The sequence below is a fragment of the Zootermopsis nevadensis genome, unplaced genomic scaffold, assembly GCF_977971745.1.
Source record: "Zootermopsis nevadensis isolate Lab colony 2312 unplaced genomic scaffold, Znev_1.0 Znev_ptg000017l, whole genome shotgun sequence".
NCBI classification, from domain to species: Eukaryota; Metazoa; Arthropoda; class Insecta; order Blattodea; family Termopsidae; genus Zootermopsis; species Zootermopsis nevadensis.
This window is the reverse complement of record NW_028259149.1, coordinates 2,045,174-2,288,966: the sequence shown is the minus strand read 5'-3', so window position 1 is coordinate 2,288,966 and position 243,793 is coordinate 2,045,174. Positions and strand designations below refer to the sequence as shown.

General features: G+C 39.0%; 3 protein-coding genes across 9 annotated transcripts in view; 1 reads left to right on the top strand and 2 right to left on the bottom strand.

Moving 5' to 3' along the window:
- Positions 1 to 668: 668 nt before the first annotated feature.
- LOC110834257 (disheveled-associated activator of morphogenesis-like protein) lies at positions 669 to 199,721 on the bottom strand. Of its 5 annotated transcripts, XM_087350060.1 has the most exons (22): positions 199,476 to 199,721; positions 121,896 to 121,970; positions 57,575 to 57,718; positions 55,029 to 55,157; positions 52,105 to 52,194; positions 47,441 to 47,512; positions 44,750 to 44,977; positions 42,250 to 42,447; positions 40,983 to 41,197; positions 40,565 to 40,631; positions 37,539 to 37,656; positions 35,220 to 35,352; positions 33,699 to 33,825; positions 32,784 to 32,981; positions 30,830 to 31,216; positions 28,900 to 29,036; positions 27,438 to 27,599; positions 26,041 to 26,344; positions 20,143 to 20,204; positions 15,989 to 16,181; positions 14,321 to 14,491; positions 669 to 10,669 (listed from the first exon to the last, which is right to left on the bottom strand). In XM_087350060.1, the coding sequence occupies exons 3-22, from the start codon at positions 57,617 to 57,619 to the stop codon at positions 10,331 to 10,333; spliced, it is 3,375 nt and encodes a 1,124-aa protein (XP_087206186.1). In that variant the 5' UTR covers positions 57,620 to 57,718; positions 121,896 to 121,970; positions 199,476 to 199,721; the 3' UTR covers positions 669 to 10,330. The 5 variants fall into 5 exon arrangements, with proteins under 5 accessions (XP_087206186.1, XP_021928904.1, XP_087206187.1 ...); XM_022073212.2 differs by lacking the exons at positions 121,896 to 121,970; positions 199,476 to 199,721 and adding an exon at positions 114,440 to 114,516; XM_087350061.1 differs by lacking the exons at positions 121,896 to 121,970; positions 199,476 to 199,721 and adding an exon at positions 99,241 to 99,359.
- Positions 199,722 to 202,478: 2,757 nt separating this feature from the next.
- LOC147873618 (uncharacterized) lies at positions 202,479 to 221,557 on the bottom strand. Its single transcript, XM_087350056.1, has 2 exons — positions 221,472 to 221,557; positions 202,479 to 207,357 (listed from the first exon to the last, which is right to left on the bottom strand). The coding sequence occupies exons 1-2, from the start codon at positions 221,472 to 221,474 to the stop codon at positions 204,565 to 204,567; spliced, it is 2,796 nt and encodes a 931-aa protein (XP_087206182.1). The 5' UTR covers positions 221,475 to 221,557; the 3' UTR covers positions 202,479 to 204,564.
- Positions 221,558 to 243,015: 21,458 nt separating this feature from the next.
- The window catches only part of LOC110834252 (mitochondrial import inner membrane translocase subunit TIM44), a 13,758-nt gene continuing 12,980 nt past the window's right edge, over positions 243,016 to 243,793 (top strand). For all 3 annotated transcript variants that reach the window (XM_022073207.2, XM_022073204.2, XM_087350058.1), the window contains exon 1: positions 243,016 to 243,793. This exon is cut by the window's right edge and continues 3,012 nt beyond it. The gene's annotated coding sequence lies outside the window, so the exon portion shown is untranslated.

Below are 243,793 nucleotides of genomic sequence, written 5' to 3'. Positions count from 1 at the left end.
CGCATCCAGTCTGTGTCGGTCCCAGTCTCTGCTGCACCCAGTCTCAAGTGGACGCGGTCTCCATAATACCTTTATTTCTACAAAACACGAAGGAAATAAATAAAATTTAAATTTTTTCGAATATTTTGATTTTTCTCTGCTTTTTTTAACATTTTCAAACGTATTATCATTTTTGAAAATTTGTTAAAATTTCGATACGTTTAAAAAAAAATTCACTGCCGAACAAGTTCTGAGCCCGACTCAGCCTCTGTCCGCTGTGATTTAAGGGCATAAATACTATGCCAAGAGTCTGGGTGTCTGAATACAAACTGTACCTCTGGTAAAATATGGGCTGAGGCAGTTTCAGTATGTATTTCACTGACATCTTTTCCAGAAAATGAAAATGTCCATATGTAACAATATCCTGTAATATGTTTCACACTGAATGCCTTGCCTTCATTATTTCTACTACTCCAACATAGAGGACTTTGGTTCGCTTTCTTGGAAACAGAACCAATGCATAATAATTTGTTAAAATTCTTGTTTCACATGTTCCATTAATTCATGAACTATGTGGTATGATATACGGTGTATGTTGAAGAAGGCGTTATATAAAAGACTTGGTACGTATAAAAATAAACATATATTGTTCAGACTCTTCAAATTCCACGATGAGAATAAATGCTGAATTTCCGTGTCATATACTTCTTTAATTGTCACATATCCTACACAATTATTATTATGTACAAAAATACAAAAAGCTTTTGTGTAAGATATTTAAATACAAAGAGCCAAATTAAAAAGCAAGAGACACTAAAATTATTCACAAAATTTACTCATTTTCTGTATCTCTTCAGCATGGTTACCATCATTTACAAACTTCACACTACATACGAGTAGACAGTATCAGTCAGAAAGACAACTCTCCATCACACACACAATCGGCCAAAACAGCTTATTACCGAAATTCCAGTTTAACATCAAATTGTTTTTAATCTCTAGAGTTTTAATGTTCATGTACATTTATTCCAAGATCTTCACTTCAGCACATACTCATGTCCCATGGACTACAAGTATTGAATATGGCTATCTTCAGAGGTTCATGCCGCCTCCATCATCAGACCAGCAAGGACCTCTGAAGCATCAGTAAACTTCTACCACATTGCATGGACTTTACAGCTTGGAAGACAGCCATCTTCATCCTCACCGTGTGAAAACCTCAAACCTGACTATAAGAACTGTTTCAAGACAACATAAAGATGAAATAAGTGACTTCATAAATTGGTAGAACTGTACACCGGGTTTTCCAGTAAGTATAAGTACTGTAACCACCATGTGTCACCCGAAACACAATAAAAATGCACTAACTTAGCCTTAAATAAAGAAGAAATGTCACAAAATTTATTATGAAGCCTACAAATTAAGGTATAAATGTCAGTTTCTTTATAAAATAAGAATCAGTTTCTGAAATAGTGACTTTAAAACATGTAAATATACACACTTTCAACGTCTAAAGGACAAAAATGATCAGTTAAATTTTATCCCATAATATCAGTTATATAAGAATAGGAAATACAAAGTCAGAGAAGAAAAACTCAAAGTCAGAGATAACAGTCACTCCATTTCCTTCATGCACTCTTCATACTGCATCAACTAACACATGCAACTGTAAGATGACTTGTCTTTTATTAATACTAATGGCACAGATGTCACTAAAACAAATTCAGTCTAAAATTTTGCTCCTTTGCAAAACACAGAAATCCATTTATTGCACAAGGCAATAAACACATTTACTTAGAAAGAGATTCTCAAAAAGCCTGAAAATACGATGGACCTCCCTGTCAAATCTAAGATGCCTTTGAAGTGCCCTGAAACATTGTTTGGATAATGTTGCAAACACAACCACAATAACAAATACTGGAGGACGCTACTTTATAACAAATCATGAGATATTATTTGAACTCTTTGTTCTCACTATATGTGACTTTTAGTAAAAAATTAACTATTATACAATCAGAAACTAATTCTCACTTTGATGTGAACAACCCAGAAACCTACTCATGTGAAGGTGGGTTAGAGTAAATGAGCAACACATTTATGTTGACCGCTATTCTTCTTGCAAAGTATTAGCATTAAATATGAAAGAAACACAACATTTTTCTCTACCTAATATATACTAGCTACTTTAAATGTTAACCTAAAGTTCTGATCTTGAAGCAGTAACTAATGTTCCGTGTTATTCTGGATTTGAGCAAGAATTATTCTTGTACATGAACAACTACAAGACAATCCTGTATTAAAACTACCAGCTAAATAACCCTGCCTTTTTTGTTCAAGAAATTCTGTGTTATTCTGCATTTTTACACAAATCATTCTAGTAACCATGAAAATTTATACCCGTTTTTCAAATTATGAACATTATTTTCGCTACCACGAAGAACCAACCTTTGTCTGACAGCCAAACGTCCACTTCTTAAGTAATGAAAGTATAGTATGTAGCACACGCAAAATATGAGGTTAATACTTTAGGATTATTATATGTACAGTAATTAATTTTTCATAAAGAAAATTGTTTATTCTAGTTTTCGTTGGTTCTGAAGTTTGTACTGTACCTACACTAACTGCTGCATAATATAAAAATTTCATTTAACACTTTAACAGTGCTTTACAGCAGGATGGTCCAACTTTTTTTCTCGCTCGGGCCAGTATAGTTTTCCTATCGGACTCAAGGGCCAAGAAACCCCTGTCACTATTTTTGCATTATTGTTATCTTTAATAATATTTATTCAGAAATGACAACTTACCACTGCGTATGCTGAAGTATAAATTTTATTTAAATGTGCACGAACTACTACTGATTTGTGTATTATTTTAAATTTGCTCCTGGAACAGTTTGTATGTATACAATTTTTACCTGGGAAACTAACACAAATTATTTGAATTCTGCTATTTTAACAGCTTGTACCTGATACAATAACAATTTGTACCAGTAGAACATGCACCTTATTCTTTAATGTCAGTGGCTTTAGTGAGAGCAGAATGTTCTTTTACCAGTGACGGAATATCAACTTCGAAAAAAAAATAGGTTTGTGCGAACTAGTAACAAATTAACAAACACTTTTGTGGGCCGGATACGGCCCGACAGTTGGACCACACTGCGTTACAGGATTAATCAGGTAGTAATTATAATAAAAAAGAACACTGTTCTTATTTTTATGACTGTACTGTGTTGTAACTTATGTGAGAAAGATATTAGGCAATTTATCTTGGAGTAAGAAACAAATCTGAATTTTCTGCACTGAAATTAATGTGAACTTCATGTTTATTGTTGCCATCACATAAATAATTCATATCTTTTTGTAACTTTTAATATTTAATGTGTAACTTATTGTAAACTTTATGATTTTAATCAGACAAGGACCTACATTTCAACCGAAACATGACTAACTTGTTCACTGTCAAATAAAGAAATATGAATATAATTTTATACCTTTTACTTTTTTAACTTAAATAGAAGCAATGGCGTCGTAATTTCAGCCCTGATTTAAGAGAAACCAGTGAAATATAATGGGAATTTCATTTATGATTTACAAATTTTCACCTTCTGAACAGTTTTCATTGAACATTCATAAATTGGAGGGTGGTTGCACTACAAATTAATACCAGAAGAAAACTGCCAGTTAAATAACACTATAATTATGTTGTAGTTCAAACCTGTAACACAATCTTGAATGTGAAATATGGTCTGTATATCAGTTGGATACCTGACATTTTTTAACTAAATACAGAATCCAGACTGTAGTCAACATTTCGGTGATTTATAATACATTTGGTACATATCAAATCATTTTCTCTCTCATTCATACAAATGCTAATGAAAGTAGATGATCCGTATTCCTTACAAGTCTTCAACATTTTAATATAAATTACATATGGTAACATAACCTGTAAGAAAGAACTGCATCACAGAACGTGAGGCAGTCATGATTTTGAACTGGTTTACAGATTTAAATGTGTATTCAAGTACTTCTCCAATGAAAGCAGTGATAATGCATGTGCCTGTTCAACATTTTTCAAATTAAATTATAAAACGTGAATCATTTTCTTAACATCTTCCTCTGAAATGAAGTTTTAGTCTGAATTTTCTTAGTCAATAATGCCTCTGAGTCACATACAATAAAAATTCTTGTTGCTGAGAAACATCAGTTGCCCTTTTGTCTAATGACATATTCATTTAATTTCTTCACTCCTTCCTTGTATCATCTATGAATTTTAGGATTTTTAAAACATTTCAACTAAAGATGACGAACTGTCAAATAAATATCCTCCTTTATTCTTTATTTATTGAATAAAGTGTGCACTTTGCGATTTATCAGATATATCTGAGAAAAATTAAAAGAAGAAATGTTTAATTTTGAAAAGAAAACAAAAAAATACTTGGAGAGTATAAATGTGTATTTACTTCTAATAACTTCTTAGTCAACACTGAAATATTACATTTTAAAACACTTTAACCTCACAAAGACCTTTCACGGCATGCTGAAGATCTGTCATTTTCAACATATCTCACACTTGACAATGATGAACATGGTACAAGGTTTTAAAACCTTATGAAAGAAATGGGAATGATATTGTATCTTCCCAAGTCAAACTTTATAGACGATGCATCACACAGCCTAGCACACTGTGGCGCATCAGCAGCATACAGCTGATGTGTTAACACGAATTAAAGTCCACCTGGTAACATTTTTGTATGAGGTAATGATATCCATTTTCCTGTATGATAGATGTTAAGAGACTTGTAACAACACATCATTCCCAATACTTTTGTGTACGCAGAGCATCAGAAGCTGTGTAGTGACACTTAATTGCCAACAGACTGTTCAAGAGTAAAATAAACACAAGTATTCACATTACATCAACTACATGGACAACAGTAAAGCAGGGATGCACTGCAAAATTGTTACAAGGGGTTTGCACCAGCCAAGCTATATATCTTTTTCATTTTGGCACATAGAATTATGCATAGGAAATACATATATCAGTACATGGATGTATGTGTACTGATACAATGATATTGACATACTGCCTGCATAATATATTTTATATGTCTACAACGGAGGGTTCAGATAATTAATTGAAAATTAACAAGAAACTTGTAGGGGCCCCCCTGCAGTCCACCATTGCAAGTAAGTGTCAAATTTTTAAAAGAGGATGAGAATGCCAAGTACAGAAGCAACTTTATATAACACAAATCTTACCTTAAAATTTGTTTCCTTAAACTAACTTTAAGTACTCGATAGATTCCACTAAAAGTCACAATGTCCAATCTGTCAGTATTTGTGGTTAATACAGACATTATGTACAAGTCTAGGTAAAAATGATGTCAAATACATACTTCTTATTATTTTTATTTCATCATAATTTCCAAGAAGCCTCCCAAATGTTCTCTCCTTTATCAATACTTTTATTTCATTCCAGCTGTTACTTTACTGTTATAATAGTAAAATTATCACCAATGTATTTCTGTTAAAAAATTTCAGTGGATTTAAACATGAGGTAAAATGAGGGAAAACAGAAATGGGAACATGTAAGAATGGTAATAATAAACATTCCAGTTTAACTTACTATTTGTTTATATGACACTGCATTCAAAATATCTGTGTTAACAGGTCAAATCTATGTTTCGTGTTGAAACTCACACCAATAAAGAGGAATTTTTTTTTAGTTAAAATAAACATTTGTTTACTGTGAGCGGTTGGGAGTGTTTCATCATGTACTACAAGCAATTCTCTTTCCTTTATAAGATTATTCAAAAGTTAGATAATACCTAATAAAATTCAATATACAACGGAAGCACAAAACACAGACTATAATTTGTTATGGCAGTCTAATTACGTTTCAGCTTTAGTGGGTACGTAACACTCGTAACTCTGTGAACATGCGGTAAGAATCAACTGGCACACAATTAATGACTAATAACTTTGTCTTTATGAAAAGTCCCTGATGTGTAAATACATTTGTGACTTCACGTAATTTCAAACACATTCTTTGTTTTACAAAATATCTCCAAGTTAAACACATACAAAATGGCATAAATAAAAGTTACTGTTTCATTACTTAATTTTTTTATAAATACTTTCCTTACTAACAGAAAAAATCCAGTCTTGTAATTAGCAACACTCCTACCCTTTTTTAAATGCATCAAGTTATTCAAGACAGTGATTCAATTATGGGCTGTGCAGATGCACATATTTCCCCCAGGGATAAACAAAGTTCTATAACCAATCACACATTTGCAATGTACGCATGCATTCTCAAGTGAAACAATAGCAGTAAAATGTAAAAACTCAGGGTTAATTGTAAGTTCACTGTAACAGCAGTATTTTAATGCACTGGGAAAAGGTCCGTAAGCCTAATGTGGAAAGTGGAGCTTTCTGATACGCAAGTGACAAAGTATTTCAGTGGCGAAAGAGTTACAGGGAAGCAAACAGCTGGTGGTGTATGTCTGCGAGATGATTTGCCCGAGAGAGGGCTGAACTATTGGTAACAATTAGCGGAGAGATGGCAGTGTCCTTTCGTGTTCTTTTACTCTCCTTTTTGAAAACATTGTTACAGGACAGACTGTGGGATACCACATAGTGACTCACTGTAGTTTCTCAATTTTAAGATGCCGTTGACTTAGTGATAGGTTTTCTGTACATCAATTCTAAGACACCATGGAATGCAACATGCACCCTGATTTCAGAAATTTTAAAATGTGAATAAGTGTGTCTTAAATTTAAGGAAATACAGAATATTTTGAAAGAATAAAATAAGTTGTAACATACTCAGAACCATTAATGAAGAGCATATATAGAACACCTTACACGGTTATAGCGGTTAGAACGCTGGCCTTGTAATCCTGGGGTCTCGGGTTCGATTCCCGGCGGTGCCCAAATTTATAACTTGTGTCGGGCAAGGCCGTGGTCTAGGCAACACGGAGTTTTCCTCCGGGGGCTTCCCCGGTTTCTCCGTGGCATCCCAACAATTACACAGAAGAAGGCAATGGCAAACAATTTCTGGATCATCTGCCAAGAACGTATATGAACAGGTCCCAGTCCGAGAAAAGGATGGAAGGATCCTGTTCATATGGACCTGTCGTCAGACAGAACACTAAATAAATAAATATAAATATATAGAACAAAGTCAGAGGAATGAAAACTAAACTAAGTTAAACTAAAGTACACAGACATTTGAAATTTAAAAGTTATAAGTACCAACTGTTACAAAATGTTACTGCACAAGACAAAGTAGTTCCCTACACATTTTTCTCTGACTTGCTTCCAAGACAGTGCACACTGGACATCTGAAAATGTAGGTTACAGCAACTTTATCATATTACCTACTCAAATGTGCTTAGTTTTCATCCCTGTGCCTTGTAGTTCATGAGTAATGTTACAGTAAAATGGCATACATTTCATATGTACACTGTTTTTTACATACACATATGTATAAGCATACATATAGTCAAATGAATTATGATGTACATGTTCTTGAAGGTGGCTCTGTCTTCTGAGATACAGCACTGCACATACTGACAAATGTTTCAGTATAACTTACTGCTTCCATCATCATATCACCACCCTGATGATGGAGGTAGCAATTTCCTCTGGAAAGTCCGTCAATATCTACCGGACTACACAGCGTTACAACCCAGAAGACAGCCATCTTCATACCCATCAAGATGAGAACCTCAAATGTCACTTACATGTTTTTGGATCGCAGTACTGTCTTTTACTAATGTGTAGGCTAGATCACGACTGATCAAACACCGAAGGTGGCTGTCTTCTGGGTTTATGTGTTATACAGTCTGGTAGAAGTTTACCGACATTTAAGAAGTGCTTGCTGCCTCCATCACCACCCTGATGATGGAGGCAGCAAGGACCTCTGAAACATCTGTCAACTCCTACCAGACTACATGGTGCAACAACCCAGAAGACGGACATTTTCAAACTAACGACTGTGAAAACCTCAAATCCTACATGATTTGACACCCTTATAGTAGAACTCTTCCAGTGAGTTGTTCTTGAAATTCCAAAATGTATTTCTGCACATAAGCCATCATTTCTTGCTTTGTAGTTTACAAACTTATATTTTTTACATACTAAGTAAACTGCTTCCTATTGGTGACAGCGCAGTTATTGTACAAAACAAATCTGCAACACTTATTATTGATCTCTTTGACTGAGTGGTATGAAGTACTCGCTATGAATTTCTGCCATTATCCTTCTATTTAAAGGAATGTTTTTGCAGATCTGAAAATAATTTGTTTTGTGTTCAGAAACTTAAAGTTTTTTGACTAGCATTAAAGACAGCAAAACTGGCACAAATGCATTCAACTTGTTTGATAAAACAACGTTTTTCTTACTGTAAGTGTCAGATGATAGAAATTTAAAAAAAAATTAAAACTTAAAACACAGAGTTGCTAGTGGTAACGAAGAGAAAATCTAAACATGGAGCAAAGACTCAATATCCACTATCGTTCTTAGAGAGAAATACCGATTAGGCCATATTTGTACATATCTTTAACTGTGAAATATACTGGCATTTCTCAATCTTCTCCAGGTTTCAGCATGCTAAAATATAGTTCAATACCTTACAGCTCAAACTATTTAAAACTGTGTTTGGATAAAGTACACATTACAGTTCATTTAAAAATGCAGCATGTTAGCTTTGTTACAGACAAGAAATTATGAATGTGGCAGCAAAAATACTTTGGTTAAAAGACGATTATTACGAGGAAGTGCGTGATCAAATATACAGGGCAGCAACGATTCATCAAGGACACTGCCAAGTTATGAAACAGGGATGAACAAGATTTTGCTGCTATTATCACAATTTAATAACTACTGTTACATGTGTAGAATCACATTTTGATTCGCTGTCGTGAGAACCTCAAATCCCACATTTTAATTTAAACGTTCGCAGAAAGCTCGTATACAAGTCACAGCACCTGGTCGAGAGACACTAACGTATACATATATTAATTCGATATCTACTGGCAAATTTTCAAAGGAATGTTTTACAGAAATGCATAAGCAACTCGAAGTAATATCTGACTATTGTTGACATTTGAGGTTTCCATTACAGTTACAGTAATTTATGTCTGATAATCATGACTTTTTTATTTTCATAAAAAATATAAAAGTGAAAATGAAAACCATGATAAAGGGAATAAATTGGCACCCACAGCACCACCGCTGAAGAAGTGTGCAGCGGAGAATCTGCACACACTACATCCATACGACCTTACGTGGTATTTAACTCACTTAAGTGAATAATAAATACTTGGTGCCCTAATAAAGTGTTTGTACATTCATATCAACAAGTACAGAAGATAAATACATTATACTAATTTAGGAGGGGTTGTATATGTACATTTATATAACATATATATGTCTAATAATATGAAAAAAGTAAGAAAAAGCACAGAACATATTTTAATAAATAAAATTTTGTTTTCTTATGTAAGGAGGACAATATTTGAAATGAGATTGCAGTTTTCAAATAAATAAGTTCTTCAAACTTAATTTAGTTAGTGAACTACATATGAAATGCACACTGTGGTGATAATATAAGAGATTTCTTAACACTGAAATGCTATCAGATGGTTTTTACATTCTTAGTTTTTGATTACGACCTCCTGGGATGTTGCTCGATGGCGTGTGCGAATGTTGAAGAGAAACTTGCAGCTCCATCTTCGTGATTCACGGCTGAACAACAAAGACAGAGCTAGCATGTTCCTTTGAAAAGTCGGTACACACTCGACTACGTTATGTTGTACCCCAGAACACGGTAATCTCAATTCATGCAGCCTTGAAAACTTCAAATCATACAAGTGTTAAATTCTTAAATTTTATTATAAATATAATAAAATGAATCAAGAGAATAGCGAAGAACATGTTACATCAGTATAAACCCCTGTAACTATTGACATTAGTCTGAATGTAATAACTGTGTATGTGAAATTAAAAATTCTTGACCACTTTTGTATCTCTTGTTGGAAACTGATGCATTTCAAATGTAGCTTAGGTCTTGGTAGAAATTCAGAACACTAACAAAGCATGCAAATACTGCACTCTGCTCAGAAAAAACATGTTTCGTAAACCAACAGAATATCACATGAATACGAACACTGAACAAACAGCATCTCCATGGAGCTATAATGTGGAGAGTACAATTCAAACGTCCCCACCTGTCGCCTTCATCAATTAGCTAAATATAAGCCAGTATGAAACTATGAAACTAGCAAAATGACAAACTGTCTATAAAATTCAGATACACTGCACTCTGCATGTCACTCCTAAAATTACTGTTCTCTCCTGTTATTAAGAACTCTCTCTCGGCTATCCTCCCGGTTCAGGCTGTTCATCCGGGGAGGTGAATTCCCATTACTCGTGATTCTGGACTTGCGACTACGTTTGAACTTTGCCATGTCCTCCCCAAACACATCCCCTGTGCGCAGAGCTGAGATGAGATCATCAAATTCTCCCTTGGCATCACCACTGTTCTCATGCCTTCCACTGCCAAAACCGACTCCCCCTCCACCAGCTGAAAGTCCATTGGTTAATCCATTCTTAAGGTTGTTCCCCACTTTGGCAAGTATTCCATCCCTGCTGTTTTTCCGCTCCATCGTCCGCTTCTTCAGCTGCACATACGTACACAGAAAAATATTGACACAAGGATATATGTTATGGTTAAGGTTATGTAGCTTTCTTGTTCTTTCTTATAGCCTCAGTTTCCAGACCGGCTCTGGGGCCCACCCAGGCTCCTGTCAAACAGGTAGTGAGGTCCTTTCCCAGGTTAAAGCTCACCCCCATCTATTGCAGAGGTCAAGAATGAGTAGGAGCTATACCTCCTCTCCTCTAAGTGCCAACATCGGCACATAATGGGATGACTTTACTTTACTTTTTTACCTTTCTTGTTACATCACATGCAATGTTTAACTTGACTCTGCTTCTTGTCGTTGCAGACTAGGAAATTTAATGCCTATATCAGTGATTCTTAACCCAAAATTGGATCACAATATTATCTCATCAGGTCACCGCAAGTCTGTGTAAAATCTTAATGACAAAAATTGTTTTCTGACAAAGTAGTGAAGGTAGAGAGGTGACATTTGAAATAACAGGCACGTGAGGACAGAGACAGAAATGTGCACACTAAATCTAACAATCTCACAGTCCTGTGGCCCAATCTGCTGATGAAGTAGGGATGGGCATGATCAGAGAAGAACAGAGGAGAGTACAGGGGAAGGGGAAGGGGAAGGCGACGTTCGGAAACAGGCTTCAGCCAGAACATTACCTGTGATAAAACCACGATCGAAAAATATTTTCAAGCAAATACAGAGCCAAGGTTCACACTAAGTTTGTTGTCTATTTTTTATTTTTTAAAAGTCATATACTCCTTATGTTTTATTAAATAACTTTTATATTTTATGTTATTTAGCTGCTCAGCAGATGGTACCAACCTATGTTAAATGTTTAATATTTGCGTCTACTCTGAAAGCTCCATAATCACATCTGAAACAGCTACTATTACAAATGCATATTATTATTAATTGTTAACTGGTTCTGCTGAAAATGACTACCTTACTTTAATTCAACAAATATAATTAACGACTGTGTTGCAAAAGCTGTAAGTTAGGTCACGGCTAACAAAGGTTGGTTTTCCTCTTACTCTTTGCCTGAAACTTTGCAACCTGTAACTATGGATAATATTCATCCATGTGTCTTATCCACCTGGCCAAGTCACACAGAAACCTGTGTTCTATTCACAGTTCACGCCCAAGAGAGCTGCTCTAACATTTTGTAACTGTCTGTGGTATCCCCCCCCCCCTACAGTTTTACCGAACATTCAACGGTGACTTTTTGTTCTAACAATATAGCACAATAACATTTTCTCAAGTGATCAGCTGCATCACCATCTGACAGGGCTGATCACCCAAGAAAATTTTATTGAGTTATGTCACCATGAAAGCTTCAAATCATAAATGTAGCACAAATATATTTGAAACACAAACAGAACACTGTGCCATTGAAACACGTGCTGCAAGCTTGAAACATACTGAATTCCAACACGCAACACAAAGTACTCAATCACGCAGTTGACGCACAAGAATATCGTTCTGGTTATTTATATTCCACATTTTTTTCATCGATTCAGATGCTTTTCTACAGCCTGCCACACTTTTCCACATGCAACAACTTAATAATCAATTAAAGGTCACATAACCATCCCATTTTGTGTGGAGAATATAACCAGAACTTATTTAATTTTTCATTTCGGTTCGTTAAGCCCATTTTGAAATTATGACTCACGGCAGTAAAACCTCTGAAGCCTGTCTAAGTAAAATGAAAAATTTCAGTCCATACCACAATCCATCACATACAAAAATTAAATAGTTAATGATTATATAATTTCTGTAGATTCTAATAATAATACAACACCCATAATTACAGTCTATAGGCAAAATACAGAGTTGCTGGATATTAATGCAAGTGGTTGGTCTTGAAAGTTTGACAACATTTTGTCAGCTGTTTATGCTTCACTGAGTAGTGCCAGGACGGACATAAAATTCACAAGAAACTTCTCGAAACTTCTAGCCTCCAAAATTAGATTTTAAACCAAAATATGAGGGATAAGCACTGGTACATGATAATCAGAGCAGGCGATGAGGTAAAAATAGGTTCATTTAAACCTATTAACTCAGAAGTCTATATTTGTTAGCCCTGTGTTTGAAATTAATGCGATGTCAGCGTAATGAATCGATAATGTACGATTACAACTTTAAAATAATTTGATTACGCACGTAAAAAAATTTACCTATTCTGAGAGAGGCACTTCAAATTTCTTTACAAATGAGATGACACACATGTCATCACTTTCAAATGCAATGCGGTTGTACTAGTGGACAGGCTATCTCTTAAAAACAAAATTAAATTAATTTATTCATGGTTTATTTAATGACACTTTCATATCTCAGACTACAAAGTGTCGAATAAGAGAATGACAGCGAATAATAAATCGGAAAGAACGTGGAAGGAAGCAGTCATGGCCTAATTCATGATACTATCCTGGCATTTGTCTGGACAGACTGTGCGAAACCATGAAAAACCTGTCAGAATAGCCAGTCTCTGGGCTGAGATTTGAACCCCGGACCTCCTGAATATGAAGCAGTTACATAATTTTAATGATACAGGTCGCCAACTTGCTGCAGCCAAGAGGGATAGAATAAATTCTGCTACTCAAGCACTGTAAAACCGTCATGAATCTGAACAAAGTGGCTTGTTGAATTGGATAAGATATGGCTGTCTTTTGGATTGTAGTGCTGTGTAGTCTGGTAGAAGTTTACTAATGACTCCAACATCAGAGCAATGAGTAATGATGTTAGTAAACTTCTACCGGACTACTTTTTATTTTTTTATTTGTAGTGTTCTGTCTGACGACAGGTCCATATATTATGAACAGGATCCTTCCAACCTCTTCAGATTGTCAGGGACCTGCTCATACATATATACATTCTTGGCAGAGATGATCAGAAGTGGTTTGCCATTGCCTTCTTCTGTGTGTGAATGGAGTAATTGTTGGGATGCCACGGAGAAACCGGGGAAGCCCCCGGAGGAAAACTCTGTGATGCCTAGACCACGGCCTTGCCCAACAGAAGTTATAAATTTGAGCACCACCGGGAATTGAATCCGGGACCCCAGGCTTACAAGGCTAGTGTTCTGACCACTAGACCACCGTGGCATATATATACCGGACTACATGGCGCCACAATTCAAAAGACAGCCATCTTCGGACTCACTGCCGTGAAAACCTTAAATTCTACTTGGACATGATATGAACCAACCTATCTGACAAATTTTTGTTTATTGAAATTTTAAAAAATGTGAAGTAAAACAGTAGGGCCCAACAAATTTATTTTGTATAAGAACAGATAACAATTAAAATATGTTCATATCTCTTAAGTTATGGGAATTACACCATATAAATCTCAAGAATATTAACAGGATAACACACTCTAATAAAACAATATTTTTGAGCATATAATTGAAATTCTACAAAATGATTGTGAAACCACTTGTAGGTAATGAGACATGGCAATAGCGAGAAAAGGATAGAAGTGGCAAAAGTGAGAATTTTAAGATACTCAGCACATGCGCATGTACACGGTGTGCACACACCTTAAAAAAGTCAGAATCATAAGAAATGCTTGTCACAAACAGCCCTGTAAGTGCCTAATTTGTGGAGATGTGAAGACAAGAAGAGAAGAGAATTATCAGAATAAGCGGAGCCTTACCTCCGCCTCCTGAGCAGCACGCTTTTCCTCTTCTTCTCGGCGGCGCCTCATGTTCTCATTGTCTTGGCGAGCCTCGTTGAAAGCTGTGAGGAATGCATCAAAGATTCCATAGAAATCATCTGGCTGAATTGTTGAGTTGTCCTCACCAAACAGTCTTACAGCTCGATCAAACTGAAACAGTTGAATGGAACAAACTTCACAATAACAGTGTTCTACACAGAAGAAACGTTTATGCTGTCAAGTCAAGAAGTTATGACATAATAAAAGTAGGGGTTCAGCTGGTTAGTTATAGTGTTCTTTGCTAGAACTGTTGGATACATTCTTCTCTTTGTTACTGACCAATCAGAACAAGCAGCAGCAAGAATTCAGTATGTTCAGAAACTCTCACAGAAGCGTCGACAGCTGAACTGTGTTACTGCAAGTTAACTCCAGTTCCTTGCGTAATGTTGTAATATTCTTTCTTGGTGGAAAAGAGGGGTGTTCATTTGTTTCGCTAAGATCACACAGTATTAACGAGTCCTTGATCCTATACATGCAAAAACACTTAAAAAATAAATCACATTTATTTAAAACCAGCGTTGTACAATGCCACATCTGGCACCAATGTATGTTCCGTTTCCTTGCTTCCCCCCACCATTATTTCCTTCAAAGACACAGTATGTGTGATTGGTGCATGCTTCAGCTACCAGTTCTAATGAAACGTGCTATAGGCTTGTACTCAATAACAATGCTAAGTTGTAGGCATCAACAATTGGCTTAAAAATAAATATGACAGCTAAGTAAATTTACACAATATTAGTCTGATTTCACCAAAAACAATGAGTCCTTTCTCACATTCCTGCTTATATTTGTAATCTGTACTCTCCATCTTCGTGATACAACACGGCACAAAAACTGTCCCACTTACATGTCCACAGCTTTAAACTTATAACTATGTAAATAACACAAGATTTTTAATAACTGTTCTTCTTTCTCATATCTGGAGGCAGTGGAATATCTATCAGAACTGTGGCAAAACACTGCCAGCTGACTGATGCTTCATAGACCTACTTGTTTCTGTGTAGGATTTGAGGTTTTCATGGCAGTGAATCTGAAGATGGCTGTCTTCTGGGTTGTTGTGCCGTTGATGGAGGCAGCAGTAACCTCTTAAACGTCGGTAAACTTCTACCAGACTACATGGCGCAACGACCCAGAAGACAGCAATCTTCTAATTGTTTATCTTCATTTGTTAATCCTTTAAAGCCAAAGCTCATCAAAATTAGATTACAAATTCAATCTATATCACAAACTGAACACGACATTTCACCATTACGAAGATCAACCGGTTTATGCTGTTTAAGGAAATAATCGCTGTTTACAGTGAGAAAAATACAAAACCCATAAATACAAAATGAAAAGTTACTGCTTGTTGAAGTACATGGGACCATTGCGCTTTAATGGGCTAATACAGTTATTTGTTAAGAAACATATTCTATGCAACAATTTGAAAGGGACAAATGATAATCTTGGCCACCTCCAACTGGAACTGTTGGGGGGGGGGGGGGGATTTTCACTTCTGCCACTCCCCCCCCCCCCCCCACTTCAAACATTCCTGTCCAACAGATAAAGAAATATCAAGCTTTGAACTTATCCTAAGAAGCATGAAGAAGAGATAAATAAACAACCAACCCTAGTTTTCATGTCCTGGAAAAGATCCTCCAGCTCAGAGAAACGGCACGTTGCTGACGAGAGAAATTCCTTCATCACGGGCAGGAACCGATCTCCCAGAGCCACTGGCTGCGACCGGTGGAACTCGATCTCCCGCTCCACCTCTTTAAGCCCATTGCGCAGGACACCCATGTCCTTCTCCAGCTCACCCATGCTGCACAGATCACTCGATTATAACATCTACAGACGTTTTAGCCAAAGAGACAAGTTTCTGAAACACAGCTTTAATATTTCTTTACACATCGCTTATCCATCAGTGAATGTCTTTGATGATGGTATAACATTACTAACTCTTTATTATTTTGAACTTCATCCATCATCAGTTAAAACACAAATTATTCTCAAAAAGCGTAGGATTTCCGTACCATGTGACTTGTTTTGTCTGTGACAGAGTAGCTTAGTTTACTGAATCAAATGGAAAGGTTAATTTCTTACAGAATGAATTACCATGTAACAATACAATCACAAGACGACAACCGTCTTCTGAGGTGTTGTCCCACGTAGTCTGGTAGAAGTTTACCAACATTTTGGAGGTGTTTGCTACTTCCATCATCACCACCCTGATGATGGAGGCAGCAAGCACCTATGAAACACTGGCAAACACCTATCAGGCTACGTGGAACAACAACCCATAAGGTCATCTTAATACATGCCATCATAAGGACCTCAAATCTCACGAAGTATAAACGCAGTTTCAGTGAGAGACTCCGAAGTTTGCATGCCACTGGGAACGAGGACAGTTGTTTACAAATGCAATGCAGCTTGCACTGTGCAACACTGTTTACATTCATTCGACTGAATTCTGTTCAGAAAGCACCTCGTGCCCTTTTATTTAGAATACATGCGTCTACGTCTCACTGGACTAAATGAACACATACGAATACAGTACAACCCCGCTACAATGCGGTTCCGAATATAAAGCAGGTACCTCATGTCCCCCATTGTGCAGAAAGAAAGAAAAAAAGAATGAAGAAAGTGCGTCAATTATCCTTCACACAGAACTCAAGATTCATTTCTTTACATGTACTGTTACATTACCTACGAAGCAGCGATAATTTGTGTGCATACTGTACTTTTATTCAGAAGCCTTTATTTATATACCATACGAGGTGCGATCAGAAAGTTTCCAGACTGCGCCTATAAAAACCCGTACATTTATCTCAGGTATTAAATTCATCAATCACCCTCGAAGTAGTTCCCCTGGGAGTGAACACAACGATCCTAGCGCCGCTGCCAAGCCTGGAAGCATCCCTGGAAATCTTTCTTTGTTAGCCTGTCAAGCACCATCTGCGATTCTGCCTGAATCTCTTCTATCGTCTCAAATCTCCTTCCCTTTAGCTGAATTTTCATCTTTGGGAAGAGGAAACCTTAGAAAGGAAGTTGGGGTCGGTTCTTGCAAGATCTTTGAGCTCCTGACAAACGAGAAGTCGATTCTGCTTCTGGTCCTCAGACAGGAGCCTTGGCACAAACTTGGCTGCGATGCGTCGCATGTGGAGTTCTTCCTTTAGAATCAGCTGACAGGTCCCATAGCCTATCCCAACAATGTCGCACAAGTCGTTGATGGTACGACGTCGATCTTCGTGAATGGCCTGCCGAATCTTCGTAACATTTTCGGGCGTTGTGCTCGAAGATGGTCGTCCAGAACGCTCGTCATCATCGGCCATTTTTAAAACGTGAATGCCACACAAAAGTTTGTGCACGACCCATTGCGGACTACCCAAATGCTTGCTTTAGCATTTCATAGGTTTCCGTAGCCGTTTTGGCGAGTCTTTGGCAAAATTTTATGCACACGCCATTCCGAAATCGCAGGAGGGTCGGTGTAATGCACTACCAAAACGCCCATAACTAAGAAACAAATGCTAATTCGATGATGCCGGCTGGCACACTGATTCACTACGAATTTAGGCCCAACCCCTTAGCGGCAGAAGCTCGTACGGTTCGCCCTCTATTGATACAGTCTGGAAACTTTCTGATCGCACCTCGTACGTTGTACTGACTCATAACGTAGGGAAGTGTACTGAACTGATTAGGTCTAACAGATGTTTATTTTACAATAGCCATCGTTTTGGGTAGTTCCTGGAAATACTGGTTGGCAAAAATAGTTTATTGCTAAATTTACACCTAAATTTTGATATATAAAAAGTATGTAATAGAGTATAAATAGCGTGTACATAGTGTTTGTTTGTAAATAAAAAATACAGTACAGTAGTATAATATATTTTAGTACAGTATATTAAAATGCAAGCCAAATTAATTATTTATTACTTTTTCCGTAAAAATCAATCGTAACATAGTCAAATAAGTATGTATACTCTTAAATGGCGATAGTCTATCAATACTGTACGTACTGTACAGTACGTCCAGTACTTGTACCGAATTTTCCGATACACTCCCATAATAACGCTGTTTCTCTATAACGCGGGTTTACCCGTCCCCCGCGACCCGCGTTATTGCGGGGTTGTACTGTACTTATATTTAGTTTGGTCTCGCTGTAACTGAAAAGCCACAGTTTTGGTTGTACGTAACTAGCTCTTAATTACTCACATTTCAATAATTGTTTGGTACAGTCTTATTTCAATTCTAAACGTTTGTGATGATGGTGCGTTGTTGAAGTAAACAGTTTTCTGGATATTAACCATCATCCAACACTAAATAAAATCAATAAAAACCCACGACGTTTCGGAGATAGAGTCCAATCTCTGAAATGTCGTGGTTTTTATTGATTTCATTTAGTACTGGGCGATGGACAATATCCAGAAAACTGTTTACATCAGCAGTCTTATTTGATTAGCAGACAGTTATTCAACCCTGCGAAAGAACATTGTATTTAGAAGAACAGGCGATTAAATTCCTGTATTACAAAGCAAAGAACTAGATTTAGTTAAAAGTTTAGTGTAATGCTTCTAAACCTCTCGGCAGTGACCTAAAACTGAGTTACTAATGATCTTAGTAATATTCTAATACTGTTTGAGTTGAGATGTTTTGACAAGGTAGTGGAAACAAAGTGAGAGGAGGAACTTGAGCCTTATTTAAGAGGCTATAGTGAGCGTTGAGATAGGTAGAGGTGTAAGACAGGGATGCTGCTTATCACCAATTCTTTTTAACCTGTACGGGGAATGGCTTGCCAAGGAAGCTCTGGAGGGAACAGGAGACTTCAAAATTGGAGGAAGAGTGATAAAGACTGTAAAGTATGCAGACGACTTAGTAGTATTGGCGAAGGAAGAGGAGGAATTACAGAACATGATGGACAAGTTAGTGGAAACAGGTAGAGAGTATGGAATGGAAATCAACATTGAAAAATCAAAGGTAATGAGGATAGCACCGAGAGCAGAACCATTGAACGTTGTAATTGGAAACCAACAGCTGGAGAATGTGGAGCATTTGAAGTACTTGGAAAGCATAGTCACGACGGACGCCCTATGCACCAATGAAGTAAAAGCAAGGATAGCCATGGCCAAGGCAGCTTTCGTCAAGAAGAGGATACTTCTCTCTAGCAAGTTGGGCTTGGAGATGAAGAAGAAACTAGTGAAGTGTTACGTATGGAGCAGAGACTTGGACACTCAGGAAGAAGGAACAGAAATACCTGGAGAGTTTCGAAATGTGGTGTTGGAGAAGAATAGAGAAGATCAGGTGGACGGATCGAGTGACCAACGAAGAAGTATTGAGGAGAGCCAACGAGCAAAGAAGCATTCTGCAGGCGATTACACGAAGGAAAGCTAACTGGCTAGGACATATTATGAGAAGGAATGGGTTACAGAGTGATATCACCGAAGGCCAGGTTGAAGGAAAGCGAGGACTGGGAAGAAGACTGATACAGCTAACCGACGACCTTAAACAAGGAAAGAAGATGACGTTCCAGGAATTAAAGCGAGAAGCCGAGAATAGGGACAACTGGAGAGCTCTTTTTGGGCAGAGCAATGGACCTGTCGTAAGACAGAACACTTAATAATAATAATAAGTGAATGGTCACACAGTTGTTATGGCATTTTTTCAGTAGCTCTGTTTTCCGAGGTACGTCATTTATCATTTAAACTACAACACAAAGCGATGGATACAAAAGAAAACTCCGTAACAAGAGCTTTATTAAACAGAATTTGATTTTATGTTAGACTTACTTTACTTTGGCAGCTTCTCTCACATGAGGAATGTCTTCCTCCAGCTTCAGAGTGTCTTTGAACTGAAACAAAACAGAACCATTTAAATTAACTTCATTTTTTAAAAAAATAATATCAAGATGTAGCATCCACAAAGTACATTTCCCACTCGTCCCACAGCTAGGAAACCTTATATTGTGCGAAGCGACTGTGCATACGTGATAGAGCAATGACGTAGCATGGCTCATGCACTAACGGCACTTCCCGCGTTCTCACAGTAGCATCGTTGCAGCTGTTGAAGATGGAGGTTCTTATTCCAGCTCCCGCCGACTGTGAAGTGCGGTCAGTGATAACTCTAGGCCGCACACGGCTCGACGGACAGCAAGTCTCCTGCAGGAGTTCAGCTGGGAGGTGTTTAATCATTCACCCTACAGCCCGGACCTCGCTCCCAGTGATTTCCATCTTTTCCTACACCTCAAGAAATTCCTGTCCGGTCAGCGTCAGCGTTTTGAGAATGACAGAGAGGCGGAGATGGTTGTCACACAGTGGTTCCAATCCCAGGCGGCAGACTTCTACGACACAGGTATTCAAAAGTTGGTCCCACGGTATGACCAATGTCTCAATTCCGGTGGCGAATATGTTGAAAAATAGCTGGACACTTGCTGTATCTGTTGCAATAAATATTTCCAAGAAATTGTGTTTTGTTTCTGTAAACGGCCCCAGGGAAACTAACTTTGTGGACGAGCCTCGTATTTTACTGTGGTCTATATACTGCCTCTGAACAGATGCTGATGTTCAAACACTCATTATATGAGGTGAGTTAAAAAAACTGAACTCTTGCTATGAAGACTTTAATGCTAATTTTACATTTTAAGCTCTGTCCCCTTCAAAGTAGTCCCCCCTACTGGTGACACACCATTCCCAACGTTTCTTCCATTGTCGGAATGCTTCCTGGAACACACTTTCTGTGATGGCGCACAGTACTCTTATCGCATTTTCCTGAATCTCCTCTATGGTTTGGAAACGACATCCTTTCAAAGTGCTTTTAAGTTTGGGAAACAGGAAAAAGTCTGCTGGGGCCAAGTCCGAAGAATAGGGTGGAAGGGGCACAATGGTTGTCTGATGTTTTGCCAGATAACTGCCGATGAGGAGCGACCCGTGAGCTGACGCATTGTCGTGGTGCAACATCCAAGTCTGGTTTTCCCACAATTCAGGCCTCTTCCTGCGCAAAGCATCCCTCAAATGCGCTAAAACTTCCTGGTAGAACTGTTTGTTTACCATCTGACCACGTGGTACAAATTCATGATGGACAATGCCTTTCCAATCAAAAAACACAACCAACATCACCTTGACATTTGACCGACTCATCCGTGCTTTTTTTGGTCGAGGAGACCATTTCCCCATCCACTGCGAAGATTGCATCTTGGTTTCAACATCATAGCCATAAACCCATGTCTCATCTCCTGTTATGTGTGATGTTCTTAAGAAAGTTTTCATTACCATTTGCATTGACAACCAGTTCCTGACTGATTTCAACACGGTTCTCTTTCTGAGCGCCAGTCAACAAAAGCGGCACAAATTTTGCACTGAAGTTTTTCAGTCAAAATTTGATGGCAAGATCCTATGCTGATGCTCACTTCGTCAGCAACTTCTCGGATAGTTAAACGACGATTTCCACAAATCACAGCACGAACTCTGACGACATAGTCGTCGTCTGTTGATGTGGAAGGTCGTCCAGGCCTGGGATCTTCACTGACCTATGTTTTGCCCTCTTTAAAACGTTTAAACCACTCATAGCACTGCGTTCAGCTCATACAGTCCTCCCCGTATGCTCGGTTAAGCAATTGAAATATCTCTGTAAAATTTTTACCAAGTTTGCAGCAAAATTTCACACACACACAAGCTGTTCTTCAAGCCCTTTCATTGTCACTTTGTCACTAATCCGACAAACAGCTTGTGCACGTGCTCAGTTCAGCGGATGTAGCAAATGGCACTTTGTCGTCAAAAACTGCCGCTAGGTGCGCTCAGTAGCCGCAGCACACTCTCTGTCCCGGTTGGCACACTATTTACAAATTTCGGTCTTTTTTAGAACACACCTCTTGTATATATATATATATATGGATAAAACTACAAACAGTGTCATGGTCTGTTAAAGGAACAAAGTCAGTAATTGATTGCATACGAGGTGCGATCGGAAAGTTTCAAGACTGTGTCAATAGAGGGCGAACCGGATCTAGTACGAGCTTCTGCCGCTAGGGGGTGCGGCCTACATTCATAGTGAATCAGTGTGCCAGCCGGCATCATCGAATTATCATTTGTTTCTTAGTTACGGGCGTTTTGGTAGTGCATTACACCGACCCTCCTGTGATTTCGGAATGGCGTGTGCATCAAATTTTGCCAAAGACTCGCCAAAACGGCTACGGAAACCTATGAAATGCTAAAGCAAGCATTTGGGGAGTCCGAAATGGGTCGTGCACAAACTTTTGTGTGGCATTCACGTTTTAAAAATGGCCAAACCTCTGTCGATGATGACGAACGTTCTGGACGACCATCTTCGAGCACAACGCCCGAAAATGTTACGAAGATTCGGCAGGCCATTCACGAAGATCGACGTCGTACCATCAACGACTTGTGCGACATTGTTGGGATAGGCTATGGGACCTGTCAGCTGATTCTAAAGGAAGAACTCCACATGCGACGCATCATGACAACGCGCCAGCGCACACCGCCCTCAAAGTTCAGCAGTTTTTGGCCTCAAACACCATGGCCGTCATCCCGCACCCTCCTTATTCGCCGTGTGACTTCTACCTCTTCCCAAAGATGAAAATTCAGCTAAAGAGAAGGAGATTTGAGACGATAGAAGAGATTCAGGCAGAATCGCAGATGGTGCTTGACAGGCTGACAAAGAAAGATTTCCAGGGATGCTTCCAGGCTTGGCAGCGGCGCTGGGATCGTTGTGTTCACTCCCAGGGGAACTACTTCGAGGGTGATGGATAAATTTAATACCTGAGATAAGTGTACGGGTTTTTATAGGCTCAGTCTGGAAACTTTCCGATCGCACCTCGTATTAGATAATCAGAAAACAGGATCAATAATTACAGATGTTCTGATAATTGGAGGATATGACACATTACTTGAGATTTGATTTTCTGAAAGCACCTAGTATGAAGATGGTCGTTTTCCACATAATCTGACAAATTTACTGACATTTCAGAGTTGCTTGCTGTCTCCGTCATCGGGTCAATGACTCCATCATGTTATGACATTCTAGTTTACAATGTAACAGTGTGATTGTATGAATGACAGTTTATGCTCAAAAATATCACAATAAATGAGTGATATATCATGTACTTAACAAAATTTCATATCCTTTATAAAAACAATAAATCTTAGTTTTTTTTCCCATTACAGCAACATTTAATCGTAATGAATACTATTTGACATCCACAAACAAAATAATATTTTCTGAGATGTTACTGTACAGAGAAAGCACAACAGAATTTAAGGGGGGGGGGGGGGGAAACTTGGGGAGTAATGGTGGGAAGTAAGGGGGAAGGAGAAACACACATATATGCAAATGTAGTGATAATTATATATAACTAGACGACTTACGGAACCTTAAGGTTCATCACCGAATTAACCTAATCCCACCTGAGATTATTCTCCCATCTACGTCTAGGTCTCCCCAGCGGTCTCTTCCCCTCAGGCTTCCCAACCAATACCAGGTGAACACATCTTGCCCCATCCATGCTCGCCACAGGCCCCACCCATCTCATTCTTCTTGACTTAATCACTCTGACAATACTGGGGGAGGAGTACAAATTTTTAAGCTCATCATTATGGAGTTTTCTCCATGTCCCTTCGTCTTCTCTCCTAGGCCCAAATATCCTCTTCGACACCCTATTCTCAAACTGTGTTCCTCCCTCTGAGTGAGAGACCATGTTTCGCACCCATACAAAACAATTACAAATAAAAATCACCTGCCCGGGATACAGTAACAAGTTTAATTAAAAATCGCTTATATCTGAAGTTTCAGGTGGCTCTGAGAGCGTATATCTCTTTATCATTCAATAATAACCCTAAGTATGAATCATGTGAAGAAAAACTTTCAGAGTGTAATCCAGAGATTCAGAAAACTGACAACCAGTTACTCTCCAGTCCTTCATACTTCAACCCCTTCTAATTCTCTATTGTCAATTACTTTTGTTACTACTCATATGAGCCATATCAGCAACAGGGACGAAACATTCGTGACCTGTTTGACTCTGTAACCAAATGTTAAAGCCTAATATTTAAAATACCGACACTTGCAAAGCCTCAGCCAATAAAAAATAACATCCTAACAAATTATTTCAATTGAAAGAAACAAAAAACACCTCATGCGTTTAAAATTCTGAAGCTATGGTAGTGTGTTAGGAAATTGCTACCACTCTAACTTACCATTTTCCAGTACTTCAAAGAATAAACAAAAAATTAGGAACCAAAATGGGAAAAGTATTAAACAAAACTGCTAGTCTAAAAGTTTTAAAATTTTGCTATAAGGAAAAACTGATTCATTGTCAATAGTACAAATTTTATTTGAAGATTCACGATTAAAAATTGCAAAAAGCACACTCTGCCCTTACTTTAAAGCATTTAAATGTCAATTTACTCCAACCACAAGGATGAGCAAGGAATATTAATTTCCTATAACCTAAAGGTTAATTACTGGTGTAAAGTTATGGCTTTCAATTGACTAAAGTCTTCATATTTGTAACTGAATATGCTTGATTTCACAGTAGTTGTCACAGTCAAGCGGAAATGTCTGACACTTTACTATCCTACTGTGTTGATTACAGTAGGGCACCGCTTATACGGCGGGTTAGGGACCAGACCCCCGCTGTAAAGCGAAAATCGCCTTATTTCACTTGCAAATGCATATCAAAGCCTAATAAGATGTTACACTATCATATAGTAAGTGCACAATAGCGCTAGGCCTAAGAAAATGATATGAAAGTTAAATGAATATCAGTAATACACACATTGTCCTCAGCTTATAGTGATTGGTGAATATAAATTTGAAAATTGATATGCTTATAGTAGGAAGAATGAAGGAGATGGCGCATCTTCATCATGTGACTCTTCAACGAATCCTATTCGTTTTGGTGATGGTTTGGAAGCCATAGACATGCCTTGTTCACGAAGTTTAATCATCTCTAACTTGGCATTTAAAGTAAGAGGCTTACGACTCCTCTTTTTATCGCTACTACCCTTAGACGCCATTGTAATTACACTGTAGTAACACAAAAATATTATATAAATATACAGTTTGTAATAACTGAAAAATTGCCAGAAATACAGAGACACGCGGAGCGCACAAAAGCTGTAAACAGACTGAATCAGCGACGAGAAAATGGCGCCGGACGCACTTCTCTGACTCAGCTGTTGAGCGCCATATTAGCGGATCGCCGAAAAGCAGGGCCCTACTGTACATTTATTCTAAAATTTATCTATATAATTTAGTCATATTTTGGAAATAGTTTTTAATTGTATCCATTCATATTTTTGCCCCGGTGCATTGCACAAGTAAAAATCTGTAGCTACAATCTGTTTCCATCAACTTCTTACTTGAATTTTGGGATCCATAAAACACGCATGATTCTTTCTAAGTAAAATTATTATAGACTCCTTGGAGAAAGTGGTTAACATGTCATTTTTCATGACAGACAGTGAATGTAAATAAATATATGTGATTTATCAGGTAACAAACCAGAAACATCACTAAAAATGATAAAACACAGAATGAGTCACGCTGCAGAAAAATGTTCCTTAAAAGAGACTCGCTTATTAACCTTTAACGTGCAACATTTACACAACAGAACATGCTAGCCTACAAAGCAGTCAGACATAGAAGAATGAAGTGAATAAAACAGACAGTACCTTTTTCTCTAAGATCTCGACTAGATAATGCAGTAAGGTGGTGCCCTTTGCTGCGCTGGACTTGGTGTCTGCGAGGCGGTTCAGTGAAGTGAGCCTGAAGCCAGAGGCATTACCTCGGGCTCCCCTGTTCATATAATTACCGAGTGCCAGCACAAATTCTAACAGCCGCCGCAGTCGACGCGAACGGGCCACTTCCCGAGACGCTTCCATTACAGATTTAATGCGAGGTTGAACTTCCCCAATCCACACACTAAACCGTTTCTTGTAATGTAAACTACGCAGTCTCTGTTCATAATGTGGAATCCTAGCAAACAGAAAGGGCAGGATATTAATAAATGTTCTAAAGACTGAGACATCGATCAACTTAACAAATTTGATTATCTTTCTTTGATCAAAGAAAACTGAAAAAATTCATCAACACTAATGAAGATCTGAGTTTATCTAAATTAACTGCTTATAGTTTAACTGATTCGACTGGGAGACGGTATATCAATAAGGCTGAGATCGTGAATGGGAACATAAATTTATTAAAACTGTTAAAGACCAAAGTTTCTCTACATTTTGACCTTACCTCATAGAATTTTTCTTTTCTTTTGTAATAATACAGCTACTCAATTGGCACTTCACACACATCTTAGTGTGCATAATCATAATGTGGTAATGTGGTTAATCTCATAGCAAACACAGTTCTAGAATAATTTATATTAATTTATTTTCTGCCATGTACACCTTGAAATCCTTCCGTGTACCACTGGCATACACGTACCACACTCTGATAAATGCTGGTTTAGTGGTATGATACTGCAATGCATGGTCAGCTAGACTGTACATTATCTGATGCAAGTTAAATTAACTGTATCCTGATGCTATGAAACCACTTAATAGAAATTGGTTAAACCCAGCAGGTTATATCTGCATTGGCTATGGAAGAGGGTGAAATTTAAGATTACAGACACTAAGATATGTGTGAATTGCCAACTGAACAGCTGTATTATTGACTGGTGTCATGAAACCAGAACTTTATTATGGCACAGAAGAAATCATTTATAACCAGATAATCAGGACTGTGATTTGTAAAGCATCAGGCATTAATTGTTAATATTGTTGAATAAATCTATTTCGTGTTAAAAATCCACGGTGAAATAAAAGTAAAGCTGTCCCACTATATGCCATGTAGGCGCTCGGGGGAGAGCAGTGTAGCTCCTAGTCATTCTTAACCTCAGCACTAGACGGGGGTGAGTGGTCAGCGTCATGCTCCAGCTGTGCTTTAGCCCCAGGAAAAGACCCCAGTGCCCACTGGATAGGAGGCTGGGTTGGCCCCAGAGGCGGTCTGGACGCAGAGAAGAAACCACGGCATATTCACCAATTACGTAACAACATGTTATTAACGTACTCACTTGGAAATCTCATAAAGAAACCTGTCTGCTCTCGCCAGGCTATCAATTTCCTCGCTGTGCTCCTCCAATAGAGCTGCTTCCTCTACACTCGGAGTGAACTTCAGCAGTTGCTCTACCATGTCAATGGGCAGCTGGTCTTTACTGTCCATACTCAAAATTGCTCTGAAAAATCACACGAGTATGAAAACCTGCAGAAGACAACGTTTTACAGTACCGCCAACACAGCAAATCACAACATGACTCCACTAACACTCTGTATCTTCACATACCCGCAACTTCGTTTCTGCATGGAGCAAATACAGTACACACTGGAATGCATTTCTTTAAATTAACATGCAATGTTATTTCTCTGTCACATTTCAACTGTATTTTCAGTGTTCCAATCCCAAGATATAGTAGCGTTTGAGATACTGGTATCTTGTGAATCACACTTCCTTACATAGAGGTACCAACTATCCTACTTGCTATAACTATCAGAAATAAGAACATATTTGACGATGGCTGTCTCCAGGGTTGTTGCAGTACATAATCTGGTAGAAGATTACTGACATTTCAGAGGTCCTTGCCACCTTCATCATCAGGGCAATGAGTAATCAGTGATGAGTCATCGCCCCTATGATAATCATCTCTAAAACACCAACAAACTTCTACCAGACAATTTACCAAACAGTGACATCTTTAATATTACAAAGTATATAAAATCTAAGGTCTGCATGGCAGTCAAATTGGCACTTCAGCCTTGAAGATGGGCATAGTATGTTCCTCTGAAATGTTGGGTTCAACCTAAGTCCACATGGCATAACAAACCAGAAGACGAGCATCAACATTAGAAATCATGTGACAATCATCTGAAAGAGGACAGGAATGTATCAGACAGTCAATTTTAAATATGTCGCACGAATTACAGAGTGAGCACAACAGAATATTATACTTTCAAAATGATATAAAAAACAAATGTGGTGTACTTAGAATTTCATACCAACACCAGATTATGAAAAGGCTCTAGAGATTTTGTTTCAAATGACCTGGGTGACTGTTGTTGTCATGTGCCTCCACTAGATGCCACTAGCTTTTAAAATGGCTACTCCACAACAGAGGAGTTGGTGTGTTCTGAACTTAGCAAAGGAGGAGTCTGTAACAGCTGTGCATCAAGCATTTCACATGGAACCACCCAGGCGAGTATCCATTTACTCTTGGTACAAGAAATTCAAATCACAATTACCACAGCTTGCATCACTAGGGACACACTGCACAAAGTTTGGGATTAGCTAGATTATCATCTGAACATCTGCCATGTGACTTGCAGGGTACATATCGAGTCCCTGTAAGGTGTGTACAAACTTTCATAGTTTTTCTATCAACTGGTGTAGGTGTGAAGTTCTAAGTATACTGCATTTGCTTTCTGTGCAATTTTGAAAGTGCAAAGTTCTTTTGTGCTCTCCCTGTATTTTGTAACCCTTACTTGGAAATATCCTCATCTGACATCTTCAACTTGGAGAGAAGGATTGTACAGTTCTGTGCTCTCCTTCCGTCTATTACAGATAAAATTTTGGTTCGGTGTTTTCCGATCTGGCGCAAGTCTTCTATAGATCCATCATTCTGAAGAAAGAAAGAAAAATTGTAAGTAAGCACTGTGAGAGGTAACAGCCTTTAACATTACACTTGATTCTGCCACATCACCATGAAGTAGCATAAAGCCGACTGAAATTATCTACTCTTTGTAAGGTTTCTAGCCATATCAATTTCAAAACCTAACTCCATGCAGAAGAGTCCTTGAAAAACTGATAATTGCTCAGCTAGTCAAGAAATTATCTGCCTTCATGGAACTTACAGGTTCACTATCATGTTCACAAGAACCTACTGTATGTCGCCATCCTGAATCAGATGAATCCAGTCCACAACAATCACTCTCCTTCCTTTCATTTTAATATTATTCTCTCCTTCCTTTCATTTTAATATTATTCTCTCCTTCAGCCTAACCTTTCAGTACTAGCAGTCATTTAAATGGTGTCCTAGGCAGTGGACAAAGATTTAAACTCCATACACTCAGTGCATTCCACATATCAAAGTTTGCATCATGCGACAAGAGGTTTATCTCGGATATGGAAGCCCATATTGCAGGCTTAAGAATTAGGAGTGCCTGCAACATGCATGCATCCTTTTTGTCATCAATCAATTCTTCCTCATCTTACGACGAAACCTTGTCCATTCATCTCTACCCACTTTCATTTCTCCTGTACCTGCTCCCATTCTTTCCTTAAGCTCATTCTGCCTGTCTTAACCATGGTCTCTGCAATGGCGATTTATCGAACATAATTTCAAGTAACCTAAAGAGGCTCCTATCTCCCTAAGGTTCATCTTAACATTATCCTCCCACCTACGCCTAGGTCTTCCCAGCAGTCTTCTCTCTTCAGGCCTCCCAAACAACACTTTGTAAACACCCATCCTCTCCCCCATGTGTGCTGCATGTCCCACCCACCTCGTCCTCCTTAATTTAATCACCCTGACAACAGCAGGCGAGGAGTACAGGTTGTGAAGCTCATCATTATGCAATTTTCCCAATGATCTGGCTCCATCCCTTTTAGGTCCAAATATCCTCCTCAACACTCTGTTCTCAAAGACCCTCAATCTATGTTCCTCCCTCAATGTGAGAGATCAAGTTTTGCACCCGTACAGGACACAGTTTTTTGATATGAGACGGGAAGGACAAAGGAATTTGTACCGATTTATAGCAAGCAATCTGCTCTTGATTTCATCATGAATGTCATTATGACTTGTTAGTGTCATCTCCAAGTACCTGAATTTTTCCACATTTTCGAACGATTCATTAGCTATCCTTATACTCTGCTCCTGTCCTGAATTCTGATGCTGAGATTAATATCATCAGCATAGACCAAAAACTGATATGCAACATTCAGTTTCAAGCAGCCCTGATTCCGTTCGAATTTCCTGGTGGCAACTTATAAGGTAAAATTAAAAAGCATCGGCGATAAAGCATCTCCCTTTTTCAGGTCATTCTGAATAGGAAATGTATCAGACAAATGTTTACCCACATGAATTTTTCTAGAGTTTTCACTTAAACACGTTTAAATTTGCCAGACTAGCTTCTTAGGTACACCAAATTCAAGCAAAGTATTGTAAAGAACTTCTCTTTTAACTGAGTCATAGGCATTCTTGAAGTCTGTAAATAGTTTATGGACTGTCCCACTTGTTCTGTAGTATCTGGTGAATGTAAAACATACCTGAGCTATTGATACTGTCATTAAATAAACCATAAATAAAATGTCCACTGGTTTCATACACTGCATCTGAAACTGGTGAGCAAATGATACAACGAATTTTGGAAAACAGTGTTCTTTGACACCGAAGTACAACCAGAAAACCATACTTACTGCTACTCCATTTTTCTGATAGGCACAGAAGAGCTTGTCAATATTCTCTAGCTCCATGGCAGTATACAGCTTTGTGTCATCAAGTTCTGACCATATTGTACCCGTCACCTTAGCATCTGGAAGCTTGGACCAGTTGAAAGACTTGAGGGGATTAGAAGGCTGTGGCACATTCTTCTTGGGCACTTCTGGACGGTTTGGTGCAGACACTGGGACCGAAGGCGGTGCTTGGGGTGGGGGAGGGGGACAACAGCCGGGGGCTGGAGGTGGAAGTGGGGGAGCATGAGACATTGGAGGGGGAGGGGGTGGCACCGGACCATTGGAGAATTCAGATGATCGGTTAAGATCTACACAGGCTAACTCTGCAACGCCTGCCCTCAAGCCAACGGCCTGTAAGGAAAAGAGAAATAAATAAATATGTGAATAAAACACTAGATGTGAACAGAGTTTGCACTGTGATGCTGGCTACTGACATGGAAGTGAACATCATGTTTTACATCATCAAATTACTGCTTAATTTTTTAACAGATGCCATATACAATGAAATCTTGGACAATCACCTGCATCAGCTGGTTACACAATGAGACAATTTCAGGAACCACATTTTTCCCTAACATCATGGTTCTGATGTTTAAATCAGACAGAGACAGTTCCCAAAATAAAGGATTTGAGACTTTCGCGGCGAGTACAATCAATAAAATCTTCTCGGCCAATCAGCCACGTTAACTGGTTACCGTAGTAAACCGACGTTTCAGGAACAAACTCTGTCCCCATCAGAACTCTGAAGATGGGGACAGAGTTTGTTCCCAAAACGTCGGTTTACTACGGTAACCAGTTAACACGGCTGATTGACCGAGAAGATTTTATTGATTAGTTCCCAAAATGTTGGTCTCTTTTTGAGTTTAGTCGCTGCAAAAACTTCAAATCATATAGATGCCATCCAACTGCCGTAAAACCAACACTTTTAAAAAATGAATGCATGTAACAATTTCAAGTCATATTTCATAGACACCTTTGTTTTCAAATAACATATTTTTTGCTTATCACACAGAGTTACATTTGTATGTCCAACAGTGAATGTGTTATAATTCACTTTCTTTGACTAATATAAATCACGAATAATAAGAGATTCTCCAGCAGTTGCATAACATTACATTCCAGAGGTGTTTGAATACTTCTTCTGAAAAGAGGCAAATACACACATACAAACACAATTCTGTATGTCAGATGTCCGCAGGACAAAAATTTGAAGTATTAACAAAATCCCTACAAATTATCCTTTTCTTCAACCATAATGTTAAGTATTTGTGTCTGGCCCATGACACAACATTCTCATCCTGTGCGATGTAGTGCAAAACGATAAAGCCACATTCGGCAATTTTTAATACTTTCCACACTGTAAAATTTTAAATTCTTTCAGTTATGTCAACTTTTCATGCAGCATATAGTTTGATATACACTTCAAACTATGGATTGAAATTTTGTAATTTGAGCTGTTGCGTGTTTTAAGAACTACCACTACAAATGAGGAAATTTCTTTATTCTCTCTGTAAATTTTGCAATAAATCAAAGCAGGAACATTCATTACATATACCACTTAGGGAACTTCCGGGAAGCGCGTAAGTGCCAAGTGCTGCTACGATCTTGACCTATCACTTACAACACAAAGATAAACTTGGCTCTGACAGGGTTATTTCAATAATCACAAAGGTTTTTAAAATAACCTAAAAATTCAAACAGTGAAACAGAAACAGAAAACTGGTTTCGATTTCTCTTCATTTAAAAACTTACACTCGTTCTATAACATTAAAACTAAGAGCGCAGCAAAACGCAGCAACGTCAGAAATTGGGCCCATTTCATATTACTGCCAGTAGCACATACATCAATGTGAAGAGAATTTTCCACCATATGCTAGTCTGACACTTCCCACATGCCTAGTAGAATTCCTCTGTTTACCTTGGCATCGTCTGGTAGACTCCCTGAGCTGACAAGCCTTTCCAAGCGATGTCTCTCTCCTCGTTCACAGTTCACTTGTCGATCTAACTCCGAGGCACGATATTCCAGCTCTGAAATGCGTTGTTTGGTCTCCAGATTTGCTGCTGTCTCTTTCTCCAGTCGTTCTTTCACACGCGTCAAATTTGTTTCCATATCTTCCTAAATAGTAGCAACACAAAGAACATTTTCACCACCAACCAATGACTAGTTAACAAGAAAACTGACAGTGGAACCACGGTTCCGGAGAATCTGACGTAAATACGTCTCTGTATTTAAATTATATTTAAGCATTAAATACAATGAATGTAATGTCAAAATTATCTAGTCTACGACACACTTCTTCTACAAGCGATTCACAGTTCAGCTCTTTCTGCAATAACGAAAGTGGACTGTTGACGGCAGTAATGTAACAAAACAATGCAGAGTAAACAGATGACGTTTCCTGGGTAACATAATGCATGCAAGCTGCCCATTGTTGTCGGTCCATATTTACACATTGTTGATATGGATCTTACACATTTTCGTTCCACGTTTTCGTTACACATTTTCCTTTCACTTTCTTGCCGAATGACCCTTCCGTATAGACGTATTTACGTCAGAAATATTTAATGTTCAACATAACATATTCTTCTATTTCACTATTCTTCATTTTTTCAAAACAAGTTACATTATACTGGATGAAGAACATCTGTGAGCTTGAGCTGCATCACAGTGAGGGATGATTGGAAGATGGAAATGGCATGGGGGGGAGAAGCATTATGTAATATCTCATTCCCTCCCTCCCCATACCTCAGCTGGCTAGTCACCAACACGTGTATTTGTAACAGTCAATAAAGCTTGGAGACATCTTGTGACAAGTGTACATGGCTGAAATACCTTTTCTTGTGTCCTGAGATCTAGTTCTTGCTCTTTCTTTGCAAGTTTTGTAGCAATTTCCACATTTTCCTTCTCTAATTCTTCAGCCTTGCTCCTTGCTGCAACCAGCTCTTCTTCCTTGGCCAGGCTACAAAGGAAACAAAGTACAATAATGAGCAGATCACAAATAACATGCTCAAACACAGAGATAGGTTGGGTTAGGTTATGAGGTTAGGTTAAGTTTGATTATGTGAGTTTATGTGAGTTTAGGTTAGGTTTTACTATGTGATGTTAGGTTAAGTTTGATTATGTGAGGTTAGGTTAGGTTTGATTATGTGATGTTAGGTTAAGTTTGATTATGTGATGTTAAGTTAAGCTTGATTATGTAAGTTTAGGTTAGGTTTGATTATGTGATGTTAGGTTAGGTTTGATTAGGTTCGATTATGCGAGGTTAGGTTAGGTTTGATTATGTGATGTTCGGTTAAGTTTGATTATGTGAGGTTAGGTTAGGTTTGATTATGTGATGTTAGGTTGTTTGATTATGTGATGTTAGGTTAAGTTTGATTATGTGATGTTAAGTTAAGCTTGATTATGTAAGTTTAGGTTAGGTTTGATTATGTGATGTTAGGTTAGGTTTGATTAGGTTCGATTATGCAAGGTTAGGTTAGGTTTGATTATATGATGTTCGGTTAAATTTGATTGTGTGAGGTTAGGTTAGGTTTGATTATGTAATGTTAGGTTAAATTTATGTGAGGTTAGGTTTGATTATGTGGGGTTAGGCTTGATTAGGTGAGGATAAGTTTGATTAAGAGGTTTGGTTAGGTTAGGTTAGGTTTGATTATGTGCGGTTAGGTTATGTTAGGTTTTATTAAGAAAGGTTGGATTAATTTGGGTTAAATTAGGTTAGTGTCCAACACATCAGCAAGTGCAGTGTGCAAAACCAGTTACCAAATTTTGTTCCTATTTGCATCACTACCAACATAACATCAAGAGTTACTCCCTGCAGTCTCTGGTAGCTGGCTTTCATTGCATCACCCAGCATGGGCACATATCTGTGGCACTTGAATTGTTTCTATAAATGTTTGGAATGCAACTGAAAGGCCCAGGATGGACCTCAACAGCCTTTATCCCCTTTGGTTAGCGATGGTAAGATCCAGAACCACTATATAATTATATAAAACTACTGCAGTTCTTGTTTGAAAGTTCAGTTTAATTATGAGTGAATAAGCAAGTGAAATGGTTATGAAGAGTGTGAGCCAAGAGTTTTGTTGTGTACTGGTAAGTTTGTTGAGTTGATAGAGTGATGAAGTCAGCAGCATGATGAAATAGAATAGCAAAGGTCACAGTGAATATGAGTACAAAGACAATGAATCAACTATAGGCAAAACAATCAAGATGGTGGTTTATATACTAAAAATACTTAAGTCAAAAAAATAATAACTGTAATAACAGTAATAAATCTATATTTAAACCAAGCTACTTAATTACTGATATGATAAAATACTGAGCTATCTGATTAAATATTGTGCACAACATACTCACAGGTGAACTAGTTCCTTAACATTAATGTTAAGCGGCGAGAGGTCAGGGTTTTCACCGTTCTCACTTTGTAAGATGATCTGCTGGGTGATACGATCAAACAGCAACCAATGCTGGGGATGAGATCCATAGTCCACTGTCAACACACAAGAACATCATACATACCAACTATAGAAAATAAGATAGTGGAATATACAAATGCATGTAATAAGCACTGGCAATACCAGCAGGCAGCGTGCAAGTCAGCTCAGTTTTTCCAGTGACAACGCAGCACTCAGCTCAGCAAGAACAATTTGTATTTAACACACTAGAATAAACAAAACTATAATAGTATCTGATATTTTATACAAATCTAAATCTATATTTTTTCATCTGTCCACCCATCTCTTTCATCTGAATTCAAACATCTTACAATATTAGGCAAAAGTTTATATTATGAAGCTTCTCATGTACAAAATTTCTTACAGTGGTAAACATGTCAGTGTCGGTCACTTGGACAGAAAGGCCTTGTGAACCTGTAGGAAGCCACCAACGTTTCGGAGGAACATGCTGCTTCCAACTTTGGGGTAATTTTCCTCAAAGATTAAACTCAATTTTCTCACAAGTGATTATAATTTGAAGAAACTTTGCTGACACACTGTACTGCTCAAGCCATTTGCTTCTCATTAAATTTCATTTAATTCTGTACACTACCAGGCAGTGCACATTCATCATGGAAGAGGACATCTGATCATCTGAAAGCCCGGAGAAGGTCAGAGGAGCATTCCAAATAAAGTTTGGCATCAAAGCTGGAATGGACAGGCACACAATTTCTAGCTATGTCAAGAAATTTTGCAAGATGTGGTCAGTTTTGGGCGATTAGTCTTACAGCAGCAGGCCTTCAATAGCAAGGACTGAAACCAATATTCAAAACATTCAGGGGCAAACACACTGAACACATCATAATATAAATGCCCTGAAATGCTGATGAGAATGAGATTTTTGTCTCATCATTTAGGTTAAATAATAATAATAAATAATGAAGATATCCGTCTTCTGGGTTATTGCGCTGTGTAGTCTGGTCGATGATTACCAATGTTTCAGAGGTCATACTGCCTCCATCATCAGGGCGATGAGTATGAAGATTTCTGTCTTCTGGGTTGTTGCGCTGTGTAGTCTGGTCGATGTTTACCAACGTTTCAGAGGTCATACTGCCTCCGTCATCAGGGCGATGAATATCGCCCAGATGACGGAGGCAGTATGACCTCTGAAACGTTGGTTAACATCGACCAGACTACACAGCGCAATAACCCAGAAGACGGATATCTTCATACTCACCGCTGTGAGAACCTCAAGTCTTACACAATAAATAATGACATCACAGTCTCTGAAACCTAAAACACCAATGACCACCCTTTAAAAAGCAGTTTGTTCAAAACTGAAATATTTGGACATTGTATGGCGAAAGGAATGGCTGCTAGTGGAAACAACTTTTTCTGAAGGTTGGCAGAACTAGTGAGAAGGTGAAGGAAGTCAACAGACTGTGCAGACAAAACAACCATGGGGTATGTACATGAGAAACAGAATCGCTTCTGTGAATGAAAGGAGAAAACTTTCCGCTGAGGATTTCCGACTGAAAGTTCAACATTAATTGCGCTACTTAAATTTGTAATTAAAAGGTCCAAACTGATAGTGCGTCAATAAGCAGCCAATAAAAAAGACTTCTTGTTATTAATAAACCTGGAAGTACATCACCATCATAACAGAATCTCATTCTTCATCAGATGTACATCATAATGATGGAGGCAGCAAGGACCTCTGAAACATCAGTAAACTTCTACCAGACTACATGGCGCAACAACCCAGAAGATGTACATTTTCTTAACAAGCCATTCTTTTGCCAGTCAGCGACATTCTAGTTTTACCACCTTATGACATGCAGTTACCATATTTATTTAATCGCAGATTAATGATGCCGTCATTAGGTCAGACTATAAAATATCAAATTATAAAGTTATTAGCAAATGTTAAATTGGAAAGGATGTGGAAGTGGTCATGGCCTACTTTAATGTATTATCCCGCAGTTTACATTGAGTGGCTGAAGAAATCTATGAACAATCTCTGTCAAGATAAACAGTCTTTCAGCAGATATTTAAACATGGGACCTCCAAAACACAAACAAAAGTGCTAAGTAGTTGGCCATAACATTCAGCACAATCCAAAGTGTCCAGACTTTTTATCTTAATTTTAAAGACTAAATCTCCCTTTATTTTCTTTATATGTTGAAAATGTGCCCAAGATTCATGCTATGTAATACTGCCTGAAAGACATGAACCTACTTACATGGTAACAATATACAGTGCTGCAGCAGAGAAAGAAGGTGAGGATAGGCCGCTGTGTGGCTCAGCTTCCGTCGCAGCAGGTCAAACATTGACGATGCACTTTTTGTGTCCACATGTTCCTGTAACATATTACATCAGTCATTACATCACTTCTTAAAAGTTAACAGTTACATGAAGTAGAGAAACGCACATCAAAAATGGAACAAATTCCCAATAAAATATTCTCAGGCGATCAGCCGCGTCAAATCAGAACCCTTATGATGGGGACAGAGATGGTCCCTCAAAGTCTGTTTCTTTTAACCATATAACATGGCTAATCGCCTGAGAAGATTTCATTGAGTCACGTCACCGTGAAAGCTTCAAATCATATATCAGGAACAAATGTTGATATCTGATGTTAACCCAGTTGTTAAACACAGAAGTGACACAATCTCTCCAACACCTTCATAAAATCTTCTCCGGCCAGCATCCGCGTCACTTCGTTAAACTCTGCTGACATTTTGAGGGCCATCTGTTCTCATTTTCAAGGCTAGCCTTCAGCAGAGTTTAACCAAGAAGATTTTATTAATGACATCTGCTGTGAAAACTTAACGTCATATAATCAATACCTGTTTTTCAATGCTTAACATACTTGCTATTAAGCATTTGCTTAATTTAACCAGCCCTTAAGCAGTATTTAACATTAATAAGGGGCACCTAGCACTTGAATATCAAATAATGGTAAACCTGACGGCAGTCAGAAGTTTCAGGTGGGGTCTAAACCACAGACTTTTCAGTGTAAATGCACGGCACAGAACACCTACGCACAATGTCTCAGGTTAAAGATCTGTTGCTTCCATGCATAAAAAATAAACTCAATCTGGTTTTTCGCTTCCATCAAAAAGTCAAAATTGTGAATGCAGGGGTAAACAATATCAATGATCCATTGGGTTGTTGTGCCATATGAACTTGTAGTTAGACACTACATTCAGCCCTAAAAGATGGAGGATATGTTCCTCTGTAACAATTCATCACCTATCCTGATGATGGAGGCAGTAAGAACCTCTAAAAGGCAAGATATTTCTGTGAAACTACATAGCGCAAAAATCCCAGAAAACAATCATCTTTTTACACACAATTGATCTAGTGTATATATCACATTCACAACAGTCCACCAGCAGTTAGTTCCTTTCTAAGCCACATGAATCCAACCCACACCCTCCCATCCTATTTCCTTAAGATCCATTTTAGTATTATCTCTCTCTTCCCTTCGGGCTTCCTAACCATAATTTTGCATACACTTCACATCTTCCTGTGTCTTTCATGCCTGCTCATTTCACCTTCCTCGATTTCATTATCCAAAAAATATCTCGCCAAGATTACAAAGTATGATGCTTTGATCACGTAGTTTATTCTAGTGTCCAGTTACTTCCTCAATTTTAGGTTCAGACATTCTCCTCAGACACCTTTAATCTATGTTCTCTCTTTAACGTGAACAAGTTTTACATCCATACAAAACAACAGGTAATTTTTTTCTTTTCCTTACATTTTCTGATAGCAGACAGCAATATAAACGACTGTGAATAACATGGTACCAAGCATTCCCTAAATTACATCTGCTTTTAGTTACTCTATAAATACAATTTTAATATGTTACTGTCATTCCCAAATATTTTAAAAATGCTGTATTCATATGTGTATACCTCAAAACCAAAAGCAGACTTCTAGTCAAACCGTTACCATTGCCATGAACTTCTAAATCTTTTCATCAATGAAGGTTCCCCCATTTCATTTTCCCTTTCTGCCGCAATGTATGAAGCAGGAAAACAAACAAACAAACAGAACCACACTAAAAATTATACAAAATTATACTCAAAACTGATAACTTGTACAGAAATTCTCTTCATAATACCAACAATCATTAACTATGAAATAAGATTTCCAGTTATCGTAGTGATGAGTATGAAGGTGGCTGTCTTCCGGCATTTTTATTTTAAAGTGCATCACTCTTGCATGACCAACTTTTTACCATGTCTTCTACATTATCATTAAATGTACATTTTTGTTAGACTACATGTTTCTACAGTACTCAGTAATCATCACATCCATAAATTACTGCAAGACTTTTGCATTATGAAATGTTTCATTAATTTTTTTAAAATACTAAATAATACAAAAATAATATCTCATTTTTGCAGGCAATGTTTTGATTCCAGGCCAGTGGTATATTACAACTGTTCAACTGTTATAGTCCTCATGTGTGTTTGTAAAAACAAGTTATGTTTTTATATTATAGAAACTTATGTAAAATGTAATTTTTATTTGTGTTGAGGTAGCTCAGTCACTACAGTGACTGACTATAGACTGGACGACCGGGGTTCGATCACCGACAGGGGCAAAGGAATTTTCTTCTAGCCTCTGCGTTGCACCCAGCCTCCCGTCCAAAGAGTATCGAGGTGTAACACTGACCAATCACTCGCATCTAGTCCTGAGGCTCTCCCCGTAAGTGCATACATGGCATGTAGAGGGGCCTCTTTACTTTTTTTAGTACATATTATCTGTACTATGTCATCTTGATGGTTCCACGTCATGTTTTGGTATGCAGCTATGGAAGTGTTTCCTGTGCATTCGAGTCCATGAGTGAAGGGAAGGGAGAATTAAGAGGAGGTAGCAATTAGTGCTGCTACCTATTTGGAAAATTCAAATTAATTATTTCAAAGATAGGGTTATTATAGTTAATATTAAAATCACTTTTACGTATCTGGTCTCTACTGATTCAGAACATACAATATCTTTGCAAGTCATTCAAAGCCCCCTACCCCTTTTGATTTGTCTTCTGGGATGAATCGCCCTGATGTTGGAGGCAGCAGGGACCTCTGAAACGCTGGTAAACTTCTACAAGACTACGTGGTGTTACAACCCACAAGACAGTGATTTTAATTCTTTCTGAGGTTCGTATTTCTACGCTGACAACAACACATACATAAAACTAATACCCAAATTTGTTCTCTAATATCAAGTGACTTTTTACCACATACAAAAGCGTACCTTTTCAAACTTCCTTGCCAGTTCCTTCTCATCTTCATTCCTCACCATTTCAAAGAAATCTAAATGCCTGGGGAAAAATAAATAAAGCACAAAGCATTAAACTGCTAAATAGAAACATGTAATATTAAGAAAGCTAATTAATTTGGTTTCATTTTCAGCATCTGACGAGTCTACTATGCAATTCACAAATTTCTGTTGTAATGTCAATACATTTAACATGCTGCAGATGTAAAATAATGGTGTATCGCATATACCACTATTCTATATTGATCTCCTTTCATAAAAACATGCATAAAACACTTATCTCTTGTAGTCTGTACCACATAAAATATTTCTAACTTTTTAAAATAATTTTAAAAATCACGCTTTCATCCAGCCTTGGCACACTGATGTGCCTGTCCATGTCTAAGACACTGACCTGTTGAGGGTCTCATTCTCATGGCCACGGAGCTTGTCGATAATGGGCTGGATACCAAGCATCAGGAACTCGTAACGAAGATGAAGGCGGAAATCAAGGTTCTCTTGACCTGGTCCATAGTTGAGGACAGCATTCACGAAGGACATGATGGCTGTCTTGAGATTCACCTCATCTCGATAGATCCCCGTACTGCGATCCAAGTCATTCACGATACCCTGCGACAGTTGAAACTGGAGTTGTAAGAGCACTGCCTTTATCCCAACAGGTGCAGAAAACTTTGATCATGTGGGTTTCAACATGGGATCCAATTCACCACTCTGACTCCATATTTGATCCTCTGCCACATCTAAAATTAACTTTCTGTACTTATTATATTAAAACATAGTGTATAATGGGTATTTAAATTGTCGCTTCAGAATGTCAGAAAGAGAGAATTTAAATGGTGTGGCAACGTGCAGAATATTACAAAGAAGTCCAAATCAGTCGCTTATATATATATTCATAATTAAATATAATTCTGAATCAACTGCAAGGTCATCTAACTAGAAGGCTGACATAGTTGGGGGATGCACACCAGATTGAAGATAATCACAGTGCTAAGATTGTTTAATGTTGACACTTCTCGTTCATTGAACACAAATGTGCGGACGATACACTGGGAGGGATTGGGGATAGAGCAGGTGTGTTCTGTGCTAAGGCACTACACAGCCAACCCTTCAGGTTTTCATAGTAAAACTTACAACACAATAACAATCAGGATAATATTAATGCAAATGCACATGCATTTCCTAAAAATTCTCTGCATGTCTATATGTAAGAAATGTAGCAGAATTTTCCAAGAAACAAAAACGTTCAGTGTGCTGATTTTTTATTTTATAATAATTAAATTGCTTTTAGGATGAACATAAATTTATGTTTGATACTGCATCTTTGTTCATTGTTCTCTGATATAAGATAGATATGTCCTATGGTGCCACATCCAGTACGTCCGCACTAAACATCCTCAACTTAAAATTTTCTTCAGTCCTGTGTTCAGTGCGTCCTCTAAAAAAAACTGTAACCAAAGTTACAACGGCATCTACGAAAACAGCAGAGAAAATAAACTTCAGAAAAAACGCTTTAATGTGGTAGGAAACAAAAAAATAGCTGGATTCATTTTACTACAATTTCTAGTCCCACAGCATCACTGATTCTGTACCCTCTCCTCTCCACCAAGTTTCATCTATTAATTCCTCTTCTTTTTTTATTTTTATCTGAAACACGTTACCTGGAATCGTGTTCTCTCGGAAGCAAACTTCTGATACTGCAGCATCGCCTCCAACACCTTCCTGTGACCACCGGGCACCAAGCACACAGCTCCCAAGATTTCCAGCACAGCCACTTTGGTCTTAATATTCTCGGTGCTGAGGCTCTGAGCAATGGTGTTGATGCCTGTTGGATGCGCCAGCACGTGTGCTCGACCGTTCTACAGCAAGAGGCAAACAAATGCAGTCCAATTAATTTTCCTTTTAATTACTCAATTCAATCAAATTACTAGGCAGCAGGGATGCTCAGTGGTCAGCACTGATTCCTGTACTGTAACGTATATTTCTAATGGGATTTTCACATACGAATGAAAGAGGAAATTTTTTTTCACATCAGGATTCTGCTAGAACCATTTCACACCAGACTGCACAAACTGGTACAAAATTCAAAAACTGATGAAGATGTACCCTGGAAGAAAGCACAGTCTCATTTCAGTACGGCATTTAAATTCCTGGGTCTACGTACACGTATGGATTTAATTGGAATCTAAACCACCCAAAAGTGCTGCATGTTACAAAATACAGTATATTTATTGCATTTTATGCTAAAAAATTTAAATAAAAACTCTATTATTGAGAAAGAACCCATTTACTTGCTCATAAAGTTTCGTAATAATCAGTCTTTATAAACACACCTACTTCAAGCTTATTTCCACTTATTCCAATTTTTTACCAAATTTTAATTAATTATTCTTCAAATTTAACCTCATATCATATATTTACGTTGGTAGAAAATCTTGGTGTCAACCGCATTTGGCTTAGAACTGCTACCGGCATTTTGTTTGGTTTGCTAATCCTCATACTGAAATGAACACAATCATTCTCTTTAGTGGTAATTTGATTACAGAATTGTTCAACAATGAATAGTTTCAAATACGAAGAGTAAAAATGGCCTAAGGCATACAGGTTCACATTTGTAACAAACCCCTTTAGCAGACGCAGACATACTTCACATGAATAAGTAAGGGGTGTCGAAACAGGGTAGCCTGAGAGGCCAGACAAACAGAATGAATACGACCAATATCCTACAGAAAAAATGTGATTAGGATGATAACAAGATGATACAACCCCCATCTGCAAACAATGGAGATTCCAAGTAGGGAGAACCCACAGACAGTCCATCTGTTCACTGTTGACGTAGCTGTCAAAAGACAGAATGTGGCACCCCACGTAAACAAAGACTACGTCATACAGCGTTTTCGTTACTTCTTCAATGACGCCTGCATAAAATATTAAGTCTACCACTGATGGATGCTAACAAATGAGATGATTAAATGCAGCTAAAAATGTGTTTTGCAGTTGAATTTGACACTAAAAATTATTTTCTTTTTCATAACCTCATGTTCCCCTCTGCCACCACAGCAGAGCACATTCCCCAGGTTGGAGATCATTACCCTAGACCAGGGGTTCTCACCCTTTTTTGCTGGCGTACCACTAATTCTAATTTAACACATTAATTGTACCACTAACCAAATGTATTCAGGGAAAACTGTTATTTATGTTAATATTATCTTACTTAGCTCGGTTACCACTCAACATTGGCTCATATACCAAAAGTGGTACGTGTACCATAGGTTGAGAAAGGCTGCTCTAGACCATCACAAGCACTTTTATCATGGGATGTAGTGAAAAAGACAAAAAAGAATTATATGAAATTTCAAAAGACAAATTTGAAAAATAAATATACTCAAATTTAAAGCATTCCTTCTACTTCAGTTCATATTTCAATTTTTAGGGGGAAGTGTCATTTAATGAAATGTGCACGTGTGTGTAGTAAAAGCATACAGCTGTTAATCTTCTAAGGTATGCAGTGTTCATTAACTTTCACTACTAATTGCAGCATTTATTTTTGTAAGAGTTATATAAAGCCTTAACGATAAAATACTGGTTACAGAAAATAAAAATATTTTTCTTAATATGGATGCCAAAAGTTTAATTAGACACCTTTAAAATAAACCTATAATAAATTCCAAAGTGTGATACACCACTGGAAACAGTAGTACATTAACTTATTTTTAATACTCTTTTCACTCCCCACAGAGCAAAGGTGCCTCCTTCTGGAGGTTTCTTGATCTATTAGACATTTGGTAGGACTCCTTCGACGAGTGATCAGCCCGTCGCAAGGCCTCTACGTGTACACAGGACAGCACAATACAGAAAGACGCAGACAAACATCCATGCCTTGAGTGGGATTTGAACCCACCATCAGCGTCCAAGCGCACGAGACAAAAGGAAAAAAAGAATTAAAATTTTGTATGATTATTCATCTCTGCACTCACCAAGCCTCACGAGACAGTCAAGTTGAAACGTGTGCCATTTTGTGCCGATCAGACATGAAATTACAATCAGCTTCCAAAAACAGAAAGACTTACAATTTTAACTATTTAAAATGTTTAAAATGCCCTCACTTCAAGTCGTCTGTTGTCAGTGTCATGAAAACTACGCAACTGAAGATTTACATACCGAATTGTTCATAAGAGCCTTCACACATCCAATAAGTGATGTGTGAATGGAGCTTTGTGCAGTGGCATAATCCATGGCAGACAGAAAACCAAGCAGGGCAGGCAAGCCATCCAGTTCAATGAACCGCAGCACAAAACTATGCGGCTGGGTCCTCAGCGCAGTCTTCAGCCCATCAAGCTGCCGCGTGCGTGACCGGACCTCCTCCTCCGAATCCACTGGGAACTGCAGCTACAACAAATATTGCAGAAATGTGTACAACAAATAAGAATCACATTCACACATTACTTCAATTAAATTATAAAGTTGTGACCTAGTTTCGTGAATTACCATCATCATTAATGGTAATTTCTATGAAGGTTCTTTCCTCAGGAGGGAACCAGCCAAGGCATGAAGCTGACCAATTACCAAAAGCAGTGGCAAGGTTAAGATTGTGTGGAGTTATATGTCCACTTCCCCATACATCTGCATGGTGTAGCGCTTAATAAAGCACTGAGAACAACTTCGCCTTTACCTTACTACCAACCTCGCTGTTATTATTACTAGTTGTTTACTATGCCTTTGCATACACAGTAACAATTACAGAATGTATAAAGTGAAGCTTTCGCGGCGACAGAAGTTGATGAAATACTCTCGGGTAACAAGCCGCGTCAGGTGGCTGAATGGCGAATTAACCATCTCTTCCGCCAACATTTCGAGAGCCATCTCCAGTTCAGTTTCGCAGCTGCACTGAGGATATTGCATGGAATGTGAAAGGCAATGGTTCTGGCTTAATTGAGGTGCCCGAGTACAGCCACTTCCTACACTGTTAAACAAACCAGAAGCCTCCAGGAAACCAAACATGACTGATAATCGCTGCAGTATGTGACAATTTACTATTCCATCCACAATAGATCTGTGTAAAATGATTGGCTGACCAACTAAGGCCATTAAAATGCAATAAAACAACACTAATTTAATACGAATAAACAGAGAACTAGGTGTAATTTAGGACAAATTAATATAAAATCTGCAGCATGGGTCAGAGCACTATAATTGTTTCTGCAGCTGGGGAATCCCCCCAATCTTCTACACTATGTGTGTGTCATTAGAGCCAGAGGAAGCTGAGCTGTCAGACTGAACTCACATTGCATCTTGTGATGGTTTTACTGTGCACTGCAAAAATTATTGTGCTCACTCAAGATGACTGTCTTCCGGGTTGTTGTGCCGAGCAGTCTGACAGAAGTTTACTAATTATTTCAGAGATGCTGCCTCCATCATCAGATCGCCCTGAGTCATCTTCGTACCTAAGATCTCATCATCGTGTTCACTGATGCACAATAATTTTCTTTACCCGCTATTAATGATGTTCTTCAGCATCCCAATTCACCATCGTCCATACAAGCAACTCAGTTGTGTTAGTTCTGACAACAGTGTGAATGAAGAGCGACGGCGAGCAGAAGAAAGTGTGGAACGAGGGTGGAAATAAAACTTGACTCGTACGTCTTACATTTTTATGGGTTCTAAGATCCGCCCTGGACGCAAAGGCTAGAGGAAAAATCCTCTGCCCCCATCAGGGATCAAGACCAGTTCATCCAGTCTGTAGCCAGTCACTATACTGAGCTAACCTGATAAATGTTAATAAAGTCTTACATAACAAATATTGTTGAAACCTTTTAACAATGAGAAGTGTGTCAATCCAGTCTTTGAAAAGTGTCTTAACAATATACCCTAAACCTGTCGAATTTTTTGATTATTTTTAAAACATTCTATCAATTTCTGAGATTATATATTAGAATTACTATGAACATCGATTGGTATTCAAACCACTAGCTACTTGGATATAAATATTATGTCTTGTTGGACAAAACTTGCTGGTCCATAAAATTAGTTTCTATTGTTGTAACAGACATAATGGCAGAATTACTATTTTCTTTTCCCATACACTTATGTACCTAGTCAATTTTCAAAGGTAATTCACTGATTACTTGTATTTTATTTATTATTTGAGTGTTCTGTCTGACGACAGGTCCATATGAACAGGATCCTTCCATCCTTTTCTCGGACTGGGACCTGTTCATATACGTTCTTGGCAGATGATCCAGAAGTGGTTTGCCATTGCCTTCTTCTGTGTGTGAATGGAGTAATTGTTGGGATGCCACGGAGGAAAACTCCGTGTTGCCTAGACCACGGCCTTGCCCAACACAAGTTATAAATTCGGGCACCGCTGGGAATCGAACCCGAGACCACAGGATTACAAGGCCAGCGTTCTAACCGCTAGACCACCGTGGACTTGTATTTTATAATTGTATAATTGTTCTTTTAATGTTCTGATCCCATTGTTATGCATAACAACTGAACACAAATCATACTGTTAAGTTGGTACAATTATTTTACTAAAAAAATTTCCCTTCCTTTCCCCACAATTTCAGCATGACAAAAATATTCTATCTGTGCTGCTTGTAAGTAATGAGACATACGTTGAATGCAAGACTGAAATGTGACATTACGTAAGTGTGTCATGTTTAATGTTTACTTTTTTGACTTTGTTAAATCTCAATTTCTGCCACATCATTGTTTGTATGTAATTAGCCACAATAATAAATTGGACATGCCATTTTTTAAGAGTAAACACCATCATAAATTTGTGTCGCAAGAAGACAGCAGTAATTTTCATCAACTTCGCGTGCCGTTATCAGATTATAGCCGACTTACCATTGACAAGGCCTGCACTCGTTCAATGTAGAGCTCAGGCGAGTGGGACAAGTCTGTTTCACCATCTTGATCCTGAAAATTATTATTCATGGTTTTAATATTAAATATTATCAGTTCTATGAAAATAAAAATTCTGACTACTGAAAGAGATGTATCCATGCACTACAAAAGCTGCACAATCATATCACATATCATCTCCTTTGGTCTCAAGATTGAAAATGTTTGTCAGTCTCTTTATTGGTTGTCCTCTCTGATGGGTTTGGAGTTAATTTATTGTTTTGGTGCCTAAGAATTCATCCTAAATCCTTAAAGGAACATACAAATTCGATTGCCAAGGAACAGGTGGGATGATAATATTAAAATGAATGTAAGGAAAGTGGAACTGTGAGGATGTGGACAGGGACGATGTGACTCATAACAGGGGCCAGTGGCAGACTGTTGTAAACTCAAAATGGTGGAGAATTTGACTTAATGACTGTCAGCTTCTCGATAACTACTCTGTTCCATGGAATTAGTCAATTAATGTTCTTCACCTTCTATGATGAAGTAACCAGTTTTGTTTTTGTTTTTTTAATTTGATCCATGTCGAGTTCTTCTAAAGTAAGAAAGCAAATTCCATGAACTTATTATACACAGGTGTAACATCAAACCAACGTACTTCACACCCAGTTTTGGTCGACACTAGAGTCTCATTTTTCCACATAATCACTTTGCATAGTGAGAATCATATCTCACTGGTACACCAGTTTGTTGATGCTGTCTTAAAGAAATGGGTGCCCTCAGGCTAGGGTCATGCCCTCATTGCTTCCATGACCTCAAAATTCAGTTTGAACCAATGGTCAGCGAGATTATACCAACAGTACTCATGCGGTGCCATACCAGGTCTGTGTCGTGGACGATAATGGCCTGACTGACCATGCAGAATCTGCGACACTCAAATGATCAGTTTCTAACTCAAGGCTTCAGTGACTGACAACTTCCCAGGACGTCTTGTCATTCATACTTTACACAGTGACAACTCCCTGATGAATTTTTACTTCCCAATGAATTTGGGAAGGAGAAACAAGTCACTAATAAAACCTCTCCCACAATGCTAGCACCATTTTGAAACAGCTATTGTGGGGGTCTGAAGTAAGCTACTGCTACATACTGAATACCATGTAAACCTCTGCCCTCCTCATTCATGACATGCCCGATGTTCAAACACAGACGATAGTCTAGAGCAGTGGTCCCCAACGCAGTGCCCGCCAAGGCTTCTTTTTGGGTACCCGCGTTGTTACGGAAAGTGGTCATAATGAATAATGAAGGCCGTTCAACCATGAACATTATAAAATCTAAGCACAGATCTCGACTTACTGAGGCCCATCTTGACGATTGTTTGCGAGAAGCAACATCATCCTACACTCCCAAATTTAAAAAGTGGTGATGAAATGCAGTGCCAAACATCACATTAACTTCCCCCTTGAGTAATAATAATTGTAGTTATAAAATTACGTATTTTGATTGCATGGTTTCTTATATCATTAAACGTCGTGTTGTTTTGCATAATATTTGGTGAACATATCTTATTTGTCCAGAGAAAAGAAAATTTGGCTTTGTTAATTGGTTGGTGCCTGCCACGATCTCATAAACTCTCAAATGTGCCCGTAGGCATAAGAAGGTTGGGGACCACTGCTCTACAGTACATTTATGAAAGTAACTTTCTGATGTGCCCCCTCCCCCAAATGTTCATTTCTTCTATGGTCTAATAAGTTGTAATTCATTTAGCTCTGATATCATCAGTCTTGTCTCATTCTTTTGTTTAAACATACACATTTCACAGCCACATGAAAGTCATGGGATGGATAAAATACTATATTACAATAATTCAATTGAGACCATTCTTTAATTAAATTTGATTTAAGATGACTGTCTTATAGGTAGCATGTAGTTTGGTACAAGTTTATCAATGTTTCAGATGTGCTTGCTGCCTTCATCATCAGACTAATGACACCAATGACCCTGATGATACAGGCAGCAAGTGCCTCTGAAACATAAGTGAACTTCTACCAGACTACATGGCACACCAACCTAGAAGACAGCAATCTTCAGACTCACCGCCGTGAAAACCTCAAATCCTACAGAAGATAACATTACAATATGCTGAAACGATGAAGTAGTTTGCGATATGACCGATGTCCCATACTAAAGAGCATTTAAATGGACTTGTGTGATGGTATCGGGGTTAAACACAATCACAGACAATTACTTTAAGATTCAGACCCACACCGTATTAGCATCCACATGGCTGAGCCCTAACTGCATCTCAAAGAGGGAAAAAGATTGTCAAAACTGATAATTCAAGCTTTTGTGATGATTATTAGGGCTCCAAAACAGCAATTTGTTCATGGATGGCTACATATAAGGGAATAATGTGGTTAATCTGTGACTAAAAAGCGGGTATTCATAGTGGTAAGCACTTAATAATTTCATAGTTCTCATGTACACTGGTCAAAACATAAAGAGACAAAGTTACCACTTGAAATGTGATTCAGAAGTTTCTGGAAAAAACTCTAACAAGTAGAAGTGACATTACATAAGAATACAAGAATAATATTAGATGTAGATAAGATAATAACAGAAGAATAAGATTGATTTACTCATTTACAAAATTATTACCACTGTGTATATTTACTAAAGACTATATGGGTACATACAATAATCATTTCAAAATTTGTTCCATAACATTGCAAAAGTCTTCTACTCTGAGGTAAGAACATAAATTATAACTGTCTGAAAACAAAGGACTTGGGAAAATACTTTTATCTGCGGAAGATTCAGTGTATGATTTAGGATATTACATTGACATACAAAGGACAGAAAGAATTGTTAAAACACTGGCATTAAGAGGTTATATTGGGGTGTACATGCAGATTGAACTGCAGAAACAGAAAGTGCTTAGAAAATTTTAGTAAAAGGCCTGCTAGATGGATACTATGTTGATAACTGAGAGACGGAGTGACAGGAGAAAACACTGAGATGGGCCTTAGGGAGACATTTTGTGATGTACGAGGTGCGATCGGAAAGTTTCAAGACTGTGTCAATAGAGGGCGAACCGGATGTAGTACGAGCTTCTGCCGCTAGGGGGTGCTGCCTACATTCATAGTGAATCAGTGTGCCAGCCGGCATCATCGAATTAGCATTTGTTTCTTAGTTACGGGCGTTTCGGTAGTGCATTACACCGACACTCCTGCGATTTCGGAATGGCGTGTGCATCAAATTTTGCCGAAGACTCGCCAAAACGGCTACGGAAACCTATGAAATCCTAAAGCAAGCATTTGGGGAGTCCGCAATGGGTCGTGCACAAACTTTTGTGTGGCATTCACGTTTTAAAAATGGCCGAACCTCTGTCGATGATGACGAGCGTTCTGGACGACCATCTTCGAGCACAACGCCCGAAAATGTTACGAAGATTCGGCAAGCCATTCACGAAGATCGACGTCGTACCATCAACGACTTGTGCGACATTGTTGGGATAGGCTATGGGACCTGTCAGCTGATTCTAAAGGAAGAACTCCACATGCGACGCATCCTGTCTGAGGACCAGAAGCAGAATCGACTTCTCGTTTGTCAGGAGCTCAAAGATCTTGCAAGAACCGACCCCAACTTCCTTTCTAAGCTCCGTGTGACTTCTTCCTCTTCCCAAAGATGAAAATTCAGCTAAAGGGAAGGAGATTTGAGACGATAGAAGAGATTCAGGCAGAATCGCAGATGGTGCTTGACAGGCTGACAAAGAAAGATTTCCAGGGATGCTTCCAGGCTTGGCAGCGGCGCTGGGATCGTTGTGTTCACTCCCAGGGGAACTACTTCGAGGGTGATGGATGAATTTAATACCTGAGATAAGTGTACGGGTTTTTATAGGCTCAGTCTTTAAACTTTCCGATCGCACCTCGTATGATGTGTGGCGCTACGTCAGAATTCTGTGCAGCTGAAAGCATAGTTATCAAGTGTTGGTCTTTCAGGTTCTACTGCCCAAGAATTAATTATGATGATCCTAAGACCCTACGTACATCTTTCTATCCCAGATACCTGAGAAGTCCTCTTAAGTTGTACAAAAATTCCTGCATCCATGGCAGACAAAAAAATATATTTTGAAGCTCTCAGGACTGTCAGTCTCTGAACATGAACTTGTAAACAGGAACAAAGAATGAAAATTATGTGTCAAGAAACTGGTAAGGTTATTAAGAAACAGACTAATCTGGTACCTGAGGTTTTAGAAATGAAAACAACATTAAACATCTGCTTACAGCCCAACCTCTAGGAAGCTCAATCAAAACTTCATTAATCAGGGACATGACCTCAAACATCCTTACAGTGGAATTCTATCAGTGAATCTTCCATACTTGTTCTGATATTCTACGCAACATAACGGATAATTTTGAATAACTATTTGGAAGCTTCGGAGCCATACTTTTTCATAAAAACAGAATATTTTGTAAAACCGATTTTAATGCTACTGACTGTGGTCACATGTAACAAACTGCTTGACCATATTTAAGATGTGATGCATTTTTAAAATTACAATCCTTGTACAGACTGCTGCAGTTCAATCCATAAAAATACCACACAAGAATGTCCTTCCTTCAAAAATCAGATTTTGTTTCACACATTCCTGAACTACTTACCTTTTTCCTACTGCAGTAAATCTGCCACTTTTTTTCAGATGGTAAACTCAGCATAGCAGCCTTGTTCGGAGCAGTCAGATCCAACTCCTCCTGTAAACACACCAAGATACATTGAATCAGACCTCAAGAACACATTTTCTTAAGAAGACAGTCTTCTGGGCTGTAGCACCATGTAGTCTGGTAGAGGTCCTTACTGTCTCCATCATCAGGGTGATTAAGGACCTCTTAAACGTCGGTAAACTTCTACCAGACTACACGATGCAAGAACCCAGAAGACAGCCATTTTCAGACTAACCGCCATGAAAGCCTCAAATCCTACATACATTTTCTTAAACTGCAAATTTAAAAACAGCAGGGGTTTTGGGGTTCTTGCGGCAGCGATAAAAAAAGACAGCTGTCTTCTTAGCTGCAGCACTGTGCAGTCTAGTACAAGTTTACCAGTGTTTCAGAGATCCCTGCTGCCTCCATCAACAGAGGTGAATGCCATCAGTGATTCTGAAATGTTTTCCTGTTCAATTGGTGCCACAGGCTCTCCCTTAAAAACAAAGTCAGTCACAATGGAAATATGGACTGTTGCCCACCAACTAGCTCATGGTTATTGAATGTGTGGATCTTTTACTTCCATTATGCTTCATGGTACATCAGCCCAAAGACAGCCTTCTTTGTCTTTCCTTGAATTTAATATGGTTTTCCTGGAGAAACTCAGTTGCATGGATAAATTTCTTGCACAAAATTAAGAGTGATATTCGGGGTAAAGTTCTAATTACCACATCAAAAGAAAAACAAAGCATTCATACTCCTCTTCTGAGATTATAATGATATGAATATACAGGACGTACACATAAAATGTATACCATTTTACAGTCACATCACTCATTATCTAAAAGGCACAGAAATGAAATCTAAACACATCCGAGTAGGTAATATTATCAAGTTTTTGTGACCTACATTTTACAGATGTTCAATGGGGTACTATGAGTGACTTGGCATATAACATAACTGTATTCAATTGAAGTCCACACGTTGTTAAGCAAGTTGACGGTAAATGTAGGCACTACACCTCTTACCCTGGCAAGTTCTAGTAAAGTGGCACCCAATGGTGGTACATACACAGCATCCTTAATATACTCACAAGAAAGAAATCAAGAGAAGTGAGGTCAGGCACATGAGGTGGCCAAGTGATAGTTCCGCCCCTGCCAATCTATTTCTTAAGAAGTCTGTTACTTCATTGCAGAAATTCTTCCAAAACAAGCATTAGGAATTCATGCAACACTGTAGCAGTCACAGTACATTCGGCAGAGAAATAATACCCAAAAACACCCAGGCAGAGTCCACCAATCAGCACCATCATTACTCCTTACCACCTACTGTCTGCGCCATATGAACCTTTCAAACATGCCCAACCACCACAGATTCACCCTGAGAATGGCAACTACAATGTTTGTCAGTGTTGGACATGTTTCAACATTTAACCCTACTCAATCGCAAAAGCTGTAGTTACACATATTTGATAATTTTTTGTTGGTGTATTCAGCGGTGTGGAGGAATCCCATTCATCATTTCCTTTCTGCTCTTGTTGCACTGCAATGTGAACAAAACCTAAACTCCTACAGTATTACATATCTTTGGAATGAACCAATGTAAGAAACTGGGACAGTTTTTAATTAACCTGCTGATGAATGGGTAGACAAGTAAACTAGAGTATGACACAGCAACCATGCTGAATTAAACATTCCTAAGCATATTTCAACTCCATCAGCATGATTAACTTCACAACACATCCCTTAATTGAATTTTATGAAATACAAAAGCTGGAGTGTGTGTGCACTTTAGACAATACTCAAATAAACAACTCTCATGTTTGTCTGAAATACGAAAAGCTCACTGTAAAAAATTATACAGGTCATAAAACATGCTGTCTGTAAGTTTCACTTGATACATATCTTTAACTTAGTGTTCATTTAACATGATACGAAGAAAAAATAATCTAGCAGAAACTGGACAGGTGAGCTACACAGAAAACAGAGCAACATATATATTAATAAAGTATAAACATATTCAAATAATAAAGTTATAAAATATGTAAGTTAATTTCCTTTACAATGAGGTCTGAAGATACTAAATCGACCATTAGCAAGTAAACATATCTAATGACAACGTAAAGACCATGCAGTATGCTAGCTATGTACAGAGTTCACACACAGACCTGCTATGTCACTTAACCTGAAGTCGGCTGCAGTTGTTCTCCATAACCGCAAAAAAAAACACTGATCAAAGCAATTAGTATTAATTACGAATCACCCCCACAGTCTTCCTTGGATATCAGTTTAAATCAACTTATGACAGATTTTAGGCTGCCAATGCCAAAACCGTACAACAAATGCCAGAAAACATACTTTTGCACACACAGCTTGTAAACCACTCTCTCAGAACGCGCCATCTTTAACTGGAGCTGAAACATGACCAACCTAACGGCGTGAGTATAATTTCATTCCAGAAATATATTTCCCAGTAACGCAGACGCATCATTTAACCCAGCTGTGTCACCTTAAGCCATATAATCTCCCATATTTCTTTGTGCAGTAAAACATCTCCACTCATCGCCCTTATGATGCAGACAGCAAGAACATCTGCAACGTTGGTGAACCTGTACCAAACTATGTGGCACTACAACCCAGAAGACAGCCATCTTCGCACTACCACCGTAAAAACCTCAAACCATGCAATCTTCACTGTTGCCAACAACAGAATGCCTACAAACTGCAGGACCGAAAACGTATGTTTGAATGAGGATGTTACTGCTTTGAAACACACTATAATTTATGCAAAACAGATTCGAACCATTCGTATCTTTTTCCATTAATTTCTGCTGCCGATAAACGGATAGTTAATAACCAACACAAAACCAGTAGTAGGCTACTTACCACGAGCTCGGCGAACTTGGCATTAAGTTCCTCCTCTGCCGGCATTGGCTGCGTAGGGGTGAGGGCCTGCAGGGACAGGGTCCCAGTCTGGTCCACCACGCAGTATGTGATCTCTGGCGGTTCATCATTCTGGAAAACCAGGGACACCAAGACTGTTGGTAACTTTACTATACATTACATTTGGAACGATTCTACCAGTTTCCTTTTGCCTGCGAATGGCAACCGCGCACTTCTTAAATATGTAAATCAGTTTCAGAAATAAAAGCATAACTATTTTTTTTAATATCACTTACTAGCATTTCCGTTTGTATTGTGTTCTGCATGATGCCAAAGGATTAGATTCCCTTGGAATATTGTGGTTATATCAAGTAAAAATTTAATTTCACAAAGATGTATTAAGTAACGTCAGAAGGCAATAGATTTCTGTCACCAGAATTATTTTTAGAAACACTGGTCACCAAAAAGGACCCAAAATTTGATCGCTCCAGTAATAATACATCCTTATAAATACGAAAGACCGCAATTTTTATGTTAATCAGTACTAGATAAAGGCCATTATGACGCATGCGTATTTGCACGTGCTAGCAGTGGACACTATGTAATCTCATAATCCTCCATGAGATGGCAGGATCATGCAAATGTTATACCGGTACCCTGATATCCGGAGGCGTAGTCTTCAAAATAAAACTGTTGGTATGGCCCACGTTGAAAGGAATTACCGTGTATAACAAGTACAACCGTTATCGTCTATAATTTGTCTTTGCTTCAGTTTTTTACATGAGGAATGAAGAGATGCCAACCCACAGAGAAACTAACTACATACATTAGGGAATTTTAACAGCAGTGAAAATAGTTCCGTATGCTGACTTTTACACTGCAATTTTTCTATGAATGAATATTTTTTTTCTGAATGTGTCTGCGTTGTATTTTAAGTGGGGCTCACAACGACCCCTCTCCCTTGGGTAGTGTCGCCTACATCTGACATCACTATTTAAAAAAAAAAGACGAGTGCGAAGGCGCCGCCCTGGACCACCTTGGCTAAACTGTAGTAACCTTGCTGGTACCTTACAGAAACAAAGAAAACTATCACTTACTCAGATTTTTATCGAACTGTAGGGAAATGTATGTAGGCATGCGTACCACAACTGACATTTTTCAACGTCGACGCAACATTTTAATTAGCATTCAGACGACTATAGAGAAAGACTCACTGTGTGAAATATTTTCATAACAACCGTAATTTGAAGGTAATAACAATTAGCCTCCACTGTCCAACATTTTGCTGTCTCTGTGAACCACGCTTTGTTTACAACACAGAAATAAGACATCACGCATCAAGTGTCCATTTATCACCGACTGTCCAGCGCAACTGCCCTATCCGTATTGTTGTAGTAATCATTTTTGACACTTGCAGCGCGGTTGTCGCCGGCAAGAAGCTCTTGTGACGTTGTAAACATACAATTCGACTGGCAGATGACCCACTCACGACGTATATTAACAGACACGGAAAACACGCGTTCATAATGAAACCGAAATGAAATTAAAACTAACAACTAAGAGGCAGAGAAAGTCACTTATAGAAGTGGCGATGTAAGAAAACAAACCTGCAATGGAGTAGGGCATGGAAGGAGAAATTTTCGTCGTCATACTTAACGGTTATAGCAAGGAATATAAGTTTTCTGTTGACATGAAAGTAAAGGTTGTAGGCTAGTGGATAGAACAGCACACAAGAGTCCGATCTGAAGTAGGGCGCACGGCGATTCAACTGTGGTCCACCTACGACTTCACCAACATCAAGTTGTTTAGTTTCTAAGACAGCGCAACCGTGTGTCGGACAGGCTTGACGGAAGAGGCGTTCGACACCTCGGCCTTAACAGACCCTCCCAACCCTAAAAAAAAATTCGCCAGTTTTCTCACGTACATAACTTTAGTAAACAAAGCTCACGGTCCCACTAACTAACAAAATGCATTCTTTGCTTGGAGTGCATAGCGGCATAGCAAGAACGCGTTGTGGGCTGCTCATATCTGTCCGTCTGTCCAATCGATTCAACTCGAGAACCACTGGACGAATTTAAACGAAATTTGATGTGAAGGTTGTGCTATTTTGCATGACCTCAAATTAGTAACTTTGAATGTCCTACGAGCGGTGGTAACAAAATGGCGGATGAGCAAAGTCGTGAGGTGGACATTAAGGTGCTGCGATCTTGTGACCATAGCGGAAACTATCAAACAAGGCGGATTTAATATCTTTAAATGCACGTTGAAAAGGACGCATTAAGATATTGTATTTTATTATGGAATAGGTACATTTTGCGAGAATGTTAATCCTGTTAATGTAAACGTATGAATGATATTCGTATTCCTGCTCTTTAAATCGATAAGTCGAACTGCATATCGAGCTAACAGTCTGAAGGACGAATTTAAAACATGTTATTTCGTGAACAAGGTGAACTTATGGGTTTTAGCGGTCCTCCATCATCCTCGCCGTGAAGATGCAGGCAGCAAGGACCTCCGAAACACATCTTCAACCTGTGCCGTGCACTCACCTGGAAACAGCCGCAGAAACCCTTCCGACCGCGGACAGCAGGCATTGTTGGGAATTTGGGGCAGTTGATGCGGGAAACGGAGGCGGTCAGCTGTTGGTACAACGCCTCCAGGCCGCGAAGTAAGTTTGGGCACGCCGGCAGCGTCTGCAACACGCAACACACACATTGAATTCAGAGACTGGGGCTGTAGTTCTTTGGGATAAAAGTTTCATGTACGGAGGTCTGACTTTATTTTATAATCTAAGTACTGTGATTAATTAATGGATGTGTGTTTTTGTATTGTGTGTAAGGTGGAATGTTTTTGTAGGAGTGGATGTCTAGTTATGTGTGTAGGGTGTTCTATGGAGTGTATTATATGTATTTTGTTGTAATTGTGTAGTGTAAGGACCACTCCCACCGGGTGCAAACCCAATTTGCAGTAAATAAATCATAATCATAAAAACTAGGAACGATCAGAAGTTCAGGGGTCGGTGAATTGTTCCAGAAGTTACACACTGTGCCTGAAGAAAATACATACCAACCATAACCAGCAACGTGTAAAATGTATGACGGAACGTTTTTATTTCTTCTCATACATAGTGGAAGGACGTAGTAGTAAGGGCAGAGGGAGGGGTATTTACCGGAGTGGGGGTAATCGTGAAGCTGGTTGAAAATAATACTGTACAGTATCTTGAAACACTGTCACGATAATAATGCTGTTTTTTTTTTATTTATTTAGTGTTCTGTCTGACGACAGGTCCATATGAACAGGATCCTTCCATCCTTTTCTCGGACTGGGACCCGTTCATATACGTTCTTGGCAGATGATCCAGAAGTGGTTTGCCATTGCCTTCTTCTGTGTGTGAATGCAGTAATTGTTGGGATGCCACGGAGAAACCGGGGAAGCCCCCGGAGGAAAACTCCGTGTTTCCTAGACCACGGCCTTGCCCAACACAAGTTATAAATTCGGGCACCGCCGGGAATCGAACCCGAGACCCCAGGATTACAAGGCCAGCGTTCTAACCGCTAGACCACCTCATCTTATTATTATTTAGCGTTCTGTCTGACGACAGGTCCATATGAACAGGATCCTTCCATCCTTTTCTCGGACTGGGACCTGTTCATAAACGTTCTTGGCAGATGATCCAGAAGTGGTTTGCCATTGCGTTCTTCTGTGTGTGAATGGAGTAATTGTTGGGATGCCACGGAGAAACCGGGGAAGCCCCCGGAGGAAAACTCCGTGTTGCCTAGACCACGGCCTTGCCCAACACAAGTTATAAATTCGGGCACCGCCGGGAATCGAACCCGAGACCCCCAGGATTACAAGGTCAGCGTTCTAACCGCTAGACCACCGTGGCTATAATAATGCTGTAACAGTTGATAATAAGATATGACAACAGCGTACAGCATTTGTACTCTAAATGACTCATATAACACCGTGAAGTTTGTCACGCGAACATCCTGTATATTCGCACATAAAAAAATCACACAATGTCTTTATTCATAATTTGTAACTTGAACTAGGGTTATGAAGTCTGGGATGAGATGAATGAGACCTGTAGAAGGCATGGGGTAGTTGCAAAACCTCTGTTCTGAAAGCACACCGTCTGTGAATCACCCGGTAAACGGGCGATGAATGAAAAACCAGAGACGTGTGTTAACAGGTGATGCACACATTTCGTATAGAAATCCGTAGCCTGTTGGTAAATCATTGTTTTTAGAATGGTGTTCCTTAATGCCTTCTGAGAATCTACACGTCTATGTGGGGGAATCCCTAGCGATTTGAGCAATAACTCCTCTCGGTAGGACAGTGATTTCCTTGTTCTCCCCCCTTGCTCCCCCACTCGGCGTGTGAAAGACAAATTCAATGTCAAATTCGTCTGAAAACTATTTCCAGCTGCATTTAAACACCTTTCGTCAAAATCAATCAGAAATTTTTATCTACATCTTAACAAATTTTGAGTAAATTTCAATATATTTCGGCATTATTTATCGCCAAAGGAAGTTCACAGCGTCGAGTAACTGTTTCATTAACAATAAAAATAAAACAATTTGTAACAAACCGGCGACAGGCGTGTGCATATCTAACGTCATTGTTACACGGTGCAATGGGTGTCCGCCCCCGTGCCCCTCGCTCCTGCTCGCATCGGTTGACCTTGACTTCACACGGCCGAATCTAACTGCTAGCATTACTCTTTTTACAGAGACACAAAATCGATCCCTAATTCACTTGTTACAAGCGTCTTTAAAACTGTACTTAAAATTCTGCTAATTATATCTTCATAAAGGTCAGGTTCGGACTGTTAAAAAACAACAATGTTGCAAATAATCCGAACACAGCCTTTTGAAAACATCCTAACCTCAATACTAATCTCTTACCCATCGCTTCGACCGAATCTTCAACTTAAACAAAGGGCCACGCCTATCCATTGCATGCAAAAATGTAGGTCATTCAAATATGCAGAGGGAAAGGAGGTTTTATGGAACCCTGCGGGCTATATGGAACCTCACGGTTCTGAAACCAGTTGGTACTACTGTACGAGGTGCGATCGGAAAGTCTCAAGACTGTGTCAATAGAGGGCGAACCGGATGTAGTACGAGCTTCTGCCGATAGGGGGTGCGGCCTACATTCATAGTGAATCAGTGTGCCAGCCGGCATCATCGAATTAGCATTTGTTTCTTAGTTACGGGCGTTTTGGTAGTGCATTACACCGACCCTCCTGCGATTTCGGAAAGGCGGATTTTCATGAACAAATCAAATTTTGCCAAAGACTCGCCAAAACGGCTACGGAAACCTATGAAATGCTAAAGCAAGCATTTGGGGAGTCCGCAATGGGTCGTGCACAAACTTTTGTGTGGCATTCACGTTTTAAAAATCGCCGAACCTCTGTCGATGATGACGAGCGTTCTGGACGACCATCTTCGAGCACAACGCCCGAAAATGTTACGAAGATTCGGCAGGCCATTCACGAAGATCGACGTCGTACCATCAACGACTTGTGCGACATTGTTGGGATAGGCTATGGGACCTGTCAGCTGATTCTAAAGGAAGAACTCCACATGCGACGCATCATGACAACGCGCCAGCGCACACCGCCCTCAAAGTTCGGCAGTTTTTGGCCTCAAACACCATGGCCGTCATCCCGCACCCTCCTTATTCGCCGTGTGACTTCTTCCTCTTCCCAAAGACGAAAATTCAGCTAAAGGGAAGGAGATTTGAGACGATAGAAGAGATTCAGTCAGAATCGCAGATGGTGCTTGACAGGCTGACAAAGAAAGATTTCCAGGGATGCTTCCAGGCTTGGCAGCGGCGCTGGGATCGTTTTGTTCACTCCCAGGGGAACTACTTCGAGGGTGATGGATGAATTTAATACCTGAGATAAGTGTACGGGTTTTTATACGCGCAGTCTTGAAACTTTCCGATCGCACCTCGTAGAGAGCAAACACGGTCAAAGACAGCGCTAGTAGTTACATTATGATACAACGCTTCGCAGTTCTACATCTGTGACCACTCCAAACAATAGATTCAAGTTTAAAGATTCTTTTTTATGATACTTCTACTCTACTTACATACTATTAAAATGAATTCTTTGTGTTCTGTCTTCACGGAGTACAATAATATGGTTTCCTTATTCAAACTTATGCCTATCCATTGTTTATTTAACTAATTTGGTCCTTTATTAAAACGTATAAACTGGGTTTCCATATTAATAGCACCATTGTGTGGGGAAACCTTTTACACATATTAATCTTAATGATTTTTTTTCTGAAACAATGCTACATATCACGATTTTCGTGACAGCGTCTTATAACTAAGACATATTTTCTGTTGACGTCACAAAACGTCTCTATATATATATCAGACAATGTCACCATTGAAAGCCGTATAAATCACTAAAACACTGCTTCTTTGAAATGTTTTATCTCTGGTCGTAAGAAATGCTCGTATTTCACCAAGAACTGAGTCACACGACACACTTGAGAATACAAACAACAGTTGTTAGTGTGAGCTTCCAATTTCTCTATAAAGGCCATTAAGAAAACATTAGTTCAAACGATGAACTTTGTTAAAACTAAACACTTTCACTGCCTTATCCAGTGCAATCCGCAAATTCCTTTCCTGGCATCAAGGATTCTCTAAGCATGAAGCGATGATTGCCATAATGGCTCCAAGATGTGCAATAAGACCATTGTACTTCACCTATAGGGTGCCTATCAGTACTAACACCCAAACATTTTAACCACCATATTTCAAACCCATTATTAAAATTATTCAAACTATTAAAAATTATCTGACCGTTATTATACGTTGCCAACGATCGGCAGAATAGAAGAACTTAATTAATTTTACTATTTGAGTCGTCACACAGTATAAATGCAAACAACACTGCTTCAGAGTGACTATTTTATAAACAGTCTACCGAAGTATCGATCCTTTGAAGCCAAAGACAGAATAATATTAAAAAATTCAGTCCGTACCGCAAGGAAAACACAGCCCATAACAATTCAAAAGATAAAAACAGTTGACGTAATTTGTAGAAATAACAGCTATTAGCATTGAGAATCATATTAAATTAATAACCACACTTTTTCGAAAAAACGAATAAATATTTTTCCCCCACAAGGTTTGAACGGTGTTAACAGAGAAATTAATTGATTAATTACAACCACATATGTGGTGAAAATAAGCTGTAAACTTACATAAGAATACAGTCACTTAAGTTCTGTTCACTGTTGACATTTCCTGTTACTCTGGACTCAAAATGGCAGTACCTTCTCGAACACACCGGCACTTACGGGACGTATTCCATTAGGGCACTGTGATTACCTGACATAAAGCTTCGATTCATCATTCCTACCCCAGAAATTCGTACGACGTGTCAACAGCCAATCAAAGGTTACGCCCAGTGTTGCCACACTGAGATGTTGTAATGTCACAGAAAACACATTAATGTCTACTTTTAAGTAACCTTCAAAAATGCTAGTAAACACAAGCGAGACACCAACAAAGTTGTATCTCTTAACACGAGATTATTGCACAAGAAGTGTTTTGCGATTCCCGTCTAAAATACTGATAATAGCCCACGGATCCAAGGATACAGAAACCCCTGAATAGTAACCACTGATAAGGGGCTTTACCATGTCCGAAAATGTTTGAGTCATACGTGTTTCTGTCTTAAAATCTCCAGTTCGGGTTTAAGAAATAACGACGCAGACTTACTGGTGTTAATCGATTGATCGAATAAAGAAACAAGCGATGAAGAATTTTTCGATTAGTCGAGTTACATACGATTCGATGCTCTGTATACCACGGCACGGTCTGTTCGACTGGTTGAGTCGCTTAACAGACGCTAATTAATTAAATACCTAACCCAGTGTGATTAACTGGTGGCGAGCGGGCCAGATCCGGTCCGAGACCACTTGTAACCAGACCAACAAAATTATTTGTTAAAATAATACTAGTTATTATAAAGCAATTATTATTCTGAAGAATTTGAGAAGAAAATACTGATTATTACTTCATTTTCAGCTTGACGTAGAAATGCAAGACATGCCAGTGACTTTAAAAACCTGCTGTAAAATGTAAGCTTTCCAGTTAAACGTTGTTTTACATACAACCTGCTGTAGAAAAAAAAATGTTATTATTATTATTATTATAAAATTCTGTAGTCATCTGTGCACATTCAAACAGAATTTATATCTGAGCATATACTAGAATAATCTGTCATTTCTAAATATATATTATTAAATATAAAGACAATCAGTTTTCTAAAATAGTGCCAGGAGAGACTTCTTGGCCCTTGGGGTCCAACGGGAAAAATATTCTTGCCCGGAGAGAAGAAAAACTTGGACACCCTGTTTCAGACGTTCGAATCTACAGCCGGCAGCTTAGAAGTGTCTGCCAACCTAACAGAGAATTTGTGTCATTTGTCACAAGGTGGAGGGCGAAATATAAGGAGGGAAAAAGACGAACGAGAGGAAAAGAAAGATTAAAACAAACAATAAACAGACGGGCGAATACTTTCGCATCCTCGCCTGTCAATTTTTTATTGTCTCGTTCCGTGTTCTACGCATGCGCGAACGCTGTCTGATCAATGGACTGACCACCAATGCGCACCGCTATTCGAACTTCATAACTAACAAAAAACAAAAGAAATGCAAGTAACGGTCGGGGTGCCCCCGTTGCGTTGCGTCGCGTCCAGTAACCTAGCCCAGTTCTCGCTGATCGACCTTAGCGCGAAGGACACGTGCACCTGACTCGCCTAAACACTCGCTTCACTACAAGCCCAGCGTAAATTTCATCTTGATCCCCTGCACGGAAACAAATGAAGACGCCTCAATGCACAACGAAAGATGTAGCTTTATAAGTTTTATTAAACACATTTTTATATGTCCTGTTTATTAAATATATACAAAATTAAATTTATGAAAACGATGTATAACATCGTATTAACAGATTCTATAACTTTAAATTAATATATCTTTTACAATTTAAGTTTTTCGTATGGCAGCACTGGTCATCGGCAGCCATCTTATAAAAATAAAACAGAAGACTGATAAAAGTTACTATTTTCAAGTAATTCTATTGCTGTAAAAGACTTCTAATCAGTGCCTGAATTAAACGGAGTACCAGCTGAGATATATTAAACGTGAAAACATTAATCCGGTGTTCTGAAGCACCCATAAACTTCATTATGCTAAGTTTAAGAAACGCACAATGTTGGCAGACATGTTGTGACTCGGAACAGGTAGCGTGCTCTTGTGGACACAAAGAAACTTACACGTTACATACAAGGCAGGGAATTTTTATCAGCTGAGTGTGCTCTTATGTTCTCAAGGACTCGGCTCCAAGAAGTTAGTGTGACCGTAAATATTACGAGATCGAGACGTAGATCTGAGCATAATATTAAATTGCATCTTAGAAAAACACAGCGTGACGTGGACTTGATTAATCTGTTTGAACCTGGCTGAGACTTTGACTGGCTGGGCGACTACGAGCTTCTCAAGTACTCTCCTGGAGTCAGCTGGACCCATTACGAACACAGCCTGATGTACAAATAAAGCATTTTTTGCTACGAGTACCGACGTTTCGGAGCAATCTGTCCCAAAAACACAACAGACTTTCACGATCTCTGACTGATAGCAGCGGTGCAAATATGATTTTGGCGTCATGTTGATGTTAAACGGTCACCCAACCAAGAATGATTATATCCAATGTTGCTGTCAATTTCAGGCAGTGTTCTCAGCGGTAAATCCTAGTTTAGAACTGCATTTCACAAACTTTTGTTCATCCGCGGCATACTCTAATTTGTAAAAGTCGTGACAAAAGGATGGTAATAAATTACGCACGGCCATGAATATGCCATTTTAACTTAGCTGAAAGTATAAAACTCTCTCATTTGCCTTGCAAGCGTACAAATAAAAATAACAATGCAAATATTTTTCATAGCAACACGACTGTTGTGTTATAATACAGGATAGTACAACGGACAATGGACCATACCAATTATTCGCTCAATCAGTGGTCCGCGTCATACTTTACGCCGGTCCGCAAATAATACTTTCATTACAGTAAAAATTATTATTTAGTGTTCTGTCTGACGACAGGTCCATTTGAACAGGATCCTTCGATCCTTTTCTCGGACTGGGACCTGTTCATATACGTTCTTGGCAGATGATCCAGAAGTGGTTTGCCATTGCCTTCTTCTGTGTGTGAATGGAGTAATTGTTGGGATGCCACGGAGGAAAACTCCGTGTTGCCTAGACCACGGCCTTGCCCAACACAAGTTATAAATTCGGGCACCGCCGGGAATCGAACCCGAGACCCCAGGATTACAAGGCCAGCGTTCTAACCGCTAGACCACCGTGGCTGTATGATTATATTAACATTACATATAAGCCCTAAACAACGTAATCAGTAATAGACTTACATTTAATTTACGTAATTAAAATCACGATAAAACGACAAAATTATTCCATGATGAAGTGGGAATTCGTAAAATGTTCTTTCCTTTCCATTTCACGTTATACATAGTGTACCAGTCAAAATCCATCCAAAAACAATCACTACAACACAATAATTAAATCAAAAACTGGTTCATCTCCGTGTAAGTCTCACCCAACCTCTACATTACAATAGAATTAAGGTCACTTTGATTGCTAGGCCGCTGCTTACGTCAGATGCGTCAGTTTTGCACAGAACAGCGATCATTTTAAGAAATCTTTGGAAAGTGTCAAATTTGGGACATGAGAGTGATGACAAGGTGTGATTTACTTTCTGTTATCTGTTGCTACACGAATGTTTAGGCATGATGAGTCACGTGAACTGTGCCCCAGGGAATCATGAATCGTCTAGCCTTTCAGTTCACACCTCACTCCATTATAAAACGCATTTCCTCAGCTGCCAAGTCACGTAGAAATTTTTGTCAACTGCTAAATTAATTTTTACTTTTGTAAAATTTAAAATTGTTGCAAGTTCTACTCGTTTCAAAGAACTAAACATTTTGAGAGAGAAAAAACAATTCTAATCCCTTGATTGTACGTCACAGTGCGAGTCCCAATAAAATTTGAGACTTACGTTGGATTGAATAAAAAAAAAATAGTTCCCAAAATTCACACAGGACAAAGAATCTGTGATAAATGAAGAAAAACTACTGTAAATTTTCCCGAAAGTTTTGGAAAAGAGTATCCGAATGAGTAATTCCTGTCACAGAAATATTCACTCGACACACTGCATTGGTAGCGACACTGCGGCAGAGAGTGAAACTAAAGCACAGTTATTGTAAAAAAAAAAATTACGTAACATAACGAAAATATTACGTTTCTTCCGATGAGTTTAACAATTAGGAAAAGACTATAAAAGTTCAAGGCTTCAAATTACGTAGTTCAAATTTCAAAGAAACTTGTGGCTGATAAACAGATTTTGTCAAACCCGTTTTTAAAACGAGTTAAAACGCTGTCTCATGCAACAGCTGAAACGGCGAAACAATTTTATTTGCCTCATGAAATCAGCATTTTCATGCAGGGCACAAAATATTACGTTTGTGTTAACTCTGAAGGTAAGAGTCTTCATTTTCAGAAACAACTGACGTGTTTAACCTTGAAAATGGTTCGTGAGAAGTCTCCGGACTTTTCGAACTTCCAAGAGTTTCCGCAGAAAGAATTTTGTTCGCGGTATACGTTCAGCCCATAAAACTTATTACTTCAGATGTAAAATTACGTGATTTGAACTGAAAAGCGAGTAAAATCTTAACAACTACATATCCAAGATTAAATGTAATGCACCAAATGTAAGTTTGTACCTGGAAAACTGGGATTTGTGTCCAGGAATTGAGAACAGAATAAAAAATATTGGACAGAGATTTGAAGCAAATTACGTAGACAACATAACATGCAGATGGCGGATGACTCTGGAAACAACCATGCAATATCACTTAGAGACTTTCGCAGATAAGTTAAACTCTCTGCTTCGTCATTTTTTGAAAGGACGACAGCATGAACTTAAGTTGTAACCCGAGGCTGGAGAGAAAGCTGATTTTTCGGAAAAATACTTCATGACACAAGGTGAAATTATTTATTATTAGTGTTCTGTCTGACGACAGGTCCATATGAACAGATCCTTCCATCCTTTTCTCGGACTGGGACCTGTTCATATACGTTCTTGGCAGATGATCCAGAAGTGGTTTGCCATTGCCTTCTTCTGTGTGTGAATGCCACGGAGGAAAACTCCGTGTTGCCTAGACCACGGCCTTGCCCAACACAAGTTATAAATCTGAGCACCAACTGGAATTGAACCCGGGACCCCAGGATTACAAGGCCAGCGTTCTAACCGCTGGACCACCTCATCTTATTATTTAGTGTTCTGTCTGACGACAGGTCCATATGAACAGATCCTTCCATCCTTTTCTCGGACTGGGACCTGTTCATATACGTTCTTGGCAGATGATCCAGAAGTGGTTTGCCATTGCCTTCTTCTGTGTGTGAATGGAGTAATTGTTGGGATGCCACGGAGGAAAACTCCGTGTTGCCTAGACCACGGCCTTGCCCAACACAAGTTATAAATTCGGGCACCGCCGGGAATCGAACCCGAGACCCCAGGATTACAAGGCCAGCGTTCTAACCGCTAGACCACCGTGGCTATATAAGGTGAAATGACGATGATCAATAACCTTGCTTGCACATTTGCTATCTTTACTACAACTCTGACATGGTTGCCAACTGGCAAATTCACACGGGACTGGGGGATTATTAAAATACAGGCAAGAAATACATGTCTGAAATCCCCAAAGCGGGGGAAATCACGTAATTAAGACAAATTTATGAGTGTCTAATATAAATATTCCCTATCATATTTGAGTACTTCACTGTTCAAGACCACATTAAATGAACTTATGTTAATGTTCTTTTACGATACTCCGTAGTGTGGAATGGCTTATAGATTCAAACGTCTCCATCTTCAGGGTTGAACCTAAAAGAGCATAATCAACATTGTCAACTGAGAAGAAATTATTACACTCGAAGTCATATTCAGGAAAGCTAACCAAAAAATACAATTTCAGGCAAAAGTGTTATCAGAACCAAATGTGTTCAACATCACACATAAACTGCACTTGTAGGAGTTCGAAGTGGAGTCCTTTATAAGATTTTAAACTTGTGAATACCACGAAGTGTAGCAAATCGTGTTAAATAAATTACACAAAAATTCAACCGACATTTTATTGTATCTCTCCGGCCCCAGTAAATCTTTCATGAATCCATCGACGTCAAATATTTCGTAAATTCGTGCTACTGATACGAATCCAGAGACAACAATTGGTTTCAGAAACGTTAACAATTAAAATTAGTCCTGTTGCAACTCTACGAAACTAAGAAACCAGGTTACGCTTACTGCAAATGGCTACTCTTAGAGGAATAACTTCTTTCTTAAATCAAAAAGTAATTTTAATGAAAACGCTGTCAACTTTCTTTAATCGATTCCTCATTAATGATATGTTTCCCACGTAGCTTGCAGCCATCTTTAATCCAAGTGATTAACGAAAATGTCTGTGACAGTAGACAGAAATATGTATTTTGTCACCAAATTCATATCCCAAAGTGAAAGTTCCTAAAAGCTTAAGTTAAAAATCGAATTTTCTTTTTTTGTAAAAACTTTATTACATTCGGCTATACGTGTTTAATATATTAACCCTTATACACCGATGGTAAAGATTTCCCACCCACCTTAACAATCTACGACTTTCAATTTATCTCACCGACTATAAACGTGGATTTACAGCAAAAACAGTGGTTATTTCTCTAATCAGCCCTAACAAGTTAATATTTGTAATCGTGAAGTTGTGGATTTACTTTTTTGTGAAATGGACTGAATTTTTATACACGACGTATTAAACTTTACCACTATTTATTTATATTTACAGTTTATTTAACAACGATTTTCTCAGCATGTCAGAATATATATCGTCGAATTACAGGATCTGGAAGCAAGCGGTCGTGGCCTATTTTAAGATATCATCCCAGAATTTGCCTGGAAGGACTGAGGTAAACCACGAAAATCCCCAGAGTGAGGATAGCCGGCGTCCGGGCCGAGATTCGAATTCGGGACCTCCCGAATACGAAGCAAGAGTTTTAACAACTGGACCACGACCTTTAAGCCGCTGTTGCGTTGTGTAGCAGAACGTTTTTGTTGTATTCCTTCAATTTTATCGACCTGAAGGCAAATTGCCAGTCAGGTCGGAGCATTCGCCGATGACAGTTGTGACGAATGAACCGAATTCCAGGATTAACACAGACAATAAACAGACGGCAAAACGTTTTCTTACTTCTGCCTTAAAAACACCGAATTCCTAAAAACGCATAAGAAGTCAGATACTCGAAAAGTACAGCAACATTTTTAAAGTTTGGGAAAAAATATTACGAAGATTAACATGTGACTGTCCTTCACAAAACGTTCAACATCTCTTTTATCTCTTCCTAGTAAAATAACACAACAGTTAATACTGCAAACAATTAACAACGTTTAACAATGTTTTACAAAGGTGTAATAGCTCAGTGTAGTGATAAAAAAGTATAACATACCAAATAAATCTTCCCCATAGCGACAAAGTTCAAGATGGCAGCAACGTAAAACACAATGACACTGTTTGCTAGATGAAGCAAATTCTTGCTAATAATCCTTGACGCAGTACATTCTTTAATGTCAAGCAGAACACATTCCGAGCACAGTTGCTACTGACACCAACACACCTCGACGAATGCAAAAGCCATACTAAAGAACTTCGCTAAGAAACGTGCAGGTGAAAGCGACAACGCCACCGCGATTATACCGGCGAGCAGGTGAACTAACCAACGACCTACATGTTTCAGTACGTGCAAATCCATCTTGCTTGCCTCCAGACGTGACTTATGTACTGAACGACCTGTACACCTCCCGCCCTAAGATACCACAAGCATTCGACCGTTTAAGTTTAAAAGTTAAAATTTGTTATGGCTTACTTAAAAGACTGCTGTGCTGCAGAGTTAGTTGCCTAGCGACGGGCTGATTACTCGTCCAATGAGTCTTATTAGAAGTCTAAATAGATTTAAAAAAAACTGCCATTTTAGGAGTAGGCCAAGGCAAGTGATATGGTTTAATTAACAATAAATATTTGGAAGGAAGATTAAAAATATTAATTTAAGCCGTAAAAAGTTAAATGAACTGTCAATAACGAAATTGAAAAAGAACATCGCTTAAGTCAATATTTTATTTTGAGGTTATGTCTATTAACTTAAAACACGTTTCAGAATAGTAAGGTGCTGCATATCTTATATAGATGGCACTTCATATTCATTGCTGTAATTGAAATCTGAAAATCTATTTGGTTTTATTTAACAATACCTTTAATGTCATTGACGTAACAGTTCAATGTTTACACTCGTGGTTTATCTTTTCAAGATGGCTGACGATGACCAGTGCTGCCATAATGAATCTCTTAATTTAAAACTAAAGATATTGTGCCTCATATTCATACATTTTTTCTCAGCCTTTGAAGGGCATTTTGCTGGAATTTACCTTCACATAAGAAGTCAACTGATGTCTGCGTGTTAAAAAACCTTGTACATCGCTTTCGATAGCAAAAACCTTTTAATGAACCAGAAATTTCTTCGTAATCTGTGTCAATTCTTCAAATATGTTATAAAAATAGCATGACACATTCGAAATCTAATTCAGAACCTTAAATAAAGTTGGCCTTAATTAGAGTGAATGAAAATTCGTGCAATATTTTTATTAGTAAAAGAAACAAACCAAGTTTTATAAAAAAAAATCAGATTATTCAAAAAATACATATGGTGGTCCTACGGGTTATTTTGCCGACAAGTCTTCTGGACGCAAATAAACGTCTTGGAGGAACATACCGCCTCCATCCTAAAGGTTGCATCCGCACGCTCATCCCCGAAACGTTGGAATACAAATGAATACACGGTGTAAAGGCCCACAACGCCAAAATTTATATTCACACTGAGAAATACGAAGTTTCTTGCTGTCGATATATCGATATGCGAGTCGATATGACAGGATAAACGTAGTCGTAAATCGTCAACAGTCGAAAATAACTTCTTTATGAGGGAAATAAAACAAAATTTACCACAAACACCTGGTGGAAAAACAGTGCGGTCGACTATAATAAATTAAAATAGTGATTTAAAAATTATAACCATTCACACAGCCCAAAATACCTGCACAATATTACCACGTCAACGAAAATAACAACACACACATTTATAAATATTATTTAATAACGCAAAAAGTCCCTAAGCTACATTTTAATATAACGAACGTTTGTGTGGAACGAATATTTCATTTCATGGGGTCCGCTGTATTTGACTTTTGTGTTTATTTATTTATTAAAACCAGTAGTTCTTCACTCCTCCACACGTCTTCATGGCGTGACGCTCAATTTAGCACAAGGATAACCTTAACTTTACTTCTCATCATGAGAAAGACACAAAGCATTACATATTGCAGCGGTGAACTGATATCGTCGGATCTGTCGCAACATACGAGGCGAGTTTTCCCAGACAGTGCAGTTGTTAGTTCCATTTTTGACAACGTGAGCGCCCCATTCAGTCACCGCTCAGAATGTAACAGCGTGAACGCGTAGCAGAGCCATCCAAGCTGTGGCCTTGGACCCCTCACAGAGGAGGAGAGGTCACTCATGGTTAACGCACGTGGCAAATCACGTGTCTCACGTAGACTCCCAGCAACTGTAGTTAGGCGAATTACAATATCATAACTCGTGTATCAGCCAGATTAATCGGGGGATTTCTTCATTACCACTACGTAGACTAACCTACGCACTTGAGACAGGTGTATTTCTGGAAAAAGTGGAGATATTGAATTATTCTAGAGTTATTTAACGACGATAATTCAGTGAAAGAGATCAAATGATGAAAGTTTATAAGAAATAATGGAAATGTAAGAATTAAGGACGGCTTCGTGACGTGTTTGTAGGTCTTAACTCGGCAGTAGCCTTGGGAGACGGAGTAAAACCAGGACAACCTCATTCGACAGGGTTACAGGGTATTCTGCAGAATGAAAGTTGAGATGATTATTGCTGTGTAGATATGCAGAAATGGAAGACTGGAAGTGTGTGTGGGTTCTTTGTGGATTCTTAACTAAATCAATACCCCCTGCCTCACAATGCTTTGCGTCGCGTGATCGAATCCTGATAAAATCAAAATTACTTTTTTCTTTTGTGAAGCATTCATGTTGTCACTGTTTATCGTTCAAAGAATAAGTTTACTTTAGTTTCAAACTTTACGAAAATATGTAACTAAATATGGCCCTGTTCAAAATGGCGCTATAGTCGATCCCACCTCACAAGTTTGTTCGTCAACCATGTTGTTATTATCGATTGTGGGATATTGAAAATTACGATTTTAGAGTATTTCCTAATGGCATAACAGCCATACAAAATTTAATCCAAATCCGTCAGGCGGATCTCGAATTTAAACATACGGACGGACATAACCTTATAAGCGTTCACTGGATTCGCATGTTTTAAGGATAATAACTATACAAACAAATAAATAAATAAACATAGCACAGCCTACATACATAAAACATTTTAATGGTATGGTATTTGAATAACTGGAATAAGTTTTGTGCATGTGGTTTTCTGCTTAGCACGACGATGTTCACGGAACCGTATAAATGCACACACACATGGCGAACTATCAGAAACCCAACTGGTGACTGTCAATGAACACAAGAGAACGGAAAGCTAGCGAGCAGCTGTTCAAGCCACGACACACATCACTTTCAACAGTTCACTTGTATGAGAACATCTGTCATCCAATCGAAGAAATTCCATTAGCCATGTTAACGGAAGCGTTTTCATAACGTGTTCCTTTTTCTTCCAATACACAAGCAAAATTCATGTATAGGTGGTCCCAGAAACATGTATACACACTTTCATTAAATGAAATAGACATTTCATTAAACTAAATTTTTACATACGTCAGAATTGGAACTTAGTGAATCAGCGAATCTAGTGTATTTTTTGAAAATGACCACTGTTACCCTCATGGCACAGTTAATAGGGGTGAGAAACTGACAAAATGTCAATATCACGTATTGTAATACATACACTACTTTTAGGAACACCCTGTATAGTTCGTTATTTGCATTTTGAAATTTACATTTTTAAAAACTAATTCGAAATACTGCGCAAAAATCAAACTTCTCTTTCTGCAGTTTTAAAGTTTACAGTTTAGGATCCGTTAGAACTAATTCGTATTTAAAAGACACAAATACACTATGATAATTTTACGTAAAGTGTGTAACTTTCTGCTAATTTAATTAAAGCTTCCGAATCTGGACAATTACACCGATGTTACACAGTAATAATTTCTAGGTCTTCAGGAAAACTTCTTTCGGAACCCTCAAATCACTGATGTAGCATAAACTTTTGAATCTAGTATTAATTTATTTTTAATCACTTTTTATTGTAGCTGTTAAACGTTTCGTTATCATCTTTCCCCAAACATTTATAAAGCGACATCTTGGAATGTATTTATTAATATTTATAGTATTTACAGTTTCCAAATTATCGGTCAATTCTTCATAAATTGAATAAAATATTCACAGATTCTAAACGAGGGGTTTACAGAATCTACTTTTCATTAAAGTTTTTATTCTGCAGATTACAACTAAGAGGGATCCTTTGTACATCTGCATGCCGTTTGCAAACAACAGCAAAAGATCTGGAGGGACATTTAATAAAAAGTTTCAAAGTTTTTGTGCCTACACACATTTTTCAAAGTCGTTGTGTTCGATGTTGTCTTGGCTTTTACTCCAGACACACTGTGCCTTCCTGTTTTCAATTCATCCCGTTAAGAATTCACCACGTTGGCAAATATTTGAAATGAAAGGGTCAGAGTTATACTTTATGTTGGACACAACAATTGGTTTTGGAGCAAATCGATTAAATTACATTTGACTTCAATGTAAAATTTACATTCGTACAAAAACACAATTTCTAGAATATAAATCCAATAATAAACATAATTCCAATTGATAAAGTAGAATACTTTTCTACTATGCACACACTGGTTTAATATCATGAAGAAAATACTTAATTAAACTTCTTTCGTGTATAATTCTAAATAAGAATAAGACACTTTACTCAGTAGTGGATGATAACAAGGTAGAAAAGTGTATTTTTCACAAGAATACAAATAATATTCTCATTCGTTCTTTGCAACGTGTATTTAGATGCATTAAATCCAGCTTCGGCCACCAGATCGCAGCACCTTATGTCCACCTCACGACTTTCTTCATCCGCCATTTTGTTACCACCGCTCGTACGACATTCAATTGTTCCATTTTGAGATCATAAAAAATGGCACAACCTCTACGTCAAATTTTGTTTAAATCCGTCCAGTGGTTCTCGAGTTTAATCGACTTCACAGAAGGACGGACAGCCAATACCTGCCGATTATACATTCTCTCTATGTACTTCCTGGAAGGCACTCATAACAATTAACCCCGCACAAAGGTAATTTGGGTTTAGGTAATCTACTTTCACGCCTCACTTCCGTTTTAAATAACCTAGTAGGCAAGCGGACGAACACAACTGATTAATTACTATAGACTTCGCTTAAGCACTTCTGTAGCAAGAGAACGACTTGGGCTGATTAATAATAATGGTGGTAAAATATTGCAACTCTGCTGAAAGACACTAAACCTTGTTGCATCCAGATATTGACAATGCAAAATGAATGTCCTCTAACCTATAAATTCTGATGAATGTATATCGTACTGGGTTTAGCACTGGATACTTAAGTCTGTAATGTTGTAACAGAATACATTTCTCGCGTCATTAATTAAGTCCAATGTCTTCCATCCAAGCTGTGATTATCCTTAACGCCCTTTCGCATATTTTTCGTAAGACGAAGTAATATAAAAACTGGAATCTTGTGGTCAGCATTGAATGGTAATATTCTGATTATAATTTTAACGAGAAGCAGCTGTAATTACCCACGTCGTCCGCTTTTTACCTACCAACCATACTTGCCCCGTGCTGTGAAGTCCTTGAAGGACCTTGAGCTCCCCATACATGTGGCGTTTCTTTCGCTAATTAGACATGTGGCAGAATTCCTTGGATGAGTGATCAGCCCGACATCTACCGACACAGAAAAACAAGGACAATCTTCCATGCTACGATCCCAGTGTCTGGAAGACCACTGGCGTATTACCAATCTATCAGCCACTAATTAACGAAATAAATAATGTCCAGTCTTTAAAATACTGACAGTCGCTCAGCTGGTCAAAGAACATCTTTCTTTCGCAGTTTCTGAGAGTTTATTTCCATTCACAGAAGGGCCTGTCTTTGAACTTTAACCGGAGCCAGTTCAATCCACTTCAAATCGTCATAACGTCTATCTTTGATGTCCGTTTTAATATTATACCCATGTATACAGTTAAATATCACAAGTGACCTCTTCTTTAAGATTTTCGAGCCAGAAGTTCGAAGTAATTTATATTTTACCATCATCCGTGATTCCCATAATTTATTCTTTATAATATCATTAAGTAAGTAAATCATCTTTTTAAACTCGTCAAAAGTAATTCTGAACTGGGACAAGCATAATTCGTAACAGTGGAAGATGATGATGATGATGATTCCCTTCTTAATGTAATTGTCACCATTCTTTCCGGATTCAAATATTCTTTTCAACACATTGTCCTCATAAGAATTATTATTATTATTATTATTTAGTGTTCTGTCTGACGACAGGTCCATATGAACAGGATCCTTCCATCCTTTTCTCGGACTGGGACCTGTTCATTTACGTTCTTGGCAGATGATCCAGAAGTGGTTTGCCATTGCCTTCTTCTGTGTGTGAATGGAGTAATTGTTGGGATGCCACGGAGGAAAACTCCGTGTTGCCTAGACCACGGCCTTGCCCAACACACGATTACATGTTTATAGCCTAATTATGCTTCAATGAAGAAAGAGACTGTATCAGGGGTAATCGACACTAAAACCATATTATTGACGTCATATCAACTGCAGAGAATTTCTTGAATTTACAACAAAATTAATATAAATGAAAACAAACTGCTTCCAGTATTCGTCTGGAATTACTTAGGAAAAGTACGAAATATCTCAGTCAAGATAAGAGATGTTGCTCTCGAATCAAACCTAGCGCTTTTCCGCTCAGTGAACTTGTTCGCTATTTTGTTTTCGTACGTATTCATAATGTATGAAAAATACAAACAGGTATACATCTGCCATATAATCAATGACTCTACTAATTCTGAGTGGATTATTCAATTTTACCTGCAGATTTCCTCTAATTTACAATTATTGAAGAACACGACATATTTAAGTCTTTGAGGATTGAGGTTTGAATTTAAAATAACCGTTCAATTACTGTATCTTAGCTTCTTTCATAATCTTAAACCAAAAATACTGTTGTGGGATATGTATGTGATCCAAATTTTGTTGGAAATTAGCATGTTTCGACGAATGTCCAAAATTAAAGCGTAATTTTTTAAAAAAAAATTATGTTTCCCATAGGGAGTTATGGAAGCCCTGGACATCGTAACTACACCACAGACTTCTTAAGAGTCAGCAGTGAAATACTGCCTCAGTAACCGACCCTCGTCCAACGCGGTGATACGTTTCTTAGAGCGCGGCACGTTAGGTGACTCCGCGTTAGACGAATTGAGTATTGTGTGGGATTAACGAAGATACGTGAACTAGGCTATCGAAAATCAAAGTAAATAAACAAATTATCATAAATATACTGTAATGGCATTTATATATGAACATATTTAGAAGAAAAATACAATTTCATTGGTCATTATCACTTGCACAATTGCATTTTGATTCGATAATTCTGTCCAAGGACAATATACGAGGTGCGATCGAAAAGTTTCTGGACTGCGCCTATAAAAACCCGTACACTTATCTCAGGTATTAAATTCATCCATGACCCTCGAAGTAGTTCCCCTGGGAGTGAACACAACGATCCCAGCGCCGCTGCCAAGCCTGGAAGCATCCCTGGAAATCTTTCTTTGTCAGCCTGTCAAGCACCATCTGCGATTCTGACTGAATCTCTTCTATCGTCTCAAATCTCCTTCCCTTTAGCTGAATTTTCATCTTTGGGAAGAGGAAGAAGTCACACGGCGAATAAGGAGGGTGCGGGATGACGGCCATGGTGTTTGTGGCCAAAAACTGCCGAACTTTGAGGGCGGTGTGCGCTGGCGCGTTGTCATGATGCGTCGCATGTGGAGTTCTTCCTTTAGAATCAGCTGACAGGTCCCATAGCCTATCCCAACAATGTCGCACAAGTCGTTGATGGTACGACGTCGATCTTCGTGAATGGCCTGCCGAATCTTCGTAACATTTTCGGGCGTTGTGCTCGAAGATGGTCGTCCAGAACGCTCGTCATCATCGACAGAGGTTCGGCCATTTTTAAAACGTGAATGCCACACAAAAGTTTGTGCACGACCCATTGCGGACTCCCCAAATGCTTGCTTTAGCATTTCATAGGTTTCCGTAGCCGTTTTGGCGAGTCTTTGGCAAAATTTGATGCACACGCCATTCCGAAATCGCAGGAGGGTCGGTGTAATGCACTACCAAAACGCCCGTAACTAACAAACAAATGCTAATTCGATGATGCCGGCTGGCACACTGATTCACTATGAATGTAGGCCGCACCCCCTAAAGGCAGAAGCTCGTACTACATCCGGTTCGCCCTCTATTGACACAGTCTTGAGACTTTCCGATAGCACCTCGTATTCACCATGATAACAGCGAGGGTCAGATCGCGTATAATCTGTCCGCGTTCGCATTTAATTTAACGCGTATAATGGAATCCGCGTTGGGCAAACCCGTGTTTGAGGAGGGTCTACTGTACCGTAAAGTTTCTTAGACGTACTTGAAATAAAGTGAACGCGAAGTTGATTTCGTGAAGTTCAGCAGACAGACTGGAAAAGTAAAATTGATACAATGTAATGATTGGTCAGTCTAGAGATTCTTTAGCCTAAGCTTTTTGATTAACATCGCGTCCTTCAGACAAAGATAACGCAGTTCCTACAAACCAGCTGTCTCACTTCCCTTGAGGCGCAAACCTGGATATTATTTTCCATAATTATTACAGATGAATTCCTTGAAGAAAATTATAGTTTACTGAGAATAATAACTGCTGTTTCATCATTAATTATTTGTAAGACAATCCAATTTGCCAGTAGAAAATAAATGTTACGAAAATAAAAAGTTAAACCCGCTCATAACGGAATCCGAAGTAATCTTAACGTCCAAGTTTGTTTCCTGCGTTGAGTGGACTTCCGGGTCCATACCAGCGATCTGCATTATCATGCTGCCTTCTTCGTATACGTTGCTACACCAGTATACATGGCGTTACAACCCAGAAGATCGAGAAAGACTTCGTCACCGCCCTGAAAACCAACAATCTCACAACCTAAACGTGTCTTCTCTTCAGGAACATTCTATTTTCCTCTGCATTTTCGTGTGGATATGAACGCTGGCCTTGTAATCCTGGGGTCACGGGTTCGATTCCCGGCGGTGCCCGAATTTATAACTTGTGTTGGGCAAGGCCGTGGTCTAGGCAACACGGAGTTTCCCGGTTTCTCCGTGGCATCCCAACAATTACTCCATTCACACACAGAAGAAGGCAATGGCAAACTACTTCTGGATCATCTGCCAAGAACGTATATGAACAGGTCCCAGTCCGAGAAAAGGATGGAAGGATCCTGTTCATATGGACCTGTCGTCAGACAGAACACTAAATAAATAATAAGATGAGGTGGTCTAGCGGTTAGAACGCTGGCCTTGTAATCATGGGGTCTCGGGTTCGATTCCCGGCGGTGCCCGAATTTATAACTTGTGTTGGGCAAGGCCGTGGTCTAGGCAACACGGAGTTTTCCTCCGTGGCATCCCAACAATTACTCCATTCACACACAGAAGAAGGCAATGGCAAACCACTTCTGGATCATCTGCCAAGAACGTATATGAACAGGTCCCAGTCCGAGAAAAGGATGGAAGGATCCTGTTCATATGGACCTGTCGTCAGACAGAACACTATAAAAAAAATGCATGTGTACGATTCGAGTCAAACGTCAAAATACACTGTTATTTATTCATTTATTTATATATTTAACGACGCTTTCAGTACCTAGACTGACTACGCTCTTGGTCACGGGTTCTCCCAATCACGTTTAAGGCGAGGACTTCACTGTTTCTTGTTTGTGACAGGAATGTTCAGCTCCAAAAATCGCGTGAATAAGAAATGGACAGAGAAGAACACGTTCACCTCCCCGTTCAACAAAAAAAGTTCTACTTTAGATTTCGCTGCACGCGAGAATCAAATAAGTCTGCTTGGTATAAAAGCGATGTGCGCATGCGCAAACCCATATTCCTTAGCGGAGAAAATTGATCTTTAACGCGTCTTTGTATCTGTCAGCTTTTCGCAGTATCGTTATTCATTTATTTGTTAATTAGGCGCCATTTTCTAACTCCCAGTGTTATAAAGTATTTTCAGTGACGTTTATATAAACTTATAACACGCACAAAGGTTTTCGTTTACTGCGAACAGGGAACCACGTGACTTCTCGGGCAGCGTACGTCAAAATGGACTTCCTTTAACTCCTGCGTACAACGCTCAAATCAGTACGAAAATATTTCTGTCTTTATAATTATCTAAAATTGTGAGATACTCGAAACTCCTCTGGCTTAACAAGAAAGACACGTGTTTATAAAATGGAGCGCGGTGGGGGGGGGGGGTCGAAGGACACGCAACTGCAAAATATTATTACTGAAACTTGTTTTTATGACCAACATAAGAAGTCTAGCAGTCTGAGACCAAGAGTGATTCATGGCACATCATATCTATCTTGGTCACGTGTTCGCTGTTGCGGCTGCTTGAACACGTGCAGATTATGAATTAGTCGGTGCTGATCCACCATCAAGGGAAATCGTATCTCATGTCAGGGTTGGGGATAGTCTTCACGCAGAACGCAATAAAGATTCACACCTTATTTAAGGTCGTCCGTAATAAATATTATTCTAAAAATATCTCTATTTTACAGTAGCGCGCTCCTAAAGTTCGTAAGCAATTTTTTTTAAGAATATTCATATCGATCTCTTGCGGCCTATTTGTCCACCGTTTCTATAAGCCAATATTCACACTTAAATTGCGTGGAATTAGTTGCATCTTCTGCGAAATGAGACGTTCGTTACAAACATACAAACTAAACGAAAAATTAAATATGAAATGTAAGAACACGGCCCACATACATGCATCACTCCCTCCATAAACCCACCCCACTCCCTCTAATCCCTCCATTCATCAATCAATCAATCCATTGTCAATCCGTCCGTTCATTCACACATATATATACGAGGCGCGTCCACAAAGTAAGTTTCCCACTCGTCCCACAGCTAGCAAACCTTATATTACGCGAAGCGACTGTGCGTACGTGATAGAGCAATGACGTAGCATGGCGCATGCACTAAAGGCACTTCCCGTGTTCTCACAGTAGCATCGTTGCAGCTGTTGAAGATGGAGGTTCTTATTCCAGCTCCCGCCGACTGTGAAGTGCGGTCAGTGATAACGCTAGGCCGCACACGGCTCGACGGACAGCAAGTCTCCTGCAGGAGTTCAGCTGGGAGGTGTTTAATCATTCACCCTACAGCCCGGACCTCGCTCCCAGTGATTTCCATCTTTTCCTACACCTCAAGAAATTCCTGTCCGGTCAGCGTCAGCGTTTTGAGAATGACAGAGAGGCGGAGATGGTTGTCACACAGTGGTTCCAATCCCAGGCGGCAGACTTCTACGACACAGGTATTCAAAAGTTGGTCCCACGGTATGACAAATGTCTCAATTCCGGTGGCGAATATGTTGAAAAATAGCTGGACACTTGCTGTATCTGTTGCAATAAATATTTCCATGAAATTGTGTTTTGTTTCTGTAAACGGCCCCAGGGAATCTTACTTTAAGGACGAGCCTCGTACATACGTACATACAAAACTACTGAATTAGCTTATAATTTTGGACAACCCTGTTTGGAAATCACAGCTTTAAAGAACAAAAGTGATCGAAATAATAAGTTATTTAACAATTGAGTTCCTACCTCGAAGAAAACACAACTCGTCTCTCCATTTAAAGATTTGTATGTTAATGTTGTTCAGGGAAATAATCGCTGTTTATAGCAAGGAACGCGTTAAACGCATACAATGCGCTCTGTGGGCAAAATGTAGAGTTACTGAATGCTATACATACAATTACTGTTGTGATTAAAGGAGCTAAGCCGGACGAAACTGGAGACTACGTAAGTCCACACGTCGCACAGATCCACCGCTTCGCTTGGATTTCTAAAAAGTCTGAGCCTGTTCCATGCATCATCATGGTTTCCTCACTCTAAAACGATATATTTCTGGTTCCTAAAGAAATGGATTCCGATATGTGTGTCCGCTCGATTAATCGATTCGCGTGTGCAAATATCGAGTACTCGAAATCGTTTGCAACCTACGATTTCATTCGGGTTGCCAGTTTTAATAAAAACGAGCATGTGAAAGAAAATGATTTTTTGTAATTGATCAATAAAACTATGAAGATGGCTGATATTTGGTCAGTATCAAATTTCAAGTGTGAATTCAGAATAAAATGTCATCTGCGTAGAAGTTTTACTTATTTGCTGATAAATTCCAACAGCAGATTATAATTAAGAGTCCTCTTCATTCATAAAAGTAAACAAACACTAACACTACCTTGTTCTGAGTGTCGTTAAATCCGCATCACAAAGAGAATTATTTATTCACGAAGATTCTAAACTGTCAGTGATATTTTAAAGCGCATCGATCATCATGACTTTCAATTTACTCTTTACCTAAAGAAACTTTTCTAGCGGATCGATCCGAAATAGACCGAAATCTGACACAAAGCTTTCACTGCAGACCTTCAAACTCAAATTTAACGCGGACCCGTGAAATAGGTTTATAGATCGTCTGCTTTCATTTACTCAACACACTACAAAAAAAATTGTGATTTCTGCGGAATAAAATTAAAATTACAGTGTTACCATCTGCGCATGAGACCTAAAACCAAATATACCACAAAACTTCATTAATTTTTGAAATGCAAGAACTCATATATCAAAATTTTTACGAAAAACACAAATAAGGTTATGTGGTACTTTACCCATCCTAACCGTAACTGAAAATAAAGATGACTTGCGGATTTCTCGCAGTTTGGTAAAATGGTGTAGTGGGACAGCGAGAGACAGCAACATGGTGTTCCACAAATTCCATTGGTAGTAACTACAATACGCCACGAAGTTCAACATTGGGTATAAATATAAGTATATATTAAATCTTGTCCGTCTAATCACAATAAATTCTTATTAAATATTAAAATATTACAATAATTAACATTCTAAAACATTTAAAATATTTAAAATATTAAATGATGTTCTTTATCGAAATATTCGATTTACATTAGACCATCATTTTTCATGTTTCACGACATGTTTCAGTTCCTAAAAGAACCATCCTCAGGTGTATATAATTATATAAAGCCTCAAAACGATAAATAATTCAAATACAATTTTCATACATTATGCTAGCGTACATTTTTATCAGATTTTTACCAGATATCAAATGATGTTCTTTTTCAGATTTTTATTCCATTTTTAAAAATCTGATAAAAATGTACGCTAGCATAATGTATGAAAATTGTATTTGAATTATTTATCGTTTTGAAGCTTTGTATAATTATATACACCTGAGGATGGTTCTTTTAGGAACTGAAAATGTCGTGAAACATGAAAAATGATGGTCTAATGTAAATCGAATATTCCGATAAAGAACATAATTTAATATTTTAAATATTTTAAATGTTTTAAAATGTTAAAATGTTAATTATTGTAATATTTTAATATTTAATAAGAATTATTGTGATTAGACGGACAAGATTTAATATATACTTATTATATCACAATATGACGCAACGTTACCATCTTATTGGGTATAAAATAAATTTCGGTACGAATCAGCAGAAAACGTTGAAATTTTAGGCTTTCTATTGGGGTTGGTACTAACACTTAAAAGTCGAAGAACGTCCGAATAATATTTAAGAATTCAGCCCGTACCGCGAAGTAAACACCAAGCTTCACCATTACAAAGATCAACTGGTTAACGCTGATTAATGAAATAATCGCTTTTTATATAGAGAACCCAATAAATATTAAACGAAGAGTTATTATCTGTTAAAAATGTTGGGAAATAAGGTTACCTACGGACATTATAGGTCTAAAAGGACGTGTTTCATTTGAGAGCCATGACACCTCGGCCTAGGGCGCAGCGGTTAATAACCGATATTTTTAATATCAGTAAATTTCTCACTGTGTTCAAACTTTCATAAATCACAAATTTTTATAGATATCGTGAAATGGATTGTATTTTTCAAAATTTCCATTCTCGACTGAAGAGTATAACACTAATGACATTACATGGGAGTTGTCTGTAAGTGACAACTTAAAGATAATTCCGATTTTGAGGACAAAATTTCAAGCACGACCAAATAAATGTTAAGAAATTTAATTTTAACGTTTAAACTTCTATTAAAATTAAATTATTTGGTTATTCCGTCAAATCACAATGTATTTAAAATAAGATAATTAAAATAATTAAAATATCATTCTGTGTTCCATATCGAATAATCGATTTACAATTGGAACAGTTACAACATGTTTCGGTTTTATTAAACCATCATTAGGTGTAAAATTATATTAAATTTAAAACTCAATTACATTTTTTACAATTTTTCGTAGTGTAGTTTTTTGGAGGTCGTGTCCAGTTATTGTCATATATTATTGTTTGAAGTGATGCTTTTGATGTTTACATCGGTCAGAGATGAAATAGTAGACAACACAGTTGTATCTGGAGGTGATCCAGAAGTATTACCGTATCCGATCAAGGTTTATTACTGAATGATATTTTAATTATTTTAATTATCTTATTTTAAATACATTGTGATTTGACGGAATAACCAAATAATTTAATTTTAATTTAATAAATCACAATATGACGTAACTACACTATCTTATGAATAACGTTTAAACTTCTGCTTTCAACATTTCAAAAATAGACACGACATTGTTTTCAGAGCCATCTGTGATTGAGAAAAGTGCTATGTTGTCATCTACAGAACTATAACAACCGAAGGGCATAGCACATGTCATGAATAAGTTACTGTAATGTAAATTCGCTCATTAACAGCTTCATAAGAAATAGAAAAATTGCATAATTGAAATATTCAGACATTTTTACTGTTATCACAAAACAATTTCAGGACTTGAGACGAAGTAACGCTGAATTCCATCCCACTTCAGAACTTCGCAGTCAGTTTGTATTATTGAGGTACAGCAGCCTATATTTTGTACCAAGCTTGATTAAGATATGTCGAATGGTACATTTATTGAGGCCAAATAGAAACGGACAGCCATGATTAGGTTATGCCAGTGATTCTCAACCTTTTTCTACGGAGACCCACATTAAGTTTGCTAGTCAGTCTCGTTCGTTCAGTTGTCAGATAAGAGACAATAACATTTCACTATAAAATAAACATATTACCAATTAAAATATTTATTCAGACATTAGTTAATAACACAAAATTGTTTTACAAAAGCAGATTAATTTTTTTAAATTTTTTTTTTATTTAGTTTTCTGTCTGAGGACAGGTCCATATGAACAGGATAATTCCATCCTTTTCTCGGACTGGGACCTGTTCATATACGTTCTTGGCAGATGATCCAGAAGTGGTTTGCCATTGCCTTCTTCTGTGTGTGAATGGAGTAATTGTTGGGATGCCACGGAGGAAATCTCCGTGTTGCCTAGACCACGGCCTTGCCCAACACAAGTTATAAATTCGGGCACCGCCGGGAATCGAACCCGAGACCCCAGGATTACAAGGCCAGCGTTCTAACCGCTAGACCACCGTGGACGAGTTTTGAAAGTTCTTCAAACTATGATTCATCTTCAGTCACGGCCTATTTGAATCTGCTACGAAACTCGGCTTTTGCGATGGTAAACGCTGAAAAACACATACCTCACACAGATACGAAAATTATCAAAGGATAAAATGATTTTCAGAGCATTTCCCAGAATCCGTTTATAATTTTTCACTTTGATCTAAGACGCACTGAGTTATTTCATTATTTCAACTCTTTTTGTTCAAACGGTAACTACATGTCCCTCTGGCTTAAATAATTAATAACTCTTCATTTTTTATTTACGATTCTTAATATAAACAGCGATTATATCCCTAAACAGCATTAAACGGTTAATTTTTGTAATGGTGCAGTTGTGTTTTCTTCGCGGTACGGACTGAATTCTTAAATAATATGTATCCGAGAACGTTTTAAATATGCAGTTACAATTAACGTAGCTTAACCTTTTAAAGCATAAGGTAACTATATATACCACCTGATTATCAATCAGAAACACTCCATTTTGTATTTAAGTGTTGCGTATAATTCTCGCTGTAAACAGCGATCACTTCCTTAAACAGCGTTAATCAGTTTAACTTTGTAACGGTGAGGAGTTGAGTTTACTTTGCGGTACGGACTGATTTCTTTATTCAGATAGGCTTCTGGTTCAAAATGTTAATTACTTATCAGAATAAAGAGCGATTATTTTCTTACGGAATAGCCACTACTAACCAAGGATCCGGAATGTTTGTGTCTTAATACAGATGTCCCCAAAAGTGTATGTGTACACATTATAAAACGGAATTATTCGCTCCGTTAGTCAGCTGTTTTAAGATGGCATGTGGTCAGGGCGTATCCTGACAACACTTCTTCCAACAGATGTGTAGGAAGCAGACGACCACCAGATTTAACCCCACCTGACATTTTCTAGCGGAGTTACTTGAAGTACAGCAACGCTTCAAGAGCTGTGAGAAACTGAACGGTCTTGCGCAGGCGCCGCTCGTCAGTCACCTGTTCACCGCTGTCAACAGCGCCACGAAGCTAACAGCGGAAATTTTTAACACCTACACCAGATTCGCTAATCAACCAAGTGCCAGTTCTACCGTATTCAATGATTTAGTATATTATAATGCATTTTATCAATAAATAAATTACGTTGAAATATAAAAAACAAAATAAAAATAGGATGAAGCATATATGAAGAGTTGGAAATGCACTCATTCGTCTAAACAATAGTCATCTGACGCCTAAGATCGACAGGAATGGTTTATGTCCTGTGTCACGTAAATCACCAGATGTGATATTGTCAATTTATTTGGTACGAGAGAATCGATAATTGTGTCCCTAAACTCATTTCGGTAAGTTAATTAAGAACGAGAGCCACGGTGGTCTAGCGGTTAGAACGCTGGCCTTGTAATCCTGGGGTCTCGGGTTCGATTCCCGGCGGTGCCCGAATTTATAACTTGTGTTGGGCAAGGCCGTGGTCTAGGCAACACGGAGTTTTCCTCCGTGGCATCCCAACAATTACTCCATTCACACACAGAAGAAGGCAATGACAAACCACTTCTGGATCATCTGCCAAGAACGTATATGAACAGGTCCCAGTCCGAGAAAAGGATGGAAGGATCCTGTTCATATGGACCTATCCTCAGACAGAACACTAAATAAATAATAATAATTAAGAACGAGACGCCAGGAAGTATTCGACAATTAACACGAGTTGCACTTTGCATTTCGATTGTTGGAAAAAGTAACTGACGGACTGGAACGAGCAGGTTAAATGACATGACCTTCGTTGTCTCTTGAAAGTCACTGCGATGTTGCCTGTTTTTATTAATTCAATCGATTTGTACTGCGTCGCAAACATTAATCGATATTTTTACAAGAGATGCGTGACTTTTCGATCAGCCCGTTGATACACATTCTAGCAGTGATACAGAAATTCCTGGTTTATATAAATAATTTCCAAGGCACGTTTTCTAAAATTCTGCTCTGACATGTCAACGTATTGTCCAGGAATGCTGGCCTTCCGTACGCCTCCTTCCCAAGACTACGCCTGTCGTGTGTAGGAATGAACTGTCGTCCCTCAAGGCGATTTCGAAGTGAACGTCGTGTTAATTAGGTTATACGCCTCGACGTATTCAAACTGTATCTAAAATTGCAGAAGGGAACTTGTAGAAGCTCTAAATATGGTCGTCTTCTTGGTCCTTGAGAGCGAATTACTCATCGCCCTGATGATGGAAGCAGAAAGTACCTCCGAAACGTCGATAAACTTCTATCAGTCTGCACGGCGAAACATTCGAGAAGACAGCCATCTTTACTAAATTTTAATAGCTTCTTATATATTTATTTTATTTCTTATTGTGAACAAATTTACAAGATTATAAATTCAAATATAAACGACTTGTAAATGCATATATGGTGATAAATAAATCTGTAAGGTTATGATAATATTAAAATGAAATTAAAGAAGAGTGGAAAAGACCGTTAATTTTCTTGGGAAAAACCCACGAGTGGATGAGGAGGTTACAATGAGAATTAAAGTTATAAAAGCAGGTTATGGAAATGCGAACGTGGCTAAAGATTTTGTGTTTCGTAAAAAATGCGCTCAAGGACGAGCGAACTTATGGCGTGGGATCGACACTACCGCCACTTGTAAGTGGCCATACAATGATTTATGATTACAGATTTTCGTAAAATACAGAACTTTGATACATTAATGATGACTGTGAAAAAACAAAAATATTAGATTTGAAGAAGGTTTAATTTCACGGTCCCATGCCTATGACAACAGCGAATTACCACACAGCAAAACGCTTTATAACACAGCGGTGTTAATTTACGTTACCTAAAGAAGGCATTAACATTACATAATTTGGAAAGTTTAATATTAATGTTGTCTGAAAAAGGTAATGTTCTAAGGACCTCTGAAATGTCGGAACATTATATAATTTGTATAGTTGAATATTAATATTGTCTGAATAAAATAATGTTTCAAGGACCTCTGAAACGTCGGAACATTATATAATTTGTATAGTTGAATATTAATATTGTCTGAATAAAATAATGTTTCAAGGACCTCTGAAACGTCGGAACATTATATAATTTGTATAGTTGAATATTAACGTTGTCTGAATAAAACAATGTTTCAAGGACCTCTGAAACGTCGGAACATTATATAATTTGTATAGTTGAATATTAACACATTTAACATCCTTAAGGTCGCAATTTGCACACAACGTCCGTGTAATAACCGAGTCTAGTTCGATATAATGACCCTAAACGTACGCAAAGTCACGTACTGCAAAATTCGGTTTTGTTAAATCAATAAATATGGCCGCGGTTTGAAGTTATTAGTTTATAACGGTCATTTTCCTCGTATTAGAAGTTTCTATCAGCACAGAAATATGTCATTCAGGTTTATACTCATTGACATACACAAGGAAATTGCAGATTGGTGTAAAAATTAGTTCCAAATTATTAAATGCTTTAGAAGTACGAATTCAAGAAAGAAGACAAGTTGGATTGGTAAACCTTTTGCTATATTTGCAAAATCCACAAAACATTTCAAAAAAGAAATCTAGTGTATTTCCAATGGCTTCGAAACTCGATATTATTTAAGTTATCTGGAAAAATATTGTCTAGAATATATCCAAATTCTTGTATGGAAACAGATTCCGATAATGAATATATCGGAGACGGAGAAACTATTAATGCTCTAAAAGAAGCCATGGAAAAATCAGTTCATAGGTTTCTTGAGGAACCTGAACAAATAATATCAAATCCGAAGACACCGAAGGCCGAATTTTCAGTATTTGAGGCAACCAATGAAAGAACAAAGAATTTGGATTTATTATTTGATGCCCTGAAAACGATAAAACCAAGTTCAATAGCCGGTGAGAGAGTATTTTCTATTTCAAACAATTTTCTATCTAGAATAAGAACAAGATTAAGTAATCGTTCAGTGGACATTTTGTTTTTTGAAAACATATTTCCTGAAGAAAAATACTAAATTAAATAAAAATTTATAATTTATATTATGTACGGATTTTACTTAATTTATTTTTTATTTGGTTTTGTATGTAGTATATTTTATTTTGTTATATTTCTGTATTTCCATAAATATTAAATAAACTGATTTTTTTTAAAATAAGTATAAATATTTTTTACTGTTTTAATTATATTTTGTTTTTCTGTAAAAATTCGAAAACTGTTTTTTTTTAAAAGTAGGTTTTTGTATAAACCCTAGCTTCAGCGTTCATTTGGAATTTTAAACTGGTGGTTGCTGTGATTTTCCACCACGTCTCTTTCGGCAGACCAACGGTCAGAGGACTTTAAAAAAAAACAGTTGATTACCTCAAATGGATCTTCTTAAAAGTCCAACCAAAGAAAATTTGACTGTTGTCTTGAATTTGCAGGTAAGAAATTCATGCATTCAGAAAAATTCTTGCATTTGTCATTTTATGATTTTATCAAGAGATTAACAAAGATATTGTGCGTATGTACAGCAACGCGGTGTACTCGGATCATTGCCCATGCGCGCACAAAGAATGCCTCTGTTATTTACCCCACTCCACACATATTCGGGTTCTACAGATGACATATGACGGTTCAGTTAACCTGACTTCTGTAGTTAATTTAAGATAACTTAGTTAAAATTACTCCATTTTTCGTTACAGTCTACATCCTGACATTTCTTAGGAGGTATAAATAACCTCCGAAATTTCTGCTCCGATATGAACGGACGATCTCCTGAGACGTTTTACAGCTCTCAGTCGCCGTGAAAGCTTCCAGTTTACAATTATCAATCCCTACAAGTAAATTGCCACGGTCGGTCAACACTTTATCGACGCTTATTCAACTGTATTACTACCAAATGACTTCATTAAGGCTGAGTCATTCTTAAGAAATTAATACGTACTAAGCTCAAATTGTTAACAGTTTTCCATCCTTCATAAAACCGGAAGTTTCAATACAGCCCGCCACCAGTCTGTATCGTGAGCCCATTTAATTCAATCTGAATCCAACCCTATCTCAGATCCTTTTTAATATTATCCTCCCATCTTACGTTTTCCTAATGGTCTTCTTCCCATGCGCGCTGAATAACCTGTCCATCCCATTCTCTCCTAATATTTGGTAAAAAATACAAATTATGGAGCTCCTTGTGAGATAATCCTCTGCAGACTCCTGTCAGGTCCAAATATCCTCCGAAGCATCCTCATCGTCTCAAGTTTCTCACTCGAAACAACAGATAAAATTGAAGTTTTTGTGTACTTTAATCCTATTTTAGTCAGCAGTCAATGTAAAAAGTCAAAAAGTGAAACTTTCCCTTCACACGCCATGTAGTCGCTTCAGGGGAGATTACGTAAGCTGTATTAATTCTCGTCCTTGGCGCTAGATGGGGTGAGTGGTTAGCGTCACACCCCGGCCGGCTTTACCCCGGTACCGATTGGATAGGAGGCTGGGTGGGCCCCAGAACCGGTCTGGACGCGGAGGATAAAAGAAAAAACCCTATCCAAGTCCCGGATCGAACCCCGGTCGTCCAGCCCGTGGCTAATCACTTTACCGACTGAGCTACACCGGCTATGTTTACTTCTAGACAAACATCTTTTGATGTAATGTAAATATTTTCCGTGGTTTTCATTATGATCTTTGTTTCTAGTCACTAGATGATGATGACATCAGCACAAATCAGAAATTGACGTGCCCCATTCAACTTCAAACCTCTTTGTTTTCCTGGACGTGCATTGTTACATAACCTCACATAAAATAATGGTTATAAATAACGATTTGGGAACTATTTTTCATGTTGATACATGCTATTATTTTGTGCGTTTATCTAACTGCAAATTGGATTCTTCTCAACGCGGACTTTCAATATACAACATAATCTAGTAGTCTAATAATCTAGAAATGGCGTCAAAGTTATTTGTCATTAAGAACGATAATCTGTGAACAATGTGGTCCATTTTGAATCAACTTTTCTAGCATTGAGCAGGCTTCGAATATCACAATGAGGATTGCCAACCTCTGATCTCAAAGAAGAGAGTTGTGATTGGTCAACCTCGAAGCTCGGTGTCATGATATGGGTATGAATCATTTCTAGGTTATGTAACGACGTTGTTTCAAATACGAACGTCATAGCTTTAGAAGTTTGGTAAGTACGGCATATATCAACACGAATAACGTTTGACATACGCCTTTTTTGCATATATATATATATATATATATATATATATATATATAAAAGGATAAAAAATCGAGGAGGTTCTAATACGAACATAATCTGGTAAGAATTTGTGCAAAGACAGTCGTGATACATTTAAAGGTTCATTCTTTAGGAGAGACTGAGAAAAACTCATCATGACAGCCAACAACGCGGTAGAAATTCGAAAAGACACAATCTTGTTCACTACGTTCCGATGTTCTGCTTAAAGTGGGTAAGATGGCCTCGTTTGTTTGTCTGCGGAAGTAAGTCGTCTTTTGTCTACGCGATAGGCCTGGTATCTATCCGGGCTAATGAACACGTCACATCTATCTCAACGGCTCACATTCAAGTACACAACGTTTGCACGTGTTTCCAAATTGCTTTCAAGATATTTCACCATAAATTCTGTCGGTTAGAAAGTCAGCAACATTTTACAAAACACTAAAGTATCTTCTTTAAGACACGTAAGAAACAAATGGGATTGTGCGCACGTTTCTATGGGTTCAGAACATTTAAATGGATGACCCACGTAAGAACCTAAACCACAATTACGAGGTGCGATCGGAAAGTTTCCAGACACAACGCCCGAAAATGTTACGAAGATTCGGCAGGCCATTCACGAAGATCGACGTCGTACCATCAACGACTTGTGCGACATTGTTGGGATAGGCTATGGGACCTGTCAGCTGATTCTAAAGGAAGAACTCCACATGCGACGCATCCTGTCTGAGGACCAGAAGCAGAATCGACTTCTCGTTTGTCAGGAGCTCAAAGATCTTGCAATAACCGACCCCAACTTCCTTTCTAAGCTCCGTGTGACTTCTTCCTCTTCCCAAAGATGAAAATTCAGCTAAAGGGAAGGAGATTTGAGACGATAGAAGAGATTCAGGCAGAATCGCAGATGGTGCTTGACAGGCTGACAAAGAAAGATTTCCAGGGATGCTTCCAGGCTTGGCAGCGGCGCTGGGATCGTTGTGTTCACTCCCAGGGGAACTACTTCGAGGGTGATGGATGAATTTAATACCTGAGATAAGTGTACGGGTTTTTATACGCGCAGTCTGGAAACCTTCCGATCGCACCTCGTACTTCACTGAGTAACGCTTGTACAATTCGAGTGTCACATGCTCTAAACATTCTCGCCGTAATTAGGGGTAAAATTACGGTAGGTAATGTCTCAATGACGTCACGTCTTCAGGAACACCATTCTCTATGTGGTTTACATGTCAGTTGGCAGCCCTGAAAAGCGATTGCAATGTTGAAACAACTGTTTGTTACTGGCGTGTTTATTATGCTGCTATAATTTATGGAGATATTTACTTCAGACTTTATTAATTGCCTAGCTCCCTCGGTAATGTAACATTGAAGAGCATTTATGGAGCTTCCATGGAGTGTGTTATGTTTATTGCAGTATCAAAGGTGTAAATCTCACTGTAAACGAGAAACGTCTCGTTGCTTAAAAACTTTGTTTCCATATTATCTACCTTAAAATATCAGCAACCTCACAGATATTAGTTTCATTAAACGTCTGATACTTTGTGTTTAAGAGAATCTTCTTTACGAATTATAAACTTCACAGCACTTCTAACAACTTCAAAAAAATTATATTTGTATGACGTTAAAATATTCAATTTTCCGTGGTATATTAAAATGTTTCGGTGTTTGGCAGCACTGCTGACGCAAGATGGCGTTATTGTCAGCACATTAAAAACCCCACCCCAAAACAAATATGGCGAAAATGCGCTTTCCAGTAAAATATTAAATCAATTCCCTGCCTACTAAATTTAAGATTTAACAAAACAATCATCTTGAAACTAGAAACTGCGTGAGGCCACCCAGCCATTAAATAGTTGTTATGTACCATGAATTCTTAAATCCTTTAAGATATCTCATTATTTGTAGGTTATGTCCCTCACATCTTCAGCCATCATTAATATATATAGGGCACAAACCGCGTGTTACAGTGGCGAAATTCGACAAATGTTAACATTTATTGCCAATCTTTGTTTCCCGACAGAATATCTGAATATCATAGGACCAACCCTTCAGGACTGCATCTTGCTGTGTGATAATCGTTAGGTTGGCAGTCCGTCTGCGCAAGTTCAATAATTACAGTCTCGATGTTTATTAAAATAACACATGTTTCGACATTAATTGTTCATCTTCAGGTGGTTAGTTTCGACCACTGCAAAGAGAACCACCTGAAGATGACGTATTGATGTCAAAACATGTGTTATTTTAATAAACATCGAGACTGTAATTATGGAACTTGTGTAAAATGGCCTTCAATCTAAAAAAAACACAGGATTAATATCCCTAAACCAATAACTTCAATGGAACACGAATCTAGTACAGTTTTCTGGCTTGAGACATTTATTCCTGTAATTTCTCCTTCGAGATGAACAAACATATGACGTTTGGTGCAAATCGGTTCATCCGTTATCGAATTATGAGCAAAAATAAGATACAAAACCTCTCAATTTCAGCTTTGTATATATATATAAAAAAGTAAAGTTTGTCCCACTATACGCCATGTAGGCGTTTGGGGTGAGTGGAGGTATAGCTCCTCTCTTCCTTGACCCCGGCACTAAATGGGGGTGAGTGGTCAGCATCACGCCCCGGCCGGCTTTACCCCCGGGAAAGGACCCCGGTACCCATTGTATAGGAGGCTGGGTGGGCCCCAGAGCCAGTCTGGACGCAGAGGCTAGAGGAAATATCCTCTGCCCCCGTCGGAGATCGAACCCCGGTCGTCCAGCCCGTAGCTAGTCACTATACTGACTGAGCTATCCCGGCTCATATATATATATATATATATATATATATATATATATATATATATATAAAACCAAAGACGTGAATTCGAAAGTCTAATTTTGTAATTTTTCGAAAGAAAAGTTTCACGACAGAAAATGTTATATTATTACATAAGATATACAGTTATCCATTAAACCCGGAAATGGACGAAAGGCGAAAAACATAGGCTAGGAACTAACATTTAAATAGAAGCCAATGTGTTATCCTAACAAGGCATATTGAAAGAAACCCTTCCTCTGGGATCCAGCTACACGTTCTCGCCCGCATCAACCGGTTTGGCACACTTCCTTGCCTTCACAGAAAAACAGAACTCCGTGCGATGTGTGACAATCCCACCCACAACACCTGAATTCGCATCACGTGAACAGTGCTGTCCAAAGTTCTAGGGAGACGCACGATACACGTCCACTAAAATGTCTTAAAACTTTCCCCGCGTCATTTTCATAAGATGACAAAGCTGGAGGTTAGGTTATGTCTGGACAGAATGTTTCAACCCCCTCCCCCAAAATTGCTAGACGTATTTCTTTTAAAAAAAATCACATTCAAAGATAGGATTTATTAATCATCCAGAGTGTCTACAAAACTTTATAAATGAAGCTCTAAATTATCACGTGTCAAAATGTAGCATGACATGGAACACAGATGTCACTGAGATACGCGTTCGTCTTCCGGAACAGACGGTCTCGAGGGCTCAGCCGTCTTTAACGCACTCTTCACGCGATGTGCATGTTCAGACATGACAAAACGCACGAGATATTTTCCAAACGATGTTGTAAACCTGTTAAACCACGTCCATACGACCCCAAAACTGTTTTAACTGCCGAAAACTGTCATGGTGTGTTCTAATCAGTGGCGGCTCGTGAGTCTGAGCAGTGATAGTTCTGGGCAAGAGGGAAAACTCAGAATAGTTTTTCAACACAAAACAATATAAACAAATGAAAAGTAAATTTACATCAGGAGAAAACCCATACGTGTTCGACGATGTTCTAACTATTTGTAAGTCCGGAACCATGAATTTTTACATCACTTTTTTCAGTCAAAGACAATTTAGAAAAAGTAATTTGCTGTAAATAAGATACACTTCCTTTGGTCATTGTCATTATAACAAAAAATAGTCGGAACACAGAATTATTGAACACTCATTAACACTAACACGAAACAGATTGGGATACAGAAACCATGAGCCGGCTGCGGGGACTGCAGCTCCGATACGCGCTGTACCAGTGAACTGCCCCTCACTCTACCGCCCGCCGCGCTCTCTACATTTGACCGGCTAGCCGCGCTGAAATCCTTGCAGCCGGATGATAGCCCCGTTCTGCTTCGCACTCCTCGCCCGCGGACTTACTGTCAGTTCAGCCGATTAGTGGATAATGACAACGTAAGGGACAAATTATATAAACACAAAAAATATTTTTTCAATTTCTGAAAAATTATAGGGGGGTGCTGCAGCTTTGTAGCTCTTGTGGACGGGCCGCCACTGGTTCTAATATTTAATAACAAATCGCCCTAAAAAAGGAGTTACGAATTCTATCGTAAACATGACGGTAACCGACCTAACCATACTTAGTACAACACAGCGGAACAGCGTAAAATATTTTCAAAATTTCTAAGCTCCTTCATTACTTCCATGTCTGGCGAATGTCAGTCTCTGTCTAGACTCTGTCAGTCAAATCTTCAATTGTGATCTGTCCTATCGATTTCAGATTTTGGTGTTGCAAGTTGTGACACTGTCCATTCCTGTCGTTGGCTACCAACGTTTCTGACGAACATACTGCCTTAATCGTCAGGGTAAAATTATTACTCAGGAAGGTTATACCCAAATACTGAAATACACAGAGCCAACCCAGAAGACCACAAAGTGAGCTTTCCTCAAATCATAAAATCACCTCGTATTATACAGGGCGAGTCTAAATGATGTTCCCGATTTGAAACACATGTTACTCACGTTTAATAAAATTCAGATGCACAAAATTGGTACCGATGTAAAGAGAAACTCTCCAAGTTTATGTTGGTATACTTAGCGGCCGCGTAGTAACACTTTTCGCCGCCAGGGGCGATATGAGAGAAAATGGCTGCCATCGAAGACAGGGGAGCCTTTTGTGTCCTGGATTTCAATGTTCACCGGTCTGTTATTAGTGTGCAACGGCATTTCTGAACCAAGTTTGCGGCAGATCCATCCAGTGGGCTTACAATTCGTAAGTGGTATTCCCCATTTAAGAAAAGGGGCTGCATCTATAAACAGTGGAGCGGGTCCGTGCAAGTTTCACACGCAGCTCGCATAAATCCACCGTCAGTGGCAGCTTGGTATCCCGCAGAAGACAAAACTTGTAGAGTAAAGTCATAATGAGCATGATGTACATATACAGAACATCGAATATGTTATTAAAATGGAATAAAATCTGGAAAAGAACATCGTTTGATATCTGATAAACATCTGTTAAAAATGTACGCTAAAATAATATATAGAAATTGTATTTAAGTTATTATTGATTTTAATCTTTATATAATTATATACACCTGAAGATAGTTCTTTTAGGAACCGAAACATGTCGTGAAAAATGATGGTCTAATGTAAAATCGAATATTTCGATAAAGAACATCATTTAATATTTTAAATATTTTAAATGTTAATTATTGTAATATTTTAATATTAATAAGAATTTATTGTGATTAGACGGACAAGATTTAAATAAATTAAATAAAATAAATAAAAACTTGTAGAGTTTCTCTTTCCATCGGTACCAATTTCGTGCATCTGAATTTCATTAAACGTGAGTAACACGTATTTCAAATCAGGAACATCATTTAGACTCGCCCTGTATTTACGACAAACCGCATTGACACAAACGAGAAATCTCGAAAAATGATGATCCTTTTTCAGAACATCACTAATTAGTGCATTAGATTATAATCAGTGCGATCCGAGTATGTACACCCCTGACGTAAGTAAACAGGAATGAAGAAACTTAGTTCCGGGTGAACCTCGGTGCCTTATCGATATACGAACCAGGCCATCGACTTTCATGTTGGACAACGTTCTAGTGTGCACCATTAAGTTGATACTGCGTATCTCCTCAGGCCTACAGCGGACGTGAAACGCAGAGCTAAAGGAATTTAACCCAACAAGACCGGAAAAGTGTATTCACACACGTGTGTTCTTTGCTAAATTCTAATTTTTAATAAAATATTATGTAGGTTATCTTACTTAAGCAATTTTATTTCGAAACAATTAAAATCACGAGGTCTTAATGTATTTTTCAAGAAATCTAAATCAATCCAACACGCCACAATCCGATCCAGTTCTGTAGTAACATAATGGACGCAAGGGATCATCAGTTCGAATCCGGGGCAAAGTCAAAACATTTATATTTCTTTCATGCAACCACCATGTTGCTTTTTCACATCATAGAAAGAATTATTACAAAAAAAATCTTTCACCATACGTCACTTTATAGCTCTATAGAAAGTAACACTAGCGTAGATCCCACCTCATAAATTCGTTCGTTCGCCATGGTAGTATTATCGATAGTAGGGAACTGAAATGTACGATTTTAAGGTAGTCCTTAATGTCATAACTTCCGTACCAAATTCAATTAAAATCCGACCAGCGGTTGTCGAGTTAAATCACGCGGACGGACAGAAAAATATAACCAGCCCCATATGCGAACAAGCTGGGAAAGTGAATTCCATATAATATCCCCATGCGTTCTTTAAAACGTGCATTTAGGGATATTACATTCGCCTTGTTCGGTACTTCCAAATTTGGCCACCAGATTGCAGCACCTCAATGTCCACCTCGCGAATTTCCTTATCCGTTACTCTGTTATCACAGCTTGTAGGATATTAAAAAGCAGGATTTTTGAGGTTTTGCAGAAGAGCACAATCTTCAAAGTAAATTTCGTTCAAATCCGTCCAGTGGTTATCGAGTATAGACTCGACTGGACAGACGTACGGACACACACGACAATCCCATATCGCGTTCTCACTACGCACTTCGTGGAAAGAACGTGTAACATCTAACTTAACTTAACTTAACCTAACCTAACCTAACCTACCCTAAACTAACGTAACCTAACCTAACCTAACCTAAACTAACGTAACCTAACCTAAACTAACGTAACCTAACCTAACCTAACCTAACCTAACCTAAACTAACGTAACCTAACCTAACCTAAACTAACGTAACCTAACGTAACCTAACCTAACCTAACCTCACTGCATTTGAACCACTGTGGTCTTTATTCTCCGTTCACGAGTTGGTAAGCAATAACTAACTAACTAAATAACTACTTGGTGGCAAAACCCGCAGGTCCAACACCAATAACACCAAAGCTCGCCACCGGCCACGACCTGAGTCGACTCCATCCATTTACCATCCACACAGCCATAACATTCCACGCTCCAATCATAGCCTCGGTCGTAAATCCATATAATACATCCTACTCCTAGGCCTTTCTGTTGTTTTCGTAACATAAAATATTTCTGATTGCTCGATTCGGAAATATTTTGTAGCGCTTGGCGGTGAGTCATGCAGTTCCTACCGGGAGCTGGGAAGTGACAGTTGCGTTTAAAGTTGACGCGGCGTGGCTAGCAGAGTTCGATACCAAAAATTGTTTATAACAACAGATTATCTATATTAAGATATAAATTTTATTGCATACTATATGTTTCGGCTAAGTACCATCTTCAGGTTAGAAATCATTTATCTCGAGAAAGTGACTTCAGTCGTGAAAATGTTATAGCAGCTGTTCCATGAGCCAAGAGTCAAACCAGGGACCTCTAAAAACAAAACAATGCTAACCTGTTCATAACAAGGAAATGTATCAAAGAAGTATATAATATTCTGCGTTAAACTTTGCAGAAAATTACAAATATGGCAACTGAGCAAAATCTTAATGCTTGGAACAACTGGAAATTTTTATCAACTAGAGCAGAGCGCTCCTTTCGGAGCTCCTCGGGGGGTTGGTTGCGTTTTAAAATCTTAAGTAACACACTAACCTAACCCCGCTGTCTCTATCTGATGTCTTAGTTCTTTACGTCGCTGTTCAGAGGCTAACTGTTCTTGGTCAGTAAACTTTCTACGTCCAACCCCACCCTTGCATATCTTCGTATTAAAATCGATCATAATAGTTTTCGTAATCGTAATATATCGAATGAGTATCACTTTACCTTGTTGCAGTTCTTGGACTTGGTACTTCAAATAGTTGATAACTTTTTTTCACTTTTCTGATGTTTAGGCCAACTGTCAGTCAATTTTTAATAATGCGACTGGCTCGGTAGTGAAGCGTTATTTGTTTACTCGGCATTGTTGTGTTCCACAACAATGCCGAGTAAACAAATATCTGTTGACATTGTTGATGACGTCATTTCTTGAAGACAACGAGGAATCACAAATTTTTGACGTAAAAAAATACGTCTATATTTTAGGGTCAGTGTCATTCGGCAAAAATGTGTTACGAAAAAGTGTAACTCCATTGTTATGTTACCTAGGAAACGTCAAACTTCATTGTTTGACGTTTCATAACATAACAATGAAGTTAAACTTTTTCGTTACATTTTTAAGCAATGTCTTAATCAAACTTTACTCAATTGTAAAGCAGGTATGACGTATTTACGTCAAATTATCCGGAACCATTGTTCCACTAACAACTTTTATAGTAGATAGGAATCAAGCTTGGGAATAGTGTTAGATTGTGTGATCATCACTTCACAAGCATCATCTTGTTCTTCTACAGCTGCTACGGATAAGATATATTTAAATTCAAAGCCACTCCTTCGATTATAAATACGTCCTATTTTATAGTAATTCTTAGACGAGTGATCAGTACGTGACAAGGTATCAACGCCCACAGCTACTATGATTGGCCACAAGCCTTTCTAACGATTAAAATACGCGAATGAACTTATTTAACATCAACTTCAAGCAAAGTACGTAACAATCAAACCTCAAGATAACTCTGAAGTTGCTACTTTCTAAGGAAAATAAATACCGTACAACATTTGTAAGAAGTTTCCTCCCACAACGGAAGCCGGCGCGTGGTACTTAAATCGTTTTCCCCGTGAATGACGTAACACAGCGTTAGTGCACTTAACTGCATTCAGATGGCAGTCCAACTGTCCTCTTCACATTTCCTGGTTGTCATATTCCATTAGTACCCGTAGCATAACAATCATTTTCGCGAATGGATCTTAACACCTGACTACGCATTGTTTAAGTGGCGAGGCAAACAATGTCCCCACCTTCCTCCTGAGGTCCACGTGACGGTGTCTCCCTGTACTACCAGTTCTAAATACGCTAACCTGACAATAAAAGATATTTTACTATCATAATACTAATCTCTACTCTGTAAACAAGACTCCTTTCACAAGAAATGAACAGCAGAACAATACATTAACACCACAGCATGCAACTTCTGAGTTGGAATCATTCAAAGTGACGTACGCGGAACGATCTGTACGGTAGACACGTCTTACGTTAGTAGAAGCCTTTGCCATTCCAAGATGCATCCACACCCCCTGATACTTCTGAATACATAAATACATTTACGCCCCAAAAAGAATATTACTAAACTTTTGGCTAACATAGCGGTTAATGGCTTTATTTAGTCCTGTACCTCATCGTAAGGAACAAAACAAAGACAGATTTCTTACTATAATATTTTTAAAACAAAGAAAATACTGTGGGTGTGTTCTGTTCCCGTAACAGCCCTCACCCACTCCACTGACCGACACTCCGTATCATTGTATTGTGTACTTTGCCGCTCAGACATCGTGGAATATGGTATAACAGCTGTGATGTGGCGGACTTTGCGAGGTATTTAGTTCGAATCTTGGCCTGAGTAACAGCTACCGCAACTTAAAGATGGCTCAATTTAAGTAGGATTTTAGTCATCGCTCTGATGACTGAGGCAGCAAGGACCTCTGAAACGTTCGTAAACCTCTGCCAGACAACACGAACTTCAGTATAACCTAAATCTCATCTGCAGTCCCTTAATCTTACAATAGATGCCACTACGATCGGTCATTAATAGCGAATTTCTGTGACAAACTATAAAAACAACATGTCACTGCGAGAGGCTCAGTCGTTATCGGTTTTAATTCCGTGTTTTAGATAAGAACAGTGTGGCAAGCTTGCAAATTTCTGGGGTGGGAACACAAGCTCCATTTAATACTTAAACTGGGATTATTGAAAAAATTTTTATTAAAATCTGTTGTTGCAAACGTTCACGAAATTAATGATAAATGACGTTACGACGACATTTGAATATTTTTTGGGTGTACGAAAAGTAGAAAATATTACTGAAAGCTTCGAACATCGCTACGGAAAGACTAGTTACAGGTTTTATTCCAGACCATCACATATTTTATCCGCGTAAATCTAAAACGTATTTCAAAGTACTTTAAAGCTCCTAGAACCTAGAAAATTTCCACTCTCTGTTACGCGAGAATCTTATCTTCTGGGTTGAAACGCTTTGTGAACTTCTAGGAAGACACCGACGTTTCGGATGAAAGTATTGTATCATCAAGATTGAAGCAAAATCTTAATCAGAATCATTTGTGTATACAATGGACGCAAAATAACTCCGAGCTTTACGTATGCCACTGAAAGAGAATGGAAGATGAAATAGTTAGATGGATCAAGATGGCGCAGAATCTGAACATGTATAGTGTAACTAAAAACATTGACTTCCATTCTTAATTTCAACACAATCGTTGGCATTTTAATACACAAACTTTAACACTGCTCTGTAATTTAACCACACTACAAAACACTATTACTACTACAGACTAAACGTAATAATTTCACATCCATTAATATGTAAAGAAGGACCTGCGCACTGTCGATGTCCTCCGTCGCACGTGCGTGTTTATAACGGTCAACTAAACTCGGAGATATTTTGCGTCTGATGTAAATCAGCAATAACAGACGTTGAGTGTTCAAGGGGATCACACAATGAAATAAGATTCTGAGCACGAAACATGTTTTGGTATTCAGGGCGCGGTGGAGAGTTGTCTTTGTGCCAGACAAACCCACCCTCGGTGTAGATGAGTCGAATACAAAATTTTCAAGGTCACACCGCGCATCACAATGTCTGGCCTCAGGTTTACGGATATACTAAAGGAAAACAAGGTGAGTCCGAATATGGCTGTCTTCTGGGTTGTTGGCGACGTGTGATCTGGTAGAATTTTTACCGACGTTTCAGAGATTCTATCTGACTCCGTCATCAAAGACTGCAACGTCGGTTAACTTCAGCCAGATTTCACGGCGCCAACAACCCAGAAGAATAGAATTTTGAGACTTTCGCGGCGAGTACAATGAATAAAATCTTTTGTCGGGTAATCAGCCGACGTTTCGGGAACCAACTCTGTCATCACGGAAGGTAAAAAGATATGTCAAGCTTTTATGAAAGATTTTAAAAGACTCAAAATTGTTAGTTTTGATTAAACCCAAACCCTAATATCAAACCATACAAGACGCTCAACGGAAAGTTTAATTCGAGAGAAACTCGATTGGAATCCAGAACGTTGCACCGGACATAATGTCGGTTTCCGTTACTTTCCTCAGTCACTTCTGACAAAACCGAAGACAGCTGCACGTAAATAAGCCATGGTCTAGTCTGTTCCGTGTATAATTTCCCTCTCGTATCTTTTGAATCAAAATAGCTTCTCTAGGTGTAAAACAGCGTCATTAAACAACCCATGAAGGAACATGTGTGAAATACATGAAGGAAGAAAGGAATTAATAATATGAATAAGTGTGCTTAAAAGTGAAGACCTAATGGTCTATGGCACTTGAAAGTGTAATAATTTAAAGAGTAAATAGTTTATATTTACTCACGACAACCATAATGGATGTATTTGTCTTATACCATTGAGTACAACAGGCAAAGATAAGTGATGGAACGCGAGAAAGTCGAAACACCTTTACGTAAATCAAAATAAACAAGCGAAAGTCTGATTTAAGATCCTCGTCTGAGTTGTACGCAGCGCTTAACGTCGAGATTAGTTCGGGCATGGAACAGCTCGCAGGTGTGGCGCTGCAGTGCTTTTAAGTACGAAGCATTTTTAGTTTCTGCTAACAAAGTCACGTGTTCCCTTACAGCGAAATACGTCTTCTGCGCCGGCCACTTCGCGCAGAAAGTCACATCAGGCCTTGTTTCGCTGTCTCTTGCCTCATTTCGCGACGTTCATCGACCCAATATATTCTTTTGCGTTGGATTTATAGGTTATGTTTGCTGTTCTCAGATTGGATTACACTGTTCTTGTGCATTGCGTATTGGATTAATCTCAATTAAAACATGGACAAGTGGCGGGCTCTTGTGAACGCGTTAATGAACTCCCTGGTTTTATAAAAAACAGAGACAATTTCTTGTCTAGCTGAGCGGATAACTCCTTAAGATCTCAGCTTCATGATTAAGCTGAAACTCGTATCAGCCACTGCGCATTTATTACTTGTTCCACTGAACTGTTTCTTCACGTTCATAACAACGCCTAAAACTGTTTAAATTAGCGTCTCTTGTTCTAAGGCTGTAGACCACGTGTTTTAAAAAGCAAGTAATGATGTCACGTGTGTGTACTGACTGCCCCATAAACCAATGAATGGAATCATTAAGACACTAATTGTTTTTCACTTCCTGCGTACATACTTTAAGAGGTCGAAACACTCAGTATGCAAGTGGCGAGGTCACTCAGTATGGTCGCGCCCAATTCCAGACCATTGGGTGGGTCACTAAGACGTGCTCGCTTTTGTTACAGGCTTTGTTCATAGATGTCAGTAGCGTACGTGTTTGAATGTCGCCCATTTGCGTCAATCACTTTCTGATTTGTCCACAATACGTTCTGACCGTTCTCGACCGGTAAACCACGACATCCGAGCGACTACTCCGTGTTTACAAATCAAAACAAATTTCACATTAAAATTACATCTCCATATAGCATAAGCCCGTGTGTGTATCACAAACCAAACGTCGAAGTATTTATAAAACTGTTTTCTGGAACTTTGTCCATCGTCTAAACCAGTGGTTGTCAACGTGGGGTACGCGAAGACATCTTAGGGGGGGGTACGTGAAATTTAAAAAAAAATATATTATTTTATGATAAAAACTGAATAATCAGTAATGTAATTTATTTAATTTATTTTAGATGTAGATTATATACTATGTATAACTTGAATTATACACCAACAACTTTGGGGGTTCAAAGTTGAAGAGAAATTATATCTGGGTGTACGCGAACAAAAAAGGTTGAATACCACTGGTCTAAACTATAAAATAATAAAATCACAACGTTCCGGAAGCTGGATTCTGCTTCCGTTATCTGGTTAATGTAGAGGGGAAGAGGGCAGGATCATATTCACTGCGTCCGTTGGATCACAAGACCACAGACCCAGGTCTCAGACTAGCTGAGCCAGCCAACATACGCTATCTTTCCTTATCCTCCTGTTCTTTTACCTGAAGATGGAAGCATAAAAAGCTTCCGAAACAAGTTTTTATTTTATAATTTAGACGATTGACAACGTAAAAGAAATGCAGATATCACATCGTCTTCAAACGTTCAGTTTGACCTTGAACTATTATTTTATTAATTTGTAACAATTCTTGAGTCATATTTTAAAGGATTTTTCAGGGGTTCAATACATTTACAGGCGACTGTCTATCCCTTATAAACACTGATCTATAAATTTCTTTAAATATATCTCAGTCGATGTAGTGACTAGGCTCTAGGCTGTACGACTGTTGTTTGATTCCCGGAAGGCGGGATCTACCCATAGAACCCGGCCTACACTCCGGTGTGAATCGAAGTTATTTCTCGGCCGATTAAGCGGCCGGGGCTTAAAGCTAACCAATCACATCCATACACTGCCAACTCCTCTACATTAAGCAGTGTCTAATTAAGCATGAAGGACGTCATTATATTTACTTTTAATAATCGTGACGAATTAGACGCCCTGCTCAGAATAATTTTTGTCTGTTGAACTACAAAGTGATGGAGCGGAGATTGGAGATGATCAAAATTTATTCTAACGAAAATCGTGAACAATACAAATAAAAAAATATATATACAATTTTTTTTTTAAAATTTCTTCGATTTTCTCTGTACAGTTACGTCACATTTATTTACAAACATTTATCTTCCAGGAGCTTGGCTCGTCTTATCTGTTGGATGAATTGAAGAACCTATCGTCATCTGTCTTTGTAAAGACGGAAAACAGGAAAATCACTTCATGAACCATGTAACAAGGATCAAGCGATATCTAGGAACTATTTATTCCAGGAACTCAGTGCCTGTTCATAAAACCAGTTCCCTTTCAGCCGATTACCTTGACTGCCTTATAAAATATGACTCTCGAAAAGCAATGGATTGTATCAGCTACGTAAAAAAACTGAACTAACCATGACGCAATCTTTGATCATAATTATAAACTTATTTAATTAATCCTACAACAAATATTTATCTTAATATTTAATATTTTAATATTTTCCTTCAAATCACAATTTTTTATAAGATAATAAAATATAAAATATTTAAAATATCATTTCACGTTCCGCATCGATTGATCGATTTACAAATTGGAACGTTTTCTTACGACATGTTTCGGTTATATTTAACGGTCCTCAGGTATAAATTAGATTGGTAAATTTAAAACTCGAATTACAATCCTTTACAATCCTTTACAATGTTATGCAGTTTATTGAAGATGTTCTTATCAGATTACTCTTATATATTAGAACGAAGGTATTGTTTTTTATATATGGCGTGGTTCATCTGATGTTCAATATTAGTCTGTAAAGCAATGATTTAAATAAAACATTAATAAATATGGAGTAATATAGAAAACAAAATGATGGAAGTAAATAAATAGTAGAATGTATAAGTAAAATAAATTAAATTAATATAAAATATAACCGAAACATGTCGTAAGAGACGTTCCAATTTGTAAATCGATCAATCGATACGGAACGTGAAATGATATTTTAAATATTTTATATTTTATTATCTTATAAAAAATTGTGATTTGACGGAAAATATTAAAATATTAACCTAATTCACAATATGACGCAAATATACTACCTTATAAATATTTATCTATCGAAGCTAAAGTCCATTTACGAAAATAATTTTCACGTCTAAACCAAGTTAAGTTATTTTTATGCGCTCAGAAGACGTATTATTGTTAAAATTTTCTAGTCTAATTGTAAATTTAATAATTTCGATAACTTCTCGTTAAAATTATGAATTAATAAACTACAATTAAAATCGGTGAATTCGTTCTGGAGCTGATCAATGCTCATGGTAGGCGATGATCACGTATTTCGTCACACAAACTGCACATGAACACATCTTTTGCATCATGACAATAAAATTGACGCAAAATATCTGCGGGTCTGTGTTACGTCACAGTAAGAGGCGAAGGGAACATGAAAAGGGAGGAGGGAGGCATTTTATACGCTATTACTCCCCATCCCATAACGCACTTCGGCTGACTGCTCACAGCGTATTTGAAGCTCGGAGATACTTTGCGATAATTATAATTCAGAATACGAATTATTGGTCTTGTAATCGGAAGTAATGTACTTACACCGACATTCAAGGAGACTTTTGAAAATCTGAAACAAGATGAAGAAAATTTTGGCAGGTTGAATGAACGAAATTAAAGACTGAGAATTTCTTAATTTCTACTCTTTACCTGATAATTTTACAGTAATAAAATCCAGACATTTGATATAGACTATTTAAAAACATTTCTCAAAACATTATACACTACAAAAATTCTTTTCTTCAGACACCATTCTACATTTATTGTTATGTTATACTTGCAATTGCGTATCTACTAAAAATATTATTTTTAAACACCCTGTACCACAAGGTAGAACCGTGAGTAGTGAACAGACTTGGCGCACATGACAAGATAACGTAAGAAAAACTATCAAAAACAGAACGTAAAGACGTAAAGTGGATTCAGCTGGCTCATGCCAGGGCCCAATGATCTGCTTTTCTAACACGTGTTCTACATATCAGGTTTGACCCGAAAAGTTAGTTCTTCGGTTATTAAAAACCTTTTAAAATATTCATTTAAAGAAAGTCCATGCAACGTAGAGTCGGTTGGTTATGGGGTTTGTCCCCCGTTGACAATCGAGTGATTTCGTCTGCATGGATTGGGAAGGGCTCAAATCCGTGAAGGGGGTGGCGTGGAACGGATTGTATCGATTACTCGGATGGAAACTTAACAAAGACAGATCAAATCTCAGACTGTGACATTGACATAGTTGTTTATGATCTGTGACAATGGGACGGATCCCTGGTTATAGGAACCGGAAATGTCTGAAAATACGATTTCATATTCTCACGCCGGCAACTAAAATCATGGCTGTCTCTCATGACGTCCGGTTTTAAAACGTACTGTGATATTTCTAGGTCTACATTCAGTTTGGTAACAATTGTTATCGAGCAATCCTGCCAACATTGTGGTCGAAATAATAGGAGCGGTAAGTTGGCACAGTTCCGAGGGCGATGTCATTATGTACGTGTGTCTGCTGTCGTCTTATTGGTGGGCACCGAAGGTGTGGGACGATGATCAGTCCTAAACTTTACATCCGTGTTGACAAACTGCCAACCAACCAACCAAAGAAGCTAACTGAGGGCAGAGGCCTGCGCAAGCGCAAGCATCGTCCCTACCTAGGTGAAACCATTCCTGCGCACAAGACGCATTGCTGGAAATGGTAAACGGTCGTAATATAAGAACGGAAATTTTGCTAACGCTAACGGGGTTTCGTCGTGGCGGGAGCCTCGACCATTCAAACTGGGATTTGTTGCTGCTGATGGGAGGTTATCCTGTCAGGCAAGTTGTCGAAGGAATTTGGTTGGTTGGGTCTCTGGGGTATGAACCCAGAGAGGGAGGGGCCGTTTCGGCTGAAGGCCTCTGCGGCATGGGGGGAAGATCACTTCAGCTGATGGCCTCCATGATCGGGGGGAAGGGTGGCGGGCCGTGCCCCTATTAAGTTATACCCTGGCATTCGCCTTACAACTGAGGAAAGCACGAAAAACCTCAGTCAGGGTAGCCGAGTAGTCTAACCACTCGTTGTGCTGACTTGGCCGTCTTTTGGGGATGGCTTCGGCTGGCCTGCTGAACATCAGTCGCCCTCGGTTGCCCTTGGGTGAACTCTGGCAGCCCTCATTCGGCACGAGTGTCTTCCGAGTTGCCGAACTAAGGGGTTCCCCACACCAGCTAACCTCGAGTCAAACCTCTCAGTTAGTGCTCTGATGTGGTCGGCAAAGAAAGGGACCCCGAGATCCTCATGTATTTGCCTGTTACTAACGTACCAGGGCGCGTTAGTAACAATTCGAAGACACTTGGATTGCAGAACTTGCAGCTTCTGGACGTGGCTGTGGGCAGCTGACCTCCAGATCGGGCATGCGTAATCCATTATGGGACGGATGAGCTGCTTATAGAGTAGTACACCGTTCCTGATTGACAGGCCACTTCTCCTATTGATAAGCGGGCCTAGCACACCTAATCGTTGCGCTGCCTTCTTTCCCACTTGGTTGACGTGCGCCGACCAAGTAAGCCCGGCGTCAAGGGTGACCCCCAGATACTGTGCTGTTTTGACCCATTGGATCGGCTGTCCGAGGAACTGCACTGCTCGGGGCTGTTGGATGTGTCTTCTCGCGGAAATGAAGAGAACCGCGGTGCTCTTCGAGACGTTGATAGCAATCCTCCAGGCCCTGAGCCAGAGCTCAAGTCTACTGAGGTAGGTCTCCAGATACCTGACGAGAAGCGTTGGGCTACGGGACGTGACTACTAGAGCCGTGTCGTCCGCGTATTGTGCTAACTCGACGTGGCGGGACGGTGTGGGTATGTCGTTGACATACAGACTGAAGAGCACAGGGGAGAGAATTCCGCCCTGCACAACTCCAGCCCGCATGGTACGACGTGTGGACATGGCCGACTGGAAGGATGTCTGGAATGTCCGGTCAGCGAGGTAGGAAGAGATGGTTTTTACCAAGTACGACGGGAAGTTGAGGACGGTCAGTTTGTATAGGAGGCCTTGGACCCAGACTGTGTCGAAGGCTTTGGCCACGTCCAGGAAAACCGCGCCGGTTAGCCGCTTCTCATCAAGGTTTCTGTTGACCCTTTCGACGAGGCGAGCCAGCTGTAACGATGTGCTGTGTCTGGGTCGAAACCCAAACTGCTCGTCGCGCAGCAGCCCGCGTTCACTGACCTCGTGTAGGACCCTCGTTAGTAGGATTTTCTCGCAGAGTTTGCCGACCGTGTCGAGAAGACTGATGGGTCTATAGGAAGAAGGTAGCGTGGGGTCCTTCCCCGGCTTCAGTATGGACACCACTCGAGCGTGTTTCCATGCCGAGGGGAAGTGTTGCCTGCGAAGGACCGCGTTGAACACTTTCGTGAGAAAGGTTACCGCGCGTCGTGGGAGATGTTTCAGGACCCTGTTCGGTATACCGTTGGGGCCCGGAGCCTTGCCAAGCTTGAGTCCCTTGATGGCCTGGGCGACCTCCGATGGACTGGTTAATTTTGGTTCATTTACAGGGGCATACTCGTATGCTCGCATCGCCTCGTTAACCATGTCAATTGTAGTCAGGTCCGACGGGTAGTCTACCGGCTGGAACTGGACCTCAAGGCTGTCGGCTAGGGCTTCTGCCTTCTCGGGGTTCGAGAGAGCCAGTCCTCCCATCACTAAGAAGGGGGGCGACGGAGTGGGGACTCGCATCACACGCTTGGTCATTTTCCAAAGCGACTGGTCCTCGCAGTCCAAGGATTCGAGCGTGTCGCTCCACTGTTCGTTCCGCCACTCGTTGAGACGATAGGTCACCGACCTCTGGAGTCGATTGACCTGGGTCTTAAGAGCGGGGTCTCTTGTGACCTGCCATCGCCTCCTCAGCCGGTTCTTCAGGCGTATTTCATCTCGAATACTAGCGGGTAGAAGCGGTCGCCTGTCAATGCGGGGTCGAAGCTTGGGAGCGGACGCTGCTGTGGCTTCCAGGATAGCACTGGTCAGCTCCTCGACGCACTTGTCAATTTCTTCCTCGTCGTGTACCACGGGGTTCCCCGGTAGTCTGCTTTCGAGGCAAGCCTGGAATGCAGCCCAGTCCATTCTCGCGAAGTCCGGGCGATCAGGCAGGTTTTGAAAGGACGATCGGCACGTGGTGTCGACGAGTGACAAACTGCCAATACAGCACTGCTCATTTATAGTTGCCGGTCAGAATAAAGCTTTGTAAGTGTGAGGTTAAGGGAGGGGGGTGAGCCGATTGGGTTCGTGAGATTCTCGAACTATTTCGGTCGAGTCACGTGGTACAGTCGCCGGTGTTGCCAAGTATAACCTCCAGCTGCGTGAGTTGTGGTTCAGGTCACGCTCTTAAATGACAACACTGAACTGCTCTAGATACAAACGTCACGTAACCTCTGCCAGGCTGTAGCTAGAGGCTCCGGCTAAAGGCTGTCTTCACCCTGCTGTTGTGATTGGACGTTTTACTTTCCAGCGAAGGTAAAATTTCAAAAGAAAATAAATGGACTACAATGCAGTATGTACTATCCTATAAACATTATTTCTCAGTGGCAGTACTTTGTAACTCGATTAGTTCCCGTATCGATATTTTCCTTCTACCCTGTGACAGAAGCCAACCGATAAATTTGGCATCGAGTACAGCAGAATGTTTACTGCTGAGTGGCTGACTGGATATTTCCGTTCTAGTTAACACAGCAAAACTGTCTTATTCCTCACTAACGAAACTAAAAGTGACTTATAAAAAGTCACGGATGACACATGGCGTCGAATAATCCATTCGATAAGATATCACAGATAAATATTTGATAAAGACGTGGCAATGTTTTTTTTAGCTTGAAACGTTTGTTGTTTATAAATAAATACTCTGTTGACGAGAATAAATTTAACATTAAGTAAGGAATTAATATCTTTGCTTCTACAGCTTAAGGACGAATGAGGAAAATGCAGGCAGCCAACAATTAAATATAACTTGATCTCGTCTCATGTATGTAAACAGAACGTTTAAATTCGTAGTAGGACAAAAATTTGAAATACAAACAATGGCAAAGCATGATTTTAAGATCTAAGCTAATTCTGTGCTGGAACAATTAAAATGTTCTAAACCCTTAGTTTATTATTATTATTATTATTATTATTTAGTGTTCTGTCTGACGACAGGTCCATTTGAACAGGATCCTTCCATCCTTTTCTCGGACTGGGACCTGTTCATATACGTTCTTGGCAGATGATCCAGAAGTGGTTTGCCATTGCCTTCTTCTGTGTGTGAATGGAGTAATTGTTGGGATGCCACGGAGGAAAACTCCGTGTTGCCTAGACCACGGCCTTGCCCAACACAAGTTATAAATTCGGGCACCGCCGGGAATCGAACCCGAGACCCCAGGATTACAAGGCCAGCGTTCTAACCGCTAGACCACCGTGGCTCTTAAACCCTTAGTATGATTCGATAATTTCATATCGATAGACATTCATAATAAAAGCATAAACCTCGATCGATACCGAAGTGTTTATACACGAAAATGTCCATGTATCATTTTAATCGGAATAAAAACGGAGAGAGGTCCAAGGCAGCTAAGAGGGCGAATTAAACGCGCAGTTCACTACACACCAAAGGCTTGTAATTCTCGTCACATTCAGTGCAGCGTCCGTAGTATAATTCTAATATCTTGTGAACATTTCCTGTGTAGTAGGAATATTTCTGTACATAGTTCATCTGTCTGATAAGATGGACTTTTGCAACAGTCCGTACCGGGGAAGAAAATAAATACACACAACGTATCAACTGGATAATGAAGTTTAAAGAAACGCCATCTTACATTCAGTAGACAAATCTCAGAGTTAGGTTAGGTTAGAGCTCGGCTTTAAACTGTTAAACAAAGAATCATACACACAAATTACGTGCTATTTTTCAACTTGCCTACGGATTTAATCTTGAATCACTGTCTGAGTTCATCAACATGAAATCCTATCATAAGTTTCTCTTCTTTGTCTAAGATAATGTGAGTAAAATTACAAATATTTACAGTTACCGCATTTCTTATATTGATTTTTGAAGAATGTATACAAAGATAATGTTGTAATTTGTATCTCGGCAATAATAAATCTGGAATATTTATGTATATTTTCCTCAGGTACTCCATTTTCGTCACACTGCCATTTTATCAAACAGTAGAGACTTATTTTCTATACGTTTCCTGAAATCAATTTTTTCCACGTGTTTCCTACACACACACAAATACATAATCCCTTATTTATCAACTTGGGTTCTTCAAGAAATACCTCTAGCTTCTCAAATACTGTAAAAGTTCCATAAACCTGTGATTAATAGTTTCTCATATAAAGGTATATTTGTCTGAAAATGAACCTTCAGTCAAATTATGCGTAAAGTTGGCACTACGAAAAACGAGACATTAAAATCAGAATTTCAATCCTTGAGAAGTACTTCAGACACAAAATGATACCATATTTCTGTAAAACAAATCCGAAACTAATAAAATTAGAAAACTAATTGTTTTTTCACTCCAAACCATCCTTTAACGTCTGGAGGATTATCGTGCGCATCCATTTACCTGTAATATTTGACGTTTACAGGTTCCGTTCTCGGTGGTACAGAAGGAAACTTAATTTTGGTCAGTAAGATTAACATAAAAACCTTGCTTGACTTCAAGACGACTTCTTTTTACTGTTTAAAATTTCTGAAATAGGGATGCGTCTTATAACCGATGGCGTCTAACAATCGATACAGCGTCTGTTTCCTGAAAACTTATTTCTAAATCAATGTTACAATCGATAGTGTCTTACAATCGATACAGCGTCTACAGAATCGAATGCATCTAACAATCGATACAGCGTCTTTCTTCCTGAAAAGTATTTCTAAATCAATGTTACAATCGATAGCGTCTTACAATCGATACAGCGTCTATAGAATCGAATGCATCTAACAATCGATACAGCGTCTTTCTTCCTGAAAAGTATTTCTAAATCAATGTTACAATCGATAGTGTCTTACAATCGATACATCGTCTATAGAATCGAATGCATCTAACAATCGATACAGCGTCTCGTTTCCTGAAAACTCATTACCTAATTAATGGATCGCGTTTTAAAATCCAAATACAGTAATATTCGAGATGCGTTATTTGTCGTGCCATTGATTCTTAATACGACACATTCCGGTGCAAAATTTGCTCATTGTTATACATTACTACTCATACATTATTTGGTGGTATTAATATAATTCCTAATAAATGTATATTATTATATTATTTTACTGCAGAATATTAATAAAATGTCTGTCTTGTGGTGTATGTTCTATTGTGTTTTGTCAAGTTTAACATTAACTGGATGGTTGCAAGTTTCAATTCGCTGTCGATGTGTGAAGACATCGAATCAAAATGATACCGTATATATTTCCACAATTTGTCGTTAAATATAATGCAAAATTTAGTCTTTTATTGTTGAGGTGTAATAAATAGTTGACACTTGGCATTAAAAGAGTTAAACACAAACCAAACATTGCCAACATTCTCAAAAAGTAACTACTACAAAAAAAATTCCAGGATGTAAAATATAGTTCTCATAATGTCTTTAGTTCTTATAGTCCTCAGTTCACGACCGACTGCATGAATATTAATTATTTATTTTAATCCGTCATATCACAATATTTACAATTTCTTATAATTAAGATAATAAAATATCATTGATGTTCCATATCGATTGATCGATTTACATTTTGGAACATCCTTTACACAACATGTTTCAGTTTTTATAAAACCATCTTCAGGTGTAAAAGATTTACGAACTTAAAACTCAAATATGATTCCATTTGGTGATGTTTCATGCCATTTGTTTTTCAATTTTGGGCGAGGTGTTGTCTTTTCTTAATTTTTTTTTTGTACATCTGATAAAATTTAAGAAAAGACAACACCTCGCCCAAAATTGAAAAACAAATGGCATGAAACATCACCAAATGGAATCATATTTGAGTTTTAAGTTCGTAAATCTTTTACACCTGAAGATGGTTTTATAAAAACTGAAACATGTTGTGTAAAGGATGTTCCAAAATGTAAATCGATCAATCGATATGGAACATCAATGATATTTTATTATCTTAATTATAAGAAATTGTAAATATTGTGATATGACGGATTAAAATAAATAATTATTAGAATATTCACAATATGACGCAATTACACTATCTTATGCATGAATATTATTAGGCTTTTGGTAGTCATGATAATTACTTTAAAAATGATAGCGGCCATTCGAGCAGACTGACCAGAAAACAGAATAAGCGACGTGTGATGGACTGGCTACGTGATTTTTAAGTAATCAAAAAGATGGCCTACCTTGAAAACTCTTCGAAAAAATACGGCTGAAGGAACGAAGACTGTCCTTGTGCAGTACGGAAACATCACACACTGAAACTCTCTCTCTCCGTTACTATCTTCGGCACACAGGAAACCCCAAGGGAATTTCCGTTTGCAGGAGTTGTCATTTCGCGGATAAACAGAGCAGGATGTTTCAATGTTGTTCTTAATCGGAATTAATTCAGGGGCGTTGCATTGTGTAAACACGAGGTAAGATTCCACGTGGGACAACTCATATTAATGAACCTAAAAGGATAAAATTTTCACGACGATGGATAAAATTGCATAACGCGGAGATCCATGATTAGTACTCGTCACCAAAAATTAACCATTTGAAGCTTAAAATAACCTGAATAATATTTAAGAATTCAGCCCGTACCGCATAGAAAACACTTCACTTCACCATTACAAAGATCAACTGGTTAACCCTTTGAAGCCTAAGCTCGTCTAAATAATGTTTAAGAATTCAGCCCGTACCGCATAGAAAACACTTCACCATTACAAAGATCAACTGGTTAACCCTTTGAAGCCTAAGCTCGTCTAAATAATATTTAAGAATTCAGTCCGTACCGCATAGAAAACACTTCACTTCACCATTACAAATAATTGTTAACGCTGTTTAATTAAATAATCGCTGTTTACAATAAAAATCGTACAAAACCCAAAATAATTCGTTACTGATTGTTAAAGTACGTGGTACATATATATACCACTCGGCTTTAAAAGGTTAATACGATGATCAAATACAAGATTATAAAGTTGGGGAATGTAGCACGCATGGTCCAAGTGATAACTACACATAATATTCTAGTTAGAATCCTTAAATGAAGATAACATTTAGAATATTAGGCGTAAATAAAATTATATTATTAAATTACGTCTTTTTAACGACGATTTCAGTGGCACAGATAATTTACACACGGGCCAGGGGTAGGATAATTTTAAAAAGACTGGAAGTAGCAGTGGTTGCCTAATTTAAGGTGCCGATCCTGCATTTGCCTACAGAAACTGAGAAAATCCGCGAAACACCTCAGTCATGAGTGACGTACTCCGGGTTGGGATATGAACCCGGTAATTTTGAACATAAATTAGAAAAATTGGATATTGAAGGAGTTTAGGAGGGTGTATAGTGGAATATTTTGGATTAGGTTAGGTGCTAGCGTGGTTTCTCTACACTATGGGGTCAGTGATATGATTTAATGGATACCAAATCACGTACCTTAAAATATGGCACAGGATGAAACAGAAATATTAAGGATATTCACTGGTGATAGATCGCAGAATCTCCATTTTTCAAGGTCACGTCAAAATCGTTCAACGTTGCAATAGAAAACAAGCGACTGAAGGTAGTTCAGAAATCGCAGCGTAGCGACGCTCTACAGTTGACATAGAGCAGCTCGGAAAGGCCCTACGTTGCCATGAAGTATGCGAAAATATTAATTTTCCCCGTAACTTTTCGACTGGAATCAGTAGTTGATAAAGCAACTTCGTGGTACAAGATATTCTATAACAGTTGAGAGTTGCTCAGCTTTCCAAGGAATTTTCATAATTTCATACAACCCAAAGATTCGCCACAGTGATTTATATACGAGGTGCGATCGGAAAGTTTCAAGACTGTCAATAGAGGGCGAACCGGATGTAGTACGAGCTTCTGCCGCTAGGGGGTGCGGCCTACATTCATAGTAAATCAGTGTGCCAGCCGGCATCATCCAATTAGCATTTGTTTCTTAGTTACGGGCGTTTTGGTAGTGCATTACACCGACCCTCCTGCGATTTCGGAATGGCGTGTGCATCAAATTTTGCCAAAGACTCGCCAAAACGGCTACGGAAACCTATGAAATGCTAAAGCAAGCATTTGGGGAGTCCGCAATGGGTCGTGCACAAACTTTTGTGTGGCATTCACGTTTTAAAAATGGCCGAACCTCTGTCGATGATGACGAGCGTTCTGGACGACCATCTTCGAGCACAACGCCCGAAAATGTTACGAAGATTCGGCAGGCCATTCACGAAGATCGACGTCGTACCATCAACGACTTGTGCGACATTGTTGGGATAGGCTATGGGACCTGTCAGCTGATTCTAAAGGAAGAACTCCACATGCGACTCATCATGACAACGCGCCAGCGCACACCGCCCTCAAAGTTCGGCAGTTTTTGGCCTCAAACACCATGGCCGTCATCCCGCACCCTCCTTATTCGCCGTGTGACTTCTTCCTCTTCCCAAAGATGAAAATTCAGCTAAAGGGAAGGAGATTTGAGACGATAGAAGAGATTAAGGCAGAATCGCAGATGGTGCTTGACAGGCTGACAAAGAAAGATTTCCAGGGATGCTTCCAGGCTTGGCAGCGGCGCTGGGATCGTTGTGTTCACTCCCAGGGGAACTACTTCGAGGGTGATGGATGAATTTAATACCTGAGATAAGTGTACGGGTTTTTATACGCGCAGACTTGAAACTTTCCGATCGCACCTCGTATTTATTTATTGTAGATTAATTCAGTTTACCCATAGCACGGACAAAATATTTGGAAAATATTTGCAAAATTTGCGTCAAAGACCCAGAAGGGAAAAAAACAATTTGGAAGACCTCGTTGTAGATGACAGGATCCGCGTAATACTTCTTTATACCAGGTGTGACCAAAAACTTTACCGGAATGTCCGCTAATATGTCGCGTCGATTAGCGAGTGATCGATAACTGAGTATCGACGTATTAAGACGTCTCTAAGGTTGAGTCTTGTGTGTTAATGAAGTAATTAAGGCTGTTGCCACGAAAAGGTCTCAAAATTAGTTTTCGTCCCGGCGTAAAATGAGTTGTATTTTATTGGAACAACGCTTTATCAACTAGTTTTGTGCAAAAGTGCAACATAAATTATGCTGGAAAGATTATGATAATTTCAAACTTTCACTCACAGATTTAGTCACCAATATCATCAGGATGGCCAAATCAGGAATAATGACTGCAGGGGACCACGGAAAACATGAAAAGTGCGTACAAAATTTTGACCGTAAAACCTTACGAGAAAGAAACAATTGGAAAACCCAGACACAGATGGATAATATTAAAATTGAGTTTGTGGAAACAAATCGGGGACTTGTGAACCTTGGCATTCCATAAAGACAACGAATTTATCTCCTAGTTAAGCGTCCATTAGCTTCTCAATAAGGACTCTGCTACATGTAGTTTTGTTGCAAACCAATTTTCTACAAAAATAATAAGATATTACAGATCACGCTTTGTAATGAGAATTTTTAACATTGCGAAACTTTCCTACAGCGCCTCTAATTAAATATATACAAATAAGGCATGGAATCTAGACAGATTTAAGGCTGAATGTCTCTGCTGATAAGGCAAAGACATGTGGAATTCCGTGTACATTTATACCGGCTGCATGTTTTACGGATGACACGTCGCTCAGTATAATTACATAACCGTGTTATTATGCAAGAAAAGAGAGGATCGCCGAGCAACTGATAAGGACAAGGTGCGTTGTCGTGCAAGCCACTGATCCCAAGAGCTGCATCTAAACATGAAAGGTTCCCAGGTGACGCCCGCTCATCCTTCTGGTAAGGATTTAAAGCCAAAGCTCACGTAAATATTTAAGAATTCAGCCCGTACCGCGAAGTAAACACCAAGCTTCACCATTACAAATATCAACTGGTTAACGCTGTTTAAGGAAATAATAGCTGAAGATTTCTGTCTTCTGGGTTGTTGCGCTGTGTAGTCTGGTCGATGTTTACCAACGTTTCGGAGGTCATACTGCCTCCGTCATCAGGGCGATGAGTCTGAAGATGGCTGTCTTCTGGGTTTTAGCGCCGTGTGGTCTGGTAAAAGTTTGCCGACGTTTCAGAGGTCTATGCTATCTCAGTCATCAGTGTCGGTTAATTTCTACTAGACTACACGGCGCAACAACCCAGAAGACAGAAATCTTCATACTCATCGCCCTGATGATGGAGGCAGTATGACCTCTGAAACGTTGGTAAACATCGACCAGACTACACAGCGCAACAACCCAGAAGACAGAAATCTTCATACTCATCGCCCTGATGATGGAGGCAGTATGACCTCTGAAACGTTGGTAAACATCGACCAGTCTACACAGCGCAACAACCCAGAAGACAGAAATCTTCATACTCATCGCCCTGATGACGGAGGCAGTATGACCTCTGAAACGTTGGTAAACATCGACCAGACTACACAGCGCAACAACCCAGAAGACAGAAATCTTCATACTCTGATGACGGAGGCAGTACGACCTCTGAAACGTTGGTAAACATCGACCAGACTACACAGTGCAAGAACCCAGAAGACAGAAATCTTCATACTCATCGCCCTGATGACGGAGGCAGTATGACCTCTGAAACGTTGGTAAACATCGACCAGTCTACACAGCGCAACAACCCAGAAGACAGAAATCTTCATACTCATCGCCCTGATGATGGAGGCAGTATGACCTCTGAAACGTTGGTAAACATCGACCAGTCTACACAGCGCAACAACCCAGAAGACAGAAATCTTCATACTCATCGCCCTGATGACGGAGGCAGTATGACCTCTGAAACGTTGGTAAACATCGACCAGACTACACAGCGCAACAACCCAGAAGACAGAAATCTTCATACTCTGATGACGGAGGCAGTACGACCTCTGAAACGTTGGTAAACATCGACCAGACTACACAGCGCAACAACCCAGAAGACAGAAATCTTCATACTCATCGCCCTGATGACGGAGGCAGTATGACCTCTGAAACGTTGGTAAACATCGACCAGTCTACACAGCGCAACAACCCAGAAGACAGAAATCTTCATACTCATCGCCCTGATGACGGAGGCAGTATGACCTCCGAAACGTTGGTAAACATCGACCAGACTACACAGCGCAACAACTCAGAAGACAGAAATCTTCATACTCATCGCCCTGATGATGGAGGCAGTACGACCTCTGAAACGTTGGTAAACATCGACCAGACTACACAGCGCAACAACCCAGAAGACAGAAATCTTCATACTCATCGCCCTGATGACGGAGGCAGTACGACCTCTGAAACGTTGGTAAACATCGACCAGACTACACAGTGCAAGAACCCAGAAGACAGAAATCTTCATACTCATCGCCCTGATGACGGAGGCAGTATGACCTCTGAAACGTTGGTTAACATCGACCAGTCTACACAGCGCAACAACCCAGAAGACAGAAATCTTCATACTCATCGCCCTGATGACGGAGGCAGTATGACCTTCGAAACATTGGTTAACATCGACCAGACTACACAGCGCAACAACCCAGAAGACAGAAATCTTCATACTCATCGCCCTGATGACGGAGGCAGTATGACCTTCGAAACATTGGTTAACATCGACCAGACTACACAGCGCAACAACTCAGAAGACAGAAATCTTCATACTCATCGCCCTGATGACGGAGGCAGTATGACCTCCGAAACGTTGGTAAACATCGACCAGACTACACAGCGCAACAACTCAGAAGACAGAAATCTTCATACTCATCGCCCTGATGATGGAGGCAGTACGACCTCTGAAATGTTGGTAAACATCGACCAGACTACACAGCGCAACAACCCAGAAGACAGAAATCTTCATACTCATCGCCCTGATGACGGAGGCAGTACGACCTCTGAAACGTTGGTAAACATCGACCAGACTACACAGTGCAAGAACCCAGAAGACAGAAATCTTCATACTCATCGCCCTGATGACGGAGGCAGTATGACCTCTGAAACGTTGGTAAACATCGACCAGCCTACACAGCGCAATAACCCAGAAGACAGAAATCTTCATACTCATCGCCCTGATGATGGAGGCAGTATGACCTCTGAAACGTTGGTTGACATCGACCAGCCTACACAGTGCAAGAACCCAGAAGACAGAAATCTTCATACTCATCGCCCTGATGACGGAGGCAGTATGACCTCTGAAACGTTGGTAAACATCGACCAGCCTACACAGCGCAATAACCCAGAAGACAGAAATCTTCATACTCATCGCCCTGATGACGGAGGCAGTATGACCTTCGAAACATTGGTTAACATCGACCAGACTACACAGCGCAACAACCCAGAAGACAGAAATCTTCATACTCTGATGACGGAGGCAGTACGACCTCTGAAACGTTGGTAAACATCGACCAGACTACACAGTGCAAGAACCCAGAAGACAGAAATCTTCATACTCATCGCCCTGATGACGGAGGCAGTATGACCTTCGAAACATTGGTTAACATCGACCAGACTACACAGCGCAACAACCCAGAAGACAGAAATCTTCATACTCATCGCCCTGATGACGGAGGCAGTATGACCTTCGAAACATTGGTTAACATCGACCAGACTACACAGCGCAACAACCCAGAAGACAGAAATCTTCATACTCATCGCCCTGATGACGGAGGCAGTATGACCTTCGAAACATTGGTTAACATCGACCAGACTACACAGCGCAACAACTCAGAAGACAGAAATCTTCATACTCATCGCCCTGATGACGGAGGCAGTATGACCTCCGAAACGTTGGTAAACATCGACCAGACTACACAGCGCAACAACTCAGAAGACAGAAATCTTCATACTCATCGCCCTGATGATGGAGGCAGTACGACCTCCGAAACGTTGGTAAACATCGACCAGACTACACAGCGCAAGAACCCAGAAGACAGAAATCTTCATACTCATCGCCCTGATGACGGAGGCAGTATGACCTCCGAAACGTTGGTAATAATCGACCAGACTACACAGCGCAACAACCCAGAAGACAGAAATCTTCATACTCATCGCCCTGATGACGGAGGCAGTACGACCTCTGAAACGTTGGTAAACATCGACCAGACTACACAGTGCAAGAACCCAGAAGACAGAAATCTTCATACTCATCGCCCTGATGACGGAGGCAGTATGACCTCTGAAACGTTGGTAAACATCGACCAGCCTACACAGCGCAATAACCCAGAAGACAGAAATCTTCATACTCATCGCCCTGATGACGGAGGCAGTATGACCTTCGAAACATTGGTTAACATCGACCAGACTACACAGCGCAACAACCCAGAAGACAGAAATCTTCATACTCATCGCCCTGATGACGGAGGCAGTATGACCTCCGAAACGTTGGTAAACATCGACCAGACTACACAGCGCAACAACCCAGAAGACAAATCTTCATATTCACCGCTGTGAAAACCTCAAATCATACGAAATAACAGCTGTTTGCACTCAGAAATAATTATAACCCATTAAAACAAAATGAAGAGTAGGCGATTGTTGAAGCAGATGGCAACAATGGGCTTTTAAGGATTACAATAGTTTATTCTCTCCTATAACGTGGTTTAAACCATTTTGGTCAACACCTCCTTAAAACACGTCAGTTTGTTTCGACTACTTAAAGTTTGTGAAAGATTTCAAGCAACTTATTTCCAAGTACTTACCTCAAAATGTGTTATGGATTCTGTAAATTCTTCATTGTCGATCGTTCGTTAAATCCGAAACGGGTAGAACTGCATCTGAAATAAACACAGCTCGAGTTACTACTACTAATAATAATTAAATTAAATTAAATTTTTTTATTTTAACGTGCTAAATCCACAGCTACAGGAACCAATTACAGGGCCAGCACAAGAGTAAAATATATATTAATGAACATTAAGAAACGTAGTAATTGATAAGTTATTCAATCCAATTATAATATTCAATTCCTTTATTAAGGCGTTTGCCAAAGTCACAGATACCATACGTCATTTGCAACACTGGCGCACCTAGCGGAAGGACCATGTATCATCTCTCTTCTCAATATAATATATAAGATATCTGGAAAACCAAGGTGGATGGATGGAATTTTTGGGTTTAGAAGGGGAATAGAGAGGTTAAAGCCTCCGACACAGTAAGCGAAATATATTGACGATAAAGATGATAATAATATTTTAACATACGCAGGAAAGTTGGTTTAAAGCTAGAAAAGAAACATTGGTATGAACACATCCCGAAGACAGTGGAGACAAGTCAAGATAGCGAAATAACTATTTTATGGAACCATTCAACTAATCTAAAATGAAATACTATAAATATAAATCGATTAAACACATTACCACTGATTGTATGACTGCAAGCTTTCTGTGATGTCTGAAGTATAAAGAAATGCTTCTTACAAAAATGTACCTAAATTCCGTATCAAAATTTATAAAAAAAAACAAATAAAATGTTATCAAAATGCCTACAATTTGTTGATCTTAGGCAAGGCCCTGGGTAAAATGATACACTTATTATCCTTTCGTGAACTATTATCATGTTTACCAATGCAGATTACAGAGCATGTAATTTTATCAAGACCAGCAAAGATGAGCTGAACGGAAAACGGAAATATTACACAGTAAATTCATCATTATCTTTTTATTAATAATGTTTAAACATATCGAATTACAAATGAAAATGCTCTGTGCTATTAAGTCTGTGTACTCTGATTGCATACAGATCTGCACTTCTTGGCATTATCCTCCCATCTCCTTCTTGGTCTGCCCAGTGCTCGTTTTCCAGGATTCCCTACAAAAATTCTGTGTGTACCCTTGCCTACCCTACTATGCGTGCTACATGTCCAGCCCATCGGAGCCTCCTAGATTTCACTATCCTTGCGTTCAATTCACGCTGATCCTCGTATGCGATATTCTAAATTTCCCAAATATTTCGTCCCGGTTTTCAATCACTTGTAATCTACGTTTATCCTTTAACGTAAGAGACTACGTTTCACAACCATACGAGACAACAGGTAAAATTATTTTTTTATGTTTTGGATAGCAAAAGAGATGATGACAGTTTTTTAACTGAATAAAAAAGTGATCCCCGAATGAATTCTTCTCTTAATTTCGTCATGGACCTCATTTCTACCTCTTATTTCTGTTTCCAGATATTTAAATTTTCAAACATTTTCACACGATGTTCTGCCCTTCTGGATGGTGCTGATCCCGTATTACGTCCATGTATTTCCGTGCTAGCCAATAGGAGAGCTTCTGCTTTCTTGGTTATGGAACCCATAAACAATCCCCCAGCAAATTGACATAATCAGAACAGACAAGTGCCTGTTGCAGACGATTCAATTCGATCCCTTCCTGATGACATGTCCTGGAGCAGAATTAAAAAAGCACTGGGGACAAAGCATCCCCCTGTTTTAGGCCATTGTGCACTGGGAAGGGATCCGACGAAAGGTTACCCATACGAACTCTACTAGATACCTCGTCCATACACATCTTTATTAACGTAATAAGTTTCTTTGGTATTCGAAACTCAATCAAAAAGCCACACAGTACCTCTCTTCTGAGCCACGTGTCGTCCTAAAGTCCACAAATAGTTGGTGTACTGACCCATTATATTCCCACTTTTTCTCTAATATTTGTCGAATGCATGAGATCTGATCAACAGTTGACCTATTACGGCGGAATCCACATTGACTTAATATTGGATACAATTCTGTATGACGCTGTCAAAAGAGATACCTCGGAAGTTAATGCACTCAGTTTTGTCACCTGCTTTATGGATGGGGACAACAATCGATTCTTTCCACTTCCTGTTTCTAAATCGATACTATAAGCTTGTGTATCTCTAAGTGCAATGTCCTACCACGAGCATAAATTAGTTCCGCTGGAACTGAGTCGTTGCCTGGAGATTTATAACGTTTTAATTTCCCAATGGCAATTTCAACTTCGTGAAGTCTCGCGTTCTGTATCAAGGGCTCTAACGGCAAGAAATTTGAAACTATTCTATCAGTAACACAGGCGAATTATTTTATCAAACTTAACCTAACTTAACCTAACCCAACCCAACCCAACCTAACCTAACCTAACCAAAACCAACCTAACCTAACCTAACTTAACCCAACCTAATCCAACCTAATCTAACCTAACTTAACCTAACTTAACGTAACCCAACCTAACCTAACCCAACCCAACCTAACCTAACCTAACCTAACCCAACCTAACCCAACCCAACCCAACCCAACCTAACCTAACCTAACCCAACCTAATCCAACCTAACCCAACCCAACCTAACCTAACCTAACCCAACCTAACCTAATCTAACCTAACCTAATCTAACCTAACCCAACTTAACCTAACCCAACCCAACCTAACCTAACCTAACCTAACCTAATCTAACCTAACCTAACTTAACCTAACCCAACCTAACCTAACCCAACCTAACCCAACCTAACCTAATCTAACCTAACCTAACTTAACCTAACCTAACTTAACCTAACCCAACCTAACCTAACCTAACCTAACGTGAATTTACAAAACTGGGCTTTGTGTCATTTAGGCCCTCTGGGCTACTCAGGGTGTCAGAAGTATGTTTACAAACTTCGTGTGCGTGTTCCATTTTCAAGAATAAGAAAAAATGTTCCTACCAAAATTTGGTCACAAATGTTTCATTTTCGAAATAATAGCCAAAAATAAGTGTCAAAGTGAATCCAGCTTCCAGAAAAGGATTTTAATTAAAATTTGTGCAGTACTTGTTGGCGACATGCTTATTGGTCCACGCACGCTTCCATCTCGTCTAAGAGGATTCTTAAGAAGACACTTGCCACGTCTCCTTGAAGATGTACCACTGAATACAAGAAGACAAATGTGGTTTATGCACGACAGAACTCCAGCACAGTTCTCCCATCGCATCAGAGATCATCTCAATAAACAGTAGCTTCAGCGATGGATTGGGCGTGTTGGCCCAGTGGCATGGCCACCGAGGTCACCGGACCCCATTAGACTTTTATTTGTGGGGTCATTTGAAGCTCGTGGTTTATGCAACGCCCATAAACAATGAATACGACCTATCGGAACGCGTGCAGAATGCATACCAGACGATTCGAGGAAACCCTGGTGTTTACGTCGTGCTCGGGCATGTGTAGAGAATGGAGGAGCAACCTTTGAGCATCTGCTACAAAGAAACATCCCTGTCCTTATACTTGCCTTTAAAGGCATTCATTGAGACTTATTTTTGGCTATTATTTTGAAAAATAAGCTTTTGAGGCCACATGTTCATAAAAACATTTTTTCCTATTTTTGATCGAGGAATACACACACAGTTTGGAAGCATACTTTTGACTCACCCTGTATATGTATAAACACATCGATAACAAGGTTAATATTCCGAATTATAATTTGTACACATATTTTGGGACACCTTATACGCGTATCTCTTTCCGGATCTAGACTCTATCTGCATACCCTTACTCCTAATTATATTAATATCAGATAACTACGGTTGAACCACATCGTAATATAACTTAAGGAGCGAACTAAAAGATATATAAATTAAGCTAAGGAAATGTATGGAAACTTACGAGCTCTATCGGTATTAAAATATATGAACAATTTCCTTTCGATCAGAGTTCATCTGACAGCAAACAGAACTCTGAAACACTTTTTCGTGATTTATTTCATGTGGCGTACCCCTTGAACTCCTTTACACAATTTACGACCTGATTACACTTCCGTAATGCCAGACGTTAAAATAGTTTTGTCCAAGTCAACATCTGCGCTTACATAACTACGTAACATAACAATCGATATTTGAATATTCCGAATGTGATGGCATTTGACTGTTTCTTGTAAATGCTAAATATATTTTCCTGTGCATGACAGTTACGACACAATAAGATGTCAGCCTTCAGGGGCAGGAAAGACGAAAGTTATTCTTGTTTTCATAACGATACATTAAAATGAAATGAACTTTAACACAGATTAGCCCTGCTTTGAATTCATCGACCTTTTTCTCAGTCCCGCGAGTAATCGAACTGAAACCTGGAAACTGACAACGAGTGACATCTATACAGCGTCTAATCCAAGTTGTTCGCATGAATTGCCGCTAGATAGCACAAGCGTCCAGCGCAACACTACAGCGTTCTCTTAATGACATACAAGATATTTTACGTACAACCCAAGGGGAGCTATTTCAGAAATATAATGGCGCACAGAAATTGCGTTTGTTTCTTATTGCCAACTATGAAACAATAATATTTCCCAAAACATTTTAATTACGGTAATAAACAGCCGAGTGTGTAGGGTGTCTCCCCTCATCTGGGGTTTGTAAATGTATTCAAAGAAATTAATCTTATCGAATTGCTCGTTTTTCCCATTCCGAAGCACTGCTTTACACGTTATAGAATCTGCCTACACAGGGACTACACATTTCCTTCTGTTCGCTCTTGTTTGCTTTGATTGGTACATGGGCGCTTGAAGAGCGTTGGTGGGAGAGTGAGAAAGCTTAATTTCTGTCGCCTGACACAAATCGTTAGGGCGTTATTCCTTCGGGAGGTTCCTTCGGTGCACAACATTGCTGCTAGAGAAATTACGTATTGTAAAGTGAGATCAAAAGTCTTGACATGGGATTTGCTCTCCTTGCTAAAAACAGCACACGGTTTTTTTAAGACTATGACGTTACATGTGAAAAAGCTTGACACAAGAGTTAAAGATAGCGGCTCTCAACAAGCGGACCGTCGGTAAGTTTAGTGTGGCCCGCGTATTTTTTATAATATTCCGTCACTCTGTATATGATGAAAAATACTGACCTCATATCAGAAAACACGTACTGGATTTTTTTTCAAAGCGTCAGTTACTGGCTTTCGTGAAGATTCTCGTAACAAACATTGGTTTCTCCCTTAAGCAACATTAATCAACTCATTCTAGTATTGATATGTACTGTCCTGTCTTTGAAGTGAGAACTGAACTGAACTGAACTGAACTGAACGTAGGCTTCAGAAGGTTAATGCAGTGTGGGTGGGGCTATGAGAGCGTTGTTAAGCATCGCTGTCAGCAACTGCAGAGCACAAGGGAGAACATGAAATCAAGAACTAGGATCCATCTCACTGCTAAACAGTTATAAGGATGATACTCCCATGAAGTCAAGCCAAGCCAAGCAACCTATTAGCAGAAACGTAATGTACGAAGACTATAAATTTCGAAAGACGAGAATTTTATATTAAATTTCGCATGACGAGAATTTTATATTAAATTTCGCATGACGAGAATTTTATATTAAATTTCGAAAGACGAGAATTTTATATTAAATTTCGCATGACGACAATTTTATATTAAATTTCGAAAGACGAGAATTTTATATTAAATTTCGAAAGACGAGAATTTTATATTAAATTTCGCATGACGAAAATTTTTATATTAAATTTCGCATGACGAGAATTTTATATTAAATTTCGAAAGACGAGAATTTTATATTAAATTTCGCATGACGAGAATTTTATATTAAATTTCGCATGACGAGAATTTTATATTAAATTTCGAAAGACGAGAATTTTATATTAAATTTCGAAAGACGAGAATTTTATATTAAATTTCGCATGACGACAATTTTTATATTAAATTTCGAAAGACGAGAATTTTATATTAAATTTCGCATAACGAGAATTTTATATTAAATTTCACATGACGAGAATTTTATATTAAATTTCGCATGACGAGAATTTTATTAAATTTACTACTAGTGAACAGTCCGAAAAACATAAAAACACCTAGTTCCCCCTAACTTTACCTCCTCTAAGTAATATTTAAGAATTCTACTACCAGACTGAGAAACGTAGTGCTTTTCTAATTGTACGTAAATTTTAATGGTATGTTATGAGTCAGTTCATATCCCAGCTTCTACTCAGAAGACAAAGGCGACACGTTCCTCGGAACCACCCATAAGAATACATAGCGTCACAATCGATTTTTCACCGCCGTAAAAAATATCGGATAATACGAAAAATTTAAAGAGTTCCGTCCGATTAAAAATGGTAGACACAAGTTTCTTCCGTCATACTATATGACACGCCTTTTACAAGCCAATCACGATCATTGTTCAGTCCGTTACCATTATTTGCAATTGAAATCTTTATGTCACTGTCTCGCTAAGAAATCTAATTGCAGTTTCTCTAGTTCCGTTTCTCGCCACACAATCATTCGCCTTTTCCGTGGTTTGTAGACCACAATTATGAGATCCGAAGTAAGAATATTTGTCCCTAGAGTCCTCTGACGTCAATCGATTAACAAGTCGATCTTTAAAGGCAGTCAACGATTACTCGAAGACAAAGCGAATGAGACTTAATCCACCAAAATGTTCGGGGGGCACAAACGCCGTTTTGAGAATAACAAAACAAAATATTAAGGGGGGTGAGGTCAGGTTGTGGTTTAATAAGTCCGTCACAAGTGTGGAGGCGTGTCATCGGGATCCTATTGTTCTCCAACCGGGAGGAAATCAAGGAGAAAATGGAAATATAATTTTGAGGTTAATACAGGACTTAAATTGCCTGCAAGGGCCAGTGCTTTTAATTGCCATGGTAATCCATCTTCTGGTTGCAAATGTTTACTAACCGGGGCGTATTCAAGAAAGATTCTACTTCATACAGTTACTTACATCCCTGAAAATAAAAGACTTACTACTGACAAAGCTTGTGAGTTAATAACTTTGCAAACAAATTTTATGTCAGAGCAGAGCGAAATGTTTTATGGACGCCATGATGAAATGCTATGGAAGCTTCAAAACGATAACATTTGTACGTACAATATCTTTCAATGTCTGTTTAACACATTATTTAATCGAATACGAAACCTAACAGACTTAACCTTGGGTAAGATTTCGACAACAGCGTATAACAATTCTCTTGTTCACATTAATTTGCACGTGTAGCTGAAAGCGTTGTCTGACAACGCCTACACAAAAGAAATATCAGCCTATAATTAGGAAAATGTAATATCTTAGGCTATTTTTCCTCGTGATAAGGCCAAATTAATCAGCAGTCTTCCTAGTTCAGTGATCGATTTCTACGAATAATTTGCAACATAAGAAATTACGCGATATAAACCCAAATTTCACAACGGCGTTGATAATTTTTTAATCTTAAGACATGAAGACAATTGTTCAGACATCGGACACCGAATATTCCGCGTGAGGAGAGAAATCACTTTGACCAGACCGCCTCTGGAAGGAAATGTGTTGTGTAGTGAAGCATCTCGACGTTTTATGTTCGTTCTTGATGATATAAATCATGTTTGACTCCAATGTGGCTATCATCACGTAAAATATGAGTTCAAATTCATTGCAGAGACGGCCATATTGGGTTCAGACACGTAGTTGAACAACTATAAAGTAGTGAACACGTGACATTCCAAATTCACACGGTTACAATAAATGAACCTTCTTCTGGTAGAGGCCTTGGTTCAAAGAGGAACACATTAGTGTTTGGTAGGAGTTGAGAAGCCACGGTGGTCTAGCGGTTAGAACGCTGGCCTTGTAATCCTGGGGTCTCGGGTTCGATTCCCGGCGGTGCCCGAATTTATAACTTGTGTTGGGCAAGGCCGTGGTCTAGGCAACACGGAGTTTTCCTCCGTGGCATCCCAACAATTACTCCATTCACACACAGAAGAAGGCAATGGCAAACCACTTCTGGATCATCTGCCAAGAACGTATATGAACAGGTCCCAGTCGGAGAAAAGGATGGAAGGATCCGGTTCATATGGACCTGTCGTTAGACAGAACACTAAATAAATATAAAATAGGAGTTGATAGTCCAATAATTCTGGCAGAACAGTTGCAGATCTACTATTTTTTATTCTGTTTGAAGGACTCTACCCTAATCAAACATTTCTTTACATTTTGAGTGACTTTCATCATTGAGGATAGAGAATATTACAAAAAAGAAATCCCACATAGCTCAGTCGGTACCGCGACTACGCAAAAGGCTAGACTGGTGTTTGATTTTCGGTGCAGATAGCCCTCGATTTACGTCGGGGATGCGTTCCTGGACAAACCGACGTAAACGGAATCGGCGTAAATTGAAACTCTTTTATAATGTAAATCAATGGGAAGTCAATGACATGCGTTCCCAGCATCCAAACTTTAACGAGTAATACAATGGCGTTACATTTAAAGCTTTGAAATAATGTAAATAAAATAAAGGGAATTTAAAAAAATAAATAAATTCGTTGGTCCCCGCGATTGAATGCGATTTTCTCTGCTGTTATGTGATAGTTGTATTCATAAGTCGCCGACCTATAGAAAATCGCGTAGTAAAAATAACCCCGGGACCTCCGCAGAGATTAAATTAGTCCTTTGAAAGTTTAAAAGCGCCTGGAATGAAACTGCAAAAGAGCAAACTCTCATATGCAAAGGTTTTCATTTCACAAACAGATTTTACCGATTTATCGATCTCACTGGAGCAAATTCGCGTTAACGTAACATACGTAATTGCAGAGATGACTGTATTTATAATTTTTATTCAAAATCAGCGATGTAAGAATTACGATTTAGTACCAGATACGAGGTGCGATCGGAAAGTTTCTAGACTGCGCCTATAAAAACCCGTACACTTATCTCAGGTATTAAATTCATCCATCACCCTAGAAGTAGTTCCCCTGGGAGTGAACACAACGATCCCAGCGCCGCTGCCAAGCCTGGAAGCATCCCTGGAAATCTTTCTTTGTCAGCCTGTCAAGCACAATCTGCGATTCTGCCTGAATCTCTTCTATCGTCTCAAATCTCCTTCCCTTTGGCTGAATTTTCATCTTTGGGAAGAGGAAGAAGTCACACGGAGCTAAATCCGGCGAATAAGGAGGGTGCGGGATGACGGCCATGGTGTTTGAGGCCAAAAACTGCCGAACTTTGAGGGCGGTGTGCGCTGGCGCGTTGTCATGATGCGTCGCATGTGGAGTTCTTCCTTTAGAATCAGCTGACAGGTCCCATAACCTATCCCAACAATGTCGCACAAGTCGTTGATGGTATGACGTCGATCTTCGTGAATGGCCTGCCGAATCTTCGTAACATTTTCGGGCGTTGTGCTCGAAGATGGTCGTCCAGAACGCTCGTCATCATCGACAGAGGTTCGGTCATTTTAAAACGTGAATGCCACACAAAAGTTTGTGCACGACCCATTGCGGACTCCCCAAATGCTTGCTTTAGCATTTCATAGGTTTCCGTAGCCGTTTTGGCGAGTCTTTGGCAAAATTTGATGCACACGCCATTCCGAAATCGCAGGAGGGTCGGTGTAATGCACTACCAAAACGCCCGTAACTAAGAAACAAATGCTAATTCGATGATGCCGGCTGGCACACTGATTCACTATGAATGTAGGCCGCACCCCCTAGCGGCAGAAGCTCGTACTACATCCGGTTCGCCCTCTATTGACACAGTCTTGAAATTTTCCGATCGCACCTCGTACATTGTAAAATGTTATAAATAATAGTAAAAAAATAATTTTTAAAATTTTTGACTTGCTGGTTTCAAAATCGGCGTTACTCTGAATCGGCGCAAATCGAGGGCTACCTGTACATTCTTTCTACTTTACTGCAACTTCCAGACCAGCTCTGGGGCACATACCACCGGTGTGTACCGGGTTCTTTCCTAAGGGGTAGCTTAAATCGGTCGGGGCATAAATCTAACCATTCACAAAAATGGCTGTCTTTTGTGGAGTATCACAGTGCCGTCTGGCACGACTCGACGTTTCGGAGTGTACTACCTCCAAACATATTCCCACCTATTGGCTTGCCCTCATTTTATGTCAAGGTTTCTTAACAGACCAACCTTCATCCCGATACGTGTTAGGAGCGGTAATTAAGCACAGGGACGAATTTAACTTTGGGTTGTGCTCCAAATTCACAGTCGCTTGGCTAGAACCAAATTTGGCTACGCCTTACATTTGATACTCCAAATTCGCTTCATTCACAGACAATAAAGTTGGGACGACGAATTCTGAACTGAACTCTTGTGAAGTAGCCATAATATACATTCATAAATGAACCCGTCGACTATGAGACGTTTTCCTAACGTGGGATCAGACTAGCAAAGCGATTATCGATTATCGATTATTCCATACAGCGCCTTCATTTTCTTCACTTGTGACAATTTATAATCGTAACTTTATCATCTAAACCCTTTAATGACTAGTGGGAACTATATGCACCACTTACTTAAACAATAAGCAAACGGTGATTTTTAATTTTTATTTTTGAGACTTGTATAATTCTTGCTGTGAATAATTCCCTGAAAAGCATTAACAAATTGATCTCTGTAATGGTGAAGTGCAGTGTTTTCTTTGCAGTACGAACTGAATTCTAAAATATTACGTAGATATGCAACGTCTTTAAGGAATTCGGAAAATTAAACTGAAATGGCTAGGGTCAGTCCCAAAATGTTGTCATTTTGTTTTGTTTAATTTAGGTACTATACTGTTATCTGGTCTAGTGGTCAGAACACTAGCCCTGTAATCCTGGGGTCCCGGGTTCAATTCCCGGTGGTGCTCAGATTTATAACTTGTGTTGGGCAAGACCGTGGTCTAGGCAACACGGAGTTTTCCTCCGTGGCATCCCAACAATTACTCCATTCACACACAGAAGAAGGCAATGGCAAACCACTTCTGGATCATCTGCCAAGAACGTATATGAACAGGTCCCAGTCCGAGAAAAGGCTGGAAGGATCCTGTTCATATGGACCTGTCGTCAGACAGAACACTAATAATAATAATAACTGTTATCTGCCTGGAAGAACTGACGAAAATCACGAAAAAATGTCGTCAGATTTTATCTCGGATCGCCCGACACAACCACTAAAATCATGGCATTTGGTAAAATAAATAAATTTAACACAACAAATTTACCACTTTTATACGCTGTTCTTGGCGTATTTTCACCTCACCAAAACGCGTTTCGGCCCTAACGGATCATCACCACTGGTGAAATTCACAACACTTAGTTTAGATGTACAAAATCACATTATTAACAATGCACCCAAGGCAGTTATAAAAACCTTACAATTCTTTTTCAAAAAAACTCGCTTAAAACAACATGGCCGCTGTTAGAGTCCACACAATCGATTTAACTTACGATATCTCGACAGGATACAAATCGAACATAGTTCCGTAATTCTGACACTAGCTACTAGTGGCGTGTTATCAATAAGAACGTTCATAACACAGAAGACATCACAAATATATGTTGCTTTCAACAGGGTATGAACTGGAAGCTGAGGGTGGGTCCAGGGGCGGTTCGGAACGTCCTCTAGTCGTGGGGTCTTGGTATCGATCCCACTCGCGTAAGAGGACATTGCCTCGATGTACAGTCGGGCTGCGAGCCAAACATCACAACACATGACGCTGGCCGGTTACAAAGGATTACAATTCCAACGTGTTCATGGCGTACGATACGCTGGATCGTTTTTGAGACGCCGTAAAGCGCTCTGTAGACGGTTATTTGGGATCATATTACATTTTAAATCCCCCAAGCATGTGACGTTGATATTCTGGGAAGTTAGCCATGTGGATTTATAGGTAGATAACGTTTCGCGAGAGCATTTTGCATCCATTCTCAGAGCTGAAGATTGATGCAGAATATACGTTCTGAAGAAGTTTCTTAGTAAAAATTACTGCCGAACAGTCGAAAACAGCAAAACGGGAGACAACACGTGACGGTGAAACCCGTTCAAATTTTCAGATATTGAACGGAAGTCAATTTCGTTCAGAAAATCCAAAATACACCAAATATTCTTTTTATAGTCAGATTTTAGGTTATCACGACTAAAACTATGAGCATTGCATGAAATGGAATTTTTCTACACGTAGTCTGGTAGACACTGGCCGACTTAAGACTTAAACCCCCCCTCCTCCCCCACGTGTGGCTCTAACATGACAGTAGGAGCTTTGCTACGCGGCGAGTTCTAAGTTGTCTTCATTCGCCTGGGCTCAGCTGTGACCTCTAGCAAAATTCATTTTCCCGCTATATTTCCTATTCAGAATGACCTGAAACAGGGAGATGCTTTATCGCCGATGCTTTTTAATTCGAACGGAATCAGGGCTGCTTGGAACTGAATGGGGCATATCAGTTTTTGGTCTATGCTGATGATATTAATCTCAGCATCAGAATTCAGGACAGGAGCAGAGTATAAGGATAGCTAATGAATATGACAGGGGTGTCCCACATCAAACAGCTCGTAACTTCACAATTTCATGGGCACATTCGAGTCAAACAGATAATAAAATTAACTCTGATGGGGAGAGGGGTGCAACATGCAGAGATGAGTCGTAAGAGGACCCGACAGATGGTGAGCCAAGTTCCCACAACAGCCTGTTCACAAACTTCCTACTCGGATATCTCATTTTCAGAAACCTTGTTTAATGTCCTGCCTGTCTTTTGAGGCAGAATACAGATTTGTTTAAAATGTTATGTAGTTACTCAGAGACTAAAATTCACATAATCTGTACGGTACCTTTTTATCATCTCTCTGGCTTTTACAGGATATGTCATAATTGTCTGAACCAACTCAAAATGACTTCGGTTATTACTGAACCATTTAGATATTTGGCAGGATTGTTTTGAGTGATGATCAACCCAAAGCTTAATAAAAAAAAAAAAACACCACACATCCACGCCTCGAGCGGGTTTCGAACACGCGGCTCTTCTGTTCCATACATAAAGACCCTTGCCTTAACCCACTCTGCCACCGCGACCAACACCAAAGCAGATTGTAAACACATATAACATTGCTGTCACTTTCCCTTGTGAGTCTGTTAGGTTCGGAAAATTGTTGGCTTCAAGCGTAAAGCAGACGACAATCACTTTCATTCATTGGCTGTTATAATTCATAAGTATCATATTTCAGTTTCTCAACGACGTAAAATTTCAGTAAATATAATAATAACACAAACTGAATTTTTAATGACATTATTAGACACTTTAAATTATTAAGGATTTGTAAAGTAACAAACTGCACAGATAAAACATTTTTTTAAATTGTAATTTTCCGTCATAGAACTAACTTCAACGTAGACGAGTCAGTATGTACACACAGTGTGATTCAAAAGTCCCTACGTGACTGTACGATCTTCACTATCACTTTCTCTCTCCCAGCCATACGATCAACATGAGTAACATAATTACGGTGTTACAGCAAATTTTGAATCACCCTGTATATTGCAGATGTTATATCAGAGGAGTTGAAAAAATATGTAGGTATAGGTCGAATGGAAGGATTAAAATTAATAAACAATTCTAAGTGACTGAGGAAAACCACAAGGACCTCGGCAAAGATAGCCGGTCTCTGGGCCGAGATTTGAAACCGGGACCACTAGTCCACGGCAGAATTTGAAATAAATTACGCGTGACATATACCACGTCCTGCGTTGTACCTTGTTGGAATTGTTTGAGGTTAATGGGTACCTGATGTTATTGTAATTTGTGAGACACGTGGTGGTTTGTTCTAAACAAACTGATTCGATTCCAAGCAGAAGACATATGAGACAAAGTAGATCCCTAATAAGGGTTCAAGGGTGAGTATTTCAGCAGACATCGACAGCTTTACATGACTGAGACACGTAGTCCGCTATTTGCGAGCGTCATCAAATTCCAGACACTGCGCATGTCAGTCCTCGTGTTCATTTACTTGTGATAATTTATCGGTAGCTCAAACTACGTGTGGAAAAATGCGGTCGATGCCTAATTTAAGGAAGTACTAGGAGATTTTCCTGCAATGATTTACGAAAACCACGAAAAATATGTTTTGAGGGCCCCTTTTCAGATTTTTATTTGAACCTGAGACTCCACGAATACAAAATAGGTGTCAACCATTTCGAATGGCTAGGATAATTATGCTTGTTCATCTCTGTGACAAGTGTTTTATTTATTAGGCGACAGATGGCACTGCCGGCGCAGAATCAGAAACAGCGTTCGAGTAACAGCTGTTTGATACTGATCGTGAAGAATAGCAACCCAAGATGGGATTTGTTACCCGATGGACGCAGCAGATGTTCACCTACGCCTCCAACTATCTTTCAGAGTAAATTATCCCTGCTATACCATATTCCACGATGTTTGAGAGGCAAAGTAAACGATACAATGATACGGAGTGTCGGTCAGTGGAGTGGGTGAGGGCTGTTACGGGAACAGAACACACCCACAGTACTTTCATTGTCTTAAATATATCACAGAAAGGGATGTCTTTGTTTCGACCCTTTAAGTGAGGTTCGAGTCTAAACAAAGCTCGAACCTCAACTGTTATTCATAAGCTTAGTAATATTCTTTTTTGGGGGCGTAACTGTAATTTATGTATTCAGAAGTATCAGGGGGTGTGGCTGCATCTTGGAATGGCAAAGGCTTCCACTAACGTAAGACGTGTCTACCCTACAGATCGTTCCGCGTACATTATTTTGAATCATTCCAACCAACACGTTGTTCCACAGTTAATTTTTGTGTGAGGGGTAGTGTTTACAGAGTAGTTATTGGTGTTATTTATTTATTTAGTGTTCTGTCTGAGGACAGGTCCATATGAACAGGATCCTTCCATCCTTTTCTCGGACTGGGACCTGTTCATATACGTTCTTGGCAGATGATCCAGAAGTGGTTTGCCATTGCCTTCTTCTGTGTGTGAATGGAGTAATTGTTGGGATGCCACGGAGAAACCGGGGAAGCCCCCGGAGGAAAACTCCGTGTTGCCTAGACCACGGCCTTGCCCAACACAAGTTATAAATTCGGGCACCGCCGGGAATCGAACCCGAGACCCCAGGATTACAAGGCCAGCGTTCTAACCGCTAGACCACCGTGGCTGTAGTTTTTGGTGTATATAACAGTAAAGTAAGTTCCACTGTCACGTCGATGTTTTTAGAACTGTTAATACAGAGACTCGCCTAATTGTTTGCCTCGTCGTGGAATCGGGTATACAATGATATTAAACTTGCCTATCATACATCTCTGTGCGTGGCTGTCTTCTGTAATATTGCGCCGTGAGAATCTGTAATCTCACCCCACATCTTTTACGTTTCATCAAAGTTATATTTAACAACCTCGTTTTCCAATGCTTTAAAACAATCAACTGGTTTTGATACTGGTGAGATTTTGACAGGTTAGTCCTTGAATGATGTTCATTTATACATCTAAGAACACACAAGACATTCTTAACCAAGTTATCTTCGGTTTTCCTTGTCTCAGCAAAGATGATAGGACGTTAAAACAAACTATCCTTCCAAGTGGTACAAATGTTACTATCTGTCCTACAAACATATGCTGATATCGCTTTAATATTTCTCAGTTACTTTATTAATTGCCTATTGCACGTTATAAATATACAAATAATTGTTCTCGACACTTACAGACTCTAATTTGACGAAAATTACAGCTACAAGTCACACAACTGATACAAAAATATTTTCTTCATGCGTAATACTTGAACTGGATGGATACCACGCTGATCCAACGAATGTGCACCCACCCCAAATACAGAAAACACTGGAGCTGCATTTATAACTATAACAATTTTGTTTTAAATGAGCTTAGCAATACGACACCAAATCGTTAGCGATGGAAAGAATAATATAACTGTTATTTCATCCTTTGGAGAGAACAAACAAATAATAATATGACGTGACAACGGATAAGGGACGAGGTTTTGAAGCAGTAACAGCGCGACTTTGTTTACATCGCCTCGCAGATTACCTGGAATGCCTGCTGTATATCAGCTGCTGACAATCGAACACAGCTGCACGTTGCTCTATAGTCAACAACGGGCAATGAAAACAAACTTGAGACCCAGGAGGAAATAAAAATAAGGAACACAATTCAAACATTTTCCAGTCTTGTTTAAGGCTTTGACCGGGATGTTCTTTTGTTAAATCTTATGTGGTACGGCCTGATTCGACTTCTAATGGTTAAGTGAAGTGTTTTCTTCGCGGTACGGACTGAATTCATAAATAATATTCAGACGATCTTCGGCTTCAAAGGGTTAACGATCGATTCCACGATGTGGTCCACGTGATGGTGACTGCTCTGAAAATATTTAACTGGCAATGAAATTGAATTTCACTGATTTACACTTCAGCTAGTTAATTGTCAAAACTCTACAAACATGACTCGTTTCACACACAAAAAAAGTAGAGCAACGTTTTAACACCACGTGATCAGAATGATTCAGAAAACTGACGTACATGGAACGGTCGATAACGTAGCAGGAATCCTTCGCTATTCCAAGATTCGACCGTACCCCCCTGATACTTCAAAATATAAAAACACAGTTACGCCCCAAGACTAATATTACTAGCTTGTAACTAAGAATAACGGTTAATACATTAATTTAGCTCGGTTCGTAGACAAAACGGCTGTAATAATTACATATTCCTTGTTATAAATTGTAAAACTTTGAAAGGGCATGGAATGTGTTTTATTTCGAAGAGCCCTCTCCCACTGCACTGATCTACACTCCCCATTCTTGTATTATTTTGTTCGCCTCTCAAATATAGTGAAATAATATTGATTTGAGTGGTAGAACAGAAGACTGCGTTATGAAGGCTCTCCAGTGTAAATACTGCAAACACTTAAAGAAACAGATGACTCAGTTTGTATTGCAGTGTGAAGATGACTAATGCTGCCTTACAAGGTCACCATTTTAAATCAGACGCACGTACGAGCCCAGATAAGGACTCCTAATTACGTCAACATTGGAAGTCTAATTAAGGGATATTTGCACTCTGAAGTAGATTCGTATTGGACATGAAAATGGCTTCAGAAAAGCCTTCTTATGTTTAATGAACTTCAGAGTTTATTATCTTAAACTCCTGGCGAATATCCGGCAGTTACTCAATTGAATAACTTCATAATAATCTTCCTTGATAGGAAGAAAATTATGTAGCATGACAAAAATTCCCTGTTAGTATGAAACTAGATATACCCACAAAATTCTGCAGTTGAAATCTATCCCGAGAAATGTTTATGTCTCCAAAAAATAATTTTCCAAAATCCAATTTCACATTTTCTTCAAAGCCTCCGTTTAAGACATATTTGTCGCCCTCGGTTGGACTAGTGGTTAGGCCACTGGACCCAAGGTTCGTGGGTTCAACCCCGGCCGAGGTCGATGGATTTTTAAGGGTGATGAATATTATAGCGTAGCATTGTCATAGATTTACGGCATGTAAAAGAACCTTACGAGCCTGAACGAGATGTTTCGTAATCAAAATTCAGTGGCTATTTCTCACCAAAGTCTCTCCTGATTCACTACTAGATGGCTCTGGCAGGCAAATCACGATTGAGTAGAAATTGTGAAGAGGCAGTGGGCCTGTCACTCACTACTCATAAATGAACTCTTCAAAACAGACAAAGAAACCTCCCACAGGGGAGGAGGCCAAGGCTCGGCTTCGGGCTGTCGCGCCATACGGTCGATCAGTCACTTCTCAAACATTTACTAACACTGTGGACACTCTCGCAGACCATAAAGTTTTAAAAGGCAATTTATTGAAAGGCCAAGTCAATGATGTTATTACATTCCATCTATCACGATAAATGCTATTGATAATGTTCAATAAATAAAGTTATTATGCGTTTTTCGAAGATATGTGCATTAAATAAATACATTTTGGTCAGGTTATGTCTGTCAATTTGTGTATCTGGCTGTTTTCACGATTAAACTCGAGAACCGCTGGAGAGATTTTGATGAAATTTGGTATGGACGTTATGCCATTGGGGACTACAATAAAACAGTGATTTTTAAATTCCTACAATCGGTAATACCAACATGGCGAACGAACAAACTTGTGAGGTGGAATCGATATTAGCGCCACTTGCAATAAGGCTATACAATGATGTATTGTTTTTAAATTTTTGTAAAATACAAAATTCTTGTACGTTAATTCTTTGACATTGATATAGTGTGTTTTCGGGTGTCAGGTAAATATTATTTCCATAAGGGCCTACATAGTGGCAGGATATTAAATGATATCCATCCTGAGGTCAAGCATGAGCGGATACATACCTCCGTTTCCCCATACGCCTCTACGGCGTGCAGTTCGATAAAGAGAGAAGTTCATTTTTACCATAAAATTTGTCTCGTTTATACAGTTTTTCTGTTGTGTGGTTAATTTCGCATCGACATTTAGTAACTGCAATTAACATACATCAAGATGAGTGGGATATTTAACAACACAAAGCACGTACATTAAACCCTCCTCCAACGCGGATTCCATTGTACGCGTGAAAATAAATTGCGACCAATTATTTGCCAAACGCGGACAATTGTATTATACTCGGTCTGCCAAACACGCTGTACCAACGTACGAAAAATACCACTGCTGTTTAAAAAGGCAAACGCGCCTGTAATTGAAAACCAAATTGGTTTATTTTATTCAGCGTTGGTAAACGTGTATATTTTCAGCTCAACTGCCATCCCGATTCTTATGCTCGCTGGTATGAGAATATCAGAGGTTCATTCCATTGGTATTTTATTTCAAAGCAAAGGTTCTCAACTTTATGGTGTTCAAACACCAATGAGAAACGTTTTCTGAGATATACAAGAAGTTTAATGTAAAATAAAGCTGTCCCACTATACGCCATGTAAGCGCTTGGGGGGAGAGGCGGTATAGCTCCTACTCATTCCTAACCGCGGCACTAGATGGGGGTGAGTGGTCAGCATCACGCCCCGGCCGGCTTTACCCCCAAGAAAGGACCCCGGTATCCACTGGACAGGAGGCTGGGTGGGCCCCAGAACCGGTCTGGACGCAGAGGCCTCCGTCGGGGATCGAACCACGGTCGCCCAGTCCGTAGCTAGTCACTATACTGACTGTCCATAAACAAACATCATTACAGCATATTTGTAATTCTTTGTTTATTTAATTCGATTTACCGCGTTCCCGTTACACTATCTTTCCCATACTATATTAAGTTCGTTCAACGCGGATTCACCGAACACATTTCTTTCGAGAAATATATCCCCCGCGCTGGACGAAAGGGTTTTATACATTTCAAAACCTTGTCCTTACATCAAACACGCTCTGGTCCTCAGATATTCCACTCAATCATCGGTGACTTGAGTAACACTTTAACAAACACCTTATAAAATGGCGGCGGCTGTCTGGCACGTCCCAACATTTTGTTCAGCATCAACCCCCAGCACCTGGCCCCCAACAACCCCTATAACCGGTTTTGCGACCTTTTCAACGTTCAAGAATAGAGGGCGATTAGAGCGAAACACAGCGTGAACAGAATAAGTGAACATTCAGACAGACACGTAATGCAACGGAGCCAGTTCACACAGAATCCTGCCTTAATCGGAAAATTTGTCTCGCCCTGAGGAAGGAAACGAAATAAAAGTTGCTATGGTACCTGATTATTGAGTGAGGGTCAACTGGCCACAGGCCTGATCGTCCTTGGAATAGCACCCTGATGATGGAGACAGAACTGTTCTCCGAAACGTTGCTTTGTAACTCAATACTGACATGGCAGATCGTCAAATAGGATTTTGTAACGAGACTTGAAAGGTTCAATCCGTATCAGAAATACACATGCGTTCTTTGCAAATCATGAATTCTAATTTTTCCTCTAACAAATATTTTTTAAAATCGTAATTAGTAATAAAAAACAGCGTTTGTTATATTTCCAATTATACAAATCATACGGTCTCAATGTCTTCTTTAATTAATGTAACAAAGGCTACTTTATAAGACGCGTTAGCTCTCGGGGTAGCGCACTAGACTTACATATTTATAGTCAGGGGATCGAATCCTTGTCAAGTCAATTCTTCTATTTCATACGGCTGCCATATTATTTTACATTACACAAAGAATTACTATACAAAATTGTGTACGGCCCTATTGCTAATGGCGCTAGTGTCGATCCCACCTCACAAGTTTGCTCCTCCGCCATATTGGTATTAACTATTGTACGAAATTAAAAAATTCGATTTTAGGGTTTATCATAATGGCATGACATCCATACCAAATTTCATCCAGATCTATCCAGCGGTGGGGTTGCGGATAGACAAACATGATCAGCCCTATACGCGTCTATTGCACGACCGCCATGTTATTAAAATTGCCATGGCGAATTAAACGCGAAGGAAAAGTGACAGTCAGGAACACGGACACACGAGGAATAACAGCGCAGACGAACCTGCTCCTAACGGAACACCAACAGATATGAGCATACCCTTTCATTCATGATTCGGTTTGCTATGGTTATGCAGAGTTTGAAACCTTTTTCGTATATTTTAAAAATGCACACATTTTTATTCTTGAACCAAAATACAAACCAGAAATTAACGACACCTAAACTGCTTGATATTTCTCTGTAATTTTGCATATGGATCCGATTCTTTCCATCATTTTATTTATCTCAGTAACCTATTAAACTTCATGAGATGAGAGTTCCAACACAGCATTACTTCTAGACGGACCTCCTCCTCTCTTCATATCTGACCGATTATAAAAAAAACCACTACAAACATTTCACCCACGCAAGATCACGCTATACGCGACATACATTTACGAAACAACATTGAATGTGATAACAAAGTACAATTGATCTAGAAGAGGATAACTGATATTTAATGGACATCTGACGAAGGATTGCATTTAGAATATTACATTTGAATTTATATCGATTATACACCTGAAGATGGTTAATTGAAAACCGAAACATGTCGTGAAAAAGATGATGCTCTAATTGTAAATCGAACATTTCGATAGAAAGAGCATCATTTTAATATATTTTAAATATTAAATGTTAATTGTAGTAATAATATTTTAATATTTAATAAAATATTTTGTTGTGATTAGACGGTTAAAATTAAACAACTATTAAACTTCCCTGCGCAAATTTTGTCGAAAGTAAATTTTAATTCCTTTCGTCGCTGTAACAACAAAATTCCTGCTCAGATAAATTCCAGGAGAAGAAAACTTAATTAACAGAAAACAGCATTCTAGCAATTATTTTGAGAAATAATTAATTTTATTTTAATTTCCGCTACGGCATGTGGGCTCATTACAAATTATATCACTTCGTTTTAACTTTTCCAGGACAGAAGACGTAGACAAAGCTCTAAATTTAATCAGGTTTCGTGACGCGGGCAATAATTTTACAAGATTCTCGTGGGTACGAACTGTAAAGAAAGCAAACTCTTAAATATTTACACAGCTTAAGTACGCAATAAACGAAGTAGCTCATTTGTATGGAAAGTGACTCAATAGCACCAACCCGCAGGGGGAACGCGTCTCATTTAACCCTATCTTTGATCTTCTATAGAATGACGTATTTCTCTTTTAAAGTAGTCAATGACTGCTCAGAATAGAAAGGGGTTATGTACTACAGCACAAAAACAGCTTAGAAACTGAATTAAAATTTCCCACTCGGAAGGTAGACGAGAGAATATAACATTAAAGTGCAACTTAAAGACTTTTTTAAGTGGAATAAACAATAAGACGGTGTCTAATTAACAACTTAAGTAAGAAAAATGATGGATGCTGGGGTTCTAACAAACAGTGAGACGCATTTTTTAAAAATAAATTAAAAGACGTAACCCTGTATTTATTTTTATTTATTTAGTGTTCTGTCTGACGACAGGTCCATATGAACAGGATCCTTCCATCCTTTTCTCGGACTGGGACCTGTTCATATACGTTCTTGGCAGATGATCCAGAAGTGGTTTGCCATTGCCTTCTTCTGTGTGTGAATGGAGTAATTGTTGGGATGCCACGGAGGAAAACTCCGTGTTGCCTAGACCACGGCCTTGCCCAACACAAGTTATAAATTCGGGCACCGCCGGGAATCGAACCCGAGAACTCAGGATTACAAGGCCAGCGTTCTAACCGCTAGACCACCGTGGCTATATAGGCCGTCGTAATTAAAAGTGAAAAATCTTTTTCCAAAAAAGTATAAAATATCTTTGTGTTTAAAGTATATACCTCCTTTCGAATGGAAACCGGGGGGTTCCTTCCCCAGTGGCGCTGTTGTTTTGTATGGGTGCGAAACATGGTCTCTCACTCAGAGGGAGGAACACAGATTGCAGGTGTTTGAGGAGGATATTTGGGCCCAGGAGAGAGGACGATGGGGCGTGGAGAAAACTGCACAGTGACGAGCTTAAAAATCTGTACTGCTCCCCCAGTATTGTGAGGGTGATTAAGTCGAGAAGAATGAGATGGGCTGGTCATGTAGCGCGCATGGATGGGACAAGAGGTGTGCACCGGGTACTGGTCGGGAAGTCTGAGGGGAAGAGACATCTGGGGAGACCTAGACGTAGATGGGAGGATAATATCAGGCGGGATCTATGGGAGATAGGAGTTGAAGGAGAATGGATTTTGTTGGCCCAGGACAGGGTCCGGTGGAGGGCTTTGGTTAATTCGGTGATGAACCTTCGGGTTCGGTAAGCCATCTAGTTAGTTATAATCATTCTAACCGTCATGTTTTAAGCAACGTAACTGTTAGAATTAAAATACAGTGGATTCGGGTTAATTGGGACACATCGGGATTAGAACATTTTGGCCCAATTAAGCGACGTTCAACGTAAAGAGAGTTAAAAAGGTTTGTTCTTTTAAGATTTATCCCAAATAAACATCTGCCCCGTTTAACCTTTGGTCCATTTAACCGGAATCTACTGTAATCTAGTTATTCAGTGCTGCCAGCATGATAAATGAAGTAAATCATTTACAATTCACGTTTTTTTTTCGGGTGATGAAATCATCTTATTTCTTGATTGAACTCCCATATATTTTACTGAGTTTTTAACCGGTGGTAAAATTACTTAAAATACGCGGGAGACAAAAACAAATCAGAAAAGAGGTCACAAGGAAAGATTTGTCAATTCGCCGAGGGGTAGACGTCGTTTACGTGCCTGCAGAACATAATTCGAGGAATTGAAATCAATAAACGTTTAATGTAGCGTGGAGATGGTAACAGTATGTCTATCCGAAATGTTGGTATCTCCCGACAAATTCATAAAGAACGACATCTTTATCCTCAAAGGCGTGAAAAATATTTTGAGCTGCTCCGTAAAGAACCTGCTGGTTAAAACTTCTTTGACAAACCCGCCGAGGTTTAAAATGCAGATACGTGTTTCCTCAAAGTAATAAGCCACCAGACAAATTTTTTACCGGATTCAACGCCAGAGAAAGGGTGAAAGTAATAACACGAAGAAAGTTTTCGTGTTCCAGGCGAGAAGTACTTCGTATTTAAAGATTTTAATCTCTCTTACATTTTAATTGGACATATCTTCTTATATTTTCAAATAAATATTTTAAGTTCTTTATCCTGAGATATATATAACGCACATGCATTTATTTTTAGCAGGTTTTTACCAAATCTTCCAATAAAATATTTTATTAAATATTAAAATATTAAAATATTATTATTACAATTAATATTTAATATTTAAAATATTTAAAATATATTAAATATTAATTGTAATAATAATATTTTAACATTTAATAAAATATTTTATTGTGATTAGACGGTTAAAATTAAACAATTATAATCATCACAATATGACGCAACATTATCATCTCAAATCTTCCAAATCAATTTCGATCGAATCGTTTCAAAAAAATTTGTTTTTGGGGGGGAAACGTGCGCAGTTAATGTGCGTTTTTCAGTGTCGCACTATTTTCAGCATTAAAATTACAAAGTGCGATATTTCAGTTGATAAGATATCATCTGCTTTTCGGGGCTGATGAACGAAAATTATAGCAATTTTTAAATTTAGTGGCCAGATTTAAGCTGCTTTAATTACGTCCTTGAGAAATACCGTGTTTTACGAGACTAAAACATTACGATAAATCGTGGGTTAGGAGAACATTTACCATTGTTAATACTCAAGAAAACCGCTTTCTAAATGGTTTAAAAATCTAATCCAACCAAACAATATTAAACATTAAACGTAAATAAATTGTCACAAAAAGTCGTAATAACTTAAAACTAAAATTCTATTAAATACTAACATAGAAATATTAAATAGTTCAAATGTAAGAAATAACTCAAGATTAAAAACAGGATGCAAATGAAATTATGTTACAATCTTTGAATCTTTACCAACTGCACTTAACAGGATAATTATTTAGCCTTTACAGCAAAGATAATGGGATTTCATTATGGTCTTCGTCTCTCTCAACATATTTTATCATCTCTGATTGAAAACCAGGAGTCTCATACGTATCTTTATCTGATTCTTTTGCACAGACGCTGTAACCTTTCATTTTCGACAAAAATTCAACACTTGACAAAGTTCTTAATAATAAGATTACATAAAAATAAATAAAACCAGCGCAAAATAAACAATTAAAAATGGCGCCCGAACGTGATTAATGCTCGCGTGAGAAAAGAAATATCGATTTCATTAATTATTTCAACGTTACTCGGTCACATATGCGCGATTCGACCAATCGAAAATCGAACGTTGTCAGATCTTATCGAAATATACATATCCCCCACCCCACCCCGGCGAAAAAACTGTTTCTAAATCTCGATGGCGTCTTAGTATCGTAGAAATTCAAGTGGTTCACGTATTGAGGTCAAAATGTCTTTTGAATGACTAGTAGAGTCGTTATCAGTTTCTTAGAATCGTAATATCATCCACGCCTAGTTGTTTATCTACGTCTGTTGTAACAGCTGAACTCTTGCAGCCCCGAGCACAGACGACAAGCAAACAATGCGAGATGTTGAATGAGAGACGTAGACAGAACCCCGACGAACACGCGTGCCCACGAGAACTGAAGTTGAAATAATGACGGCAAAGATGGAAAACTTTAAAATACGATCCCAAGAAAACAATGAAAAGAATGCAATAGGGCTAAATGTAGCCCACGACTCGAATTTAGCGGAAATTGTGAAAATAACGAACCAGCGTAAGCGGATAATTTACGTGACCTTGAATCCGTGACGTCATGCTAAATACTGTCCCAAAAACATTGCCCCTTACAAAAAATTTCCCCAATATTGAAGCAATCTGCATGATATTTGATACTTTGGGTGTGTTAGCAGTGATCCGACCGTTTAAATTCTGTATTAACTATATTTGTTTAAATCTTGTCAGTCTAATCACAATAAAATTCCTATTAAATATTAAAATATTACTATAATTAACATTTAAATATTTAAAATATATTAAATGATGTTCTCTATCGAAATGTTCGATTTACATTAGAACATCACTTTTTACACGACATGTTTCAGTTATAAAAGAACCATCTTCAGGTGTATAAAATTATATAAACTTAAACTTAAATATAATTTCTTAAATGCAACTTTTAGTCAGATGTTTATCAGATTTCAAACGATGTTTTCTTCTAGATTTATTGTATTTTTAATATCGTATTCGAAGTTGTTCTGTATATGTACGTCGTGCTTAATATGATTTTGTGTGGGTGAACGTTTTGTTGTTGTTTTTGTATCATCCAGAAATGAAGTTGTGGAGGAGTTACGTCCGTCTGGAAGTATTGCTGTGTTTGAACTGAATCTAATGTAAATCGAACATTTCGATAGAGAACATCATTTAATATATTTTAAATATTTAAATGTTAATTATGGTAATATTTTAATATTTAATAGGAATTTTATTGTGATTAGACTGACAAGATTTAAACAAATATATATTTATCACAATATGACGCAACTTTATCATCTCTGTATTAACTGTTAAATATTTAAAATAAAATAATTACACGAGCCATTAAGACATTAAGGAGATGGAAAACTGAGGGTTAGTCAATGTTTGTGTACCATGTAGTAGAACATCTGCGCGCCTGCGCAGATGGATACTTTTATGTCAAGGTTTATTTGTTTGCGCACAATAACTAATGTAGAGGATAAACTGACACCTGTCGGTACAAGCAAACTACTGAGGTGTTGTGATCAGGAAGAGGGATACACAAATGCAATTAAGGAAATTTCTCAATATTTACATATAATTAATCGCAGTAAATAAATAATTATTACAGTAAGAAATAAAGTTTATTTATGTACTTTTAGAACCCATTTACAATCTGAAGTATTCCTTATCACGAAGCCGACAGCTCAGGGTTTTAGGTTAGGTTTCGTTTACAGAACACATGTTGAACGTAAAATCGCTAAATCTCGAGGACGGGGGCTTCGTGCGTCGTTATTCAATGAGGTAAGTAAGCACTTCTTGGGGGACGAGATTAAAGGCGGCGTTGTTTTATTCTTTATTTTATTTTTCCCATCAAAAATAATGTTTTCTTACTAACAGCCATATCCGTGTTAACACGACGTATTTACAGACGTATAAGGCGAAATATCAAAAGTCACGGCAATTAGCTTCAAACAGGTCAGACAAATATACACGTCTCATGATAAACAAACTTTCGTGGATAATGGACTCTCATTCATTCTCTTGATTAAAATAATACAGCTGAGTTAATGAACGCAGCTTTGTTCATCGTTGAGTCACAACCTAATCTTCTCAATGACGTGTTTCATTGTGCCCGCTTTGACCACAAAAAGTTTAATTTTCATTTATCTTATTGTACAGGGTGTCCTAAAAAGTTGTGTATATGTTACCAGCAAACTATGATATTCAGCAATGTATAGAATGCCTAAGGTCAGCAGGCAAAGTATTAAATTCAGGCATTCTATAAAATGCCTAAAACGTTTAGGCAATATATGAAACTAGCAGTTTATTTTATACTTTGTCTAGGTATTCCAAATAATACCCTTAGGAATTTTATAAAATGCCTCAGATTCTTTAGGCAAGGTATATAACAAAGAAGTTTCTATAATAAGATTTGTACAGTTTTATTTTATATTTTAAATTGGACCTGTCGTCAGACAGAACACTAAATAAATAAATTCAGACCTGCAGGTACCCGCCATATCTTAATCAACTCACAGATCGCTGGATTATAGGCGATAACAATTTTTTAAAACCTCATGGCAATTTTCAAGAATACAACTAATTTACTATCTGAAACAGTTTCGTACTTTCCTCAGTAATTTTCCTTACTTTTATTAGCCTGGCTAGCAGAGATCTTTACTGCCCAAAAGCTTTCCATAGGCTTGATCATTCGACAATTTTTTTTATTTATTAATGTTCTGTCTGAGGACAGGTCCATATGAACAGGATCCTTCCATCCTTTTCTCGGACTGGGACCTGTTCATATACGTTCTTGGCAGATGATCCAGAAGTGGTTTGCAATTGCCTTCTTCTGTGTGTGAATGGGGTAATTGTTGGGATGCCACGGAGAAACCGGGGAAGCCCCCGGAGGAAAACTCCGTGTTGCCTAGACCACGGCCTTGCCCAACACAAGTTATAAATTCGGGCACCGCCGGGAATCGAACCCGAGACGCCAGGATTGCAAGGCCAGCGTTCTAACCGATAGACCACCTCATCTTATTACTATTTAGTGTTCTGTCTGAGGACAGGTCCATATGAACAGGATCCTTCCATCCTTTTCTCGGACTGGGACCTGTTCATATACGTTCTTGGCAGAGATGATCCAGAAGTGGTTTGCAATTGCCTTCTTCTGTGTGTGAATGGGGTAATTGTTGGGATGCCACGGAGAAACCGGGGAAGCCCCCGGAGGAAAACTCCGTGTTGCCTAGACCACGGCCTTGCCCAACACAAGTTATAAATTCGGGCACCGCCGGGAATCGAACCCGAGACCCCAGGATTGCAAGGCCAGCGTTCTAACCGATAGACCACCTCATCTTATTACTATTTAGTGTTCTGTCTGAGGACAGGTCCATATGAACAGGATCCTTCCATCCTTTTCTCGGACTGGGACCTGTTCATATACGTTCTTGGCATATGATCCAGAAGTGGTTTGCCATTGCCTTCTTCTGTGTGTGAATGGAGTAATTGTTGGGATGCCACGGAGAAACCGGGGAAGCCCCCGGAGGAAAACTCCGTGTTGCCTAGACCACGGCCTTGCCCAACACAAGTTAAAAATTCGGGCACCGCCGGAAATCGAACCCGAGACCCCAGGATTACAAGGCCAGCGTTCTAACCGCTAGACCACCGTGGCGGTCATTCGACAAATATGGTCGAATATTATATACAAATAAAAATTATGATTACCTTCAAATCCAACATGTTCAGCGAGAATCGAACCCAGGAAAGTTTTTGGGTATGTGACATACGTTCTTGTAACCTCCTCGCCGAAACAGACAACTTCAGTTTTGGCACTGACATACACGATTCGTCTTTACCGGGTCTCGAACTCAGGACACTTTTTCGGAATTTTGACAAGTCTACATTTTCTTTCTAGTCTCATGAAATAAGCGTGCCAAGTTTGGTGCGAATCGGATAACCTTTTCTCGAGCTAGAACTCAAAATACACTACCAACATTTTAATTTTATATACAGGTTGTTCCAAAAATGAATAAATTAATGTACCAACTTTCATGTTGCTTTGTGTGATGGAAAGTTTTCTGAATCGATTGTATAAGTCTTGGATGACATCTGACGTCTGTTGTTTTCAACAAATTCCTTTGTTGTAGTGTTCCTCAATAATGGCGAACACTTGTCTTTCAGTTTACATTATTGTTAATAAATTTTAATAAAATGTGGTCGACTTTTGTAACTTTATAAACGACGAATAAAAGCTAACTCACCCTGTACCTTCCTCCAGAACACAAAGAGTCGCGAACAATTTTTATCGGAAAAGAAATTATTACAACTGAACTGCACATTGGAGAGGTGAATCGCTTCTCGCAGCAGCTCTCAGCGTCTTTAACACTTGCAGAAACAATCGTCAGCGAAAAGATCAAAGATTTTTCAGCCGTCAGGGCGAGAGAAAGATTAGGGCGTGCGCACTTATAAAGCGAATAACATAATGTCCTCAAAGTTACCAATCATTACACTTATGACAATATAAAAAATAGAGTATTAAATTATTTATGTATTTAAATATCGTGGTATGACGTTTAAAATTTGACGAAAATAAACCCTTTTTTGTGCTGAACAGAAAAATAATTTATACAAACATTATCTCTACAAATTGCATTTGAGCGGCGAAATTTATAAAATTTTTAAATTAAATTAAATTAAATGCGTACAATTCTCCATGGGGGGCTGACGTCACATTCCAAACGCAGACTCAGCTAGACCCCACCATAGACTTGTTTGTATTTCTTGCTACCTGAGTCGCTAAGGTCAGAATTAATTTAAAATTTGTCTCGTATCTTACGAACGGCGTATTTGTCTGTTCATTGGCTGTTTCGTCAGAAGTTGATTGATCAAATGAGCGACTTGCTTCTTAAATCAGAATGCGGTAGGGATGTGGAAGGAGATGAACAGTGAAACACGAACAATTTTCAGTATTAATTGATATAGCCTATGGCGAAATGCAATTACGGATAGAAATTACAGCTCTAAATAAATTAACAGCAATTAAAAGAACGCATTCAGTTATATTTTGTACCTATTGACAAGTTATTTGAGCCTAATTCGTGTATTAATTTCATTTAATAATAATAATAAGTTCCACGTAATAATAACTGTTAGTATGGAACACGTTCTTTTGAGCAGTTAGCAGTTATTCAAAAAATACCTTGTGTGTTTGTTGTGGACTTCTCGATTCTGAAGCCATGCCGTCTTTTAGGTGGTTACTTACATTCCGGAGGAACACACCGCCTCAATTTTCACCGCCATGAACATGATGGTGACGAGAATGTTCAGATTTAATAAAGAAAATGTTAACAAGAAGAATAAACCTGCGTGGGAGAGATGGGATATGCATACAGAATTATAATTGGAGAAACCTGAAGGAAACAGGCCACTTGGGAGAAGTTGGTATAGATGGGAGGATAATATTAAAAAAAAAAATAGGCTATGGGGATGTTGAGTGGGTTCGTGTGACTCAAGACGGACTTTCAACTTGTTCAATGACTTTCGTATTACACAAGGCGTGGGAACCTAAATATTCAACATCATTCAACTTTGTATTTTGAATTTGTGGGTTTCGTATGATTTTCACAGCGATTACTTCTTTAAACAGCGTTGACAACTTGATCTATGGTAAAGAGCTGTGTTTTCTTTGCGGTACGGACTGAAGTCTTATTTAGACAAATTTCGGCTTCAGAGGACTAACGCCAATCAAATTAAAATAAGGAACCAAAAACTTACATTACGTCATTTCACGTCGGATTTTTTAAAAAACCTTCTACGTACTATACGAGGCGCGTCCTCAAAGTAAGTTTCCCACTCGTCCCACAGCTAGCAAACCTTATATTGCGCGAAGCGACTGTGCGTACGTGATAGAGCAATGACGTAGCATGGCGCATGCACTAACGGCACTTCCCGCGTTCTCACAGTAGCATCGTTGCAGCTGTTGAAGATGGAGGTTCTTATTCCAGCTCCCGCCGACTGTGAAGTGCGGTCAGTGATAACGCTAGGCCGCACACAGCTCGACGGACAGCAAGTCTCCTGCAGGAGTTCAGCTGGGAGGTGTTTAATCATCCACCCTACAGCCCGGACCTCGCTCCCAGTGATTTCCATCTTTTCCTACAGCTCAAGAAATTCCTGTCCGGTCAGCGTCAGCGTTTTGAGAATGACAGAGAGGCGGAGATGGTTGTCACACAGTGGTTCCAATCCCAGGCGGCAGACTTCTACGACACAGGTATTCAAAAGTTGGTTCCACGGTATGACCAATGTCTCAATTCCGGTGGCGAATATGTTGAAAAATAGCTGGACACTTGCTGTATCTGTTGCAATAAATATTTCCATGAAATTGTGTTTTGTTTCTGTAAACGGCCCCAGGGAAACTTACTTTAAGGACGAGCCTCGTATAATTTTTATCGTTGAAAAATCAGGAATAGTTGACTTTAAATGTTAAATGGACAGGACATCAAGTTTGTTTACTCACCTTCATTAAATACATACAAATTACAAGGGTCAGTGGTTGATCGAGTTATCTTGTGCATAGTAAGGAAACGGTTAAGAGTCATCTTGTTGTTTTCGCTGTTCCAACTCTTGTAGTATGCAAATTCTGAGTTGCTTGAAAATTTCTAAAATCGTTTCACGGTCTGTTAAACGCGCACTGGGTTATGACCTCCAGACTGCGATACAAAATGTGTCTTCTGTTTCAACCCAAACCGAGACTAATCGATAGGTCGCCGACCCATAGAGCCCACAACGAAGCGTCAGCCAGTCCTGATGGAGGAACGGTCCGGTCAGATACGCGCTGTTTCTCAAGCATTAAACAATTTTGAAGTCTTCTGACAACAAAATGTACCACCTGCTCTAACAATAAGTCATTCTACGTTTGTAATCTGCTGAACTGTTTTCCTGAACTTTGCCCGTATAAATTATGAATAAAATGACTGTCAGATTCATCTTCCGTCTTCAGATACAAAAGATAAGGACAGGAAATTCATCAGATACGCACCTGTTCAAGCAAGTGTGTCCAGGTGCGTCGCTAGCCCAACCAGAGTGCTTCTGCACTAAACACTGTCTTAATAACTTTCAGTACAACATAACCTCCTTACATTCATGTTCAATATCGATATATCGATATATCGATAGTAACGTCGTATAGAAGTCCACGAGGCGTTACAACCCAATGGACCAGCATCGACGTTTTCATTGTCATCAGGACTTAAAATCTCAAAACGTAAATTATTTTAACGAGACTAAAATTGGAGAGATTTCACGTTCTTACAGCGGCGAATACGAAGATGACCAAGATGGCTGTGTTCTGGGTTCCAGTGCCGTGTATTCTGGTAGTTAATCGACGTTTCAGGGGGTCCTTGAAGCCTCAGAAACTTCGTTAAACTTAAATCATCTCCACCGGGTTGTCCTCTATCGTGTTTATGATGAAATGGAAGGTTTTAGGTAGACCTGGACTAACTTTTGAACAAACCCACAGATCAGATACGTCTTATCCAACAGTTAGTAGTCATTATACCTGGGACCTACAGAGACTAAAGTTTCTGACACAATGCACATACGTGACCAATATATAATAAACTTTATTTAATAAATATTATTTTAGAACACCGTTTTTCTATTCGAAAAAAAATTCAATATAATTTTCATCACCTATCTACCCACAGAAATCGATACACCTTTAAACATTTATCACCAAAGGGCATACGAAACAGGAGTTCCTACGACCACAAGCATCTTAATCCAGCCCCAACATAAAATAATCTGTTTGTAAACTGAATACTGTGTATATTTACAAGTGGTTTAAAAATACACAGATAAAACACGTCCCGTTATGTACTTAACGCTTGTTTATTTAACAAAGAGTGATCATACGTGTTCTTGTGTTTGTCTTGTGTCCATAATAATTACGGAAGACTTCCGAAGACAATAGGATGGATGAAAGACCTGCTTGAGGGCTCCGCCCCAACATATAACGACATGTATTACATCTTTTCTGATGTGTTATTGTTCTTTCGTAGTCAGTTACAAGGGGGAGAGGCTGGCAAGCATTGCGACTGCGCGTAAGGACAGAAAATATGATGGTACAGAAGGAAGGACTGGGTTATCCCTCCGTCCGTTTTGTACCGGAGAGATTTTGCGTCGCTGTACGAAATAGCTGAGATATCAATTTCATCTCTTTCGTATTGAACGTTATGCTTCATAAAGCAACACCAAATACATTTTCTTTCTGTTATAGGCCCTGAAGGTTCAGGTCTTCAGAAAATCCCGACAACGGATACTAACATCAGCCAGAAGAATCCAATCCACAGGTCACAACCTACATCTTAACGATCCAATGAAAAATCCTCCATCTACGAAAATTGTGTGCGCGTATTAAATTTTCATAATTGTGTTACGTCCTTGTTGTGACACCCAAATTCTTGGTGCAGTGTTCAAATTATGTAGTTCCTATTTGTTATTTTTTATTTCTTGGCTACAAATATTAAAATTTTCAGAACCCCCTTCTAAAACAGCCTCAATGTATACTCCTTCATTAGGGCAAGAGGCCAAGTTTCATACCAATATAAAACAGCGGGTAAAATTATGCTTTATTTATTTCATAGAGTTCAAAAACTTCATTCATAACTAATGATTCACTCGAGGTAGCATGCGAAATGTTTGGAAATTTTTTAAAAACATAATGTATATATGTTAATTACAAGAGACATAACCGCTATGTGAAACTTTGAGGTTATGTGTGGTAATTTTGACGTATATGAATCTCTATTCGACAAATATTAGAGAAAAAGTGGGAATATAATGGGTCAGTACACCAACTATTTGTGGACTTTAGGACGGCACGTGGCTCAGAAGAGAGGTACTGTGTGGCTTTTTGATTGAGTTTCGAATACCAAAGAAACTTGTTACGTTAATAAAGATGTGTATGGACGAGGTATCTAGTAGAGTTCGTATGGGTAACCTTTCGTCGGATCCCTTCCCAGTGCACAATGGCCTAAAACAGGGGGATGCTTTGTCCCCAGTGCTTTCTAATTCTGCTCCAGAACATGTCATCAGGAAGGGATCGAATTGAATCGTCTGCACCAGGCACTTGTCTGTTCTGATTATGTCAATTTGCTGGGGGATTGTTTATGGGTTCCATAACCAAGAAAGCAGAAACTCTCCTATTGGCTAGCACGGAAATACATGGACGTAATACGGGATCAGCACCATCCAGAAGGGCAGAACATCGTGTGAAAATGTTTGAAAATTTAAATATCTGGAAACAGAAATAACAGGTAGAAATGAGGTCCATGACGAAATTAAGAGAAGAATTCATTCGGGGATCGCTTTTTTATTCAGTTAAAAAACTGTCATAATCTCTTTTGCTATCCAAAACACTGAAGTTCCGGATATATAAAAAAAAAATTTTTACCTGTTGTCTCGTATGGTTGTGAAACGTAGTCTCTTACGTTAAAGGAAAAACGTAGATTACAAGTGATTGAAAACCGGGACGAAATATTTGGGAAATTTAGAATATCGCATACGAGGATCAGCGTGAATTGAACGCAAGGATAGTGAAATCTAGGAGGCTCCGATGGGCTGGACATGTAGCACGCATAGTAGGGTAGGCAAGGGTACACACAGAATTTTTGTAGGGAATCCTGGAAAACGAGCACTGGGCAGACCAAGAAGGAGATGGGAGGATAACATTAAGATGGATCTTAGGGAGGTGGGCTATGAGGATGGCTCAGGATCGTGTTTGGTGGCGGACTCTGGTGTTGTGGCACCTTCTGGGATGGTGGGTAGACGCCAACGTTTCGAAGAAACGTAGTGTCTCCATCTTCAGGGCTGAAGTAACTATGCCACCCAATCAACCACGGTTGCATCGTAACTTCTTGCCCCGAAGACAGAGACAGTAGGTTTCTTCGAAATGTTGGCGTCTACCCACCATCCCACAAGATGCCAAAACTCAAAAGAACATCATTATTAGAGCTGAATTAGTTCATTCCATAACATGATTTATTTATTTTGCAGTTTCTGCTACTGATCGCTGTTAAAGACAGTTTAAAAGCATTTTTAAAACGTCTTTCCAAGAACTCCATGTCTATAATTATACGAAGCAACTGAGAGGTTGTCAAGACCTCTCCGAGTGGATAAAACGTCCGTGGCCAGACGAACCAGGGCAGGAGCTTTCAAAACAGATGGAACGCGGTCAGAAATAAATTATAAACGTCACTGAAAACTTTGATCAGCGAACACACTGTCAAAACTGCTCAAACATCTCAGCAGATTGTGGTCAGATCGCAATTAGCGAGTATACTGTCATATGATAGAAAAGGGTTCTCAACCCACGGCCTGTGAGCTGTATATGGCCCTCCAGTGTGTTCACATTCAGTAACACCGCGTCAGAAATTAGACAAATGCCTGATACTGTGACGTTACGGTGGTCTAGCGGTTAGAACGCTGGCCCTGTAATCCTGGGGTCTCGGGTTCGATTCCCGGCGGTGCCCGAATTTATAACTTGTGTTGGGCAAGGTCGTGGTCTAGGCAACACGGAGTTTTCCTCCGGGGGCTTCCCCGGTTTCTCCGTGGCATCCCAACAATTACTCCATTTACAAACAGAAGAAGGCAATGGCAAACCACTTCTGGATCATCTGCCAAGAACGTATATGAACAGGTCCCAGTCCGAGAAAAGGATGGAAGGATCCTGTTCATATGGACCTGTCGTCAGACAGAACACTAAATAAAAATAAGATGAGGTAGTCTGCGGTTAGAACGCTGGCCTTGTAATCCTGGGGTCTCGGGTACGATTCCCGGCGGTGTCCGAATTTATAACTTGTGTTGGGCAAGGCCGTGGTCTTAGCAACACGGAGTTTTCCTCCGGGGGCTTCCCCGGTTTCTCCGTGGCATCCCAACAATTACTCCATTCACACACAGAAGAAGGCAATGGCAAACCACTTCTGGATCATCTGCCAAGAACGTATATGAACAGGTCCCAGTCCGAGAAAAGGATGGAAGGATCCTGTTCATATGGACCTGTCGTCAGACAGAACACTAAATAAATAAATATAATAACAGCCAGTCATGTGACAGAGTACCACACTTTCTTACAAGCCACTCACATAACTGAATTTCCAAATGACGTCAAATATTTGACAATCTACACCTAATTCATTCATATACCGAAAGATGGCACTGCAGTCGCGAGACGCTACAGTTACTGCTGTTATAAACAAACCTCGCGTCTCACAGTGTAACACTGAATCATTCTGTCTCGCCCAGTGCTCGTCAATTGTTATTATCTTTTCCCGATACACTCAGGGGGAGAATTATCACGAAACTAAAATGTTTCGTGGGAGGTGTAATAAAGTTAACTGAAAGAGAGTGTATTAATAATTATCTCTTCGTGACTAAAACTCTCTTGACAAATGTAACAGATGCGCAGGTATCGATACTAGATATCGTAAAGTAATATACACCAAGAATGAATGAAAAAGAACTTCTAATGATTTATTTTTAAAACGATTCATATGACATGTAATTATTTGGATAAATTTAGCCTGCGAAGTTTCCTCGGTATTTTAACGATGATGATAATAATAAATAGAACCATTCCAAATAACAAACCAGATATTATAATCCGAAACAAAAATTGGACTTGTCTCTTAATTAATATAGCAATACCAAGTGACAGAGAAGATCTTGAAATACAAGGACCTTCTCATTGAAATACAGAGAATGTGAAAGTTAAAGCAAAAGTAATCCCAATAATTTATGAGCAACTGGAACTGTCTCAAAGTCACTCAAAAAATATTTGGCCAACATTCCGAGTGAACACGACATCAGGGAACTGCAGAAAACTGCCATTTTATGATCTTCGTACGTCATTCGAAAGACTCTGTCGTAAAAGTCATCTCTCACAATAAAAATATATAATATATGTAACGCATATTAAAAACAAAATGTATTTCGGAAATAGCTGCTACTTGTTTACCTCAGGGGCAAAGTTTGTCTCGGCTACATACGAGGTGCGATCGGAAAGTTTCCAGACTGTGCCTATAAAAACCCGTACACTTATCTCAGGTATTAAATTCATCCATCACCCTCGAAGTAGTTCCCCTGGGAGTGAACACAACGATCCCAGCGCCGCTGCCAAGCCTGGAAGCATCCCTGGAAATCTTTCTTTGTCAGCCTGTCAAGCACCATCTGCGATTCTGCCTGAATCTCTTCTATCGTCTCAAATCTCCTTCCCTTTAGCTGAATTTTCATCTTTGGGAAGAGGAAGAAGTCACACGGCGAATAAGAAGGGTGCGGGATGACGGCCATGGTGTTTGAGGCCAAAAACTGCCGAACTTTGAGGGCGGTGTGCGCTGGCGCGTTGTCATGATGCGTCGCATGTGGAGTTCTTCCTTTAGAATCAGCTGACAGGTCCCATAGCCTATCCCAACAATGTCGCACAAGTCGTTGATGGTACGACGTCCATCTTCGTGAATGGCCTGCCGAATCTTCGTAACATTTTCGGGCGTTGTGCTCGAAGATGGTCGTCCAGAACGCTCGTCATCATCGACAGAGGTTCGGCCATTTTTAAAACGTGAATGCCACACAAAAGTTTGTGCACGACCCATTGCGGACTCCCCAAATGCTTGCTTTAGCATTTCATAGGTTTCCGTAGCCGTTTTGGCGAGTCTTTGGCAAAATTTGATGCACACGCCATTCCGAAATCGCAGGAGGGTCGGTGTAATGCACTACCAAAACGCCAGTAACTAAGAAACAAATGCTAATTCGATGATGCCGGCTGGCACACTGATTCACTATGAATGTAGGCCGCACCCCCTAGCGGCAGAAGCTCGTACTACATCCGGTTCGCCCTCTATTGACACAGTCTTGAAACTTTCCGATCGCACCTCGTAGTTTACAATCTTCACAAAATTCTATTTGGATATCAAATCAATAAATATGATATGGGGGAGGGCACGAAGCACGAATGGCGGACAAAATAAATTAATATAAAATCTTAACCGTAAACCCTAAAGACAAAAGGGTCACCTGCAAGATTTAGATGTAAAATATAGAATAATATTTAATTAACCTTAAAACATTGTGGAAAGAATTTTACTCGATTCAACTGTAGGACTGGGAACAGTTGCCGGGCGGAGTTAAGTAAATAATTAGGTTCCAAAGACGCTCTGCAGAGTTCGTCTTAACGTGATTGAATCTGTGATCAGAACAAGGCGTGCGACCGTCGCCTTGGGGTTAGGAGCTAAAACACTGACCTTCACATACCTGTGGACCAGAGCCGCAGTTACGATGCTGAAAGGAGATGAAATGGCGCATTAAGAAAGCTCAGTTAATGCTTTACGGTGGAACACACAACGGGGAAGAGGGCGTATTACTGTGGCTTCGTTTTCAAGCAGAGGGAGAACACTCGGGCGATGTTCAGATGTTTTACACTCGTCTCGAAGCGAACAGTTAGATGGATGCAGTATCGATATCAAATCGATCACAACACACGGACTGAGCGACAATATGTTTACCAGCTTGGAGCTTACGGACATTACAAACGCAATCCTACCAATTTTACATTCATAAGTGGCCTTTATATTAATTAATTTGCATATACGAACAATTAACTTACTGAAGTTCGTATTTGTAGATCGATAAAGATGTGTTAAACGACCTAGCGTCATTAAAAAATAATTCTCTTTAATCGTGTCTTGCTAAGAAATATTTATAGTAACCGTTAGAATTTATTATCACAAAGAACTAAAGGTCACAGCCGAGTTATTAACACCAAGGATTCCCATTCAAGAGGTCCTGGGTTCAAATTTCGGTATTCAAACCGGATTTACTTCTTTATTTTCGTCAATTCTTCTAGAGCAAATGCCGAGATAGTACCTTAAAATAGTCCACGACCATACCCTTTACAATTAATTATTACTTAATTCGATTTTCACAATCTACGTTACTGACAATGATGATAAACAACAAATTACTTAATAAATTACCACAAAGTACCCTGTCTTTATGGAACTCTTTTTGTTACAGAATTATCCTGCAGTCGAACACAAATCTTGGATTGAATTCTTCTTTTCCGAAACTAAAACTGATTCCACGATGTTTGAGAGGCAAAGTAAACGATACAATGATACGGAGTGTCGGTCAGTGGAGTGGGTGAGGGCTGTTACGGGAACAGAACACACCCACAGTACTTTCATTGTTTTAAATATATCACAGAAAGGGATGTCTTTGTTTCGACCCTTTAAGTGAGGTTCAAGTCTAAACAAAGCTCGAACCTCAACTGTTATTCATAAGCTTAGTAATATTCTTTTTTGGGGGCGTAACTGTATTTATGTATTCAGAAGTATCAGGGGGTGTGGCTGCATCTTGGAATGGCAAAGGCTTCCACTAACGTAAGACGTGTCTACCGTACAGATCGTTCCGCGTACATTATTTTGAATCATTCCGACCACCACGAGTTGTGTTCTGTGGTGTTAACGTTATTCTGTCATTCACTTTAAGTGTAATAAATCGCATTTACGGAGTACTGACACCTGTAAAAAGTTAAAGTATTTATAACAACAAAATAGGTCCCACTGCCAGCTAAATGTTTTTAGAACAGGTAATACGTACAACCGCCATCACGTGGACCACTGGAAGAAGGGTGGGGACATTGTTTACATTGCTTTCAAACATCTTATAATCGTGTGTAATCAATAGCACATATAAAACACTCCATAGACGTTCAAACTTTAACTAAATATCAATTTCATTACAAACACCGATTTTTGTAACGAAAACAGCTTTAAAAGAGATCTATTTAGAAGACAGCTTGTCTTCTGGGTTGCTGTGCTTGGTTTCAAAGATCTAAATTATCTGGTTGGTAACACTTGACAATTATAAAACGCTCTTTGAAATATAAAGAAGATTTGACGATGTTAGGCTTCTTGTTAGTAAGAACGAGTGAACCACAAACAGATATAAACATTTCAGATGAACGCGAAACACGGCGTTATACGTGTATTTCTGTAAGAAATCACATGACCTTGTGTGTGCAGAAGTTGAAAATGCATTGTAAGGTAAAGCTACGCCACTACGAGGTGCGATCGGAAAGTTTCAAGACTGTGTCAATAGAGGGCGAACCGGATGTAGTACGAGCTTCTGCCTTTAGGGGGTGCGGCCTACATTCATAGTGAATCAGTGTGCCAGCCGGCATCATCGAATTAGCATTTGTTTCTTAGTTACGGGCGTTTTGGTAGTGCATTACACCGACCCTCCTGCGATTTCGGAATGGCGTGTGCATCAAATTTTGCCAAAGACTCGCCAAAACGGCTACGGAAACCTATGAAATGCTAAAGCAAGCATTTGGGGAGTCCGCAATGGGTCGTGCACAAACTTTTGTGTGGCATTCACGTTTTAAAAATCGCCGAACCTCTGTCGATGATGACGAGCGTTCTGGACGACCATCTTCGAGCACAACGCCCGAAAATGTTACGAAGATTCGGCAGGCCATTCACGAAGATCGACGTCGTACCATCAACGACTTGTGCGACATTGTTGGGATAAGCTATGGGACCTGTCAGCTGATTCTAAAGGAAGAACTCCACATGCGACGCATCCTGTCTGAGGACCAGAAGCAGAATCGACTTCTCGTTTGTCAGGAGCTCAAAGATCTTGCAAGAACCGACCCCAACTTCCTTTCTAAGCTCCGTGTGACTTCTTCCTCTTCCCAAAGATGAAAATTCAGCTAAAGGGAATGAGATTTGAGACGATAGAAGAGATTCAGGCAGAATCGCAGATGGTGCTTGACAGGCTGACAAAGAAAGATTTCCAGGGATGCTTCCAGGCTTGGCAGCGGCGCTGGGATCGTTGTGTTCACTCCCAGGGGAACTACTTCGAGGGTGATGGATGAATTTAATACCTGAGATAAGTGTAAGGGTTTTTATAGGCGCAGTCTTGAAACTTTCCGATCGCACCTTGTATACTCCACGTAGGTGCTTATGGGGGAGAGGCGTTATAGTTCCTACTCGTTCTTAACCTCGGCACTAGATGGGGTGAGTGGTTAGCGTCTCGGCCGAGCATTGCCCCCGGGAAAGGACCCCGGTAACCACTGGATAGGAGGCTGAGTGGGCCCTAGAACCGGTCTGGACGCAGAGACTAGAGGAAAAATCCTTTGCCCCCTTCGGGGATCGAACCCCGGTCGTCCAGCCCATAGCGTTGTAATAAGTCGGTATTGGAGCTGTTCGCGTGGAAACAAATTCGTCTGTACGTAGACACATAAATGACAATGCGAACTTCATGTCTGACAAGACATTTGTAATTATCTATTTTTTTTTCCTCCCGGACGCCTCATTTCGAAACCTGCTTGCCGGATTTCGAAGTCATTTGGTAATGAAAGTCTAAAAATCTGTCTGGGATAATTTAATTTGGTTTTTATAAGTCAAATTTGACTCAAAATTGAGAAATACATTTTAGATGCCGGGTTATCTCAACAGACCTTTGGCTCTTCAAAGTATTTTCGCCATTACCAACTGCACGTCGGGACGCTGCTAGCATCACCACATGTGACGAGATGGGGTCTCACACGGAGAGAAACCCCTGCGAGACACAAACCCCAAAGCGAAGCAAACCTAAGGGAAAAGACCACGGGGCATAATGATGGATTCGCTTCACCCCTTGGGGGAAGCCATAGGGGGGGGGGGGGTTGTCCGTTTCCTAGGGTAACAAATTCGACAGACCAATTCATAAACCGTCCTTGTCTCACGCTAAAGCGACATCAACCAGCACGACACGTGACTTTCCTAAGGACCTCGGATTCTTAAAGGTCTTAGGAAACCGTGAAGAATCTGACTTAGCTTAGCGTGTCATTAGATTCTCCAGAAGAAATCTTGTTCATGAAGTTAAGGTTTACTGCTCCGTGCTTGTCAAACTGAAGGCTCAGAGCCACATTTAGTTCCACTGTTCTCTGATTGGCTCATTTTTCAGACACGCACAACGCATCTCTCGGTAACCAGCCTTGTGTATAAGTCTTAAGTCGTGTATCGACTGCGCGCGGCTGCCGCGCGCGGCAAACTCGTTCGTTCGTTTATTGTTTAAAACCGTGTTTGTGGTTACCAGCATCGAGCGCGGCAGCCGTGTTCGGCTGTGATCGACGCTGTTCGTCAGTTCTCGCAAGATCACCATGACAACAGCACGTGCAGCGGCTGCCTTTAAGTTGATGTTCAACATTATGGAAGTAAATAAGAAATCGAAACGAAAAGTGCGTTGGTGGATTAAGGAATTGTATCGTCAGCGAATGCAATATGGAAATATGACATTTGAATTAGTGGAGGATACAGTTAAAAATTTTACTCGAACGTCATTATCGGATTTCGAACACATAACCTCATTTATCGAGCCAAGAGTTTACTTTTGTTATGGTAATTAACAATTTTTGAATTCCACAACACCTCTTTAGATTTATAAATCTGTGTGAGAGCTACACACTTTTCATTCTCCATTTTGCTACGACGGAACGCCACAAGACCGTCTCAACTGAGAGAGCACAGCACACTGAAATCTCTTTGCCGCTGGGCAAAGAACCGCTCCGATTTGGCTCGACGCGCGGCAAGTTCGAGCGCGGCATTGTTCGTTCTGCCACGCGCGGCAACATGGTATCGACTTTGCGAGGCAAAGCAACGAACATTGCCTCGCGCGGCAGCCGCGCGCAGTCGATACACGGCTTTAGCAACGCGAAACCTGGCAGCGACGACGAAGAATCCTAACAGCAAAACATCCCTTCTTGATATCCCTTTCTAAGCTTCTTGGAAATGTACCAGACATGGACTACATAACTATTTTTTCCTATCTGAGTGACAAAGGAATTACACCAATGATAATGTGACGGTAAATATTTACTGCATTATTCGTCTGGCTTCTAACAACGCCAGGATTACTTTCAGATTGTGCAACTGATGGTAATAAAATTTCCCTTTGGTTTGTTTCTTATGACGCGAATGGAGTTACGTGCCACATGGAGACTTACTTTCCCCTAAGGCCATTCGCTTAGGGCGAGTAAGGGGTGGCGTTGTGGCGAAGAGGTTGAACAGGGAAAAGGAGGATATAATTACACAAAAGAAGGAAAAAGAAGAAGAAGAAGAAGAGGAACGAGTGTTCGGAGCGGTAGCTGCAACGTTTGTTAATATGTGGACGAACGCATCGCGTGGCGCCATATTTAATTTCATTCGATAACACAAATAGAACATAGGTCCATGTACAAGGCACATCCGTCCGTCTCTCGATTTACAAATTTCCCATTTGCGAATTTTCTATACAACTAAGAACCAATTATGGTATTATCGATTATTTATTAGTAAAATTGCTAGGAAATCAAATAATGTAATAGTTGTACATGCATATGTGAATAAATAACATGATTGAAATACAAAACGCTTTTTTTAAATTTTAGCGAATATTTTTTCATAACTAATTAGGTCATATTTTGCCCTTTTGGGTCATATTTATCTATTTTGGGGGCATATTGCATGCATATTTCTCGGGTTTTTAGGTCATGAACAACCGAATCCTAGTAATAACTGTCGTAGAAAGTAATACTGTTCTTATTATTATTGTGTTGTATTCTGATATGTGGATAAAGTTCTGGGTGATTTTTTGGGAGCCATTAACCAGTTTTAATTATGCACTGAAATAAACGGGAATTTAAATTTCGATTTACAAATTTTCAATTTACGACAAACACATGCCATCGGACGTGTTACATTCATAAATTGAGGGATGGGTGTTTTAAGATAAAGCAGATTTTTATGTTATGCACACGTCCATATGTCCATCTGTCCGTTCTTCGTTCGATCGCAGGCAGTAACACTTTAAAACTCACCAGACGGAATATTTCCTTAAATTTTCACAAAATAGGATAAGGAAAGTGCAAGACAGAAAATATCAGAAGCCTAAATTTGGCACGACCTTCCAGGTGACTGAGGTGCCCCTGATTTGTATCGAACCCTGAACCCGTAGGTTCATCACCCTGTTCACAAGGCCTCTAATCTCAGCAAGATGAATCCCGTCCACTTTAAGCCTATTTCCCCTACATCCATTTTAATATATCCCTCCGTATACATCTATGTCTTCCGAGTGGTCTCATTCCACCAGAATTTCCAACCCAAAATTTTGTACACATTTATTATATCATGCATTCATTGATGTCTATCTTTCGTTGACACAATGCAGCTCTGGTCCCCTACACAATACACAGCGAAGTGGTTTCAGGGACCGAGATTAATAAAAAAAAGTGATATTTTCTTAGTGTAACAAGTCAGCAACACAATTCCGTCTATTGGTAGAATTTCTCGTTCAATGAAGATATGATACCATTAATAGATTGATTTGTTAAGTTTACAAACCTGTAACATGTGCTATTCCACGTTAAAAGTTCTACCAATGTGAATGACATAGCAACTATTTTTGTTTCGCTGTTATATTATAAATAAAATCAAAATGAAATCATTAACTACGTTCTTAAATTTTACACCGGGTGTTAATGTGAGGCGTTGCATTAATTAACTGGGATATCAAATCTAAAACTTCTTGACGATGGTGAAGAGTCAATTGAATAAAAATTTACTTGGATATTATCCATCGTCTAGTAAAATATAAAACGTAAAACGACGTTTCGGAGATGGGACTCTATCTACATCTTCAGGTTCTGAAGAGTCATTTGAATAAAAATTTCCTTGGATATTATCCATCGTCTAGTAAAATATAAAACGTAAAACGACGTTTCGGAGATGGGACTCTATCTCCGTCTTCAGGTTCTGAAGAGTCATTTGAATAAAAATTTGCTTGGATATTATCCATCGTCTAGTAAAATATAAAACGTAAAACGACGTTTCGGAGATGGGACTCTATCTCCGTCTTCAGGTTCCTACACAGATAGAGTCCCATCTCCGAAACGTCGTTTTACGTTTTATATTTACTAGACGATGGATAATATCCAAGGAAATTTTTATTCAATTGAATTAACTGGGATACTGGATAGTGGGAACGACCCGTTCTTCAAGTGCCTGAGCACTGCGGGTCCCAAATTCTCGTTGGCTTGATCTATAGACATTCGGTAGGACTCCTTGGATGAGGGATCGGCCCGTCGCAAGGCCTCTACCTGTACACAGGACAGCACAACACAGACATCCATGGCTTGAGTGGGATTCGAACCTACGGACCCAGCGACCGCGCGGCCACTGCGGACCCTGCATGAACTAAACACGACAAAGTGACGTCTCCGCAATGACTACGTCTGTAACTAATGAGAGACTCTTTTATGAGGTCGTTCGAAGTGGCGGTAAACAAGAATAACCGCAGAAAGTTCAATTTTCCACCACAAGATGGTACACATGTACTTAATTATATAAATCAGAGGAGTTTTACGGGATTTCAAGTATAAAAATGGCTGTCTTCGCACTGATGATGAAGGCAGCAAGGACCTCTGAATTTTTATATATGTTTTACGGAACAGGAATTGTGATTATGAACTCGCGTTAGGGCGATGTATGACTTTTATTGATCGACACTGCATCGACTTACGAGGTTGATCAATTGTACATAAAACTGTTTATGACAAGACGTAAAATAGTCTAGAATGATAAACGTACACTAATGTCGCTTTCAAACTTAACGGGTTCTTAACACTTTAAAGCCTAGTGGTAATATATTACCACAAAATTTATCCCTTATTAAGGAGGATACTAAATTACTCGTTTAAATATCATATTTTCAACATTCATCAATATTTTTTTTTATTTGTAGTGTTCTGTCTGAGGACAGGTCCATATGGACAGGATCCTTCGATCCTTTTCTCGGACTGGGACCTGTTCATATACGTTCTTGGTAGATGATCCAGAAGTGGTTTGCCATTGCCTTCTTCTGTGTGTGAGTGGAGTAATTGTTGGGATGCCACGGAGAAACCGGGGAAGCCCCCGGAGGAAAACTCCGTGATGCCTAGACCACGGCCTTGCCCAACACAAGTTATAAATTTGAGCACCACCGGGAATTGAACCCGGGACCCCAGGATTACAAGGCTAGGACAAGCGGGCATTGCCTGGGTACCTTAAATAAACTATCACTTACTCGTCTTTGCTCTCTTCATAGGATTAATTCACGACGACATACATTTTCGGTTTCTACAGCTCAGGACGTTTCGGTAGTCTGGTAGAACTGACAAATATGAATAATAACATCAGAAGTGTACTTACCACTATGGGGTTATGTGTGTTTTGCGTATAGAATGATCGGGGATAGGTTTCTATCAGTACGTCCGTAGGATTAAATTCTATATATTTCAGTAGAGTTATAAATATTACTTTGTGTGAGTATACCTTATAACAACACAAAACATTTTACGTGTCTCAGTTTACAATAAGTCATCATTTATCAGCAACAGCCCAATTTTCTAGTTGCACAGTGTTCAAAACCTCTGTCATCACACACATTTTTAAATTAGTGACGCAGCCTGATGGCCCAGATAAAAATAGTAATAAAATGGCGTCTTCTTCACACTTAAAATTAGTGTATACTTACAAATGCTCTTAAACTGGCTCGCTCATGAAGGCACGTGACGGAAACGCGTAGAATCGGCCAAAATTCAGTCACCACTGTTTGTTAGAATTTATCTATTTTCGTGGTACGAATGATACAGGGCGGTAAAAAATGTACGTATAAAGTTTAAACTGAATTTTGTCCATAAAGACGGATTATAATTTGAAGAAACCTTGGTGACACAGTGTGATACTCAAACTATTTGTTTATATTTTATTTTCATTCGATTTTGTATAGTGCGAATCATCGTCGAGAGTACAGTCGATTATCTGATGGCCCAGAGGAGGTCAGAAAATCGATCGAGACAAATAATGGCACCAAAGTCTGACCTAACAGGCACACAACTTCAGATCTCGTCAAGAAATTTCCCAAGATAGGATCGATTTTGGAACATTAAGGAGCTGGAGTTCAACAGCGAGGACTGAAGCCATTATTAATACTGAACAAATCGTAATGTAAATGGCATGAGATGTTGGTTTGAATGAAATTTCTATGCGCTCATGGGCCAGGCGAAATAAAGTATTAAATATGGTACGTACATTCTGGGCCATCTGTATATATCGCTTCGAAACCAGAGGTGGTATATAAAACAACGTTGAAATGTTCAGCTAAGAATCTACAGAATAACGCTAATTAAAATTTTAGCTACCACAAAAATACAAAACAATATTATACAGGGTGAGCACAAAAGCAGTTCACACTTTAAAAATGATACAGAAAACAAATGAGACGTACTCAGAACCTCACACCCACAACAGTCGATTTAAAAAATCACAAACTTTGTTTGGTGTTGAGCCCTACCGTTTTAAAGATGGCTACCCCACAACAGACAAGGAAGAAAGAGGCTGTAACGCCCGTACAACGTGCATTTCACTCATGGCTCCAACCAGCCGAGTGCCCATTCACGCCTGACACAAGAAATTCGAATCACATCTACGGTGACTTTCATCACTGGGGACACGGCATTAAGTTTTGGACGACGTGGACTATCATCGATACCTGAGGAGAAAAACGCGAGCCCGAATGGATGAACTAATACTCCACGATGTTTGAGAGGCAAAGTAAACGATACAGTGATACGGAGTGTCGGTCAGTGGAGTGGGTGAGGGCTGTTACGGGAACAGAACACACCCATAGTATTTTCTTTGTTTTAAGAATATTATAGTAAGAAATCTGTCTTTGTTTTGTTACTTACGATGAGGTACAGGACTAAATAAAGCCATTAACCGCTTTGTTAGCAGTAAGTTTAGTAATATTCTTTTTTGGGGGCGTAACTGTATTTATGTATTCAAAAGTATCAGGGGGTGTGGATGCATCTTGGAATGGCAAAAGGCTTCCACTAACGTAAGACGTGTCTACCCTACAGATCGTTCCGCGTACATTATTTTGAATCATTCCAACCAACACGTATTGTGTTCTGTGGTGTTAACACGTTATTCTACCCTTGTTTTCTGTATAAGGAGTCGTGTTTACAGATAATGTTCTTAGAAAAGGTAGTACAGACAGCCACCATCACGTGGACAACTGGTATTGTATGCCTCGCGTCTAAAACGTCATGTGGTGAGGTTCAGATAGACATGACTTCAAAATTACAACGATGGACAGGCTTTTAAACGCGCGGTACGTGGCAAGCTGTCAGTCGCTAACCAAGCCCACCAGTAACACATTAAAGAGAAGGACATATGGACCATTGCTTAATCCTCGTTGGGAATCGAATATTTGTTCAGCTTGTATGTTTTATGAAACACTGCTGGTCAGTATCCTGTGCCAGATGAATCCACTCCGCACCACTAATACCCGTTAAATCCTCTCTCGTCTCTTTGGGTATTACAAACAAATTCGTTTGTCATCTAGTCTGGTCGTCCTGATGATGGATGTAGCAAGCACGTTCGAAACATCGGTAAACGTCTACCAGACTACACAGGGCAACAACCCAGAAGACAAGTCATCTTCTGGGGTCACAGGACGGGACTCGAGAGAGACTGTAGTGGCCTATTTTATGATATCAGATGATTCACCTCAAGGAACAGATTCAATGTACGATAACATGAAGTAAGGAGATCCGTGTGGGTTACGAGCTTATTTAATTACTTTAGAGCTTAAATTAATTCCACGCTCCGCCAGTGGAAGGCTCACATTGACGACTGCTAATGGCGTATGAAATTATCGGCCGCCCGCTGAGGCCTCAACATTAATTTTGCTACGTATACGAGCTGACATAATTTCCAACTCTAGTGTAATTCATCATTCTCTGCATTACGGTATTCGTGTTCAGATGCGATTATCGTAATTTTTAATGCCCTGTAGAACAGCCGAACTCTTCTGAACACATCTCAACTCATAAAGCTTACTTTTCTACTGCACGGCTTTACATTAAGTTAAGCAGTTTCGTCAAAAGTTTAAAACCCTTTAAAGCTAAACGGAAAATAATGAGTAACTTAGCATTTTTCTCACAGAAATTTATGGATTTGTATGATTCTCAGTGTACGCTGTGGTAATTTTCTTTAAATAGCCTTAACAAGAAGATTTTTGAAAGAAATTGGTGTTTTCTTTGCGGTACGGACTAAATTAAACATTATTTTGGCGAGCTTCAGCTTCTACTAAATTCGGATTATGTTTTTTTTTTTGGTAATGAAATTTATGTTCCGAAAATAATATGCGATTCACCGACGGGATAGTTTGCGGTCATTAGTTCGAATCCCACTTCATTCAGTAGGTTCCCGCATTGGAAATAGACGTGTTACATAAAGAGTATACTAGAAGGAGGCCTATTGTTATTATTTTGTCTTCTACGTATAGATTCTGGCTATATTAAATTGGGGGACATATCCTCATTATTTTGTAACATCGTCAAGTTTTGACTCATAAACAATGTTTCATAAATAATTTGTAGAAACTTTAATAATTTATCAAATTCAATATTCCTAACGCGCATGTTTTTTGGTTAGAAATAAAATCCAAATGAAAATTCTCGCATGAACGCCATATTGTTGTTTTAAATTCTCAATAACATCGTCTTAATAGAAGTTACATAGATTCTCAAATGTTGCCGTACATAAATTCAGGATCTCCCATTACGTGGCTCTAGTGTCGCTCTACCAACACACACGCCTGCATCTGCCATGTTTTTTTTTTTATTACTGGTCGCATATTAGAAAGTGTGAGGTTAGAGTTACTTCCAGCGGCTGTAAAAATGAACGAGGTTGGACACAAATTGAACTGGGGGCATGTAAACACACACAGAACATGGCGATCTCATAAGCCTTCTTTTTCATTAGACCCTACGACTAAGAAGGTATATCGTAAATACGAGGTGCGATCGGAAAGTTTATAGACTGTGTCAATAAAGGGCGAACCGGATGTAGTACGAGCTTCTGCCGCTAGGGGGTGCGGCCTACATTCATAGTGAATCAGTGTGCCAGCCGGCATCATCGAATTAGCATTTGTTTCTTAGTTACGGGCGTTTTGGTAGTGCATTACACCGACCCTCCTGCGATTTCGGAATGGCGTGTGCATCAAATTTTGCCAAAGACTCGCCAAAACGGCTACGGAAACCTATGAAATGCTAAAGCAAGCATTTGGGGAGTCCGCAATGGGTCGTGCACAAACTTTTGTGTGGCATTCACGTTTTAAAAATCGCCGAACCTCTGTCGATGATGACGAGCGTTCTGGACGACCATCTTCGAGCACAACGCCCGAAAATGTTACGAAGATTCGGCAGGCCATTCACGAAGATGGACGTCGTACCATCAACGACTTGTGCGACATTGTTGGGATAGGCTATGGGACCTGTCAGCTGATTCTAAAGGAAGAACTCCACATGCGACGCATCCTGTCTGAGGACCAGAAGCAGAATCGACTTCTCGTTTGTCAATAGCTCAAAGATCTTGCAAGAACCGACCCCAACTTCCTTTCTAAGCCCCGTGTGACTTCTTCCTCTTCCCAAAGATGAAAATTCAGCTAAAGGGAAGGAGATTTGAGACGATAGAAGAGATTCAGGCAGAATCGCAGATGGTGCTTGACAGGCTGATAAAGAAAGATTTCCAGGGATGCTTCCAGGCTTGGCAGCGGCGCTGGGATCGCTGTGTTCACTCCCAGGGGAACTACTTCGAGGGTGATGGATGAATTTAATACCTGAGATAAGTGTACGGGTTTTTATAGGCGCTGTCTTGAAACTTTCCGATCGCACCTCGTACCATTCTGTTTAGCTGTGGCTCTTTTAGGATGGAAGCCATAATTTACGTTTGATATGAGCCAACAAGGCACATGCCTTTCCGATGTCAAACATTTCTACCTAATAAAAACAACCTGAATTACAGATGGCTTCCCTCTACGTGACTCTTCATAAGATACGAGACTTGGAGTTTCTTTACTTAACATTCCGTTACGTTTCCGAAGAAATAAATGTCTTCTCGCAAACACACGACAGGCGACTTTTTAAAGAAACTTCGTGTCCCCGAGAACGTGAAATTTGTAATTCGTATTCATAAAGCGAGTCGCTACTTCCGACAAGGACAATTGTTATAATTGAGGGCAAGGTTCCAGAACGACCAAAAATATCCAAACGAGATTGTAAATCGCCATTTACAAAACTTTCTCATCTTATAATCCATGATTTAAACCATTTGAACCAAAAGCTTTTATCAATTTTATTATATAATGAGTTCTTAACTTAAATAAAATAAAACCCATAATTATTATTATTATTATATCGGTCTGTTAATGCTGTTTAAGGAAATGATTGCTGTTTGAACTTGGAATCATATTTGACCGACGAATATGCCGACAATATATTGGCTGACGCCGGATTACTGATTGTTAAATTAGGAGGTGCAAACAGTTACGACTAAGCTTTAAATTTTTAATAGATTTATAAGAACAGCAAAAGTCTTAGACAACTTACGATCCAAAGCAGAGAGTAAGGCAAAATGACTGAATTATTTCCTGTGATTTCACTGATTTTCGGAGCGATGTTACGTCTTTTGTGTTTTCGTTAGAACGTCTTTGAATTACCTGATGAAGGAGGCAGGGAGCAGCTCCGAAACGCCGGTAAACTTCTACCAGACTACTTGCAGCAAACAAACCAAAAGACAGTCATCTTCGGAGTCGCCACCGCGAAAACCTAAAATTTATTCGGGAGATTTCGGATTAGCGAGATCAGGTTCGGATGATGAGTTCAGTTGAGGTACGGACTTAGCTGTAAAAGTTTGTAGGGGCGAAATTTCGTAACGCGAATACTGACTATACGCGATATACCTGTAGCCAATCATAGAACTTTTAGGTAAATTATAACGAAGTATAAAAATATAACCAGGTAGTTTATGAATGCAAGCAAACATTAGCCTATTTACATAAGGTAAGCCGGCGTAGCTGAGTCAGCACAGTGACTGGGCTAAAGACTGGACGACCGGGGTTCGATCTCCGACGGGGGAAAAGGATTTTTCCTCTAGTCTCTGCGTCTAGACCGACTCTGGGGCCCACCCAGCCTCCGGTCCAATGGGTACCGGGGTCCTTTCCCGGGGGCGTGGCGCTGACCACTCACCCCCATCTAGTGCCGAGGTTAAGAATGAGTAGGAGCTATAACGCCTCTCCCCCCAAGCGCCTACATTGAGTACAGTGGGACAGCTTTACTTTTTTTTACTTTTTACAAAAGATATATACCATATTGTTACAAACAGCTCGAGGGCAGATGTACCAATTTGCACCTAAACTGGCATGAGACCACGAAGAGATTTCAAAAATGTTAAAATTCTGAAAATAACTGTCCTGGGTTTAAGTCAAGGTCTAAAGCTTTTGTTACTGGGAAACGAAGCATGAACAAAGTTTGTTTGCGTCGGCAATGATGAAAGTCACAAACCGAAAATCTGTCCTAGTTTTGTGTCTCGTTAAAGATGTTGAGATTTGGGCTAGGTTTAACCAAGGCCCGAATTTATAACTTGTGTTGGACAAGGCCGTGGTCTAGGCAACACGGAGTTTTCCTCCGGGGGCTTCTTCCCCGGTTTCTCCGTGGCATTCACACACAGAAAAAGGCAACGGCAAACCACTTCTGGATCATCTGCCAAGAAAGTATATGAACAGTCCGAGAAAAGGATCGAAGGATCCTGTTCATATGGACCTGTCGTCACACAGAACACTAAATAATAATAAGATGAGGTGGTCTAGCGGTTAGAACGCTGGCCTTGTAATCCTGGGGTCTCGGGTTCGATTCCCGGTGGTGTCCGAATTTATAACTTGTGTTGGGCAAGGCCGTGGTCTAGGCAACACGGAGTTTTCCTCCGTGGCATCCCAACAATTACTCCATTCACACACAGAAGAAGGCAATGGCAAACCACTTCTGGATCATCTGCCAAGAACGTATATGAACAGGTCCCAGTCCGAGAAAAGGATGGAAGGATCCTGTTCATATGGACCTGTCGTCAGACAGAACACTAAATAAATAATAAACCCAACAACGATACGTATCAAATTATCAAGGCTATGATACGCTTGTGGGCAATGATGACGATATGAAACGTCGAATTTTCCGGCAGTGAAACAGCGGGTACTAAGCCAGAATGGTATTTACCATAGTATGTTCTGAAAAACATTGTCAACATAGAGAAATTTCTATTGTGGGATGAAGAAAATATATAATCGTCACCGTTAATAAACTGTAAATAAAACTGTTCTCGAATGTCCATAAAAATTCGAGAGATTATTTATCGAAACTTAAACAGGTATGCGAGGGTGTGGCGCCTGATGGCCAAAAAGGAAACAAATTACTTGGGACGAACGTGGGCGTCGCGTTCCCTAACAGATTTCTGTGTGCGTACCAGCGACGTATAGTGCGTCATGAATTCTAAGAGACGTGGAAAATGAAACTTCTCTCAGACAGATGAGGATGTCTGCACTGGCAAAGATTTTAGATCTTTATCGGCCCGGCCCGAAGTTTATCTTCAAATATTTTAACCGTACCCGACCGAAGCCCGATCTATTGTCAATCCGTCCTGAGTGTCTAATTATTAATACATGTTAATTATAATAAAAGTAAAGCCATCCGACTGTACTCCATGTAGGCGCTTTGGGGGAGAGGCGTTATAGCTCTTACTCATTCTTAACCTCGGCACTAGATGGGGGTGAGTGGTCAGCGTCACGCCCGGGCCGTGTACCCCCGGGTAAGGACCCCGGTACCTCTTTGATAGGAGGCTGCGTGGGCCCCAGAACCGGTCTGGACGCAGAGGTTAGAAGGAAAAATCGTGTAAGGTAGATTAGATCAAAACAATATATTTTTATCTTGTTATTAATAAAATTTAAGAATAATACAAACATTTTGGTGCTGCAATGGATAAAAGAATAGACTTCTGTCGTGTGTTAAAAGTTGCAGATGGCACTTCGATTCAAAAAATCAAAACAGGGTTGGGGTAAGTTTCAAGTGTTGTTGAATACTATTTTCGTTTGAAAAGTTCTTTTTTAGCTTAGTGACGTCTTGTATTTTGTATGATTTGGGGTTTACACAGCGGCGAGCATGAAGATTTCTGTCTTCTGGGTTGTTGCGCTGTGTAGTCTGGTCTATGTTTACCAACGTTTCGGAGGTCATACTGCCTCCGTCATCAGGGCGATTCTTAGTATGAAGATTTCTGTCTTCTGGGTTGTTGCACTGTGTAGTATGGTCGATGTTAACCAACGTTTCAGAGGTCATACTGCCTCCGTCATCAGAGTATGAAGATTTCTGTCTTCTGGGTTGTTGCGCTGAGTAGTCTAATCGATGTTAACCAACGTTTCAGAGGTCATACTGCCTCCGTCATCAGAGTATGAAGATTTCCGTCTTCTGGGTTGTTGCGCTGTTTAGCCTGGTCGATGTTAACCAACGTTTCAGAGGTCATACTGCCTCCGTCATCAGGGCGATGAGTATGAAGATTTCTGTCTTCTGGGTTATTGCGCTGTGTAGTCTAGTAGACGTTTACCGACGTTTCAGAGGTCATACTGCCTCCGTCATGAGGGATATGACATCTACCAGACTACACAGCGCAATAACCACAAGACAGAAATCTTCGTGTTGTATTTTCTTCGTAACTTAATAGCTTAAACAGAGTTATAAATCAGTTGATATTTTGCTGCATAATTCATTAGTTTTCTGTATTACCACACTCTTTTTATATCTTCGGTCATATTATTAATAATAATATAATTTCTCAAACATTGATTAAGATTCAACAACAGAGCGTATCTCTAAATACTCTCTCTTTATCGAAGTAAATATTTACCTGGTTATTATTTCAATACTTTTATTTTCCGTCGTTTACACAAGCTTATTGTTAAAATCATATAAAATCATATAAAATTTCACATAAAATTGTTACATTTTAAAATTGACGACATGTTTCGATATACAATCTTATCATCGTCAGGTCTATCAAAATTAAAATTAAAATCTGGTGTATCTGTTGCTCTGCTTATATTGTTTTTGTTTTTACTCGTTTTTACTACATCTCCAGGCTTCTTCGATTTTATTTTTGGAGACGCGCCTGGGTGCCTATATCGGGTTGTGTATGAGGTGCGTGTCCGTTGTTATTGAATGGCAGTTAAACATATTAACCTATAAAAAACATTTAGAAGTTGCAAACATATGGAAGGATGTATGGTTGGACATAGAAAATGAAATAATACAAAAATTAAAAACCGAATTGACTAAAGTATATCAGAAACAAAATAATAAAATAAAAACATTAATAAGTAAAACACGAAACGAAGATAATAACGAATACAAACAAAATGAACCATCACACCATTTCGCATGTCGCGTAAAAAACTTAACAAATATTCAATTCACACCAAATGAATATAATTTACTAAACAAAGGCTTAAAATACAATTTACATCATAAACATAAAACATGGATCACAAACCTAGCACTGGAAGCAGAAACTGCAATAAATCTAATTCCTATACAAAAACAAGATCATATACGACACATAATAGCAGACAAAATTGAACACCTAATTAAACAAAACAAAAAGAACGATCAATATAATAAAACACATAATAATGAATGGAAATTAATAAAAAATATCAAACAAAAATTACAACAAAATAAACTAACAATTACGCAAGCAGATAAAGGAAAAACCATCATAATACTCTCTATAGAACAATACCAAAAATACATCACTCAATTTATAAACAAAAATGAATTCACACAACTAACACAAAACCCAACACTAAAATATCAAAAGGAAATACAAAAAATAACCCAAAAGTGTAATAACATTTTTAACCATCCCAAAACACAATACTATAATCATAGCGCCACCGCACCAATCATCACAGGACAAATTAAACTACATAAGAACCCATACTCTATCAGACCATTAATAAAAATTAAAAAAAAAAAAAAAAAAAAAAAAAAAAAAAAAAAAAAAAGACTGTCTGCCATTCAATAACAACGGACACGCACCTCATACACAACCCGATATAGGCACCCAGGCGCGTCTCCAAAAATAAAATCGAAGAAGCCTGGAGATGTAGTAAAAACGAGTAAAAACAAAAACAATATAAGCAGAGCAACAGATACACCAGATTTTAATTTTAATTTTGATAGACCTGACGATGATAAGATTGTATATCGAAACATGTCGTCAATTTTAAAATGTAACAATTTTATGTGAAATTTTATATGATTTTATATGATTTTAACAATAAGCTTGTGTAAACGACGGAAAATAAAAGTATTGTATTGAAACACAAGCATGATGCAATTAAGATATAAGCTGGTTATTATTTATTTATACTGATAAATTTATAATATATATGTCAATACAATTAATTTACATTTGGCAGCTTATCTTCAAACACGAAAGTCTTTATTCAGCCCCAATGTTCTTAAATATTCCATTTCGTCACAGAGAATTCTGATATAAAATCCCCCACGCAGCCAGAAAGACAGATTAACCTTGTGACCCAGACGTGACAAAGAATCCAATTGAAGATTAAGATACTTGAGGTCTATTATGCATGTCCTTCGACAGTCTTTCTAGACAGCTGTCGGCTGCCACGTGCTGTTCCACACCCGAGGTGTTCAAACAGAATAAAACTAATGCAACGAACCTTAATTAGCAATATTATTATGATATTCACATAGGATACTCCCAGTGATTGCAGTGTTACTGTGGAGATGTCTGACAAATGCTCACATGTCTTATCAACCTTTATTGCCCAAAAGGTTACTCACACGCTTATCATTTAATATGTATCGCTGAATATCAAATTAAAAAAATATCCCTACACCCAACATCTTCACCGGGACTCGAAATCAGAACAGATTTTTAATTTCTTACCTACGTTCCTGTAATCTCTTCGCCGATGCAAACACTTTTTGTCAAGAAACCGTTCTTCTATCATTTTTAGTTTCCAAACTCCAAAATCGTTCTCGCTGGGACTCAAACCCAGGATAGTTTTTAGCTGGCGGCGGCATTTGATTCTGTAATATCCTCGACGAAGCTAACAACTTTGGTCTTTACGCAGTTCTTCCATCGTTCTATCGAGGTACAGGAACTGCCCTCACCAGGATTCGAACTCAAGACGCTTTTCCGGTGTTTTAACTTTTCTAAAATCGCTTTCTGTTCTCGTAGAATGAGAATACCAAATTTGGTGCAAATCAGGTGTCTGAAACTATGTAACAAACGACGACGCTGCTGAAAAGAAGTTTCCTTCTTCGGATATTTTTTCCTTAGGTTTTAATATGCAACTTTGGCTTTCAGTGATAAGCCGAGTCGAATGTTGGTAGTTATCCGGCGTTTCGGTAAATATTTCACTTTCCTTCCGGAGGGTGAATGCCGAGTGGTCGGGCGTATTTGGAAGCGTCAAACAGGGCAAGCACTATGATAACCAACTCACAATCTACAGGCCGAGCGAGAAGTGCGCAAATGACTGATTTTGGTCGTATGAGATGGACCCGCCCAAAGCACGCGCTAGAGGGGTGCCAGTTTCAGTTGGTTTGTAGCTCTAGCTGTGTTTAGATCGGTGCGACCCCTACTACTACTGAACTACCCTCTCTCGGCTTACACATAGCACATTTAGGTTCCACCACTGCTCGCGCGACCTCTACCGCCTGTAACGTGTTCTAATGCTCCTGTTCCTCCAGGCCATATAAAGAGTGCGAGTGATTACAGTCAGACTTTTCACGCGTGTAAACTGAATGCGCAGTGGATTTTGCCAAGTTCACGCAAAAGCTGTGAACATTACATACAGTCAGACTTTTCACGCGTGTAGACTGAATGCGCAGTCGATTTTGCCAAGTACACGCAAAAGCTGTGAACATTACATACAGTCAGACTTTTCACGCGTGTAAACTGAATGCGCAGTGGATTTTGCCAAGTTCACGCAAAAGCTGTGGACATTACATACAGTCAGACTTTTCACGCGTGTAAACTGAATGCGCAGTGGATTTTGCCAAGTTCACGCAGAAGCTGTGAACATTACATACAGTCAGACTTTTCACGCGTGTAAACTGAATGCGCAGTGGATTTGGCCAAGTTTACGCAAAAGCTGTGAACATTACATACAGTCAGACTTTTCACGCGTGTAAACTGAATGCGCAGTGGATTTTGCCAAGTTCACGCGAAAGCTGTGATCTATTCCTACTTTACCTGCACAGACGCAAGAAACCTACCAGAGCTAAAAGGACACTTCGGTAAACTGTAGTTGCCTCTCTGGCAAATAACAGCGTGGAATGTCTCTGGCAATCTTAAGCTGAGCCTTGTAGTTCCAACGACGAATTCCCACGGATACCTCAAAATTTCCAGCGTTTCTTTTGCTGTATATCAAGCAAAACGTGACAGGAGTAGTGACGACTGTGGTTCTAGCTGTTTTATGTTGTCATAAGAAAGCAATAATGTGACGTAAACCTACAGTGACGCACTGAAATTAAAGATCTGTCGTAAAACGTTGGCTGTAACGACCCAATAACATTGACTTACCAGCACCTTGACTAATTACTCGCGTTGATAGCCAGATACACATGAGGAAAACTTGGACAGAAACCGTGCTTGGTGAGGGTCCACTGTAACTTATTAGTGGTTAATTAAAACTGTATAATTTCATTATCAATTCTGTTTACTCTGTTCAACAAACATCAAGCGCTTAAAATCATCAGAAAGCCTCGCAAGGGAAGTGATGGAAATTACATCCCGGTGCCATAATTCGTATTTTCTTCAACCACCGAACTCACTCGTCTGGGCGTAAACTCTGGACATTCTATTAAAGATTCCATGTCTTGAAAACAGCCCTTTTATGGGTCCACACACAAATTCATGTTTTGTATCAGTAACTGGCACATTTTAAGAAACAAAAAGGCTTCTTAAGTACTTATTTTTCGCAAATAAAATTGCCTGTCTTCAGTAATATTCGAAAACGGATATCTTAAATCTGAATTCAACTGAACAAACAAATTACTACTCTGCCAAATACAGCACAAATAACACAACGATGTATTTTGTTCGTTAACAGAAATTGATTAACTCCATACGTTTTCGCCTGCAGACAAATAACAATTTGTAGCCTCCGACCTATTATAAAGTTGTCTACAAATGGTCTCCATCTTTGTTCTGTCGTTGAAACTATTCCCACGTGTCGGAAAATTCAACAATATTAATATTTATTTCTTGAAATTAGGCAGACATGCTAGCGAATTTTCTCAACAAATATCTCGCACGAATAATCGTACTGTACGCTACAGCCAGGTACGAACAGCGGGGTTACGCATGCGCTGTACATCACTCGTTTAAGTCACAACTCGCACAACAGACCAAGAGACGGAAATGACAACTGTGAGCAAATACAAAGAAATTACGAGTGATCTCAATCGTGGAACTGATGTATCCTCATGTCACATCCGGGTTCGGACTAGAAATTTTTAAAGTCTTCATTAGTGGGGCGCTGAGTGTACTTTCAACGTCCCACATTAAATGGCTTTTGCCTGAGGGTTCAGACATGCGCAGTAGTATCAAGACTGCTTCTGTGACATGATGTTTATATCCGCCGCCTACAACATTCTTTACCACGTCGCTTTCAATCTCTGAACCGTCCAGAAGCCGAGGCGTTGGAAACCAATCACAAAGCGACGTGACTAGGGTTTCACGTTCCTTAAATATAATTTTAACTTTTGTTCGTGTGGGAGTGAAATTTCGTATGGTTCATTAGTTAATTACATCATTTCCGGTTTGGGAATTAGAAAGTACGAAACGACTGATTTTTGTTACAGACTGTACAACAAAAAAACTTGCCACTTCATCGCCGAAGTGCCTCGTTAGAATTTAATTTTTAAGAGATTTATCTCCAGGCAATCTAAAGGAATCTTTACTTTACCTCGACAAGTAACGTTCGTTAAAGTCTCAAATTGCAAGAAAGTCTTCTTTTAACGTATCTTAGTAAATATGTCTAAAGGCATTATGAAAGTATCCCACTTAAAATAAAATACGTCACTTTTCTTCATTGGCTGACAGATACAGAGCAGTTTCTACCACAACTTTCATTTTATTCTTTTTGTGACAAACATAGAATATTTCTGGGTCAATTCTGGAAATTTCTCTGCAATACATATATACGATTATGTAGCAAAGAATTAAAATCATGACATATTAACGTTCCATCGAAACATTTAAGAAATCTTTATGGCCTATCTGAGATAATATTGATGACCACAAAGGACTATTAACTAACTAGATGGCTTACCGAACCCGAAGGTTCATCACCGAATTAACCAAAGCCCTCCACCGGACCCTGTCCTGGGCCAACAAAATCCAGTCTCCTTCAACTCCTATCTCCCATAGATCCTGCCTGAGATTATCCTCCCATCTACGTCTAGGTCTCCCCAGCGGTCTCTTCCCCTCAGGCTTCCCAAATAGTGGACCCAACCAACCAGATGGCTTACGGAACCCGAAGGTTCATCACCGAATTAACCAAAGCCCTCCACTGGACCCTGTCCTGGGCCAACAAAATCCAGTCTCCTTCAACTCCTATCTCCCATAGATCCTGCCTGAGATTATCCTCCCATCTACGTCTAGGTCTCCCCAGCGGCACAAAGAACTATTAATCTCAATAATAGGTATTATACTGTCATGGACATTGTGTAAATTTTTACCATACTATAGTCATAGCAATGCTTCTTGGCTGGTGAAATTTCTGATCAGAAAGCTAGGAGCGAGTCTCTTTTAGACATTAATTTTCCGTCGTCAGCCGCCAGGAGGCTACAATATTTACAATCGATTTTTAAAACAAAAACATTTTGTGTTTGATTACACTAATCACAACGTTTATAATGAAACCGCACCGGCCTCCAGCAGAGAGAACGCCGACTGGCTTAAGTGATTTTCGATGAGGACCATTCTGTTGTTACCGTCTCTTTCCACAGAAATGTTCGGCTGTTCGAGAAACTGCACATTCAAATCAGTTCCCTCTGTTGACAGTTCCGCTAAGCAAAAGTTTCGTATGGAGTTCGTTCTCGGTTGAGAGACGAGTCACGTGACGCACGGTAGGCTCGCGCGCCAGCTCCGCTAGCTTCTTATGTCGGCCGCATGGTTACGCTACTGACGTTCGGAAGGGCAGACGGACATTAGTTACTATCCACGGCAAATTATTAATCTGTCACTCAATTGTGGCCGGTGAATGACTAACAGCTGACTGTCTACTTCGCTTGACTAATACGAATATTTTTGCTGGAACCACAGGCGTGGAACGCGGACTTGCAAGACAAATTTATTATTACAGCCCTATTTATATTTTATTTTCTCAGTTTTACACTCGCATTAATGTACAAGCGTTCCAAACATTTTAAGAACGCCATTTTGTACACCGGCGATTATCTTCTGTGATACCACGTACTCTGATTTGTATCTTGGAGCTGCCCGGTTCGAATCTGTGATGGGACGCTGACTATCCTTAATAGTTTCGTAGTTTTCGTCAGTCTCTTAAACCAAATTTCGGGATAAACATTTGACCCTTTTGAATTTAACAGAACGCAGTATTTTTATCACATAATTAGACGCTACAGCCGATACAGCGTTGTAAAATAACTACAGCAAATGCATACATCCGATGTATCGAGCTGCTTAAAAAAATATTTATGGGTTTTGAACACTTGGATACTGGGATCGTGAGGTCAAATCCCGCTCAAGGCATGGATGATTGTCCTCGTATTGCTCTACATAGGTAGAGACCTAACTCCGGGAGAATCCCCCACACTAGGATTCCCACAAAATGTTCAAAATAATTCTGAACTGGAATAAGCCACAAGGTCTAATCCGTAACAGTTTACGATTGAAAAACACCCAACAAATATGTATTACTCATCTAGAGAATGTCCCAAAAAGATTTACACACCTTATAATACGGAATATTAATCTTCTTATCGCTGTCCGTTGTGTTTATGAAGCGAACCTAGTGTGGTATACACCTAACAGATGGCACCGCAATATCTTTTCCCACGATTCAAATACGATTGAGTACGTCCCACGACCACCAGATTTAACCCCACCTGACATTTTCTTACGGGGTTACTTGAAGTACAGCAACGCTTCAAGAGCTGCAAGAAACTGAACGGTCTTGCGCAGGCGCCGCTCGTCAGTCAGATGTTCACCGCTGTCAACAGCGCCACGGAGCTAACGGTGGTCATTTTCAACACCTACACTACATTCGCTATTTAACAAAGTGCCAGTGCTGACGTGTGTAATGAAGTTTAAGAAACGTAATTTCTTTAGTCATAGTTTGGGACGACCTTGCGCAGTTCGCTACTCTTCTCTTTTGAAGATAAAAATCTTATCTTTCACTTGCGATGGAATTCCATTCATGTGAGCTGCTATTAATATTAATGTCGTGCTTTTCTTTAGTCATTCATGGTAAGTGTTTGGACAGTACATCGTTCCCTATTCATAAAGCCTATATATGTAGTCCATTTCTTTCAACGTGTAATTTACATCGACTCCATGACAGTTCTTAAAGTAAAACACGAAGCACTGGCCACGTCATCATTCAAAAATTCCCCATTGTGGTGTTCATTTTCATGTGCTTTTTATAGCCCATTGTTCTCCTTCTTATCAAGCACCGAGTCGTAATAACTTCGTATTCTTTTCACTGCATCACAAACGAAAGCAGAGGTTGATAAATATTGAAACAAATGGCGTTTGCTTTCAGATCCAAGTATCAACTCTCCGAAGCTGATTGTCTGACGAGATCAAGTGACAGTCGGTGCGCAGAAGCGTCCTAAACTCGGTAGCCTTCATTCGAGTCGGTTGGTATTACAGATTCCAGTTTTCAGGGGTAATTCACGAGACACGCAGAACAAACTGGGGTCACGTGTCAGTATGACGTGGTTTGTTGTGCTCTTCTGAAGAACAAAATAGTTTTCTTATTATTTAATTGGTAAACAAATATAAAATCTGATACGACTCGAAGCTTTCAGGGCGACATAACTCGATAAAATATCGAAGTTCTTACGGCGACAGAACTCGATAAAATATCGAAGTTCTTACGGCGACATAATTCGATAAAATATCGAAGTTCTTACGGCGACATAATTCGATAAAATCTCGAAGTTCTTACGGCAACAGAACTCGATAAAATATCGAAGTTCTTACGGCGACATAATTCGATAAAATATCGAAGTTCTTACGGCGACATAATTCGATAAAATCTCGAAGTTCTTACGGCGACATAATTCGATAAAATCCCGAAGTTCTTACGGCGACATAATTCGATAAAATATCGAAGTTCTCACGATGATATAATTCGATAAAATCTCTCTTCAATGCTGTATTAAAAGATTTTATGAAGCTTACAAACAAAGCACTTGGAACGCTTAGTGCTAGGGTTAAAAGAGAGGATAATATTAAAATTAGTATTAAAAAATGAGATAAAATAGTAAGGACTTGAGAAATCTGGCTACACGTTATATAAAATTCTTCGTTACGTAATTTTATACTTCGATCAAACATTCTTTTCAGCATTTGGAACATCAATCTGTTTTTTTGCCTGAGGATAACAGCACAAGTTTCACAATTCTAAATAAGATAAATTCATTGAATCTCCATGGCAACTTCTTGCAATATTACTGACTTACGTGATTCGTTATTATTCACCTGAAATTAAAAATGTATTGAGCTAATTCTCGTCTTCATGTTTTCACGGCTGTAGTTCAATATGCAAATTCGGCTTTCGGAAATGAACCTCGTCAAATACTGACAATTATCCAACGTTTCGACAAACATTAAAACTGCCATCTTCAGAGAGAATAAGTAAAGGTCTGACATTTCCGTAAGTCTTATATTAGACAGGGAGTAGGTGGCGGGATTTATGGGTTCTGATTGGTGGACCGTAACGAGGCTAATCCTCAAAAACCGGAAGTTGAATATTTATTTACGTAATAACTACGATCAATAACAGTATTACAGAAGTTTTTGGGTGGAGACACGAGACGGCTACTGGTCGCACGCGACCCCCGTGCCGTGGGTTGTTATCCCTGATATAGACGAAACAAACGTGTTGGAGGAATATAAGAAATAGTATTGAAACAGCTGCACGCTGCGAATATCAGCTGCTGTGGTAATTTGTACGTCTTCTTGCGAAGGGGAGATGAGGAGGGGAGGGAGTCCGTAGTTTTCTCGAAACGTAAGTCACGTCGGGCGTGCAGGCAGGGACTCGGAGAGACCCCAAGGGCTGTTCCCACACACAGCTCGTCTATTCCTCCTTTGAAGGCTCGAAGCAAATTCTCAACGACGTAAGATAGAATACACAACTGTAAAAGATGTAATCCCTACCGTCAAATACAACACAGGCGTTCTCTGAAAAATCATAAATTATTAACAAAAGATTACGTCCCTTATCTCACTTTCAACAATTTTGCTTTCAGACTATACAAATCACGTGGTCTGTCTTTTTTTTTAAACACTGTAAATTAATAAGAATGCGTCATAAGGCGCGTTGGCTTCTTGGTACAAAACTGGACTCATAAAATCGAATCGCAGTTAAATCAAAACTTTTCTCTCTCGTTATTTTACATCAAAGAATTATTATAATAAATTTTACGTCTTCCGAACATTTAATATCATATTTCCCTTCATGACCAAATTGCAAGTGGCACTATTTTTGATCCCACCCCAAAAGTTTATTCATCCGCCATGTTGGTATTACGTACTGCACGAAATTTTAAATTTCGATTGTTGGGCAAGTGTCTTTCAGTACGCTGTTGCAAAGCATTGTTGCAAAAATGTGAACAGAGGTTGTTCCCGGAGTTCAGTGCGAACCAAGGCCATTATTAGATCACATTTTCGCAATCACCGTACAACAATGTTGCGTTTGATACCATTGTTGCGTTCGTTATCCCTCGGTTGCCCTGCTGACGTCATCACCTATGGCGTTAAGAACACCTTTTCAATTTCACTGTACTCGGCAGAGTAAACGTTTCCAACTTCCATCTTTTTGCTTTTATCAAAATTAAATCAAATTTAAAACTTTCATTCGAACTAATCTGCTTTAAAGATGGCAGTCATCTGCATTGTTCCACCGTGTAGTCTAGCGGTACAGAACAGTAAATAATAATAAGATGAGGTGGTCTAGCGGTTAGAACGCTGGCCTTGTAATCCTGGGGGGTCTCGGGTTCGATTCCCGGCGGTGCCCGAATTTATAACTTGTGTTGGGCAAGGCCGTGGTCTAGGCAACACGGAGTTTTCCTCCGTGGCATCCCAACAATTACTCCATTCACACACAGAAGAAGGCAATGGCAAACCACTTCTGGATCATCTGCCAAGAACGTATATGAACAGGTCCCAGTCCGAGAAAAGGATGGAAGGATCCTGTTCATATGAACCTGTCGTCAGACAGAACACTGAATAAATAAATAATAATAGTAATAGTAGTCTGGTAGATATTTACCTACGTTTCAACAGCACTTACTGCTTCCGTCATCAGGGAGATGCAAGCACCTCTGAAACGTCGGTATACTTCTGATCTGCGACAGGGTTAAATTAAGAACTAACAGCCCATAAGATGACAGACTTTTCTCAACGCTGAAGCGCTGAATACATCATCCGTTATATCAATGAAGACAGTGAATAGTTTCTTGAACCACGTTCTCATGCGATGTAAATGATAAGACGTCCTTAACCTGCAATTCAAGAGATGAGTTTAAACAGAAATGCTCGCTCCGCGGGTCACAAGATCAGTATAGACTGAAGTGCCTTCAGGGTCTAAGTTATTTTAATCAGAGCCAACGTCCCAAATAGCGCCCTCTGTCGGCTGGTCAACAAGTCGTATATAAAGATCTCGACTGTAGTGGCAGACGTCACTGAACCCACGTTCCGCTGGGCATGTGCTCTGCTCTGCAGGGGTGCACAATTTCGACTATTTGATTCCGTTATACGCAAGAAAATGTTCGCTGCATCTTGTGTTAGCATTTTTTTACGTAAATACGTCTACAAGGAAGGGTCATTCGGCAAAAAAGTGGAACGAGAAAGGGGAACGAGAAAGGGGAACGAAAAAGGGGAACGAGAAAGGGGAACGAGAAAGGGGAACGAAAAGGGGAACGAAAAAGGGGAACGAGAAAGGGGAACGAAAAAGGGGAACGAAAAAGGGGAACGAAAAAGGGGAACGAGGAAGGTGAACGAAAAAGGGAAACGAGAAAGGGGGACGAGAAAGGGGAACGAGAAAGGGGAACGAAAAAGGGAAACGAAAAAGGGGAACGAAAAAGGGGAACGAAAAAGGGGAACGAAAAAGGGGAACGAAAAAGGGAAACGAAAAAGTGTAACAAGTGTACCTAGGGAACTTCGTGTTTACTCGGCATTGTTGTTACCTAGGAAACGTTACATTACATTCAGCTACCACAGACCCATCTTAAGCGAACTAATTCCAGTTAAATAAGCAAAGTCTTAATCAAAATTATCTCAATTGTAAAGCATGTATAAAGGAAATATTTAGAATAAAGCCAATATATAAACTTCCTTTCCCTATAGATGTATTTACGTCAAATTCTCCGGAACCGTCGTTCCACTATCAACTTTCTTGTGTCTGAAGATGGCTGTCTTCTCATTGATCCACCACGTAGTCTGATAGTTCAACGACGTTTCGGAGATATTTTCTGCCTCCATCGCATCCTCCAATCTCCAGCGCCTTCGAAACTCAGCGTAAGAAACTCAAATCTCACCTCTCTATGCCTCCTTATAAAAAGGTAAAATTATCACTGTGCATTTTTAGGTACTCAGACAGAGAAGTGGAGTTTTACCTCCAATGGTCACGCTCCGGCTATATTACCCTCGGGCAAAGGATCAAGGGTGGACTTGAGACTTTCTGTCGATGTGGTAGCAAGAGAAAAGTCTCTGATTTTTCCTAGAATCGAACCCTGGTTATCCAGCCTAGTACAAAGTCTACAGACACTGAATTACCCAGACTGCAGTATGTCTATAGGAGATAAATTTACGTTATCGAAGTTGGCATTCTGCGTTTCAACGCCACGAATATGGACGAATTATATTCTTACGAATGTCGTGAGGTACCAAAGGTTGTTAGTTGTGGGCTTCACATCACAGAGGCCCGGGTTCGTTCCAAGGGACGTCCACATGGGATTTATGATGGACAGAGTAGCTACTGTGATAAGATTTCCCTGAGTCGCCCGGTTTTCGCCTGTTAATATAATTTCGCTGCCTTCTCGTATGTCATCTGCAGGTGGAACATTGGACCAGTTAGAGGCTGCATCTCCCCAGAGACGTATTGTCATCTCACCACGACTACGAAATATTCCTCCAAATTAATTGTATCTGCCTACAGGTCCACATTTGCGTTACAACCCAAAAAACCAGTATCCAAATTTTTTGAAAGTTTTTAGAACCATAAATCACGTACAATTACGTTAACAGAGCTTATCAGAATCTTCTCAGAATAACGACTGTTGCTGACAAACTTAAAATTTTAAGAAAAAACTATCTCCTGTCTATTTTGCCTGTAAATCCTTCATCACGCGAACATCGTATTGTTTAAATACGCTATGACCCTATGGGTTCCATAGAGATAGATAATTTTTTGGGAACTCAGCTATTACTGACTTCATAAGATGAGTTCTACTCCATGGCATTATATACGAGGTGCGATCGGAAAGTTTCAAGACTGTGTCAATAGCGGGCGAACCGGATGTAGTACGAGCTTCTGCCGATAGGGGGTGCGGCCTACATTCATAGTGAATCAGTGTGCCAGCCGGCATCATCGAATTAGCATTTGTTTCTTAGTTACGGGCGTTTTGGTAGTGCATTACACCGACCCTCCTGCGATTTCGGAATGGCGTGTGCATCAAATTTTGCCAAAGACTCGCCAAAACGGCTACGGGAACCTATGAAATGCTAAAGCAAGAATTTGGGGAGTCCGCAATGGGTCGTGCACAAACTTTTGTGTGGCATTCACGTTTTAAAAATGGCCGAACCTCTGTCGATGATGACGAGCGTTCTGGACGACCATCTTCGAGCACAACGCCCGAAAATGTTACGAAGATGGACGTCGTACCATCAACGACTTGTGCGACATTGTTGGGATAGGCTATGGGACCTGTCAGCTGATTCTAAAGGAAGAACTCCACATGCGACGCATCATGACAACGCGCCAGCGCACACCGCCCTCAAAGTTCGCCAGTTTTTGGCCTCAAACACCATGGCCGTCATCCCGAACCCTCCTTATTCGCCGTGTGACTTCTTCCTCTTGCCAAAGATGAAAATTCAGCTGAAGGGAAGGAGATTTGAGACGATAGAAGAGATTCAGGCAGAATCGCAGATGGTGCTTGACAGGCTGACAAAGAAAGATTTCCAGGGATGCTTCCAGGCTTGGCAGCGACGCTGGGATCGTTGTGTTCACTCCCAGGGGAACTACTTCGAGGGTGATGGATGAATTTAATACCTGAGATAAGTGTACGGGTTTTTATAGGCGCAATCTTGAAACTTTCCGATCGCACCTCGTAAATGCATATCGTACTTTCTGTGTTTCTCGCCAGATAGCATTCAAGTTGCTACAAATTATTTCAGCAACTTACATACAAGAAAATCATGATTAAACTGGACAAAACACGTCAAATTTGGTTTTCTGGGTACTGATAATGTCTGGTAATAATCACTCTGAAGATGGAGTCGATATTTTCTTCTGAAACGTTGGTAATCACCAACAGCATAAGATGGCGTCACAACCCATAATACGGTATTCAACGTTTAAACAACCATGAGAAATATAAGTCCCAGTTACGAGCATTAAAATCTCTTGAAACGCGTTCTGAATTATTTAATATTCTAATTAATTATTTTAAATAATCCGCATTAAAATACGATCCCATCCTTCATGTAGTATGGATAGGAAACTCCATTTTTTACTCTGGGGCGAGGACAAAGACAAATCACTGGGGAGAATTTTTGGTCCTACAAAGTGTGACAGAACAATGAATTTAAAAAAATGTCGTAACCTGAGTTTCATAACAAAATGAAGGAGAAAGGGATGTTTACGGAGCCACAGAGGAAACAAGAAATGTGCCCAGAATACTGGTAAACATATTGATGTCATACGTAGCCATTGGAAAAATCTGGATCTGGGTTAATTACAGCGTCCAGTGCTGCCATCTGTTGTAAATACTCGACCTTAGCTTGTAGTTATGTACACGCAACTGTCTCTTCCCGGCTTCCGGCAGGAGTTGCATTACTCATCACCAAGCAACAATTACAACTGACGCTAAAATTATTCAAATAACAGTGAAAACTGTGTTTAAATTCGTGTTTTGTGCTCGTGATGGCTTTGTTTGTGTGGATTGGTTTCGATATGTTGTTCAGCGTCGTGCTTTTTTACGAATCCTTCCGCTAGGAGCGCAGAATTTCAACAAATTTTAATGGTACAGAGAGAGTGTGTGTGTACAGAGACAATTTCCAGCATATCCCATGGAGCGATACTTTACTCATACCGGGAAACTCTTGTAGCGCTTGGCGGTGACTTATGCCGTTCCTGCCCGGTACCGAGAACAGAAAATTACGTTTAACTATGTCAGCGAACGCACTGTAATTATAGTATAGACAGAATAAGGCAAACGACATAATAAAAGATCTCTTGTAAGAGCGGAATTTTGCAACTATATAGGACCTACTGTACAGGAATTCGTGTACAGTTGACAAGGGGTGGTCCTATATCTTGACGGCTATTGGCTTTAGGATACATTACGTGTTTTCGGGTTACAAAGAAGGTGAAGGATTTCTCAGCTCAGCGACTCTCAGATTCTGTACAAGAAAATTTCTCTGTTTAATTGGTAGAAAGTTTCGTGTAGATGCGAACGGATTTAAGTGGCTAAGAATATAAGATGAAAGGACTTCTGACGACGGTCATCAAAATCCAGGTATCGTATTTATTATTTATTAGTGTTTTGTCTGACGACAGGTCCATTTGAACAGGATCCTTCGATCCTTTTCTCGGACTGGGGCCTGTTCATATACGTTCTTGGCAGATGAGCCAGAAGTGGTTTGCCATTGCCTTCTTCTGTGTGTGAATGGGATGCCACAGAGAAACCGGGGAAGCCCCCGGAGGAAAACTCCGTGTTGCCTAGACCACGGCCTTGCCCAACACAAGTTATAAATTCGTGCACCGCCGGGAATCGAACCCGAGACCCCAGGATTACAAGGCCAGCGTTCTAACCGCTAGACCACCGTCGATAAAATTTCTTGATCATTTTATTATCCGCTGATAAAGGAAAGTCGTCTACCATGGAACAGAGGTTCACGTCTGTCTTCTGTTATCCCAAATTATACGCGGTGTAGAAACACGTTTTGTGTTGATAAACGAAGCACAGGTCCGACACGTGGCGTTTGGATTATGTGATGGATGGGAAATGAACAGCGTATTTATATATATATATATATATATAGACTTCCTATATACATAGGATATACTGATTCCAGATAAGTTGGAGATTTTAACCGGTCTGAGAAGGTCTGGTGAACTTGAGAAATGAAACGAGTCAACGCTATGAAACAGAATTATGTTTCCAGTGGCGGAATGCCATCCTCTTGAAGCCGCATCGATCCTTCTCCGTGTCTGGAAACAGTTAAGCTAAATAAATCCGCCATATTAATTAAACCGTTCTTAAAACACCTCAAGATCAGAACTTCCAGTAACAAGCCTTTTACTCCTTCTCTGCTGTTAGGTACAGATATTCTATTCTGCATCCTGATGATGGCAGTCTTCCGGGTTGTTGCACCGTGTAATTTCTTAAAAGTATACCGATGTTTCGGAGGTGTTTGTTGCCTCCATCATCAGAACGATAAGTGATTGTCTTCTATAACCTGTCCTCAAAGACCATGCGTCCTTCCCAGCCAAAACAATTGACGCTCTGCGTTCTTCGCATTTTAACCTCCACGTCTCTAAATAGCGGATATTAGATCGTCGAAATATGTCAATATCACTTGTCAAATATCGGCACGAAGACTGAATTAATGTCTCGACTGCTCTTTCCAGGATTTCATCAGTCTCTTCGAGTAACTGCTATATAAAACCTTAAATTAGGCTCGGACACTCCATCAGATTAACCACTAACTAAATCATCATGTCATTCAACGCTGTATAATTCGAACTATGGCAGCAGCGTCGTTAAACAATCCATAAATAAATAAGATCCGAATGGAGTACACTCACATTCCATCATATCACGAGTGCTGATTTCAACAGCGAGCCATGGTAATAACAAATGCAAAGTTTAGTGTCAAAGGGATCTTAGGTCATTACATCAAATTACAACCTCCGTTACATTGTCGTAACAATGTAACCCATTGTTAAAACAATTGTTGCAACAGTATGTTCCAGCAATGGCCTTATTTCGCACAATTGCAACAATGACGTCTAGTTCCACGGAGAAACGAGACAAACAGAGATGATTTACTTTCAAAGTTCAAAGAAAACTGAATAAATAAATAAATTATTCCTTTCCCGCCATCTATTGGCGAGGTCAAGAATTAGTAGGAGCTATACCACCTCTCCCCCCAAGCCCCTATATGGCGTACAGCGGGACGGCTTTACTTAATTACTTTTTAATAATAATAAATATAAATAAACAAATGAATAAGTAAATGAGGTGAGTAAATAAGTATGCCTAAATAAATCAATATATGAGTAATAAATTAATTAAATCAATAAATAATTCGATAAATGAATAATTAAACAATTAAATAAATACAAAAAGACAAACATTTTGAACTGAATGTTTACGAATAATTTATTCGTGAATTCTGATTTATAACTGTCGTTATTTGAACTTCACCACTTTTTCAAAATGTACCGAGGTCCGTAAAGCGTAGATGTCAGGTGCACATTTACCTTTATTTTTCACTTCCGGAAAAAAAAGTTAACGAGCCGCCACTGAAAATGCATGTTCGTGAGTCGGTACAAGTGATGACAGAAATTCTTAGTTCTTGGAAAACGTGGATTCCGTACACACGCACTGCACAGGCAGAGAGAGAGACAGAGAGAATGCTGAACATTTCTGTTCTCTGTCTTCGTCTCGCTCCATCCAGACTTCCGTACGTAACGTTTCGTTCGAAAAATATTTCTCTAACGAACCTGTTCGTCTTCAGTAAAGGCATGAGCAAACAAACAGCTTGGCGTTAGGATAATGTAGCGATTGTAGGAAAATGACAGAGATTCTACTACCCATTCAGAATGTATTCACCCAAAGAAGTAAACGAAATTCTGCAACAGAACTGGATCACACGACGTGAACGATGGTCCTGAGACAAAACATTTTCAAATGACCAAGACTTACGTCATAACCCATTACAATCACGCGCCAAGAAGTCTGTCCCTACCTTTACCCGATTCTAATAGACACACTTCATTTAACGACGACGATGACAGTGAATCGGCAATGATGTGGAAGGAACCGGTAGTGGCCTAATTTGAGGTACTACACTGGAATTTGTCAGGAGGGACTGACAAAAACCAGGAAAAACCCAGTCAGGATAGCCGGTTTCCGGGCCGAGATTTGAACCTGGGCCTTCCCGAATACGGAGCAGAAAAGGTGATTAGCAGTTCACTGTTCACCACTGTCCTCCTCCCATATCATATGTAACCGAGATAGCATTGTTAAATAAACAAACCATCTGTATTTGAGGTCTTAACAACGGTATAAATGTGGTTTGTGGCATTCTCGTCTACGACGCCGTGTAACCTCGTAGGTGGTTACCGGAGTTTCGGAGGGACGCATCGCTTCCATCTTCAGAGCGTACTGTAGCATCTACTTCAATGCATTCTAGCATGAAGACGGAGGATGTGCATTCCACCGTAACATTAACCTATGATAAAATTACATTGTTTGACACTCTCAATAACACAATCATAACAACCGTATTAATGGGTTGAGTTCTTTAATTAATTAATTAATTTTCGAGCGTGTTTAATTCGAAAGGGAATCCGACAGTATTTTTCTAGGCCAAAATGATTTTAGATCGATTAGGTTTGAGAAGTATCGACTGGCGCTTATGTCACTCGTCTCATAACCTCAAATCCTAAAACACTTCGCCATTGCAAAGATCAAATTGTTGAAGTTTTTTAAAAGAAAACATCAGTATTTCCAGTGAGAATCATACAAAATGTAGGGTTAATGAAATGTTTGAAGCTGATTGGGGGGACGCACATTTACCACTGAGCTTTCAAAGTTAAATCAAGTCGATCACTGCTCAATGCGAATGATGTCATCTGAAAACAACAGTCGAGGTGAAGGAAAGATTTATTATAATAACTTTTAAAGTCATTAGAACATATGAAAGCCTGTCGTCTGTTGTTCGTTCAGTGGTTGTGGAACGAATGCTTTTAGGATCGGTCGTCACTCACCGCGAAATCTTGCGCATGCGCGTATATCGAATTCCTAGCAGGGATTTTATCCTGGTCTGTGAACTGTACCCTGTCCGCGCGCCGATAGAGATCAACTAGGAGCTGGGTTAGGTTAACATTACTGTCTGTCCTCATTCACAAAACGTAAGCCCTTTCCCTGTCGTACTTCTCACACACAACGCACTGCATTACTGGAGTAGAACGTGCCTGGAACACGAAGAGCCGGAGTGCGCATGAGCAGATAGATCACCTCTTTTGCTTGTTAGGCTAGAGACCCAATGGCGCGTCTAGCCGCGTGCGGCGTGTCGAGTGTTGTCGCGCGCGGCTGTGGGTTTCGCACCTATAAAAAGCAATACAAATAACGGCCGAGCGCGACAACACTCGACACGCCGCACGCGGCTAGCCTTACTTTAGACGAGAGTTCTGTTGGCGCGTTGGCAACACGTTAAGTAAAGGACAGGTAACTGAAGCAGTGACCCTGCTTGTTTCTACTCAAGGTATGACATAAAATGGACATAGTTTAGTAATGGATGACGAGGAACTGATAATTCAATTACACTCAACTGAAACGACAACCTTGAATAGAACCCATTAGTACGTGTATATAGATGTTGAAGGTCGACTTATTTACACGTTTTAAAGCGTGGTTCTTGTAAGTTTTCACAATAAATAAATAAATAAATAACGAAAATGGTTGGTTCGGTTGCTTATTTTTAAGACGTCATCTACTGGACAGGGTATTGTGCTTCAGAGTGTCGAAATGTGGGAGGAATTACGAATGACGTGAAATAAAGCAGTTACCCCCCCATGTAGAGATCTGCAGGGCTGAAATTTTAAAATTTTCCTTTAGATGCATAAATACCAGTAACAATCAAAATAAATACTTAACAACGCTCTAAAAACATCCGAAGTCATTATGGTGTTTCAGGAACTTCACAAATAAATCGGGTACCAGATTTGTAAGATGCTATCTGGAAATATTTCTCTGAAGGGGGGGGGGGGTGGAAGCAGCTAAGAAGTTCCCCGAGAAAATCATGTAAGTGGGATTTGTTTCCGGAGACCGACTGTGTCACAAGCTAAAGACCACAGCAACGATTAACTTTTCTTTTTCGATAAAAATAATTCCCCGAGAAAAACCCAAAATGTTCTACAAAACACTTGATTGTTGTATTTTGAAATAGGCTGTACCAGGCCCAGGCCCAGGCCCAGGCCTGCCCCGTCCAAGATACTATCTCAGCGTTAATCCAGTAAAGATCGAGTCAGGGACGCAATCGATAATCGAACCCAGGACCTCCGACACATGATGCAGGCACGAAAATCATGTCAAGTGAGGCTTCTGGTTGATTATGGGCTCTGAGGTGACGAGTTTAGACGCTGAGCATTTGGGTCTTCGGGGGTCCGGAAGGGTACAGGCTGATCCAAAGGTCACGTAACCCATTCCTACTTGACACGAATTGAATTTGTTAAAAATAAATCACATTCACATCAGATGAAAGACAAAAAAACAATGCCATGTGAAGTGTCGTAAATGTGCTCAGCGTTAAGAGATATTGTCGATTCGTTTGGCACGAGAGAATCGAGAATTCTATCCCTGATCTCGTTCTCGCAAGTTGAACTAGAACGAGACGTCAGGTAGCGTTCGACAATGAACATTATTTTCACTTCGACTGTTAGTTAAGACAACTGACATTACGAGACTTAAGTGGGCCCCTGTACAACCACATCTCTGCGTATCGTATTGCATTGCATCCATCAATAAATATGCTAACCTGAATTTTTTAATCAACCTGTACTCCGGAATGAGACTGAGGAAAACCTCAGTTTGGGAGACACGTTAAACCAGCCGAGATCCTAAACCACGTGCCTTCAGAATACAAAAACTTCCTCGTGGTTTCCGAGCTTATTTATTGAATTATTTTATAACTGTTTAGTGAACAATTAATTAGAAAGGATGTGGAAGGAAGCGGTCGTGGCCTGATTTAAGATATTATCCAGGTATTTATCTCCGAAGTCTGAGTAAAACTACGAAAAACTCGGGATATCTGGTCTCCGGGCCGAGATATGAACCTCGGACTTCCCGAATAAGAAGCATAAGTCTTATAAAATAGCTGATATACGACTTACCGAGTTCTTGTTCCGGGTTTATCAGACACTTAACAAACAGGATTCAGATACCACAAGCAAAAATGGGAAAGAAAACAATAAAATATTTGACTTTTTTAATGTGCTCCACTCTCGGTCAATGGCTGCCAACTAAAATATATTTCCCGCTTTGACTGTGTCAGACGGACAAGCTGCCCAGTCCTATAAGTTCCACAACAAGCTACTTTCAATTACTCCACAGAATACAAAATTCTGTTGTTAACGTTTCACCGTTGATAAAGTCCGGTGTGGGCCAACACAAGGTTATTTACGTCGAAAAGAACTTAAATTGGGAAAACACATTCAATACGTCATGCCTGAACTAAGCATTCTTTGCTATGAGGACTGTGACAGCATTCGTAAAAATACAAACTTTAAAATTAGTCCACTTTGCTTATTCAATCACGTCACATATAATTATTTTCTAGAGACAGCCTCATGTAAGGAACTGTTTAAGAAATCTTCCACTTGCCAGCGAATTACCTCCAGGCGTGCTAGAGTCTTTCCCCTGTAAATTAGGCACCTTTAGAAAGAGGGTCAGAAAAGTAGTTACAAGCTAAGGGTTATTAAGTTGGGAATAAATGGTGATAAGTGAAGTGAAGTGTCTTAGTCTCCAAGTGATGAAGGGCTGTAGTTCTTTGGGATAAAATTTTCATGTACTGAGAGCGGACTTTATATTCCACTCTTAAGTATTGTGATTAATTAGTGGATGTGTGTTTTTTTATTGTGTCAGATGTTTTATTTTGAGTGTGGTATGTTGTATTGTTGTGTCTCATTGTATTGTTGTGTGAGTGCATCAGTTCATGACGTTTGTAATACATTACAGTTATTGTCTTATGTCTAGGTGGTATTAAGTTCTTTTTTTTAAGTTAAGTACTTGAGGTTGGATGGTTTTGTAATTTATGAGTTGGTTGATTTTGAGTGGGATGTGTTGTTTTTGTTGTGTCCTTTTTTATTGTTTTGTTCTGTCTCTGTGTTGATGTATCTCATTGTATGTTGTGTCTTATGGTTTTTGTTGTGTCCTTTGTTTATTGTTTTGTTGTGTCTCATTGTGTTGATGTATCCCATTGTTTGTGTGTCATATTGTTTTTGTTGTGTCCTTTTGTTTATTGTTTTGTTCTGTCTCTGTGTTGATGTATCTCATTGTTTATTGTGTCTTATTGTTTTTGTTGTGTCCTTTGTTTATTGTTTTGTTGTGTCTCATTGTGTTGATGTATCCCATTGTTTGGGTGTCATATTGTTTTTGTTGTGTCCTTTTGTTTATTGTTTTGTTCTGTCTCTGTGTTGATGTATCTCATTGTTTATTGTGTCTTATTGTTTTTGTTGTGTCCTTTTGTTTATTGTTTTGTTCTGTCTCATTGTGTTGATGTATCTCATTGTTCTGTTCTGTCTCATTGTTTTGTATGTTATTGTAGGACACTGCCACCGGGTATAAACCCATTTGCAGTCAATAATAAATAATAATAATAATAATTCTTGCTCTCATTATCGTCTGTAGTGGACTACATACAAAAGTTTCAAACAAATGCAGTATCCATAATATAAGTACAAGATAAACACTGAACTAAGTAAATATCAATAATTAAAACTATTCAAAGCTTCCCCCACTATAAGAATTCTGAATCACGATATAAAGAAGTTTAAGCCAACTCTAAATGAGTATCTCGCGTCTCACTCACGCCTCCATAGAGAAAATTACTTCTCAGCTATAATAAATAAATGTAAGCAATATGGGTTATATTTCTTCTTTACTTATTTAAATTACTGTCATAACTGTATAATTTATATTTGTTTTAGAAACGAGTATTATATTTGTTCTATGTTCTGCATCCTCGGTTTGGGGTTACGAAGGATCTATGGAATGTAAAATGTATGCAACATTTAAATTTAAAAGCCTTCCTTGCTGTTTGATACTCGCATAGTGCATGGAAATTGATTTCTCTGTCACAGGGTATGAATCAGTATGATTCCAGTTCCACTGACGTTACGAGAACAATGTATCGCATCCAAAGCCCAGGAGACGAAGAATTTATTCAACAGATCAACACATTAAAGTCTCTGTATGACATTACACTCATTTCGTATAAAATTCCGTTTCTGCAACAATAGATTCCTAAATTGTGGCCTCTTAATGGTAAAACGTATGGATATTTCCTACTTTTCGCCAACGATTCGTAGTAGTTTTCAGTACAGCACTGCTATGTGTCAGAATGAACATATTAACAATATGACACACGTTTGCACTGCTCTGTGGAACACCAGTTACTAGCATTGTTTCAATAAACAACCATAAATGCACTACATAACAAACTTATGTTTACGAATGAAAGAGGCTATTGATTACTTACCGGGCAAACCCCTCTCACAATTCTGCTTTGACAGGCTGAATGTTTGTAGTAATTATTAGCGATTTTCCTGACAGAAACACATATCAGCACGTATAGTATAACTTCCACGAGTGATTAAGATTATGAAATCAAGCACAACTTAACACAATACAGCACTCGCTTATGTAAAAAGAACACAGACATGCTAACTGAGCCCACTGCCATTGAATACCATCGGTTGGACCACCACAAAAATTCGTCTGCTCTGTAGAGCGAGATGTATTGACTTCACATCCGAAAGATAGGCTATGCTCTTCTCAACGTGATTCGTAAACTTTCTCACTAGATGCCAGCTACTACCGCCCACAGCGACGAAGGCGACATCTCTGCCAAGTATGTGGAAGCTATTCTGCCGGATGGATGTTTATAACTTCTGCATTTGAAATGTTGTGTTTTTCTTTGCTTAGTGCATATTATTTTTAAAAACTAAAACTTATACCCAAAAAATGTGTACACATAGTTGCAAATTGTAGTACAATTATTTTGTCTATTGTATGTCCTAATTTTAAACTACAGTATTTTGTTCTGGTTGTAAACTTTATTAAATGAATATATTTTCCATATAAAGGACAATGGGATTTTCACTTATGTCATCCTTCTGTCATTAAGATTAATGTGGAGTTTCACAATCTTGGATTTTGCAATGTCACTTTTAACACATGACACTGGATAAACGTCCTTACAAATAAACATAATAGCAATGAAACCGCTACTAGCTTTGTGTTTAATTTCTAATCTATTTATTCCGGTCCTCTTGTATTGGATACAAAACACTGTTTAAGAAGTCCTGTGACCAGAATATATTTGTGATATGTACAATATTCTTATGTTCTTTAGTTACTTTTCCATTCCAATCCTTGCAGTGTGCACAGTTTCCCTCACCGACAAACAACTTGTCATGTTGTGTCCGAGAGGTAACCAATAAATTATGAAATTCACTAACTGTATGTCTCACCTACTTTAAAATCAGTAACTCTGCATTTTTATGTGTTTTGTATGATTCTTGATGTAAACAGGGAAGTTGACCTATGGAATGGTGAAGTGTTTTCTTTGTATGAACTAACCATTAAATACTACTGAGGTGAGCTTTAGCTTTAGAGGGCGAAACCTTTGGCATACAAGAAAATGCTATTTAAATTCCCATACTATGAGGTTGCCAAGTGAACTTTAACTATGGGTAATAATATGACACAGTTATTTGCCATCTGAATAAACTAGTAAAATGAGTTTAAAGTTTACTCACCTATAGTTGTTATTCAGTAAATGAATAAAAATTAAAACTTGAAAGTTAAACTTAAACCAGCACATCCAAATTTATGACAGTGGTATTTTCTCCATCCTAAATATAATGGATGTATCACTAAATCAGCTTCAAGAGCCTTGTTTACATTGTGAAAGTGAGGTTAGAATTGAAGAGATTCAAAAATGCATCCTAACACTTAAAGTCAGAAACAGTGGATTTAGATAAGCAGAAACATGTAAGCACTGTCTTTATTTCAGCATCTCAAAGGACTAATATATATACTATAAAATCAAAATAATTTCATGGAAGTGATGGATTGGACTGTAGGAACACCATGATTTGAAAGTAGCGACTTATTTCTGATCATTTAATGACACTTCTAAAGTGTTGTAGCATGGAGTGGTCAGATCTGAATAATTAATTTGAAAGGATGTGAAAAGCCTGCAGTCAAGGTATATTTTGCCATTTATTTGAGAGAACTGAAAGAAAAAACAAAACCTGTCAAGATTGACGGTTTCTGTTGATATTCAAACCTGGGACATCCTACATATGAAGGAGTGCTAATCATTTGACCTCGATGCCTACTATGTAGGTATTGGACTTTACATATATGCACCTGCTCACACTCTTCATGAATGTGTCTCTCAGTGGGCAAGAAACCTCTTCCTCATTCCTAACCTGTTAATCCATTTTTGCAACCAGTTCTTAAAACCTACTTCATGGTAGAGGGTAACGTAGCTGCCCAGTTACAGCAACATTGTGCACATTAACCTCTTTTCTTGAAGCATTTGTAATTTTGCAGTGCATTTTTAAACAGAGAAATGCTATGAAGGTGAAGATAGTCATCTTCTGGATTGTGCTGTGATACTCTGGTAGAAGTTTTCCTGATGTTGGAGGCAACAAGCGTCTCTGAAACTTTGGTAAACTTCTACCAGATTACTTGTTATAAAAACCCAGAAGAGGAGACTAAATTCCATAAATGCTTGCTACTTCTTAGTTCAAAATATTTTTGTCTTCCTGTCCGATTTCTAAGAACCTAAAGATTAAAATATACAAAACAATAATTTTGCCTGTTGTTTTGTATGGATGTGAGGTGTGCACCGGGTATTGGTTGGGAAGTCTGAGGGGAAGAGACTGCTCGGGAGACCTAGACGTAGATGGGAGGATAATCTCAGACGGGATCTATGGGAGATAGGAGTTAAAGGAGAATGGATTTTGTTGGCCCAGGACAGGGTCCAGTGGAGGGCTTTGGTTAATTCGGTGATGAACCTTCGGGTTCTGTAAGCCATCTAGTTAGTTACTTAACAACCCATAAGACAGCCATCTTCATACTATGAATAATCTGTCCATCACCGAAGCTCAGAGAATAAAATAAAATTAATTACCTAGATCGTAAGATAAATTTCAGAATGTCACAGAATTTGTGCCCTGCAAGACTTGCTTGAAGGCAGAGTGACATAATGTTCTACAGAACTTACGGTGCAATGTAAGTTATGTGGGTTGCCTTTTTAAAACAATCAATCATGAAGGAGGGCACTAGGAAAAACACAAACCTCAGTATAAACACAGTATAAACCGAGATTTAAACCCAGAACTCCTGAATATGAAGGAGTAATAATGCTACATTGTGATATTCAGTGAGATGGCTATTCTTCAATATGATTATTACATTCTGTGTTTGGTTTTCTTCTGGGTAGGAAATTAAATAATGAACTACATAATTTATATTAAACACAAATATATTTGACATAAAAACATATTAAACATATAAAATACATAAGTAATATATATACATGGATTGTAGTATTGTGGGTTGTGATGTCTTGTAGTCTTTTAGGTTGGTTTGCAATATTTAAGAGAAACATATGTTATGTTTTATGAAATATACTCTGAAAATTGAGGCAAAACATTTCTCCACAATGCTGATAATGATCCACAAGAGTATACAGTGTCACAACCCAGAAGAACATAACCCACATTTTTAGCTGCCGTAATAACCTCAAATCTCATACTTAATATTACTTTCACAGTAACTTTACGTACAGTCCGTAAAGAAATTCACTGCATTATTGAGCATTCATTGTTAATCACGAGTTTCAATTAATCACAGTTCTTAACTTGATTTTATATAGTTTGACACTTTGAATTTAGGAAGACAGTTGACGCTTAGAAATTTTTATCTGAGACGGTCAGATTTTATACAGAAAAATTGGATTCTTCATAAGAACAGAATAAATAGTGTCAGATATTTAACAATGATGCATGAACTGCTTACATCACAGTGATAAATAGAAGAAATATGAAGATGCTTATGAATAGTGATATGGGAGTCCTCGTCATGGAAGTGATTGTAATAACCTCCATTGCCATGGGGAACCAAAAATATTTTTAACACTTTCTTGTGCATGAAGAACACCTACAATATCCTGCCCATTCCCCTTTCAAAACGACAGCTTGTGTCGTATATGCGAGTGATAATAAAGACGCAAAATTCTGCATTTAACTGACGGTAACAAATTAAAATATCTTGCACATCACGAATGGAACAATGCACGTATATAAAGAATTATGTATAACCTTTGTGTCTTATTTCACTTGTATATCAACGCGTTGTTGAATTTTACCATAATCTTATATAAATACAATATAATTCTGTAGTCTTATAATCTTGTCATATTATAATTTGAAGTAAACTAAAAAACTAAAAATTTCCCTGTTCCTTGGTCAAGTTTTCTGAAGGTTAGGGAAATAAAAATGTTTTGAACGTTTGTGAGAATTCCTATTACTTTTTCATAAATCATCAGTATTAACTTGAGGTATGAATCACGTCTTAATCTTATTTTAGTTACCAGTCATCTAAAGATCTTGCATTTCTGTTGGACTCCATGTAAGCTCAATGACTGTACGTATTCTCGAGGTTTCAAAAAATGGTTGGTTTGATCTGATACATTATCTTCTCTTTCAACTAATGATTTCCTTTTGGATTTGTATAGCATCCTTGTATGGCCCAAACTTAAGTTTGCATCTGTCATTTGGAAATATCATTAAGGTTTGAGAAATATGACTTCATTATAGGTTGCAGCATGTAGATGCCCTATTCCTCATTCAAAAACAATTATTTGCACTACCATTCTCAATTCTGTTAGTGAATAGAAACTTGTGTGAATAATTCAAGACCCTTATAATTTTAATGTATACATCACTTAAAAGTAAGTCCCTCAGAAATGTTTCTGCTGTTAATTTAATCTGGATTACCATCGACATGTTCGAAAGATCTCATATTTACCATCGTACATGACTCATTTATATTGAATAATCTTTCCTTTGTCTAGATTCCGCTGGTTCTATTTCATAAACCGCGGTTCGTGTTTCCATTTTACCTCTACATCTTACTCTAATAGAATTTTTATTTTATTTTATTAAATCCTCTTTATGCTGATTTCCTGTAATTAGTTTTTCTGATACTTTAAATGATTGGGCTAATCATTTTTTTAATTATTGCGTGACGTCACTTTGTAAAACCTGTCACCATCTTCAAGATGATCCGAATAAATGGCCTTCTGCAATATTTACAGTTCATGCCACAAACAGCACAGAAGTTTGCACTCTGGCATTCTTAGGTCCCCATTGGCCAAAACTATAATAGCTGGTGCTTTACCTCGAAGATGGAGACAGCCAGTTTTTCCAAAATAACAGCAAACTTTCCCACCCAAACATTTTTATCATTCAAGAATGAAAATTTATAAACTGCTATTACAGTTTGAGGATTTTTACATTATACTGATGCGAGTTCTGAATCAAGCACCGTCATGGGACTGTCACAGGTAGAAAATCCCTACTATTACCAACTCTGGGATTAAAACCCAAATTTACTTTCCTACCAGTTAGATCATCGCCAACATCCAAGAAAGTGTTCCAATCAAGAAGAAAATAAAGTCCATTTGGCCTCTTTGCTGGTAACGCATCAACCACACTGGTATCAGCGGATGCAGTTTCACCGCCACCAAATGAATCTGCAAGATCTGTTAATGATGGCCCTGGATCTTGTGTACTTTCTGCAGTGGAACTGTTGGAGGTTCCATTATTTGACTGCTGGCGCTTAATTTCATTTTTTATGTCTGCTGGTACTAACAGCAACTCTTCTAGAGACAGTGGGTCAGGCACATCTTTTATGTTACCAAGAGACAATGACTTATTGGTCTGTTTCTTCGGCACAAACAGTACCGGTAGAACATTGGCTACGTCTCCCTCAGAAGTCACCGTTTCATTGCTGCGTTGGACCGGTGGAAGAATGAAGGAGATCGACGCATTCAGGGCATCGATCTCATCTTGAGTGATCGTTCCATTATCCTTCATCAGCTTTTTGATGGTGTCCAAGAGTTTTGTGAGTCTCTGTGCTTCCAGATCTGTCAGATTGAGTGATGCCAAATGAACTGAGGGATTAAAAACATGGCCTTCAAAATTATTTGTCTTCTTCTTTGATAGAGCAGTTGTGAAGTTTGTATCAGGAAGAAACCCAAGATTTCCTAAAATTTCTTTCATTTCATCAGTCAAAATATCCATGTTGATATGAGGCATAGTTTCATTAGACTTAAACGCATGAGCAGGAACTTCATCAGCAATGTTATCGCTGCTATTTTTCAATGATTGTGCTTCTATTTTAAGTGATTTTTGTGATCTAAATCCATGGACATCACCATGCTCAGTAAAGCTTCCTCTACTTGGATAACCTTCATCAGAATCAGATGTAGAAACCAGGCCAAAAGATGCAAGGAACTGTTTCATGTCGCTACTCATCAGATACTTGTCTTCATCATCTTCTTTGCTTTCATTTTCTGCAAGAGGGAGCGGCTTGAAACTGAGGTATGAACTCGGATTGACAACTGGGCTTGCTGCCTGCTGATCATAGGCTTGTGCAGGGCCCTCGGTTGCCGATTCTTGGTACGAGGCCTGGCGAATATCATTTTCTGATGGGAGGAGCCCAAAAGATATCAGGAGATCTTTCATTTCGGATGACAGAGATTCTGCTGCTGCTGCTACATCTGGCATCGTAGTTGTTGTAGAAGTTGTCGTTGGTACAGTTTCTTGTCTCTCTTTGTCTGGAAAGAGTCCTATTGATGCAAGCAGTTCCTTAACATCATCGCGCATGACTGTCTTTTCTGTTGTAGTTTTTCCAAATGTTAGTTCACTAGCGGAATAGTGACTACTAAGTTTGGTTGATTCTGGAAGAGGATCAGCTGTTGGTGGCGTCACAAACATGATGACTTTATCTGATGTGTTATGGACTAAAGGTTCAGGATCTGATAGATGATCTTCCACATTGAAAGATGTTAGCAGATTTTTCATGTCGTGGGGTAAGTCAAGTCCAATGCCTGTAGGTTCTGGAGATGAAAGCGGTTCATCGGTAGTTATTGTGCTAGCTGGTTTAGTTCTCGTTTGGCTTGGGTTTGGCCTGAGTCCATTGGGAAGCTGAGTTTTATTTTGTAATGATGACTGGAGTTGTACGTTGTAGCCCAGATTAATATGATCGGGTGACGTATCGCCTTCTTGTAGATTTATCATTTCTGGATAGACTGTAGTTACAGCCTGTTGTAATGTTGAGAGCTTGGCTGATTGATAATAATGATCTGTCGTCTTGTAATTACTAATTCTTTCTGGATACACTGTTGTTACAGGCTGATCACCTGGAGATAACTTTGTTGTTTTGTAATGCTGGCTGATGAACTGTTCTGGGTCTGGCGTTGAAGTTGTCGGACGTCTTCGACGATGATAGTTGTGCTTAAATCTCTTTGTTGTTGAACTCTGTTCAGTTGTTAATGTCGTGTGCTGTGTTTCTGTTTCATAATTGTAATTTGTATCGGGATGTATGAATTGTGTGTCATAAGGTTTATGATAAACTTCATGATTGTCTGGACGTTCTTTTTCTTGTTGAAAATGCTGTTCATTAAACTCTGACTGTTCAGTAGTGGTTGAAGCAGATATTGTTGTTACTGAAGGATTAAATTTTGTCCTGACTGTAGTGACAACTTCTTTTGAGTTGTCTTCAATGAACTGTATTATCGGTGCCTTTGTGTATAATTCTTGAATTTTTGTTTCGCTGAGATTCTTAGCATTGTAAGGCATCACTAGCATCAAAGCTCTCATAGCCCTTAAATATTCCTCATGTGTTTTGTAGTTTTGTGGCTGTAAACCATTGATGCTTTCAGATTCTCCTGCTGGTACCAGAGTCTGATCCTGACTCGTGATGTTGTTCAGAATTTCAAATATTTCACTTCTTGAGAGCCGCGGCAGTTCAGGATTAACTGCTAAGATTTCTTCAACTTCTTTGATGGTTCTATTAACATCTGCGACAGTTAAAGGATAATTATCTATTTCATTAAAGTCCTCATTTTTTGATTCTGTTGGTCCATCATCGTAAGAACCTGCTAATGCTTCATGTAGTGGTTCATTTTGGGTTTCATTTTCGTTATATGGTTCAGGTACATAATTGGTGTCTTCTGTTGTGTGATCCTGTCCTGAAGCTGTTGGTTCAGTAAATGAAGTCTCTTCTGCTCTTGCAGTCAAGAAGAGAGCCCCAATAATGCAAAAACAGATCAGGGTCTAAAACAGAGAACACTACGTCATTACACTACATAGACTGAAGAACTTGTACTTATATGCAGTTACCTACAAACATTTAAATGTTAACCCAACTGTACAGGATCTACTGAGCATTTAGAAATCGTCTGGTAAAATCAAATGTTCTTACATAACCTAAAATGTCAGCATTATTTTTACAGAAACCCACCACTGAATAATATCTTAAGGCAGTTCAACTCAGTCATCAACTTTACACTGTTTCCTTAAGAACTAGTTTAATATTATTCTCCCATAAAACTAATCTCAAAATCTGTATCTTCTATTAAGTTTCCTGACTAAATTTTATACACGTTCTCATTTCCAACACGTGTTCTGTGTGTAATACGATCTCATCCTTCTTGATTTAATCGATGGAACAATATTTGATGAAAATTGTAAATTATGAAGCTTCATTCTCCATCCAGTGTTTTGTTCCTTCATAACGCTTGGTTCTGTATATATGTCTTAGATCCAAACATATTTCTAATCGTTTATCCTTACTTTCCTACTGTGTATACAGAATTTGTGGCTCTACAGTCCTTAAAGGACCTTAACTCCTCACACATGCGAGCTGTTTCAATCTATTTAGACGTTTGGTAAGACTCCTTGGACGAGTGATAACTGACCAAGCCCCCAGACTGGGCAATCACTGTGCCCGGCAAAGAATTGATCCACAGGTGTCCCAAAAAGACGTATATATACAAACATTCAATAAATAAAAATATACATTTTAACAAACTACAATATTACATAGGTACATCAGCAGTAGTACTTGGTGCATTAGCGAATCTAGTTTAGTGTTCAAAATGGCCACTTTTATGTTCTCCTCGAAAACAAAACACGAGGAGATTGATAACAAGGTTAATATTCCGTATTATGTGTATTCATCTTTTTGGGACCTACTGTGGTTATTGTTTATATATATATATGTTTTGCTTATAATTTAATAAAGAATTTCTTGTCAACTTCTTCACCTATCATGAAATAGGTTCTCTGACCTATTCATTTATGAATCATTTAGAATTTTGGTCACAAATTTGTTGCATCGCTTCAAAATATTTTAAAAGTGCTTTTTATTTCAAAATATGTTTCAGAAGTTCAAAAACATATAATAATAATAATAATTTATTTATTTATTTTCATTCCATGGATCCATAAGACAGTCAGATGAGAATAGGATAATAATAATAATAATAATAAGAAGAAAGGAGAAAGGAGATTTGTCTAATCCGGAAAACTACCGACCCATTACCTGTCTTAATACTGTATACAAGGCGTTCACCTCCATCTTGAACGAACGCATACTGCACCATATTGACCCTATCTGGAAAGAGGTATATGAGCAGCGGGGTTCGAAACGTGGCATTGCAGGTTGCAAGGACAATCTGTTGATTGACAGATGCATCTGTCAAGATGCGGTCCATTATAAGCGCAACCTGTCAATGGCCTGGGTGGACTACAAAAAAGCTTTTGACACAACTTCTCATGAGCTAATTGTCATCTTGCTCAAAGTGCTGAAAGTCCAACCTGACATAGTGAAATGCATTGAAAATCTACTACCGCTCTGGAAAACGCGCTTCATTCTAACATCTGGGAAGCGTGTAGTGTCAACCGAGTTGGTATGCTACCACCGCGGAGTGTTTCAAGGTGACAGCTTGAGCCCTCTTCTTTTCTGCATCACGCTACTTCCTCTTTCCGTTGTGCTAAGACGTGAACGTGGCTACATGTGCGGTGCACCGTCCATTCGTAGCCACAAAGTCACACACCTTTTTTATATGGATGACTTAAAACTTTATGCTGCCAGCGACAGTGGCATTCAAAGTGCACTGAACACCGTGCAAGTATACACTCAGGATATCGGCATGGAATTTGGATTGGACAAGTGTGCAGTTCTGCATTTGAAAAGGGGAAGAAATAGGGATTTCGGCGAAGACGTGCAACTCGTGGACGGAAGCATCATACACCATCTTGATGCCGAAGAGTCCTATACATATCTTGGTGTGAGTGAGAGTCACGTCCAGGATGTCTCCAAGGTCAAAGAGGCTCTGTGCAGCAAGTATAGACACACCCTACGACAGATTTGGAGTTCCGAGCTCTCTGGTAGAAACAAAGTCACTGCCACCAACATGCTTGCTGTTCCGATCCTGCTCTATACTTTTGGAGCAATGAAGTGGACAGTTAACGAGTTGAAAAACCTGGACAGGGCCACCAGAAAAATGCTGACCATGCACCGAAGTCTTCACCCTAAATCTTCTGTCCAACGCATATACCTCCCGCGTCATCTTGGAGGTAGAGGTCTCTTGGGTCTGGAGAATCTTCACAACAGGATAGTTCTGGGCACAGCTCATTCCATCATTAATAGCTCTGACCCCCTTTTGACATTCGTATGTTCGCATGAGTCTGCGGGTGTAGGGGCGTTTATATTTCAGGCGGCAAAGAGAGCAGCAAATGACCTCGGACTTGACTTCGACACCAGCTCAGTTGTACAGCGAAGACAGTTGCCCCTCTTGACACTGACGTCAGATCAATTCAAGGGCACTGTTAAGAAGGCTGAGCAAACTTTGTTGCTCAAACAACATGCAGATAAACCCATGCATGGGGCCTTCTTCAAAAATGTAGAAAAAATGGGCTTGTCAAAAGACCTGACGTTCGCCTTTCTACGGTCGGCTGGACTAAAGTCTGAAACCGAGGGTTTCATCTTAGCGTGCCAAGATGGTGTGGTAAACACACTTGTGTACCGCCGAATGGTGATGGGTGTGGGGGTAGTGGATACTGTCTGCAGGGCATGCCGAATGCAACCAGAGACGTTGATGCATCTTTTGTCGGCATGTAAACATTATGCCAGCTGCGCCTACATTCATCGACATAACGCTGCTTTACGTATACTCTACTACCACCTGAGACACTTTTACGGCATAGATAAGACACCCGTTTTGCCGTACGCTCCTGGGGACATTGAGTCCGTCGTTGAGAACGACAAATGTAAAATTTATTGGAACTATTCGTTCCCCACTACCAGGCAGTTAACAGCCACTAAACCTGACATCGTTCTCATCGATACCTCTGGATGCACCATGTATGTCATCGAGTTTTCGGCCCCGGCTGAAACCAACATAGTTGTGAAGGAGGCCGAAAAACTGACCAAGTATCAAGACCTTGTGTTTGAGCTAAGACAGCCGTACCAAGGATTCACTGTCAAATTAATCGTCCTTATAATTGGAGTTCTTGGAGGAATCAAGTCGTCACTGCTGGCTAACATCAAGCTCATTCCGGCATGCCAGCGTAACGCTGAAGCACTACTCAGCCGGATGCAAAAGGCCGTGCTTCTTGGGTCGCTCCGACTACTACGTGCGCACGACCCCAACTCACTGTAGCCGCCTATCTCGTGGTTCGAGCCGTGACTACAGTTTCATCTGGGCTGCAAGCATCGGAGTTATGACGGCAACACGCCTGAAGTTTTTGGCTGCTTGTGGACCAATTAAACAATTCATAATAATAATAATAATAATACAATATATTATAAAGTACAATTCATACTATTACATAAATTTCACATAATACAAAACAAAGGGTTCACCCAAAAAAATGATAAGCTACAAATAGATTACCCATTACACATAAGAAAATTTTATCACTTATTTGTAAAGAACATGAATCCATTGACAGAGTAAAAGGAGTGTGTATAAGACAATGCTTTATTAACTCCTGAGAATACGCAGTGCAAAATGAAATATTGGAAGATTATTATGAACCAGAGTGGATGTGGTCGTTAGAAAATGCAAAACCTACAGACATCAGTTAAAGAATTTGATAGTCAGTTGCATTACCGCTGTGGTAACATCCTCAATGTGTTTGCATTTGAAGACTGTTGTGCGTACACAGTTTTATTTATCAAATGTACTTGAACCTGCAATGAGCCGGGATAGCTCAGTCAGTATAGTGACTAGCTACGGGCTGGACGACCGGGGTTCGATCCCCGACGGGGGCAGAGGATTTTTCCTCTAGCCTCTGCGTCCAGACCGGCTCTGGGACCCACCCAGCCTCCTCTACAATGAGTACCGGGGTCCTTTCCCGGAGGTAAAGCCGGCCGGGGCGTGATGCTGACCACTCACCCCCATCTAGTGCCGAGGTCAAGGAAGAGAGGAGCTATACCTCCACTCACCCCAAACGCCTACATGGCGTATAGTGGGACAAACTTTACTTTACTTTACTTGAACCTGCACAATTCTGTAGTTATAAGAGGAAAGACTACAAAAGTCTTGTAGAATATCCCAGATTCATTGTGTTGTTCATACTGAGTCCTGGTTTACGTAATGGCGCCTCATTTGAAAGTTTTATCAACTACAAAGATTGGGTCCTTTTGGCCCGCTCTGATCCACGATCAGTCCAACTAGTCCCTCCATCTCTTAAATGTTCCTACTTTTCGATAGTAATCCAATCATGTCCGAAGAATTTTAACAGTTGGTATTCATTATCGACGTGTGTTCACAGTAATTCTGTTTACATTCCTCTGATTCTCTTCCGCACATGTCGAATGTATTTAATTCCTGTCTGTCGTAGTCACTTCTCATTTGATATGTTCTTCGGTAACTTTCCTCTGGTTTCTGAAACCTCATTTCAGCAGCTTCAATTTGTTGTAGAGGTCGCGCGAGAAATGTTTGCACATGCGCAGAGGACTGATTTTGGTCGTACGAGATGGACCCGTCCGAAGCACGCGCTAGAGGGGAGTCAGCTTCAGTTGGTGTGTAGCTCTAGCCGTGTTTAGTTCGGTGCGCCACCGCAGCTGACGCTGTGCGACCCCCCACTACTACTGAACTCCCCTCTCTCGGCTTACACATCGCGCATTTAGAGGCCACCAATACTCGCGCTACCTACAGCTGTTTTAGGTCAGGTTGAAGCATGCACTGAAATGAAGAAGTGATGTTATGGCCATTATTTTGTAGAATTTTTGGTATTATTTCCTGTTGGGGATTTATAAAGTAGTGTACGTTTAATAGTTCCATAATGTAATTAAAACTTTGTAATTTATTCTGTATACCCAAATTTCTGTTACTGCCAAACTGGCGAGCTAAACAATTAAATTCTAACTTTTTCGACTGTATAATTATTTATTATTATTCTTGCCCTTCTTTTCCTTTCATGGTTAGGACTTTTGTCTTCGATGTGGGAATAAATTATATAATCTTTTTCTATACTATAAAAATTTGTGATTTGTCGTTGTCAAAAATGACGTCATCAAACAATGTCACGTTATATTTGTTTACTCGGCATTGTTGTACCAACATAACAATGCCGAGTAAACAAATGACTTGTGTAAGACACTAAACTAACCCTCCCGAAGGGGGGCTTAGTTTAGTGTCTTACACAAGAATTTAAAACGCAACCAATCCTCCCATTCGGGGGGTTTGGTTTAGTTTCTTACACAAGATTTTAAAAACTTGAGCAGACAGACAGACTCAAGAGACCATAAACCTCTCCTCAAGATCCATATGCAACCTTTCTTCAATTGTTTCATAAAGTTTGGGGATTCATGAAAAAGATGGCACCCTAAAAGAACCTTTATCAACGCATATAAATATGTGTCAACTTGATTATCATCAAGAAAATAATTATCACGTTCTGAGAGCAATTATAAGACTTCGAAAATGGTTGTCTTCTAGGTTGAAGCGCCGTGTAGTCTGAAAGAAATTTACCAACGATAGACTCAGCAAGGACCTCTGAAACGTCGATAAACTTCTACCAGACTACACGGCGTTACAACTCGAAAGTCAGCCATATTAGAATTCACCGCCGTGGTAACCTCAAATCCTACTTAATTTTAAGAGTTGCTTATTTCTCAACATGAATGGAACTGAAATGTATTTGTAGTTGTAATCAGTGAAAAGATGAATTCCATTTCTATAGAATCCCAAAAATCCTTCGTGGAACTTTGGTGTGATGAGTCCCTTAAAATTAAGTTTACGCTCTGCGTCTGACTGATTTTTGGATTTGTGTCCGAAATGAGTAGGTAGACTCTTACACCTAACCACTGATTTATTACAGCTTTTTTCGCAAAGTACCCCTGTGAATTTTTTTTCAAGCGATGACAGGAAACGAACCAAGTACCGCTTGAAAGTGGTTTAAAATTAGCTGAATTAACGATCCACTCTACAACCTAAGGCCAAGTCTCACATAAGCGAGTCTAGCTTTCCCACTACGTCAGTTTATTTGTTAGATATACAGGGTGATTCAAAAAGGACTTTACAACTTTGAAAGTGTATAGAAATTTATTCAGAAGACTTATAGAATCGGTTGAGGTGTCATTTTGTAGCAAAACAAATCAAGTTTTAGCTCAAACAGTAATTTAGTTCGATGTGATTGCCATTGGTGATACTGCAGACATCCCACCTGAAATCAATTTCTTGCCAAAAACGATCCAGCATATCCGGTGTCACTTCTGCAACTGCGGCGGTGATTCGAGCTTTGAGCTCAGTGAGATTGGCAGGTAATGGTGGAACATACACACGATCTTTAATGAAACCCCACAAGAAAAAATCTTGAGAACGAGGTGGCCATGTTATCGACCCTGTTCGACCAATCTACCGACCTGGGAAACGGTTATTGAGGAAATATCGAACTTCTGTGAGGTAGTGAGGTGGTGCGCCGTCTTGCTGGAAGTGAATGCGTCCTTTTTGGTCATCTTCGTCTAACTGTGGTATGAGAAAATTTTCAAATGCACTGCCGCTTGCGCTCGAGGTGACGGAATTCGGTACTACAGCACAACGTGAGTCAAACTTGATTTATTTTGCTACAAAATGACACCTCAACCGATTCTGTAAGCTTTCTGATTACATTTCTATACACTTTCAAAGTTGTAAAGTCCTTTTTGAATCACCTGGTAATACAGTATACGGTTTACGAAATATTGTTTACATTTCGATGGTAGTGCCAGAAGACATTTGAAAATGGTGCTGTAGTAGACCGATATCAACCAAATTGAGATTTGTTCGGCGCGTTTTAATACAGAGCACCCCTCCATATGAAAATTTCCCTAATTCGTGAATTGGTTCAGGATATAAACACGTGGACAGACATAAGTACAGAATAACAGATATCCATGAACATTATCCACCTCATGCCAAAAAGTCATGACAACCCCAGTTGGTTTAACCGGTAACGCTTCTGATCTGCATACAGAATATTCCGGTTTCGAATTTCGGTCGGTATACCGATTATCCTGAGAATGTTCGTGATTTTCTTCAGACCTAGGCGAACAGCCGAACGTCGTGTTCAAATCTAGAATACAGAGATTGACTATCCTCATTGCTGTTTTCATGGTTTTCCTCAGTACCTCCAAACAAAAACACAGACGTATTTGATCGCTTCCGTGGCGTTCATTTAGAGTTCATGCCATAATATGACGTTAAATAACTGCTGTAGTTGATACATCGTCGTGGTAATAGCTATTAATGTGGGTTGGTATGGATGGGGTGTGCGGGATAGCTGACTCGACGTCCCTGTTTAACGGCGTGTTGTCGTAATCAGATTTACAGAGGCGTCTTGTGAAAATTTCGTATTGTTTAGTTTAGCCTTTCATGAAGATTGTGGGTATAAGCAGCGTCGAACATTGAGTATTAACCAACGTTTCGGCTAACAATGTAGTTGCCATCTTCAGGGTGAATTCTGGGAGCTTGAAAACGGCAGGCAGTAGGTGGCGAGTTTGAATCACCCTGAACATGACAACTACATTGTTAGTCGAAACGTTAATACTCAACATTAAACAGAGCTCACACTCGAAGCCCAAAGGACGAGAACTTATTGTTAATTCTGATCAGAATTATAGTCGTATTCAAAACAGCTGTTCATCATGGATATTAGAAATCAGTGCCTTACCAGTGCTAACCTAACAACAATAAATTAAGATATGATATGCGCCGCTTTGTTGGTACCACTGATCTCTGAAGTGGCCCAAATTTCCAGTAGTGAAAGTCTGTAACAAACGCATTTCATAATATCGTATTTATCCTTTGAAGCCGAAGCTCGTCTAATATTATTTAAGAATTCAGTCCGTACCGCAAAGAAAACAACACTTGTTAAAGCTGTTAAAGGAAATGATCGTCGATTACGAAACCCGCAACTGCAATTTGTATTTATGGGCGGTACACATAGTTCCGACAGGGATTTAGATTCTTAAAGGCTGCAGCTTTTGTCTGAAACATTTTGCAGTCTTTCTCTGCTCATATACGAAGACACAGATGTCCCAGAAAGATGTGTGTACGCATTTTATAAAAGTGATTCGTTCTCGCCTTTCGTCAGCTGCTTGTAGATCAGGACATGCTGTACCAACAAGACGGGGAACCCCCACATTACATCGTCATGTGGGGGGGCCTATCTTTATGACCATTTCTCAGGCCGGTGGATAGGCCGATAAAGAGGAGAGAGAGGTTAGGAGAGTTTGGTTACGTTAGGTTAGATTAGGTTAGGAGAGTTTGGTTACGTTAGGTTAGATTAGGTTAGATTAGGTTAGGTTAGGTTAGATTAGGTTAGATTAGGTTAGGAGAGTTTGGTTACGTTAGGTTAGATTAGGTTAGGTTAGGTTACGTTAGATTAGGTTAGATTAGGTTAGGTTAGGTTACGTTAGATTAGGTTAGATTAGGTTAGGAGAGTTTGGTTACGTTAGGTTAGGTTAGATTAGGTTAGGAGAGTTTGGTTACGTTAGGTTAGATTAGGTTAGGTTAGGTTACGTTAGGTTAGATTAGGTTAGGAGAGTTTGGTTACGTTAGGTTAGGTTACGTTAGATTAGGTTAGGAGAGTTTGGTTACGTTAGGTTAGGTTACGTTAGATTAGGTTAGGAGAGTTTGGTTACGTTAGGTTAGATTAGGTTAGATTAGGTTAGGTTAGGTTAGATTAGGTTAGATTAGGTTAGGAGAGTTTGGTTACGTTAGGTTAGATTAGGTTAGGTTAGGTTACGTTAGATTAGGTTAGATTAGGTTAGGTTAGGTTACGTTAGATTAGGTTAGATTAGGTTAGGAGAGTTTGGTTACGTTAGGTTAGGTTAGATTAGGTTAGGAGAGTTTGGTTACGTTAGGTTAGATTAGGTTAGGTTAGGTTACGTTAGGTTAGGAGAGTTTGGTTACGTTAGGTTAGGTTACGTTAGATTAGGTTAGGAGAGTTTGGTTACGTTAGGTTAGGTTACGTTAGATTAGGTTAGGAGAGTTTGGTTACGTTAGGTTAGATTAGGTTAGGTTAGATTAGATTAGATTAGGTTAGATTATGTTGAATTTTTCGTGTGGTATGTTAATTGAGGCGAGGAAAATAATAAGTTGAAAAATATATGTCTTGGGAGGGCTGTATAATGCTTCAAAATACAAGTTGAAAAGAACGCATGATATAATTGGCTTCTTTTGTTGGCACAGGTTAGGACGCGTTAGTTTTAATTATGTTCATTTAGGTTAGGTCCGTCAGGGCTAATCAAGACATGTTAGGTTTGGATTGTTTATTTTCGGTTAGGGAAGCTTAGTTTATGATAAATGTTCAGTTTCTTGTGAGTGCAGTTTTAGCAAACCCTTTACAATATCGTATCCTTGTTTCTATTGTTTAAGCCAGAACCAAAAGACTGTTGCTAGTCATCAGATGCAATCATATAAGTAGTTAATTGCAGTGAATTATTTTACTATGCTTGTTAGCCAAGTGAAGCTTTGTTATTTTTTGAAATTAGGCGTATTTACCAACAACAATGAGACAATTTTGATACATTTTGTCGTGATAACGGTTTGTCCATTTAAAGCTAAGTGACAATTATATGCACCAACTGCGAAAACATCCAGCAACTCTGCATTTTGTGTTTACGAGTTTTGTAGAATTCTCATTAACCAGTTTCTATTTGTAACGGCGCAATGTTATTTTCTTTGCGGTACGGCTTTCGCTCTATCGGCTGAAACATGGATGCGAACAATATGGCGAAGCTCGTTTCCTCTCTTTAAATCTATATTCATGTGTTGCACCTAAACAAAACCACGAAAATATCATTCGGTTGGATCTTCTCTTCTTCCGAATTCCAAGCAAGACTGATGCCCCTTAGAACGCTACACGCACAGCTGGTTATATATTTTAAACATTTCGCACTAGAAAAGATCCTTTTGATCTCGGATTTAAGTCATGTTGTAAATCGTAAGCTGCCTTCCTGTGACATTCACTCACTTTGCCTATTTGTGACGTCTCTGATACTAACCCAGATTCAAAACGACGTGATAAAAATGAACGCTTGTAGAGGTCGCGCGAGCAGTGGTGGCCTCTAAATACGCGATGTGTAAGCCGAGAGAGGGGAGTTCAGTAGTAGTAGGGGTCGCACAGCCTCAGCTGCGGTGGCGCACCGAACTAAACACGGCTAGAGCTACACACCAACTGAAGCTGACACCCCTCTAGCGCGTGCTCGGACGGGTCCATCTCGTACGACCAAAATCAGTCCTTTGCGCACGTGTCAGAACTTCTCGCTCGGTCTCTATGTTCATTTACTCGCACAACCGCTAGGTGTCATGAGCGTCAGTTCACCGTACAAACGGGCTTTCAAAAACGATGTCAAGCGGTGAGCGAGCATTCGGCGTGCCTCGTTAGTGCGGCGAATGACGTATTCTGTTTGACGGAAGTTGTATCTGTGTGCGTAGAATACGTAAACGTTCATAACTCATCGTAGACTTCTAGACAAAGACGGAACAAGGCCCTTTTCAAAATGACTGAATTTCGAGGCCTAATTTACGGTGGTACCCCGCCAGTTTCTAAAGTGACTGAGAAAAATCACGAAGACCTCTATCAAGTAGCCGGTCCGAGCCGAGATTCGAAACCAAGACCTCCCAAATATGAAACAGTCACCTGACCGTGACGTTCGAACCTGAAGAATGTAATTCTCATATCTTTCGACAGCTGTTATTAGAAAGGCGTTGTTAAACATTGGCCCTGCTCACCCCTCAATCAAAATTCACTTATACTCTAGTAATGATCTTTAAGCAGAACGTCATGGAGGCGTACAAGCGTCGCAGATGTAAAGCTCCATGCATTCTTAACCTCAGAAATTAAAGGCGATGAGAGGTTAACAACGATTTCCAACAATCGAAATGTGAGGATGAATTTTTCACAAGTGCAACTGATGTTCATTGTCGAAAAGTACTTGGCATCTTGTTCTTGCCAGAATACGTTTACGGATACATTTATTTTCTTCTGTGCAAAAGAAATCGACATTATCTCGTCTCGTGAAAAGTTTACACGCCAAAGAAATTCTTCACCGGGTTACATAAACATGAGGAAATGAGTGAATACACGCATCACTGAACGCAGTGGATATTTCTAACAATTAACATTTTTTTATTTTAATTTTAATGTTTTTTTACAGATAGTATATGTCACGAATAAGTTGCGAAATTTCCCGATCATGGCGCTGCTTCTAGAGCAATTTTGCACCGAGCAGCAAGGAAGTTTGGTTTTGTTATTTTTCATATGAAAAAACAAAAGAAAAGGAAAATGCTGAGGACAAAATACCTGTGGTGGATAGTTACAGTAGGTTTCTAGATCAATGCATGCCTTGTGGGTCTGAGCGAGTGTGTCCGGGAGAAAGTGGATAAACTTTTTTATATAAACTGAGGAATATCTTTGCCGGAACCAAATACCAGGTATTGTAATTGGAAAAAAAAGTTCGATAAGCAAGTATAATAACTGTTTATGTGACATCGAACTTAAACAGAATGCTCTAGCTATCTGATTTGTCACGAAACATTTTCAGTGTTTCATTTTAAACTACCAAGGACGAATGACACTTCAGTGCACTCTCTGGACGATAATCGGAACTACACTGATTCTTCTTTCTTTTGTTTTGTCACAGAACCTTCACAGATAAAACAATACAGTATGAGGGGGAGGGGGGGAAATTGCATTGTTTAGGGACATCGCTTAAAAGTGTTTTCTTTAATCGAGATCACGTGAATTTGTTTCGCCAGGATTCGCTACCTTCACATATTTCAACATGCATTTAAACGCCCAGCAGTGCGTTAACTGCCCTCAGGCCTGTACAGACGAACAGGATATTATTATTATAACGGGGCTTCTCCTACAATTCGATAACACTTCAGCGAAGAATGAATCTGAAGAAGGAAAAACGAAGCAATCGAGAATTCACCTGTATGGAACGAGGGACATGAAGGCACAGTCTTAAATTGGAAGATAATATTAAAATGAATAACACATAAATACGGTTGGAGGGTGTCGAAAAGATTCTTGTCGTACTATTAGCATTTTACGAAGGACTCTGCTCTACGTAATTGGTTACTTCGTGTGAAATGGGTTTGTGTTAATTTAGACAGAAAACCTGAAGATGAAAGATCATTTGGAAGACGTAATCGTACATGGAAAAATAATATTAAAATGGATCTTCATGAAGTAACTGAGGTGGTATGAACTGGATTAATCTGGCGCAGGATAGAAACAGTTTGCGGGCTTTTGTGAAAAAAAAAAAAGGAAATTAACCTTCGCGTTTTTGAAGGTGGGAAATTTCGTGACTAAGCCATACTTTCTGAACTCACAACGTATCCATCCACGGGATCACCGTCCGGGTAATTTCACATTTTCTCGTGCACCTCCGTCAGTGCGTGTGGAGTCCTTAAATGCCAGATCACCAAACGCGAAATCTGTCTTACAGTTTAAATGCTTGCAAGACAGATTTAACCTCGCCCTGACATATAAATAATTTTTAAATTCTTTCTTTATTTCGCAAGGGAAGTCTCAAGAAAAACTGGCTGACCTGAATGGCTTACATGACGATAAAAAAATCACTGCTACCAACACGTGTTTATAGGTTACGTTAAGCAAGCTTTTTTTTCTAGTCATAAGAATATATTATACGTGAGTTTATTTGGTTGTAACTCCATGAAACAGAGTCCTTTCTGTAAAATTTATAACCGCTTAGCTTATCAAGAAATTCGACGGTTATATAAAACCCGAATGTTCATTATCGTGTTAACAAGAGCCAACAAAACCTTCAATTCTGTCCACACACACACACATATTTCATTATATCAATTTTAATATTATCATCTCACCTATGCATACGACTCCCGAGTGTTTTATTACATTCCGATTAAAACTGTGTACGCATTTCTTGGCAAGTGCGTGCAACATGTCCTGTCCATCCCAACCGCCTTCATATTATCACCGTAACAGATTCTCAGACGGTACAAATTATTCATTTATCCTAATGCAATGTTTTACATCTTCCCGTTACGTTTCTCGTTTGTCTAAACACACAAATAAAAATTTTCATTACCTAAAAGGTCAGAAATACGAAATTTGGTGCCCAGAAGTAGTCCTTTTTCTCTAAATCTAGCGATGAAAATTTTATAAATAGTATAAGTGTAATAGTCTTGGGAATTATGACCTCTAAAAGCGTCTTTGAAATTATATATAAAAAACTTACGGAATTGCATTTAGAAAACTGAAACTTTTACCAAGTGTAAACAAATGTTTAATCTATTTTAAAAAGAATAATTTGGGCAGACTTTTGACTCATTACCAAGAAATTAATATTTGAAGTCACGTACCATGACGACTTGGTTAGCAGCACTGTTTCATTTCACACGGAATGACCCTTAATATATACCACGTTCCGTCCCTACTCGACCGAGTCTACGCTTATCGAACCCAACGTAAGAAAACTGTAGGCCCATTCAAATCTTCAGTACTGTAAATTCGATTTTCGACTTCTTTACCGGTTCTGTTTCTCTCTGTCTCCGTGCTATTGTCAAATAGGCCACGACTGCCTTCATCTACATCCCTACCTGCTCACCGTTTATCACCATCATCCCATATTATAAGTAATCTATATTATACCATAGGGAAATAAAAACGAATTTAAATAACTCAATTATCAACCACTACAAAGACGAGCACACTTATTGAACGTAATATGTTGGCGTGTTATAAAATGGCTGTTAATTTCTGTACTGGTTACCGTTATTTTGACGAATGTGATGACGGACTAATTTTCAAGCAGCGCACAAATCACTTGAAGCAACTTTATCTGCTCTTGACTGAACGGTTAACACTGTGTGTAAGCTAAAATGTAAATTAATTACCATATCAGAATGACAGAGAGGAGGCCTCGGTGCTCGATGCTGTTTCACCTGGCACGCACTGCACACACCTGCTTTCGCGACTACGACAACACAGCTACTGGCGGATTCGAACGAGGCCTCAGCCCCTCTCCCCTCGGCCCACTTTCAGCGGCCGAATGAAGTGCTAACTGACAGAGGCTACGAGATCGACCGCTCGACCGACCAGTCGAACAATCGACCTGCATGCGAGAAGCACCGTTGTGGAAAGGCAGTTTCTAGACATTCCACAGTTTCTCTTTCTTTCCTTTCATTTTCTCTATTCCTTCCATTTCTTTATTTGTCTTTTATCCAGTATTATCTGTTCATTAATTATCCCCACTGTTTCGTTCTTCCAATGTTTTCTGGTAACAATTCCTACATCAATGCAACGCAGTCGTGTAATACGACACTCGTGTAAACTTTCTATGCTCGACTCTGAGCGCTAGGTTTGAGGTTAAACAATCACGCGTGCTTTAATGATTTGGGCACAAGCCTTTACACAACCCTGCAATAACAGCAAGGAATTGTTGTTATGGGTAATTGAAGTCTGTTAATGGACGAATCGAATGCCTTCAAAATTAATGTTTATTTAATTCTGGATGCACTGCTTAAAAATTTCTTGGTTGGTGGGTATAAATCCATGAAAATATGCCATCTGTGATTATAAATCAGAATCAAATGACGTATGAAATTTGTGGTTACATAATGATGAATGTAGAAGTTAGAAATTTACTCATCGCCCTGATGATGGAAGCAGCAAGGACCTCCGAAACGTCGGTAAAGTTCTACCAGACTACATGACTCAAAAATCCAGAAGACAGCCATATTTAATGATAAATGGTGAATAATTATAACTTGATATGTAAAATATAACATAGTAAACTTTTGGAAAGACGAGTGCTGGTAGTAATAATAATATTAGAAATATAATGTTAACCCTTAGGAACCCTAAAATGATCTGCTGTGACGAAGAGCGTCTATCTGCCCCATCTTCGAATTGCTTGTCACAAAAGCAACAGATTTTAGTCACATCTAATTCAGACGTTTTGAAAGCCCAGACATTTACCTTGTTACGTCACGAACGACAGTGCTGTTATTTCATAACAGTTGTAGAAGTTCACTAAATATTTCCCATATCAAGTGACCGAAATTCTGCATGTATTCCACATCTCTCCCTTACGTGCTGTATACCCCTCCCATCCAACCCCTCATTTGATCATCCTTTTAATATTCAGCAAAGACTAACTAACTAACTAGATGGCTTAACGAATAGGAAGGTTCATCACCGAATTAACCAAAGCCCTCCACCGGACCCTGTCCTGGGCCAACAAAATCCAGTCTCCTTCAACTCCTATCTCCCATAGATCCCGCCTGACATTATCCTCCCATCTACGTCTAGGTCTCTCCAGAGGTCTCTTCCCCTCAGGCTTCCCAACCAATACCCGGTGCACATCTCTTGTCCCATTCATGCGCGCTATATGTCCCGCCCATCTCATTCTTCTCGACTTAATCACCCTCACAATACTGGGGGAGCAGTACAGATTTTTAAGCTCATCATTATGCAGTTTTCTCCATGTCCCATCGTCTTCTCTCCTATGCCCAAATATCCTCCTCAACACCTGCAATCTGTGTTCCTCCCTCTGAGTGAGAGACCATGTTTCGCACCCATACAAAACAACGGGCAAAATTATTGTTTTGTACACTTTAATTTTCAGGTTCTTTGAAATCAGACGGGAAGACAAAATATTTTGAACTGAGAAGTAGCAAGCATTTCCGGAATTTAATCTCCTCCTAACTTCCTCATGAGTGTCATTTTGATTTGTTATTGTTGTTCCCAGATATTTGAACTTTGTAACCCTTTCAAAGGACTTATTAGCTACCCTAAGATAATTTTGCCCGCCTGTCTTCTGATGACGAGATACTAACATGTACTTAGTTTTTTCTGAATTTGCTTCTAGCCCCACCTGTCTACAAGCCTCTAGTAAAACTTCTGCGTTCCTCTTTATTAAAGTACTCGTAATTTAAGATACGAAGTTTCTCCTCCGACATCACCCTCTTAGTTTCAGTGTTTTCCCATCAGCACCCTGCTCTAACCCCCCCCCCCCCCTCCCCAAACTTCCATCAATTTCACGGTCACTACCAGCGACGGAGAAAGTCTTGTTCAAAACCGTTAGCCATGTTCGTGGGTCGTAAGAATTTTGTCAACTTCAACTTCCGCGATGTTGTCACGTATAACAATGGTACGCAATAACATCGCAAAAAGAGTGAAGAACTCTGCGCCCCTGGTAACCCACTGCCCTTAAAAAAGTCCAAGCCTAAAGCAAAGACAACAATTACATTAGCAAATCTCCGGTCACTACGCGCGTCAGCGTTGACACTTGGTTAATTAGCGAATCTAGTGCGGGTGTTCAAAATGGCCACCGTGGCGCTGTTGACAGCGGCGAATAGTTGACTGACGGGCGGCCGCTCTGTAGTTTGCAAGGCAACGCTTACCTGAGCGTTTCGAGCGCAGAAATGAACTAACAGAGCTTACGCTAATTCCTTCAGAATTTTCACTGCGTACTGATCAAATTTCACTTTTCACACTAAGTCTATAACGAGACAGTGCTATGACGTTCAAGAGGTAATGCACGTTGACTGTAATCCGGCGTGTCCCTTCTCCCAAGTTTGTGCCTTCTAATAAAAACTTCTCGTCTTTTACCCCCAGCCAGGGATGATTTTATTACGTTTTAAACTGAAGTCTTCATGCGTAATGAGGCGTTCGTTTGTTTCAAATACGACACAGTTTAAGATACAAATCAATTTGTTTTAAAAAAGTACAAGAGTATATTATTATTATTATCGCTGCAAATGACGTATGTAAATCTTTGGACGTATTTCGTATAAACATTGTCTCCCTTGAGGGCACGTTCTCAATAACGGAAAGATCTAGATAGGTTGTCTTCATAGATGATCTAGCTTGTTAATGTTTTTGTATTTCTTTAACGTTTTACAATTATATTAGTGTTCCCTATGTGGATTATTTGTTTTTATTTATATTTCTTCATTTATTTTGCTTTGTGTATAATATTGTTTCTATTTTGGGCTTCCCTGTACTTGGCTGTTATATTTAATACTGTACATGTATAAGTTTAATTAATCTGTTTATGTACTATTTTTCATTATTATTGTATCGGTGTTTACCTGTTATTGGCTTCTTGCTGTTGGCAAACATGTAAATAAATTAATTGAATTGAATTATTATTATTTTGTTTTTGTATTTTAATGTTTGTATTGTTGTTAGTGCTTGGCTGTTATTGGCCATTTTTGGCTGTTGTCAAGCACTTTAATAAGCGTTATATACATTAAACATATTTTACAGCAGCGTCTTTCGAATGATGTATGAAGTTCCCAAAATGGCGGTCTTCTGCAGTTCCCTGATGTCGTGTTCGCCCGGGATGTTGGCCAAATATTTTCTGAGTGACTTGAAGATAGTTCCATTTGCTCCAATAATTATTGGGATTATTATAATGCATTCAGCAGACGTTTGTCGCCTTTTGCCATAACTGATTCCTCCTCCTCGTCTATAACTTTCGTAACAAGAGGCATTGCAATGATGCGCTGTCCTTTATACAAGTTTACCGTGGTTTGAAATTCAACCCCTCCGTTCTAGTAGGTGTCCGTCTTCAAATTCCTGCTTGATTTCCGATAGACTTTTCTGTGTTTAGTTACGGCATTTCAAGTAAAAACTGTCCATTTGCTAGACCACTAATGTTGTCTGCAGTAACATCGATATAATTTAAACAAAAATCATTTCCCTTATCACACAATAAATAACTGTGTTACTATCCGTATATTAGATATTAATTACATTCAATATCAGTTAATATTTATATATCCACCTTCTCCCTTACCTTAGCAACACTGAACGTGTTATCATTGTAGTTATGTAAATTCTCTGATCTAGTATCTTGTACGTTTTTCTTCTAATTTTAATCTAATCGACTTAATTTCATTTAATTGTTATTACAAAGATTTTAATGTATCCAGTAGCAAATTACCTTTATACGTTTTTCTTCTGATTTTAATCTAATCGACTTAATTTCATTTAATTATTATTACAAAGATTTTAATGTATCCAGTAGCAAATTACCTTTATACGTTTTTCTTCTGATTTTAATCTAATCGACTTAATTTCATTTAATTATTATTACAAAGATTTTAATGTATCCAGTAGCAAATTACCTTTATACGTTTTTCTTCTGATTTTAATCTAATCGACTTAATTTCATTTAATTATTATTACAAAGATTTTAATGTATCCAGTAGCAAATTACCTTTATACGTTTTTCTTCTGATTTTAATCTAATCGACTTAATTTCATTTAATTGTTATTACAAAGATTTTAATGTATCCAGTAGCAAGTTACCTTTATATGTTTTTCTTCTGATTTTAATCTAATCGACTTAATTTCATTTAATTATTATTACAAAGATTTTAATGTATCCAGTAGCAAGTTACCTTTATATGTTTTTCTTCTGATTTTAATCTAATCGACTTAATTTCATTTAATTATTATTACAAAGATTTTAATGTATCCAGTAGCAAGTTACCTTTATACGTTTTTCTTCTGATTTTAATCTAATCGACTTAATTTCATTTAATTGTTATTACAAAGATTTTAATGTATCCAGTAGCAAGTTACCTTTATATGTTTTTCTTCTGATTTTAATCTAATCGACTTAATTTCATTTAATTATTATTACAAAGATTTTAATGTATCCAGTAGCAAATTACCTTTATACGTTTTTCTTCTGATTTTAATCTAATCGACTTAATTTCATTTAATTGTTATTACAAAGATTTTAATGTATCCAGTAGCAAGTTACCTTTATATGTTTTTCTTCTGATTTTAATCTAATCGACTTAATTTCATTTAATTATTATTACAAAGATTTTAATGTATCCAGTAGCAAATTACCTTTATACGTTTTTCTTCTGATTTTAATCTAATCGACTTAATTTCATTTAATTATTATTACAAAGATTTTAATGTATCCAGTAGCAAATTACCTTTATACGTTTTTCTTCTGATTTTAATCTAATCGACTTAATTTCATTTAATTATTATTACAAAGATTTTAATGTATCCAGTAGCAAATTACCTTTATACGTTTTTCTTCTGATTTTAATCTAATCGACTTAATTTCATTTAATTGTTATTACAAAGATTTTAATGTATCCAGTAGCAAATTACCTTTATACGTTTTTCTTCTGATTTTAATCTAATCGACTTAATTTCATTTAATTATTATTACAAAGATTTTAATGTATCCAGTAGCAAATTACCTTTATACGTTTTTCTTCTGATTTTAATCTAATCGACTTAATTTCATTTAATTATTATTACAAAGATTTTAATGTATCCAGTAGCAAATTACCTTTATACGTTTTTCTTCTGATTTTAATCTAATCGACTTAATTTCATTTAATTGTTATTACAAAGATTTTAATGTATCCAGTAGCAAATTACCTTTATACGTTTTTCTTCTGATTTTAATCTAATCGACTTAATTTCATTTAATTATTATTACAAAGATTTTAAAGTCTGTCTGATGTTACGACTACAAAACGTCCCGTCAAGATGACGTGAAAGTATGAAGTAGTACTTGTAAATATATTTTTATTGAACAATATAAGAAAGTAAGATATGAATATTTAAGTTTCTAATCTTCGCTGAATTACTAAAGCGTCGAAGTCGCGTGTAGAAAGTTTGGCGTGGTGATATTAACAAACATAAAAACATCAGTTCAGTATCAGGCGAACTGGAGGACAAAACTTCTATGCGGTGACCTTTCAGAAGTCAAGCTAAATTTAAAAAGGTAACTGTTTTTCAGCAGAAGTTCGCATAGTTGCAATGTTGGCATAAAGTCTGTGTCTGTTGTTATTTATATTACTGATTCGTATTTTAATTGGTGGATGAAAAGACGAGTGGATATGATATTCGTTAGTATGGTTCAAAATAACTTCCATCAATGTAACATTCACTGTAGGTTTCGTGAAAAATCGCTGGTTTTTTGCAAAGGTATCAGACATACAAAGCAGGCGCCATCTTATAAATCTGTTTTGACTCCAAAAATCAGTGTAAACTTAAGAATATCGTGCATCAATACTAGGGTTTGTCGATTTTTAAAAACCGAGTTTAAAAACCGGTTTTTTGGGATAAATTTGTAAAATTCTAAAACCGGTTTTTAAAATAAAAAAGATCGGTTTTAGATATTAGAATTAATATGTAAAAATTTCTGTTAAATGAACTAAAAATGTAAAGACTGAAATTAGTTCGAAATTATTAAATGCTTTAGAAGTACGAATTCAAGAAAGAAGACAAGTTGGATTAGTAACCCTTTCACTATATTTGCTAAATCCACAAAACATTTCAAAAAGGAAATCTAGTGTATTTCCACTGGCTTCGAAACTCGATATTATTAAGTTATCTGGAAAAATATTGTCTAGAATATATCCAAATTCTTGTATGGAAACAGATTCCGATAATGAATATATCGGAGACGGAGAAACTATTAATGCTCTAAAAGAAGCCATGGAAAAATCAGTTCATAGGTTTCTTGAGGAACCTGAACAAATAATATCAAATCCGAAGACACCGAAGGCCGAATTTTCAGTATTTGAGGCAACCAATGAAAGAACAAAGAATTTGGATTTATTATTTGATGCCCTGAAAACGATAAAACCAAGTTCAATAGCCAGTGAGAGAGTATTTTCTATTTCAGACAATTTTGTATCTAGAATAAGAACAAGATTAAGTAATCGTTCAGTGGACATTTTGTTTTTTGAAAACATATTTCCTGAAGAAAAATACTAAATGAAATACAAATTTATATTCTGTACGGATTTTAGTTATTTTAGTTTTTTATTTGGTTTTCTATGTAGTATATTTTATTTTGTTGTATTTCTTTATTTCCATAAATATTAAATAAACTGATTTTTTTAAAAATAAGTATAAATATTTTTTTACTGTTTTAATTATATTTTGTTTTTTTGTAAAAATTCGAAAACCGGTTTTTTGGAAATTCTGGAATTCGAAAACCGGTTTTTTCAAAAGTCGGTTTTTGTATAAACCCTAATCAATACCATTCCATCACAGCACTTCTCGTTAGTACCCGCGTCGTGTACGAGACAAAACAAATGAGGCACACATTTTCACTCACTGCTGGACATAGGCCTATTTAGCACACAAATTATATATTACGATGTCGGCCTCCAATATGTACAGCTACTGTTATGGTGAGTTCAATATTGGTCTTGGAGCTCAGAGATTATGAAGTAAATGTAATGTTGTCCCTTGTTTTTAGGACAGACGCCTAAAATTACATTCCACAAATATAAATCCGCTTAACACATTAATACAGGTAGGACTCGATTTACGCCGGGGTTATTTTCCTGAGATTTCCGGCGTAAAATAAAGCGGCGTAAATAGAAGCTGAAATATAATGGGAGCACATATAAATACATTAGGTTGCGTTCCAAGATTTTCAGTAATCAACACAAAATACTTGGAAAATGTTTTATTTTATTAAATACACGTATTGAAAATTGTATAATGTTTAAGAAAAAGAAAGAAAATTTACTGCTTTAAAAACAGATGTCTATTTTTCATCTTTTCTGATAATAAGTTATAGTATGGCTGTAGAACAATATCAATTCCTCTCCTAACGGTTGAGCTCCACTCCCAGTTGGGGTCGTTGCTACAGAGGATCTCTCATCCCTTATTACTAAGAACATTGGCCTCTTGCATTGACCTTTCGGGGTCCTGTTCTCTAGAAACCAGTGAATGTTTGTCAATTCACTTGCAGTTCTTAGTCCGTGGTTAATGTAATTTGTTTTTTCTCGTCGCATTTTATATTCCGTTTTTTAATTATCTAAATTTTAGGCCGTAGTTTATCATTTAATATTATAATTTTATTACAATATCGGGACCATCTGTGTCTAGGAAGTCGGGTACAGTCATTACTCGTCACCCCCACCAATCGTGATCTCCGAGAGGCGCAAAAGTGAAGCGGCGTAAATTGAAACGCCGTAAATTGAAGCGGCGTAAACCGAGTCCTACCTGTACTGGCATCTGCATGTATGACTGCATGCTTTCTGCAATGTTTGGAGCATTATAGAAAGGTTTGTTATATATGAAACTAATCTCTCTATGGGCACTAGAAAATAAATGTTATCATAACGTCAACAGCTTGTTTCTAGCCAAGGCTCTGGGTAAAATGATATATTCTTCTGGTAAACTATTATTAAAATTACCAACACAGGTTACAGCCCATGTAATTTTATCAAGACCAGCAACGTGTTTGGCAAAAGATGAGCTAAACGGAAAACGGAAATATAACACAGTAAATTCATCATTATCTTTTTATTAATAATGTGTAAACATATTCCAGTAATAATCAGGTTCAAAATACAGTAAAAACCCTAATTTAGTCTGAAGCCACTAAATCGAGCATTAGAGAGTAGACATATCGAATGACAAATGAAAATGCTCTGTGCTATTAAGTCTGTGTACTCTGATTGCATAGACACGCACTGTTATTTAACCCGAAGTTGGCTGCACTGACTTTTCAAAACATAGACGCAACGCTGATCGAAGCTTCCAAAGTATTCACTGGATATCAGTTTAAATTAAGTTATCGCAAATCTTTGACCACCAAAGTTGTAAAATGTGACTTAAGAAATGTAATATACGCGGCAGGAAACCAGTGGCGGCTCGTGAGTCTGAGCAGTGGCAGTTCTGCGCAAGGGGGAAAACTCAGAATAGTTTTTCAACACAATATAAACAAATGAAAAATAAATTTACATCAGGAGAAAACCCATAAGTGCGAGACATTGTTTCAAATATTCGTAAGTCCGGAAGAGGAGGCCATGATTTTTACATCACGTTTTCAATCAAAGACAATTTAGAAAAAGTATTTCTGTCTTCTGGGTTGTTGCGCTGTGTAGTCTGGTGGATGTTAACCAAAGTTTCAGAGGTCATACTGCCTCCGTCATCAGGGCGATGAGTATGAAGATTTCTGTCTTCTGGGTTGTTGCGCTGTGTAGTCTGGTCGATGTTAACCAACGTTTCAGAGGTCATACTGCCTCCGTCATCAGGGCGATGAGTATGAAGATTTCTGTCTTCTGGGTTGTTGCGCTGTGTAGTCTGGTTGATGTTAACCAACGTTTCAGAGGTCATACTGCCTCCGTCATCAGGGCGATGAGTATGAAGATTTCTGTCTTCTGGGTTCTTGCGCTGTGTAGTCTGGTCGATGTTAACCAACGTTTCAGAGGTCATACTGCCTCCGTCATCAGGGCGATAAGTATGAAGATTTTTGTCTTCTGGGTTCTTGCGCTGTGTAGTCTGGTCGATGTTAACCAACGTTTCAGAGGTCATACTGCCTCCGTCATCAGGGCGATGAGTATGAAGATTTCTGTCTTCTGGGTTGTTGCGCTGTGTAGTCTGGTCGATGTTAACCAACGTTTCGGAGGTCATACTACCTCCATCATCAGGGCGGTAAATATGAAGATTTCTGTCTTCTGGGTTCTTGCGCTGTGTAGTCTGGTTGATGTTAACCAACGTTTCAGAGGTCATACTGCCTCCGTCATCAGGGCGATGAGTATGAAGATTTCTGTCTTCTGGGTTCTTGCGCTGTGTAGTCTGGTTGATGTTAACCAACGTTTCAGAGGTCATACTGCCTCCGTCATCAGGGCGATAAGTATGAAGATTTTTGTCTTCTGGGTTCTTGCGCTGTGTAGTCTGGTCGATGTTAACCAACGTTTCAGAGGTCATACTGCCTCCGTCATCAGGGCGATGAGTATGAAGATTTCTGTCTTCTGGGTTGTTGCGCTGTGTAGTCTGGTTGATGTTAACCAACGTTTCAGAGGTCATACTGCCTCCGTCATCAGGGCGATGAGTATGAAGATTTCTGTCTTCTGGGTTGTTGCGCTGTGTAGTCTGGTCGATGTTAACCAACGTTTCGGAGGTCATACTACCTCCATCATCAGGGCGGTGAATATGAAGATTTCTGTCTTCTGGGTTCTTGCGCTGTGTAGTCTGGTCGATATTTACCAACTTTTCAGAGGTCATACTGCCTCCGTCATCAGAGTATGAAGATTTCTGTCTTCTGGGTTGTTGCGCTGTGTAGTCTGGTCGATGTTAACCAACGTTTCAGAGGTCATACTGCCTCCGTCATCAGAGTATGAAGATTTCTGTCTTCTGGGTTGTTGCGCTGTGTAGTCTGGTCGATGTTAACCAACTTTTCAGAGGTCATACTGCCTCCGTCATCAGAGTATTAATATTTCTGTCTTCTGGGTTGTTGCGCTGTGTAGTCTGGTCGATGTTTACCAACTTTTTAGAGGTCATACTGCCTCCGTCATCAGAGTATTAATATTTCTGTCTTCTGGGTTGTTGCGCTGTGAAGTCTGGTCGATGTTTACAAACGTTTCGGAGGTCATACTGCCTCCTATTCATCGCCCTGATGATGGAGGCAGTATGACCTCCGAAACGTTGGTAAACATCGACCAGACTACACAGCGCAAGAACCCAGAAGAGAGAAATCTTCATACTCACCGCTGTGAAAACCTCAAGTCTTACTTAGAAAAAGTAATTTGCTATAACTAAGATACACTTCCTTTGCTCATTATCATTATCAGAATAAAAAATACATTTTTCATTTTTTGAAAAATTATAGGGGTTGCTACAGCTCTTATGGACGGGCCGCCACTGCAACGTATTTGTGCACACAACACTTGAAAAATTCACACTCTGAACACGCCATCTTTCACTGGAGTAGAATACCAACATGACCAACCTAAAGACCTGTATTCCTTAAGTAAAATGCCCCTTAAATTAAAGCACACAATCAAAATAAAAATGTACGAACAAAATTTACATTTGATCCTTCATACTGAGTATCGTTCTACATCTACCTTCTTCCCTTAGTACAGATCGAAGTTATTAATTTCTTTAAGCAGAAGTTTATCGTGGTGGCAGAAAAATACCAAACAAGACACTAAACTGACAGAAGTTATTCAAAACTGCATCTTCCAAAAACAATCATCAGTCAATCGATGATTGTCTTCCGGGTTCTGATATGGCATCGTCTCGTTGGTGTTTACGATCATTCCGAAGGGAGGTATCACCTTCATCTTCAGGGTAACCGCATAATCTCCACCGAAAGCATAATATGAAAGTGATACTTTCCTCCTAAATGCTTGTAACCAACATGGCGTCACAACTCAGAACACCTCCTTCGACGTGTTCACCACAGTGCAACATCAAATTGTCCGTGGTCTGTTCGACTGTCCCATTAGCATCTTCTCAGCTCGTGCTTCGGACATTTGCGTTTTCTAAGGTTCTACGAATCACACATGAGACAGGCCGCGTCCTCTGCAACTCGACACAAGGAACCATCTTCAGTTTCCCCTATGAGCCTCCCAATAAAACCGTGAGCCAGTGACCTGAGTGTGTCAGTACACGGAAGAACCCGTCTGGGCCTCTGAATGTAACTTAGCAACAAGTCACTACCACTGGAACACTTATTTCTGTGTCAAAGTGTGTTTGTGTATAACGGGTTTCGTGTTTAAATTTCCCATCCGCTTACGTAGACAAAACGTTCTGAAACGTACACATTGCACGGTAAACAGAAAGTGTTAAGCAATCAACTCGTAGAACCCACATGAGTGCGGTAGTTGGCGACTAAACACAGAGACACGAATGGGTCCCCTGTCCCTCTGACAGTAAGCACGCTGCCCTCTTCCTACAGACCCATCAGTCAATCTCTGTGAGAAGATCCTATTGACTAGGATCCTGCACGAGGTGACGAGAACCGGCTAACCGTGGCCAAAGCCTTCGACACGGTTTGGGTCGAAGGCCTCACAGTCCTCAACTCCCCGTCGTACCTGGTGAAAACCATCTCATCCTACCTCGCTGACCGGACATTCCAAACGTTCTTCCAGTCTGCACAAGAATCTGTCCTTACCTTCTTGGTCGAGTCACCGTGAGGACGTCGAAGTTAGCCTTCAGGGTAACAGCGCCGTATGGACTTGTCAGTAAATACTAAGGTTTCGGTTGAACATATTACCTTTGTTTTCAGGGGTGAAGATGAAGCCTCAGCACTGATAACCTTGAAATACGTGACTGGAGGCAAATCTCTTTCCATTTGTGATTTGAAGTCAATAAAAAATGTGATCTATTACGATCTGATGGCGTTCAGATAACCAATTGCCTTTGTTGGAGTATACCAACGCTTTGAAGGAGCATGTACCATCTGGATTCATTTGTCATAAAGATGGAGACGATGCGTTTCTTCTAAATGCTGGTAACGATGCCTCACAATTAAAAAAAATATATAAAAAATCGAAATGTCCATCTCTTTCGTCTTCAAATGTTTCCCCCATTCTATTCCCTCCCTTCATCAGTCAACGTCAAAATCCTTAATTCCTTTACTTAAGACAGCCATCTTCGAAATGTAAGTCTTGTTTGTACAAGAGACCTCTCGACAGGTGATGCAACTTAAAAGACATAAAAACGTTTAAGAACTTCTCGTTTCGTAACTTATGACAACATCACGCAATGCTTCAAGAACAGAAAGTTACTGTGTGCGACTTCAAGTTGAAATTACCAAATCAACATTTCTTCCTTGTTGGAGCTTATCCTTTCTTCCTGCCTTTAACACGTACATTCTTAATTTTTACAGGACTAGCTCAGACCTCGCAGTGTCACTGCTACGAAATTCAACAAATACGAGTACTTGCATTAATTACCAATCTTCCTGATCATTCGATACTTATCGTTACATCACATGACAGAGACACCAACCTAGGGCAGTTTTTATAGATTGTGGCTTTTTTTACTGTAATTTCCTTCCCGAAACAAATTTTTGTCTTGGTGTTAGATCTTTTATCATGCTTATATCCAGAGCAACCGCTACGGTGGTCTAGCGGTTAGAACGCTGGCCTTGTAATCCTGGGGTCTCGGGTTCGATTCCCGGCGGTGCCCGAATTTATAACTTGTGTTGGGCAAGGTCGTGGTCTAGCCAACACGGAGTTTTCCTCCGTGGCATTCACACACAGAAGAAGGCAATGGCAAACCACTTCTGGATCATCTGCCAAGAACGTATATGAACAGGTCCCAGTCCGAGAAAAGGATGGAAGGATCCTGTTCATATGGACCTGTCGTCAGACAGAACACTAAATAATAATAAATATCCAGAGCCCCAGAAATTACCCTCACCAGGACTCAAACCTTTGACCTTTCAGAAATCTCTTATTGATCTCAAGGAATAAATATTACGCGTTTTAAAAAATACATACACCCCCACAATTTCAATTCTATGCACAGGATATAGATCCATGGCTTCATTCTACGAGCGCTGTAACCAGAGACAATCTGCATTACCTGGTTACAAAATTACCTTAGTTTGCCCTGAGGGGCAAAATGCAAATATGGACTTGCACTTGGACATGATTCAGACAATATAATACATTAGTGAAGAAGATGATAGATTTCTGAACGTGCTGCAGCAATCCCCACTTGTCTGCAGGTTCTCTCACGAAGATACTACTCGAGGACTAAGAACTTTAACGTTTTCGTAGTTTGTATTTTGTATGCAACACGTTACCAGTTTTCATATAAAGGACACGTGCGTAGGAGAGGATCTGAGCAACATTAATTAATTGTTTTACGTAGTCTAAATATTTTTTTTGTAGTGTTCTGTCTGAGGACAGGTCCATATGAACAGGATCCTTCCATCCTTTTCTCGGACTGGGACCTGTTCATATACGTTCTTGGCAGATGATCCAGAAGTGATTTGCCATTGCCTTCTTCTGTGTGTGAATGGAGTAATTGTTGGGATGCCACGGAGGAAAACTCCGTGTTGTCTAGACCACGTCCTTGCCCAACACAAGTTATAAATTCGGGCAACCCCGGGAATCGAACCCGAGACCCCAGGATTACAAGGCCAGCGTTCTAACCGCTAGACCACCGTGGCGGTTAGTCTGAATAGGTGGGGTTTTTTGAGATCAGACCACAACTGTCAAACAGGAGTGGAGACACATCGTGGTAAATTTTACATTATGGCTTAGTATCCTCTTGTTACAAAGATAAATTTTAAATCTCTGTACCAAGTTCGTGCATTTGGACATGTCCTGAAGAAAACAAGGTAAAAGCAGGTGATGGTAGAAATGGTGACATAGTTATGAAGTACAATCGAAACCCATCAGAGTGCCATACTTTATCCATCAGCAATATTTAAATCAAAGCCATGTATAACTAAGACATCATCTTCAACCATTTAACAACTTAACATATTCTTCTTCGCTGAGAATATCTCCAACTCAGCGCCGACTGGTCAATGGTTTTACCCAGAAAATTTGATTTTGTTGGCTTACATTAGGATATTATTCTTTGTAGATATACGAGGTTTATTTTATTTACCAAAATTCAGCACGGACCTTTTCCTCATATCACACAGACACATCTGTCTTTATACGCAGCTGAATCTGTCATAAGAAGTAAAACCCCACCATGATGTCAAACAGCGAGAAAGAGCTTTATCAAAATATCTTCAATATAATTTTTAGAGATGGTAAAGTTGCGTCATATTGTGATATAATAAATATATATTATTTAAATCTTGTCCGTATAATCACAATAAATTCTTATTAAATATTAAAATAATTAACATTTAAAATATTAAATTATGTTCTTTATCGAAATATTCGATTTACGTTAGACCATCATTTTTCACGACATGTTTCAGTTCCTATAAGAACTATCTTCAGGTGTATATAATTATATAAAGATTCAAATCAATAATAACTTATTTAAGAAATTGTATTTAAGTTATTATTGATTTGAATCTTTATATAATTATATACACCTGAAGATAATTCTTTTAGGAACTGAAACATGTCGTGAAAAATGATGGTCTAATGTAAATCGAATATTTCGATAAAGAACATCATTTAATATTTTAAATGTTAATTATTTTAATATTAATAAGAATTTATTGTGATTATACGGACAAGATTTAAATAATATATAATTTTTAGAATTTCAATAGCTTATTCTCTGAAATGCTTCCACTTTCAAATCAACGCGCCTCCTACTATCAGGTTCACGTAACTACCTGGACCTGTAATGTCACATTTTACACCACGGACCCCAAATAATCCAACTCCCGTCCAAATTACTAAGGTGGTTTACCGAAATATGTTTTATTTGTTCATGCAGACATTTTTAGCGTACTTTTATAATTTAGTATCCCAGGCAGTCGTCTGTACACGAAAACAAAATGGCATCGTCCTGTAACAGACTTTATTATAATGCTTCTTAGGCCGGGCGCAAACGGAGCCACTAGTGGCTAAACACGACCACTAGCGGGATAAACAGTGGTCGGAGTCAGCCACAAGTAGCGAGACACGGCCACTACCGCAACGAGTGGCCCGGTCGGGCCACTACGAACGCCGTGTCTGCGCTGAGTCTATTAAAACTCCACACAAAATACAGACCGCAGCTTGTGGCAGCCACCGGTAGAGGTGGCTAGTGGTTCCGTTTGCGCCCGGCCTTATTCATTATCGTTCGAGTTGTCGAAATGAACGGACGTGTTTTGCTGGTGCAGTGTAATAAACCATTTTATGGTAAACAAAAGTCTATCAAGTGTAGTGGGCCCTGTGGCTCTAGATATCATCTCTTATGTTTAAAAATTACGGAAAGTGAATGTTCGTTTTATGAGTAGTGGTGTATCGACCTTTAAAATAATTTGTGTGTGTTAGACAAAACATGGCTTCTCATTTCTATGTATAGTATGAGGAGAACTGTTTCAGAGATCTCACCCACTCTATTTCCTTGAAGAAGAAAAAAACCACTCATAATCCACCCTTTGAATTGATACACTTTCAAATCTTCCTCCCACTGCAATGTGCTACACTATACAAATGTCAATTAAATTCTTTATATCAGGTTTTAACACGCGATGTCGATTATCCTGATATTGTCAAGGCGAAAATTCTCATAGCAAGAAACAGCTGAGTCTCCGAGCAGTCGCTAACCATTGGGACAATCGGTGCGATGCAATCGAGAAAGAATTTGTAGCACTTGAACAGCGTAATCTTACAACTCCACGCGCAGGGAAGAACACGCATTGTGCTAACACACACCGTACTTTAAACAAATGTCCAGAAAGGCGAACGCTTGATAATCGCTATAACCGTGGAAAGTTTTGATGGAATATCTTAAAATTTACTGATAAAGTATGTTGTCTAGTGGCATATAACATTACCTTATTACATGGCGTATCTGGATAGATTTTTCGAATGAAAATAATAAACAGGCTGTTCATGGAATGCCTTCTCAAGATGTCGGCAGTCAAGAGTTCAGATTACACAAATACACTGTTGATAGATTTAGTGAACTGATTTCATAATATATAAATACATAGGCGTCTGTCTGGATCCACTGTCGTATTTCCACTACGCAACTCAACAGAGCACCGTACATACTGCTGGAAATGCACTGTTCTTATTAATAACACTGTCTTTGTCTGCTTACTGTCCTCGAGTTTGAAGTCCCAACCAACGGCCGGAACTCCCATTAATACTGTTCTGTGGTTGGTTGTTTAAATCTATGGTAGCATGTCGACAACACGTCTTCTGAAAGCAGTCTAGGGTTGTTTCACAAACCTAAAGTTATTGTCGTTGGTCGTTTTTCTGACAGCGTTTGTGAAAATGACGTCGTAATCTGCTCACAGCCTTCTTTAACTAACTGGCTGGCCGCCTCGTAAGTCTGTTCTGTTCCACTGATACAAATTAAGAATCTCAACGTGTCTCATGTTTTTGGAGCTGAATCCGGCTGTCCCATTTAACATTGCTGTCGGTTCTCATATTATAATTTTAATGTATTTCTGGACTCTACTGTTTTGTATCGCTTCGATATTTTCGGTGGTACGAACAACAATCACACCCGGGCAACTCATTCAGTAGTGACTGGGCTACATGAACCGGGGTTTGATACCCGGCAGAAATATTTCTTGGGTACAGCGTCCGAGGCATGACGCTGACCACTTACTTCCACAGAGTTCCGAGGTCAAGAAAGGGTGGAGTTAACCTACATACCCCCGTACGTCATGGCGAAAAGTTTAGTGATCATCAGAGACTTTACATTTACCTGAGGGCAGCTATTATCAATTACGTGCGTAATATATTATTATTGTTATCTGTCGCTTTATAACGGCATTGTCAATTATTAATGAATTAAAATGAAATAAAAGAAACAGGGCTGTGGTTTGACAGCTCGAACCCATCTGCACCAACGATCATAAATTCGTCAGCTGAATGTACGTATATACCCTGTGCTGGGTTTCAGGCAGCTGGTGTTAAAGTTTTGGCCACAGATTAAACCAACATCAGGTTTTGGCTATGGGTGTTTGGGCGAGTTTTGTAACATCGTCAGGTCATGTATCCGGCTAATTCACTCATGGTCATTCCAGCAAAGAAATCATTCCATAGATAATGCCAACATAATTCCTCAGCTCTAGTAAATCCATTGCATCTGAAATAGGAGAGGGGGGTGGAATAAAACAAACGAATGTGCATTATGTAGCCATCACAGTGGCCAATTTTCCCAAACCACATTGTATAAAAAGACATAAATAAACTTACTGAACTGTAATGGAGTCATCCTATACAAATTTACATACAATTACTCCTTGTCCTTTCATTTCAAGGCTGATTAAAGTAAAATGTAGCTGCATCGGCACATAATAGCCATATAAACGTGACCATCCTTCACAATGGACTTAGGAACTGTCATAAAACTTTGAATTCAACAGTAATTTTTATTGTTTTTACTCAATAAAACAAGAAATCATCACAGTTTGTAGCATCATTTGTTGCACTGTTCAGAAAATAAATATAATATACATTTCTTTGCCACAAAATAAAAATTCTTGTCATTTGTTTTTCTACAATTAACTTTCTCAATCAATGGTAAACAAACATTTAATCCCCAGCTTAATTGTTTTAAAATATTACTAGGCTTAATCAACTCTTACAAATACGCACATTGGTGGCCAGCAAGCCGAAGTATGGGCAGGGAGGACAAGGCTAGTATGAGGTGCCTTGCGCCCCCACACTTTCCATCTTCCCTGCCCCTCTTATTGTGACAGAGCTCAAGCCCACAGATATTCTGCGACCAGTATTATAGCGCTTCAGAAATTCTATGAAAGTTACTACCTTAAGACTAATGACTTATTTCACTCCTCTTAGGAACTGAATAATTCACGTATGATTTGAGGTTTTCACAGCGGTAAGTATGAAGATTTCTGTCTTCTGGGTTGTTGCGCTGTGTACACTGGTCGACGTTAACCAACGTTTCAGAGGTCATACTGCTTCCATCATCAGGGCCTGATGACGGAGGCAGTATGACCTCTGAAACGTTGGTAAACATCGACCAGACTACACAGCGCAACAACCCAGAAGACAGAAATCTGAATAATTCATGTTTGCCTATTCTTCTGGCGACATTTAATGGTACAACCCAGCAAGACCCGAGGAACAGTGAGCAGAATTTGTCACCTGCTGCATCGCTCAGAAATAGGGCAGTCGAGCCTTATCATAAACCCACGGCTCTGTGAAGACACGTCCTTCTGCACAGTTTGTTACGAAAAATATGTTTAGATGTATCTTCGACCTTAATACAACCATTTTTATATAAACCAAAAATGTTCAAATGTGTTTGTAATAAAATTAGATTTGTAGATTTTTACTGTGCAATGTGAAACAAACAGACTGGTCTTTTGAAAAACCGAAAGGCTGAGAAACACTGAACTACCGCGTACCCAACCCTTTGCCATGCATACCACAGAACGTAATTAATTTGAAACCTGAGCTGAAGTACATTTTTATTGTCATACATTTAAGGCTTTTTGTAACTACACAAACCAAGTACTCGACACAGCAGTTAAAAAAGCAGGGCAAAGGATTAAGGAATATACAATCCAAAATAAATATTTACTGACGTCTAAAAAGACCAATTTGTTTTATCAGTTACAGACTAGTTGAACATGTAATTACAGTATCACATACAATAAATTGTTTTGGTAACACAAAATATTTGATTCTAGAATATTAGCAAGACACAGGTTTTGAAATCTGTTGCATAATCATAAAAAAAATTTAATTTGTATAGTAAACCGTCCATTTAATGCAATAAGAAAATTCCATCTTGACCGGGAATCAATTTATGATCACTTGCGTATGACTCCAGCATGTCAACCCATTAGCTAAATTACATTTCATTATCTGTACAGTCAAATTCTGTTGTAATGCAACACTTTGTCCACCACGAATATTAGAATTGAATTGGGGGTAGTAATGAACTGAAACTGTCTTTTTTTTTACTCAGGTGCATAAATTAATTTAAGAAGGCTTACCAACTTAGGACTAAGTTAGAAGGGAAGTCAACATTTTCACACAATTCAGTTCAACAATAAAACCAGTTACTTATTAAATCATGTTTAAATGAAGCCCGTAGTAAAATGTGTACAGGTCTGATGCATTTTGTATTACGAACAGTCTAAAACAAGATCTTTTATGACCGCTTTGCTTCAGTATAAGCCATCACAAACGTCTATGAAAAGACAAGGATTGGAACTGAATGGGACACACGAACTGAATTAAACTGATGATGTTCGATATGCAAGGTGAGAACATAAATATTGTTAATGCAAAGAAAACTAGGTACATGTTCATGTTTTGTCACCAGACCAAGGACAAAATCATTATGTAGCTAGTGGATCCTCTGGAAATGTCGCAAAGCTCAGATACTTGGAAACGACATTAACAAATCAGAATTTGTATACAGAAGAAAATTACGAGCAGACTAAATTCAGGGAATGCTTGGTACAATGCAGTTCAGAATATTTTGGCTCCCATCCATCAAGAAATAAAAGATTAATATATATAAACTATACTTATGTCTGTTGCTTTGTATGGGTGTGAATACTGGTCTGTCATGCAAATAGAAAAAGAACACGGACTGAAGTGTTTGAGAACAGGGTGCTTAGGAAAATGTGATCAATGGAGGATGAGGTGAGCGGGGCAAGCAGCATGGGGGAGATGAGAAATGCATACAAAATTTTGGTCAGGATAGGGACAGGTTCTTGTGAACAAGGCAATTGACATACAGGTATCACAAAATTTTGGAAATTTCTTTAGAAGCTGAGTGTACTATCAGCTTTTCAATTACTCAAATGTAAAAGTTTGTGACTATGGTGCGTTTTTAAAATAAGAAGTTTTTTTTTTGGATGTTTTCCATCATCTAATAAAATAATAAAATTGATCGACGTTTCGGAAACGGGACTCTATCTCCGTCTTCAGGTATACCTACTCCGTTGGGCCCAATCGATATCTCCGGACAAGGCAAAAAGTGAAAGTCCCGGAATATAAGCCGATCAGAACAACATACAACTATGGGAAGTAAAAAGAAAAACATTCTCCGAAACAATTATAAAGCAAATATAAAAGTTAGGCGCCTGTGATGTAAGTAATGAAAAAACCAAAGTCCAGGAAACTAAGAAGCCAAAAAACTGACAATGAGAGTAATTGAATAAAATAGGAAATTGTTGAAGATCTAATAGTTCAACGAGCGAAATGCCAAAGGATCAAGTAAAAACAAGGACTCACATTTTCAATTACTCTTTTCCACGGAGTTAGACACTTATATTCCAGGGAGTTTTTATCGACTGGTATTGTATTAGACTGAATAACGCTTAAAAATAGATTTGTGTATTGGCACAGATGCTGGCAAATGATGGTTAGCAGTGGTGACATTTTACCAGGGGATTATTTTAGAAATTATATAGGGAATTTATTGTATTAACTAATTATAATATTAGTAACACATGATTTTTAAAGTTTCAATTAAAAGTTGTTTGTCTAATTAAGATAATAAAAACATACTTCCTTTTAAGATATTGTCACTACTACAAACCACGCAAATTTATACCTATTTTTAAATTTGCGAACATTGTTCCTAATACAGTGAAGAAGGGCCGAACATCGACTTTGTAACAAATATGGAATATGATTTGAAGCTTTCACAGTGACGTAACTGTACCTGAAACATCGGTTTCATCTTTTAACTATCTGATGTGGTTGATCGCCTGAGATTTTATTGAGGATCATGAAAGTTCTGATGTTTATACTGCAATTACAGTAACTGCTGTAAAATGTAAATGTTTGATGTAACATTCAATAGTTTTGACGTAAGTATGTCTATATGGAAGGGTCAGTGTCATTCCGCAAAAAAGGTGTTACGAAAAAGCGACAGGAAAATGTGTAAGATGGTTACCTAGGAAACCACAACAATTTGTAAATATGGACTGACAACAATGGTCAGATTGCATGCATTGTTATGTTACCTAGGAAACGTCATCTGTTTACTCGGCATTGTTGTTACATTACTGCCGTCAACAATACGCTTTGCGGAAAGAGCTGAGCTGTGAATCGCTTGTAGAAGATATTAGATAATTTTGTGCTGGTAAAAACGTTTTACAATGTCACAGGTACTTATCTAATGTTGCGTTAGTTTCTTGCATCATACTATGTACAAGATGTACACACCTATTGATGATTGTAAGAGATTTATTTTGAGTCATTTGAGAAATTATACAAAGATGTTTTCAGTTATGGCCACAGAAGATCCTAATACAGTGCCGATAATATTGACAGGAGATTTTGTTTTATGAAGGAGGAAAATAAAAGCTTTGTCACATTTATGGAGGAAACGTTTCGCTTAATGTTGATGTCAAATCCTCAATGTAGTACTACTAGATCAAAATCTTGTATATATATGGTGTTTGCACGATATGTTGATACTCTAAAATGTACAAATTTTATAACATATTTCAGCTACCACAGACCCATCTTAAGTGTAACTAATTCAAGGTAGGCAGTACTTTAATCAATTGTAAAGCATGTATAAAGAAAATATTTAGAATAAAGCCACTATATAAACTCCTTAACGTATAGACGTATTTACGTCAAATTCTCCGGAACCGTGGTTCCACTGTATCTTTTATACAGGGTTAAATAGGTAGTAACTATCATAAAAAAGTAACACTGTTCTTAGTTTTATGATTGTGTAGTATTTTAACACATGTGAGAAAGTACTGGATGATATTTCTGGGAATTAGAAACCAGTTAGTACGAGGCGCGTCCACAAAGTAAGTTTCCCACTCGTCCCACAGCTAGCAAACCTTATATTGCGCAAAGCG

What these genes read in the sequence shown, in the direction of transcription:
- LOC110834257 (XM_022073212.2), bottom strand. Translation starts at nt 114,505, where the DNA reads ATGTTTCCGTACTGCACAAGGACAGTCTTCGTTCCTTCAGCCGTATTT. An exon ending in TCGAGATCTTAGAGAAAAAG is followed by an intron (nt 20,205 to 26,040) that starts GTACTGTCTGTT and finishes GTTTTGTTTCAG; the next exon opens with TTCAAAGACACTCTGAAGCT. An exon ending in TCCAGGACATGAAAACTAGG is followed by an intron (nt 14,492 to 15,988) that starts GTTGGTTGTTTA and finishes CAACTGTTTCAG; the next exon opens with TTTGATCGAGCTGTAAGACT.